Source organism: Balaenoptera physalus, assembly GCF_965194825.1.
Source record: "Balaenoptera physalus genome assembly, contig: HAP1_SCAFFOLD_1164, whole genome shotgun sequence".
NCBI lineage: Eukaryota > Metazoa > Chordata > Mammalia > Artiodactyla > Balaenopteridae > Balaenoptera > Balaenoptera physalus.
The window spans coordinates 1-275,182 of NW_028125630.1; the positions used below are offsets into that span (position 1 = coordinate 1).

Here is a 275,182-nt window from a genome sequence, read left to right on the forward strand (position 1 = left end):
ATTAATCAATTGACTGCCATAACATGGGATGCGAAAATGGTGTCCCTACTGAAGGATCTCACGCAATTAGTGCAGAAGCCAGGAATGGTCCCAGAGGAGGCCTTGGAGATAGATAGGTAGGTAAGTAGGTAGATACTTTGTTGATGTGGATTTTTATTTCTTAGAATGCTGCCCACCCTACGTTAGGCCTCATAGTGATCCTGGGCAAACTCTTAAAGGAAAGCCATTAGCCTCCAACAGCTGGGGATGTTGGGATGGGCTTAACAGGCGACAGATGGCATGCAGCGTGGTGATTTGCCAAGTCTCGAGGAGGCTGAATTTAGTCCTGAGTCGACCAAGTTGTTCCTCAGGGGGCGCTCGTGAAAAGTGTAAGTCCTCTTTCCAGGCAGTGATGGCTCATGCTGAGACAATTCAAGAGGACATAGCTGCCCTGGATTTAACAGAAACTCATGAAAGACAAACTCAAAGTCAAGTGCTGCCTGTTAACAATACCCCACCTGGCCTAAATCAAAATTACTACCCATAGAGGGATTGCCCCCTTCCTCGGTCAAATAAACCACTTAAAACCAGGCCACTCTTAAGCGTGAACCCTGAAATGAACAAGAGAGGTTGGTTGTATTGGACCCTAAGGAACAAGGAGCCCAGAGATATTAGATGATCTCTGGTAAATCTGTGGAGCAATTAAAATATTTACTAAAGTTAGATTGCTACCTGGCCAGGCTTTTCCTTCAGAGACAAGCTTACCTTCCACGTCTGCCCCTGACCTCTGCCAGTGGCAAGGACCTGCTCCCACATCAGGACCCATTGGTCTCAAAGCAGGCCTCTTCTGGCCGACAGTAGCCCTTTTACTACGTAAACTGTAAAATATTAACAACACTGGCTGGCTCTGGTGGACACAGGTGTCCAAAGCTCCCTAATCCCAGGAAGCACTCATACTTTAAAGTCCCGCCCCCCCACCCCCCCACCAGGAGATGACGGGCTTTGGAGGAGAATTAATTGAAGGGATAATTATCTGCTTAGCTTTTTCTTTTAACTTTTTGTGTGGCATGCGGGATTTTAGTTCCCCAGCCAGGGATCGAACCCACGGCCCCCGCAGTGGACGTGCAGAGTCGACCGCTGGGCCGCCAGGGAAGTCCCATCTGCTTAGCTTTTAATATGGGCTTAGTTTTGCTAAAAGACGCTTCTGTGCTGGTCGTTCTCTGAGACTCTTTTCCCTTTATTGGAATGGGCTTCCTCAGTCAGCAGGTGACCTCGTGAAACAAGCCTAAGGTTTTGATGCCACTGGTGGGCACTGGCCAGTTCACCTTCCTCTACCCGTGTAAGAGGTACTGACTAAAAGGAAAGCACTGAAGGATTATGGCCTGTCCTAGCTGACTTACTTAAAGAAAGGATATGGATTCCCACCTTTGAGTTCGGTGGTATGGCCTGTGCTTAAAGCCACTACTAATGAGTACAGGCTATCTGTAGACTAGAGAGAGTTAAACAAGGCTGCTCCCTGTATTAGAGCCCCTCTACTATATATTGTTCCCTTAATGAATGACATTCAGAATAACCCTGGTAAATGGTTCAGAGTCATAGACTGGGCTCACATGTTCTCTTTGTTAAATATCACAATTTGCCTTCCCCTTTGAGGATCAACAGTACACCTTTTTCCCAGTGACCTGTGGGGTACATGAATGCGCCCGTGATTGCCCATGGGATTTGCAGTCGGGACCTAGATGCCTGCTCGGCACGAGCCACGTCCTGCAGAGACTCAGCTCTGGCATTGTGTCGACGACATCCTCGTCACTGGACCTGGCCAAGACTCTGTGTCACACACCATCACAACTGTGAGTGAACACCTCCCTGAGAGGGGATGGGCAATTGCCCGCCATAAGGTACAAGGCACCTCCTAGTTTGTTAAATTTCTGGGCTATGTTTGAAACTCAAAAGGGTAAACTAGTCCCAACTGGGTAAAGGAAAAGCTCCTAGTGCTCCAGCCAGCCTCCCAGATTGGTAAAGGAGGCCCAACATTTGGTAGGCATGCTTGGATTCTGGTGCCAACCTCAAATATTTGCTGGCGCCCATCTATGGAGCCCCCCATAGGACCTCCGCTTTTCAGTGGGGACCTGAGCCACCACAGGCACTAGGTAAACTAAAGAAGGCTATCATTTCAGCTCTCCCACTAGTGCTCTGAGGGCAGGACTTACAATTGGAAGTTCCGGCCACCCTAACGTTCACTTACGGGAGCCACTGGACCAAATGTCCGTGGGCTTTTGGCACACGTGACTCCCAGACTCAGTCCCAAGGTATTGGCCAGTGGAGAGGCAACTTGTGGAGGTACACTGAGCCCTTACTGAAACTGAAGGCTTTACTGGAGCAGAGCCAGTTACGCTGTGGATTGAGATTCCTGTTATGTCCTGGGTAATAGCAGAAGCTCCCCGCAGAGCAACTGAGGCCTCTACTCAAATGATAATGGGATCTACTGGATTGAGCTAAACCTGGCCCTACTAGAGTGCTGCAACTCCATGAGAAAATCACCACATACCCTGCCACTGAAGTTAATTTACCGTAACCTCCCGGCCTTCTATACAGGCCTTCCATTAGTGTATCCATGCAAGGCACAGGCCTCTCCTCATATTATTGAGGGCTTGACAAAATAGCTTTTACAGCCCTTGGGACTGCCGCACAAGTTATACCGTCAGACCAAGGTTCCCACATCACTGTAAAGCAAACCAGCAATGGGCATTACAAGAAAACATTGCTTGGGTTTGTCACCTATCCTATCATCTTCCAGTAGCAGGGATCCTGGAAAGACATAATGAACTTTTTTTTTTAAATGACCGCGTAGCAACATATGATTATGGAAATCGATTTGGGTCCCAGATGATAGGGGTTTTGGTTTTTTTTTTTAAGCTTTTAATTAATTAATTAATTAATTTATTTTTATTTTTTTGGCTGTGTTGGGTCTTCGTTTCTGTGCGAGGGCTTTCTCTAGTTGCGGCGAGCGGGGGCCGCTCTTCATCGCGGTGCGTGGGCCTCTCACTGTCGCGGCCTCTCTTGTTTGCGGAGCAGAAGCTTCAGACACGCAGGCTCAGTAGTTGTGGCGCACGGGCCTAGTTGCTCCGCGGCATGTGGGATCTTCCCAGACCAGGGCTCGAACCCGTGTCCCCTGCATTGGCAGGCAGGCTCTCAACCACTGCGCCACCAGGGAAGCCCCATGATGAACTTTTAAATCAAGGGCTGTTGAGAGAACTTGGAGGGCAGTGGTCCTTCAAGTGGTCAGAAATACTGCCCACGGTCCAGATTATATTAAGTTCCTACCCCTCTGGCATAGCTACACCATATTTAAATTCACAACAAATGACGAGACCACCAGCAGAGACATTTCTGTCTCTGCTGGTGTACACATCCACAGCAGACACAACCCAGTTGTCAGTTTTCACAGACATGGGAGCCCAGGCGTTGCCATGCACCGAAAAGAAACTTTCACCTGGTACTTTCATCTTTCCTTTCTCCCTCATAGAAAACCCGGAGCTTAGCCACTTCCTTCTTGATCCTGATGAGAACCTGACGTGGACCAGTGATTCTGAAACCATCCTTAGCCTGTGTTCATTCGTCATCCAGTATAAGCCAAGCAAACTACCCGCCAATTTCTGGAGAAAGAGGTGTCCTTATCTGCCATCCATGTACTTTGCTCCAGTAAAGGCACTGTGGAGCCCAGGAGGTGGAACGAAACCTCTCCCAGACCAGGTAACCCCATGTGAACAATACCCAGGGACAATCAGGTCCCCTACTGATGGCTACAGGTGACCTCCAACCTTAATCCCTACCCTGTTTGTATGCCCCTTCTTACCTGAGGAGTTACTGCCCTTGCCAGTGTTGGCTGTATGTCTATTGGTGGTTCACCCAGCCCTAGTAATCCACACACTACTGTTGACAGGGTCTGTTGGAAACAGTATACCACATGCACACAACAGGGAGTCTTACAACATAGGTCAGATTGGGGACAATGGGAGCCACGCTGTTGGCTATTCAGGTCGGTCAGTCCTACTGACATGACCACAGATACCAACACTGAGGCTAGCGACCTTCTCATGTCTCTTCTACTACTAGCAACACCCATCCTGGCTAAAAGCTAGACTCTTTAGATAACACTTATGACTCGTAGATGCCTTCTAAACCCTCAGGGCCAACTTTCACCTGAAATCAGAAGAAACCCAATGTTATGAAGTAGTGCCATTAACCAAATAGAGCCACTGTCTCTTGAGTCTTATTTAAGGCGTGCCCAGGGATAGTATGCACCCAGTAGTACAGCCAGCATGCTTGTGATCAGTGTAATCATATTAAAAATGCTGTAATGCAGAGCCATACCGACAAACTCTATGGGGTTACAATTAGATAAAATTATAGCTCTTACTAATCCCTGGCATAATGATGCGTGTAAACGCTGCCAAAAACGTATACCTTAACAACGATTGGTCTCTTTTCTTAGTAGTTATAACGATTTCTCTCTCTCTAGTACAAGTCCCATGTATTGAAGTTTGCACTAAAAGAAATTAAGTGACCAAGGGCAAGTTATCATGAATTTTCCCCCGGTTGGGAAGTCATATTTTACACACACACACACACACACACACACACACACACACACACACACACACACACACACACACACACGGAAAGGAATGTATACAACATAATACCCAGGACAAGGCATGCCTAAAAAGTCAGGAGCTTCATCCAGTTTGGGAATTCTTTCCTAACCTAACCTTCTTACAATACCAACTTCAAGATTTACATCACACTCAGTGGGACTGGGTTCTTCAACAGCTGCAACACTTGCTGCCCACAGTAACCAATCATAGCTTTTGGGTGTGACAGCAAAGACAGTTCTCATGAAAACATATTTGATCCCATGGAGAAATCTAACCAGTCTCTACGTGGGAGTTTTTCCATCCAAATTGACAGCTATTTGCTTATAACAATTACAAAATTTGTCAGGTTTACCAAGACCATCGTTAGTAAGCACTTGGGAAAGACTTGAGGGAAATTGCATCCCAATGTTACTCTTCTGGGGGATCTTAAAACATACACATCACATCTTACAGACCAATAATGAGAAGCCCAGTAGCAAAGGTAATCTGGGAGGAAATCTATTGGTATCGTTACATGACCACCTCCCAAGAGGCCACCTCTCTGAGGCTGTTAAAGCTATACAAACAGCTGCCCAAGAAAAATTTCCCCTAGAATGGAAGCAGTGGAACAGGTAGTCCTGCACTGAAGTACAGCAGCCTTGTGATAAACAGGGAAAGAAATGGGCCAAATGTACAATCTGTTTTTGAGATCACTTGGCCCACCCGGCTGTTTGTTACTAGTAGTTGGCAGGAAACTCAAGCAACAATAACACCACTCTGAGCTAGAAAGCACATACATACAATTGCCCACCAAAACAAACCTGCATGTTGCCTTAGTCACAGCAATGTATAAGATGGCAAATTTAAGCACATTCTGCTTACACAGTCATTTATTCACACAAATTTGGTCACATATTCACTCAATAGAATGAAGATGCCCACACATTCGCTCACACACACACGCACACTCAAGTATGCTCACATGTAAGACTCACACATTCACTCACATGCACACATTGAACACAACTCACAAACAGGCATGCTCACATATTCACTTACCCACAAACATGCTCACACACCATGAAGTTCACACCTTCACTCATGCATATGGATACACTCAGATAACTTCATACACACTCACATGTTCACTCATTCAAATGTAATCAAACATTAACAAGCTTACGCAATCAAACGAGCTTAAAGATTCACATGCACATGCTCACACACTCACTCACAGGTTTACTAGCACTTGTAGATACCCTGGTATACGAACATGTATCTACATGTTCAGGCACCCAGATATATTTGAAATACCATGTTCACATACATGACAGTGCTTATGAATTCACTTGCACACATGAATATGATCGCATACACAAGATCACTCACGTTCCTTCACAGGCATCAACACACTGACACATTCACTCCCACACAATGGCATACTTGATGTTAATGGGCTCACACAGTCAACAGTCTTACACACTGGCACACTTGTATTTGCTTACATGGACACACCCACATATTCACTTATGCACGCACATTTGCCTGCTCACAAGCAAAAATACCCACATATTCACTCACACACAGATATGCTCTCACTTTATCATGCTGCTGGCAGTCAATCATCTGTGAATGTCTTTACACATTTATTCACCTACAAACACACTCAATACCTCATACACATGAACACGCTCACACAGTCACCCACAGATGAACACCCTCAGATAAGGACATGCGTATATATTTATTCACTCTTAACGTCAAACAAATTTACTCTCGCACAGAGACAATCTCACATGTACTCACAAACACGTGCTGATGCTCATCAACAGTCACACGTATGAACTTGATCACACACACAGTCATACTCAATATGTAAATATACTTACGTGTTAAGTCCCCAGAGTACCTGGTCCCACATATGAACATGCTCCCACATTCCCGACAGAAATTATTATCCCACATACGACACACTCAAAATTCTATAACCTGTTCTAAGTTTCTGGGTCTCTGCCAACCCTATTTTGCCTTTCCAGCTGGCTCACTATTAAGCTGGGCCTGTAGAGATTTCCTGAGAGAGACAAGAGGTCTGAAGGAAGGAGAATCTACTATGTCTTCTCTCTGTTCCTGTTCCTCTCTGTATCACCCCACTAAAGGTAAGAATAGTCTTTCAAATGAATTTTTTTAAGTTATTTATTTTGTTTTTATTTATTTATTATTTTTGGCTGCATTGGGTCTTCGTTGCTGTGCATGGACTTTCTCTAGTTGCGGCGAGCGGGGACTACTCTTCGTTGCGGTGCGTGGGCATCTCATTGCGGTGGCTTCTCTTGTTGCGCAGCATGGGCTCTAGACGCACGGGGTTCAGTAGTTGTAGCACACGGGCTCAGTAGTTGCGGCTCGCAGGCTCTAGAGCGCAGGCTCAGCAGTTGTGGCGCGCAGGCTTAGTTGCTCCGCAGCATGTGGGATCTTCCTGGACCAGGGCTCGAACCCATGTCCCCTGCGTTGGCAGGTGGATTCTTAACCACTGTGCCATCAGGGAAGCCCTCAGATGAATTCTTAAGAAGAATTCTTTTATATGTCTTTTATATATATATATGATATGTTCTTGATCCTTTCATCTGCCCAAAACACTTAGGTTGTCTCCATTCCTTGGCTATTGTGAATAATGCTGCAATGAGCATAAGAGAGCAGAGCAGAAAGCACCTCCTTTGGATCTGTTTTCAGGAGTGGGATTGCTGGCTGATCTGCTAGTTCTATTTTCAATCTTTTGAGGAACCTCCATACAGTTGTCCATAGTGGCTGCACCATTTTACTTTCCCACCAACAGGGCACGAGGGTTCCTTTTTTACCACACTCTTGCCAACACTTGCTATCTCTTGTCCTTTTGATAATAGCCATCCTAATAGGTGTAATGTCTTAATTACAGCTTTGATTTGCATTTTCCTGATGGTTAGTTATCTTGAACACGTTTTCATATACCTATTAGCCAGTTGTATGTCTTCTTTGGAAAAATGTATATTTGGACCGTGTGCCCTTTTATTAATTATTTGTTGGTTTTGTGTTTTTTTTTTTTTTTTTGCTGTTGAGTTGATTGAATTCCTTATATATTTTGCATATTATCCCCTCAACAGATAACATGATTTGCAAATATTTTCTTCTGCTTCATAGGTCAGTTGCCTTTTCCTTTTGTTGATTGTTTCCTTTGCTGTGCAGAAGCTTTTTAGTTTGATGTAGTCCACTTGTTTATTTTTGTATTTGTTGCCTTTGTTTTGGTGTCAATTCAAAAAAAAAACATTGCCATAACCTATGTCAAGGAGCTTACCCCTGTGTTTTCCTCTAGGAGTTTTACAGATTCAGGCCTTACGTTTAAGTCTTTAATCCATTTGGAGTTCATTTTGGGGTATGGTGTAAGATAAGGGTCCAATATAGTATCTTTGCATGTGGATATCCAGTTTTCCCAGCACCATTTATTGAAGAGACTCTCCTGTCCTCGTTGTGTGTTCTTGTCAAATAGTTGAGCGTAAATGTGAGGGTTTATTTCTGGGCTCTATATTTTGTTCCGTTGGTCTATGTATACATCTGTTCTTATGCCAATACCATGCTGTTTTGATTACTATACCTTTGTAAAATAATGAAATCAGGAAGCATGATGCCTCCAGGTTTAGGTTTGTTATTTGGGGGGTGGTTCATCAAAGGGTACAAATGATCAGTTATAAGATAAATACATTCTAGGGATCTAATGTACGGCATGCTGATATAATTTAAGATATTGTGTGGTATGCTGGAGACTTGCTGAGATGGTAGATCTTAGTTTTATCCCACACACCACCCCCAAAAAACCTTTAGCTATGTGAGGTGATAGATGTATTAATCGGTTTCACCGTGGTAATCATTTAACAATGTATACATACATCAAGCATCACACTGTTCACCGTGAATATAGAAATTTTATTTGTAAATTATACTTCCATAAAGTTGGAGGGGATGGGAGGAATGTGTGTCCTGTTCACATGGAAAAAATTAATTACTCTAAACTGTCAGAGGTAAAGCATAGGATTTGGGTTACTAGAAGAATACATTTTAAGTCAACTGTCTTCAATAAACTCAATGAGCGAAAGGAAACAATGATCAAAGAACTAGGAAACAATGAGAAAGATGTATCACAAAGAGACAGATATTATAAATAGGGACAAAATAAAAGTTCTTCAGCTGCAAAGCACAGTAAGTGAAATGAAAAATTAATAAAAGATGTCCAACAGCAAATTTGACCAGGAGAAAAAGAATCAGCGAGTTTTAAAAGGTTAGTTGAAATATCCAGTCTCTGGAAAGGAAAAGAGGAGCAGAAAAGCAAAGAATGAAGAATAATGAGCACAGCCTATGAGACATGTGCATCAGCAAGCTCACCAATGTACACATAATGACAGTTGCAGAGGCAGAGGAGAGAGAGAAAGGGGTAGGAAATCATTGAAGAAATGATGCCTGAAAACCTCCAAACTCGGAGTAAAGACATGAATCTACACACCCAAGAAGTTCCACAAACTCCAAGCAGGATAAAATCAGAGATCCCCACCTAGGCACACCATGATCAAGTTATCAAAAGTCAAAGACAAAGAGTGAACCTTGAAAACAGCAATAGAAACAACTCCTCACCTACAAGTAATCCTCAGTAAGATTTGTGCCCATTTCTCTACAGAAACCATAGAGGACAGCTGGCATTGGAATGACATATTAAAAGCGTAGAACAAATGAACAAAAATACCCTTTCAACCAAGAATTCTATATGTGGGGAAAACGAAGGGGAGTTAAAGACATTCCAAGACAAACAAAAACTGAGAGAGTACATAGCTAGTAAGCTTGCCCTACAGAAAGTACTAAAAGGAGTCCTTCAGGCTGAATTGAAATAATGCTGGGCACCTATCTGAAGCAATATGAAGAAATAAACCACAAAGGCCAAGGTAACTACACAGGTAAACGCAAAAGCCAGTATTGCTGCACTTTTGGTTTGTATCTCCTCTTTTTGTTCTCATATATGATTGAAAATACAAATGTATAAAGCATTAACTATAAATCTCTGTTAATGGGCACCAAATATACAAACATGCCATGTGTCACCATAATTAAATAAAGAAATGTGGCAGAGCTGGGGAAAAGCAGAGGTTTTGAATACTATTGCAACTATCTCCGTATTAATACAAACTTGATTATTATAAAGTTAAGATATTAATTGTAACTCCCAGTGTAACCACCGACACTGCCCCCACAAAAAGCTCCAGCACTATAAAAAAACTAAAAAAGGTACAGAGAAAGGAGTGATAAAGAATCACTTTGTACACTAGCAAAATGAAATTAATAACAGAAAAATACAGTAATTGAGGAGTGAAGGAACAAAAAAAGGCTGGCATGTGGAAAATAAATAGGAAAAGGTCAGGAAAAGTCTTTCCCTGTCAGTAATCAATACAATAACCATAGATAAAACTGTTCAACGAAAAGACAGCACAAGTGAGTGAACTTCAGGCAGTCAGTCACCTTAGCGCTGGATGCTCTGGCCAACAGTTAGCCCCGTCTGCACATTTTCATAGACAATCAGGCCATTGTCGTCGGTCTGGCTGTCTGGTCCGGCCCATGGCAGCAACGACGTTTCCTTGTGTAAAACTGTCCCCTTTGGGGTAAAGAGCCCTGGGAATCTCTTGGCCCACAGACTCCCAAATTATAAATCCAGGTCACACGTGTCTCTATATATACTAAAGCCACTATGCAGGGCTTTGCCAAGACCCTCCTTCTTGGCTTTGGAGTTCCGGGCCTTATTGATGGTGACCGAGGCATGCATTTTACTTCTCAGGATACACAACGCTGGGCTCTTGAACGGCATTCAGTGGACCTTTTGCCTCCCTACCCGGCCTTAGGCTGCAGGACTCAGAGTTCCAGAGTGGCTTACTTCCACAAGTTCAAATTCCATTACAGGAAAATGGCACGTTTCAGTCGCCAGTCACACGCCAGAGGTGAATTGTAGTATAGCGTCTGACTGCATCCTTTGATGTTTGACTGCTGAGGGCTTTTAAACGTCAACCCTCCCTCTTCCCCAATGCCCCACACTCTCTCCTTTGGCGCGGTTGTAGGGTGGAGGGGAGGAGGAGTGGGCGTCAAACTACACTAGCTACTGCCAGCACAAGGGAACTGTCATGCTGGCCCCATCCACGAATCACAGTAGAACTCCCAAAGCAATTTCGTCCTTTCCTGACTCTCTCAAGTCTTTTTTGGAGCAGCTTGAAAAGGCTACCCTGCTCTCCCCCCAGAAGCCTCCTCATGTAAGGAATACACTTTGCATCGCGTCTCGGTAGTGTGTGTGTGTGTGTGTGTGTGTGTGTGTGTGTGTGTGTGTGTGTGTGTGGTGTCACCAGTCTTGATTGACCTTTGAACCCAACTTGGGGTAGGGGTCCATACTGACTCAGGATGGCAACAACAGCTCTTCTCGCCAACCTTCCCAGGAGCGCAGTGCAGAATGTGTGCTTCCCATCCGTGAAACGTTAGGGTCTGTCAAATTAGATGTCCTGGATCCCAAGGCGGTGTGCTTACTGGAAGTAAGGGACATGGCTTATGTTCTCCTGAACGTGAAGTTACAGCTAACACCCACTCTTGCTTCTGTGCCCAGCGACAATAGTAAGTGGGATTAGCATAAAATAGTTGTCGATTTCTTCCTCGTTTTAAGCATTCGTTACCCTTGACCACTCGGCTAAGTGGGGCTGAGTACAACAAAAAGTCTCGGACTGTTGACCGAGAAATCATTCTAGGAAGCCTGTCCTGTTAACGTGTGCCGTGCTGTATTAGTCTGCTCAGGCTGCCCTAATAAAATGCCATAGGCTGGGCGGCTTAAACAAGACATTGGTTTATTTCCTACAGTTCTGGAGGCGAGGAAGCCCAAGGTCAGGGTGCCAGCATGGTGGAGTTCTTGGTGAGGGCCCTCGTTTTGGCTTGAAGATAGCCGCCTTCTTCCTGTGGCTTCACGTTGGGGTGGTGGGCGGAGAGCACCATCTATGGTCTCTTCCTGTAAGGGCAGTAATCCCAACGTGTGGACCGCAGCCTCCTGACCTTACCGAAACTGAATGACCTACCAAAGACCCAGTCTCCAAATACCATCTCCTGGGGGCGGGGTAGGGTGGGGGACGGGCTTCATCGTATGAATTGGGGAGGCAGGGGATGTACACACTCCAGTGCAGAGCATGTGCTCAGCCCAGTCTTTGAAAGAAGTATCTCTCTCTGTCTCTGTCTCTGTCTCTGTGTCTCTCTCTTCTCTCTCTGTCTCTGTCTCTGTCTCTGTGTCTCTCTCTTCTCTCTCTCTCTCTCTGTCTTCATTTCTTGGAGGCTGGAAATGAATTGGGGAGCCCTGATGAAACACTGTCTGGCTCCTGTCTTTACTGCTTTCTCTCCACTCTCCATTCTCACTGCATCCATATCGACTTTGTATGTCCTTTTCTAAGTAGCTTTTACAGCATTAAAACCTCCAAATTCTCTTGCTCTCTCTTGTGGGAGGTTTTAAGCGTTGCTGAGATTTGATCTATACACCTTCTCTCTCTCTCGTTTTTGAACTAAGTGTGTCTCAGTCAGCGTGAGCTGCCCCAGGGTGGCAAATGGGGAACACATGCAGGTTCTCATACCCCAGGGCGCCGCCCTATAGGGACACTGTAGCTTTGCTCTTGCAGTGGTGGAATGAAAAGGAAGGGATTCCTGTGGGCTCACCGAGGCTCAGGGTGAGCTGGGCCTTTAAGGCTTCCAGGGAAGCTGAAGACCTTGGTCACTCATTGGACGGCGGTGCTGTCAATCCTTGGCTGCTGGCAAATGAGCTTAGAGCCGGCGCTGGAGGACGTGGCCCTTGGTTGACCCTTCCAAGGTCCGCCTCCCGTCGCCAGCCAGTCAGGCTCTTTCCCGCCCTGTGCGCAGCGGCCTCGGCGCAGTCTCGGTGGGGCGCTCCACAGGCCGGCGGTCTGCCCTTCCCGTGGCGGGGCCCCCAGAGGCATCTTGGCAGACCCTTGTCCCCTGTGCAGCCGGCTTCTCTGCAACCCCCACCCCGTGCCGGAGGCCCCGCTGCCAACATCATCCCCTCCCTCAGCGATACTCAGCCCGGCGGCCGCCATCTTCCCCGCGATCTTCACTGCAGCCTGATCCGTGTGTGGCGCGTCCCTCCTGCCATGTCTGCCACAGAGGAGCGAGGGCCGATCCCAGGTGGCCAGGCCGGAGCTGGTGGCGGGGCGGGTGGCGACCCCAGTCCCCTCGGGGTCCGCGCATCCCCTTCGGGAGGGATGGATGGAGCCGAGGGGGCCGCGGCCCTTCTGGCCTCCCTGGGGCTCTCCAGAGCCCTTCACGGGGAGGATGGTGGGCAGGAGGCCGCCCAGGCCGCAGTGGAAGAAGACTGGGATGTAGAGCTGGTGGAGGAGGAGGAGGAGGAGGAGGAGGAGGTACAGTTTGAATTAGAGATCGAGGACCAGGAGGAGGATGAGTATCAGTCAGAAGAGGGAGACGAAACTGAGGAAGAGGTCGAGGAGGAGGAAGAGACAGAAGAGGAGGACGAGAATGGGCTCGAGGGCGCGGGAGTGGTCGCGGGCCACGGGCCCCCCACGGCGCAGTTTCAGTCCCTGTTCCGGGATCTGGTCCATTGCCGTGTGCACCACAGCCACTACAACGACCGTGTCCTGGTCGGGCCCCACGCCGGCCGCGTGATGGTCAGGCGCCGCTCCCGACGGCCCTCGGACCCTGCAGAGGATGCCGCGCCTCCTCAGGAGCAGGAAGGCCTGCGAGAGGCAGGTGAGGTCTGGCGGGGCGAGTACCAGGCAGAGGGCACCCCGCCCTGGGAGCCGCAGGAACCTGCAGAGGGGGCGGCATCCCAGAAGGCAGAGGAACCGGCGGCGGAGGCCGAGTTCTGGGCGGACGAGGTCCTGGCTGATGCCTCCGAGTCCTGGGAGGCTGGGGCGTGTGGACCTGACGACGGGGCCGAGGCTGGCGAGGGGCGGCCCAGTCCCCAGGCCCTCGCAGCCCCTGCTGGGGCATCGGCCTGAAAGGCAGGCCGCGCTCAGCGCTGGCCTCTGGCGGTTAAGCAGCGGGTCAAAGCTCTCAAAAACCTTCAGGCACGATATGCACAAGTAGAAGCCCAATTCTCTAAAGACCTTTATGATCTTGAGAAAAAGTATGCTGCTTTCTACCAACCTAGGGGCAAACAAATGGCATACCTCACTTTTGGTTGACGGGCTTCTACAAATGCAAAGATTCCCAGTAGGATGACCTGAGAAAATGATGAAATGGCACAGGGGCACTTTTCAGTGGTTGAGGAATCAGTGAGCTTCGCGGTAGAACTTGTCTTTAAATTGGGTGAACATTTTCCAGTGACGTTCTGGCAGAAACATACAAAAATGCTCTGAGAATCAAATGATTTCGATCCCTTCTCCAAAGGGCCAGAAATAATCAGCAGCACAGTCTGTGAGGTCTACTGGAAAGAGGGGGAAAATGTTGTGAAAACTGTCAAGCAGCAGAAGTGTGAGGCCCATGGAAGTGTTGTATCAACCAGTAGGAACATGGCCAGCTCTTCTTTTTATTTATTGATTGATTGATTTATTTATTTTTTGACATATTTCTCTTCTCCAGAACCTCCTGAGGGCAGAGAACTAGGTTCTGCTGCTGATTTTAAATCGGGAAATGCTTCCCACCACCTTGTGATGCCAAAGTCCGTATCATTCGACACTAAAGAAGAGAGTGCACATCAGTATGAAAATGCTGAGGAAGAGAAAGAGGATGGAAATGAAAAAGCAGAAGAAGGACCCAAAGTGGATACGGTCTCAGCAGAGGGCAGCTCTGGAGAATACAGGTATTATTGTATAGTGCAACCATTCCTGACATATACCTGTTACTAACAGCTTTATGTTTTGTTTTGTTTTGTTTACATACTTAATTTATTTTTGGTTTATTTTTTAACATCTTTATTGGAGTATAATTGCTTTACAGCGGTGTGTTAGTTTCTGCTTTATAACAAAGTCAATCAGCTATACGTATACCTATATCGCCATATCTCCTCCGTCTTGCGTCTCCCTCCCATCCTCCCTATCCCACCCCTCTAGGTGGTCACAGAGCTCCGAGCTGATCTCCCTGTGCTATGCAGCTGCTTCCCACTAGCTATCTATCGTGTTTTTAATTTTTTTTGTAAAGTAAATAAGAAAAAATTGTTGAAATTTAGTTTTGGAAAAACGGTTTAATGTTACTAATGGACTTGTATTCTAGATGATATAGAAGGAAGTGTGTTCTGAAAAGTATTTCATTTGCAGCCGCAAGTCCTTTGTCCTGTAGCTTTAAGACTACTACAGATGGGAAATTTATCAGACCTGGAAATAGAGACCTATATGTTTTTAGAGGTCTAAAATATAGAGACCTATAGTTTTAGAGAATGGTCACCAGAAGAAGCAGCTAAAGCGAGTAAGCTGTGCACTAGCTGTACCTTCATCCCCTGGCCACAGAAATGGAGTCTCTCGGAATAACAATGCCTTTGAGAAAGTGACTCCTTACAAAGTAGTAAAAAGTTAAGGATTTCACATAAGACTGCATTTCATGAGTAGTTCACAAATATTAGTTCGATTGAGATTTTTTATTCAAAAGAAAAGAAAATTAGCCATAGTAAGATTATTGGCTATCCCTGAGTCGGTAATTCAATCTTAGTTTCTCCTTCCTCTACCCATTCGTCTTTTCCTTTCTCTGTCTCATCTCTCTCTCTCTCTCTCTCAGTATCACGCTCTTTCTTTCTTAATTTTCACACCTGTGGATGTTTGATAACAGCCTCATTCTCATTTTACAGATACGGAAACTGAAGGTCTGGGATTATAAGGGATTTATGATTTGTGTAAGGAGCATAGGCTCTTAAGGTGGAAAGACATTTAAATCGCAGAGTGGCCTTTCAAGAAAAAAATCTAGCGTTTATAGTGGTGGGCAAGAGAGAGATGAGGTTGGTGTGGTGAAATGATGTGCACCCTGACAACCAAGGCTCTGGGTTACAAGAAGAAAACATTTTGTTCTCTCCTTGGAGAGCCAACAGATGTACATAGTATTGACTCATATTTAGAAAGTCCCTGCTGCATGTTATTGGTGTACAATTGTTAATTGACTCTTATCCCATCCTACAGTTGGAAGGCATAAAAAGAAGTGGACGGCGAAAGAAAAGATGAATTTGTTCTTCACGGATATTCTAGTTTTCATTAGCCCACAATACAAATTTTGTTCCAAAGTTCAGCATCCCAAAAGGATATTAACTGACATCTGACTTTATTCTTACCTTTTACAGATAAATCTGATAGTATTGTTCACGTTGAAAATAAAAGTTTGTTTGACATGAATAAGCTGCAGTTTTTTTTTAACCTAAATAACACTGACTCCAACGTATCTTTGTTCTGTTTCTTTCGGCCCACCTTACTGTCATTGAAAGGGATTTCTTTCAACTATTTGGTAAGCCTGTTTCAAATCCTTTTATTGCAGCCTCAAATAAATTAAAATATTAGATTATAAACAAGTTGTGTGACGAGAGAGATGGTGGCCCAGCCTCTAGTATATGTTATTGAAAGGACCTGACGGATGACCTAGCTTGCCTGGAGACCAGATGGCGCTATTGGCCTGCCATGGAGCAGCAGCAGCCGCAGCTGGGAACTTGTTTGAAATGCAAATTCTCAGAGCCTGCTCCAGACCTACTGAATTGGATATTCTGAAGGTAGGCTGCTAGCCATCGGGTTTTACAAGTCCTCCAAGTGCTACTGAAGCACACTAAAGTTTGAGAACCACTGCTTTAGGGCAATGGGGGAAACGTTTAAGTACACCTACGGTAGGACCAGCCTTAATTCACTGACTTGGTACTGTTGCAGGTAAACTGAACAGGATGGTAAGATCTGGGCTGAGGAAGACACTAGAATTCTCAGGGGCCTGAGACACAAAGAGCTCCCGGAGGGATGTGTTAGTTTCCTAGGGTTACCGTAACAAATTACCACAAAGCAGGTGGCTTAAAACAACCGAAATTTATTCTCTGACAGTTCTGGAGGCCAGAAGTCTGAGGCCAAAGTGTCGGCAGGGTTGGTTCCTTCTGGAGGCTCGGAGGGAGAATCTGTTCCATGCCTCTCTCCTAGCTTCTGGTGGCTGCTGTCAATCCTTGGCATCACTCGGCTTGTAAATGCATGATTCCAATTTCTTTCTTCATCTTTACATAGTGTTTTCCCCTGTGTCTCTGTTTCTGTGTTCTTTCTCTTCTTATGAGGACGCCAGTCATACTGGATTAAGGGCCCGCCCTAATCCAGTATGACCTCATCTGATCTTTATTACACCTGCAAATACCCGATTTCCAAATAAGGTCACATTTACAGGTTCCGCGGGTCAAGGCTTCAACATATCTTTTGCGGGGACACAGTTCAGCTTATAACAAGGGGCAAAGATTCAGTAGTGGAAGGGAGAAAAAGATGAAGGAAAAACCTAGTTCCAAAAGGATAAAAGCATTATGATACCATGCACGTATGAAGTTTAAAGACATGCAAAAGTTATTAGATTGATTATAGGTACATGTATTTGTAGTAAAAGGCATACATAGGAGTAATGCATACATATGTAGTATGCAGAAAGGTGTGTATGAGAACAATAAACTTATTTAAGACAGTGGTTAAATGTATGGAAAGAGAGGGAGAATTCAGTTGGGGAGAGGTACACTGGGTTTCAATTTCATTTGTAAGCTTACGTTTCTTATGACGGCTGATGGTTGCATTGGTGTAGCATTCTCTGTACCTTTGTCGAGGTCTGAAATATGTCCTAATTTAAAGAAAATGAAAGGAGGAAATGGGCCTAATATCTGGAACTTCTTTAAGGGAAAAAGGTGAAGGGGTACTTGAGCAGAGCAGAGGACCATAGAAGGGGAGAACCAGGGGTTTGAGGGTAGAAGGCCTTATCTCTATATTTAGTGAAGGCTGCTTGAGAGCTTGCTAGTTAGCATCAATACCTTTTTCTGTTTTCTGTGCTAGTGCCTCACGTACCCTAGGGTAGATTAACATTATTTATTTACGTGTGTATCTCCCCAGCTGCCTAACGTGTGAGCTTCTGAATTGTTTGGAACTTAAAGGCTTTTATTTATTTCTCTCTCCTAAAGCACTGTGTTTCCTTCTTCGTAGATGCTTGATAAAGGTCTGTTAAAGTGAAGTTAGTGTAAGGTATCCGCAACCCTTTCCCCTGTCACTGGGGTTGACATTTAAAAATGCATTATCCTAGAGTAACACAGGGTATTCCTTATGGCTAGAACAACAACAGAAAACGGCACAAGGCCTTTTGTCACCATTGTTTAATGAAAGAACAGTCCAAGTAGAAATTTATCCATGTAGGGTCCCTCGAAAGGCCTCAAATTGGTTTGCTTCTGTATGGCTCATGCCATGCCAGCAGGGTGTGTATGTGTGTATTTCTGTGTTAATACAGTTAATGTATTAACTATAGTTAATGTTAAAGGCCTTTACCTGGGCTTAAGAATTTTCGGAGGTTCACTTTATTTATTTATTTATTTATTTATAATTATTTTTTGGCCACGTCGTGCGGCATGCAGGATATATCAGATCCCCGACCAGGGTTCGAACCCGTGCCCCCTGCATTGGGAGCGCAGAGTCTTAAGCACTGGGCCGCCAGGGAAGTCCCGGGAGGTTCACTTTAGACAAACGCCTGCACACCTCTTTTTGAGATAAGCCTTTTTTGGTGCATGCTGGGAGTCCGTGTCCCTGCCCCTTACCGAGCTCCAGTTCCCTAGGGCCCTGACTTTACTCCCCAGGTGGCCCCGTGTCCCAAGCCCCAAGAGGCATGTGTGTTCCTCTTCACTGAGTCTGTGCTTCTGAGAGCTGAGTGGCACCGTCAGTGTTATACTCTCAGGACTGAGAGGTATCTACGAGGTGCTGGCTGTGTATACAGGGAACAGGACACGTGGGCTACGTTACCCACATGTATGCACCTGAAGCCTCTCATGTTGAGGGAGGAAGCTCAGGCTTGCTGCTCTAAGGGTCTGCTGTAGCTCTAACGTATCAGGCTTCTCTGAGTCTCTGAGAGACGGTCCTTAAATCAGGTCAGGGACGAATCCTGCATTTCCTGTTTCTCTGGGTGTTTGTGGGTTTTTCTGTGTCCACACGTATAAAATATGTTCTCAGTGAGTCCCTCAACCTTGAAAACTTTGTGCTCCTTGTAGGAAAAGACCTGTCTTGTCCCTCTCTGCCTCGTCCAGGAAAGGTTAGGATGTTCTGATATTTTCCTTGCTTATGGCTCCATCATCTGAGAGGATTTGATCGAAAAAATCTCCTTTTATTCCACTACCTGAGAGGTGACCATTGGGAGAAAAACAGAGGGGTAGGGTGGGTGCCGGAGTTGGAAACAGTTTTCTGTACCAGTTAGGGATATTCTAATGACACTAAAGTTAATGATGAAGAATCACTTTTACTCTAAACCACCTATTTTCAGATGCTCATAACTCCAAGGAATACAAATGAGTACACGTTTACAAGTCTAACAGGGCAGGATTCTCAGACAATGGTGTTCTGGGAAATGTGGTATTATCAAGTCCTGTGAATCACATCATATAGTAGGATCTGTTTTGAGGCATAAAATGTACATTTCTTAGAAGTCTGAGCAATGAATTATGCGTGTTTACAGAATAGGAATTGATATCATCACCAAATCTATGAAGAAAATGAGTTTAAAACGATTCTAAGAGGCACCTAAAAGTTGGCCCTTCCCTCTCTCTCTCTCTCTCTGTCTCTCTCTCTCATCCAATTAGTTATTTACTCTGCTGCCTTTCTCTCCATTTTCCTGCGTTATTTTAGACCGCATCACTTCCTGACAAATTATGAACTGGTTCATGTATACAGAAGATAATACAGCATATATGTAAGGTATATCATAATAATATAAAAACCTGGGTACCCACCACCAAGCTTGAGAACTAGAACACGGCTAATGCCTTGGAAGCCCACCTGTGCCCTTCCTGCGTCATCCCCTCATTCCTTCCCTGAGGTAACCACGATCCTGAACTTTGTTAAAAATTCACTTATTTATACATTCACGGCAGAGGACTGTTCCTTTAAATAATGTTATTTCTTGTCCATTTTGGATTTTATGTGAATGTAATTATACTAGATGTATTATTACTTGCCTTACTCTTTCTCCCCCCCCCCAATTTTGTGTTTGTGAGATTTATCCATGTTGATGTGTGCAACCGTAGTAATCAGTTTTCATTGCCGTATAGTTTATCCATCGTATGAAAATTCCACAGGGTGTCTATTTCCTGTTGATGGACATGTGGGTTGTTTCCAGCTTTATGCTTTTGCAAATTATCTTGCGACGAATTTTCTCATTCATATCCCCCTATGCCCACATGCAAGAGTTTCTGTAGTTTCTCAGTTGAGGGCAATCTTACGCACTGACCCCTCCGCCCCAACCAGGGTGACATTTGATAACGTCTGGAAACATTTTGGTTGTCATAACTGAGGGTGTGCTACTGGCGTCTAGTGGGTGGAGGCCAAGGATACTGCTAAACATCCTACAATGCACAGGACAGTCCTCTACAACCCAGAATTGTCTTTCCAAAATGTCAACAGCTGAGTCACCCTGATCTAGAGTATAGGCCTAGACATGAAATTTCTGGGTCGTAGGGTCTGCCCAAGTTCAACCTTACTGGTAACACCACTTATCTTTCAAAACAGTTGTACTAGTTCATCCTCCCAACAGCAGAGGATGAGATTTCTATTGGCTCCACATTCTTGCCAACTCTTAGTATCATTACCTCCATTACTTCTTGCCTGAACTTTGCCCTAGTCTCCTAACCTTCTCCTACCTCCATGTCTTTCCCCACAGATACATGCTTCATATACTTGCTAAGTTAACCTTCCTAAAACCCAACTCTGGCCATGCCAAATTCCTGTAAGAAAATTTTGATGACTCTACTGCATACACAATAAACTTGGCATTTAAGACGCACACAAAAGGGCCCACTAGCTCTGTAGACCTAGTAATACCAACTTATTAGGTGGTATTCAAATAAGCCGTGCCCTTTCTCTGCTCTCTGCAGCATGTGTGTTGTTGAACACTTACCCTTTCTTAAGTCAGTTCTACATTCATTTCTAGGTCCCTTAATTCAGCCAGTTATTAAATCTTTCAAATTTACTGAGGATTTGTCTTTCTCTGTCTCACTTATTTCCCTTAACATAATACCCTGCAAGTCCATCCATGTTGCTGCCGATGGCAAAATTCTTTTTTTATGGCTGATTAGTATTCCTTTGTATATATACATCACATCTTCTTTGTCCATTCATCTGTTGATGGACACAGATTGCCTCCATACACTGGCAATTATAAATGACCATGCTATGAACATTGGGGTGCATGCATCTTTTTGAATTCGTGTTTTTCTTTTTTACAGATATATGCTCAGGAGTGGAATTGCTGGGTCGTATGGTAGATCTATTTTTAGTTTTCCGAGAAATATCCATACTGTTTTCCACAGTGGCTGCACCAATTTACAGTCCCACCAACAGTGTAGGATGGTTCCCTTTTCTCCACGTCCTCTCCAAAATTTGTTACGTGTGTCCTTTTGTGAGGTGATGTCTCACTGTGGTTTTGATTTGCATTTCCCTGATGATTAGTGATGTTGAACATGTGTGCATGTGCCCATTGGCCATCTGCGTTTCCCCAGAGACAGGAGTGGAGACTTCATTATTAAGGCTACAAGAAGCCATCAAGGGGGTCTAATCTGGGATGTAATTTGTGTTTTAGAAATGTCACTCTGAAAGCAATGTGAAGAAAGGTCAGAGAGGAGGAAGAATGCCGTGTTCATTATAGGAGTGATTTATGTGAGAGATGCTGACGTTCTAGACTAAGGTAGGGGTATTGAAAGCACATGAAGAAGTGTGTAGAACTGAAAGGCAACAGTTGATTGGCTATGGGTGATAACTGGATGTGGAGATACGGAAGGTGTTGTAAGCGTAGAAGAATAAGCGGTGGTAGATGTATTGACAACTTAGTATGCCTGAGTGTGAGCAGGAAAAGAAGGAAAAGAGGAGAAACCCCAGGGAATTCCCTGGTGGTCCAGTGGTTAGGACTCGACAGTGGCCCGTGGCCCGGGTTCGATCCCTGTTCTGGGAACTAAGATCCCAGCAAGCTGCTCGGCCAGGCCAGAAAAAAAAAAAAAAAAAAAAAAGAACGAAACCCGAAACCAAATCAATGGTGACAGGAGGGAGAGGTAGAAGAGGGAGAGTGCAGATGGGCAAAAACTAGAGAGGCCAAGGAATAGGAGGGCTCAGTGAGATAAAAGAACACGTGTAGAGAGAGTAGAAGAATGAGAGAGCAGCATGGCTAGGCGCTTGCGGTCCAAGACTGGGATATTTTCATTTTAGAAGTGAGAGGTAGAGTAGTTTAGGGTAAAGAATAAAGCAAAGTGTGTCCCCACCCCTCCCCGCCCATATACACTGCAGATGCTTGGACAAAATGATCGGAAATGACCTTTTCATTTTTGACAAGCAAGTATTGTCTCTACGAGGATGCCTGAGTGACCAGAGACAAGGGGTGCAAGATTAAGAGCAGTAGGGCTGGGCTCAGCTGACCCACTGCTGTTGTGATGGTTAGTTATAGAGGGATCCCCCACGTAAGTATGTGGCTTAGTTCTATGTGGCTCCGCCCCGTAAGTGAGAAGAAAGCACTTACTGCAATAGAAGGAAAAAGAGGGGGAAAGGAGAGGGGAAACGAAGGTGTGAAGATGCTCTGCTGGTGAAGAGAAGGAAGGAAATCAAGAGAAACATTTAAAAAACGTGTGATTCTAAAATGGTTAAAAAGAAAAAGTGGGGTGCTTGAGAAGGGGTCGAGGTGGGGTAAAGAGTTCAGTTTTTAGCTGTACAAAACACTCAGCCACCCCAGGAAGTTCCATGCAACTAAAGCTTTGCAATACGCTGGGCACAAGCAGTCCCAGCTCTTCTCACCAAATACTGAAGGAAAGGGGAAGGGGTAGAATGTTTGTTTGAATATTCTAGTTGACCAAGAGTGAACCTGAAATCCATTTTGATTTCAACACTTTTAAATGGCATGCCTCACGAGGTCCAGCGCTGGTGAACATGACTGAGGTTTATCTGTTCATTGCCCATCTGGCTTATGTGCTCTGAAGAAGCCTCTTTCTGACCTTGCTTCATCAAGGTACCAAGATGGGAAGGACGAAGGGTAGTGAATGAGTGGAAGCATTTCCTCTTGCTCTGAGATATTTCTATTCTCTGTGGCAACGTTCAGGGTAGCGGAAAGAAGAGAAGGCCTCTAGCAAAAATGTAAGGCTTTTTTCCCCCACATGCTGGGGCCAGAATGCTGGAGCATTACAGTGGCCTGCTCTCCGGGGGCTCACTGCCTTGAAGATCCGATACACTGACCTTTGCCTTCTTTTCCCCTTCAATGCTGTCAGCCAAGAACCCTCACTTCAACTGTGCATCCCTTAGCTATGGGAGGGGGGCTCCCGGAGCCCAATTTCTGTCCTGATGACGGGCCAGAGCCGGGCCACGAAATGCACAGGTTGAACCTCCTCTATCCCTTCCAGAGGACAGGCGCTCTGGTTCACTGGAGGCCCGAGGGTCTGGGAATGACCACCAGTCAACTATGTCCTGATTCCTCAAAGGTGTCCAGATCTTTCAAACTGCAGATTCAGCCCGGGCGGTCAAATTACTCCTTTCACCACAAAAAGCAAACTCTTGGGCATACGCTGTTTCAGGTGAAAAGCACATTTTGCGTTTTTGCGGAGGGGAGGCGCAGGGCGGGGTGCCCCACGCCGCCGACCCCCCGGCCCAGCTCTCCAGCTGCCAGGGAGCTGGAGCTGGGGCTGACCAAGGAATGACTGCGGACGCCAGAAGGAGCAGAGGGCTGGGCGGCGCACGGGCTGTGGTAGGAGGCGGGACCGCGCATCTCGTTCAATGGGTCCCGGCGCCTGCCGGATTGGCTAAGCTCGCTTGCCGTCGGGGTGGGCGGAGCCAGTTGTGCGCCGGGCTTGGGGCCCGCCCAGCGGCAGCCGGACGTGCTTCAGACCCCGCGCTCTGGGGCAGCGGCTGGGTGCGTGGTCCGGTTGCTGCGTGGAGTGAAGCTGCTGGGCTGCTGCTCTTCTTGCCGCTCCCTTGCTCAGGGCCGCTGGTCGACCCCCACCCTCCCCACTCCCCTTGGCCTCGATGTTCTCACCTTACAGGTGGCTCTTGGCCGAAGCACGAGGTCCGCGCCCCGCTCCTCTTGGTTATCCCGCTCCCCCCCGTCGTCTCTCTTCCTCCCGGTCCGCAGCGGTCTCCAGGGTTCTCCGAAGGTCGGAGCTATGGCGTCCCGACATGCGGCGGGCCGCTGTGCTCCTGCTGCTCATCAGGACCCGGCCCTTGGAGGGCGACGACCCGAAACCCAGCTGGAAATTCCGCTTTGATTTCTAAGCTCTCCTCGTCTGATGTTCCTGACGTCGTTCTGGACTTCTTCGATTGGTAAGCGGGGTCGCCAGGCTGCCATGAGCTGGGAGGGCGGTGGGTGAGTGGGCGACCTCTTAGCAGGAGACGGCTGGAGCCGATGTGGGCCTGCGCTTTTGAACCGCTGCCCACGCGCGCTGCCTGCTGGCCAGTCCCTAGAGGAGTTGGTGGTGGGGATGGGGACGACCAGCTGCGATGGAGCCCCCTTGCTTCAGCCCCTCTGTTGCTGTGGTGCCTAATAGCGCTGAAGTGGCGGGGTTCGGGGAACTACCGCCCCCGGGTCCACCCCTCCATCTCCAGGGACTGAGTTCTCCTCAGCCAGGTATACTGGCCCCTGTGTGTGAGTGCGCGGGGAGGGGGTGATGGTGCGGTGAGGGCTAAAGGCAGTATTGTGTGCTGAGTTGACGGCTGGTAAAACTGGGAGGGCCTCGACCGGCCTAATCCCAGATTCCGCTCCCCACTCTGCTCCACCAGATAGGGTCCTCTAGCAACAACGCTTCTTATTAAATGCACCAGATGCATTCCTGCTTATTATCCCTGAATAGTGTTTCCTTGTCAGCCAGCAGAACGATTCAAGCAAGCCAATCACATCCTTGCTTAGGAACCAGGGGGTACCTCACCCTCGTGATACTGCAAAGCCCGCTTCCCACAGACCCTTCTGGTTCACGCTGTTCCAGAATGCAACCCCCATGTGTCCTGCATGGCCTGCGATGTCCTCCTCTCCTGGGCTGCCCAAGAGGTGGGTCACTGGGCCTCCGACCCTGTCCCCATAACCACCCAGAAGGTCTGGACCACTCATGATTAGATGGAGATAAAACCCACAGCTGTAAATTTGCACTGCTAGAAATCTAAAATATTCTGAGGGAATTTGTACAGAGAGAAAAGACAAAATAATAATAATAATAATTCCATGCAGCGCAAGTGGCAGCACCCTAGCAGAAGATGTTTTCAGTCCACCCACCTCTGGCTTGGGGGCCCAGCAATCTTCTGCTGTGCCACTCTGTTGCCTATGCCTGTGTTGCAGTGAAAATCCTGATCATCCTAATGATAGGGAAGAGCAACCATGGCACTTTTGTGACACGGTGATGAAATTAAACCCAGCTTAAGCCAGAGTCCTTAAAACTTATTAAGCAACCATTGCCACAGGAGAGGCCCCTAACCCTTATGAAACTGATTTGATGCTGTCTGAAGGAAGAAATCTATAAATATGAGCAGATTAGGCAGGACACCCCCCCCACCCGCACACACACACACACACAAACTATATCCAGTGACAAACAAACAAGCAAATGGAATCAGAAAGAAAGAAATCAAAAAACTTGGATACAGAGGGAGGAAAGAATGTAAATTGATACAGCGGTCCAGAATTTAATCCAGTTGGAAATCTAGAATTTGCTAAAAGAATTTATATCCCAGATTTCCCTGGTGGCCCAGTGGTTAAGAATCTGCCTGCCAATACAGGGGACAGAGGTTCGAGCCCTGGTCCGGGAAGATCCCACATGCCGCGGAGCAACTAAGCCCGTGCGCCGCAACTACTAAGCCTGTGCTCTAGAGCGCATGAGCCACAACTGATGAGCCCATGTGCCACAACTACTGAAGCTTGCACGCCTAGAGCCCGTGCTCTGCAACAAGAGAAGCCACCGCAACGAGAAGCCCGTGCACCACAATAAAGAGTAGCCCCCACTCGCCGCAACTAGAGGAAGCCCGCGCAGCAACGAACGCGATGCAGCCAAAAGTAAATAAATAAATTTATTTAAAAAAAAAAGAATTTTTACCCTGGTGAGGTATTTATACCCTTTGTCCTTGGCAGACAACTGTCTTCTCACTGTGTCCTCACATGGCCTTTTCTTTGTTCAGTGTGGGGAGAGGGCGAGCTCTGTGGCGTCTGTTGCTCTTCTTATAAGGATACCCCCCCTATTGGATTAGAGCTTCAAGCTTATGACCTCGTTTAACCTTGAAGGCCATATCTCCAAATATAGCCACATTCGGGGTTACGGCTTCAACATACGAATTTTGGGGGAACAGAATTCAGTCCATAACATCTTTTTTTTTTTATTTTACTTTTGGCTGTGTTGGGTCTTCGTTGCTGCGCGTGGGCTTTCTCTACTTGCGGCGAATGGGGGCTGTTCTTCGTTGAGGTACACTGGCTTCTCACCGCAGTGGCTTCTCTTGTTATGGAGCACGGGCTCTAGGTGCGTGGGCTTCAGTAGTTGTGCCATGCGGGCTCAGTAGTTGTGGCTCGCGGGCTCTAGATCTCAGGCTCAGTAGTTGTGGCGCACGGGCTTAGTTGCTCCACGGCATGTGAGATCTTCCGGGACCAGGGCTCGAATCCATTTCCACTGCATTGGCAGGCGGGTTCTTAACCACTGCGCCAACACGGAAGTCCCAGTCCGTATCATTATTTATTTATTTTTTTACCAACATGTTTACTGGAGGATAATTGCTTTACACTGGTGTGTTACTTTCTGCTTTATTACAAAGTGAATCAGGTATACATATACATATATCCCCATATCTCTTTCCTCTTACATCTCCCTCCCTCCCACCCTCCCTATCCCACCCCTCTAGGTGGTCACAAAGCACCGAGCTGATCTCCCTGTGCTCTGCGGCTCCTTTCCCCTAGCTTTCGGTTTTACATTTGGTAGTGTATATAAGTCCGTGCCACTCACTCATTTTGTCCCAGCTTACCCTTCCCCCTCCCCATGTCCTCAAGTCCATTCTCTAGTAGGTCTGCGTCTTTATTCCCGTCCTGCCCCTAGGTTCTTCATGACCATTTTTGGTTTTTTTTAGATTCCATATATATGTGTTAGCATACGGTATTTGTTTTTCTCTTTCTGACTTACTTCACTCTCTGTGACAGACTCTAGGTCCGTCCACCTCACTACAAGTAGCTCAATTTCGTTTCTTTTTATGGCTGAGTAATATTCCATTGTATATATATGCCACATCTTGTTTATCCATTCATCTGTCGATGGACACTTAGGTTGCTCCTATGTCGTGGCTGTTGTAAACAGAGCTGCAATGAACATTGTGGTACATGACTCTTTTTGAATTATGGTTTCCTCAGGGTATATGCCCAGTAGTGGGATTGCTGGGTCGTATGGTAGTTCTATTTTTAGTTTCTTAAGGAACCTCCATACCGTTCTCCACAGTGGCTGTATCAATGTACATTCCCACCAACATTGCAAGAGGGTTCCCTTTTCTCCACACCCTCTCCAGCATTTACTGTTTGTAGATTTTTTGATGATGGCCATTCTGTCAGTCCCTAACATCTTGATCTATATTTTGGGTATCTGTGAGGCAAGTGATTCCCAGAGTTCTTTACCTCAAAGGGGACAACGTTTAGGCAATGGCCCAAGAGTTTATAAAAAGGTACAGATGGGCCCATTTGTTAGCCAGGGCATCCAGTACTAAATGACTGTAGTTTGGTCAGTTGTGCTGACCCTTTGGTCCTGTCCTCTATCCTAGGCATGTTGGTTAAGGGATCGAAAGCAGTAATATGGATGATGGTGACAATACCATATGTAGTGTACAATGCCCAATATTGCCCACTCACTTGATTCCAAGAGGCTCCCCAGGTAGCCAAGAGGTCTGGGAGAGGAGTGACTTCTTCTACCACTATCTCATCTGGCAAGGGACTAAGGACAGCTGAGGCCATGCCCTCTTGCAAGAAAGATATGCCAGAAAGCTATCTGGTGTCAAGGAGGCCTCAGTAAACATGCTGAGGTTTTGGGGTGCTGGTTCCGTGATCTAAGGCCTACTGGGCACCTGGGTACAGAGGGTCACAGGCTCAGGGTCTGTGAGAACCTCTGTTTTGAGGATGGCCCGGTATGTGGCTGACAGTTGCCACGCTAATGGTTTATAATACAAGGCCAAGAAGGGCAGTTTCTTGCCTCGGTAGCCCATGGGCAACTTACAGCCATCATGTGTGGTCCAGAGATGCCAGGGGGCATGAGCAGAGGTTACTAAAGCCTCAACAATGAAGGAACCTCTGGAGACACTACTGGGAGTGTCCAGTGATTTAGACTTGGACAGATTCTAGAGTTTTTTGTTGGAAGGTGCTTTTAGCATTTTGTTAATATAAATTCTTTTAGTAAATTCTGGATTTCTAATTGGATTAAATTGTAAATTGAAACAGAAACAGACATAAAACAAGTTAATATATTGATTGGTTGATGAAAGTGTTGTAACCAGAGGCTCGCAGGAACCTAACCCTGTATTTCCCCTAGGAGCAGTGGTTTAGTAGTCACTGATTCATTACTTGTGGTGACTTTATAGGACATATAGTGAACACACACACACACTGCAGGGACTGATGTTCCTTGGTCAACGTGTGAGAGTACGTTAGGATCACAGTGATGCTCAGGGCCTGTTCCCATTCCCATGCCCTTTGGGAGGAAACAGCCCTGCTGAAGGTCTCAGGTGTGTTGGGTGAGCACGTCAGAGAGCTTTGGAAAGGCCAGCTGTCTGCAGGGCTCTGGCTGGCTACTTGCGTATGCTCAGCCAAGACGTCTCCAGGCTGGAAATCCATGATTAGTGAGAGAAATGCCAGCTCCCAGAATGAACGTCTTTGAGAAGACAGCCTTGAGGCCTAAGAGTGTGAAATGACTTTGTTGGGCGAGGGCCAGAAGGTGCTCTGTCTGTGTCAAGCCATATGCCCAGCCCTAAAAACAGAGGAGTACAAGAGCAAGGTTGACATGGGTATGACAAGAAAATGCCCAGGTGGGGAAATGTGACTTTGTGCTGGAGGGCGTAGACTTGTTAGCTCAGCTCAGGAGGGCAGTGAGGGTGGAAGAGTACTTTTCCTGGGGCAATCAGCTGCCCCTGGAAGGACAGCCACCGACCTGGAGAGCTGTGTCCATTGCTGATTACAAACTGGGGCTCTTTAGGGGGTTGAGGTAATGCATTTTTGAGGGCTGCCCCCTGCCTGCTTCCTCTCCTCTCCACTTCCCAGAATGCCTGCCCCCGCTTCCCCCAGCCCCTCATCCTGCTTGGTAACATGGACCCAGTCTTTGTGCCCCATCCTCTGGATAAAAGCTGGGGAGGGGGAGGAGGAGTCTTCCTCACTGGGTGCTTCTGGCTGACTCACTGTGGGGAGAGAAGGGGGTGGGGGAGAGAATGTGTACACATATGACTGTACGTGTCTGCATGTGTGCAGGAGAAGGGAAAGCCCTGGAAAGGTGACAGCTGCGGTATTCTCTGCTGTTTGCTCTCTGGGAAGCAATGTGGCCTTCCTGATGACCGGTGACTTCTCTGTTTCAGCAAAATCTATGCAAATGAAAGTGGTTCAGAAGGTCTTGGACAGGATGCTGATGGGATATGGTATCCACCTGAGCCCACATATTGGAGGTAAACCGCTTATAGGCGCTTGAGGGTTGGTTTTTTTTTTTTTTTTTAGTGAAGAATAGTTGATTTACAATGTTGTGCTACTTTCAGGTACACAGCAAAGTGATTCAGTTTTTTATATATATGTATATATCCTTTTTCATATTCTTTTCCATGATGGTTTATCACAGGATATTGAATATCGCTCTGTGTTCTATACAGTAGGACCTTGTTGTTTATCCATTGTATATATAACAGTTTGCATCTGCTAGTCCCCAACTAGTCCCAATCCTTCCCTCCCCTACACCACGCCCCGCCGCCGCCTTGGCACCCCCAAGTCTGTTGTCTCTGTCTGTAAGTCTGTTCCTGTTTTGTAGATAAATTCATGTGTAGACACCTGAGGTTTTTCTGTTAAGTTGAGTAGTGCTGAAACACAGGAAGGCAGCCCACCACGTAAGCTCACCAGTGGCCTTCTCCCAGGCTCTACACCTTTGCCTCTCGAGATCCCACCTTCCTGACTTGCAGAGACCTGCAGTCGGGGTACTCCTGGCCTCCCAACCTCCAGGCCTTTTGCTCCGACCCTGGAATTTCTCCCACTTCTCTGGCTTCACATGCAAGAGGCCTTCTGCTCGCTCCACACTCCCTTGAGAAGGTCCCACAACTGAAGTACACTCCCTGGTGTGAGTGGAGGAGCTCTACCCACAAATGGGTGTGCAGGCCGGAGGGCGCTGTGGTGCTCAAGGTAGAATTCTCTGCTCCATCTGTCAGGCTCTATGGGGAGGGCACTTGAGCACACCTTCTCTGCACCCCGAGTACTCACCGTATGGAGTGTGTTCAAAACTGAGCACATGGTCTCTGTCCAGTCTACTTCACCTACCCGGGCCCCAGGTGCTTGCCCCTCTGCCCCCCAAGCCTTCAACTCCCACCAGGCTGTATTGGTTCTACCTCCAGAAAACATCCCAACTCTGTTCTTATCTCTCTATTGATCGTGAGCCACCCCCAGATCAGGCCTTGGGCATCTTCCTACGGAATTTCTGCAACAACCTCCCAACCTCTCGTCTCCCTAATATTAGTGTTGGTCCCTCTAATCCATTCAGCACACTGCAATCAGCATGGTCTTTATAAATCAAGCCTGATTATGTCAAGAACTTCTGATGACTTTAGCTGTCCAATAAAATCCAAACCCTTTAGCCTAGCATTCAGATTTCTAGAGCAGAGATGAGAAATGGCAAAGAAACAGAAATACAAACCACCACGAAGGCAATGAGTCAGTTCCTTTGTGTATTCCCTCCTAGCCTTCCCCGTGGAAAGGGCAGCTAGCCTGAGCCACACAGCTTGAAGTGACAGGAAACCTACCCTAAGCCCACAGAACAGGAGTAGTATTCTTTGGCCCAGGGGACACCCAGGAACCCTAAACCAATGACAGAGAAAAGAAAGGGTACATTAATTAGAGGTTCTATGGGAGGTTGAACTAGATAGCAACTCTAAGGGGTTAATGAACACTCATAGTTCATATTTGTGGAAATGAATACAAGTCTTCTGAATATCCGGTGCCTCCACCCTAAAGAGCACTCAGCTGTGAGGATTTGGCACTTGGGGGTAGACCATTGAGGGCATCATGTTTGCCCTGAGAGCTACCTTGAAAACCAAGGCCATTGCCCTGGGCCCTGAGCTTTGGAGGTGGGTCACTTGACTGTTGCTTTCCCTTTGCTGCATTGTTCCCTCCAGCGTGTGAGGGGATAAGGTGTTCCGAGGTGAGTGTGTGTGTACCTAGGGGCTGGGAGGCTGAGGTGGAGAAAGCAGAAAGCAAGCTCCGTCAGTAGCCTTACGTTACAAGGACAGCAGTGGCTCTAGGTGGGGACCTTAGGGAGGAGAGCGAGGGCTAGAGGGCTGGGTATAGGGGAATTCAGGTGTTAGAGCACAGCCCCTGCCCCTTGTGTGATATCGTTTGGGTCAGTTGGGCCAAACACTGGTAGGTGTCAGGGAGTAGCTACCTCATTTCCTCCTTTCCACGTTCTCCTGTACCTCAGCAGAGACTAACAACCACAGTTTAAAAACACCAAGCACATTCTCCCATTGTTTTAAGCAAGATAGCACCTCAGCAGGCATCCAGGGCCAGAAGGAGGGAGCAGGGGCAAGGGCCAAGCTCTGGGGATTGTCAGGTGTGGATAATCTGCATTATCTCTGAGGCACCTCATCACCATCTTTCAGACTCTGATCTATTTACACCTGATGCCTAAGGTGGGAGGGGGTGGGTTACATTAACCTTTTTTTGAATGCAGACCTGGGACATATGAGAAAAAGGGGGTCCCTGGATAGATTTGGCCAAATATTCGATGAAGAGGGAAGTGCAAGAACAACTTTGGACTTTCTTTAGACAGACGGGGGCACCGCAGGCGCTCAGTCTGGGGATGTCGCGCGCGCGCGCGTGTGTGTGTGTGTGTGTGTGTGCGTGTGTGTGTGCGCGCGTGCGTGCGCGCATGCGTGTGCGTGTGTGTGTGTATTTGGGGAGCAGGGAGGCCAGTAGGTGGGGTAGCTGCTCTCTGAATGGAGTGGGTGGCAGGGCTGAGGGAAGCGGAGAACAAAGCAGAACGCTTTGGTGCAAGGTGGGTGTCCTAGGAGGTATCTTCCCTGCCTGGCCTGCCACTGCAGCACGCTCTGGAGAGGAAGGAAGCTCAGCCCAGGGGGGCAGGAGAAGAGGAAGGTGAGCATCTGCCAGGGGCCCATAGGTACCACGGGGGCAAGGTTAAAGTTGCTGGGGGCGTCACGCTGGGAGAAAAGAGCACCTGGGTAGAGATTTGCAACTTGATTCCGGAAGAGAGTGAGACTCTAGGAATCAAGGAGTGAACGTACCGGATTACATTTTGAATTGCTTTAATCGAAGGAAGAAAGAGGCAGCAGGAGAATGAGAGCTGACACTGGACAGAGTTGAGTAGAGAAGTCAGGACAGAGAGGATGAGGGATGAGGGTAAAGAACAGTGAGGACAGGAAGGAGAACACTGCCTAGAGATAAGTGGTAGTGTCAAGAGCACTGAAAACCCATTCGAACCATTGCCTGCTCCACGGGCAAGTTGAGCCCGAGTCCATCCCCAGGTCTGTGAGGTTATCAGCCGCAAGCAGGATCCAGGCAGTGGCACCTACCCTGTGAGAGTCACCTGCCATCACACCCATTCCTCTTCTCAAGCAGGGCTTCAGGTAGGTTGGGCCAAGTGCCTCAGAGTTTAGGGACCCCTAGATCTCCCTGTGAGGCCTCCCACTCGACTGAGTCGAACCTCTCTTTGTGTGTCAGGTGGAGGAGAGCCTCAGGGTTTAACCCGTTCTTCCTCTTCCCCCACAAGTTCACAAGCAGAAGCCTTGGGAACTTTGTCTTGTTCAGGTTCAAATAGGAGCTTTATTTTCCCTTGAGAAGGAAGGGGCAGTGAGAAGAGGAGGAGGAGGAGCCAGGGAAAGCTAGCAAAGCAGCTTCCAGTCTGGGCAAGAGAACTGGAAGCCACAGTGTTGTGAAAAGCAGCTGCCTGAGGGCTCTGCCCAGCCCAGCACCTGGTATGACATCGGCACTCCCATATCGTGGAGTGAAGGAATAAATGAGACATTTTTTATTCTTCCTTGCTTCGTCTTTCCTGTGAAGCCTGAACCTGTGATAGACACTGGGGAGAGAGAGAAGCTGGAGCAGTGAAGTTCAAAGAGGAAGGGAAGTGGTTACCCGCACAACTTTTCTTGCCTTCCTGAGCTCATCAGGGAGGACAGTGTTAGGTTATGGAGCTGAGGTCATCACTGCAAAGATGGGATTTAGGCACCCTCTCTGGAGGCTTCTTGTCTTAGTTCTGGCCACTATAACAAATATCCCATAGACTGAGTGGCAACAACAGACATTTATTTCTTATCCTTCTGGAGGCTGGGAAGTCCAAAACCAAGGGGCTGGACATTTTGGTTTCTGGTGAGAGCTCTCTTCCTGGCTTGCTGATGACTGCCTTCTGGCTGTGTGCTCACATGGTGGAAAGAGAGAGAGTTCTGGTGTCTCTTCCTCTTCTTGTAAGGGCACTAATCCCATCATGGGGAGCCCACCCTCATGACCTCATCTAAGCCTAATTACCTCCCAGATACCATCACACTGTTAGGCTTTCAACATGGATTTTGGAGGGTACGCAAACATGCAGTCCGTAGCACTTTTTTTTTTTAATTTATTTACTTTTATTTATTTTTTGGCTGTGTTGGGTCTTCGTTGCTGCGCGTGGGCTTTCTCTAGTTGCGGCGAACCAGGGCTACTCTTTGTTGAGGTGCACGGGTTTCTCATCGCAGTGGCTTCTCTTGTTGTGGAGCCCGGACTCTAGGTGCATGGGCTTCAGTAGTTGTGGCACACGGGCTCAGTCGTTGTGGCTCGCGGGCTCTAGAGCACAGGCTTAGTAGTTGTGGCGCACGGGCTTCGTTGCTCCGCGGCACGTGGGATCTTCCCGGACCAGGGCTCGAACCCGTGTCCCCTGCATTGGCAGGCGGATTCTTAACCACTGCACCATCAGGGAAGCCCAGTCTGTAACACTTTTAATTTTCCTTTTAGAGATGTTTGGATACTTTAGCTGAGTTCTCACACTGATCAATGCTAGCACATAAGGCGGCCCCTCTGGGCAGGTAAAGTAGAATGAGTTTCCCAGCTTCTGGGCTGCATTTCGGTGCCAGGGCACATGGCTCGATGAGGGGAATGTGGACTGCATTTCAGCTCCCAATTGCTGTTTTAGCTGGGAGCCCTTGGGCAGGGCTCTGTGCTGGCCCTTTAGGGTCCTCCGGATTCCACCAAAAGGGATGGAATTGCCTGAGTGGCACTGAATTTTCTAGAGTGAGACGTATGACCCTGGGATTGGTGGGGTCCCTGGCTCCCCGGCCCTGCTGGGGTTTGTTAACTGTCTTACACAGCTTCCATTCTCTAGAGGCATGTGAGGGGTCCGAAAGGTTGTAATAAAGGACTGTGTTTATGGGAACCCCTGTCCCTACATAGCACACTGCTGGGGCTTGTTCACAGCGACCCTAAATGCTGGAGTCTGGGATTTGCCCTAACACAGAAACCCATTTACTTCTCAGGTGTCATTCAGACAATTATTCCCAATAGCACTTTGCTTTTCTGAAGCATTAGGCTTGGAGTAACACACTTCTCTCTCTGCAGCTCAGTTTCTGGGCAGTTATCCTGCAGTGAAGCCAGCGGGTTGAATGACAGGAGTCACACATGTTTCTATAGCAGCAGTGTGATGTAATACACAGAGAATAATGTGGCCTAGCTGTAGAGCTGGTTAAAGACAGCTGTGAGCCAATAGAAAATAAAAACTTCTTTCTGCACAGTGCCGTACAGTTCACTATATGGACGTGGGGTCCTGAAAAAAAAGAAACACACTCAACCACATCCTCACCCATTCACTCACACTTACACATTAAATCTGTAACACATATAAGCATTCTATCCACTTACACAAACACACTCACATGCTGACACATTCACGCACGAACATACTTACATACGCTCTTACATTTTCACATCAGCGTGTTCACACATGCGGACATGCTCACACATTTTTCACACAGGAACATGCTGGTGCATTCACACATAGAGAGACTCATACACTTGCATTCACTCACACATGCTCATGCTCGCACATGGACATGCCTGCATATTTACTGAAAGAAATGTGCTCAAACACATACACACTCACCAATCACTCACACGTGAACAAGTTCACACGTTCACACAAATGAACATGCTCACACGTACGTGCATATTAACTCAGTCACACGCAAGACCATGCTCACACACTGGCAGACACAATAACATCCACTCACAAACTCACAGTCACTCGCACACAGACATGCTTACGTACACTCATACTCACACATCCACTCACACACATGAACACACTGATGCTGTCTCACACACATAAAATAATGCATTCATTCCCACTTGCACGTGAACATACACCTACAGGCTCACAGTCATTCCCACACGAACACATTCACGCATTCAGTCCCCCATAGGAGCCCATCCTCACATTCATTCACACGAGTGAGCACACTCACATTAACATGCGTATATGCGCAAGCATGCTCACACATTCACTCACACCTAGATGCACTCATGTCCAATCACAGGACGCTCACACAGCCATGCAAACTAAGATGTTAACATTTTCACCAACATGAACATCTTCTCACACACAAAACTGCTCCTCCATTTGCTCACACCCGAACATGTTCATATGTTAATCCACACATGAATACAATCATGTAGTCACATTCGTGAATGTACACATAGTAACACACATTTCAATACAATTACACATATTCGAACATGTTCGTTCACTCAGATACCCATATTCACGCATTCACTGAATGAGCATATTCACACTTTAACACACTCAAACACACAAAAACCTTACACATTTATTTACACAAAGGAAAATGTTCACATAACTGCACATCCTTATTTTTGATCACACACACAAAGCTGCTCAGACACTCATGAGCACAAGAAGACATTAACACGATCAAACAAACATATTGACGTATTCACTCCCATGGACTTGCTCACAGATTAATTCGCATATACAGACACACCCGCATACACTCACAACTTCACTTAACATTGTTCGTCGTGCTCACATACATGAACTTGCTTACACATTCAGCTGCACACAGGGAAAATAATTATACATTAATAGCTTCACACACACCAACTTGTTCGTACATTAATTTGTACATATGAACATGCTCCCTTACATGCACATGCTCACACACTCAGATATGAATGAACACACACATTCATTTAAACACAAACACAAACTTTCACACTTTCACATTAACATGCTCAAAACAGAAACGTGTTCAAACTTCCTTTTGCATATGTTCATGCTCAAACACACAAGTATACTCAGACATTCACCCACACGTGAATGTACTTAAACATTAACATTCCCAGACACACAAACGTGCTCACGTTATCTCACGAACAAGTGGACACTCCCACTTTCACTCACATTCGCACATAAACACACACACATTCTCATGGGCTTACATACGGACATGACTGCACACTCACACACACTCACTCCCTACCTCCACTCACACATTCACACATGGACATGCTCTCACATTTATTTAAAACACAACATGCGCACACACACATCACGCACGCATGAACAAGTTCACACAGGTGAACACGTTCACATATTCACACAGCCTACACGCTCATAAACACACATGCTCTCACATTTATTTAAAAAACAACATTCACACTCACCCCAAAACCACTCATGCACAGACACGGCCACGATCACACTTTCACATATCGACAGGATCATATTCACTCACACAGTCTCTCACGCGCAAACTCACATATACTCACGCACTCACAGTTGCACATAGACATGCTCACATTATCACTTCCACACAAATGAACACACTTTTCATCACACACAAACATAATCACATTGACTCACACAACAGAACACACACATTAACATGCCCCTACACACAAGCATGTTTACATATTCATTAACACACACATGTTCCTATATTCACTTAAACTTGCACTTTGATAATATGCACACATATTTGTATATATATATATATTTATATGCTCACGCATTTACTGACACAAACTTTTTTGCACATTTACTCACACACAAATGTACAAAAACACATGTGCAAAGCATAAATTCACCTTCAGGAACATACATGATAAGCTTACACATTCATGCAGACACAGGAACATGATCACAGATATATACTCACACAGTCATTTGCACACAAACATGAAGATATTTACATATGCAGACGGTGAACCTGCTCATAAACTCACAGGCACCCTCATTAACACAGTCATGTACATGCATCTGATCAACATTCACACATACACATACACTCATGTGTTGACTCAGAAATAGATGCACACATTAACAGGCTCACAAAAATGAACACGGTTCCACAGTCACTCACTGATGGACATGCTACCATCATGCACATGCTTACAAATTCACTCATACACGTGAACACACAGAAACACACAAACGCACATTAACACACTGACATATGAACAGGCTCCATTCACTCTTACACACAGACATGCTCACATACATCCACAAGTTACACGTTCACTCAAGTGAACCTGCTCACAGATTTACTCCCATTCCTAGACACGCTGACACATGCACACATTCGTTCCAGTACAGATATACTCAATTAACATGGTTAGGCATTCACTCACCCACCCGAGTATGCCTCACATACACTGTGTCACTCATACACTTACTTACGTGCATGAACCTACTTACCCATAAGATGTTCACACCCTCACATGCACAAACACTCAGTCGCCCACACAAACACGGTTGCAAATTCCTTCACCCGCATAGACATCCTTACATATAATCATTCGCACACACACATGAACATGCTCACATATACAAGTGTGATCACTATTCACTCACATCCACAGCGTATTCTTCACATGAACACATGAACACATTCACTGAGACATAAGGAATGCTCAGATACATGCACACAGCCAAAAATTCTCTAACATTGGAGCATATTCACTGACTCACGAGCATACTCCCAACTTTACTCATATGCATAGACACACTCATATATGATCATACCCACATTCACTCACACAAAATCCTCACGTGTCCACTAACCCGTGAACATGTTTGCAAAGTCATTCACATACAGACATTCCTATGTGCTGACAACAGTACACTCAGTTTCACTTATACGTGCATAGTAACATGCTCACAAACAGCAACACTTTCATGCATTCACTTGAACACAGATTTTCTCCAGTCATCACAAAGCTCACACCTTCACACACAGATACACTCAAACTCACAAGCATATTCTCATATTCACAAAAATACACTCACACGTTAACAAGCTTACCCAAATGAACAGTTACACATTCACTCACTCATGAAAACATGCTTACACATGCACTCCCTCAAACTTGCTCATTCACTCACACACACTCATATATGCTCACAGTCACGTACTCATACATTTCCCCACACACAGCACGTTCACAAACAGCATCATACTCATACTCTGACAAATGCATATGCTCACACTTACCATGAAGTTCACACATTTTACCCACACACATAGAGATGCTCAGATATACTCCCACACACACACTTGCACATTAACTCACAGCAACCTACTCCACTTTGACGTGCTCACAAACACACATTCACTCACACACACACGAGTATGCTAACATCCACGCACAGGCTCATGAATTCACTCATACATATGAGAAGTCCCATTTACTTCAACACACAAACTCATATTTTAATAGGCTCCCACGTTCGCTCTCACACCTGTGCTTATATACATGCGCAAGGTCACATTCACTTGCACGACCACGCTCACACACTCGTTTGCTTACAATAGCCGCTCACGTTTCACGAGAATGTGCTGACACACTCAGTCACAGTCACTTACACTTACATACTTACACTCATTCCCTCACATACACGCTAACATGCTCCCAACTAGGAATGTGCTCACACTCACCAAGAACCTCACACATTCACTCACATACACTCACAGATTCATTCATTCAAATACACTAATGGAGTTGACCCTTGAACGACACAGGGGTTAGGGGTGCTGACCCTCCACGTGCAGTTGAATACGTATAACGTATAGTCCGCCCTGTGTATATGAGGTTCCTCCGAATCCAGGGTTCTGCATCTGCGGATTCAAGTAATCGCATATCGTGTAGTACGGTGGTATTTGCTGTTGAAAAAATCTGCATATACGTGGATCTGCGCTATTCAATCCCCTGTTGTTTAAGGGTCAGATGTACTTTTAAAATGTCAGACACGGGAATTCCCTGGCGGTGTAGTGGTTAGGACTCGGCACTTTCACTGCCGTGGCCTGGGGTCGGTCCCTGGACGGGGAACTGACATCCTGCAAGCCGTGCAGCATGCCCCCCCCACCCCCCCAAAAAAATATCAGGCAAATAAACATGCGTACATTTTCACTCACACACACAAACATGCTCATATCCATGCACATGGTCACCTGTTCACTCCTGCATATGAAGATGCACAAACATTTACTTAATCACACAAATAAATTCCTATTAACACACTCATACTGTACTTGAAAAGGCTCACCCATTCATTCTCCAACACGGACATTGTTATGTAAAGTAGCCAAAGATGGCCTCTCTTTCCTTCTTCCAAGCAGGCTGGAACCCATTAGCTCAGAAGCCCGGCCGCACCAAACTCAAATTTTACACATTCATTTGCTTTGAATATATTCCAAGTAAGTAGATTTTAATCCATCCAGAGCTTGAGTGCTTTGCATGCCATGCAGAACTGCAGCCAACGCCTGTTAGCTATAGATAAGATCAAGCCTGTAGTTACGAAAGACCCCACACCACTGAGACCCCACACCACTGCTGGCCTTTGGTACTCTCCGATCCAGAGGCTCCCCATCATGCTACTGAGTGGTATCACCCAAACACACTAGTCCTCTCTCTGAGCCTGCTCTTCCCTGGCATTTCCCCTGCTTTTCTTTCCTGAGTGGTGCTCCCACACGGTAGCCTCTGGCAGTTCTCCTGTTGTTAAGACACTTCCCGTGCATGCAAAGCTGTGAAAGCTTCCTCCAGATAAAGGTCATCTTGTGCTACTGCCACTTTCTGGTGATACTTTAATCTTTGATCAGCCCCTAAATCCCTCGCACTCATTACTTGTGTTGATGAGGAAAGTGGAGGATTTGGGTGATAGTCAAGAAATCAATGTAGGGTCCACCCAGTCAGGAGGACTATCCGTTGGCAGAACAATCCTGGACAGTCTTAAGTGGTTGGGACTCAAAATGTGGAACTCCCCCATGTCACTTTGGCATGGCGTTGCTCTGTGCTGTATTACACTTTATCTGTATTTATGGTGTCTCCCTGGGTGTCATTAGCCTGATCAAGCAGCAGCAGCAGTATTTGAGCCAACCCATGCCATTGTAACTGAGTTTTTGGGATCAGAGGCACTGGGCTCCCCACGAAAGATCAGCCCACCCAGCTGGGTCCCTCACTAGGCAGGTACTAGACGTTGTAAGACCTGTGGGCCCACATAGGAAAAGGGGAGGGGTGCGGGCCTCTGGACCAAGAGTGGGCTACCTCTGATCCCATAACAGGCTCCCTGTAGCTGGGCTGGTGATCTGGGGTGCTCTGAGGTGAGAGGACATCCTCATGGCCGGGGCGTGGCTATGGCAGGGAAATGAGTCAGTAAGTCAGAGGCGTCAGGCCGAGGCTGGTCTCTTAGGACATCTTTGTAAACAGCTAGCCTGTCTCTGCCGCTGTGTCACTCTGACCTGCTGTGGCAGATGGCATCTTTCTAGTCCCTTCCCCAAAGGATGTGGGCTAAAGCATTACTTAAAATGACTGACTGCACGGAAGTTAATATTCCAGCTGCTCCCAGGACTTGAAGGAGGTGGCTGTCTTTTTTGTTTTGTTTGTTTTTTTGGCTGCACGGCATGTGGGATATCAGTTCCCTGACCAGGGATCGAACCCGTGCCCACTGCAGTGGAAGCGCAGAGCCTTAACCACTGGACCGCCAGGGAAGTCCTGGAGGTGGCTGTCTTAATGAACACACGCTCCAAACCGCAAGACGTGTCGGGCTCTGTTCACTGTTGTTTTTGCTTGGAGCCTTAACGCCTTTGGAAGTCGAGACAAATTGGAGAACCCTGGGAAAAGAGGTCTGGTGCCCTCTAGAAGGAAAGGCAGTGCAATACCATCCTGACAGTTATTTATCCTCTGTTTTGTTGGTAACCACTCACAAAGTAATAAATTATTGACAGAAAAGACAAAGTAGGAGGGCTAAGGAGGTGAGGTGTGTTCTCAGTTGGAGGAGGAAACATATCCTTTCTCTCACCCATCCCTGAGACCCAGTCTCTCCTTAGGGACGTAGCCTAAGAGCCAAATGAAAAAAGGGCTCTCTGGCTGTATAGAATCTGCTGGACAGTGAGCTCCACCCAGCAGGGAATGTAATTAATCAATTGACTGCCATAACATGGGATGCGAAAATGGTGTCCCTACTGAAGGATCTCACGCAATTAGTGCAGAAGCCAGGAATGGTCCCAGAGGAGGCCTTGGAGATAGATAGGTAGGTAAGTAGGTAGATACTTTGTTGATGTGGATTTTTATTTCTTAGAATGCTGCCCACCCTACGTTAGGCCTCATAGTGATCCTGGGCAAACTCTTAAAGGAAAGCCATTAGCCTCCAACAGCTGGGGATGTTGGGATGGGCTTAACAGGCGACAGATGGCATGCAGCGTGGTGATTTGCCAAGTCTCGAGGAGGCTGAATTTAGTCCTGAGTCGACCAAGTTGTTCCTCAGGGGGCGCTCGTGAAAAGTGTAAGTCCTCTTTCCAGGCAGTGATGGCTCATGCTGAGACAATTCAAGAGGACATAGCTGCCCTGGATTTAACAGAAACTCATGAAAGACAAACTCAAAGTCAAGTGCTGCCTGTTAACAATACCCCACCTGGCCTAAATCAAAATTACTACCCATAGAGGGATTGCCCCCTTCCTCGGTCAAATAAACCACTTAAAACCAGGCCACTCTTAAGCGTGAACCCTGAAATGAACAAGAGAGGTTGGTTGTATTGGACCCTAAGGAACAAGGAGCCCAGAGATATTAGATGATCTCTGGTAAATCTGTGGAGCAATTAAAATATTTACTAAAGTTAGATTGCTACCTGGCCAGGCTTTTCCTTCAGAGACAAGCTTACCTTCCACGTCTGCCCCTGACCTCTGCCAGTGGCAAGGACCTGCTCCCACATCAGGACCCATTGGTCTCAAAGCAGGCCTCTTCTGGCCGACAGTAGCCCTTTTACTACGTAAACTGTAAAATATTAACAACACTGGCTGGCTCTGGTGGACACAGGTGTCCAAAGCTCCCTAATCCCAGGAAGCACTCATACTTTAAAGTCCCGCCCCCCCACCCCCCCACCAGGAGATGACGGGCTTTGGAGGAGAATTAATTGAAGGGATAATTATCTGCTTAGCTTTTTCTTTTAACTTTTTGTGTGGCATGCGGGATTTTAGTTCCCCAGCCAGGGATCGAACCCACGGCCCCCGCAGTGGACGTGCAGAGTCGACCGCTGGGCCGCCAGGGAAGTCCCATCTGCTTAGCTTTTAATATGGGCTTAGTTTTGCTAAAAGACGCTTCTGTGCTGGTCGTTCTCTGAGACTCTTTTCCCTTTATTGGAATGGGCTTCCTCAGTCAGCAGGTGACCTCGTGAAACAAGCCTAAGGTTTTGATGCCACTGGTGGGCACTGGCCAGTTCACCTTCCTCTACCCGTGTAAGAGGTACTGACTAAAAGGAAAGCACTGAAGGATTATGGCCTGTCCTAGCTGACTTACTTAAAGAAAGGATATGGATTCCCACCTTTGAGTTCGGTGGTATGGCCTGTGCTTAAAGCCACTACTAATGAGTACAGGCTATCTGTAGACTAGAGAGAGTTAAACAAGGCTGCTCCCTGTATTAGAGCCCCTCTACTATATATTGTTCCCTTAATGAATGACATTCAGAATAACCCTGGTAAATGGTTCAGAGTCATAGACTGGGCTCACATGTTCTCTTTGTTAAATATCACAATTTGCCTTCCCCTTTGAGGATCAACAGTACACCTTTTTCCCAGTGACCTGTGGGGTACATGAATGCGCCCGTGATTGCCCATGGGATTTGCAGTCGGGACCTAGATGCCTGCTCGGCACGAGCCACGTCCTGCAGAGACTCAGCTCTGGCATTGTGTCGACGACATCCTCGTCACTGGACCTGGCCAAGACTCTGTGTCACACACCATCACAACTGTGAGTGAACACCTCCCTGAGAGGGGATGGGCAATTGCCCGCCATAAGGTACAAGGCACCTCCTAGTTTGTTAAATTTCTGGGCTATGTTTGAAACTCAAAAGGGTAAACTAGTCCCAACTGGGTAAAGGAAAAGCTCCTAGTGCTCCAGCCAGCCTCCCAGATTGGTAAAGGAGGCCCAACATTTGGTAGGCATGCTTGGATTCTGGTGCCAACCTCAAATATTTGCTGGCGCCCATCTATGGAGCCCCCCATAGGACCTCCGCTTTTCAGTGGGGACCTGAGCCACCACAGGCACTAGGTAAACTAAAGAAGGCTATCATTTCAGCTCTCCCACTAGTGCTCTGAGGGCAGGACTTACAATTGGAAGTTCCGGCCACCCTAACGTTCACTTACGGGAGCCACTGGACCAAATGTCCGTGGGCTTTTGGCACACGTGACTCCCAGACTCAGTCCCAAGGTATTGGCCAGTGGAGAGGCAACTTGTGGAGGTACACTGAGCCCTTACTGAAACTGAAGGCTTTACTGGAGCAGAGCCAGTTACGCTGTGGATTGAGATTCCTGTTATGTCCTGGGTAATAGCAGAAGCTCCCCGCAGAGCAACTGAGGCCTCTACTCAAATGATAATGGGATCTACTGGATTGAGCTAAACCTGGCCCTACTAGAGTGCTGCAACTCCATGAGAAAATCACCACATACCCTGCCACTGAAGTTAATTTACCGTAACCTCCCGGCCTTCTATACAGGCCTTCCATTAGTGTATCCATGCAAGGCACAGGCCTCTCCTCATATTATTGAGGGCTTGACAAAATAGCTTTTACAGCCCTTGGGACTGCCGCACAAGTTATACCGTCAGACCAAGGTTCCCACATCACTGTAAAGCAAACCAGCAATGGGCATTACAAGAAAACATTGCTTGGGTTTGTCACCTATCCTATCATCTTCCAGTAGCAGGGATCCTGGAAAGACATAATGAACTTTTTTTTTTAAATGACCGCGTAGCAACATATGATTATGGAAATCGATTTGGGTCCCAGATGATAGGGGTTTTGGTTTTTTTTTTTAAGCTTTTAATTAATTAATTAATTTATTTATTTTTATTTTTTTGGCTGTGTTGGGTCTTCGTTTCTGGGCGAGGGCTTTCTCTAGTTGCGGCGAGCGGGGGCCGCTCTTCATCGCGGTGCGTGGGCCTCTCACTGTCGCGGCCTCTCTTGTTTGCGGAGCAGAAGCTTCAGACACGCAGGCTCAGTAGTTGTGGCGCACGGGCCTAGTTGCTCCGCGGCATGTGGGATCTTCCCAGACCAGGGCTCGAACCCGTGTCCCCTGCATTGGCAGGCAGGCTCTCAACCACTGCGCCACCAGGGAAGCCCCATGATGAACTTTTAAATCAAGGGCTGTTGAGAGAACTTGGAGGGCAGTGGTCCTTCAAGTGGTCAGAAATACTGCCCACGGTCCAGATTATATTAAGTTCCTACCCCTCTGGCATAGCTACACCATATTTAAATTCACAACAAATGACGAGACCACCAGCAGAGACATTTCTGTCTCTGCTGGTGTACACATCCACAGCAGACACAACCCAGTTGTCAGTTTTCACAGACATGGGAGCCCAGGCGTTGCCATGCACCGAAAAGAAACTTTCACCTGGTACTTTCATCTTTCCTTTCTCCCTCATAGAAAACCCGGAGCTTAGCCACTTCCTTCTTGATCCTGATGAGAACCTGACGTGGACCAGTGATTCTGAAACCATCCTTAGCCTGTGTTCATTCGTCATCCAGTATAAGCCAAGCAAACTACCCGCCAATTTCTGGAGAAAGAGGTGTCCTTATCTGCCATCCATGTACTTTGCTCCAGTAAAGGCACTGTGGAGCCCAGGAGGTGGAACGAAACCTCTCCCAGACCAGGTAACCCCATGTGAACAATACCCAGGGACAATCAGGTCCCCTACTGATGGCTACAGGTGACCTCCAACCTTAATCCCTACCCTGTTTGTATGCCCCTTCTTACCTGAGGAGTTACTGCCCTTGCCAGTGTTGGCTGTATGTCTATTGGTGGTTCACCCAGCCCTAGTAATCCACACACTACTGTTGACAGGGTCTGTTGGAAACAGTATACCACATGCACACAACAGGGAGTCTTACAACATAGGTCAGATTGGGGACAATGGGAGCCACGCTGTTGGCTATTCAGGTCGGTCAGTCCTACTGACATGACCACAGATACCAACACTGAGGCTAGCGACCTTCTCATGTCTCTTCTACTACTAGCAACACCCATCCTGGCTAAAAGCTAGACTCTTTAGATAACACTTATGACTCGTAGATGCCTTCTAAACCCTCAGGGCCAACTTTCACCTGAAATCAGAAGAAACCCAATGTTATGAAGTAGTGCCATTAACCAAATAGAGCCACTGTCTCTTGAGTCTTATTTAAGGCGTGCCCAGGGATAGTATGCACCCAGTAGTACAGCCAGCATGCTTGTGATCAGTGTAATCATATTAAAAATGCTGTAATGCAGAGCCATACCGACAAACTCTATGGGGTTACAATTAGATAAAATTATAGCTCTTACTAATCCCTGGCATAATGATGCGTGTAAACGCTGCCAAAAACGTATACCTTAACAACGATTGGTCTCTTTTCTTAGTAGTTATAACGATTTCTCTCTCTCTAGTACAAGTCCCATGTATTGAAGTTTGCACTAAAAGAAATTAAGTGACCAAGGGCAAGTTATCATGAATTTTCCCCCGGTTGGGAAGTCATATTTTATACACACACACACACACACACACACACACACACACACACACACACACACACACGGAAAGGAATGTATACAACATAATACCCAGGACAAGGCATGCCTAAAAAGTCAGGAGCTTCATCCAGTTTGGGAATTCTTTCCTAACCTAACCTTCTTACAATACCAACTTCAAGATTTACATCACACTCAGTGGGACTGGGTTCTTCAACAGCTGCAACACTTGCTGCCCACAGTAACCAATCATAGCTTTTGGGTGTGACAGCAAAGACAGTTCTCATGAAAACATATTTGATCCCATGGAGAAATCTAACCAGTCTCTACGTGGGAGTTTTTCCATCCAAATTGACAGCTATTTGCTTATAACAATTACAAAATTTGTCAGGTTTACCAAGACCATCGTTAGTAAGCACTTGGGAAAGACTTGAGGGAAATTGCATCCCAATGTTACTCTTCTGGGGGATCTTAAAACATACACATCACATCTTACAGACCAATAATGAGAAGCCCAGTAGCAAAGGTAATCTGGGAGGAAATCTATTGGTATCGTTACATGACCACCTCCCAAGAGGCCACCTCTCTGAGGCTGTTAAAGCTATACAAACAGCTGCCCAAGAAAAATTTCCCCTAGAATGGAAGCAGTGGAACAGGTAGTCCTGCACTGAAGTACAGCAGCCTTGTGATAAACAGGGAAAGAAATGGGCCAAATGTACAATCTGTTTTTGAGATCACTTGGCCCACCCGGCTGTTTGTTACTAGTAGTTGGCAGGAAACTCAAGCAACAATAACACCACTCTGAGCAAGAAAGCACATACATACAATTGCCCACCAAAACAAACCTGCATGTTGCCTTAGTCACAGCAATGTATAAGATGGCAAATTTAAGCACATTCTGCTTACACAGTCATTTATTCACACAAATTTGGTCACATATTCACTCAATAGAATGAAGATGCCCACACATTCGCTCACACACACACGCACACTCAAGTATGCTCACATGTAAGACTCACACATTCACTCACATGCACACATTGAACACAACTCACAAACAGGCATGCTCACATATTCACTTACCCACAAACATGCTCACACACCATGAAGTTCACACCTTCACTCATGCATATGGATACACTCAGATAACTTCATACACACTCACATGTTCACTCATTCAAATGTAATCAAACATTAACAAGCTTACGCAATCAAACGAGCTTAAAGATTCACATGCACATGCTCACACACTCACTCACAGGTTTACTAGCACTTGTAGATACCCTGGTATACGAACATGTATCTACATGTTCAGGCACCCAGATATATTTGAAATACCATGTTCACATACATGACAGTGCTTATGAATTCACTTGCACACATGAATATGATCGCATACACAAGATCACTCACGTTCCTTCACAGGCATCAACACACTGACACATTCACTCCCACACAATGGCATACTTGATGTTAATGGGCTCACACAGTCAACAGTCTTACACACTGGCACACTTGTATTTGCTTACATGGACACACCCACATATTCACTTATGCACGCACATTTGCCTGCTCACAAGCAAAAATACCCACATATTCACTCACACACAGATATGCTCTCACTTTATCATGCTGCTGGCAGTCAATCATCTGTGAATGTCTTTACACATTTATTCACCTACAAACACACTCAATACCTCATACACATGAACACGCTCACACAGTCACCCACAGATGAACACCCTCAGATAAGGACATGCGTATATATTTATTCACTCTTAACGTCAAACAAATTTACTCTCGCACAGAGACAATCTCACATGTACTCACAAACACGTGCTGATGCTCATCAACAGTCACACGTATGAACTTGATCACACACACAGTCATACTCAATATGTAAATATACTTACGTGTTAAGTCCCCAGAGTACCTGGTCCCACATATGAACATGCTCCCACATTCCCGACAGAAATTATTATCCCACATACGACACACTCAAAATTCTATAACCTGTTCTAAGTTTCTGGGTCTCTGCCAACCCTATTTTGCCTTTCCAGCTGGCTCACTATTAAGCTGGGCCTGTAGAGATTTCCTGAGAGAGACAAGAGGTCTGAAGGAAGGAGAATCTACTATGTCTTCTCTCTGTTCCTGTTCCTCTCTGTATCACCCCACTAAAGGTAAGAATAGTCTTTCAAATGAATTTTTTTAAGTTATTTATTTTGTTTTTATTTATTTATTATTTTTGGCTGCATTGGGTCTTCGTTGCTGTGCATGGACTTTCTCTAGTTGCGGCGAGCGGGGACTACTCTTCGTTGCGGTGCGTGGGCATCTCATTGCGGTGGCTTCTCTTGTTGCGCAGCATGGGCTCTAGACGCACGGGGTTCAGTAGTTGTAGCACACGGGCTCAGTAGTTGCGGCTCGCAGGCTCTAGAGCGCAGGCTCAGCAGTTGTGGCGCGCAGGCTTAGTTGCTCCGCAGCATGTGGGATCTTCCTGGACCAGGGCTCGAACCCATGTCCCCTGCGTTGGCAGGTGGATTCTTAACCACTGTGCCATCAGGGAAGCCCTCAGATGAATTCTTAAGAAGAATTCTTTTATATGTCTTTTATATATATATATGATATGTTCTTGATCCTTTCATCTGCCCAAAACACTTAGGTTGTCTCCATTCCTTGGCTATTGTGAATAATGCTGCAATGAGCATAAGAGAGCAGAGCAGAAAGCACCTCCTTTGGATCTGTTTTCAGGAGTGGGATTGCTGGCTGATCTGCTAGTTCTATTTTCAATCTTTTGAGGAACCTCCATACAGTTGTCCATAGTGGCTGCACCATTTTACTTTCCCACCAACAGGGCACGAGGGTTCCTTTTTTACCACACTCTTGCCAACACTTGCTATCTCTTGTCCTTTTGATAATAGCCATCCTAATAGGTGTAATGTCTTAATTACAGCTTTGATTTGCATTTTCCTGATGGTTAGTTATCTTGAACACGTTTTCATATACCTATTAGCCAGTTGTATGTCTTCTTTGGAAAAATGTATATTTGGACCGTGTGCCCTTTTATTAATTATTTGTTGGTTTTGTGTTTTTTTTTTTTTTTTTGCTGTTGAGTTGATTGAATTCCTTATATATTTTGCATATTATCCCCTCAACAGATAACATGATTTGCAAATATTTTCTTCTGCTTCATAGGTCAGTTGCCTTTTCCTTTTGTTGATTGTTTCCTTTGCTGTGCAGAAGCTTTTTAGTTTGATGTAGTCCACTTGTTTATTTTTGTATTTGTTGCCTTTGTTTTGGTGTCAATTCAAAAAAAAAACATTGCCATAACCTATGTCAAGGAGCTTACCCCTGTGTTTTCCTCTAGGAGTTTTACAGATTCAGGCCTTACGTTTAAGTCTTTAATCCATTTGGAGTTCATTTTGGGGTATGGTGTAAGATAAGGGTCCAATATAGTATCTTTGCATGTGGATATCCAGTTTTCCCAGCACCATTTATTGAAGAGACTCTCCTGTCCTCGTTGTGTGTTCTTGTCAAATAGTTGAGCGTAAATGTGAGGGTTTATTTCTGGGCTCTATATTTTGTTCCGTTGGTCTATGTATACATCTGTTCTTATGCCAATACCATGCTGTTTTGATTACTATACCTTTGTAAAATAATGAAATCAGGAAGCATGATGCCTCCAGGTTTAGGTTTGTTATTTGGGGGGTGGTTCATCAAAGGGTACAAATGATCAGTTATAAGATAAATACATTCTAGGGATCTAATGTACGGCATGCTGATATAATTTAAGATATTGTGTGGTATGCTGGAGACTTGCTGAGATGGTAGATCTTAGTTTTATCCCACACACCACCCCCAAAAAACCTTTAGCTATGTGAGGTGATAGATGTATTAATCGGTTTCACCGTGGTAATCATTTAACAATGTATACATACATCAAGCATCACACTGTTCACCGTGAATATAGAAATTTTATTTGTAAATTATACTTCCATAAAGTTGGAGGGGATGGGAGGAATGTGTGTCCTGTTCACATGGAAAAAATTAATTACTCTAAACTGTCAGAGGTAAAGCATAGGATTTGGGTTACTAGAAGAATACATTTTAAGTCAACTGTCTTCAATAAACTCAATGAGCGAAAGGAAACAATGATCAAAGAACTAGGAAACAATGAGAAAGATGTATCACAAAGAGACAGATATTATAAATAGGGACAAAATAAAAGTTCTTCAGCTGCAAAGCACAGTAAGTGAAATGAAAAATTAATAAAAGATGTCCAACAGCAAATTTGACCAGGAGAAAAAGAATCAGCGAGTTTTAAAAGGTTAGTTGAAATATCCAGTCTCTGGAAAGGAAAAGAGGAGCAGAAAAGCAAAGAATGAAGAATAATGAGCACAGCCTATGAGACATGTGCATCAGCAAGCTCACCAATGTACACATAATGACAGTTGCAGAGGCAGAGGAGAGAGAGAAAGGGGTAGGAAATCATTGAAGAAATGATGCCTGAAAACCTCCAAACTCGGAGTAAAGACATGAATCTACACACCCAAGAAGTTCCACAAACTCCAAGCAGGATAAAATCAGAGATCCCCACCTAGGCACACCATGATCAAGTTATCAAAAGTCAAAGACAAAGAGTGAACCTTGAAAACAGCAATAGAAACAACTCCTCACCTACAAGTAATCCTCAGTAAGATTTGTGCCCATTTCTCTACAGAAACCATAGAGGACAGCTGGCATTGGAATGACATATTAAAAGCGTAGAACAAATGAACAAAAATACCCTTTCAACCAAGAATTCTATATGTGGGGAAAACGAAGGGGAGTTAAAGACATTCCAAGACAAACAAAAACTGAGAGAGTACATAGCTAGTAAGCTTGCCCTACAGAAAGTACTAAAAGGAGTCCTTCAGGCTGAATTGAAATAATGCTGGGCACCTATCTGAAGCAATATGAAGAAATAAACCACAAAGGCCAAGGTAACTACACAGGTAAACGCAAAAGCCAGTATTGCTGCACTTTTGGTTTGTATCTCCTCTTTTTGTTCTCATATATGATTGAAAATACAAATGTATAAAGCATTAACTATAAATCTCTGTTAATGGGCACCAAATATACAAACATGCCATGTGTCACCATAATTAAATAAAGAAATGTGGCAGAGCTGGGGAAAAGCAGAGGTTTTGAATACTATTGCAACTATCTCCGTATTAATACAAACTTGATTATTATAAAGTTAAGATATTAATTGTAACTCCCAGTGTAACCACCGACACTGCCCCCACAAAAAGCTCCAGCACTATAAAAAAACTAAAAAAGGTACAGAGAAAGGAGTGATAAAGAATCACTTTGTACACTAGCAAAATGAAATTAATAACAGAAAAATACAGTAATTGAGGAGTGAAGGAACAAAAAAAGGCTGACATGTGGAAAATAAATAGGAAAAGGTCAGGAAAAGTCTTTCCCTGTCAGTAATCAATACAATAACCATAGATAAAACTGTTCAACGAAAAGACAGCACAAGTGAGTGAACTTCAGGCAGTCACCTTAGCGCTGGATGCTCTGGCCAACAGTTAGCCCCGTCTGCACATTTTCATAGACAGTCAGGCCATTGTCATCGGGCTGGCTGTCTGGTCCGGCCCATGGCAGCAACGACGTTTCCTTGTGTAAAACTGTCCCCTTTGGGGTAAAGAGCCCTGGGAATCTCTTGGCCCACAGACTCCCAAATTATAAATCCAGGTCACACGTGTCTCTATATATACTAAAGCCACTATGCAGGGCTTTGCCAAGACCCTCCTTCTTGGCTTTGGAGTTCCGGGCCTTATTGATGGTGACCGAGGCATGCATTTTACTTCTCAGGATACACAACGCTGGGCTCTTGAACGGCATTCAGTGGACCTTTTGCCTCCCTACCGGGCCTTAGGCTGCAGGACTCAGAGTTCCAGAGTGGCTTACTTCCACAAGTTCAAATTCCATTACAGGAAAATGGCACGTTTCAGTCGCCAGTCACACGCCAGAGGTGAATTGTAGTATAGCGTCTGACTGCATCCTTTGATGTTTGACTGCTGAGGGCTTTTAAACGTCAACCCTCCCTCTTCCCCAATGCCCCACACTCTCTCCTTTGGCGCGGTTGTAGGGTGGAGGGGAGGAGGAGTGGGCGTCAAACTACACTAGCTACTGCCAGCACAAGGGAACTGTCATGCTGGCCCCATCCACGAATCACAGTAGAACTCCCAAAGCAATTTCGTCCTTTCCTGACTCTCTCAAGTCTTTTTTGGAGCAGCTTGAAAAGGCTACCCTGCTCTCCCCCCAGAAGCCTCCTCATGTAAGGAATACACTTTGCATCGCGTCTCGGTAGTGTGTGTGTGTGTGTGTGTGTGTGTGTGTGTGTGTGTGTGTGTGTGTGTGTGTGGTGTCACCAGTCTTGATTGACCTTTGAACCCAACTTGGGGTAGGGGTCCATACTGACTCAGGATGGCAACAACAGCTCTTCTCGCCAACCTTCCCAGGAGCGCAGTGCAGAATGTGTGCTTCCCATCCGTGAAACGTTAGGGTCTGTCAAATTAGATGTCCTGGATCCCAAGGCGGTGTGCTTACTGGAAGTAAGGGACATGGCTTATGTTCTCCTGAACGTGAAGTTACAGCTAACACCCACTCTTGCTTCTGTGCCCAGCGACAATAGTAAGTGGGATTAGCATAAAATAGTTGTCGATTTCTTCCTCGTTTTAAGCATTCGTTACCCTTGACCACTCGGCTAAGTGGGGCTGAGTACAACAAAAAGTCTCGGACTGTTGACCGAGAAATCATTCTAGGAAGCCTGTCCTGTTAACGTGTGCCGTGCTGTATTAGTCTGCTCAGGCTGCCCTAATAAAATGCCATAGGCTGGGCGGCTTAAACAAGACATTGGTTTATTTCCTACAGTTCTGGAGGCGAGGAAGCCCAAGGTCAGGGTGCCAGCATGGTGGAGTTCTTGGTGAGGGCCCTCGTTTTGGCTTGAAGATAGCCGCCTTCTTCCTGTGGCTTCACGTTGGGGTGGTGGGCGGAGAGCACCATCTATGGTCTCTTCCTGTAAGGGCAGTAATCCCAACGTGTGGACCGCAGCCTCCTGACCTTACCGAAACTGAATGACCTACCAAAGACCCAGTCTCCAAATACCATCTCCTGGGGGCGGGGTAGGGTGGGGGACGGGCTTCATCGTATGAATTGGGGAGGCAGGGGATGTACACACTCCAGTGCAGAGCATGTGCTCAGCCCAGTCTTTGAAAGAAGTATCTCTCTCTGTCTCTGTCTCTGTCTCTGTGTCTCTCTCTTCTCTCTCTGTCTCTGTCTCTGTCTCTGTGTCTCTCTCTTCTCTCTCTCTCTCTCTGTCTTCATTTCTTGGAGGCTGGAAATGAATTGGGGAGCCCTGATGAAACACTGTCCGGCTCCTGTCTTTACTGCTTTCTCTCCACTCTCCATTCTCACTGCATCCATATCGACTTTGTATGTCCTTTTCTAAGTAGCTTTTACAGCATTAAAACCTCCAAATTCTCTTGCTCTCTCTTGTGGGAGGTTTTAAGCGTTGCTGAGATTTGATCTATACACCTTCTCTCTCTCTCGTTTTTGAACTAAGTGTGTCTCAGTCAGCGTGAGCTGCCCCAGGGTGGCAAATGGGGAACACATGCAGGTTCTCATACCCCAGGGCGCCGCCCTATAGGGACACTGTAGCTTTGCTCTTGCAGTGGTGGAATGAAAAGGAAGGGATTCCTGTGGGCTCACCGAGGCTCAGGGTGAGCTGGGCCTTTAAGGCTTCCAGGGAAGCTGAAGACCTTGGTCACTCATTGGACGGCGGTGCTGTCAATCCTTGGCTGCTGGCAAATGAGCTTAGAGCCGGCGCTGGAGGACGTGGCCCTTGGTTGACCCTTCCAAGGTCCGCCTCCCGTCGCCAGCCAGTCAGGCTCTTTCCCGCCCTGTGCGCAGCGGCCTCGGCGCAGTCTCGGTGGGGCGCTCCACAGGCCGGCGGTCTGCCCTTCCCGTGGCGGGGCCCCCAGAGGCATCTTGGCAGACCCTTGTCCCCTGTGCAGCCGGCTTCTCTGCAACCCCCACCCCGTGCCGGAGGCCCCGCTGCCAACATCATCCCCTCCCTCAGCGATACTCAGCCCGGCGGCCGCCATCTTCCCCGCGATCTTCACTGCAGCCTGATCCGTGTGTGGCGCGTCCCTCCTGCCATGTCTGCCACAGAGGAGCGAGGGCCGATCCCAGGTGGCCAGGCCGGAGCTGGTGGCGGGGCGGGTGGCGACCCCAGTCCCCTCGGGGTCCGCGCATCCCCTTCGGGAGGGATGGATGGAGCCGAGGGGGCCGCGGCCCTTCTGGCCTCCCTGGGGCTCTCCAGAGCCCTTCACGGGGAGGATGGTGGGCAGGAGGCCGCCCAGGCCGCAGTGGAAGAAGACTGGGATGTAGAGCTGGTGGAGGAGGAGGAGGAGGAGGAGGAGGAGGTACAGTTTGAATTAGAGATCGAGGACCAGGAGGAGGATGAGTATCAGTCAGAAGAGGGAGACGAAACTGAGGAAGAGGTCGAGGAGGAGGAAGAGACAGAAGAGGAGGACGAGAATGGGCTCGAGGGCGCGGGAGTGGTCGCGGGCCACGGGCCCCCCACGGCGCAGTTTCAGTCCCTGTTCCGGGATCTGGTCCATTGCCGTGTGCACCACAGCCACTACAACGACCGTGTCCTGGTCGGGCCCCACGCCGGCCGCGTGATGGTCAGGCGCCGCTCCCGACGGCCCTCGGACCCTGCAGAGGATGCCGCGCCTCCTCAGGAGCAGGAAGGCCTGCGAGAGGCAGGTGAGGTCTGGCGGGGCGAGTACCAGGCAGAGGGCACCCCGCCCTGGGAGCCGCAGGAACCTGCAGAGGGGGCGGCATCCCAGAAGGCAGAGGAACCGGCGGCGGAGGCCGAGTTCTGGGCGGACGAGGTCCTGGCTGATGCCTCCGAGTCCTGGGAGGCTGGGGCGTGTGGACCTGACGACGGGGCCGAGGCTGGCGAGGGGCGGCCCAGTCCCCAGGCCCTCGCAGCCCCTGCTGGGGCATCGGCCTGAAAGGCAGGCCGCGCTCAGCGCTGGCCTCTGGCGGTTAAGCAGCGGGTCAAAGCTCTCAAAAACCTTCAGGCACGATATGCACAAGTAGAAGCCCAATTCTCTAAAGACCTTTATGATCTTGAGAAAAAGTATGCTGCTTTCTACCAACCTAGGGGCAAACAAATGGCATACCTCACTTTTGGTTGACGGGCTTCTACAAATGCAAAGATTCCCAGTAGGATGACCTGAGAAAATGATGAAATGGCACAGGGGCACTTTTCAGTGGTTGAGGAATCAGTGAGCTTCGCGGTAGAACTTGTCTTTAAATTGGGTGAACATTTTCCAGTGACGTTCTGGCAGAAACATACAAAAATGCTCTGAGAATCAAATGATTTCGATCCCTTCTCCAAAGGGCCAGAAATAATCAGCAGCACAGTCTGTGAGGTCTACTGGAAAGAGGGGGAAAATGTTGTGAAAACTGTCAAGCAGCAGAAGTGTGAGGCCCATGGAAGTGTTGTATCAACCAGTAGGAACATGGCCAGCTCTTCTTTTTATTTATTGATTGATTGATTTATTTATTTTTTGACATATTTCTCTTCTCCAGAACCTCCTGAGGGCAGAGAACTAGGTTCTGCTGCTGATTTTAAATCGGGAAATGCTTCCCACCACCTTGTGATGCCAAAGTCCGTATCATTCGACACTAAAGAAGAGAGTGCACATCAGTATGAAAATGCTGAGGAAGAGAAAGAGGATGGAAATGAAAAAGCAGAAGAAGGACCCAAAGTGGATACGGTCTCAGCAGAGGGCAGCTCTGGAGAATACAGGTATTATTGTATAGTGCAACCATTCCTGACATATACCTGTTACTAACAGCTTTATGTTTTGTTTTGTTTTGTTTACATACTTAATTTATTTTTGGTTTATTTTTTAACATCTTTATTGGAGTATAATTGCTTTACAGCGGTGTGTTAGTTTCTGCTTTATAACAAAGTCAATCAGCTATACGTATACCTATATCGCCATATCTCCTCCGTCTTGCGTCTCCCTCCCATCCTCCCTATCCCACCCCTCTAGGTGGTCACAGAGCTCCGAGCTGATCTCCCTGTGCTATGCAGCTGCTTCCCACTAGCTATCTATCGTGTTTTTAATTTTTTTTGTAAAGTAAATAAGAAAAAATTGTTGAAATTTAGTTTTGGAAAAACGGTTTAATGTTACTAATGGACTTGTATTCTAGATGATATAGAAGGAAGTGTGTTCTGAAAAGTATTTCATTTGCAGCCGCAAGTCCTTTGTCCTGTAGCTTTAAGACTACTACAGATGGGAAATTTATCAGACCTGGAAATAGAGACCTATATGTTTTTAGAGGTCTAAAATATAGAGACCTATAGTTTTAGAGAATGGTCACCAGAAGAAGCAGCTAAAGCGAGTAAGCTGTGCACTAGCTGTACCTTCATCCCCTGGCCACAGAAATGGAGTCTCTCGGAATAACAATGCCTTTGAGAAAGTGACTCCTTACAAAGTAGTAAAAAGTTAAGGATTTCACATAAGACTGCATTTCATGAGTAGTTCACAAATATTAGTTCGATTGAGATTTTTTATTCAAAAGAAAAGAAAATTAGCCATAGTAAGATTATTGGCTATCCCTGAGTCGGTAATTCAATCTTAGTTTCTCCTTCCTCTACCCATTCGTCTTTTCCTTTCTCTGTCTCATCTCTCTCTCTCTCTCTCTCAGTATCACGCTCTTTCTTTCTTAATTTTCACACCTGTGGATGTTTGATAACAGCCTCATTCTCATTTTACAGATACGGAAACTGAAGGTCTGGGATTATAAGGGATTTATGATTTGTGTAAGGAGCATAGGCTCTTAAGGTGGAAAGACATTTAAATCGCAGAGTGGCCTTTCAAGAAAAAAATCTAGCGTTTATAGTGGTGGGCAAGAGAGAGATGAGGTTGGTGTGGTGAAATGATGTGCACCCTGACAACCAAGGCTCTGGGTTACAAGAAGAAAACATTTTGTTCTCTCCTTGGAGAGCCAACAGATGTACATAGTATTGACTCATATTTAGAAAGTCCCTGCTGCATGTTATTGGTGTACAATTGTTAATTGACTCTTATCCCATCCTACAGTTGGAAGGCATAAAAAGAAGTGGACGGCGAAAGAAAAGATGAATTTGTTCTTCACGGATATTCTAGTTTTCATTAGCCCACAATACAAATTTTGTTCCAAAGTTCAGCATCCCAAAAGGATATTAACTGACATCTGACTTTATTCTTACCTTTTACAGATAAATCTGATAGTATTGTTCACGTTGAAAATAAAAGTTTGTTTGACATGAATAAGCTGCAGTTTTTTTTTAACCTAAATAACACTGACTCCAACGTATCTTTGTTCTGTTTCTTTCGGCCCACCTTACTGTCATTGAAAGGGATTTCTTTCAACTATTTGGTAAGCCTGTTTCAAATCCTTTTATTGCAGCCTCAAATAAATTAAAATATTAGATTATAAACAAGTTGTGTGACGAGAGAGATGGTGGCCCAGCCTCTAGTATATGTTATTGAAAGGACCTGACGGATGACCTAGCTTGCCTGGAGACCAGATGGCGCTATTGGCCTGCCATGGAGCAGCAGCAGCCGCAGCTGGGAACTTGTTTGAAATGCAAATTCTCAGAGCCTGCTCCAGACCTACTGAATTGGATATTCTGAAGGTAGGCTGCTAGCCATCGGGTTTTACAAGTCCTCCAAGTGCTACTGAAGCACACTAAAGTTTGAGAACCACTGCTTTAGGGCAATGGGGGAAACGTTTAAGTACACCTACGGTAGGACCAGCCTTAATTCACTGACTTGGTACTGTTGCAGGTAAACTGAACAGGATGGTAAGATCTGGGCTGAGGAAGACACTAGAATTCTCAGGGGCCTGAGACACAAAGAGCTCCCGGAGGGATGTGTTAGTTTCCTAGGGTTACCGTAACAAATTACCACAAAGCAGGTGGCTTAAAACAACCGAAATTTATTCTCTGACAGTTCTGGAGGCCAGAAGTCTGAGGCCAAAGTGTCGGCAGGGTTGGTTCCTTCTGGAGGCTCGGAGGGAGAATCTGTTCCATGCCTCTCTCCTAGCTTCTGGTGGCTGCTGTCAATCCTTGGCATCACTCGGCTTGTAAATGCATGATTCCAATTTCTTTCTTCATCTTTACATAGTGTTTTCCCCTGTGTCTCTGTTTCTGTGTTCTTTCTCTTCTTATGAGGACGCCAGTCATACTGGATTAAGGGCCCGCCCTAATCCAGTATGACCTCATCTGATCTTTATTACACCTGCAAATACCCGATTTCCAAATAAGGTCACATTTACAGGTTCCGCGGGTCAAGGCTTCAACATATCTTTTGCGGGGACACAGTTCAGCTTATAACAAGGGGCAAAGATTCAGTAGTGGAAGGGAGAAAAAGATGAAGGAAAAACCTAGTTCCAAAAGGATAAAAGCATTATGATACCATGCACGTATGAAGTTTAAAGACATGCAAAAGTTATTAGATTGATTATAGGTACATGTATTTGTAGTAAAAGGCATACATAGGAGTAATGCATACATATGTAGTATGCAGAAAGGTGTGTATGAGAACAATAAACTTATTTAAGACAGTGGTTAAATGTATGGAAAGAGAGGGAGAATTCAGTTGGGGAGAGGTACACTGGGTTTCAATTTCATTTGTAAGCTTACGTTTCTTATGACGGCTGATGGTTGCATTGGTGTAGCATTCTCTGTACCTTTGTCGAGGTCTGAAATATGTCCTAATTTAAAGAAAATGAAAGGAGGAAATGGGCCTAATATCTGGAACTTCTTTAAGGGAAAAAGGTGAAGGGGTACTTGAGCAGAGCAGAGGACCATAGAAGGGGAGAACCAGGGGTTTGAGGGTAGAAGGCCTTATCTCTATATTTAGTGAAGGCTGCTTGAGAGCTTGCTAGTTAGCATCAATACCTTTTTCTGTTTTCTGTGCTAGTGCCTCACGTACCCTAGGGTAGATTAACATTATTTATTTACGTGTGTATCTCCCCAGCTGCCTAACGTGTGAGCTTCTGAATTGTTTGGAACTTAAAGGCTTTTATTTATTTCTCTCTCCTAAAGCACTGTGTTTCCTTCTTCGTAGATGCTTGATAAAGGTCTGTTAAAGTGAAGTTAGTGTAAGGTATCCGCAACCCTTTCCCCTGTCACTGGGGTTGACATTTAAAAATGCATTATCCTAGAGTAACACAGGGTATTCCTTATGGCTAGAACAACAACAGAAAACGGCACAAGGCCTTTTGTCACCATTGTTTAATGAAAGAACAGTCCAAGTAGAAATTTATCCATGTAGGGTCCCTCGAAAGGCCTCAAATTGGTTTGCTTCTGTATGGCTCATGCCATGCCAGCAGGGTGTGTATGTGTGTATTTCTGTGTTAATACAGTTAATGTATTAACTATAGTTAATGTTAAAGGCCTTTACCTGGGCTTAAGAATTTTCGGAGGTTCACTTTATTTATTTATTTATTTATTTATAATTATTTTTTGGCCACGTCGTGCGGCATGCAGGATATATCAGATCCCCGACCAGGGTTCGAACCCGTGCCCCCTGCATTGGGAGCGCAGAGTCTTAAGCACTGGGCCGCCAGGGAAGTCCCGGGAGGTTCACTTTAGACAAACGCCTGCACACCTCTTTTTGAGATAAGCCTTTTTTGGTGCATGCTGGGAGTCCGTGTCCCTGCCCCTTACCGAGCTCCAGTTCCCTAGGGCCCTGACTTTACTCCCCAGGTGGCCCCGTGTCCCAAGCCCCAAGAGGCATGTGTGTTCCTCTTCACTGAGTCTGTGCTTCTGAGAGCTGAGTGGCACCGTCAGTGTTATACTCTCAGGACTGAGAGGTATCTACGAGGTGCTGGCTGTGTATACAGGGAACAGGACACGTGGGCTACGTTACCCACATGTATGCACCTGAAGCCTCTCATGTTGAGGGAGGAAGCTCAGGCTTGCTGCTCTAAGGGTCTGCTGTAGCTCTAACGTATCAGGCTTCTCTGAGTCTCTGAGAGACGGTCCTTAAATCAGGTCAGGGACGAATCCTGCATTTCCTGTTTCTCTGGGTGTTTGTGGGTTTTTCTGTGTCCACACGTATAAAATATGTTCTCAGTGAGTCCCTCAACCTTGAAAACTTTGTGCTCCTTGTAGGAAAAGACCTGTCTTGTCCCTCTCTGCCTCGTCCAGGAAAGGTTAGGATGTTCTGATATTTTCCTTGCTTATGGCTCCATCATCTGAGAGGATTTGATCGAAAAAATCTCCTTTTATTCCACTACCTGAGAGGTGACCATTGGGAGAAAAACAGAGGGGTAGGGTGGGTGCCGGAGTTGGAAACAGTTTTCTGTACCAGTTAGGGATATTCTAATGACACTAAAGTTAATGATGAAGAATCACTTTTACTCTAAACCACCTATTTTCAGATGCTCATAACTCCAAGGAATACAAATGAGTACACGTTTACAAGTCTAACAGGGCAGGATTCTCAGACAATGGTGTTCTGGGAAATGTGGTATTATCAAGTCCTGTGAATCACATCATATAGTAGGATCTGTTTTGAGGCATAAAATGTACATTTCTTAGAAGTCTGAGCAATGAATTATGCGTGTTTACAGAATAGGAATTGATATCATCACCAAATCTATGAAGAAAATGAGTTTAAAACGATTCTAAGAGGCACCTAAAAGTTGGCCCTTCCCTCTCTCTCTCTCTCTCTGTCTCTCTCTCTCATCCAATTAGTTATTTACTCTGCTGCCTTTCTCTCCATTTTCCTGCGTTATTTTAGACCGCATCACTTCCTGACAAATTATGAACTGGTTCATGTATACAGAAGATAATACAGCATATATGTAAGGTATATCATAATAATATAAAAACCTGGGTACCCACCACCAAGCTTGAGAACTAGAACACGGCTAATGCCTTGGAAGCCCACCTGTGCCCTTCCTGCGTCATCCCCTCATTCCTTCCCTGAGGTAACCACGATCCTGAACTTTGTTAAAAATTCACTTATTTATACATTCACGGCAGAGGACTGTTCCTTTAAATAATGTTATTTCTTGTCCATTTTGGATTTTATGTGAATGTAATTATACTAGATGTATTATTACTTGCCTTACTCTTTCTCCCCCCCCCAATTTTGTGTTTGTGAGATTTATCCATGTTGATGTGTGCAACCGTAGTAATCAGTTTTCATTGCCGTATAGTTTATCCATCGTATGAAAATTCCACAGGGTGTCTATTTCCTGTTGATGGACATGTGGGTTGTTTCCAGCTTTATGCTTTTGCAAATTATCTTGCGACGAATTTTCTCATTCATATCCCCCTATGCCCACATGCAAGAGTTTCTGTAGTTTCTCAGTTGAGGGCAATCTTACGCACTGACCCCTCCGCCCCAACCAGGGTGACATTTGATAACGTCTGGAAACATTTTGGTTGTCATAACTGAGGGTGTGCTACTGGCGTCTAGTGGGTGGAGGCCAAGGATACTGCTAAACATCCTACAATGCACAGGACAGTCCTCTACAACCCAGAATTGTCTTTCCAAAATGTCAACAGCTGAGTCACCCTGATCTAGAGTATAGGCCTAGACATGAAATTTCTGGGTCGTAGGGTCTGCCCAAGTTCAACCTTACTGGTAACACCACTTATCTTTCAAAACAGTTGTACTAGTTCATCCTCCCAACAGCAGAGGATGAGATTTCTATTGGCTCCACATTCTTGCCAACTCTTAGTATCATTACCTCCATTACTTCTTGCCTGAACTTTGCCCTAGTCTCCTAACCTTCTCCTACCTCCATGTCTTTCCCCACAGATACATGCTTCATATACTTGCTAAGTTAACCTTCCTAAAACCCAACTCTGGCCATGCCAAATTCCTGTAAGAAAATTTTGATGACTCTACTGCATACACAATAAACTTGGCATTTAAGACGCACACAAAAGGGCCCACTAGCTCTGTAGACCTAGTAATACCAACTTATTAGGTGGTATTCAAATAAGCCGTGCCCTTTCTCTGCTCTCTGCAGCATGTGTGTTGTTGAACACTTACCCTTTCTTAAGTCAGTTCTACATTCATTTCTAGGTCCCTTAATTCAGCCAGTTATTAAATCTTTCAAATTTACTGAGGATTTGTCTTTCTCTGTCTCACTTATTTCCCTTAACATAATACCCTGCAAGTCCATCCATGTTGCTGCCGATGGCAAAATTCTTTTTTTATGGCTGATTAGTATTCCTTTGTATATATACATCACATCTTCTTTGTCCATTCATCTGTTGATGGACACAGATTGCCTCCATACACTGGCAATTATAAATGACCATGCTATGAACATTGGGGTGCATGCATCTTTTTGAATTCGTGTTTTTCTTTTTTACAGATATATGCTCAGGAGTGGAATTGCTGGGTCGTATGGTAGATCTATTTTTAGTTTTCCGAGAAATATCCATACTGTTTTCCACAGTGGCTGCACCAATTTACAGTCCCACCAACAGTGTAGGATGGTTCCCTTTTCTCCACGTCCTCTCCAAAATTTGTTACGTGTGTCCTTTTGTGAGGTGATGTCTCACTGTGGTTTTGATTTGCATTTCCCTGATGATTAGTGATGTTGAACATGTGTGCATGTGCCCATTGGCCATCTGCGTTTCCCCAGAGACAGGAGTGGAGACTTCATTATTAAGGCTACAAGAAGCCATCAAGGGGGTCTAATCTGGGATGTAATTTGTGTTTTAGAAATGTCACTCTGAAAGCAATGTGAAGAAAGGTCAGAGAGGAGGAAGAATGCCGTGTTCATTATAGGAGTGATTTATGTGAGAGATGCTGACGTTCTAGACTAAGGTAGGGGTATTGAAAGCACATGAAGAAGTGTGTAGAACTGAAAGGCAACAGTTGATTGGCTATGGGTGATAACTGGATGTGGAGATACGGAAGGTGTTGTAAGCGTAGAAGAATAAGCGGTGGTAGATGTATTGACAACTTAGTATGCCTGAGTGTGAGCAGGAAAAGAAGGAAAAGAGGAGAAACCCCAGGGAATTCCCTGGTGGTCCAGTGGTTAGGACTCGACAGTGGCCCGTGGCCCGGGTTCGATCCCTGTTCTGGGAACTAAGATCCCAGCAAGCTGCTCGGCCAGGCCAGAAAAAAAAAAAAAAAAAAAAAAGAACGAAACCCGAAACCAAATCAATGGTGACAGGAGGGAGAGGTAGAAGAGGGAGAGTGCAGATGGGCAAAAACTAGAGAGGCCAAGGAATAGGAGGGCTCAGTGAGATAAAAGAACACGTGTAGAGAGAGTAGAAGAATGAGAGAGCAGCATGGCTAGGCGCTTGCGGTCCAAGACTGGGATATTTTCATTTTAGAAGTGAGAGGTAGAGTAGTTTAGGGTAAAGAATAAAGCAAAGTGTGTCCCCACCCCTCCCCGCCCATATACACTGCAGATGCTTGGACAAAATGATCGGAAATGACCTTTTCATTTTTGACAAGCAAGTATTGTCTCTACGAGGATGCCTGAGTGACCAGAGACAAGGGGTGCAGGATTAAGAGCAGTAGGGCTGGGCTCAGCTGACCCACTGCTGTTGTGATGGTTAGTTATAGAGGGATCCCCCACGTAAGTATGTGGCTTAGTTCTATGTGGCTCCGCCCCGTAAGTGAGAAGAAAGCACTTACTGCAATAGAAGGAAAAAGAGGGGGAAAGGAGAGGGGAAACGAAGGTGTGAAGATGCTCTGCTGGTGAAGAGAAGGAAGGAAATCAAGAGAAACATTTAAAAAACGTGTGATTCTAAAATGGTTAAAAAGAAAAAGTGGGGTGCTTGAGAAGGGGTCGAGGTGGGGTAAAGAGTTCAGTTTTTAGCTGTACAAAACACTCAGCCACCCCAGGAAGTTCCATGCAACTAAAGCTTTGCAATACGCTGGGCACAAGCAGTCCCAGCTCTTCTCACCAAATACTGAAGGAAAGGGGAAGGGGTAGAATGTTTGTTTGAATATTCTAGTTGACCAAGAGTGAACCTGAAATCCATTTTGATTTCAACACTTTTAAATGGCATGCCTCACGAGGTCCAGCGCTGGTGAACATGACTGAGGTTTATCTGTTCATTGCCCATCTGGCTTATGTGCTCTGAAGAAGCCTCTTTCTGACCTTGCTTCATCAAGGTACCAAGATGGGAAGGACGAAGGGTAGTGAATGAGTGGAAGCATTTCCTCTTGCTCTGAGATATTTCTATTCTATGTGGCAACGTTCAGGGTAGCGGAAAGAAGAGAAGGCCTCTAGCAAAAATGTAAGGCTTTTTTCCCCCACATGCTGGGGCCAGAATGCTGGAGCATTACAGTGGCCTGCTCTCCGGGGGCTCACTGCCTTGAAGATCCGATACACTGACCTTTGCCTTCTTTTCCCCTTCAATGCTGTCAGCCAAGAACCCTCACTTCAACTGTGCATCCCTTAGCTATGGGAGGGGGGCTCCCGGAGCCCAATTTCTGTCCTGATGACGGGCCAGAGCCGGGCCACGAAATGCACAGGTTGAACCTCCTCTATCCCTTCCAGAGGACAGGCGCTCTGGTTCACTGGAGGCCCGAGGGTCTGGGAATGACCACCAGTCAACTATGTCCTGATTCCTCAAAGGTGTCCAGATCTTTCAAACTGCAGATTCAGCCCGGGCGGTCAAATTACTCCTTTCACCACAAAAAGCAAACTCTTGGGCATACGCTGTTTCAGGTGAAAAGCACATTTTGCGTTTTTGCGGAGGGGAGGCGCAGGGCGGGGTGCCCCACGCCGCCGACCCCCCGGCCCAGCTCTCCAGCTGCCAGGGAGCTGGAGCTGGGGCTGACCAAGGAATGACTGCGGACGCCAGAAGGAGCAGAGGGCTGGGCGGCGCACGGGCTGTGGTAGGAGGCGGGACCGCGCATCTCGTTCAATGGGTCCCGGCGCCTGCCGGATTGGCTAAGCTCGCTTGCCGTCGGGGTGGGCGGAGCCAGTTGTGCGCCGGGCTTGGGGCCCGCCCAGCGGCAGCCGGACGTGCTTCAGACCCCGCGCTCTGGGGCAGCGGCTGGGTGCGTGGTCCGGTTGCTGCGTGGAGTGAAGCTGCTGGGCTGCTGCTCTTCTTGCCGCTCCCTTGCTCAGGGCCGCTGGTCGACCCCCACCCTCCCCACTCCCCTTGGCCTCGATGTTCTCACCTTACAGGTGGCTCTTGGCCGAAGCACGAGGTCCGCGCCCCGCTCCTCTTGGTTATCCCGCTCCCCCCCGTCGTCTCTCTTCCTCCCGGTCCGCAGCGGTCTCCAGGGTTCTCCGAAGGTCGGAGCTATGGCGTCCCGACATGCGGCGGGCCGCTGTGCTCCTGCTGCTCATCAGGACCCGGCCCTTGGAGGGCGACGACCCGAAACCCAGCTGGAAATTCCGCTTTGATTTCTAAGCTCTCCTCGTCTGATGTTCCTGACGTCGTTCTGGACTTCTTCGATTGGTAAGCGGGGTCGCCAGGCTGCCATGAGCTGGGAGGGCGGTGGGTGAGTGGGCGACCTCTTAGCAGGAGACGGCTGGAGCCGATGTGGGCCTGCGCTTTTGAACCGCTGCCCACGCGCGCTGCCTGCTGGCCAGTCCCTAGAGGAGTTGGTGGTGGGGATGGGGACGACCAGCTGCGATGGAGCCCCCTTGCTTCAGCCCCTCTGTTGCTGTGGTGCCTAATAGCGCTGAAGTGGCGGGGTTCGGGGAACTACCGCCCCCGGGTCCACCCCTCCATCTCCAGGGACTGAGTTCTCCTCAGCCAGGTATACTGGCCCCTGTGTGTGAGTGCGCGGGGAGGGGGTGATGGTGCGGTGAGGGCTAAAGGCAGTATTGTGTGCTGAGTTGACGGCTGGTAAAACTGGGAGGGCCTCGACCGGCCTAATCCCAGATTCCGCTCCCCACTCTGCTCCGCCAGATAGGGTCCTCTAGCAACAACGCTTCTTATTAAATGCACCAGATGCATTCCTGCTTATTATCCCTGAATAGTGTTTCCTTGTCAGCCAGCAGAACGATTCAAGCAAGCCAATCACATCCTTGCTTAGGAACCAGGGGGTACCTCACCCTCGTGATACTGCAAAGCCCGCTTCCCACAGACCCTTCTGGTTCACGCTGTTCCAGAATGCAACCCCCATGTGTCCTGCATGGCCTGCGATGTCCTCCTCTCCTGGGCTGCCCAAGAGGTGGGTCACTGGGCCTCCGACCCTGTCCCCATAACCACCCAGAAGGTCTGGACCACTCATGATTAGATGGAGATAAAACCCACAGCTGTAAATTTGCACTGCTAGAAATCTAAAATATTCTGAGGGAATTTGTACAGAGAGAAAAGACAAAATAATAATAATAATAATTCCATGCAGCGCAAGTGGCAGCACCCTAGCAGAAGATGTTTTCAGTCCACCCACCTCTGGCTTGGGGGCCCAGCAATCTTCTGCTGTGCCACTCTGTTGCCTATGCCTGTGTTGCAGTGAAAATCCTGATCATCCTAATGATAGGGAAGAGCAACCATGGCACTTTTGTGACACGGTGATGAAATTAAACCCAGCTTAAGCCAGAGTCCTTAAAACTTATTAAGCAACCATTGCCACAGGAGAGGCCCCTAACCCTTATGAAACTGATTTGATGCTGTCTGAAGGAAGAAATCTATAAATATGAGCAGATTAGGCAGGACACCCCCCCCACCCGCACACACACACACACACAAACTATATCCAGTGACAAACAAACAAGCAAATGGAATCAGAAAGAAAGAAATCAAAAAACTTGGATACAGAGGGAGGAAAGAATGTAAATTGATACAGCGGTCCAGAATTTAATCCAGTTGGAAATCTAGAATTTGCTAAAAGAATTTATATCCCAGATTTCCCTGGTGGCCCAGTGGTTAAGAATCTGCCTGCCAATACAGGGGACAGAGGTTCGAGCCCTGGTCCGGGAAGATCCCACATGCCGCGGAGCAACTAAGCCCGTGCGCCGCAACTACTAAGCCTGTGCTCTAGAGCGCATGAGCCACAACTGATGAGCCCATGTGCCACAACTACTGAAGCTTGCACGCCTAGAGCCCGTGCTCTGCAACAAGAGAAGCCACCGCAACGAGAAGCCCGTGCACCACAATAAAGAGTAGCCCCCACTCGCCGCAACTAGAGGAAGCCCGCGCAGCAACGAACGCGATGCAGCCAAAAGTAAATAAATAAATTTATTTAAAAAAAAAAGAATTTTTACCCTGGTGAGGTATTTATACCCTTTGTCCTTGGCAGACAACTGTCTTCTCACTGTGTCCTCACATGGCCTTTTCTTTGTTCAGTGTGGGGAGAGGGCGAGCTCTGTGGCGTCTGTTGCTCTTCTTATAAGGATACCCCCCCTATTGGATTAGAGCTTCAAGCTTATGACCTCGTTTAACCTTGAAGGCCATATCTCCAAATATAGCCACATTCGGGGTTACGGCTTCAACATACGAATTTTGGGGGAACAGAATTCAGTCCATAACATCTTTTTTTTTTTATTTTACTTTTGGCTGTGTTGGGTCTTCGTTGCTGCGCGTGGGCTTTCTCTACTTGCGGCGAATGGGGGCTGTTCTTCGTTGAGGTACACTGGCTTCTCACCGCAGTGGCTTCTCTTGTTATGGAGCACGGGCTCTAGGTGCGTGGGCTTCAGTAGTTGTGCCATGCGGGCTCAGTAGTTGTGGCTCGCGGGCTCTAGATCTCAGGCTCAGTAGTTGTGGCGCACGGGCTTAGTTGCTCCACGGCATGTGAGATCTTCCGGGACCAGGGCTCGAATCCATTTCCACTGCATTGGCAGGCGGGTTCTTAACCACTGCGCCAACACGGAAGTCCCAGTCCGTATCATTATTTATTTATTTTTTTACCAACATGTTTACTGGAGGATAATTGCTTTACACTGGTGTGTTACTTTCTGCTTTATTACAAAGTGAATCAGGTATACATATACATATATCCCCATATCTCTTTCCTCTTACATCTCCCTCCCTCCCACCCTCCCTATCCCACCCCTCTAGGTGGTCACAAAGCACCGAGCTGATCTCCCTGTGCTCTGCGGCTCCTTTCCCCTAGCTTTCGGTTTTACATTTGGTAGTGTATATAAGTCCGTGCCACTCACTCATTTTGTCCCAGCTTACCCTTCCCCCTCCCCATGTCCTCAAGTCCATTCTCTAGTAGGTCTGCGTCTTTATTCCCGTCCTGCCCCTAGGTTCTTCATGACCATTTTTGGTTTTTTTTAGATTCCATATATATGTGTTAGCATACGGTATTTGTTTTTCTCTTTCTGACTTACTTCACTCTCTGTGACAGACTCTAGGTCCGTCCACCTCACTACAAGTAGCTCAATTTCGTTTCTTTTTATGGCTGAGTAATATTCCATTGTATATATATGCCACATCTTGTTTATCCATTCATCTGTCGATGGACACTTAGGTTGCTCCTATGTCGTGGCTGTTGTAAACAGAGCTGCAATGAACATTGTGGTACATGACTCTTTTTGAATTATGGTTTCCTCAGGGTATATGCCCAGTAGTGGGATTGCTGGGTCGTATGGTAGTTCTATTTTTAGTTTCTTAAGGAACCTCCATACCGTTCTCCACAGTGGCTGTATCAATGTACATTCCCACCAACATTGCAAGAGGGTTCCCTTTTCTCCACACCCTCTCCAGCATTTACTGTTTGTAGATTTTTTGATGATGGCCATTCTGTCAGTCCCTAACATCTTGATCTATATTTTGGGTATCTGTGAGGCAAGTGATTCCCAGAGTTCTTTACCTCAAAGGGGACAACGTTTAGGCAATGGCCCAAGAGTTTATAAAAATGTACAGATGGGCCCATTTGTTAGCCAGGGCATCCAGTACTAAATGACTGTAGTTTGGTCAGTTGTGCTGACCCTTTGGTCCTGTCCTCTATCCTAGGCATGTTGGTTAAGGGATCGAAAGCAGTAATATGGATGATGGTGACAATACCATATGTAGTGTACAATGCCCAATATTGCCCACTCACTTGATTCCAAGAGGCTCCCCAGGTAGCCAAGAGGTCTGGGAGAGGAGTGACTTCTTCTACCACTATCTCATCTGGCAAGGGACTAAGGACAGCTGAGGCCATGCCCTCTTGCAAGAAAGATATGCCAGAAAGCTATCTGGTGTCAAGGAGGCCTCAGTAAACATGCTGAGGTTTTGGGGTGCTGGTTCCGTGATCTAAGGCCTACTGGGCACCTGGGTACAGAGGGTCACAGGCTCAGGGTCTGTGAGAACCTCTGTTTTGAGGATGGCCCGGTATGTGGCTGACAGTTGCCACGCTAATGGTTTATAATACAAGGCCAAGAAGGGCAGTTTCTTGCCTCGGTAGCCCATGGGCAACTTACAGCCATCATGTGTGGTCCAGAGATGCCAGGGGGCATGAGCAGAGGTTACTAAAGCCTCAACAATGAAGGAACCTCTGGAGACACTACTGGGAGTGTCCAGTGATTTAGACTTGGACAGATTCTAGAGTTTTTTGTTGGAAGGTGCTTTTAGCATTTTGTTAATATAAATTCTTTTAGTAAATTCTGGATTTCTAATTGGATTAAATTGTAAATTGAAACAGAAACAGACATAAAACAAGTTAATATATTGATTGGTTGATGAAAGTGTTGTAACCAGAGGCTCGCAGGAACCTAACCCTGTATTTCCCCTAGGAGCAGTGGTTTAGTAGTCACTGATTCATTACTTGTGGTGACTTTATAGGACATATAGTGAACACACACACACACTGCAGGGACTGATGTTCCTTGGTCAACGTGTGAGAGTACGTTAGGATCACAGTGATGCTCAGGGCCTGTTCCCATTCCCATGCCCTTTGGGAGGAAACAGCCCTGCTGAAGGTCTCAGGTGTGTTGGGTGAGCACGTCAGAGAGCTTTGGAAAGGCCAGCTGTCTGCAGGGCTCTGGCTGGCTACTTGCGTATGCTCAGCCAAGACGTCTCCAGGCTGGAAATCCATGATTAGTGAGAGAAATGCCAGCTCCCAGAATGAACGTCTTTGAGAAGACAGCCTTGAGGCCTAAGAGTGTGAAATGACTTTGTTGGGCGAGGGCCAGAAGGTGCTCTGTCTGTGTCAAGCCATATGCCCAGCCCTAAAAACAGAGGAGTACAAGAGCAAGGTTGACATGGGTATGACAAGAAAATGCCCAGGTGGGGAAATGTGACTTTGTGCTGGAGGGCGTAGACTTGTTAGCTCAGCTCAGGAGGGCAGTGAGGGTGGAAGAGTACTTTTCCTGGGGCAATCAGCTGCCCCTGGAAGGACAGCCACCGACCTGGAGAGCTGTGTCCATTGCTGATTACAAACTGGGGCTCTTTAGGGGGTTGAGGTAATGCATTTTTGAGGGCTGCCCCCTGCCTGCTTCCTCTCCTCTCCACTTCCCAGAATGCCTGCCCCCGCTTCCCCCAGCCCCTCATCCTGCTTGGTAACATGGACCCAGTCTTTGTGCCCCATCCTCTGGATAAAAGCTGGGGAGGGGGAGGAGGAGTCTTCCTCACTGGGTGCTTCTGGCTGACTCACTGTGGGGAGAGAAGGGGGTGGGGGAGAGAATGTGTACACATATGACTGTACGTGTCTGCATGTGTGCAGGAGAAGGGAAAGCCCTGGAAAGGTGACAGCTGCGGTATTCTCTGCTGTTTGCTCTCTGGGAAGCAATGTGGCCTTCCTGATGACCGGTGACTTCTCTGTTTCAGCAAAAACTATGCAAATGAAAGTGGTTCAGAAGGTCTTGGACAGGATGCTGATGGGATATGGTATCCACCTGAGCCCACATATTGGAGGTAAACCGCTTATAGGCGCTTGAGGGTTGGTTTTTTTTTTTTTTTTTAGTGAAGAATAGTTGATTTACAATGTTGTGCTACTTTCAGGTACACAGCAAAGTGATTCAGTTTTTTATATATATGTATATATCCTTTTTCATATTCTTTTCCATGATGGTTTATCACAGGATATTGAATATCGCTCTGTGTTCTATACAGTAGGACCTTGTTGTTTATCCATTGTATATATAACAGTTTGCATCTGCTAGTCCCCAACTAGTCCCAATCCTTCCCTCCCCTACACCACGCCCCGCCGCCGCCTTGGCACCCCCAAGTCTGTTGTCTCTGTCTGTAAGTCTGTTCCTGTTTTGTAGATAAATTCATGTGTAGACACCTGAGGTTTTTCTGTTAAGTTGAGTAGTGCTGAAACACAGGAAGGCAGCCCACCACGTAAGCTCACCAGTGGCCTTCTCCCAGGCTCTACACCTTTGCCTCTCGAGATCCCACCTTCCTGACTTGCAGAGACCTGCAGTCGGGGTACTCCTGGCCTCCCAACCTCCAGGCCTTTTGCTCCGACCCTGGAATTTCTCCCACTTCTCTGGCTTCACATGCAAGAGGCCTTCTGCTCGCTCCACACTCCCTTGAGAAGGTCCCACAACTGAAGTACACTCCCTGGTGTGAGTGGAGGAGCTCTACCCACAAATGGGTGTGCAGGCCGGAGGGCGCTGTGGTGCTCAAGGTAGAATTCTCTGCTCCATCTGTCAGGCTCTATGGGGAGGGCACTTGAGCACACCTTCTCTGCACCCCGAGTACTCACCGTATGGAGTGTGTTCAAAACTGAGCACATGGTCTCTGTCCAGTCTACTTCACCTACCCGGGCCCCAGGTGCTTGCCCCTCTGCCCCCCAAGCCTTCAACTCCCACCAGGCTGTATTGGTTCTACCTCCAGAAAACATCCCAACTCTGTTCTTATCTCTCTATTGATCGTGAGCCACCCCCAGATCAGGCCTTGGGCATCTTCCTACGGAATTTCTGCAACAACCTCCCAACCTCTCGTCTCCCTAATATTAGTGTTGGTCCCTCTAATCCATTCAGCACACTGCAATCAGCATGGTCTTTATAAATCAAGCCTGATTATGTCAAGAACTTCTGATGACTTTAGCTGTCCAATAAAATCCAAACCCTTTAGCCTAGCATTCAGATTTCTAGAGCAGAGATGAGAAATGGCAAAGAAACAGAAATACAAACCACCACGAAGGCAATGAGTCAGTTCCTTTGTGTATTCCCTCCTAGCCTTCCCCGTGGAAAGGGCAGCTAGCCTGAGCCACACAGCTTGAAGTGACAGGAAACCTACCCTAAGCCCACAGAACAGGAGTAGTATTCTTTGGCCCAGGGGACACCCAGGAACCCTAAACCAATGACAGAGAAAAGAAAGGGTACATTAATTAGAGGTTCTATGGGAGGTTGAACTAGATAGCAACTCTAAGGGGTTAATGAACACTCATAGTTCATATTTGTGGAAATGAATACAAGTCTTCTGAATATCCGGTGCCTCCACCCTAAAGAGCACTCAGCTGTGAGGATTTGGCACTTGGGGGTAGACCATTGAGGGCATCATGTTTGCCCTGAGAGCTACCTTGAAAACCAAGGCCATTGCCCTGGGCCCTGAGCTTTGGAGGTGGGTCACTTGACTGTTGCTTTCCCTTTGCTGCATTGTTCCCTCCAGCGTGTGAGGGGATAAGGTGTTCCGAGGTGAGTGTGTGTGTACCTAGGGGCTGGGAGGCTGAGGTGGAGAAAGCAGAAAGCAAGCTCCGTCAGTAGCCTTACGTTACAAGGACAGCAGTGGCTCTAGGTGGGGACCTTAGGGAGGAGAGCGAGGGCTAGAGGGCTGGGTATAGGGGAATTCAGGTGTTAGAGCACAGCCCCTGCCCCTTGTGTGATATCGTTTGGGTCAGTTGGGCCAAACACTGGTAGGTGTCAGGGAGTAGCTACCTCATTTCCTCCTTTCCACGTTCTCCTGTACCTCAGCAGAGACTAACAACCACAGTTTAAAAACACCAAGCACATTCTCCCATTGTTTTAAGCAAGATAGCACCTCAGCAGGCATCCAGGGCCAGAAGGAGGGAGCAGGGGCAAGGGCCAAGCTCTGGGGATTGTCAGGTGTGGATAATCTGCATTATCTCTGAGGCACCTCATCACCATCTTTCAGACTCTGATCTATTTACACCTGATGCCTAAGGTGGGAGGGGGTGGGTTACATTAACCTTTTTTTGAATGCAGACCTGGGACATATGAGAAAAAGGGGGTCCCTGGATAGATTTGGCCAAATATTCGATGAAGAGGGAAGTGCAAGAACAACTTTGGACTTTCTTTAGACAGACGGGGGCACCGCAGGCGCTCAGTCTGGGGATGTCGCGCGCGCGCGCGTGTGTGTGTGTGTGTGTGTGTGTGCGTGTGTGTGTGCGCGCGTGTGTGCGCGCATGCGTGTGCGTGTGTGTGTGTATTTGGGGAGCAGGGAGGCCAGTAGGTGGGGTAGCTGCTCTCTGAATGGAGTGGGTGGCAGGGCTGAGGGAAGCGGAGAACAAAGCAGAACGCTTTGGTGCAAGGTGGGTGTCCTAGGAGGTATCTTCCCTGCCTGGCCTGCCACTGCAGCACGCTCTGGAGAGGAAGGAAGCTCAGCCCAGGGGGGCAGGAGAAGAGGAAGGTGAGCATCTGCCAGGGGCCCATAGGTACCACGGGGGCAAGGTTAAAGTTGCTGGGGGCGTCACGCTGGGAGAAAAGAGCACCTGGGTAGAGATTTGCAACTTGATTCCGGAAGAGAGTGAGACTCTAGGAATCAAGGAGTGAACGTACCGGATTACATTTTGAATTGCTTTAATCGAAGGAAGAAAGAGGCAGCAGGAGAATGAGAGCTGACACTGGACAGAGTTGAGTAGAGAAGTCAGGACAGAGAGGATGAGGGATGAGGGTAAAGAACAGTGAGGACAGGAAGGAGAACACTGCCTAGAGATAAGTGGTAGTGTCAAGAGCACTGAAAACCCATTCGAACCATTGCCTGCTCCACGGGCAAGTTGAGCCCGAGTCCATCCCCAGGTCTGTGAGGTTATCAGCCGCAAGCAGGATCCAGGCAGTGGCACCTACCCTGTGAGAGTCACCTGCCATCACACCCATTCCTCTTCTCAAGCAGGGCTTCAGGTAGGTTGGGCCAAGTGCCTCAGAGTTTAGGGACCCCTAGATCTCCCTGTGAGGCCTCCCACTCGACTGAGTCGAACCTCTCTTTGTGTGTCAGGTGGAGGAGAGCCTCAGGGTTTAACCCGTTCTTCCTCTTCCCCCACAAGTTCACAAGCAGAAGCCTTGGGAACTTTGTCTTGTTCAGGTTCAAATAGGAGCTTTATTTTCCCTTGAGAAGGAAGGGGCAGTGAGAAGAGGAGGAGGAGGAGCCAGGGAAAGCTAGCAAAGCGGCTTCCAGTCTGGGCAAGAGAACTGGAAGCCACAGTGTTGTGAAAAGCAGCTGCCTGAGGGCTCTGCCCAGCCCAGCACCTGGTATGACATCGGCACTCCCATATCGTGGAGTGAAGGAATAAATGAGACATTTTTTATTCTTCCTTGCTTCGTCTTTCCTGTGAAGCCTGAACCTGTGATAGACACTGGGGAGAGAGAGAAGCTGGAGCAGTGAAGTTCAAAGAGGAAGGGAAGTGGTTACCCGCACAACTTTTCTTGCCTTCCTGAGCTCATCAGGGAGGACAGTGTTAGGTTATGGAGCTGAGGTCATCACTGCAAAGATGGGATTTAGGCACCCTCTCTGGAGGCTTCTTGTCTTAGTTCTGGCCACTATAACAAATATCCCATAGACTGAGTGGCAACAACAGACATTTATTTCTTATCCTTCTGGAGGCTGGGAAGTCCAAAACCAAGGGGCTGGACATTTTGGTTTCTGGTGAGAGCTCTCTTCCTGGCTTGCTGATGACTGCCTTCTGGCTGTGTGCTCACATGGTGGAAAGAGAGAGAGTTCTGGTGTCTCTTCCTCTTCTTGTAAGGGCACTAATCCCATCATGGGGAGCCCACCCTCATGACCTCATCTAAGCCTAATTACCTCCCAGATACCATCACACTGTTAGGCTTTCAACATGGATTTTGGAGGGTACGCAAACATGCAGTCCGTAGCACTTTTTTTTTTTAATTTATTTACTTTTATTTATTTTTTGGCTGTGTTGGGTCTTCGTTGCTGCGCGTGGGCTTTCTCTAGTTGCGGCGAACCAGGGCTACTCTTTGTTGAGGTGCACGGGTTTCTCATCGCAGTGGCTTCTCTTGTTGTGGAGCCCGGACTCTAGGTGCATGGGCTTCAGTAGTTGTGGCACACGGGCTCAGTCGTTGTGGCTCGCGGGCTCTAGAGCACAGGCTTAGTAGTTGTGGCGCACGGGCTTCGTTGCTCCGCGGCACGTGGGATCTTCCCGGACCAGGGCTCGAACCCGTGTCCCCTGCATTGGCAGGCGGATTCTTAACCACTGCACCATCAGGGAAGCCCAGTCTGTAACACTTTTAATTTTCCTTTTAGAGATGTTTGGATACTTTAGCTGAGTTCTCACACTGATCAATGCTAGCACATAAGGCGGCCCCTCTGGGCAGGTAAAGTAGAATGAGTTTCCCAGCTTCTGGGCTGCATTTCGGTGCCAGGGCACATGGCTCGATGAGGGGAATGTGGACTGCATTTCAGCTCCCAATTGCTGTTTTAGCTGGGAGCCCTTGGGCAGGGCTCTGTGCTGGCCCTTTAGGGTCCTCCGGATTCCACCAAAAGGGATGGAATTGCCTGAGTGGCACTGAATTTTCTAGAGTGAGACGTATGACCCTGGGATTGGTGGGGTCCCTGGCTCCCCGGCCCTGCTGGGGTTTGTTAACTGTCTTACACAGCTTCCATTCTCTAGAGGCATGTGAGGGGTCCGAAAGGTTGTAATAAAGGACTGTGTTTATGGGAACCCCTGTCCCTACATAGCACACTGCTGGGGCTTGTTCACAGCGACCCTAAATGCTGGAGTCTGGGATTTGCCCTAACACAGAAACCCATTTACTTCTCAGGTGTCATTCAGACAATTATTCCCAATAGCACTTTGCTTTTCTGAAGCATTAGGCTTGGAGTAACACACTTCTCTCTCTGCAGCTCAGTTTCTGGGCAGTTATCCTGCAGTGAAGCCAGCGGGTTGAATGACAGGAGTCACACATGTTTCTATAGCAGCAGTGTGATGTAATACACAGAGAATAATGTGGCCTAGCTGTAGAGCTGGTTAAAGACAGCTGTGAGCCAATAGAAAATAAAAACTTCTTTCTGCACAGTGCCGTACAGTTCACTATATGGACGTGGGGTCCTGAAAAAAAAGAAACACACTCAACCACATCCTCACCCATTCACTCACACTTACACATTAAATCTGTAACACATATAAGCATTCTATCCACTTACACAAACACACTCACATGCTGACACATTCACGCACGAACATACTTACATACGCTCTTACATTTTCACATCAGCGTGTTCACACATGCGGACATGCTCACACATTTTTCACACAGGAACATGCTGGTGCATTCACACATAGAGAGACTCATACACTTGCATTCACTCACACATGCTCATGCTCGCACATGGACATGCCTGCATATTTACTGAAAGAAATGTGCTCAAACACATACACACTCACCAATCACTCACACGTGAACAAGTTCACACGTTCACACAAATGAACATGCTCACACGTACGTGCATATTAACTCAGTCACACGCAAGACCATGCTCACACACTGGCAGACACAATAACATCCACTCACAAACTCACAGTCACTCGCACACAGACATGCTTACGTACACTCATACTCACACATCCACTCACACACATGAACACACTGATGCTGTCTCACACACATAAAATAATGCATTCATTCCCACTTGCACGTGAACATACACCTACAGGCTCACAGTCATTCCCACACGAACACATTCACGCATTCAGTCCCCCATAGGAGCCCATCCTCACATTCATTCACACGAGTGAGCACACTCACATTAACATGCGTATATGCGCAAGCATGCTCACACATTCACTCACACCTAGATGCACTCATGTCCAATCACAGGACGCTCACACAGCCATGCAAACTAAGATGTTAACATTTTCACCAACATGAACATCTTCTCACACACAAAACTGCTCCTCCATTTGCTCACACCCGAACATGTTCATATGTTAATCCACACATGAATACAATCATGTAGTCACATTCGTGAATGTACACATAGTAACACACATTTCAATACAATTACACATATTCGAACATGTTCGTTCACTCAGATACCCATATTCACGCATTCACTGAATGAGCATATTCACACTTTAACACACTCAAACACACAAAAACCTTACACATTTATTTACACAAAGGAAAATGTTCACATAACTGCACATCCTTATTTTTGATCACACACACAAAGCTGCTCAGACACTCATGAGCACAAGAAGACATTAACACGATCAAACAAACATATTGACGTATTCACTCCCATGGACTTGCTCACAGATTAATTCGCATATACAGACACACCCGCATACACTCACAACTTCACTTAACATTGTTCGTCGTGCTCACATACATGAACTTGCTTACACATTCAGCTGCACACAGGGAAAATAATTATACATTAATAGCTTCACACACACCAACTTGTTCGTACATTAATTTGTACATATGAACATGCTCCCTTACATGCACATGCTCACACACTCAGATATGAATGAACACACACATTCATTTAAACACAAACACAAACTTTCACACTTTCACATTAACATGCTCAAAACAGAAACGTGTTCAAACTTCCTTTTGCATATGTTCATGCTCAAACACACAAGTATACTCAGACATTCACCCACACGTGAATGTACTTAAACATTAACATTCCCAGACACACAAACGTGCTCACGTTATCTCACGAACAAGTGGACACTCCCACTTTCACTCACATTCGCACATAAACACACACACATTCTCATGGGCTTACATACGGACATGACTGCACACTCACACACACTCACTCCCTACCTCCACTCACACATTCACACATGGACATGCTCTCACATTTATTTAAAACACAACATGCGCACACACACATCACGCACGCATGAACAAGTTCACACAGGTGAACACGTTCACATATTCACACAGCCTACACGCTCATAAACACACATGCTCTCACATTTATTTAAAAAACAACATTCACACTCACCCCAAAACCACTCATGCACAGACACGGCCACGATCACACTTTCACATATCGACAGGATCATATTCACTCACACAGTCTCTCACGCGCAAACTCACATATACTCACGCACTCACAGTTGCACATAGACATGCTCACATTATCACTTCCACACAAATGAACACACTTTTCATCACACACAAACATAATCACATTGACTCACACAACAGAACACACACATTAACATGCCCCTACACACAAGCATGTTTACATATTCATTAACACACACATGTTCTTATATTCACTTAAACTTGCACTTTGATAATATGCACACATATTTGTATATATATATATATTTATATGCTCACGCATTTACTGACACAAACTTTTTTGCACATTTACTCACACACAAATGTACAAAAACACATGTGCAAAGCATAAATTCACCTTCAGGAACATACATGATAAGCTTACACATTCATGCAGACACAGGAACATGATCACAGATATATACTCACACAGTCATTTGCACACAAACATGAAGATATTTACATATGCAGACGGTGAACCTGCTCATAAACTCACAGGCACCCTCATTAACACAGTCATGTACATGCATCTGATCAACATTCACACATACACATACACTCATGTGTTGACTCAGAAATAGATGCACACATTAACAGGCTCACAAAAATGAACACGGTTCCACAGTCACTCACTGATGGACATGCTACCATCATGCACATGCTTACAAATTCACTCATACACGTGAACACACAGAAACACACAAACGCACATTAACACACTGACATATGAACAGGCTCCATTCACTCTTACACACAGACATGCTCACATACATCCACAAGTTACACGTTCACTCAAGTGAACCTGCTCACAGATTTACTCCCATTCCTAGACACGCTGACACATGCACACATTCGTTCCAGTACAGATATACTCAATTAACATGGTTAGGCATTCACTCACCCACCCGAGTATGCCTCACATACACTGTGTCACTCATACACTTACTTACGTGCATGAACCTACTTACCCATAAGATGTTCACACCCTCACATGCACAAACACTCAGTCGCCCACACAAACACGGTTGCAAATTCCTTCACCCGCATAGACATCCTTACATATAATCATTCGCACACACACATGAACATGCTCACATATACAAGTGTGATCACTATTCACTCACATCCACAGCGTATTCTTCACATGAACACATGAACACATTCACTGAGACATAAGGAATGCTCAGATACATGCACACAGCCAAAAATTCTCTAACATTGGAGCATATTCACTGACTCACGAGCATACTCCCAACTTTACTCATATGCATAGACACACTCATATATGATCATACCCACATTCACTCACACAAAATCCTCACGTGTCCACTAACCCGTGAACATGTTTGCAAAGTCATTCACATACAGACATTCCTATGTGCTGACAACAGTACACTCAGTTTCACTTATACGTGCATAGTAACATGCTCACAAACAGCAACACTTTCATGCATTCACTTGAACACAGATTTTCTCCAGTCATCACAAAGCTCACACCTTCACACACAGATACACTCAAACTCACAAGCATATTCTCATATTCACAAAAATACACTCACACGTTAACAAGCTTACCCAAATGAACAGTTACACATTCACTCACTCATGAAAACATGCTTACACATGCACTCCCTCAAACTTGCTCATTCACTCACACACACTCATATATGCTCACAGTCACGTACTCATACATTTCCCCACACACAGCACGTTCACAAACAGCATCATACTCATACTCTGACAAATGCATATGCTCACACTTACCATGAAGTTCACACATTTTACCCACACACATAGAGATGCTCAGATATACTCCCACACACACACTTGCACATTAACTCACAGCAACCTACTCCACTTTGACGTGCTCACAAACACACATTCACTCACACACACACGAGTATGCTAACATCCACGCACAGGCTCATGAATTCACTCATACATATGAGAAGTCCCATTTACTTCAACACACAAACTCATATTTTAATAGGCTCCCACGTTCGCTCTCACACCTGTGCTTATATACATGCGCAAGGTCACATTCACTTGCACGACCACGCTCACACACTCGTTTGCTTACAATAGCCGCTCACGTTTCACGAGAATGTGCTGACACACTCAGTCACAGTCACTTACACTTACATACTTACACTCATTCCCTCACATACACGCTAACATGCTCCCAACTAGGAATGTGCTCACACTCACCAAGAACCTCACACATTCACTCACATACACTCACAGATTCATTCATTCAAATACACTAATGGAGTTGACCCTTGAACGACACAGGGGTTAGGGGTGCTGACCCTCCACGTGCAGTTGAATACGTATAACGTATAGTCCGCCCTGTGTATATGAGGTTCCTCCGAATCCAGGGTTCTGCATCTGCGGATTCAAGTAATCGCATATCGTGTAGTACGGTGGTATTTGCTGTTGAAAAAATCTGCATATACGTGGATCTGCGCTATTCAATCCCCTGTTGTTTAAGGGTCAGATGTACTTTTAAAATGTCAGACACGGGAATTCCCTGGCGGTGTAGTGGTTAGGACTCGGCACTTTCACTGCCGTGGCCTGGGGTCGGTCCCTGGACGGGGAACTGACATCCTGCAAGCCGTGCAGCATGCCCCCCCCACCCCCCCAAAAAAATATCAGGCAAATAAACATGCGTACATTTTCACTCACACACACAAACATGCTCATATCCATGCACATGGTCACCTGTTCACTCCTGCATATGAAGATGCACAAACATTTACTTAATCACACAAATAAATTCCTATTAACACACTCATACTGTACTTGAAAAGGCTCACCCATTCATTCTCCAACACGGACATTGTTATGTAAAGTAGCCAAAGATGGCCTCTCTTTCCTTCTTCCAAGCAGGCTGGAACCCATTAGCTCAGAAGCCCGGCCGCACCAAACTCAAATTTTACACATTCATTTGCTTTGAATATATTCCAAGTAAGTAGATTTTAATCCATCCAGAGCTTGAGTGCTTTGCATGCCATGCAGAACTGCAGCCAACGCCTGTTAGCTATAGATAAGATCAAGCCTGTAGTTACGAAAGACCCCACACCACTGAGACCCCACACCACTGCTGGCCTTTGGTACTCTCCGATCCAGAGGCTCCCCATCATGCTACTGAGTGGTATCACCCAAACACACTAGTCCTCTCTCTGAGCCTGCTCTTCCCTGGCATTTCCCCTGCTTTTCTTTCCTGAGTGGTGCTCCCACACGGTAGCCTCTGGCAGTTCTCCTGTTGTTAAGACACTTCCCGTGCATGCAAAGCTGTGAAAGCTTCCTCCAGATAAAGGTCATCTTGTGCTACTGCCACTTTCTGGTGATACTTTAATCTTTGATCAGCCCCTAAATCCCTCGCACTCATTACTTGTGTTGATGAGGAAAGTGGAGGATTTGGGTGATAGTCAAGAAATCAATGTAGGGTCCACCCAGTCAGGAGGACTATCCGTTGGCAGAACAATCCTGGACAGTCTTAAGTGGTTGGGACTCAAAATGTGGAACTCCCCCATGTCACTTTGGCATGGCGTTGCTCTGTGCTGTATTACACTTTATCTGTATTTATGGTGTCTCCCTGGGTGTCATTAGCCTGATCAAGCAGCAGCAGCAGTATTTGAGCCAACCCATGCCATTGTAACTGAGTTTTTGGGATCAGAGGCACTGGGCTCCCCACGAAAGATCAGCCCACCCAGCTGGGTCCCTCACTAGGCAGGTACTAGACGTTGTAAGACCTGTGGGCCCACATAGGAAAAGGGGAGGGGTGCGGGCCTCTGGACCAAGAGTGGGCTACCTCTGATCCCATAACAGGCTCCCTGTAGCTGGGCTGGTGATCTGGGGTGCTCTGAGGTGAGAGGACATCCTCATGGCCGGGGCGTGGCTATGGCAGGGAAATGAGTCAGTAAGTCAGAGGCGTCAGGCCGAGGCTGGTCTCTTAGGACATCTTTGTAAACAGCTAGCCTGTCTCTGCCGCTGTGTCACTCTGACCTGCTGTGGCAGATGGCATCTTTCTAGTCCCTTCCCCAAAGGATGTGGGCTAAAGCATTACTTAAAATGACTGACTGCACGGAAGTTAATATTCCAGCTGCTCCCAGGACTTGAAGGAGGTGGCTGTCTTTTTTGTTTTGTTTGTTTTTTTGGCTGCACGGCATGTGGGATATCAGTTCCCTGACCAGGGATCGAACCCGTGCCCACTGCAGTGGAAGCGCAGAGCCTTAACCACTGGACCGCCAGGGAAGTCCTGGAGGTGGCTGTCTTAATGAACACACGCTCCAAACCGCAAGACGTGTCGGGCTCTGTTCACTGTTGTTTTTGCTTGGAGCCTTAACGCCTTTGGAAGTCGAGACAAATTGGAGAACCCTGGGAAAAGAGGTCTGGTGCCCTCTAGAAGGAAAGGCAGTGCAATACCATCCTGACAGTTATTTATCCTCTGTTTTGTTGGTAACCACTCACAAAGTAATAAATTATTGACAGAAAAGACAAAGTAGGAGGGCTAAGGAGGTGAGGTGTGTTCTCAGTTGGAGGAGGAAACATATCCTTTCTCTCACCCATCCCTGAGACCCAGTCTCTCCTTAGGGACGTAGCCTAAGAGCCAAATGAAAAAAGGGCTCTCTGGCTGTATAGAATCTGCTGGACAGTGAGCTCCACCCAGCAGGGAATGTAATTAATCAATTGACTGCCATAACATGGGATGCGAAAATGGTGTCCCTACTGAAGGATCTCACGCAATTAGTGCAGAAGCCAGGAATGGTCCCAGAGGAGGCCTTGGAGAGAGATAGGTAGGTAAGTAGGTAGATACTTTGTTGATGTGGATTTTTATTTCTTAGAATGCTGCCCACCCTACGTTAGGCCTCATAGTGATCCTGGGCAAACTCTTAAAGGAAAGCCATTAGCCTCCAACAGCTGGGGATGTTGGGATGGGCTTAACAGGCGACAGATGGCATGCAGCGTGGTGATTTGCCAAGTCTCGAGGAGGCTGAATTTAGTCCTGAGTCGACCAAGTTGTTCCTCAGGGGGCGCTCGTGAAAAGTGTAAGTCCTCTTTCCAGGCAGTGATGGCTCATGCTGAGACAATTCAAGAGGACATAGCTGCCCTGGATTTAACAGAAACTCATGAAAGACAAACTCAAAGTCAAGTGCTGCCTGTTAACAATACCCCACCTGGCCTAAATCAAAATTACTACCCATAGAGGGATTGCCCCCTTCCTCGGTCAAATAAACCACTTAAAACCAGGCCACTCTTAAGCGTGAACCCTGAAATGAACAAGAGAGGTTGGTTGTATTGGACCCTAAGGAACAAGGAGCCCAGAGATATTAGATGATCTCTGGTAAATCTGTGGAGCAATTAAAATATTTACTAAAGTTAGATTGCTACCTGGCCAGGCTTTTCCTTCAGAGACAAGCTTACCTTCCACGTCTGCCCCTGACCTCTGCCAGTGGCAAGGACCTGCTCCCACATCAGGACCCATTGGTCTCAAAGCAGGCCTCTTCTGGCCGACAGTAGCCCTTTTACTACGTAAACTGTAAAATATTAACAACACTGGCTGGCTCTGGTGGACACAGGTGTCCAAAGCTCCCTAATCCCAGGAAGCACTCATACTTTAAAGTCCCGCCCCCCCACCCCCCCACCAGGAGATGATGGGCTTTGGAGGAGAATTAATTGAAGGGATAATTATCTGCTTAGCTTTTTCTTTTAACTTTTTGTGTGGCATGCGGGATTTTAGTTCCCCAGCCAGGGATCGAACCCACGGCCCCCGCAGTGGACGTGCAGAGTCGACCGCTGGGCCGCCAGGGAAGTCCCATCTGCTTAGCTTTTAATATGGGCTTAGTTTTGCTAAAAGACGCTTCTGTGCTGGTCGTTCTCTGAGACTCTTTTCCCTTTATTGGAATGGGCTTCCTCAGTCAGCAGGTGACCTCGTGAAACAAGCCTAAGGTTTTGATGCCACTGGTGGGCACTGGCCAGTTCACCTTCCTCTACCCGTGTAAGAGGTACTGACTAAAAGGAAAGCACTGAAGGATTATGGCCTGTCCTAGCTGACTTACTTAAAGAAAGGATATGGATTCCCACCTTTGAGTTCGGTGGTATGGCCTGTGCTTAAAGCCACTACTAATGAGTACAGGCTATCTGTAGACTAGAGAGAGTTAAACAAGGCTGCTCCCTGTATTAGAGCCCCTCTACTATATATTGTTCCCTTAATGAATGACATTCAGAATAACCCTGGTAAATGGTTCAGAGTCATAGACTGGGCTCACATGTTCTCTTTGTTAAATATCACAATTTGCCTTCCCCTTTGAGGATCAACAGTACACCTTTTTCCCAGTGACCTGTGGGGTACATGAATGCGCCCGTGATTGCCCATGGGATTTGCAGTCGGGACCTAGATGCCTGCTCGGCACGAGCCACGTCCTGCAGAGACTCAGCTCTGGCATTGTGTCGACGACATCCTCGTCACTGGACCTGGCCAAGACTCTGTGTCACACACCATCACAACTGTGAGTGAACACCTCCCTGAGAGGGGATGGGCAATTGCCCGCCATAAGGTACAAGGCACCTCCTAGTTTGTTAAATTTCTGGGCTATGTTTGAAACTCAAAAGGGTAAACTAGTCCCAACTGGGTAAAGGAAAAGCTCCTAGTGCTCCAGCCAGCCTCCCAGATTGGTAAAGGAGGCCCAACATTTGGTAGGCATGCTTGGATTCTGGTGCCAACCTCAAATATTTGCTGGCGCCCATCTATGGAGCCCCCCATAGGACCTCCGCTTTTCAGTGGGGACCTGAGCCACCACAGGCACTAGGTAAACTAAAGAAGGCTATCATTTCAGCTCTCCCACTAGTGCTCTGAGGGCAGGACTTACAATTGGAAGTTCCGGCCACCCTAACGTTCACTTACGGGAGCCACTGGACCAAATGTCCGTGGGCTTTTGGCACACGTGACTCCCAGACTCAGTCCCAAGGTATTGGCCAGTGGAGAGGCAACTTGTGGAGGTACACTGAGCCCTTACTGAAACTGAAGGCTTTACTGGAGCAGAGCCAGTTACGCTGTGGATTGAGATTCCTGTTATGTCCTGGGTAATAGCAGAAGCTCCCCGCAGAGCAACTGAGGCCTCTACTCAAATGATAATGGGATCTACTGGATTGAGCTAAACCTGGCCCTACTAGAGTGCTGCAACTCCATGAGAAAATCACCACATACCCTGCCACTGAAGTTAATTTACCGTAACCTCCCGGCCTTCTATACAGGCCTTCCATTAGTGTATCCATGCAAGGCACAGGCCTCTCCTCATATTATTGAGGGCTTGACAAAATAGCTTTTACAGCCCTTGGGACTGCCGCACAAGTTATACCGTCAGACCAAGGTTCCCACATCACTGTAAAGCAAACCAGCAATGGGCATTACAAGAAAACATTGCTTGGGTTTGTCACCTATCCTATCATCTTCCAGTAGCAGGGATCCTGGAAAGACATAATGAACTTTTTTTTTTAAATGACCGCGTAGCAACATATGATTATGGAAATCGATTTGGGTCCCAGATGATAGGGGTTTTGGTTTTTTTTTTTAAGCTTTTAATTAATTAATTAATTTATTTATTTTTATTTTTTTGGCTGTGTTGGGTCTTCGTTTCTGTGCGAGGGCTTTCTCTAGTTGCGGCGAGCGGGGGCCGCTCTTCATCGCGGTGCGTGGGCCTCTCACTGTCGCGGCCTCTCTTGTTTGCGGAGCAGAAGCTTCAGACACGCAGGCTCAGTAGTTGTGGCGCACGGGCCTAGTTGCTCCGCGGCATGTGGGATCTTCCCAGACCAGGGCTCGAACCCGTGTCCCCTGCATTGGCAGGCAGGCTCTCAACCACTGCGCCACCAGGGAAGCCCCATGATGAACTTTTAAATCAAGGGCTGTTGAGAGAACTTGGAGGGCAGTGGTCCTTCAAGTGGTCAGAAATACTGCCCACGGTCCAGATTATATTAAGTTCCTACCCCTCTGGCATAGCTACACCATATTTAAATTCACAACAAATGACGAGACCACCAGCAGAGACATTTCTGTCTCTGCTGGTGTACACATCCACAGCAGACACAACCCAGTTGTCAGTTTTCACAGACATGGGAGCCCAGGCGTTGCCATGCACCGAAAAGAAACTTTCACCTGGTACTTTCATCTTTCCTTTCTCCCTCATAGAAAACCCGGAGCTTAGCCACTTCCTTCTTGATCCTGATGAGAACCTGACGTGGACCAGTGATTCTGAAACCATCCTTAGCCTGTGTTCATTCGTCATCCAGTATAAGCCAAGCAAACTACCCGCCAATTTCTGGAGAAAGAGGTGTCCTTATCTGCCATCCATGTACTTTGCTCCAGTAAAGGCACTGTGGAGCCCAGGAGGTGGAACGAAACCTCTCCCAGACCAGGTAACCCCATGTGAACAATACCCAGGGACAATCAGGTCCCCTACTGATGGCTACAGGTGACCTCCAACCTTAATCCCTACCCTGTTTGTATGCCCCTTCTTACCTGAGGAGTTACTGCCCTTGCCAGTGTTGGCTGTATGTCTATTGGTGGTTCACCCAGCCCTAGTAATCCACACACTACTGTTGACAGGGTCTGTTGGAAACAGTATACCACATGCACACAACAGGGAGTCTTACAACATAGGTCAGATTGGGGACAATGGGAGCCACGCTGTTGGCTATTCAGGTCGGTCAGTCCTACTGACATGACCACAGATACCAACACTGAGGCTAGCGACCTTCTCATGTCTCTTCTACTACTAGCAACACCCATCCTGGCTAAAAGCTAGACTCTTTAGATAACACTTATGACTCGTAGATGCCTTCTAAACCCTCAGGGCCAACTTTCACCTGAAATCAGAAGAAACCCAATGTTATGAAGTAGTGCCATTAACCAAATAGAGCCACTGTCTCTTGAGTCTTATTTAAGGCGTGCCCAGGGATAGTATGCACCCAGTAGTACAGCCAGCATGCTTGTGATCAGTGTAATCATATTAAAAATGCTGTAATGCAGAGCCATACCGACAAACTCTATGGGGTTACAATTAGATAAAATTATAGCTCTTACTAATCCCTGGCATAATGATGCGTGTAAACGCTGCCAAAAACGTATACCTTAACAACGATTGGTCTCTTTTCTTAGTAGTTATAACGATTTCTCTCTCTCTAGTACAAGTCCCATGTATTGAAGTTTGCACTAAAAGAAATTAAGTGACCAAGGGCAAGTTATCATGAATTTTCCCCCGGTTGGGAAGTCATATTTTATACACACACACACACACACACACACACACACACACACACACACACACACACACGGAAAGGAATGTATACAACATAATACCCAGGACAAGGCATGCCTAAAAAGTCAGGAGCTTCATCCAGTTTGGGAATTCTTTCCTAACCTAACCTTCTTACAATACCAACTTCAAGATTTACATCACACTCAGTGGGACTGGGTTCTTCAACAGCTGCAACACTTGCTGCCCACAGTAACCAATCATAGCTTTTGGGTGTGACAGCAAAGACAGTTCTCATGAAAACATATTTGATCCCATGGAGAAATCTAACCAGTCTCTACGTGGGAGTTTTTCCATCCAAATTGACAGCTATTTGCTTATAACAATTACAAAATTTGTCAGGTTTACCAAGACCATCGTTAGTAAGCACTTGGGAAAGACTTGAGGGAAATTGCATCCCAATGTTACTCTTCTGGGGGATCTTAAAACATACACATCACATCTTACAGACCAATAATGAGAAGCCCAGTAGCAAAGGTAATCTGGGAGGAAATCTATTGGTATCGTTACATGACCACCTCCCAAGAGGCCACCTCTCTGAGGCTGTTAAAGCTATACAAACAGCTGCCCAAGAAAAATTTCCCCTAGAATGGAAGCAGTGGAACAGGTAGTCCTGCACTGAAGTACAGCAGCCTTGTGATAAACAGGGAAAGAAATGGGCCAAATGTACAATCTGTTTTTGAGATCACTTGGCCCACCCGGCTGTTTGTTACTAGTAGTTGGCAGGAAACTCAAGCAACAATAACACCACTCTGAGCTAGAAAGCACATACATACAATTGCCCACCAAAACAAACCTGCATGTTGCCTTAGTCACAGCAATGTATAAGATGGCAAATTTAAGCACATTCTGCTTACACAGTCATTTATTCACACAAATTTGGTCACATATTCACTCAATAGAATGAAGATGCCCACACATTCGCTCACACACACACGCACACTCAAGTATGCTCACATGTAAGACTCACACATTCACTCACATGCACACATTGAACACAACTCACAAACAGGCATGCTCACATATTCACTTACCCACAAACATGCTCACACACCATGAAGTTCACACCTTCACTCATGCATATGGATACACTCAGATAACTTCATACACACTCACATGTTCACTCATTCAAATGTAATCAAACATTAACAAGCTTACGCAATCAAACGAGCTTAAAGATTCACATGCACATGCTCACACACTCACTCACAGGTTTACTAGCACTTGTAGATACCCTGGTATACGAACATGTATCTACATGTTCAGGCACCCAGATATATTTGAAATACCATGTTCACATACATGACAGTGCTTATGAATTCACTTGCACACATGAATATGATCGCATACACAAGATCACTCACGTTCCTTCACAGGCATCAACACACTGACACATTCACTCCCACACAATGGCATACTTGATGTTAATGGGCTCACACAGTCAACAGTCTTACACACTGGCACACTTGTATTTGCTTACATGGACACACCCACATATTCACTTATGCACGCACATTTGCCTGCTCACAAGCAAAAATACCCACATATTCACTCACACACAGATATGCTCTCACTTTATCATGCTGCTGGCAGTCAATCATCTGTGAATGTCTTTACACATTTATTCACCTACAAACACACTCAATACCTCATACACATGAACACGCTCACACAGTCACCCACAGATGAACACCCTCAGATAAGGACATGCGTATATATTTATTCACTCTTAACGTCAAACAAATTTACTCTCGCACAGAGACAATCTCACATGTACTCACAAACACGTGCTGATGCTCATCAACAGTCACACGTATGAACTTGATCACACACACAGTCATGCTCAATATGTAAATATACTTACGTGTTAAGTCCCCAGAGTACCTGGTCCCACATATGAACATGCTCCCACATTCCCGACAGAAATTATTATCCCACATACGACACACTCAAAATTCTATAACCTGTTCTAAGTTTCTGGGTCTCTGCCAACCCTATTTTGCCTTTCCAGCTGGCTCACTATTAAGCTGGGCCTGTAGAGATTTCCTGAGAGAGACAAGAGGTCTGAAGGAAGGAGAATCTACTATGTCTTCTCTCTGTTCCTGTTCCTCTCTGTATCACCCCACTAAAGGTAAGAATAGTCTTTCAAATGAATTTTTTTAAGTTATTTATTTTGTTTTTATTTATTTATTATTTTTGGCTGCATTGGGTCTTCGTTGCTGTGCATGGACTTTCTCTAGTTGCGGCGAGCGGGGACTACTCTTCGTTGCGGTGCGTGGGCATCTCATTGCGGTGGCTTCTCTTGTTGCGCAGCATGGGCTCTAGACGCACGGGGTTCAGTAGTTGTAGCACACGGGCTCAGTAGTTGCGGCTCGCAGGCTCTAGAGCGCAGGCTCAGCAGTTGTGGCGCGCAGGCTTAGTTGCTCCGCAGCATGTGGGATCTTCCTGGACCAGGGCTCGAACCCATGTCCCCTGCGTTGGCAGGTGGATTCTTAACCACTGTGCCATCAGGGAAGCCCTCAGATGAATTCTTAAGAAGAATTCTTTTATATGTCTTTTATATATATATATGATATGTTCTTGATCCTTTCATCTGCCCAAAACACTTAGGTTGTCTCCATTCCTTGGCTATTGTGAATAATGCTGCAATGAGCATAAGAGAGCAGAGCAGAAAGCACCTCCTTTGGATCTGTTTTCAGGAGTGGGATTGCTGGCTGATCTGCTAGTTCTATTTTCAATCTTTTGAGGAACCTCCATACAGTTGTCCATAGTGGCTGCACCATTTTACTTTCCCACCAACAGGGCACGAGGGTTCCTTTTTTACCACACTCTTGCCAACACTTGCTATCTCTTGTCCTTTTGATAATAGCCATCCTAATAGGTGTAATGTCTTAATTACAGCTTTGATTTGCATTTTCCTGATGGTTAGTTATCTTGAACACGTTTTCATATACCTATTAGCCAGTTGTATGTCTTCTTTGGAAAAATGTATATTTGGACCGTGTGCCCTTTTATTAATTATTTGTTGGTTTTGTGTTTTTTTTTTTTTTTTTGCTGTTGAGTTGATTGAATTCCTTATATATTTTGCATATTATCCCCTCAACAGATAACATGATTTGCAAATATTTTCTTCTGCTTCATAGGTCAGTTGCCTTTTCCTTTTGTTGATTGTTTCCTTTGCTGTGCAGAAGCTTTTTAGTTTGATGTAGTCCACTTGTTTATTTTTGTATTTGTTGCCTTTGTTTTGGTGTCAATTCAAAAAAAAAACATTGCCATAACCTATGTCAAGGAGCTTACCCCTGTGTTTTCCTCTAGGAGTTTTACAGATTCAGGCCTTACGTTTAAGTCTTTAATCCATTTGGAGTTCATTTTGGGGTATGGTGTAAGATAAGGGTCCAATATAGTATCTTTGCATGTGGATATCCAGTTTTCCCAGCACCATTTATTGAAGAGACTCTCCTGTCCTCGTTGTGTGTTCTTGTCAAATAGTTGAGCGTAAATGTGAGGGTTTATTTCTGGGCTCTATATTTTGTTCCGTTGGTCTATGTATACATCTGTTCTTATGCCAATACCATGCTGTTTTGATTACTATACCTTTGTAAAATAATGAAATCAGGAAGCATGATGCCTCCAGGTTTAGGTTTGTTATTTGGGGGGTGGTTCATCAAAGGGTACAAATGATCAGTTATAAGATAAATACATTCTAGGGATCTAATGTACGGCATGCTGATATAATTTAAGATATTGTGTGGTATGCTGGAGACTTGCTGAGATGGTAGATCTTAGTTTTATCCCACACACCACCCCCAAAAAACCTTTAGCTATGTGAGGTGATAGATGTATTAATCGGTTTCACCGTGGTAATCATTTAACAATGTATACATACATCAAGCATCACACTGTTCACCGTGAATATAGAAATTTTATTTGTAAATTATACTTCCATAAAGTTGGAGGGGATGGGAGGAATGTGTGTCCTGTTCACATGGAAAAAATTAATTACTCTAAACTGTCAGAGGTAAAGCATAGGATTTGGGTTACTAGAAGAATACATTTTAAGTCAACTGTCTTCAATAAACTCAATGAGCGAAAGGAAACAATGATCAAAGAACTAGGAAACAATGAGAAAGATGTATCACAAAGAGACAGATATTATAAATAGGGACAAAATAAAAGTTCTTCAGCTGCAAAGCACAGTAAGTGAAATGAAAAATTAATAAAAGATGTCCAACAGCAAATTTGACCAGGAGAAAAAGAATCAGCGAGTTTTAAAAGGTTAGTTGAAATATCCAGTCTCTGGAAAGGAAAAGAGGAGCAGAAAAGCAAAGAATGAAGAATAATGAGCACAGCCTATGAGACTTATGTGCATCAGCAAGCTCACCAATGTACACATAATGACAGTTGCAGAGGCAGAGGAGAGAGAGAAAGGGGTAGGAAATCATTGAAGAAATGATGCCTGAAAACCTCCAAACTCGGAGTAAAGACATGAATCTACACACCCAAGAAGTTCCACAAACTCCAAGCAGGATAAAATCAGAGATCCCCACCTAGGCACACCATGATCAAGTTATCAAAAGTCAAAGACAAAGAGTGAACCTTGAAAACAGCAATAGAAACAACTCCTCACCTACAAGTAATCCTCAGTAAGATTTGTGCCCATTTCTCTACAGAAACCATAGAGGACAGCTGGCATTGGAATGACATATTAAAAGCGTAGAACAAATGAACAAAAATACCCTTTCAACCAAGAATTCTATATGTGGGGAAAACGAAGGGGAGTTAAAGACATTCCAAGACAAACAAAAACTGAGAGAGTACATAGCTAGTAAGCTTGCCCTACAGAAAGTACTAAAAGGAGTCCTTCAGGCTGAATTGAAATAATGCTGGGCACCTATCTGAAGCAATATGAAGAAATAAACCACAAAGGCCAAGGTAACTACACAGGTAAACGCAAAAGCCAGTATTGCTGCACTTTTGGTTTGTATCTCCTCTTTTTGTTCTCATATATGATTGAAAATACAAATGTATAAAGCATTAACTATAAATCTCTGTTAATGGGCACCAAATATACAAACATGCCATGTGTCACCATAATTAAATAAAGAAATGTGGCAGAGCTGGGGAAAAGCAGAGGTTTTGAATACTATTGCAACTATCTCCGTATTAATACAAACTTGATTATTATAAAGTTAAGATATTAATTGTAACTCCCAGTGTAACCACCGACACTGCCCCCACAAAAAGCTCCAGCACTATAAAAAAACTAAAAAAGGTACAGAGAAAGGAGTGATAAAGAATCACTTTGTACACTAGCAAAATGAAATTAATAACAGAAAAATACAGTAATTGAGGAGTGAAGGAACAAAAAAAGGCTGACATGTGGAAAATAAATAGGAAAAGGTCAGGAAAAGTCTTTCCCTGTCAGTAATCAATACAATAACCATAGATAAAACTGTTCAACGAAAAGACAGCACAAGTGAGTGAACTTCAGGCAGTCACCTTAGCGCTGGATGCTCTGGCCAACAGTTAGCCCCGTCTGCACATTTTCATAGACAGTCAGGCCATTGTCATCGGGCTGGCTGTCTGGTCCGGCCCATGGCAGCAACGACGTTTCCTTGTGTAAAACTGTCCCCTTTGGGGTAAAGAGCCCTGGGAATCTCTTGGCCCACAGACTCCCAAATTATAAATCCAGGTCACACGTGTCTCTATATATACTAAAGCCACTATGCAGGGCTTTGCCAAGACCCTCCTTCTTGGCTTTGGAGTTCCGGGCCTTATTGATGGTGACCGAGGCATGCATTTTACTTCTCAGGATACACAACGCTGGGCTCTTGAACGGCATTCAGTGGACCTTTTGCCTCCCTACCGGGCCTTAGGCTGCAGGACTCAGAGTTCCAGAGTGGCTTACTTCCACAAGTTCAAATTCCATTACAGGAAAATGGCACGTTTCAGTCGCCAGTCACACGCCAGAGGTGAATTGTAGTATAGCGTCTGACTGCATCCTTTGATGTTTGACTGCTGAGGGCTTTTAAACGTCAACCCTCCCTCTTCCCCAATGCCCCACACTCTCTCCTTTGGCGCGGTTGTAGGGTGGAGGGGAGGAGGAGTGGGCGTCAAACTACACTAGCTACTGCCAGCACAAGGGAACTGTCATGCTGGCCCCATCCACGAATCACAGTAGAACTCCCAAAGCAATTTCGTCCTTTCCTGACTCTCTCAAGTCTTTTTTGGAGCAGCTTGAAAAGGCTACCCTGCTCTCCCCCCAGAAGCCTCCTCATGTAAGGAATACACTTTGCATCGCGTCTCGGTAGTGTGTGTGTGTGTGTGTGTGTGTGTGTGTGTGTGTGTGTGTGTGTGTGTGTGTGTGGTGTCACCAGTCTTGATTGACCTTTGAACCCAACTTGGGGTAGGGGTCCATACTGACTCAGGATGGCAACAACAGCTCTTCTCGCCAACCTTCCCAGGAGCGCAGTGCAGAATGTGTGCTTCCCATCCGTGAAACGTTAGGGTCTGTCAAATTAGATGTCCTGGATCCCAAGGCGGTGTGCTTACTGGAAGTAAGGGACATGGCTTATGTTCTCCTGAACGTGAAGTTACAGCTAACACCCACTCTTGCTTCTGTGCCCAGCGACAATAGTAAGTGGGATTAGCATAAAATAGTTGTCGATTTCTTCCTCGTTTTAAGCATTCGTTACCCTTGACCACTCGGCTAAGTGGGGCTGAGTACAACAAAAAGTCTCGGACTGTTGACCGAGAAATCATTCTAGGAAGCCTGTCCTGTTAACGTGTGCCGTGCTGTATTAGTCTGCTCAGGCTGCCCTAATAAAATGCCATAGGCTGGGCGGCTTAAACAAGACATTGGTTTATTTCCTACAGTTCTGGAGGCGAGGAAGCCCAAGGTCAGGGTGCCAGCATGGTGGAGTTCTTGGTGAGGGCCCTCGTTTTGGCTTGAAGATAGCCGCCTTCTTCCTGTGGCTTCACGTTGGGGTGGTGGGCGGAGAGCACCATCTATGGTCTCTTCCTGTAAGGGCAGTAATCCCAACGTGTGGACCGCAGCCTCCTGACCTTACCGAAACTGAATGACCTACCAAAGACCCAGTCTCCAAATACCATCTCCTGGGGGCGGGGTAGGGTGGGGGACGGGCTTCATCGTATGAATTGGGGAGGCAGGGGATGTACACACTCCAGTGCAGAGCATGTGCTCAGCCCAGTCTTTGAAAGAAGTATCTCTCTCTGTCTCTGTCTCTGTCTCTGTGTCTCTCTCTTCTCTCTCTGTCTCTGTCTCTGTCTCTGTGTCTCTCTCTTCTCTCTCTCTCTCTCTGTCTTCATTTCTTGGAGGCTGGAAATGAATTGGGGAGCCCTGATGAAACACTGTCCGGCTCCTGTCTTTACTGCTTTCTCTCCACTCTCCATTCTCACTGCATCCATATCGACTTTGTATGTCCTTTTCTAAGTAGCTTTTACAGCATTAAAACCTCCAAATTCTCTTGCTCTCTCTTGTGGGAGGTTTTAAGCGTTGCTGAGATTTGATCTATACACCTTCTCTCTCTCTCGTTTTTGAACTAAGTGTGTCTCAGTCAGCGTGAGCTGCCCCAGGGTGGCAAATGGGGAACACATGCAGGTTCTCATACCCCAGGGCGCCGCCCTATAGGGACACTGTAGCTTTGCTCTTGCAGTGGTGGAATGAAAAGGAAGGGATTCCTGTGGGCTCACCGAGGCTCAGGGTGAGCTGGGCCTTTAAGGCTTCCAGGGAAGCTGAAGACCTTGGTCACTCATTGGACGGCGGTGCTGTCAATCCTTGGCTGCTGGCAAATGAGCTTAGAGCCGGCGCTGGAGGACGTGGCCCTTGGTTGACCCTTCCAAGGTCCGCCTCCCGTCGCCAGCCAGTCAGGCTCTTTCCCGCCCTGTGCGCAGCGGCCTCGGCGCAGTCTCGGTGGGGCGCTCCACAGGCCGGCGGTCTGCCCTTCCCGTGGCGGGGCCCCCAGAGGCATCTTGGCAGACCCTTGTCCCCTGTGCAGCCGGCTTCTCTGCAACCCCCACCCCGTGCCGGAGGCCCCGCTGCCAACATCATCCCCTCCCTCAGCGATACTCAGCCCGGCGGCCGCCATCTTCCCCGCGATCTTCACTGCAGCCTGATCCGTGTGTGGCGCGTCCCTCCTGCCATGTCTGCCACAGAGGAGCGAGGGCCGATCCCAGGTGGCCAGGCCGGAGCTGGTGGCGGGGCGGGTGGCGACCCCAGTCCCCTCGGGGTCCGCGCATCCCCTTCGGGAGGGATGGATGGAGCCGAGGGGGCCGCGGCCCTTCTGGCCTCCCTGGGGCTCTCCAGAGCCCTTCACGGGGAGGATGGTGGGCAGGAGGCCGCCCAGGCCGCAGTGGAAGAAGACTGGGATGTAGAGCTGGTGGAGGAGGAGGAGGAGGAGGAGGAGGAGGTACAGTTTGAATTAGAGATCGAGGACCAGGAGGAGGATGAGTATCAGTCAGAAGAGGGAGACGAAACTGAGGAAGAGGTCGAGGAGGAGGAAGAGACAGAAGAGGAGGACGAGAATGGGCTCGAGGGCGCGGGAGTGGTCGCGGGCCACGGGCCCCCCACGGCGCAGTTTCAGTCCCTGTTCCGGGATCTGGTCCATTGCCGTGTGCACCACAGCCACTACAACGACCGTGTCCTGGTCGGGCCCCACGCCGGCCGCGTGATGGTCAGGCGCCGCTCCCGACGGCCCTCGGACCCTGCAGAGGATGCCGCGCCTCCTCAGGAGCAGGAAGGCCTGCGAGAGGCAGGTGAGGTCTGGCGGGGCGAGTACCAGGCAGAGGGCACCCCGCCCTGGGAGCCGCAGGAACCTGCAGAGGGGGCGGCATCCCAGAAGGCAGAGGAACCGGCGGCGGAGGCCGAGTTCTGGGCGGACGAGGTCCTGGCTGATGCCTCCGAGTCCTGGGAGGCTGGGGCGTGTGGACCTGACGACGGGGCCGAGGCTGGCGAGGGGCGGCCCAGTCCCCAGGCCCTCGCAGCCCCTGCTGGGGCATCGGCCTGAAAGGCAGGCCGCGCTCAGCGCTGGCCTCTGGCGGTTAAGCAGCGGGTCAAAGCTCTCAAAAACCTTCAGGCACGATATGCACAAGTAGAAGCCCAATTCTCTAAAGACCTTTATGATCTTGAGAAAAAGTATGCTGCTTTCTACCAACCTAGGGGCAAACAAATGGCATACCTCACTTTTGGTTGACGGGCTTCTACAAATGCAAAGATTCCCAGTAGGATGACCTGAGAAAATGATGAAATGGCACAGGGGCACTTTTCAGTGGTTGAGGAATCAGTGAGCTTCGCGGTAGAACTTGTCTTTAAATTGGGTGAACATTTTCCAGTGACGTTCTGGCAGAAACATACAAAAATGCTCTGAGAATCAAATGATTTCGATCCCTTCTCCAAAGGGCCAGAAATAATCAGCAGCACAGTCTGTGAGGTCTACTGGAAAGAGGGGGAAAATGTTGTGAAAACTGTCAAGCAGCAGAAGTGTGAGGCCCATGGAAGTGTTGTATCAACCAGTAGGAACATGGCCAGCTCTTCTTTTTATTTATTGATTGATTGATTTATTTATTTTTTGACATATTTCTCTTCTCCAGAACCTCCTGAGGGCAGAGAACTAGGTTCTGCTGCTGATTTTAAATCGGGAAATGCTTCCCACCACCTTGTGATGCCAAAGTCCGTATCATTCGACACTAAAGAAGAGAGTGCACATCAGTATGAAAATGCTGAGGAAGAGAAAGAGGATGGAAATGAAAAAGCAGAAGAAGGACCCAAAGTGGATACGGTCTCAGCAGAGGGCAGCTCTGGAGAATACAGGTATTATTGTATAGTGCAACCATTCCTGACATATACCTGTTACTAACAGCTTTATGTTTTGTTTTGTTTTGTTTACATACTTAATTTATTTTTGGTTTATTTTTTAACATCTTTATTGGAGTATAATTGCTTTACAGCGGTGTGTTAGTTTCTGCTTTATAACAAAGTCAATCAGCTATACGTATACCTATATCGCCATATCTCCTCCGTCTTGCGTCTCCCTCCCATCCTCCCTATCCCACCCCTCTAGGTGGTCACAGAGCTCCGAGCTGATCTCCCTGTGCTATGCAGCTGCTTCCCACTAGCTATCTATCGTGTTTTTAATTTTTTTTGTAAAGTAAATAAGAAAAAATTGTTGAAATTTAGTTTTGGAAAAACGGTTTAATGTTACTAATGGACTTGTATTCTAGATGATATAGAAGGAAGTGTGTTCTGAAAAGTATTTCATTTGCAGCCGCAAGTCCTTTGTCCTGTAGCTTTAAGACTACTACAGATGGGAAATTTATCAGACCTGGAAATAGAGACCTATATGTTTTTAGAGGTCTAAAATATAGAGACCTATAGTTTTAGAGAATGGTCACCAGAAGAAGCAGCTAAAGCGAGTAAGCTGTGCACTAGCTGTACCTTCATCCCCTGGCCACAGAAATGGAGTCTCTCGGAATAACAATGCCTTTGAGAAAGTGACTCCTTACAAAGTAGTAAAAAGTTAAGGATTTCACATAAGACTGCATTTCATGAGTAGTTCACAAATATTAGTTCGATTGAGATTTTTTATTCAAAAGAAAAGAAAATTAGCCATAGTAAGATTATTGGCTATCCCTGAGTCGGTAATTCAATCTTAGTTTCTCCTTCCTCTACCCATTCGTCTTTTCCTTTCTCTGTCTCATCTCTCTCTCTCTCTCTCTCAGTATCACGCTCTTTCTTTCTTAATTTTCACACCTGTGGATGTTTGATAACAGCCTCATTCTCATTTTACAGATACGGAAACTGAAGGTCTGGGATTATAAGGGATTTATGATTTGTGTAAGGAGCATAGGCTCTTAAGGTGGAAAGACATTTAAATCGCAGAGTGGCCTTTCAAGAAAAAAATCTAGCGTTTATAGTGGTGGGCAAGAGAGAGATGAGGTTGGTGTGGTGAAATGATGTGCACCCTGACAACCAAGGCTCTGGGTTACAAGAAGAAAACATTTTGTTCTCTCCTTGGAGAGCCAACAGATGTACATAGTATTGACTCATATTTAGAAAGTCCCTGCTGCATGTTATTGGTGTACAATTGTTAATTGACTCTTATCCCATCCTACAGTTGGAAGGCATAAAAAGAAGTGGACGGCGAAAGAAAAGATGAATTTGTTCTTCACGGATATTCTAGTTTTCATTAGCCCACAATACAAATTTTGTTCCAAAGTTCAGCATCCCAAAAGGATATTAACTGACATCTGACTTTATTCTTACCTTTTACAGATAAATCTGATAGTATTGTTCACGTTGAAAATAAAAGTTTGTTTGACATGAATAAGCTGCAGTTTTTTTTTAACCTAAATAACACTGACTCCAACGTATCTTTGTTCTGTTTCTTTCGGCCCACCTTACTGTCATTGAAAGGGATTTCTTTCAACTATTTGGTAAGCCTGTTTCAAATCCTTTTATTGCAGCCTCAAATAAATTAAAATATTAGATTATAAACAAGTTGTGTGACGAGAGAGATGGTGGCCCAGCCTCTAGTATATGTTATTGAAAGGACCTGACGGATGACCTAGCTTGCCTGGAGACCAGATGGCGCTATTGGCCTGCCATGGAGCAGCAGCAGCCGCAGCTGGGAACTTGTTTGAAATGCAAATTCTCAGAGCCTGCTCCAGACCTACTGAATTGGATATTCTGAAGGTAGGCTGCTAGCCATCGGGTTTTACAAGTCCTCCAAGTGCTACTGAAGCACACTAAAGTTTGAGAACCACTGCTTTAGGGCAATGGGGGAAACGTTTAAGTACACCTACGGTAGGACCAGCCTTAATTCACTGACTTGGTACTGTTGCAGGTAAACTGAACAGGATGGTAAGATCTGGGCTGAGGAAGACACTAGAATTCTCAGGGGCCTGAGACACAAAGAGCTCCCGGAGGGATGTGTTAGTTTCCTAGGGTTACCGTAACAAATTACCACAAAGCAGGTGGCTTAAAACAACCGAAATTTATTCTCTGACAGTTCTGGAGGCCAGAAGTCTGAGGCCAAAGTGTCGGCAGGGTTGGTTCCTTCTGGAGGCTCGGAGGGAGAATCTGTTCCATGCCTCTCTCCTAGCTTCTGGTGGCTGCTGTCAATCCTTGGCATCACTCGGCTTGTAAATGCATGATTCCAATTTCTTTCTTCATCTTTACATAGTGTTTTCCCCTGTGTCTCTGTTTCTGTGTTCTTTCTCTTCTTATGAGGACGCCAGTCATACTGGATTAAGGGCCCGCCCTAATCCAGTATGACCTCATCTGATCTTTATTACACCTGCAAATACCCGATTTCCAAATAAGGTCACATTTACAGGTTCCGCGGGTCAAGGCTTCAACATATCTTTTGCGGGGACACAGTTCAGCTTATAACAAGGGGCAAAGATTCAGTAGTGGAAGGGAGAAAAAGATGAAGGAAAAACCTAGTTCCAAAAGGATAAAAGCATTATGATACCATGCACGTATGAAGTTTAAAGACATGCAAAAGTTATTAGATTGATTATAGGTACATGTATTTGTAGTAAAAGGCATACATAGGAGTAATGCATACATATGTAGTATGCAGAAAGGTGTGTATGAGAACAATAAACTTATTTAAGACAGTGGTTAAATGTATGGAAAGAGAGGGAGAATTCAGTTGGGGAGAGGTACACTGGGTTTCAATTTCATTTGTAAGCTTACGTTTCTTATGACGGCTGATGGTTGCATTGGTGTAGCATTCTCTGTACCTTTGTCGAGGTCTGAAATATGTCCTAATTTAAAGAAAATGAAAGGAGGAAATGGGCCTAATATCTGGAACTTCTTTAAGGGAAAAAGGTGAAGGGGTACTTGAGCAGAGCAGAGGACCATAGAAGGGGAGAACCAGGGGTTTGAGGGTAGAAGGCCTTATCTCTATATTTAGTGAAGGCTGCTTGAGAGCTTGCTAGTTAGCATCAATACCTTTTTCTGTTTTCTGTGCTAGTGCCTCACGTACCCTAGGGTAGATTAACATTATTTATTTACGTGTGTATCTCCCCAGCTGCCTAACGTGTGAGCTTCTGAATTGTTTGGAACTTAAAGGCTTTTATTTATTTCTCTCTCCTAAAGCACTGTGTTTCCTTCTTCGTAGATGCTTGATAAAGGTCTGTTAAAGTGAAGTTAGTGTAAGGTATCCGCAACCCTTTCCCCTGTCACTGGGGTTGACATTTAAAAATGCATTATCCTAGAGTAACACAGGGTATTCCTTATGGCTAGAACAACAACAGAAAACGGCACAAGGCCTTTTGTCACCATTGTTTAATGAAAGAACAGTCCAAGTAGAAATTTATCCATGTAGGGTCCCTCGAAAGGCCTCAAATTGGTTTGCTTCTGTATGGCTCATGCCATGCCAGCAGGGTGTGTATGTGTGTATTTCTGTGTTAATACAGTTAATGTATTAACTATAGTTAATGTTAAAGGCCTTTACCTGGGCTTAAGAATTTTCGGAGGTTCACTTTATTTATTTATTTATTTATTTATAATTATTTTTTGGCCACGTCGTGCGGCATGCAGGATATATCAGATCCCCGACCAGGGTTCGAACCCGTGCCCCCTGCATTGGGAGCGCAGAGTCTTAAGCACTGGGCCGCCAGGGAAGTCCCGGGAGGTTCACTTTAGACAAACGCCTGCACACCTCTTTTTGAGATAAGCCTTTTTTGGTGCATGCTGGGAGTCCGTGTCCCTGCCCCTTACCGAGCTCCAGTTCCCTAGGGCCCTGACTTTACTCCCCAGGTGGCCCCGTGTCCCAAGCCCCAAGAGGCATGTGTGTTCCTCTTCACTGAGTCTGTGCTTCTGAGAGCTGAGTGGCACCGTCAGTGTTATACTCTCAGGACTGAGAGGTATCTACGAGGTGCTGGCTGTGTATACAGGGAACAGGACACGTGGGCTACGTTACCCACATGTATGCACCTGAAGCCTCTCATGTTGAGGGAGGAAGCTCAGGCTTGCTGCTCTGAGGGTCTGCTGTAGCTCTAACGTATCAGGCTTCTCTGAGTCTCTGAGAGACGGTCCTTAAATCAGGTCAGGGACGAATCCTGCATTTCCTGTTTCTCTGGGTGTTTGTGGGTTTTTCTGTGTCCACACGTATAAAATATGTTCTCAGTGAGTCCCTCAACCTTGAAAACTTTGTGCTCCTTGTAGGAAAAGACCTGTCTTGTCCCTCTCTGCCTCGTCCAGGAAAGGTTAGGATGTTCTGATATTTTCCTTGCTTATGGCTCCATCATCTGAGAGGATTTGATCGAAAAAATCTCCTTTTATTCCACTACCTGAGAGGTGACCATTGGGAGAAAAACAGAGGGGTAGGGTGGGTGCCGGAGTTGGAAACAGTTTTCTGTACCAGTTAGGGATATTCTAATGACACTAAAGTTAATGATGAAGAATCACTTTTACTCTAAACCACCTATTTTCAGATGCTCATAACTCCAAGGAATACAAATGAGTACACGTTTACAAGTCTAACAGGGCAGGATTCTCAGACAATGGTGTTCTGGGAAATGTGGTATTATCAAGTCCTGTGAATCACATCATATAGTAGGATCTGTTTTGAGGCATAAAATGTACATTTCTTAGAAGTCTGAGCAATGAATTATGTGTGTTTACAGAATAGGAATTGATATCATCACCAAATCTATGAAGAAAATGAGTTTAAAACGATTCTAAGAGGCACCTAAAAGTTGGCCCTTCCCTCTCTCTCTCTCTCTCTGTCTCTCTCTCTCATCCAATTAGTTATTTACTCTGCTGCCTTTCTCTCCATTTTCCTGCGTTATTTTAGACCGCATCACTTCCTGACAAATTATGAACTGGTTCATGTATACAGAAGATAATACAGCATATATGTAAGGTATATCATAATAATATAAAAACCTGGGTACCCACCACCAAGCTTGAGAACTAGAACACGGCTAATGCCTTGGAAGCCCACCTGTGCCCTTCCTGCGTCATCCCCTCATTCCTTCCCTGAGGTAACCACGATCCTGAACTTTGTTAAAAATTCACTTATTTATACATTCACGGCAGAGGACTGTTCCTTTAAATAATGTTATTTCTTGTCCATTTTGGATTTTATGTGAATGTAATTATACTAGATGTATTATTACTTGCCTTACTCTTTCTCCCCCCCCCCAATTTTGTGTTTGTGAGATTTATCCATGTTGATGTGTGCAACCGTAGTAATCAGTTTTCATTGCCGTATAGTTTATCCATCGTATGAAAATTCCACAGGGTGTCTATTTCCTGTTGATGGACATGTGGGTTGTTTCCAGCTTTATGCTTTTGCAAATTATCTTGCGACGAATTTTCTCATTCATATCCCCCTATGCCCACATGCAAGAGTTTCTGTAGTTTCTCAGTTGAGGGCAATCTTACGCACTGACCCCTCCGCCCCAACCAGGGTGACATTTGATAACGTCTGGAAACATTTTGGTTGTCATAACTGAGGGTGTGCTACTGGCGTCTAGTGGGTGGAGGCCAAGGATACTGCTAAACATCCTACAATGCACAGGACAGTCCTCTACAACCCAGAATTGTCTTTCCAAAATGTCAACAGCTGAGTCACCCTGATCTAGAGTATAGGCCTAGACATGAAATTTCTGGGTCGTAGGGTCTGCCCAAGTTCAACCTTACTGGTAACACCACTTATCTTTCAAAACAGTTGTACTAGTTCATCCTCCCAACAGCAGAGGATGAGATTTCTATTGGCTCCACATTCTTGCCAACTCTTAGTATCATTACCTCCATTACTTCTTGCCTGAACTTTGCCCTAGTCTCCTAACCTTCTCCTACCTCCATGTCTTTCCCCACAGATACATGCTTCATATACTTGCTAAGTTAACCTTCCTAAAACCCAACTCTGGCCATGCCAAATTCCTGTAAGAAAATTTTGATGACTCTACTGCATACACAATAAACTTGGCATTTAAGACGCACACAAAAGGGCCCACTAGCTCTGTAGACCTAGTAATACCAACTTATTAGGTGGTATTCAAATAAGCCGTGCCCTTTCTCTGCTCTCTGCAGCATGTGTGTTGTTGAACACTTACCCTTTCTTAAGTCAGTTCTACATTCATTTCTAGGTCCCTTAATTCAGCCAGTTATTAAATCTTTCAAATTTACTGAGGATTTGTCTTTCTCTGTCTCACTTATTTCCCTTAACATAATACCCTGCAAGTCCATCCATGTTGCTGCCGATGGCAAAATTCTTTTTTTATGGCTGATTAGTATTCCTTTGTATATATACATCACATCTTCTTTGTCCATTCATCTGTTGATGGACACAGATTGCCTCCATACACTGGCAATTATAAATGACCATGCTATGAACATTGGGGTGCATGCATCTTTTTGAATTCGTGTTTTTCTTTTTTACAGATATATGCTCAGGAGTGGAATTGCTGGGTCGTATGGTAGATCTATTTTTAGTTTTCCGAGAAATATCCATACTGTTTTCCACAGTGGCTGCACCAATTTACAGTCCCACCAACAGTGTAGGATGGTTCCCTTTTCTCCACGTCCTCTCCAAAATTTGTTACGTGTGTCCTTTTGTGAGGTGATGTCTCACTGTGCTTTTGATTTGCATTTCCCTGATGATTAGTGATGTTGAACATGTGTGCATGTGCCCATTGGCCATCTGCGTTTCCCCAGAGACAGGAGTGGAGACTTCATTATTAAGGCTACAAGAAGCCATCAAGGGGGTCTAATCTGGGATGTAATTTGTGTTTTAGAAACGTCACTCTGAAAGCAATGTGAAGAAAGGTCAGAGAGGAGGAAGAATGCCGTGTTCATTATAGGAGTGATTTATGTGAGAGATGCTGACGTTCTAGACTAAGGTAGGGGTATTGAAAGCACATGAAGAAGTGTGTAGAACTGAAAGGCAACAGTTGATTGGCTATGGGTGATAACTGGATGTGGAGATACGGAAGGTGTTGTAAGCGTAGAAGAATAAGCGGTGGTAGATGTATTGACAACTTAGTATGCCTGAGTGTGAGCAGGAAAAGAAGGAAAAGAGGAGAAACCCCAGGGAATTCCCTGGTGGTCCAGTGGTTAGGACTCGACAGTGGCCCGTGGCCCAGGTTCGATCCCTGTTCTGAGAACTAAGATCCCAGCAAGCTGCGCGGCACGGCCAGGAAAAAAAAAAAAAAAAAGAAACCCGAAACCAAATCAATGGTGACAGGAGGGAGAGGTAGAAGAGGGAGAGTGCAGATGGGCAAAAACTAGAGAGGCCAAGGAATAGGAGGGCTCAGTGAGATAAAAGAACACGTGTAGAGAGAGTAGAAGAATGAGAGAGCAGCATGGCTAGGCGCTTGCGGTCCAAGACTGGGATATTTTCATTTTAGAAGTGAGAGGTAGAGTAGTTTAGGGTAAAGAATAAAGCAAAGTGTGTCCCCACCCCTCCCTCCCATATACACTGCAGATGCTTGGACAAAATGATCGGAAATGACCTTTTCATTTTTGACAAGCAAGTATTGTCTCTACGAGGATGCCTGAGTGACCAGAGACAAGGGGTGCAGGATTAAGAGCAGTAGGGCTGGGCTCAGCTGACCCACTGCTGTTGTGATGGTTAGTTATAGAGGGATCCCCCACGTAAGTATGTGGCTTAGTTCTATGTGGCTCCGCCCCGTAAGTGAGAAGAAAGCACTTACTGCAATAGAAGGAAAAAGAGGGGGAAAGGAGAGGGGAAACGAAGGTGTGAAGATGCTCTGCTGGTGAAGAGAAGGAAGGAAATCAAGAGAAACATTTAAAAAACGTGTGATTCTAAAATGGTTAAAAAGAAAAAGTGGGGTGCTTGAGAAGGGGTCGAGGTGGGGTAAAGAGTTCAGTTTTTAGCTGTACAAAACACTCAGCCACCCCAGGAAGTTCCATGCAACTAGAGCTTTGCAATACGCTGGGCACAAGCAGTCCCAGCTCTTCTCACCAAATACTGAAGGAAAGGGGAAGGGGGAGAATGTTTGTTTGAATATTCTAGTTGACCAAGAGTGAACCTGAAATCCATTTTGATTTCAACACTTTTAAATGGCATGCCTCACGAGGTCCAGCGCTGGTGAACATGACTGAGGTTTATCTGTTCATTGCCCATCTGGCTTATGTGCTCTGAAGAAGCCTCTTTCTGACCTTGCTTCATCAAGGTACCAAGATGGGAAGGACGAAGGGTAGTGAATGAGTGGAAGCATTTCCTCTTGCTCTGAGATATTTCTATTCTCTGTGGCAACGTTCAGGGTAGCGGAAAGAAGAGAAGGCCTCTAGCAAAAATGTAAGGCTTTTTTCCCCCACATGCTGGGGCCAGAATGCTGGAGCATTACAGTGGCCTGCTCTCCGGGGGCTCACTGCCTTGAAGATCCGATACACTGACCTTTGCCTTCTTTTCCCCTTCAATGCTGTCAGCCAAGAACCCTCACTTCAACTGTGCATCCCTTAGCTATGGGAGGGGGGCTCCCGGAGCCCAATTTCTGTCCTGATGACGGGCCAGAGCCGGGCCACGAAATGCACAGGTTGAACCTCCTCTATCCCTTCCAGAGGACAGGCGCTCTGGTTCACTGGAGGCCCGAGGGTCTGGGAATGACCACCAGTCAACTATGTCCTGATTCCTCAAAGGTGTCCAGATCTTTCAAACTGCAGATTCAGCCCGGGCGGTCAAATTACTCCTTTCACCACAAAAAGCAAACTCTTGGGCATACGCTGTTTCAGGTGAAAAGCACATTTTGCGTTTTTGCGGAGGGGAGGCGCAGGGCGGGGTGCCCCACGCCGCCGACCCCCCGGCCCAGCTCTCCAGCTGCCAGGGAGCTGGAGCTGGGGCTGACCAAGGAATGACTCCGGACGCCAGAAGGAGCAGAGGGCTGGGCGGCGCACGGGCTGTGGTAGGAGGCGGGACCGCGCATCTCGTTCAATGGGTCCCGGCGCCTGCCGGATTGGCTAAGCTCGCTTGCCGTCGGGGTGGGCGGAGCCAGTTGTGCGCCGGGCTTGGGGCCCGCCCAGCGGCAGCCGGACGTGCTTCAGACCCCGCGCTCTGGGGCAGCGGCTGGGTGCGTGGTCCGGTTGCTGCGTGGAGTGAAGCTGCTGGGCTGCTGCTCTTCTTGCCGCTCCCTTGCTCAGGGCCGCTGGTCGACCCCCACCCTCCCCACTCCCCTTGGCCTCGATGTTCTCACCTTACAGGTGGCTCTTGGCCGAAGCACGAGGTCCGCGCCCCGCTCCTCTTGGTTATCCCGCTCCCCCCCGTCGTCTCTCTTCCTCCCGGTCCGCAGCGGTCTCCAGGGTTCTCCGAAGGTCGGAGCTATGGCGTCCCGACATGCGGCGGGCCGCTGTGCTCCTGCTGCTCATCAGGACCCGGCCCTTGGAGGGCGACGACCCGAAACCCAGCTGGAAATTCCGCTTTGATTTCTAAGCTCTCCTCGTCTGATGTTCCTGACGTCGTTCTGGACTTCTTCGATTGGTAAGCGGGGTCGCCAGGCTGCCATGAGCTGGGAGGGCGGTGGGTGAGTGGGCGACCTCTTAGCAGGAGACGGCTGGAGCCGATGTGGGCCTGCGCTTTTGAACCGCTGCCCACGCGCGCTGCCTGCTGGCCAGTCCCTAGAGGAGTTGGTGGTGGGGATGGGGACGACCAGCTGCGATGGAGCCCCCTTGCTTCAGCCCCTCTGTTGCTGTGGTGCCTAATAGCGCTGAAGTGGCGGGGTTCGGGGAACTACCGCCCCCGGGTCCACCCCTCCATCTCCAGGGACTGAGTTCTCCTCAGCCAGGTATACTGGCCCCTGTGTGTGAGTGCGCGGGGAGGGGGTGATGGTGCGGTGAGGGCTAAAGGCAGTATTGTGTGCTGAGTTGACGGCTGGTAAAACTGGGAGGGCCTCGACCGGCCTAATCCCAGATTCCGCTCCCCACTCTGCTCCGCCAGATAGGGTCCTCTAGCAACAACGCTTCTTATTAAATGCACCAGATGCATTCCTGCTTATTATCCCTGAATAGTGTTTCCTTGTCAGCCAGCAGAACGATTCAAGCAAGCCAATCACATCCTTGCTTAGGAACCAGGGGGTACCTCACCCTCGTGATACTGCAAAGCCCGCTTCCCACAGACCCTTCTGGTTCACGCTGTTCCAGAATGCAACCCCCATGTGTCCTGCATGGCCTGCGATGTCCTCCTCTCCTGGGCTGCCCAAGAGGTGGGTCACTGGGCCTCCGACCCTGTCCCCATAACCACCCAGAAGGTCTGGACCACTCATGATTAGATGGAGATAAAACCCACAGCTGTAAATTTGCACTGCTAGAAATCTAAAATATTCTGAGGGAATTTGTACAGAGAGAAAAGACAAAATAATAATAATAATAATTCCATGCAGCGCAAGTGGCAGCACCCTAGCAGAAGATGTTTTCAGTCCACCCACCTCTGGCTTGGGGGCCCAGCAATCTTCTGCTGTGCCACTCTGTTGCCTATGCCTGTGTTGCAGTGAAAATCCTGATCATCCTAATGATAGGGAAGAGCAACCATGGCACTTTTGTGACACGGTGATGAAATTAAACCCAACTTAAGCCAGAGTCCTTAAAACTTACTAAGCAACCATTGCCACAGGAGAGGCCCCTAACCCTTATGAAACTGATTTGATGCTGTCTGAAGGAAGAAATCTATAAATATGAGCAGATTAGGCAGGACACCCCCCCCACCCGCACACACACACACACACACAAACTATATCCAGTGACAGACAAACAAGCAAATGGAATCAGAAAGAAAGAAATCAAAAAACTTGGATACAGAGGGAGGAAAGAATGTAAATTGATACAGCGGTCCAGAATTTAATCCAGTTGGAAATCTAGAATTTGCTAAAAGAATTTATATCCCGGATTTCCCTGGTGGCCCAGTGGTTAAGAATCTGCCTGCCAATACAGGGGACAGAGGTTCGAGCCCTGGTCCGGGAAGATCCCACATGCCGCGGAGCAACTAAGCCCGTGCGCCGCAACTACTAAGCCTGTGCTCTAGAGCACATGAGCCACAACTGATGAGCCCATGTGCCACAACTACTGAAGCCTGCACGCCTAGAGCCCGTGCTCTGCAACAAGAGAAGCCACCGCAACGAGAAGCCCGTGCACCACAATAAAGAGTAGCCCCCACTCGCCGCAACTAGAGGAAGCCCGCGCAGCAACGAACGCGATGCAGCCAAAAGTAAATAAATCAATTTATTTAAAAAAAAAGAATTTATACCCTGGTGAGGTATTTATACCCTTTGTCCTTGGCAGACAACTGTCTTCTCACTGTGTCCTCACATGGCCTTTTCTTTGTTCAGTGTGGGGAGAGGGCGAGCTCTGTGGCGTCTGTTGCTCTTCTTATAAGGATACCCCCCCTATTGGATTAGAGCTTCAAGCTTATGACCTCGTTTAACCTTGAAGGCCATATCTCCAAATATAGCCACATTCGGGGTTACGGCTTCAACATACGAATTTTGGGGGAACAGAATTCAGTCCATAACATCTTTTCTTTTTATTTTACTTTTGGCTGTGTTGGGTCTTCGTTGCTGCGCGCGGGCTTTCTCTACTTGCGGCGAATGGGGGCTATTCTTCGTTGAGGTACACTGGCTTCTCACCGCAGTGGCTTCTCTTGTTATGGAGCACGGGCTCTAGGTGCGCGGGCTTCAGTAGTTGTGCCATGCGGGCTCAGTAGTTGTGGCTCGCGGGCTCTAGATCTCAGGCTCAGTAGTTGTGGCGCACGGGCTTAGTTGCTCCGCGGCATGTGAGATCTTCCGGGACCAGGGCTCGAATCCATTTCCACTGCATTGGCAGGCGGGTTCTTAACCACTGCGCCAACACGGAAGTCCCAGTCCATATCATTATTTATTTATTTTTTTACCAACATGTTTACTGGAGGATAATTGCTTTACACTGGTGTGTTACTTTCTGCTTTATTACAAAGTGAATCAGGTATACATATACATATATCCCCATACCTCTTTCCTCTTTTTTTTTTTTTTTTTTTTTTTTAATTTATTTATTTATTTATTTATTTTTGGCTGTGTTGGGTCTTCGTTTCTGTGCCAGGGCTTTCTCTAGTTGCAGCAAGTGGGGGCCACTCCTCATCGCGGTGCGCAGGCCTCTCACTACCGCGACCTCTCTTGTTGCGGAGCACAGGCTCCAGACGCGCAGGCTCAGTAGTTGTGGCTCACGGGCCTAGTTGCTCAGCGGCATGTGGGATCTTCCCAGACCAGGGCTCGAACCCATGTCCCCTGCATTGGCAGGCAGATTCTCAACCACTGCGCCACCAGGGAAGCCCTCTCTTTCCTCTTACATCTCCCTCCCTCCCACCCTCCCTATCCCACCCCTCTAGGTGGTCACAAAGCACCGAGCTGATCTCCCTGTGCTCTGCGGCTCCTTCCCCCTAGCTTTCGGTTTTACATTTGGTAGTGTATATAAGTCCGTGCCACTCACTCATTTTGTCCCAGCTTACCCTTCCCCCTCCCCATGTCCTCAAGTCCATTCTCTATTAGGTCTGCGTCTTTATTCCCGTCCTGCCCCTAGGTTCTTCATGACCATTTTTGGTTTTTTTAGATTCCATATATATGTGTTAGCGTACGGTATTTGTTTTTCTCTTTCTGACTTACTTCACTCTCTGTGACAGACTCTAGGTCCGTCCACCTCACTACAAGTAGCTCAATTTCGTTTCTTTTTATGGCTGAGTAATATTCCATTGTATATATATGCCACATCTTGTTTATCCATTCATCTGCTGATGGACACTTAGGTTGCTCCTATGTCGTGGCTATTGTAAACAGAGCTGCAATGAACATTGTGGTACATGACTCTTTTTGAATTATGGTTTTCTCAGGGTATATGCCCAGTAGTGGGATTGCTGGGTCGTATGGTAGTTCTATTTTTAGTTTCTTAAGGAACCTCCATACTGTTCTCCACAGTGGCTGTATCAATGTACATTCCCACCAACATTGCAAGAGGGTTCCCTTTTCTCCACACCCTCTCCAGCATTTACTGTTTGTAGATTTTTTGATGATGGCCATTCTGTCAGTCCCTAACATCTTGATCTATATTTTGGGTATCTGTGAGGCAAGTGATTCCCAGAGTTCTTTACCTCAAAGGGGACAACGTTTAGGCAATGGCCCAAGAGTTTATAAAAATGTACAGATGGGCCCATTTGTTAGCCAGGGCATCCAGTACTAAATGACTGTAGTTTGGTCAGTTGTGCTGACCCTTTGGTCCTGTCCTCTATCCTAGGCATGTTGGTTAAGGGATCGAAAGCAGTAATATGGATGATGGTGACAATACCATATGTAGTGTACAATGCCCAATATTGCCCACTCACTTGATTCCAAGAGGCTCCCCAGGTAGCCAAGAGGTCTGGGAGAGGAGTGACTTCTTCTACCACTATCTCATCTGGCAAGGGACTAAGGACAGCTGAGGCCATGCCCTCTTGCAAGAAAGATATGCCAGAAAGCTATCTGGTGTCAAGGAGGCCTCAGTAAACATGCTGAGGTTTTGGGATGCTGGTTCCGTGATCTAAGGCCTACTGGGCACCTGGGTACAGAGGGTCACAGGCTCAGGGTCTGTGAGAACCTCTGTTTTGAGGATGGCCCGGTATGTGGCTGACAGTTGCCACGCTAATGGTTTATAATACAAGGCCAAGAAGGGCAGTTTCTTGCCTCGGTAGCCCATGGGCAACTTACAGCCATCATGTGTGGTCCAGAGATGCCAGGGGGCATGAGCAGAGGTTACTAAAGCCTCAACAATGAAGGAACCTCTGGAGACACTACTGGGAGTGTCCAGTGATTTAGACTTGGACAGATTCTAGAGTTTTTTGTTGGAAGGTGCTTTTAGCATTTTGTTAATATAAATTCTTTTAGTAAATTCTGGATTTCTAATTGGATTAAATTGTAAATTGAAACAGAAACAGACATAAAACAAGTTAATATATTGATTGGTTGATGAAAGTGTTGTAACCAGAGGCTCGCAGGAACCTAACCCTGTATTTCCCCTAGGAGCAGTGGTTTAGTAGTCACTGATTCATTACTTGTGGTGACTTTATAGGACATATAGTGAACACACACACACACTGCAGGGACTGATGTTCCTTGGTCAACGTGTGAGAGTACGTTAGGATCACAGTGATGCTCAGGGCCTGTTCCCATTCCCATGCCCTTTGGGAGGAAACAGCCCTGCTGAAGGTCTCAGGTGTGTTGGGTGAGCACGTCAGAGAGCTTTGGAAAGGCCAGCTGTCTGCAGGGCTCTGGCTGGCTACTTGCGTATGCTCAGCCAAGACGTCTCCAGGCTGGAAATCCATGATTAGTGAGAGAAATGCCAGCTCCCAGAATGAACGTCTTTGAGAAGACAGCCTTGAGGCCTAAGAGTGTGAAATGACTTTGTTGGGCGAGGGCCAGAAGGTGCTCTGTCTGTGTCAAGCCATATGCCCAGCCCTAAAAACAGAGGAGTACAAGAGCAAGGTTGACATGGGTATGACAAGAAAATGCCCAGGTGGGGAAATGTGACTTTGTGCTGGAGGGCGTAGACTTGTTAGCTCAGCTCAGGAGGGCAGTGAGGGTGGAAGAGTACTTTTCCTGGGGCAATCAGCTGCCCCTGGAAGGACAGCCACCGACCTGGAGAGCTGTGTCCATTGCTGATTACAAACTGGGGCTCTTTAGGGGGTTGAGGTAATGCATTTTTGAGGGCTGCCCCCTGCCTGCTTCCTCTCCTCTCCACTTCCCAGAATGCCTGCCCCCGCTTCCCCCAGCCCCTCATCCTGCTTGGTAACATGGACCCAGTCTTTGTGCCCCATCCTCTGGATAAAAGCTGGGGAGGGGGAGGAGGAGTCTTCCTCACTGGGTGCTTCTGGCTGACTCACTGTGGGGAGAGAAGGGGGTGGGGGAGAGAATGTGTACACATATGACTGTACGTGTCTGCATGTGTGCAGGAGAAGGGAAAGCCCTGGAAAGGTGACAGCTGCGGTATTCTCTGCTGTTTGCTCTCTGGGAAGCAATGTGGCCTTCCTGATGACCGGTGACTTCTCTGTTTCAGCAAAATCTATGCAAATGAAAGTGGTTCAGAAGGTCTTGGACAGGATGCTGATGGGATATGGTATCCACCTGAGCCCACATATTGGAGGTAAACCGCTTATAGGCGCTTGAGGGTTGGTTTTTTTTTTTTTTAGTGAAGAATAGTTGATTTACAATGTTGTGCTACTTTCAGGTACACAGCAAAGTGATTCAGTTTTTTATATATATGTATATATCCTTTTTCATATTCTTTTCCATGATGGTTTATCACAGGATATTGAATATCGCTCTGTGTTCTATACAGTAGGACCTTGTTGTTTATCCATTGTATATATAACAGTTTGCATCTGCTAGTCCCCAACTAGTCCCAATCCTTCCCTCCCCTACACCACGCCCCGCCGCCGCCTTGGCACCCCCAAGTCTGTTGTCTCTGTCTGTAAGTCTGTTCCTGTTTTGTAGATAAATTCATGTGTAGACACCTGAGGTTTTTCTGTTAAGTTGAGTAGTGCTGAAACACAGGAAGGCAGCCCACCACGTAAGCTCACCAGTGGCCTTCTCCCAGGCTCTACACCTTTGCCTCTCGAGATCCCACCTTCCTGACTTGCAGAGACCTGCAGTCGGGGTACTCCTGGCCTCCCAACCTCCAGGCCTTTTGCTCCGACCCTGGAATTTCTCCCACTTCTCTGGCTTCACATGCAAGAGGCCTTCTGCTCGCTCCACACTCCCTTGAGAAGGTCCCACAACTGAAGTACACTCCCTGGTGTGAGTGGAGGAGCTCTACCCACAAGTGGGTGTGCAGGCCGGAGGGCGCTGTGGTGCTCAAGGTAGAATTCTCTGCTCCATCTGTCAGGCTCTATGGGGAGGGCACTTGAGCACACCTTCTCTGCACCCCGAGTACTCACCGTATGGAGTGTGTTCAAAACTGAGCACATGGTCTCTGTCCAGTCTACTTCACCTACCTGGGCCCCAGGTGCTTGCCCCTCTGCCCCCCAAGCCTTCAACTCCCACCAGGCTGTATTGGTTCTACCTCCAGAAAACATCCCAACTCTGTTCTTATCTCTCTATTGATCGTGAGCCACCCCCAGATCAGGCCTTGGGCATCTTCCTACGGAATTTCTGCAACAACCTCCCAACCTCTCGTCTCCCTAATATTAGTGTTGGTCCCTCTAATCCATTCAGCACACTGCAATCAGCATGGTCTTTATAAATCAAGCCTGATTATGTCAAGAACTTCTGATGACTTTAGCTGTCCAATAAAATCCAAACCCTTTAGCCTAGCATTCAGATTTCTAGAGCAGAGATGAGAAATGGCAAAGAAACAGAAATACAAACCACCACGAAGGCAATGAGTCAGTTCCTTTGTGTATTCCCTCCTAGCCTTCCCCGTGGAAAGGGCAGCTAGCCTGAGCCACACAGCTTGAAGTGACAGGAAACCTACCCTAAGCCCACAGAACAGGAGTAGTATTCTTTGGCCCAGGGGACACCCAGGAACCCTAAACCAATGACAGAGGAAAGAAAGGGTACATTAATTAGAGGTTCTATGGGAGGTTGAACTAGATAGCAACTCTAAGGGGTTAATGAACACTCATAGTTCATATTTGTGGAAATGAATACAAGTCTTCTGAATATCCGGTGCCTCCACCCTAAAGAGCACTCAGCTGTGAGGATTTGGCACTTGGGGGTAGACCATTGAGGGCATCATGTTTGCCCTGAGAGCTACCTTGAAAACCAAGGCCATTGCCCTGGGCCCTGAGCTTTGGAGGTGGGTCACTTGACTGTTGCTTTCCCTTTGCTGCATTGTTCCCTCCAGCGTGTGAGGGGATAAGGTGTTCCGAGGTGAGTGTGTGTGTACCTAGGGGCTGGGAGGCTGAGGTGGAGAAAGCAGAAAGCAAGCTCCGTCAGTAGCCTTACGTTACAAGGACAGCAGTGGCTCTAGGTGGGGACCTTAGGGAGGAGAGCGAGGGCTAGAGGGCTGGGTATAGGGGAATTCAGGTGTTAGAGCACAGCCCCTGCCCCTTGTGTGATATCGTTTGGGTCAGTTGGGCCAAACACTGGTAGGTGTCAGGGAGTAGCTACCTCATTTCCTCCTTTCCACGTTCTCCTGAACCTCAGCAGAGACTAACAACCACAGTTTAAAAACACCAAGCACATTCTCCCATTGTTTTAAGCAAGATAGCATCTCAGCAGGCATCCAGGGCCAGAAGGAGGGAGCAGGGGCAAGGGCCAAGCTCTGGGGATTGTCAGGTGTGGATAATCTGCATTATCTCTGAGGCACCTCATCACCATCTTTCAGACTCTGATCTATTTACACCTGATGCCTAAGGTGGGAGGGGGTGGGTTACATTAACCTTTTTTTGAATGCAGACCTGGGACATATGAGAAAAAGGGGGTCCCTGGATAGATTTGGCCAAATATTCGATGAAGAGGGAAGTGCAAGAACAACTTTGGACTTTCTTTAGACAGACGGGGGCACCGCAGGCGCTCAGTCTGGGGATGTCGCGCGCGCGCGCGTGTGTGTGTGTGTGTGTGTGTGTGCGTGTGTGTGTGCGCGCGTGCGTGCGCGCATGCGTGTGCGTGTGTGTGTGTATTTGGGGAGCAGGGAGGCCAGTAGGTGGGGTAGCTGCTCTCTGAATGGAGTGGGTGGCAGGGCTGAGGGAAGCGGAGAACAAAGCAGAACGCTTTGGTGCAAGGTGGGTGTCCTAGGAGGTATCTTCCCTGCCTGGCCTGCCACTGCAGCACGCTCTGGAGAGGAAGGAAGCTCAGCCCAGGGGGGCAGGAGAAGAGGAAGGTGAGCATCTGCCAGGGGCCCATAGGTACCACGGGGGCAAGGTTAAAGTTGCTGGGGGCGTCACGCTGGGAGAAAAGAGCACCTGGGTAGAGATTTGCAACTTGATTCCGGAAGAGAGTGAGACTCTAGGAATCAAGGAGTGAACGTACCGGATTACATTTTGAATTGCTTTAATCGAAGGAAGAAAGAGGCAGCAGGAGAATGAGAGCTGACACTGGACAGAGTTGAGTAGAGAAGTCAGGACAGAGAGGATGAGGGATGAGGGTAAAGAACAGTGAGGACAGGAAGGAGAACACTGCCTAGAGATAAGTGGTAGTGTCAAGAGCACTGAAAACCCATTCGAACCATTGCCTGCTCCACGGGCAAGTTGAGCCCGAGTCCATCCCCAGGTCTGTGAGGTTATCAGCCGCAAGCAGGATCCAGGCAGTGGCACCTACCCTGTGAGAGTCACCTGCCATCACACCCATTCCTCTTCTCAAGCAGGGCTTCAGGTAGGTTGGGCCAAGTGCCTCAGAGTTTAGGGACCCCTAGATCTCCCTGTGAGGCCTCCCACTCGACTGAGTCGAACCTCTCTTTGTGTGTCAGGTGGAGGAGAGCCTCAGGGTTTAACCCGTTCTTCCTCTTCCCCCACAAGTTCACAAGCAGAAGCCTTGGGAACTTTGTCCTGTTCAGGTTCAAATAGGAGCTTTATTTTCCCTTGAGAAGGAAGGGGCAGTGAGAAGAGGAGGAGGAGGAGCCAGGGAAAGCTAGCAAAGCGGCTTCCAGTCTGGGCAAGAGAACTGGAAGCCACAGTGTTGTGAAAAGCAGCTGCCTGAGGGCTCTGCCCAGCCCAGCACCTGGTATGACATCGGCACTCCCATATCGTGGAGTGAAGGAATAAATGAGACATTTTTTATTCTTCCTTGCTTCGTCTTTCCTGTGAAGCCTGAACCTGTGATAGACACTGGGGAGAGAGAGAAGCTGGAGCAGTGAAGTTCAAAGAGGAAGGGAAGTGGTTACCCGCACAACTTTTCTTGCCTTCCTGAGCTCATCAGGGAGGACAGTGTTAGGTTATGGAGCTGAGGTCATCACTGCAAAGATGGGATTTAGGCACCCTCTCTGGAGGCTTCTTGTCTTAGTTCTGGCCACTATAACAAATATCCCATAGACTGAGTGGCAACAACAGACATTTATTTCTTATCCTTCTGGAGGCTGGGAAGTCCAAAACCAAGGGGCTGGACATTTTGGTTTCTGGTGAGAGCTCTCTTCCTGGCTTGCTGATGACTGCCTTCTGGCTGTGTGCTCACATGGTGGAAAGAGAGAGAGTTCTGGTGTCTCTTCCTCTTCTTGTAAGGGCACTAATCCCATCATGGGGAGCCCACCCTCATGACCTCATCTAAGCCTAATTACCTCCCAGATGATTTTGGAGGGTACGCAAACATGCAGTCCGTAGCACTTTTTTTTTTTAATTTATTTACTTTTATTTATTTTTTGGCTGTGTTGGGTCTTCGTTGCTGCGCGTGGGCTTTCTCTAGTTGCGGCGAACCAGGGCTACTCTTTGTTGAGGTGCACGGGTTTCTCATCGCAGTGGCTTCTCTTGTTGTGGAGCCCGGACTCTAGGTGCATGGGCTTCAGTAGTTGTGGCACACGGGCTCAGTCGTTGTGGCTCGCGGGCTCTAGAGCACAGGCTTAGTAGTTGTGGCGCACGGGCTTCGTTGCTCCGCGGCACGTGGGATCTTCCCGGACCAGGGCTCGAACCCGTGTCCCCTGCATTGGCAGGCGGATTCTTAACCACTGCACCATCAGGGAAGCCCAGTCTGTAACACTTTTAATTTTCCTTTTAGAGATGTTTGGATACTTTAGCTGAGTTCTCACACTGATCAATGCTAGCACATAAGGCGGCCCCTCTGGGCAGGTAAAGTAGAATGAGTTTCCCAGCTTCTGGGCTGCATTTCGGTGCCAGGGCACATGGCTCGATGAGGGGAATGTGGACTGCATTTCAGCTCCCAATTGCTGTTTTAGCTGGGAGCCCTTGGGCAGGGCTCTGTGCTGGCCCTTTAGGGTCCTCCGGATTCCACCAAAAGGGATGGAATTGCCTGAGTGGCACTGAATTTTCTAGAGTGAGACGTATGACCCTGGGATTGGTGGGGTCCCTGGCTCCCTGGCCCTGCTGGGGTTTGTTAACGGTCTTACACAGCTTCCATTCTCTAGAGGCATGTGAGGGGTCCGAAAGGTTGTAATAAAGGACTGTGTTTATGGGAACCCCTGTCCCTACATAGCACACTGCTGGGGCTTGTTCACAGCGACCCTAAATGCTGGAGTCTGGGATTTGCCCTAACACAGAAACCCATTTACTTCTCAGGTGTCATTCAGACAATTATTCCCAATAGCACTTTGCTTTTCTGAAGCATTAGGCTTGGAGTAACACACTTCTCTCTCTGCAGCTCAGTTTCTGGGCAGTTATCCTGCAGTGAAGCCAGCGGGTTGAATGACAGGAGTCACACATGTTTCTATAGCAGCAGTGTGATGTAATACACAGAGAATAATGTGGCCTAGCTGTAGAGCTGGTTAAAGACAGCTGTGAGCCAATAGAAAATAAAAACTTCTTTCTGCACAGTGCCGTACAGTTCACTGTATGGACGTGGGGTCCTGAAAAAAAAGAAACACACTCAACCGCATCCTCACCCATTCACTCACACTTACACATTAAATCTGTAACACATATAAGCATTCTATCCACTTACACAAACACACTCACATGCTGACACATTCACGCACGAACATACTTACACACGCTCTTACATTTTCACATCAGCGTGTTCACACATGCGGACATGCTCACACATTTTTCACACAGGAACATGCTGGTGCATTCACACATAGAGAGACTCATACACTTGCATTCACTCACACATGCTCATGCTCGCACATGGACATGCCTGCATATTTACTGAAAGAAATGTGCTCAAACACATACACACTCACCAATCACTCACACGTGAACAAGTTCACACGTTCACACAAATGAACATGCTCACACGTACGTGCATATTAACTCAGTCACATGCAAGACCATGCTCACACACTGGCAGACACAATAACATCCACTCACAAACTCACAGTCACTCGCACACAGACATGCTTACGTACACTCATACTCACACATCCACTCACACACATGAACACACTGATGCTGTCTCACACACATAAAATAATGCATTCATTCCCACTTGCACGTGAACATACACCTACAGGCTCACAGTCATTCCCACACGAACACATTCACGCATTCAGTCCCCCATAGGAGCCCATCCTCACATTCATTCACACGAGTGAGCACACTCACATTAACATGCGTATATGCGCAAGCATGCTCACACATTCACTCACACCTAGATGCACTCATGTCCAATCACAGGACGCTCACACAGCCATGCAAACTAAGATGTTAACATTTTCACCAACATGAACATCTTCTCACACACAAAACTGCTCCTCCATTTGCTCACACCCGAACATGTTCATATGTTAATCCACACATGAATACAATCACGTAGTCACATTCATGAATGTACACATAGTAACACACATTTCAATACAATTACACATATTCGAACATGTTCGTTCACTCAGATACCCATATTCACGCATTCACTGAATGAGCATATTCACACTTTAACACACTCAAACACACAAAAACCTTACACATTTATTTACACAAAGGAAAATGTTCACATAACTGCACATCCTTATTTTCGATCACACACACAAAGCTGCTCAGACACTCATGAGCACAAGAAGACATTAACACCATCAAACAAACATATTGACGTATTCACTCCCACGGACTTGCTCACAGATTAATTCGCATATACAGACACACCCGCATACACTCACAACTTCACTTAACATTGTTCGTCGTGCTCACATACATGAACTTGCTTACACATTCAGCTGCACACAGGGAAAATAATTATACATTAATAGCTTCACACACACCAACTTGTTCGTACATTAATTTGTACATATGAACATGCTCCCTTACATGCACATGCTCACACACTCAGATATGAATGAACACACACATTCATTTAAACACAAACACAAACTTTCACACTTTCACATTAACATGCTCAAAACAGAAACGTGTTCAAACTTCCTTTTGCATATGTTCATGCTCAAACACACAAGTATACTCAGACATTCACCCACACGTGAACGTGCTTAAACATTAACATTCCCAGACACACAAACGTGCTCACGTTATCTCACGAACAAGTGGACACTCCCACTTTCACTCACATTCGCACATAAACACACACACATTCTCATGGGCTTACATACGGACATGACTGCACACTCACACACACTCACTCCCTACCTCCACTCACACATTCACACATGGACATGCTCTCACGTTTATTTAAAACACAACATGCGCACACACACACACATCACGCACGCATGAACAAGTTCACACAGGTGAACACGTTCACATATTCACACAGCCTACACGCTCATAAACACACATGCTCTCACATTTATTTAAAAAACAACATTCACACTCACCCCAAAACCACTCATGCACAGACACGGCCACGATCACACTTTCACATATCGACAGGATCATATTCACTCACACAGTCTCTCACGCGCAAACTCACATATACTCACGCACTCACAGTTGCACATAGACATGCTCACATTATCACTTCCACACAAATGAACACACTTTTCATCACACACAAACATAATCACATTGACTCACACAACAGAACACACACATTAACATGCCCCTACACACAAGCATGTTTACATATTCATTAACACACACATGTTCCTATATTCACTTAAACTTGCACTTTGATAATATGCACACATATTTGTATATATATATATATTTATATGCTCACGCATTTACTGACACAAACTTTTTTGCACATTTACTCACACACAAATGTACAAAAACACATGTGCAAAGCATAAATTCACCTTCATGAACATACATGATAAGCTTACACATTCATGCAGACACAGGAACATGATCACAGATATATACTCACACAGTCATTTGCACACAAACATGAAGATATTTACATATGCAGACGGTGAACCTGCTCATAAACTCACAGGCACCCTCATTAACACAGTCATGTACATGCATCTGATCAACATTCACACATACACATACACTCATGTGTTGACTCAGAAATAGATGCACACATTAACAGGCTCACAAAAATGAACACGGTTCCACAGTCACTCACTGATGGACATGCTACCATCATGCACATGCTTACAAATTCACTCATACACGTGAACACACAGAAACACACAAACGCACATTAACACACTGACATATGAACAGGCTCCATTCACTCTTACACACAGACATGCTCACATACATCCACAAGTTACACGTTCACTCAAGTGAACCTGCTCACAGATTTACTCCCATTCCTAGACACGCTGACACATGCACACATTCGTTCCAGTACAGATATACTCAATTAACATGGTTAGGCATTCACTCACCCACCCGAGTATGCCTCACATACACTGTGTCACTCATACACTTACTTACGTGCATGAACCTACTTACCCATAAGATGTTCACACCCTCACATGCACAAACACTCAGTCGCCCACACAAACACGGTTGCAAATTCCTTCACCCGCATAGACATCCTTACATATAATCATTCGCACACACACATGAACATGCTCACATATACAAGTGTGATCACTATTCACTCACATCCACAGCGTATTCTTCACATGAACACATGAACACATTCACTGAGACATAAGGAATGCTCAGATACATGCACACAGCCAAAAATTCTCTAACATTGGAGCATATTCACTGACTCACGAGCATACTCCCAACTTTACTCATATGCATAGACACACTCATATATGATCATACCCACATTCACTCACACAAAATCCTCACGTGTCCACTAACCCGTGAACATGTTTGCAAAGTCATTCACATACAGACATTCCTATGTGCTGACAACAGTACACTCAGTTTCACTTATACGTGCATAGTAACATGCTCACAAACAGCAACACTTTCATGCATTCACTTGAACACAGATTTTCTCCAGTCATCACAAAGCTCACACCTTCACACACAGATACACTCAAACTCACAAGCATATTCTCATATTCACAAAAATACACTCACACGTTAACAAGCTTACCCAAATGAACAGTTACACATTCACTCACTCATGAAAACATGCTTACACATGCACTCCCTCAAACTTGCTCATTCACTCACACACACTCATATATGCTCACAGTCACGTACTCATACATTTCCCCACACACAGCACGTTCACAAACAGCATCATACTCATACTCTGACAAATGCATATGCTCACACTTACCATGAAGTTCACACATTTTACCCACACACATAGAGATGCTCAGATATACTCCCACACACACACTTGCACATTAACTCACAGCAACCTACTCCACTTTGACGTGCTCACAAACACACATTCACTCACACACACACGAGTATGCTAACATCCACGCACAGGCTCATGAATTCACTCATACATATGAGAAGTCCCATTTACTTCAACACACAAACTCATATTTTAATAGGCTCCCACGTTCGCTCTCACACCTGTGCTTATATACATGCGCAAGGTCACATTCACTTGCACGACCACGCTCACACACTCGTTTGCTTACAATAGCCGCTCACGTTTCACGAGAATGTGCTGACACACTCAGTCACAGTCACTTACACTTACATACTTACACTCATTCCCTCACATACACGCTAACATGCTCCCAACTAGGAATGTGCTCACACTCACCAAGAACCTCACACATTCACTCACATACACTCACAGATTCATTCATTCAAATACACTAATGGAGTTGACCCTTGAACGACACAGGGGTTAGGGGTGCTGACCCTCCACGTGCAGTTGAATACGTATAACGTATAGTCCGCCCTGTGTATATGAGGTTCCTCCGAATCCAGGGTTCTGCATCTGCGGATTCAAGTAATCGCATATCGTGTAGTACGGTGGTATTTGCTGTTGAAAAAATCTGCATATACGTGGATCTGCGCTATTCAATCCCCTGTTGTTTAAGGGTCAGATGTACTTTTAAAATGTCAGACACGGGAATTCCCTGGCGGTGTAGTGGTTAGGACTCGGCACTTTCACTGCCGTGGCCTGGGGTCGGTCCCTGGACGGGGAACTGACATCCTGCAAGCCGTGCAGCATGCCCCCCCCACCCCCCCAAAAAAATATCAGGCAAATAAACATGCGTACATTTTCACTCACACACACAAACATGCTCATATCCATGCACATGGTCACCTGTTCACTCCTGCATATGAAGATGCACAAACATTTACTTAATCACACAAATAAATTCCTATTAACACACTCATACTGTACTTGAAAAGGCTCACCCATTCATTCTCCAACACGGACATTGTTATGTAAAGTAGCCAAAGATGGCCTCTCTTTCCTTCTTCCAAGCAGGCTGGAACCCATTAGCTCAAAAGCCCGGCCGCACCAAACTCAAATTTTACACATTCATTTGCTTTGAATATATTCCAAGTAAGTAGATTTTAATCCATCCAGAGCTTGAGTGCTTTGCATGCCATGCAGAACTGCAGCCAACGCCTGTTAGCTATAGATAAGATCAAGCCTGTAGTTACGAAAGACCCCACACCACTGAGACCCCACACCACTGCTGGCCTTTGGTACTCTCCGATCCAGAGGCTCCCCATCATGCTACTGAGTGGTATCACCCAAACACACTAGTCCTCTCTCTGAGCCTGCTCTTCCCTGGCATTTCCCCTGCTTTTCTTTCCTGAGTGGTGCTCCCACACGGTAGCCTCTGGAAGTTCTCCTGTTGTTAAGACACTTCCCGTGCATGCAAAGCTGTGAAAGCTTCCTCCAGATAAAGGTCATCTTGTGCTACTGCCACTTTCTGGTGATACTTTAATCTTTGATCAGCCCCTAAATCCCTCGCACTCATTACTTGTGTTGATGAGGAAAGTGGAGGATTTGGGTGATAGTCAAGAAATCAATGTAGGGTCCACCCAGTCAGGAGGACTATCCATTGGCAGAACAATCCTGGACAGTCTTAAGTGGTTGGGACTCAAAATGTGGAACTCCCCCATGTCACTTTGGCATGGCGTTGCTCTGTGCTGTATTACACTTTATCTGTATTTATGGTGTCTCCCTGGGTGTCATTAGCCTGATCAAGCAGCAGCAGCAGTATTTGAGCCAACCCATGCCATTGTAACTGAGTTTTTGGGATCAGAGGCACTGGGCTCCCCACGAAAGATCAGCCCACCCAGCTGGGTCCCTCACTAGGCAGGTACTAGACGTTGTAAGACCTGTGGGCCCACATAGGAAAAGGGGAGGGGTGCGGGCCTCTGGACCAAGAGTGGGCTACCTCTGATCCCATAACAGGCTCCCTGTAGCTGGGCTGGTGATCTGGGGTGCTCTGAGGTGAGAGGACATCCTCATGGCCGGGGCGTGGCTATGGCAGGGAAATGAGTCAGTAAGTCAGAGGCGTCAGGCCGAGGCTGGTCTCTTAGGACATCTTTGTAAACAGCTAGCCTGTCTCTGCCGCTGTGTCACTCTGACCTGCTGTGGCAGATGGCATCTTTCTAGTCCCTTCCCCAAAGGATGTGGGCTAAAGCATTACTTAAAATGACTGACTGCACGGAAGTTAATATTCCAGCTGCTCCCAGGACTTGAAGGAGGTGGCTGTCTTTTTTGTTTTGTTTGTTTTTTTGGCTGCACGGCATGTGGGATATCAGTTCCCTGACCAGGGATCGAACCCGTGCCCACTGCAGTGGAAGCGCAGAGCCTTAACCACTGGACCGCCAGGGAAGTCCTGGAGGTGGCTGTCTTAATGAACACATGCTCCAAACCACAAGACGTGTCGGGCTCTGTTCACTGTTGTTTTTGCTTGGAGCCTTAACGCCTTTGGAAGTCGAGACAAATTGGAGAACCCTGGGAAAAGAGGTCTGGTGCCCTCTAGAAGGAAAGGCAGTGCAATACCATCCTGACAGTTATTTATCCTCTGTTTTGTTGGTAACCACTCACAAAGTAATAAATTATTGACAGAAAAGACAAAGTAGGAGGGCTAAGGAGGTGAGGTGTGTTCTCAGTTGGAGGAGGAAACATATCCTTTCTCTCACCCATCCCTGAGACCCAGTCTCTCCTTAGGGACGTAGCCTAAGAGCCAAATGAAAAAAGGGCTCTCTGGCTGTATAGAATCTGCTGGACAGTGAGCTCCACCCAGCAGGGAATGTAATTAATCAATTGACTGCCATAACATGGGATGCGAAAATGGTGTCCCTACTGAAGGATCTCACGCAATTAGTGCAGAAGCCAGGAATGGTCCCAGAGGAGGCCTTGGAGATAGATAGGTAGGTAAGTAGGTAGATACTTTGTTGATGTGGATTTTTATTTCTTAGAATGCTGCCCACCCTACGTTAGGCCTCATAGTGATCCTGGGCAAACTCTTAAAGGAAAGCCATTAGCCTCCAACAGCTGGGGATGTTGGGATGGGCTTAACAGGCGACAGATGGCATGCAGCGTGGTGATTTGCCAAGTCTCGAGGAGGCTGAATTTAGTCCTGAGTCGACCAAGTTGTTCCTCAGGGGGCGCTCGTGAAAAGTGTAAGTCCTCTTTCCAGGCAGTGATGGCTCATGCTGAGACAATTCAAGAGGACATAGCTGCCCTGGATTTAACAGAAACTCATGAAAGACAAACTCAAAGTCAAGTGCTGCCTGTTAACAATACCCCACCTGGCCTAAATCAAAATTACTACCCATAGAGGGATTGCCCCCTTCCTCGGTCAAATAAACCACTTAAAACCAGGCCACTCTTAAGCGTGAACCCTGAAATGAACAAGAGAGGTTGGTTGTATTGGACCCTAAGGAACAAGGAGCCCAGAGATATTAGATGATCTCTGGTAAATCTGTGGAGCAATTAAAATATTTACTAAAGTTAGATTGCTACCTGGCCAGGCTTTTCCTTCAGAGACAAGCTTACCTTCCACGTCTGCCCCTGACCTCTGCCAGTGGCAAGGACCTGCTCCCACATCAGGACCCATTGGTCTCAAAGCAGGCCTCTTCTGGCCGACAGTAGCCCTTTTACTACGTAAACTGTAAAATATTAACAACACTGGCTGGCTCTGGTGGACACAGGTGTCCAAAGCTCCCTAATCCCAGGAAGCACTCATACTTTAAAGTCCCGCCCCCCCACCCCCCCACCAGGAGATGACGGGCTTTGGAGGAGAATTAATTGAAGGGATAATTATCTGCTTAGCTTTTTCTTTTAACTTTTTGTGTGGCATGCGGGATTTTAGTTCCCCAGCCAGGGATCGAACCCACGGCCCCCGCAGTGGACGTGCAGAGTCGACCGCTGGGCCGCCAGGGAAGTCCCATCTGCTTAGCTTTTAATATGGGCTTAGTTTTGCTAAAAGACGCTTCTGTGCTGGTCGTTCTCTGAGACTCTTTTCCCTTTATTGGAATGGGCTTCCTCAGTCAGCAGGTGACCTCGTGAAACAAGCCTAAGGTTTTGATGCCACTGGTGGGCACTGGCCAGTTCACCTTCCTCTACCCGTGTAAGAGGTACTGACTAAAAGGAAAGCACTGAAGGATTATGGCCTGTCCTAGCTGACTTACTTAAAGAAAGGATATGGATTCCCACCTTTGAGTTCGGTGGTATGGCCTGTGCTTAAAGCCACTACTAATGAGTACAGGCTATCTGTAGACTAGAGAGAGTTAAACAAGGCTGCTCCCTGTATTAGAGCCCCTCTACTATATATTGTTCCCTTAATGAATGACATTCAGAATAACCCTGGTAAATGGTTCAGAGTCATAGACTGGGCTCACATGTTCTCTTTGTTAAATATCACAATTTGCCTTCCCCTTTGAGGATCAACAGTACACCTTTTTCCCAGTGACCTGTGGGGTACATGAATGCGCCCGTGATTGCCCATGGGATTTGCAGTCGGGACCTAGATGCCTGCTCGGCACGAGCCACGTCCTGCAGAGACTCAGCTCTGGCATTGTGTCGACGACATCCTCGTCACTGGACCTGGCCAAGACTCTGTGTCACACACCATCACAACTGTGAGTGAACACCTCCCTGAGAGGGGATGGGCAATTGCCCGCCATAAGGTACAAGGCACCTCCTAGTTTGTTAAATTTCTGGGCTATGTTTGAAACTCAAAAGGGTAAACTAGTCCCAACTGGGTAAAGGAAAAGCTCCTAGTGCTCCAGCCAGCCTCCCAGATTGGTAAAGGAGGCCCAACATTTGGTAGGCATGCTTGGATTCTGGTGCCAACCTCAAATATTTGCTGGCGCCCATCTATGGAGCCCCCCATAGGACCTCCGCTTTTCAGTGGGGACCTGAGCCACCACAGGCACTAGGTAAACTAAAGAAGGCTATCATTTCAGCTCTCCCACTAGTGCTCTGAGGGCAGGACTTACAATTGGAAGTTCCGGCCACCCTAACGTTCACTTACGGGAGCCACTGGACCAAATGTCCGTGGGCTTTTGGCACACGTGACTCCCAGACTCAGTCCCAAGGTATTGGCCAGTGGAGAGGCAACTTGTGGAGGTACACTGAGCCCTTACTGAAACTGAAGGCTTTACTGGAGCAGAGCCAGTTACGCTGTGGATTGAGATTCCTGTTATGTCCTGGGTAATAGCAGAAGCTCCCCGCAGAGCAACTGAGGCCTCTACTCAAATGATAATGGGATCTACTGGATTGAGCTAAACCTGGCCCTACTAGAGTGCTGCAACTCCATGAGAAAATCACCACATACCCTGCCACTGAAGTTAATTTACCGTAACCTCCCGGCCTTCTATACAGGCCTTCCATTAGTGTATCCATGCAAGGCACAGGCCTCTCCTCATATTATTGAGGGCTTGACAAAATAGCTTTTACAGCCCTTGGGACTGCCGCACAAGTTATACCGTCAGACCAAGGTTCCCACATCACTGTAAAGCAAACCAGCAATGGGCATTACAAGAAAACATTGCTTGGGTTTGTCACCTATCCTATCATCTTCCAGTAGCAGGGATCCTGGAAAGACATAATGAACTTTTTTTTTTAAATGACCGCGTAGCAACATATGATTATGGAAATCGATTTGGGTCCCAGATGATAGGGGTTTTGGTTTTTTTTTTTAAGCTTTTAATTAATTAATTAATTTATTTATTTTTATTTTTTTGGCTGTGTTGGGTCTTCGTTTCTGTGCGAGGGCTTTCTCTAGTTGCGGCGAGCGGGGGCCGCTCTTCATCGCGGTGCGTGGGCCTCTCACTGTCGCGGCCTCTCTTGTTTGCGGAGCAGAAGCTTCAGACACGCAGGCTCAGTAGTTGTGGCGCACGGGCCTAGTTGCTCCGCGGCATGTGGGATCTTCCCAGACCAGGGCTCGAACCCGTGTCCCCTGCATTGGCAGGCAGGCTCTCAACCACTGCGCCACCAGGGAAGCCCCATGATGAACTTTTAAATCAAGGGCTGTTGAGAGAACTTGGAGGGCAGTGGTCCTTCAAGTGGTCAGAAATACTGCCCACGGTCCAGATTATATTAAGTTCCTACCCCTCTGGCATAGCTACACCATATTTAAATTCACAACAAATGACGAGACCACCAGCAGAGACATTTCTGTCTCTGCTGGTGTACACATCCACAGCAGACACAACCCAGTTGTCAGTTTTCACAGACATGGGAGCCCAGGCGTTGCCATGCACCGAAAAGAAACTTTCACCTGGTACTTTCATCTTTCCTTTCTCCCTCATAGAAAACCCGGAGCTTAGCCACTTCCTTCTTGATCCTGATGAGAACCTGACGTGGACCAGTGATTCTGAAACCATCCTTAGCCTGTGTTCATTCGTCATCCAGTATAAGCCAAGCAAACTACCCGCCAATTTCTGGAGAAAGAGGTGTCCTTATCTGCCATCCATGTACTTTGCTCCAGTAAAGGCACTGTGGAGCCCAGGAGGTGGAACGAAACCTCTCCCAGACCAGGTAACCCCATGTGAACAATACCCAGGGACAATCAGGTCCCCTACTGATGGCTACAGGTGACCTCCAACCTTAATCCCTACCCTGTTTGTATGCCCCTTCTTACCTGAGGAGTTACTGCCCTTGCCAGTGTTGGCTGTATGTCTATTGGTGGTTCACCCAGCCCTAGTAATCCACACACTACTGTTGACAGGGTCTGTTGGAAACAGTATACCACATGCACACAACAGGGAGTCTTACAACATAGGTCAGATTGGGGACAATGGGAGCCACGCTGTTGGCTATTCAGGTTGGTCAATCCTACTGACATGACCACAGATACCAACACTGAGGCTAGCGACCTTCTCATGTCTCTTCTACTACTAGCAACACCCATCCTGGCTAAAAGCTAGACTCTTTAGATAACACTTATGACTCGTAGATGCCTTCTAAACCCTCAGGGCCAACTTTCACCTGAAATCAGAAGAAACCCAATGTTATGAAGTAGTGCCATTAACCAAATAGAGCCACTGTCTCTTGAGTCTTATTTAAGGCGTGCCCAGGGATAGTATGCACCCAGTAGTACAGCCAGCATGCTTGTGATCAGTGTAATCATATTAAAAATGCTGTAATGCAGAGCCATACCGACAAACTCTATGGGGTTACAATTAGATAAAATTATAGCTCTTACTAATCCCTGGCATAATGATGCATGTAAACGCTGCCAAAAACGTATACCTTAACAACGATTGGTCTCTTTTCTTAGTAGTTATAACGATTTCTCTCTCTCTAGTACAAGTCCCATGTATTGAAGTTTGCACTAAAAGAAATTAAGTGACCAAGGGCAAGTTATCATGAATTTTCCCCCGGTTGGGAAGTCATATTTTACACACACACACACACACACACACACACACACACACACACACACACACACACACACACACACACACACACACGGAAAGGAATGTATACAACATAATACCCAGGACAAGGCATGCCTAAAAAGTCAGGAGCTTCATCCAGTTTGGGAATTCTTTCCTAACCTAACCTTCTTACAATACCAACTTCAAGATTTACATCACACTCAGTGGGACTGGGTTCTTCAACAGCTGCAACACTTGCTGCCCACAGTAACCAATCATAGCTTTTGGGTGTGACAGCAAAGACAGTTCTCATGAAAACATATTTGATCCCATGGAGAAATCTAACCAGTCTCTACGTGGGAGTTTTTCCATCCAAATTGACAGCTATTTGCTTATAACAATTACAAAATTTGTCAGGTTTACCAAGACCATCGTTAGTAAGCACTTGGGAAAGACTTGAGGGAAATTGCATCCCAATGTTACTCTTCTGGGGGATCTTAAAACATACACATCACATCTTACAGACCAATAATGAGAAGCCCAGTAGCAAAGGTAATCTGGGAGGAAATCTATTGGTATCGTTACATGACCACCTCCCAAGAGGCCACCTCTCTGAGGCTGTTAAAGCTATACAAACAGCTGCCCAAGAAAAATTTCCCCTAGAATGGAAGCAGTGGAACAGGTAGTCCTGCACTGAAGTACAGCAGCCTTGTGATAAACAGGGAAAGAAATGGGCCAAATGTACAATCTGTTTTTGAGATCACTTGGCCCACCCGGCTGTTTGTTACTAGTAGTTGGCAGGAAACTCAAGCAACAATAACACCACTCTGAGCTAGAAAGCACATACATACAATTGCCCACCAAAACAAACCTGCATGTTGCCTTAGTCACAGCAATGTATAAGATGGCAAATTTAAGCACATTCTGCTTACACAGTCATTTATTCACACAAATTTGGTCACATATTCACTCAATAGAATGAAGATGCCCACACATTCGCTCACACACACACGCACACTCAAGTATGCTCACATGTAAGACTCACACATTCACTCACATGCACACATTGAACACAACTCACAAACAGGCATGCTCACATATTCACTTACCCACAAACATGCTCACACACCATGAAGTTCACACCTTCACTCATGCATATGGATACACTCAGATAACTTCATACACACTCACATGTTCACTCATTCAAATGTAATCAAACATTAACAAGCTTACGCAATCAAACGAGCTTAAAGATTCACATGCACATGCTCACACACTCACTCACAGGTTTACTAGCACTTGTAGATACCCTGGTATACGAACATGTATCTACATGTTCAGGCACCCAGATATATTTGAAATACCATGTTCACATACATGACAGTGCTTATGAATTCACTTGCACACATGAATATGATCGCATACACAAGATCACTCACGTTCCTTCACAGGCATCAACACACTGACACATTCACTCCCACACAATGGCATACTTGATGTTAATGGGCTCACACAGTCAACAGTCTTACACACTGGCACACTTGTATTTGCTTACATGGACACACCCACATATTCACTTATGCACGCACATTTGCCTGCTCACAAGCAAAAATACCCACATATTCACTCACACACAGATATGCTCTCACTTTATCATGCTGCTGGCAGTCAATCATCTGTGAATGTCTTTACACATTTATTCACCTACAAACACACTCAATACCTCATACACATGAACACGCTCACACAGTCACCCACAGATGAACACCCTCAGATAAGGACATGCGTATATATTTATTCACTCTTAACGTCAAACAAATTTACTCTCGCACAGAGACAATCTCACATGTACTCACAAACACGTGCTGATGCTCATCAACAGTCACACGTATGAACTTGATCACACACACAGTCATACTCAATATGTAAATATACTTACGTGTTAAGTCCCCAGAGTACCTGGTCCCACATATGAACATGCTCCCACATTCCCGACAGAAATTATTATCCCACATACGACACACTCAAAATTCTATAACCTGTTCTAAGTTTCTGGGTCTCTGCCAACCCTATTTTGCCTTTCCAGCTGGCTCACTATTAAGCTGTGCCTGTAGAGATTTCCTGAGAGAGACAAGAAGTCTGAAGGAAGGAGAATCTACTATGTCTTCTCTCTGTTCCTGTTCCTCTCTGTATCACCCCACTAAAGGTAAGAATAGTCTTTCAAATGAATTTTTTTAAGTTATTTATTTTGTTTTTATTTATTTATTATTTTTGGCTGCGTTGGGTCTTCGTTGCTGTGCATGGACTTTCTCTAGTTGCGGCGAGCGGGGACTACTCTTCGTTGCGGTGCGTGGGCATCTCATTGCGGTGGCTTCTCTTGTTGCGCAGCATGGGCTCTAGACGCACGGGGTTCAGTAGTTGTAGCACACGGGCTCAGTAGTTGCGGCTCGCAGGCTCTAGAGCGCAGGCTCAGCAGTTGTGGCGCGCAGGCTTAGTTGCTCCGCAGCATGTGGGATCTTCCTGGACCAGGGCTCGAACCCATGTCCCCTGCGTTGGCAGGTGGATTCTTAACCACTGTGCCATCAGGGAAGCCCTCAGATGAATTCTTAAGAAGAATTCTTTTATATGTCTTTTATATATATATATGATATGTTCTTGATCCTTTCATCTGCCCAAAACACTTAGGTTGTCTCCATTCCTTGGCTATTGTGAATAATGCTGCAATGAGCATAAGAGAGCAGAGCAGAAAGCACCTCCTTTGGATCTGTTTTCAGGAGTGGGATTGCTGGCTGATCTGCTAGTTCTATTTTCAATCTTTTGAGGAACCTCCATACAGTTGTCCATAGTGGCTGCACCATTTTACTTTCCCACCAACAGGGCACGAGGGTTCCTTTTTTACCACACTCTTGCCAACACTTGCTATCTCTTGTCCTTTTGATAATAGCCATCCTAATAGGTGTAATGTCTTAATTACAGCTTTGATTTGCATTTTCCTGATGGTTAGTTATCTTGAACACCTTTTCATATACCTATTAGCCAGTTGTATGTCTTCTTTGGAAAAATGTATATTTGGACCGTGTGCCCTTTTATTAATTATTTGTTGGTTTTGTGTTTTTTTTTTTTTTTTTGCTGTTGAGTTGATTGAATTCCTTATATATTTTGCATATTATCCCCTCAACAGATAACATGATTTGCAAATATTTTCTTCTGCTTCATAGGTCAGTTGCCTTTTCCTTTTGTTGATTGTTTCCTTTGCTGTGCAGAAGCTTTTTAGTTTGATGTAGTCCACTTGTTTATTTTTGTATTTGTTGCCTTTGTTTTGGTGTCAATTCAAAAAAAAAACATTGCCATAACCTATGTCAAGGAGCTTACCCCTGTGTTTTCCTCTAGGAGTTTTACAGATTCAGGCCTTACGTTTAAGTCTTTAATCCATTTGGAGTTCATTTTGGGGTATGGTGTAAGATAAGGGTCCAATATAGTATCTTTGCATGTGGATATCCAGTTTTCCCAGCACCATTTATTGAAGAGACTCTCCTGTCCTCGTTGTGTGTTCTTGTCAAATAGTTGAGCATATATGTGAGGGTTTATTTCTGGGCTCTATATTTTGTTCCGTTGGTCTATGTATACATCTGTTCTTATGCCAATACCATGCTGTTTTGATTACTATACCTTTGTAAAATAATGAAATCAGGAAGCATGATGCCTCCAGGTTTAGGTTTGTTATTTGGGGGGTGGTTCATCAAAGGGTACAAATGATCAGTTATAAGATAAATACATTCTAGGGATCTAATGTACGGCATGCTGATATAATTTAAGATATTGTGTGGTATGCTGGAGACTTGCTGAGACGGTAGATCTTAGTTTTATCCCACACACCACCCCCAAAAAACCTTTAGCTATGTGAGGTGATAGATGTATTAATCGGTTTCACCGTGGTAATCATTTAACAATGTATACATACATCAAGCATCACACTGTTCACCGTGAATATAGAAATTTTATTTGTAAATTATACTTCCATAAAGTTGGAGGGGATGGGAGGAATGTGTGTCCTGTTCACATGGAAAAAATTAATTACTCTAAACTGTCAGAGGTAAAGCACAGGATTTGGGTTACTAGAAGAATACATTTTAAGTCAACTGTCTTCAATAAACTCAATGAGCGAAAGGAAACAATGATCAAAGAACTAGGAAACAATGAGAAAGATGTATCACAAAGAGACAGATATTATAAATAGGGACAAAATAAAAGTTCTTCAGCTGCAAAGCACAGTAAGTGAAATGAAAAATTAATAAAAGATGTCCAACAGCAAATTTGACCAGGAGAAAAAGAATCAGCGAGTTTTAAAAGGTTAGTTGAAATATCCAGTCTCTGGAAAGGAAAAGAGGAGCAGAAAAGCAAAGAATGAAGAATAATGAGCACAGCCTATGAGACTTATGTGCATCAGCAAGCTCACCAATGTACACATAATGACAGTTGCAGAGGCAGAGGAGAGAGAGAAAGGGGTAGGAAATCATTGAAGAAATGATGCCTGAAAACCTCCAAACTCGGAGTAAAGACATGAATCTACACACCCAAGAAGTTCCACAAACTCCAAGCAGGATAAAATCAGAGATCCCCACCTAGGCACACCATGATCAAATTATCAAAAGTCAAAGACAAAGAGTGAACCTTGAAAACAGCAATAGAAACAACTCCTCACCTACAAGTAATCCTCAGTAAGATTTGTGCCCATTTCTCTACAGAAACCATAGAGGACAGCTGGCATTGGAATGACATATTAAAAGCGTAGAACAAATGAACAAAAATACCCTTTCAACCAAGAATTCTATATGTGGGGAAAACGAAGGGGAGTTAAAGACATTCCAAGACAAACAAAAACTGAGAGAGTACATAGCTAGTAAGCTTGCCCTACAGAAAGTACTAAAAGGAGTCCTTCAGGCTGAATTGAAATAATGCTGGGCACCTATCTGAAGCAATATGAAGAAATAAACCACAAAGGCCAAGGTAACTACACAGGTAAACGCAAAAGCCAGTATTGCTGCACTTTTGGTTTATATCTCCTCTTTTTGTTCTCATATATGATTGAAAATACAAATGTATAAAGCATTAACTATAAATCTCTGTTAATGGGCACCAAATATACAAACATGCCATGTGTCACCATAATTAAATAAAGAAATGTGGCAGAGCTGGGGAAAAGCAGAGGTTTTGAATACTATTGCAACTATCTCTGTATTAATACAAACTTGATTATTATAAAGTTAAGATATTAATTGTAACTCCCAGTGTAACCACCGACACTGCCCCCACAAAAAGCTCCAGCACTATAAAAAAACTAAAAAAGGTACAGAGAAAGGAGTGATAAAGAATCACTTTGTACACTAGCAAAATGAAATTAATAACAGAAAAATACAGTAATTGAGGAGTGAAGGAACAAAAAAGGCTGACATGTGGAAAATAAATAGGAAAAGGTCAGGAAAAGTCTTTCCCTGTCAGTAATCAATACAATAACCATAGATAAAACTGTTCAACGAAAAGACAGCACAAGTGAGTGAACTTCAGGCAGTCAGTCACCTTAGCGCTGGATGCTCTGGCCAACAGTTAGCCCCGTCTGCACATTTTCATAGACAATCAGGCCATTGTCGTTGGTCTGGCTGTCTGGTCCGGCCCATGGCAGCAACGACGTTTCCTTGTGTAAAACTGTCCCCTTTGGGGTAAAGAGCCCTGGGAATCTCTTGGCCCACAGACTCCCAAATTATAAATCCAGGTCACACGTGTCTCTGTATATACTAAAGCCACTATGCAGGGCTTTGCCAAGACCCTCCTTCTTGGCTTTGGAGTTCCGGGCCTTATTGATGGTGACCGAGGCATGCATTTTACTTCTCAGGATACACAACGCTGGGCTCTTGAACGGCATTCAGTGGACCTTTTGCCTCCCTACCCGGCCTTAGGCTGCAGGACTCAGAGTTCCAGAGTGGCTTACTTCCACAAGTTCAAATTCCATTACAGGAAAATGGCACGTTTCAGTCGCCAGTCACACGCCAGAGGTGAATTGTAGTATAGCGTCTGACTGCATCCTTTGATGTTTGACTGCTGAGGGCTTTTAAACGTCAACCCTCCCTCTTCCCCAATGCCCCACACTCTCTCCTTTGGCGCGGTTGTAGGGTGGAGGGGAGGAGGAGTGGGCGTCAAACTACACTAGCTACTGCCAGCACAAGGGAACTGTCATGCTGGCCCCATCCACGAATCACAGTAGAACTCCCAAAGCAATTTCGTCCTTTCCTGACTCTCTCAAGTCTTTTTTGGAGCAGCTTGAAAAGGCTACCCTGCTCTCCCCCCAGAAGCCTCCTCATGTAAGGAATACACTTTGCATCGCGTCTCGGTAGTGTGTGTGTGTGTGTGTGTGTGTGTGTGTGTGTGTGTGTGTGTGGTGTCACCAGTCTTGATTGACCTTTGAACCCAACTTGGGGTAGGGGTCCATACTGACTCAGGGTGGCAACAACAGCTCTTCTCGCCAACCTTCCCAGGAGCGCAGGGCAGAATGTGTGCTTCCCATCCGTGAAACGTTAGGGTCTGTCAAATTAGATGTCCTGGATCCCAAGGCGGTGTGCTTACTGGAAGTAAGGGACATAGCTTATGTTCTCCTGAACGTGAAGTTACAGCTAACACCCACTCTTGCTTCTGTGCCCAGCGACAATAGTAAGTGGGATTAGCATAAAATAGTTGTCGATTTCTTCCTCGTTTTAAGCATTCGTTACCCTTGACCACTCGGCTAAGTGGGGCTGAGTACAACAAAAAGTCTCGGACTGTTGACCGAGAAATCATTCTAGGAAGCCTGCCCTGTTAACGTGTGCCGTGCTGTATTAGTCTGCTCAGGCTGCCCTAATAAAATGCCATAGGCTGGGCGGCTTAAACAAGACATTGGTTTATTTCCTACAGTTCTGGAGGCTAGGAAGCCCAAGGTCAGGGTGCCAGCATGGTGGAGTTCTTGGTGAGGGCCCTCGTTTTGGCTTGAAGATAGCCGCCTTCTTCCTGTGGCTTCACGTTGGGGTGGTGGGCGGAGAGCACCATCTATGGTCTCTTCCTGTAAGGGCAGTAATCCCAACGTGTGGACCGTAGCCTCCTGACCTTACCGAAACTGAATGACCTACCAAAGACCCAGTCTCCAAATACCATCTCCTGGGGGCGGGGTGGGGTGGGGGACGGGCTTCATCGTATGAATTGGGGAGGCAGGGGATGTACACACTCCAGTGCAGAGCATGTGCTCAGCCCAGTCTTTGAAAGAAGTATCTCTCTCTGTCTCTGTCTCTGTCTCTGTGTCTCTCTCTTCTCTGTCTCTGTCTCTGTCTCTGTCTCTGTGTCTCTCTCTTCTCTCTCTCTCTCTCTGTCTTCATTTCTTGGAGGCTGGAAATGAATTGGGGAGCCCTGATGAAACACTGTCCGGCTCCTGTCTTTACTGCTTTCTCTCCACTCTCCATTCTCACTGCACCCATATCGACTTTGTATGTCCTTTTCTAAGTAGCTTTAACAGCATTAAAACCTCCAAATTCTCTTGCTCTCTCTTGTGGGAGGTTTTAAGCATTGCTGAGATTTGATCTATACACCTTCTCTCTCTCTCGTTTTTGAACTAAGTGTGTCTCAGTCAGCGTGAGCTGCCCCAGGGTGGCAAATGGGGAACACATGCAGGTTCTCATACCCCAGGGCGCCGCCCTATAGGGACACTGTAGCTTTGCTCTTGCAGTGGTGGAATGAAAAGGAAGGGATTCCTGTGGGCTCACCGAGGCTCAGGGTGAGCTGGGCCTTTAAGGCTTCCAGGGAAGCTGAAGACCTTGGTCACTCATTGGACGGCGGTGCTGTCAATCCTTGGCTGCTGGCAAATGAGCTTAGAGCCGGCGCTGGAGGAAGTGGCCCTTGGTTGACCCTTCCGAGGTCCGCCTCCCGTCGCCAGCCAGTCAGGCTCTTTCCCGCCCTGTGCGCAGCGGCCTCGGCGCAGTCTCGGTGGGGCGCTCCACAGGCCGGCGGTCTGCCCTTCCCGTGGCGGGGCCCCCAGAGGCATCTTGGCAGACCCTTGTCCCCTGTGCAGCCGGCTTCTCTGTAACCCCCACCCCGTGCCGGAGGCCCCGCTGCCAACATCATCCCCTCCCTCAGCGATACTCAGCCCGGCGGCCGCCATCTTCCCCGCGATCTTCACTGCAGCCCGATCCGTGTGTGGCGCGTCCCTCCTGCCATGTCTGCCACAGAGGAGCGAGGGCCGATCCCAGGTGGCCAGGCCGGAGCTGGTGGCGGGGCGGGTGGCGACCCCAGTCCCCTCGGGGTCCGCGCATCCCCTTCGGGAGGGATGGATGGAGCCGACGGGGCCGCGGCCCTTCTGGCCTCCCTGGGGCTCTCCAGAGCCCTTCACGGGGAGGATGGTGGGCAGGAGGCCGCCCAGGCCGCAGTGGAAGAAGACTGGGATGTAGAGCTGGTGGAGGAGGAGGAGGAGGAGGAGGAGGAGGTACAGTTTGAATTAGAGATCGAGGACCAGGAGGAGGATGAGTATCAGTCAGAAGAGGGAGACGAAACTGAGGAAGAGGTCGAGGAGGAGGAAGAGACAGAAGAGGAGGACGAGAATGGGCTCGAGGGCGCGGGAGTGGTCGCGGGCCACGGGCCCCCCACGGCGCAGTTTCAGTCCCTGTTCCGGGATCTGGTCCATTGCCGTGTGCACCACAGCCACTACAACGACCGTGTCCTGGTCGGGCCCCACGCCGGCCGCGTGATGGTCAGGCGCCGCTCCCGACGGCCCTCGGACCCTGCAGAGGATGCCGCGCCTCCTCAGGAGCAGGAAGGCCTGCGAGAGGCAGGTGAGGTCTGGCGGGGCGAGTACCAGGCAGAGGGCACCCCGCCCTGGGAGCCGCAGGAACCTGCAGAGGGGGCGGCATCCCAGAAGGCAGAGGAACCGGCGGCGGAGGCCGAGTTCTGGGCGGACGAGGTCCTGGCTGATGCCTCCGAGTCCTGGGAGGCTGGGGCGTGTGGACCTGACGACGGGGCCGAGGCTGGCGAGGGGCGGCCCAGTCCCCAGGCCCTCGCAGCCCCTGCTGGGGCATCGGCCTGAAAGGCAGGCCGCGCTCAGCGCTGGCCTCTGGCGGTTAAGCAGCGGGTCAAAGCTCTCAAAAACCTTCAGGCACGATATGCACAAGTAGAAGCCCAATTCTCTAAAGACCTTTATGATCTTGAGAAAAAGTATGCTGCTTTCTACCAACCTAGGGGCAAACAAATGGCATACCTCACTTTTGGTTGACGGGCTTCTACAAATGCAAAGATTCCCAGTAGGATGACCTGAGAAAATGATGAAATGGCACAGGGGCACTTTTCAGTGGTTGAGGAATCAGTGAGCTTCGCGGTAGAACTTGTCTTTAAATTGGGTGAACATTTTCCAGTGACATTCTGGCAGAAACATACAAAAATGCTCTGAGAAGCAAATGATTTTGATCCCTTCTCCAAAGGGCCAGAAATAATCAGCAGCACAGTGTGTGAGATCTACTGGAAAGAGGGGGAAAATGTTGTGAAAACTGTCAAGCAGCAGAAGTGTGAGGCCCATGGAAGTGTTGTGTCAACCAGTAGGAACATGTCCAGCTCTTCTTTTTATTTATTGATTGATTTATTTATTTCTTGACATATTTCTCTTCTCCAGAACCTCCTGAGGGCAGAGAACTAGGTTCTGCTGCTGATTTTAAATCGGGAAATGTTTCCCACCACCTTGTGATGCCAAAGTCCGTATCATTCGACACTAAAGAAGAGAGTGCACATCAGTATGAAAATGCTGAGGAAGAGAAAGAGGATGGAAATGAAAAAGCAGAAGAAGGACCCAAAGTGGATACGGTCTCAGCAGAGGGCAGCTCTGGAGAATACAGGTATTATTGTATAGTGCAACCATTCCTGACATATACCTGTTACTAACAGCTTTATGTTTTGTTTTGTTTTGTTTACATACTTAATTTATTTTTGGTTTATTTTTTTAACATCTTTATTGGAGTATAATTGCTTTACAGCGGTGTGTTAGTTTCTGCTTTATAACAAAGTCAATCAGCTATACGTATACCTATATCGCCATATCTCCTCCGTCTTGCGTCTCCCTCCCATCCTCCCTATCCCACCCCTCTAGGTGGTCACAGAGCTCCGAGCTGATCTCCCTGTGCTATGCAGCTGCTTCCCACTAGCTATCTATCGTGTTTTTAATTTTTTTTGTAAAGTAAATAAGAAAAAATTGTTGAAATTTAGTTTTGGAAAAACGGTTTAATGTTACTAATGGACTTGTATTCTAGATGATATAGAAGGAAGTGTGTTCTGAAAAGTATTTCATTTGCAGCCGCAAGTCCTTTGTCCTGTAGCTTTAAGACTACTACAGATGGGAAATTTATCAGACCTGGAAATAGAGACCTATATGTTTTTAGAGGTCTAAAATATAGAGACCTATAGTTTTAGAGAATGGTCACCAGAAGAAGCAGCTAAAGCGAGTAAGCTGTGCACTAGCTGTACCTTCATCCCCTGGCCACAGAAATGGAGTCTCTCGGAATAACAATGCCTTTGAGAAGGTGACTCCTTACAAAGTAGTAAAAAGTTAAGGATTTCACATAAGACTGCATTTCATGAGTAGTTCACAAATATTAGTTCGATTGAGATTTTTTATTCAAAAGAAAAGAAAATTAGCCATAGTAAGATTATTGGCTATCCCTGAGTCGGTAATTCAATCTTAGTTTCTCCTTCCTCTACCCATTCGTCTTTTCCTTTCTCTGTCTCATCTCTCTCTCTCTCTCTCTCAGTATCACGCTCTTTCTTTCTTAATTTTCACACCTGTGGATGTTTGATAACAGCCTCATTCTCATTTTACAGATACGGAAACTGAAGGTCTGGGATTATAAGGGATTTATGATTTGTGTAAGGAGCATAGGCTCTTAAGGTGGAAAGACATTTAAATCGCAGAGTGGCCTTTCAAGAAAAAAATCTAGCGTTTATAGTGGTGGGCAAGAGAGAGATGAGGTTGGTGTGGTGAAATGATGTGCACCCTGACAACCAAGGCTCTGGGTTACAAGAAGAAAACATTTTGTTCTCTCCTTGGAGAGCCAACAGATGTACATAGTATTGACTCATATTTAGAAAGTCCCTGCTGCATGTTATTGGTGTACAATTGTTAATTGACTCTTATCCCATCCTACAGTTGGAAGGCATAAAAAGAAGTGGACGGCGAAAGAAAAGATGAATTTGTTCTTCACGGATATTCTAGTTTTCATTAGCCCACAATACAAATTTTGTTCCAAAGTTCAGCATCCCAAAAGGATATTAACTGACATCTGACTTTATTCTTACCTTTTACAGATAAATCTGATAGTATTGTTCACGTTGAAAATAAAAGTTTGTTTGACATGAATAAGCTGCAGTTTTTTTTTAACCTAAATAACACTGACTCCAACGTATCTTTGTTCTGTTTCTTTCGGCCCACCTTACTGTCATTGAAAGGGATTTCTTTCAACTATTTGGTAAGCCTGTTTCAAATCCTTTTATTGCAGCCTCAAATAAATTAAAATATTAGATTATAAACAAGTTGTGTGACGAGAGAGATGGTGGCCCAGCCTCTAGTATATGTTATTGAAAGGACCTGACGGATGACCTAGCTTGCCTGGAGACCAGATGGCGCTATTGGCCTGCCATGGAGCAGCAGCAGCCGCAGCTGGGAACTTGTTTGAAATGCAAATTCTCAGAGCCTGCTCCAGACCTACTGAATTGGATATTCTGAAGGTAGGCTGCTAGCCATCGGGTTTTACAAGTCCTCCAAGTGCTACTGAAGCACACTAAAGTTTGAGAACCACTGCTTTAGGGCAATGGGGGAAACGTTTAAGTACACCTACGGTAGGACCAGCCTTAATTCACTGACTTGGTACTGTTGCAGGTAAACTGAACAGGATGGTAAGATCTGGGCTGAGGAAGACACTAGAATTCTCAGGGGCCTGAGACACAAAGAGCTCCCGGAGGGATGTGTTAGTTTCCTAGGGTTACCGTAACAAATTACCACAAAGCAGGTGGCTTAAAACAACCGAAATTTATTCTCTGACAGTTCTGGAGGCCAGAAGTCTGAGGCCAAAGTGTTGGCAGGGTTGGTTCCTTCTGGAGGCTCGGAGGGAGAATCTGTTCCATGCCTCTCTCCTAGCTTCTGGTGGCTGCTGTCAATCCTTGGCATCACTCGGCTTGTAAATGCATGATTCCAATTTCTTTCTTCATCTTTGCATAGTGTTTTCCCCTGTGTCTCTGTTTCTGTGTTCTTTCTCTTCTTATGAGGACGCCAGTCATACTGGATTAAGGGCCCGCCCTAATCCAGTATGACCTCATCTGATCTTTATTACACCTGCAAATACCCGATTTCCAAATAAGGTCACATTTACAGGTTCCGCGGGTCAAGGCTTCAACATATCTTTTGCGGGGACACAGTTCAGCTTATAACAAGGGGCAAAGATTCAGTAGTGGAAGGGAGAAAAAGATGAAGGAAAAACCTAGTTCCAAAAGGATAAAAGCATTATGATACCATGCACGTATGAAGTTTAAAGACATGCAAAAGTTATTAGATTGATTATAGGTACATGTATTTGTAGTAAAAGGCATACATAGGAGTAATGCATACATATGTAGTATGCAGAAAGGTGTGTATGAGAACAATAAACTTATTTAAGGCAGTGGTTAAATGTATGGAAAGAGAGGGAGAATTCAGTTGGGGAGAGGTACACTGGGTTTCAATTTCATTTGTAAGCTTACGTTTCTTAAGACGGCTGATGGTTGCATGGGTGTAGCATTCTCTGTACCTTTGTCGAGGTCTGAAATATGTCCTAATTTAAAGAAAATGAAAGGAGGAAATGGGCCTAATATCTGGAACTTCTTTAAGGGAAAAAGGGGAAGGGGTACTTGAGCAGAGCAGAGGACCATAGAAGGGGAGAACCAGGGGTTTGAGGGTAGAAGGCCTTATTTCTATATTTAGTGAAGGCTGCTTGAGAGCTTGCTAGTTAGCATCAATACCTTTTTCTGTTTTCTGTGCTAGTGCCTCACGTACCCTAGGGTAGATTAACATTATTTATTTACGTGTGTATCTCCCCAGCTGCCTAACGTGTGAGCTTCTGAATTGTTTGGAACTTAAAGGCTTTTATTTATTTCTCTCTCCTAAAGCACTGTGTTTCCTTCTTCGTAGATGCTTGATAAAGGTCTGTTAAAGTGAAGTTAGTGTGAGGTATCCGCAACCCTTTCCCCTGTCACTGGGGTTGACATTTAAAAATGCATTATCCTAGAGTAACACAGGGTATTCCTTATGGCTAGAACAACAACAGAAAACGGCACAAGGCCTTTTGTCACCATTGCTTAATGAAAGAACAGTCCAAGTAGAAATTTATCCATGTAGGGTCCCTCGAAAGGCCTCAAATTGGTTTGCTTCTGTATGGCTCATGCCATGCCAGCAGGGTGTGTATGTGTGTATTTCTGTGTTAATACAGTTAATGTATTAACTATAGTTAATGTTAAAGGCCTTTACCTGGGCTTAAGAATTTTCGGAGGTTCACTTTATTTATTTATTTATTTATTTATTTATTTATAATTATTTTTTGGCCACGTCGTGCGGCATGCAGGATATATCAGATCCCCGACCAGGGTTCGAACCCGTGCCCCCTGCATTGGGAGCACAGAGTCTTAAGCACTGGGCCGCCAGGGAAGTCCCGGGAGGTTCACTTTAGACAAACGCCTGCACACCTCTTTTTGAGATAAGCCTTTTTTGGTGCATGCTGGGAGTCCGTGTCCCTGCCCCTTACCGAGCTCCAGTTCCCTAGGGCCCTGACTTTACTCCCCAGGTGGCCCCGTGTCCCAAGCCCCAAGAGGCATGTGTGTTCCTCTTCACTGAGTCTGTGCTTCTGAGAGCTGAGTGGCACCGTCAGTGTTATACTCTCAGGACTGAGAGGTATCTACGAGGTGCTGGCTGTGTATACAGGGAACAGGACACGTGGGCTACGTTACCCACATGTATGCACCTGAAGCCTCTCATGTTGAGGGAGGAAGCTCAGGCTTGCTGCTCTGAGGGTCTGCTGTAGCTCTAACGTATCAGGCTTCTCTGAGTCTCTGAGAGACGGTCCTTAAATCAGGTCAGGGACGAATCCTGCATTTCCTGTTTCTCTGGGTGTTTGTGGGTTTTTCTGTGTCCACACGTATAAAATATGTTCTCAGTGAGTCCCTCAACCTTGAAAACTTTGTGCTCCTTGTAGGAAAAGACCTGTCTTGTCCCTCTCTGCCTCGTCCAGGAAAGGTTAGGATGTTCTGATATTTTCCTTGCTTATGGCTCCATCATCTGAGAGGATTTGATCGAAAAAATCTCCTTTTATTCCACTACCTGAGAGGTGACCATTGGGAGAAAAACAGAGGGGTAGGGTGGGTGCCGGAGTTGGAAACAGTTTTCTGTACCAGTTAGGGATATTCTAATGACACTAAAGTTAATGATGAAGAATCACTTTTACTCTAAACCACCTATTTTCAGATGCTCATAACTCCAAGGAATACAAATGAGTACACGTTTACAAGTCTAACAGGGCAGGATTCTCAGACAATGGTGTTCTGGGAAATGTGGTATTATCAAGTCCTGTGAATCACATCATATAGTAGGATCTGTTTTGAGGCATAAAATGTACATTTCTTAGAAGTCTGAGCAATGAATTATGTGTGTTTACAGAATAGGAATTGATATCATCACCAAATCTATGAAGAAAATGAGTTTAAAACGATTCTAAGAGGCACCTAAAAGTTGGCCCTTCCCTCTCTCTCTCTCTCTCTGTCTCTCTCTCTCATCCAATTAGTTATTTACTCTGCTGCCTTTCTCTCCATTTTCCTGCGTTATTTTAGACCGCATCACTTCCTGACAAATTATGAACTGGTTCATGTATACAGAAGATAATACAGCATATATGTAAGGTATATCATAATAATATAAAAACCTGGGTACCCACCACCAAGCTTGAGAACTAGAACACGGCTAATGCCTTGGAAGCCCACCTGTGCCCTTCCTGCGTCATCCCCTCATTCCTTCCCTGAGGTAACCACGATCCTGAACTTTGTTAAAAATTCACTTATTTATACATTCACGGCAGAGGACTGTTCCTTTAAATAATGTTATTTCTTGTCCATTTTGGATTTTATGTGAATGTAATTATACTAGATGTATTATTACTTGCCTTACTCTTTCTCCCCCCCCCCAATTTTGTGTTTGTGAGATTTATCCATGTTGATGTGTGCAACCGTAGTAATCAGTTTTCATTGCCGTATAGTTTATCCATCGTATGAAAATTCCACAGGGTGTCTATTTCCTGTTGATGGACATGTGGGTTGTTTCCAGCTTTATGCTTTTGCAAATTATCTTGCGACGAATTTTCTCATTCATATCCCCCTATGCCCACATGCAAGAGTTTCTGTAGTTTCTCAGTTGAGGGCAATCTTACGCACTGACCCCTCCGCCCCAACCAGGGTGACATTTGATAACGTCTGGAAACATTTTGGTTGTCATAACTGAGGGTGTGCTACTGGCGTCTAGTGGGTGGAGGCCAAGGATACTGCTAAACATCCTACAATGCACAGGACAGTCCTCTACAACCCAGAATTGTCTTTCCAAAATGTCAACAGCTGAGTCACCCTGATCTAGAGTATAGGCCTAGACATGAAATTTCTGGGTCGTAGGGTCTGCCCAAGTTCAACCTTACTGGTAACACCACTTATCTTTCAAAACAGTTGTACTAGTTCATCCTCCCAACAGCAGAGGATGAGATTTCTATTGGCTCCACATTCTTGCCAACTCTTAGTATCATTACCTCCATTACTTCTTGCCTGAACTTTGCCCTAGTCTCCTAACCTTCTCCTACCTCCATGTCTTTCCCCACAGATACATGCTTCATATACTTGCTAAGTTAACCTTCCTAAAACCCAACTCTGGCCATGCCAAATTCCTGTAAGAAAATTTTGATGACTCTACTGCATACACAATAAACTTGGCATTTAAGACGCACACAAAAGGGCCCACTAGCTCTGTAGACCTAGTAATACCAACTTATTAGGTGGTATTCAAATAAGCCGTGCCCTTTCTCTGCTCTCTGCAGCATGTGTGTTGTTGAACACTTACCCTTTCTTAAGTCAGTTCTACATTCATTTCTAGGTCCCTTAATTCAGCCAGTTATTAAATCTTTCAAATTTACTGAGGATTTGTCTTTCTCTGTCTCACTTATTTCCCTTAACATAATACCCTGCAAGTCCATCCATGTTGCTGCCGATGGCAAAATTCTTTTTTTATGGCTGATTAGTATTCCTTTGTATATATACATCACATCTTCTTTGTCCATTCATCTGTTGATGGACACAGATTGCCTCCATACACTGGCAATTATAAATGACCATGCTATGAACATTGGGGTGCATGCATCTTTTTGAATTCGTGTTTTTCTTTTTTACAGATATATGCTCAGGAGTGGAATTGCTGGGTCGTATGGTAGATCTATTTTTAGTTTTCCGAGAAATATCCATACTGTTTTCCACAGTGGCTGCACCAATTTACAGTCCCACCAACAGTGTAGGATGGTTCCCTTTTCTCCACGTCCTCTCCAAAATTTGTTACGTGTGTCCTTTTGTGAGGTGATGTCTCACTGTGCTTTTGATTTGCATTTCCCTGATGATTAGTGATGTTGAACATGTGTGCATGTGCCCATTGGCCATCTGCGTTTCCCCAGAGACAGGAGTGGAGACTTCATTATTAAGGCTACAAGAAGCCATCAAGGGGGTCTAATCTGGGATGTAATTTGTGTTTTAGAAACGTCACTCTGAAAGCAATGTGAAGAAAGGTCAGAGAGGAGGAAGAATGCCGTGTTCATTATAGGAGTGATTTATGTGAGAGATGCTGACGTTCTAGACTAAGGTAGGGGTATTGAAAGCACATGAAGAAGTGTGTAGAACTGAAAGGCAACAGTTGATTGGCTATGGGTGATAACTGGATGTGGAGATACGGAAGGTGTTGTAAGCGTAGAAGAATAAGCGGTGGTAGATGTATTGACAACTTAGTATGCCTGAGTGTGAGCAGGAAAAGAAGGAAAAGAGGAGAAACCCCAGGGAATTCCCTGGTGGTCCAGTGGTTAGGACTCGACAGTGGCCCGTGGCCCAGGTTCGATCCCTGTTCTGAGAACTAAGATCCCAGCAAGCTGCGCGGCACGGCCAGGAAAAAAAAAAAAAAAAAGAAACCCGAAACCAAATCAATGGTGACAGGAGGGAGAGGTAGAAGAGGGAGAGTGCAGATGGGCAAAAACTAGAGAGGCCAAGGAATAGGAGGGCTCAGTGAGATAAAAGAACACGTGTAGAGAGAGTAGAAGAATGAGAGAGCAGCATGGCTAGGCGCTTGCGGTCCAAGACTGGGATATTTTCATTTTAGAAGTGAGAGGTAGAGTAGTTTAGGGTAAAGAATAAAGCAAAGTGTGTCCCCACCCCTCCCTCCCATATACACTGCAGATGCTTGGACAAAATGATCGGAAATGACCTTTTCATTTTTGACAAGCAAGTATTGTCTCTACGAGGATGCCTGAGTGACCAGAGACAAGGGGTGCAGGATTAAGAGCAGTAGGGCTGGGCTCAGCTGACCCACTGCTGTTGTGATGGTTAGTTATAGAGGGATCCCCCACGTAAGTATGTGGCTTAGTTCTATGTGGCTCCGCCCCGTAAGTGAGAAGAAAGCACTTACTGCAATAGAAGGAAAAAGAGGGGGAAAGGAGAGGGGAAACGAAGGTGTGAAGATGCTCTGCTGGTGAAGAGAAGGAAGGAAATCAAGAGAAACATTTAAAAAACGTGTGATTCTAAAATGGTTAAAAAGAAAAAGTGGGGTGCTTGAGAAGGGGTCGAGGTGGGGTAAAGAGTTCAGTTTTTAGCTGTACAAAACACTCAGCCACCCCAGGAAGTTCCATGCAACTAGAGCTTTGCAATACGCTGGGCACAAGCAGTCCCAGCTCTTCTCACCAAATACTGAAGGAAAGGGGAAGGGGGAGAATGTTTGTTTGAATATTCTAGTTGACCAAGAGTGAACCTGAAATCCATTTTGATTTCAACACTTTTAAATGGCATGCCTCACGAGGTCCAGCGCTGGTGAACATGACTGAGGTTTATCTGTTCATTGCCCATCTGGCTTATGTGCTCTGAAGAAGCCTCTTTCTGACCTTGCTTCATCAAGGTACCAAGATGGGAAGGACGAAGGGTAGTGAATGAGTGGAAGCATTTCCTCTTGCTCTGAGATATTTCTATTCTCTGTGGCAACGTTCAGGGTAGCGGAAAGAAGAGAAGGCCTCTAGCAAAAATGTAAGGCTTTTTTCCCCCACATGCTGGGGCCAGAATGCTGGAGCATTACAGTGGCCTGCTCTCCGGGGGCTCACTGCCTTGAAGATCCGATACACTGACCTTTGCCTTCTTTTCCCCTTCAATGCTGTCAGCCAAGAACCCTCACTTCAACTGTGCATCCCTTAGCTATGGGAGGGGGGCTCCCGGAGCCCAATTTCTGTCCTGATGACGGGCCAGAGCCGGGCCACGAAATGCACAGGTTGAACCTCCTCTATCCCTTCCAGAGGACAGGCGCTCTGGTTCACTGGAGGCCCGAGGGTCTGGGAATGACCACCAGTCAACTATGTCCTGATTCCTCAAAGGTGTCCAGATCTTTCAAACTGCAGATTCAGCCCGGGCGGTCAAATTACTCCTTTCACCACAAAAAGCAAACTCTTGGGCATACGCTGTTTCAGGTGAAAAGCACATTTTGCGTTTTTGCGGAGGGGAGGCGCAGGGCGGGGTGCCCCACGCCGCCGACCCCCCGGCCCAGCTCTCCAGCTGCCAGGGAGCTGGAGCTGGGGCTGACCAAGGAATGACTCCGGACGCCAGAAGGAGCAGAGGGCTGGGCGGCGCACGGGCTGTGGTAGGAGGCGGGACCGCGCATCTCGTTCAATGGGTCCCGGCGCCTGCCGGATTGGCTAAGCTCGCTTGCCGTCGGGGTGGGCGGAGCCAGTTGTGCGCCGGGCTTGGGGCCCGCCCAGCGGCAGCCGGACGTGCTTCAGACCCCGCGCTCTGGGGCAGCGGCTGGGTGCGTGGTCCGGTTGCTGCGTGGAGTGAAGCTGCTGGGCTGCTGCTCTTCTTGCCGCTCCCTTGCTCAGGGCCGCTGGTCGACCCCCACCCTCCCCACTCCCCTTGGCCTCGATGTTCTCACCTTACAGGTGGCTCTTGGCCGAAGCACGAGGTCCGCGCCCCGCTCCTCTTGGTTATCCCGCTCCCCCCCGTCGTCTCTCTTCCTCCCGGTCCGCAGCGGTCTCCAGGGTTCTCCGAAGGTCGGAGCTATGGCGTCCCGACATGCGGCGGGCCGCTGTGCTCCTGCTGCTCATCAGGACCCGGCCCTTGGAGGGCGACGACCCGAAACCCAGCTGGAAATTCCGCTTTGATTTCTAAGCTCTCCTCGTCTGATGTTCCTGACGTCGTTCTGGACTTCTTCGATTGGTAAGCGGGGTCGCCAGGCTGCCATGAGCTGGGAGGGCGGTGGGTGAGTGGGCGACCTCTTAGCAGGAGACGGCTGGAGCCGATGTGGGCCTGCGCTTTTGAACCGCTGCCCACGCGCGCTGCCTGCTGGCCAGTCCCTAGAGGAGTTGGTGGTGGGGATGGGGACGACCAGCTGCGATGGAGCCCCCTTGCTTCAGCCCCTCTGTTGCTGTGGTGCCTAATAGCGCTGAAGTGGCGGGGTTCGGGGAACTACCGCCCCCGGGTCCACCCCTCCATCTCCAGGGACTGAGTTCTCCTCAGCCAGGTATACTGGCCCCTGTGTGTGAGTGCGCGGGGAGGGGGTGATGGTGCGGTGAGGGCTAAAGGCAGTATTGTGTGCTGAGTTGACGGCTGGTAAAACTGGGAGGGCCTCGACCGGCCTAATCCCAGATTCCGCTCCCCACTCTGCTCCGCCAGATAGGGTCCTCTAGCAACAACGCTTCTTATTAAATGCACCAGATGCATTCCTGCTTATTATCCCTGAATAGTGTTTCCTTGTCAGCCAGCAGAACGATTCAAGCAAGCCAATCACATCCTTGCTTAGGAACCAGGGGGTACCTCACCCTCGTGATACTGCAAAGCCCGCTTCCCACAGACCCTTCTGGTTCACGCTGTTCCAGAATGCAACCCCCATGTGTCCTGCATGGCCTGCGATGTCCTCCTCTCCTGGGCTGCCCAAGAGGTGGGTCACTGGGCCTCCGACCCTGTCCCCATAACCACCCAGAAGGTCTGGACCACTCATGATTAGATGGAGATAAAACCCACAGCTGTAAATTTGCACTGCTAGAAATCTAAAATATTCTGAGGGAATTTGTACAGAGAGAAAAGACAAAATAATAATAATAATAATTCCATGCAGCGCAAGTGGCAGCACCCTAGCAGAAGATGTTTTCAGTCCACCCACCTCTGGCTTGGGGGCCCAGCAATCTTCTGCTGTGCCACTCTGTTGCCTATGCCTGTGTTGCAGTGAAAATCCTGATCATCCTAATGATAGGGAAGAGCAACCATGGCACTTTTGTGACACGGTGATGAAATTAAACCCAACTTAAGCCAGAGTCCTTAAAACTTACTAAGCAACCATTGCCACAGGAGAGGCCCCTAACCCTTATGAAACTGATTTGATGCTGTCTGAAGGAAGAAATCTATAAATATGAGCAGATTAGGCAGGACACCCCCCCCACCCGCACACACACACACACACACAAACTATATCCAGTGACAGACAAACAAGCAAATGGAATCAGAAAGAAAGAAATCAAAAAACTTGGATACAGAGGGAGGAAAGAATGTAAATTGATACAGCGGTCCAGAATTTAATCCAGTTGGAAATCTAGAATTTGCTAAAAGAATTTATATCCCGGATTTCCCTGGTGGCCCAGTGGTTAAGAATCTGCCTGCCAATACAGGGGACAGAGGTTCGAGCCCTGGTCCGGGAAGATCCCACATGCCGCGGAGCAACTAAGCCCGTGCGCCGCAACTACTAAGCCTGTGCTCTAGAGCACATGAGCCACAACTGATGAGCCCATGTGCCACAACTACTGAAGCCTGCACGCCTAGAGCCCGTGCTCTGCAACAAGAGAAGCCACCGCAACGAGAAGCCCGTGCACCACAATAAAGAGTAGCCCCCACTCGCCGCAACTAGAGGAAGCCCGCGCAGCAACGAACGCGATGCAGCCAAAAGTAAATAAATCAATTTATTTAAAAAAAAAGAATTTATACCCTGGTGAGGTATTTATACCCTTTGTCCTTGGCAGACAACTGTCTTCTCACTGTGTCCTCACATGGCCTTTTCTTTGTTCAGTGTGGGGAGAGGGCGAGCTCTGTGGCGTCTGTTGCTCTTCTTATAAGGATACCCCCCCTATTGGATTAGAGCTTCAAGCTTATGACCTCGTTTAACCTTGAAGGCCATATCTCCAAATATAGCCACATTCGGGGTTACGGCTTCAACATACGAATTTTGGGGGAACAGAATTCAGTCCATAACATCTTTTCTTTTTATTTTACTTTTGGCTGTGTTGGGTCTTCGTTGCTGCGCGCGGGCTTTCTCTACTTGCGGCGAATGGGGGCTATTCTTCGTTGAGGTACACTGGCTTCTCACCGCAGTGGCTTCTCTTGTTATGGAGCACGGGCTCTAGGTGCGCGGGCTTCAGTAGTTGTGCCATGCGGGCTCAGTAGTTGTGGCTCGCGGGCTCTAGATCTCAGGCTCAGTAGTTGTGGCGCACGGGCTTAGTTGCTCCGCGGCATGTGAGATCTTCCGGGACCAGGGCTCGAATCCATTTCCACTGCATTGGCAGGCGGGTTCTTAACCACTGCGCCAACACGGAAGTCCCAGTCCATATCATTATTTATTTATTTTTTTACCAACATGTTTACTGGAGGATAATTGCTTTACACTGGTGTGTTACTTTCTGCTTTATTACAAAGTGAATCAGGTATACATATACATATATCCCCATACCTCTTTCCTCTTTTTTTTTTTTTTTTTTTTTTTTAATTTATTTATTTATTTATTTATTTTTGGCTGTGTTGGGTCTTCGTTTCTGTGCCAGGGCTTTCTCTAGTTGCAGCAAGTGGGGGCCACTCCTCATCGCGGTGCGCAGGCCTCTCACTACCGCGACCTCTCTTGTTGCGGAGCACAGGCTCCAGACGCGCAGGCTCAGTAGTTGTGGCTCACGGGCCTAGTTGCTCAGCGGCATGTGGGATCTTCCCAGACCAGGGCTCGAACCCATGTCCCCTGCATTGGCAGGCAGATTCTCAACCACTGCGCCACCAGGGAAGCCCTCTCTTTCCTCTTACATCTCCCTCCCTCCCACCCTCCCTATCCCACCCCTCTAGGTGGTCACAAAGCACCGAGCTGATCTCCCTGTGCTCTGCGGCTCCTTCCCCCTAGCTTTCGGTTTTACATTTGGTAGTGTATATAAGTCCGTGCCACTCACTCATTTTGTCCCAGCTTACCCTTCCCCCTCCCCATGTCCTCAAGTCCATTCTCTATTAGGTCTGCGTCTTTATTCCCGTCCTGCCCCTAGGTTCTTCATGACCATTTTTGGTTTTTTTAGATTCCATATATATGTGTTAGCGTACGGTATTTGTTTTTCTCTTTCTGACTTACTTCACTCTCTGTGACAGACTCTAGGTCCGTCCACCTCACTACAAGTAGCTCAATTTCGTTTCTTTTTATGGCTGAGTAATATTCCATTGTATATATATGCCACATCTTGTTTATCCATTCATCTGCTGATGGACACTTAGGTTGCTCCTATGTCGTGGCTATTGTAAACAGAGCTGCAATGAACATTGTGGTACATGACTCTTTTTGAATTATGGTTTTCTCAGGGTATATGCCCAGTAGTGGGATTGCTGGGTCGTATGGTAGTTCTATTTTTAGTTTCTTAAGGAACCTCCATACTGTTCTCCACAGTGGCTGTATCAATGTACATTCCCACCAACATTGCAAGAGGGTTCCCTTTTCTCCACACCCTCTCCAGCATTTACTGTTTGTAGATTTTTTGATGATGGCCATTCTGTCAGTCCCTAACATCTTGATCTATATTTTGGGTATCTGTGAGGCAAGTGATTCCCAGAGTTCTTTACCTCAAAGGGGACAACGTTTAGGCAATGGCCCAAGAGTTTATAAAAATGTACAGATGGGCCCATTTGTTAGCCAGGGCATCCAGTACTAAATGACTGTAGTTTGGTCAGTTGTGCTGACCCTTTGGTCCTGTCCTCTATCCTAGGCATGTTGGTTAAGGGATCGAAAGCAGTAATATGGATGATGGTGACAATACCATATGTAGTGTACAATGCCCAATATTGCCCACTCACTTGATTCCAAGAGGCTCCCCAGGTAGCCAAGAGGTCTGGGAGAGGAGTGACTTCTTCTACCACTATCTCATCTGGCAAGGGACTAAGGACAGCTGAGGCCATGCCCTCTTGCAAGAAAGATATGCCAGAAAGCTATCTGGTGTCAAGGAGGCCTCAGTAAACATGCTGAGGTTTTGGGATGCTGGTTCCGTGATCTAAGGCCTACTGGGCACCTGGGTACAGAGGGTCACAGGCTCAGGGTCTGTGAGAACCTCTGTTTTGAGGATGGCCCGGTATGTGGCTGACAGTTGCCACGCTAATGGTTTATAATACAAGGCCAAGAAGGGCAGTTTCTTGCCTCGGTAGCCCATGGGCAACTTACAGCCATCATGTGTGGTCCAGAGATGCCAGGGGGCATGAGCAGAGGTTACTAAAGCCTCAACAATGAAGGAACCTCTGGAGACACTACTGGGAGTGTCCAGTGATTTAGACTTGGACAGATTCTAGAGTTTTTTGTTGGAAGGTGCTTTTAGCATTTTGTTAATATAAATTCTTTTAGTAAATTCTGGATTTCTAATTGGATTAAATTGTAAATTGAAACAGAAACAGACATAAAACAAGTTAATATATTGATTGGTTGATGAAAGTGTTGTAACCAGAGGCTCGCAGGAACCTAACCCTGTATTTCCCCTAGGAGCAGTGGTTTAGTAGTCACTGATTCATTACTTGTGGTGACTTTATAGGACATATAGTGAACACACACACACACTGCAGGGACTGATGTTCCTTGGTCAACGTGTGAGAGTACGTTAGGATCACAGTGATGCTCAGGGCCTGTTCCCATTCCCATGCCCTTTGGGAGGAAACAGCCCTGCTGAAGGTCTCAGGTGTGTTGGGTGAGCACGTCAGAGAGCTTTGGAAAGGCCAGCTGTCTGCAGGGCTCTGGCTGGCTACTTGCGTATGCTCAGCCAAGACGTCTCCAGGCTGGAAATCCATGATTAGTGAGAGAAATGCCAGCTCCCAGAATGAACGTCTTTGAGAAGACAGCCTTGAGGCCTAAGAGTGTGAAATGACTTTGTTGGGCGAGGGCCAGAAGGTGCTCTGTCTGTGTCAAGCCATATGCCCAGCCCTAAAAACAGAGGAGTACAAGAGCAAGGTTGACATGGGTATGACAAGAAAATGCCCAGGTGGGGAAATGTGACTTTGTGCTGGAGGGCGTAGACTTGTTAGCTCAGCTCAGGAGGGCAGTGAGGGTGGAAGAGTACTTTTCCTGGGGCAATCAGCTGCCCCTGGAAGGACAGCCACCGACCTGGAGAGCTGTGTCCATTGCTGATTACAAACTGGGGCTCTTTAGGGGGTTGAGGTAATGCATTTTTGAGGGCTGCCCCCTGCCTGCTTCCTCTCCTCTCCACTTCCCAGAATGCCTGCCCCCGCTTCCCCCAGCCCCTCATCCTGCTTGGTAACATGGACCCAGTCTTTGTGCCCCATCCTCTGGATAAAAGCTGGGGAGGGGGAGGAGGAGTCTTCCTCACTGGGTGCTTCTGGCTGACTCACTGTGGGGAGAGAAGGGGGTGGGGGAGAGAATGTGTACACATATGACTGTACGTGTCTGCATGTGTGCAGGAGAAGGGAAAGCCCTGGAAAGGTGACAGCTGCGGTATTCTCTGCTGTTTGCTCTCTGGGAAGCAATGTGGCCTTCCTGATGACCGGTGACTTCTCTGTTTCAGCAAAATCTATGCAAATGAAAGTGGTTCAGAAGGTCTTGGACAGGATGCTGATGGGATATGGTATCCACCTGAGCCCACATATTGGAGGTAAACCGCTTATAGGCGCTTGAGGGTTGGTTTTTTTTTTTTTTAGTGAAGAATAGTTGATTTACAATGTTGTGCTACTTTCAGGTACACAGCAAAGTGATTCAGTTTTTTATATATATGTATATATCCTTTTTCATATTCTTTTCCATGATGGTTTATCACAGGATATTGAATATCGCTCTGTGTTCTATACAGTAGGACCTTGTTGTTTATCCATTGTATATATAACAGTTTGCATCTGCTAGTCCCCAACTAGTCCCAATCCTTCCCTCCCCTACACCACGCCCCGCCGCCGCCTTGGCACCCCCAAGTCTGTTGTCTCTGTCTGTAAGTCTGTTCCTGTTTTGTAGATAAATTCATGTGTAGACACCTGAGGTTTTTCTGTTAAGTTGAGTAGTGCTGAAACACAGGAAGGCAGCCCACCACGTAAGCTCACCAGTGGCCTTCTCCCAGGCTCTACACCTTTGCCTCTCGAGATCCCACCTTCCTGACTTGCAGAGACCTGCAGTCGGGGTACTCCTGGCCTCCCAACCTCCAGGCCTTTTGCTCCGACCCTGGAATTTCTCCCACTTCTCTGGCTTCACATGCAAGAGGCCTTCTGCTCGCTCCACACTCCCTTGAGAAGGTCCCACAACTGAAGTACACTCCCTGGTGTGAGTGGAGGAGCTCTACCCACAAGTGGGTGTGCAGGCCGGAGGGCGCTGTGGTGCTCAAGGTAGAATTCTCTGCTCCATCTGTCAGGCTCTATGGGGAGGGCACTTGAGCACACCTTCTCTGCACCCCGAGTACTCACCGTATGGAGTGTGTTCAAAACTGAGCACATGGTCTCTGTCCAGTCTACTTCACCTACCTGGGCCCCAGGTGCTTGCCCCTCTGCCCCCCAAGCCTTCAACTCCCACCAGGCTGTATTGGTTCTACCTCCAGAAAACATCCCAACTCTGTTCTTATCTCTCTATTGATCGTGAGCCACCCCCAGATCAGGCCTTGGGCATCTTCCTACGGAATTTCTGCAACAACCTCCCAACCTCTCGTCTCCCTAATATTAGTGTTGGTCCCTCTAATCCATTCAGCACACTGCAATCAGCATGGTCTTTATAAATCAAGCCTGATTATGTCAAGAACTTCTGATGACTTTAGCTGTCCAATAAAATCCAAACCCTTTAGCCTAGCATTCAGATTTCTAGAGCAGAGATGAGAAATGGCAAAGAAACAGAAATACAAACCACCACGAAGGCAATGAGTCAGTTCCTTTGTGTATTCCCTCCTAGCCTTCCCCGTGGAAAGGGCAGCTAGCCTGAGCCACACAGCTTGAAGTGACAGGAAACCTACCCTAAGCCCACAGAACAGGAGTAGTATTCTTTGGCCCAGGGGACACCCAGGAACCCTAAACCAATGACAGAGGAAAGAAAGGGTACATTAATTAGAGGTTCTATGGGAGGTTGAACTAGATAGCAACTCTAAGGGGTTAATGAACACTCATAGTTCATATTTGTGGAAATGAATACAAGTCTTCTGAATATCCGGTGCCTCCACCCTAAAGAGCACTCAGCTGTGAGGATTTGGCACTTGGGGGTAGACCATTGAGGGCATCATGTTTGCCCTGAGAGCTACCTTGAAAACCAAGGCCATTGCCCTGGGCCCTGAGCTTTGGAGGTGGGTCACTTGACTGTTGCTTTCCCTTTGCTGCATTGTTCCCTCCAGCGTGTGAGGGGATAAGGTGTTCCGAGGTGAGTGTGTGTGTACCTAGGGGCTGGGAGGCTGAGGTGGAGAAAGCAGAAAGCAAGCTCCGTCAGTAGCCTTACGTTACAAGGACAGCAGTGGCTCTAGGTGGGGACCTTAGGGAGGAGAGCGAGGGCTAGAGGGCTGGGTATAGGGGAATTCAGGTGTTAGAGCACAGCCCCTGCCCCTTGTGTGATATCGTTTGGGTCAGTTGGGCCAAACACTGGTAGGTGTCAGGGAGTAGCTACCTCATTTCCTCCTTTCCACGTTCTCCTGTACCTCAGCAGAGACTAACAACCACAGTTTAAAAACACCAAGCACATTCTCCCATTGTTTTAAGCAAGATAGCATCTCAGCAGGCATCCAGGGCCAGAAGGAGGGAGCAGGGGCAAGGGCCAAGCTCTGGGGATTGTCAGGTGTGGATAATCTGCATTATCTCTGAGGCACCTCATCACCATCTTTCAGACTCTGATCTATTTACACCTGATGCCTAAGGTGGGAGGGGGTGGGTTACATTAACCTTTTTTTGAATGCAGACCTGGGACATATGAGAAAAAGGGGGTCCCTGGATAGATTTGGCCAAATATTCGATGAAGAGGGAAGTGCAAGAACAACTTTGGACTTTCTTTAGACAGACGGGGGCACCGCAGGCGCTCAGTCTGGGGATGTCGCGCGCGCGCGCGTGTGTGTGTGTGTGTGTGTGTGTGCGTGTGTGTGTGCGCGCGTGCGTGCGCGCATGCGTGTGCGTGTGTGTGTGTATTTGGGGAGCAGGGAGGCCAGTAGGTGGGGTAGCTGCTCTCTGAATGGAGTGGGTGGCAGGGCTGAGGGAAGCGGAGAACAAAGCAGAACGCTTTGGTGCAAGGTGGGTGTCCTAGGAGGTATCTTCCCTGCCTGGCCTGCCACTGCAGCACGCTCTGGAGAGGAAGGAAGCTCAGCCCAGGGGGGCAGGAGAAGAGGAAGGTGAGCATCTGCCAGGGGCCCATAGGTACCACGGGGGCAAGGTTAAAGTTGCTGGGGGCGTCACGCTGGGAGAAAAGAGCACCTGGGTAGAGATTTGCAACTTGATTCCGGAAGAGAGTGAGACTCTAGGAATCAAGGAGTGAACGTACCGGATTACATTTTGAATTGCTTTAATCGAAGGAAGAAAGAGGCAGCAGGAGAATGAGAGCTGACACTGGACAGAGTTGAGTAGAGAAGTCAGGACAGAGAGGATGAGGGATGAGGGTAAAGAACAGTGAGGACAGGAAGGAGAACACTGCCTAGAGATAAGTGGTAGTGTCAAGAGCACTGAAAACCCATTCGAACCATTGCCTGCTCCACGGGCAAGTTGAGCCCGAGTCCATCCCCAGGTCTGTGAGGTTATCAGCCGCAAGCAGGATCCAGGCAGTGGCACCTACCCTGTGAGAGTCACCTGCCATCACACCCATTCCTCTTCTCAAGCAGGGCTTCAGGTAGGTTGGGCCAAGTGCCTCAGAGTTTAGGGACCCCTAGATCTCCCTGTGAGGCCTCCCACTCGACTGAGTCGAACCTCTCTTTGTGTGTCAGGTGGAGGAGAGCCTCAGGGTTTAACCCGTTCTTCCTCTTCCCCCACAAGTTCACAAGCAGAAGCCTTGGGAACTTTGTCCTGTTCAGGTTCAAATAGGAGCTTTATTTTCCCTTGAGAAGGAAGGGGCAGTGAGAAGAGGAGGAGGAGGAGCCAGGGAAAGCTAGCAAAGCGGCTTCCAGTCTGGGCAAGAGAACTGGAAGCCACAGTGTTGTGAAAAGCAGCTGCCTGAGGGCTCTGCCCAGCCCAGCACCTGGTATGACATCGGCACTCCCATATCGTGGAGTGAAGGAATAAATGAGACATTTTTTATTCTTCCTTGCTTCGTCTTTCCTGTGAAGCCTGAACCTGTGATAGACACTGGGGAGAGAGAGAAGCTGGAGCAGTGAAGTTCAAAGAGGAAGGGAAGTGGTTACCCGCACAACTTTTCTTGCCTTCCTGAGCTCATCAGGGAGGACAGTGTTAGGTTATGGAGCTGAGGTCATCACTGCAAAGATGGGATTTAGGCACCCTCTCTGGAGGCTTCTTGTCTTAGTTCTGGCCACTATAACAAATATCCCATAGACTGAGTGGCAACAACAGACATTTATTTCTTATCCTTCTGGAGGCTGGGAAGTCCAAAACCAAGGGGCTGGACATTTTGGTTTCTGGTGAGAGCTCTCTTCCTGGCTTGCTGATGACTGCCTTCTGGCTGTGTGCTCACATGGTGGAAAGAGAGAGAGTTCTGGTGTCTCTTCCTCTTCTTGTAAGGGCACTAATCCCATCATGGGGAGCCCACCCTCATGACCTCATCTAAGCCTAATTACCTCCCAGATGATTTTGGAGGGTACGCAAACATGCAGTCCGTAGCACTTTTTTTTTAAAATTTATTTACTTTTATTTATTTTTTGGCTGTGTTGGGTCTTCGTTGCTGCGCGTGGGCTTTCTCTAGTTGCGGCGAACCAGGGCTACTCTTTGTTGAGGTGCACGGGTTTCTCATCGCAGTGGCTTCTCTTGTTGTGGAGCCCGGACTCTAGGTGCATGGGCTTCAGTAGTTGTGGCACACGGGCTCAGTCGTTGTGGCTCGCGGGCTCTAGAGCACAGGCTTAGTAGTTGTGGCGCACGGGCTTCGTTGCTCCGCGGCACGTGGGATCTTCCCGGACCAGGGCTCGAACCCGTGTCCCCTGCATTGGCAGGCGGATTCTTAACCACTGCACCATCAGGGAAGCCCAGTCTGTAACACTTTTAATTTTCCTTTTAGAGATGTTTGGATACTTTAGCTGAGTTCTCACACTGATCAATGCTAGCACATAAGGCGGCCCCTCTGGGCAGGTAAAGTAGAATGAGTTTCCCAGCTTCTGGGCTGCATTTCGGTGCCAGGGCACATGGCTCGATGAGGGGAATGTGGACTGCATTTCAGCTCCCAATTGCTGTTTTAGCTGGGAGCCCTTGGGCAGGGCTCTGTGCTGGCCCTTTAGGGTCCTCCGGATTCCACCAAAAGGGATGGAATTGCCTGAGTGGCACTGAATTTTCTAGAGTGAGACGTATGACCCTGGGATTGGTGGGGTCCCTGGCTCCCTGGCCCTGCTGGGGTTTGTTAACGGTCTTACACAGCTTCCATTCTCTAGAGGCATGTGAGGGGTCCGAAAGGTTGTAATAAAGGACTGTGTTTATGGGAACCCCTGTCCCTACATAGCACACTGCTGGGGCTTGTTCACAGCGACCCTAAATGCTGGAGTCTGGGATTTGCCCTAACACAGAAACCCATTTACTTCTCAGGTGTCATTCAGACAATTATTCCCAATAGCACTTTGCTTTTCTGAAGCATTAGGCTTGGAGTAACACACTTCTCTCTCTGCAGCTCAGTTTCTGGGCAGTTATCCTGCAGTGAAGCCAGCGGGTTGAATGACAGGAGTCACACATGTTTCTATAGCAGCAGTGTGATGTAATACACAGAGAATAATGTGGCCTAGCTGTAGAGCTGGTTAAAGACAGCTGTGAGCCAATAGAAAATAAAAACTTCTTTCTGCACAGTGCCGTACAGTTCACTGTATGGACGTGGGGTCCTGAAAAAAAAGAAACACACTCAACCGCATCCTCACCCATTCACTCACACTTACACATTAAATCTGTAACACATATAAGCATTCTATCCACTTACACAAACACACTCACATGCTGACACATTCACGCACGAACATACTTACACACGCTCTTACATTTTCACATCAGCGTGTTCACACATGCGGACATGCTCACACATTTTTCACACAGGAACATGCTGGTGCATTCACACATAGAGAGACTCATACACTTGCATTCACTCACACATGCTCATGCTCGCACATGGACATGCCTGCATATTTACTGAAAGAAATGTGCTCAAACACATACACACTCACCAATCACTCACACGTGAACAAGTTCACACGTTCACACAAATGAACATGCTCACACGTACGTGCATATTAACTCAGTCACATGCAAGACCATGCTCACACACTGGCAGACACAATAACATCCACTCACAAACTCACAGTCACTCGCACACAGACATGCTTACGTACACTCATACTCACACATCCACTCACACACATGAACACACTGATGCTGTCTCACACACATAAAATAATGCATTCATTCCCACTTGCACGTGAACATACACCTACAGGCTCACAGTCATTCCCACACGAACACATTCACGCATTCAGTCCCCCATAGGAGCCCATCCTCACATTCATTCACACGAGTGAGCACACTCACATTAACATGCGTATATGCGCAAGCATGCTCACACATTCACTCACACCTAGATGCACTCATGTCCAATCACAGGACGCTCACACAGCCATGCAAACTAAGATGTTAACATTTTCACCAACATGAACATCTTCTCACACACAAAACTGCTCCTCCATTTGCTCACACCCGAACATGTTCATATGTTAATCCACACATGAATACAATCACGTAGTCACATTCATGAATGTACACATAGTAACACACATTTCAATACAATTACACATATTCGAACATGTTCGTTCACTCAGATACCCATATTCACGCATTCACTGAATGAGCATATTCACACTTTAACACACTCAAACACACAAAAACCTTACACATTTATTTACACAAAGGAAAATGTTCACATAACTGCACATCCTTATTTTCGATCACACACACAAAGCTGCTCAGACACTCATGAGCACAAGAAGACATTAACACCATCAAACAAACATATTGACGTATTCACTCCCACGGACTTGCTCACAGATTAATTCGCATATACAGACACACCCGCATACACTCACAACTTCACTTAACATTGTTCGTCGTGCTCACATACATGAACTTGCTTACACATTCAGCTGCACACAGGGAAAATAATTATACATTAATAGCTTCACACACACCAACTTGTTCGTACATTAATTTGTACATATGAACATGCTCCCTTACATGCACATGCTCACACACTCAGATATGAATGAACACACACATTCATTTAAACACAAACACAAACTTTCACACTTTCACATTAACATGCTCAAAACAGAAACGTGTTCAAACTTCCTTTTGCATATGTTCATGCTCAAACACACAAGTATACTCAGACATTCACCCACACGTGAACGTGCTTAAACATTAACATTCCCAGACACACAAACGTGCTCACGTTATCTCACGAACAAGTGGACACTCCCACTTTCACTCACATTCGCACATAAACACACACACATTCTCATGGGCTTACATACGGACATGACTGCACACTCACACACACTCACTCCCTACCTCCACTCACACATTCACACATGGACATGCTCTCACGTTTATTTAAAACACAACATGCGCACACACACACACATCACGCACGCATGAACAAGTTCACACAGGTGAACACGTTCACATATTCACACAGCCTACACGCTCATAAACACACATGCTCTCACATTTATTTAAAAAACAACATTCACACTCACCCCAAAACCACTCATGCACAGACACGGCCACGATCACACTTTCACATATCGACAGGATCATATTCACTCACACAGTCTCTCACGCGCAAACTCACATATACTCACGCACTCACAGTTGCACATAGACATGCTCACATTATCACTTCCACACAAATGAACACACTTTTCATCACACACAAACATAATCACATTGACTCACACAACAGAACACACACATTAACATGCCCCTACACACAAGCATGTTTACATATTCATTAACACACACATGTTCCTATATTCACTTAAACTTGCACTTTGATAATATGCACACATATTTGTATATATATATATATTTATATGCTCACGCATTTACTGACACAAACTTTTTTGCACATTTACTCACACACAAATGTACAAAAACACACGTGCAAAGCATAAATTCACCTTCATGAACATACATGATAAGCTTACACATTCATGCAGACACAGGAACATGATCACAGATATATACTCACACAGTCATTTGCACACAAACATGAAGATATTTACATATGCAGACGGTGAACCTGCTCATAAACTCACAGGCACCCTCATTAACACAGTCATGTACATGCATCTGATCAACATTCACACATACACATACACTCATGTGTTGACTCAGAAATAGATGCACACATTAACAGGCTCACAAAAATGAACACGGTTCCACAGTCACTCACTGATGGACATGCTACCATCATGCACATGCTTACAAATTCACTCATACACGTGAACACACAGAAACACACAAACGCACATTAACACACTGACATATGAACAGGCTCCATTCACTCTTACACACAGACATGCTCACATACATCCACAAGTTACACGTTCACTCAAGTGAACCTGCTCACAGATTTACTCCCATTCCTAGACACGCTGACACATGCACACATTCGTTCCAGTACAGATATACTCAATTAACATGGTTAGGCATTCACTCACCCACCCGAGTATGCCTCACATACACTGTGTCACTCATACACTTACTTACGTGCATGAACCTACTTACCCATAAGATGTTCACACCCTCACATGCACAAACACTCAGTCGCCCACACAAACACGGTTGCAAATTCCTTCACCCGCATAGACATCCTTACATATAATCATTCGCACACACACATGAACATGCTCACATATACAAGTGTGATCACTATTCACTCACATCCACAGCGTATTCTTCACATGAACACATGAACACATTCACTGAGACATAAGGAATGCTCAGATACATGCACACAGCCAAAAATTCTCTAACATTGGAGCATATTCACTGACTCACGAGCATACTCCCAACTTTACTCATATGCATAGACACACTCATATATGATCATACCCACATTCACTCACACAAAATCCTCACGTGTCCACTAACCCGTGAACATGTTTGCAAAGTCATTCACATACAGACATTCCTATGTGCTGACAACAGTACACTCAGTTTCACTTATACGTGCATAGTAACATGCTCACAAACAGCAACACTTTCATGCATTCACTTGAACACAGATTTTCTCCAGTCATCACAAAGCTCACACCTTCACACACAGATACACTCAAACTCACAAGCATATTCTCATATTCACAAAAATACACTCACACGTTAACAAGCTTACCCAAATGAACAGTTACACATTCACTCACTCATGAAAACATGCTTACACATGCACTCCCTCAAACTTGCTCATTCACTCACACACACTCATATATGCTCACAGTCACGTACTCATACATTTCCCCACACACAGCACGTTCACAAACAGCATCATACTCATACTCTGACAAATGCATATGCTCACACTTACCATGAAGTTCACACATTTTACCCACACACATAGAGATGCTCAGATATACTCCCACACACACACTTGCACATTAACTCACAGCAACCTACTCCACTTTGACGTGCTCACAAACACACATTCACTCACACACACACGAGTATGCTAACATCCACGCACAGGCTCATGAATTCACTCATACATATGAGAAGTCCCATTTACTTCAACACACAAACTCATATTTTAATAGGCTCCCACGTTCGCTCTCACACCTGTGCTTATATACATGCGCAAGGTCACATTCACTTGCACGACCACGCTCACACACTCGTTTGCTTACAATAGCCGCTCACGTTTCACGAGAATGTGCTGACACACTCAGTCACAGTCACTTACACTTACATACTTACACTCATTCCCTCACATACACGCTAACATGCTCCCAACTAGGAATGTGCTCACACTCACCAAGAACCTCACACATTCACTCACATACACTCACAGATTCATTCATTCAAATACACTAATGGAGTTGACCCTTGAACGACACAGGGGTTAGGGGTGCTGACCCTCCACGTGCAGTTGAATACGTATAACGTATAGTCCGCCCTGTGTATATGAGGTTCCTCCGAATCCAGGGTTCTGCATCTGCGGATTCAAGTAATCGCATATCGTGTAGTACGGTGGTATTTGCTGTTGAAAAAATCTGCATATACGTGGATCTGCGCTATTCAATCCCCTGTTGTTTAAGGGTCAGATGTACTTTTAAAATGTCAGACACGGGAATTCCCTGGCGGTGTAGTGGTTAGGACTCGGCACTTTCACTGCCGTGGCCTGGGGTCGGTCCCTGGACGGGGAACTGACATCCTGCAAGCCGTGCAGCATGCCCCCCCCACCCCCCCAAAAAAATATCAGGCAAATAAACATGCGTACATTTTCACTCACACACACAAACATGCTCATATCCATGCACATGGTCACCTGTTCACTCCTGCATATGAAGATGCACAAACATTTACTTAATCACACAAATAAATTCCTATTAACACACTCATACTGTACTTGAAAAGGCTCACCCATTCATTCTCCAACACGGACATTGTTATGTAAAGTAGCCAAAGATGGCCTCTCTTTCCTTCTTCCAAGCAGGCTGGAACCCATTAGCTCAGAAGCCCGGCCGCACCAAACTCAAATTTTACACATTCATTTGCTTTGAATATATTCCAAGTAAGTAGATTTTAATCCATCCAGAGCTTGAGTGCTTTGCATGCCATGCAGAACTGCAGCCAACGCCTGTTAGCTATAGATAAGATCAAGCCTGTAGTTACGAAAGACCCCACACCACTGAGACCCCACACCACTGCTGGCCTTTGGTACTCTCCGATCCAGAGGCTCCCCATCATGCTACTGAGTGGTATCACCCAAACACACTAGTCCTCTCTCTGAGCCTGCTCTTCCCTGGCATTTCCCCTGCTTTTCTTTCCTGAGTGGTGCTCCCACACGGTAGCCTCTGGCAGTTCTCCTGTTGTTAAGACACTTCCCGTGCATGCAAAGCTGTGAAAGCTTCCTCCAGATAAAGGTCATCTTGTGCTACTGCCACTTTCTGGTGATACTTTAATCTTTGATCAGCCCCTAAATCCCTCGCACTCATTACTTGTGTTGATGAGGAAAGTGGAGGATTTGGGTGATAGTCAAGAAATCAATGTAGGGTCCACCCAGTCAGGAGGACTATCCATTGGCAGAACAATCCTGGACAGTCTTAAGTGGTTGGGACTCAAAATGTGGAACTCCCCCATGTCACTTTGGCATGGCGTTGCTCTGTGCTGTATTACACTTTATCTGTATTTATGGTGTCTCCCTGGGTGTCATTAGCCTGATCAAGCAGCAGCAGCAGTATTTGAGCCAACCCATGCCATTGTAACTGAGTTTTTGGGATCAGAGGCACTGGGCTCCCCACGAAAGATCAGCCCACCCAGCTGGGTCCCTCACTAGGCAGGTACTAGACGTTGTAAGACCTGTGGGCCCACATAGGAAAAGGGGAGGGGTGCGGGCCTCTGGACCAAGAGTGGGCTACCTCTGATCCCATAACAGGCTCCCTGTAGCTGGGCTGGTGATCTGGGGTGCTCTGAGGTGAGAGGACATCCTCATGGCCGGGGCGTGGCTATGGCAGGGAAATGAGTCAGTAAGTCAGAGGCGTCAGGCCGAGGCTGGTCTCTTAGGACATCTTTGTAAACAGCTAGCCTGTCTCTGCCGCTGTGTCACTCTGACCTGCTGTGGCAGATGGCATCTTTCTAGTCCCTTCCCCAAAGGATGTGGGCTAAAGCATTACTTAAAATGACTGACTGCACGGAAGTTAATATTCCAGCTGCTCCCAGGACTTGAAGGAGGTGGCTGTCTTTTTTGTTTTGTTTGTTTTTTTGGCTGCACGGCATGTGGGATATCAGTTCCCTGACCAGGGATCGAACCCGTGCCCACTGCAGTGGAAGCGCAGAGCCTTAACCACTGGACCGCCAGGGAAGTCCTGGAGGTGGCTGTCTTAATGAACACACGCTCCAAACCGCAAGACGTGTCGGGCTCTGTTCACTGTTGTTTTTGCTTGGAGCCTTAACGCCTTTGGAAGTCGAGACAAATTGGAGAACCCTGGGAAAAGAGGTCTGGTGCCCTCTAGAAGGAAAGGCAGTGCAATACCATCCTGACAGTTATTTATCCTCTGTTTTGTTGGTAACCACTCACAAAGTAATAAATTATTGACAGAAAAGACAAAGTAGGAGGGCTAAGGAGGTGAGGTGTGTTCTCAGTTGGAGGAGGAAACATATCCTTTCTCTCACCCATCCCTGAGACCCAGTCTCTCCTTAGGGACGTAGCCTAAGAGCCAAATGAAAAAAGGGCTCTCTGGCTGTATAGAATCTGCTGGACAGTGAGCTCCACCCAGCAGGGAATGTAATTAATCAATTGACTGCCATAACATGGGATGCGAAAATGGTGTCCCTACTGAAGGATCTCACGCAATTAGTGCAGAAGCCAGGAATGGTCCCAGAGGAGGCCTTGGAGAGAGATAGGTAGGTAAGTAGGTAGATACTTTGTTGATGTGGATTTTTATTTCTTAGAATGCTGCCCACCCTACGTTAGGCCTCATAGTGATCCTGGGCAAACTCTTAAAGGAAAGCCATTAGCCTCCAACAGCTGGGGATGTTGGGATGGGCTTAACAGGCGACAGATGGCATGCAGCGTGGTGATTTGCCAAGTCTCGAGGAGGCTGAATTTAGTCCTGAGTCGACCAAGTTGTTCCTCAGGGGGCGCTCGTGAAAAGTGTAAGTCCTCTTTCCAGGCAGTGATGGCTCATGCTGAGACAATTCAAGAGGACATAGCTGCCCTGGATTTAACAGAAACTCATGAAAGACAAACTCAAAGTCAAGTGCTGCCTGTTAACAATACCCCACCTGGCCTAAATCAAAATTACTACCCATAGAGGGATTGCCCCCTTCCTCGGTCAAATAAACCACTTAAAACCAGGCCACTCTTAAGCGTGAACCCTGAAATGAACAAGAGAGGTTGGTTGTATTGGACCCTAAGGAACAAGGAGCCCAGAGATATTAGATGATCTCTGGTAAATCTGTGGAGCAATTAAAATATTTACTAAAGTTAGATTGCTACCTGGCCAGGCTTTTCCTTCAGAGACAAGCTTACCTTCCACGTCTGCCCCTGACCTCTGCCAGTGGCAAGGACCTGCTCCCACATCAGGACCCATTGGTCTCAAAGCAGGCCTCTTCTGGCCGACAGTAGCCCTTTTACTACGTAAACTGTAAAATATTAACAACACTGGCTGGCTCTGGTGGACACAGGTGTCCAAAGCTCCCTAATCCCAGGAAGCACTCATACTTTAAAGTCCCGCCCCCCCACCCCCCCACCAGGAGATGACGGGCTTTGGAGGAGAATTAATTGAAGGGATAATTATCTGCTTAGCTTTTTCTTTTAACTTTTTGTGTGGCATGCGGGATTTTAGTTCCCCAGCCAGGGATCGAACCCACGGCCCCCGCAGTGGACGTGCAGAGTCGACCGCTGGGCCGCCAGGGAAGTCCCATCTGCTTAGCTTTTAATATGGGCTTAGTTTTGCTAAAAGACGCTTCTGTGCTGGTCGTTCTCTGAGACTCTTTTCCCTTTATTGGAATGGGCTTCCTCAGTCAGCAGGTGACCTCGTGAAACAAGCCTAAGGTTTTGATGCCACTGGTGGGCACTGGCCAGTTCACCTTCCTCTACCCGTGTAAGAGGTACTGACTAAAAGGAAAGCACTGAAGGATTATGGCCTGTCCTAGCTGACTTACTTAAAGAAAGGATATGGATTCCCACCTTTGAGTTCGGTGGTATGGCCTGTGCTTAAAGCCACTACTAATGAGTACAGGCTATCTGTAGACTAGAGAGAGTTAAACAAGGCTGCTCCCTGTATTAGAGCCCCTCTACTATATATTGTTCCCTTAATGAATGACATTCAGAATAACCCTGGTAAATGGTTCAGAGTCATAGACTGGGCTCACATGTTCTCTTTGTTAAATATCACAATTTGCCTTCCCCTTTGAGGATCAACAGTACACCTTTTTCCCAGTGACCTGTGGGGTACATGAATGCGCCCGTGATTGCCCATGGGATTTGCAGTCGGGACCTAGATGCCTGCTCGGCACGAGCCACGTCCTGCAGAGACTCAGCTCTGGCATTGTGTCGACGACATCCTCGTCACTGGACCTGGCCAAGACTCTGTGTCACACACCATCACAACTGTGAGTGAACACCTCCCTGAGAGGGGATGGGCAATTGCCCGCCATAAGGTACAAGGCACCTCCTAGTTTGTTAAATTTCTGGGCTATGTTTGAAACTCAAAAGGGTAAACTAGTCCCAACTGGGTAAAGGAAAAGCTCCTAGTGCTCCAGCCAGCCTCCCAGATTGGTAAAGGAGGCCCAACATTTGGTAGGCATGCTTGGATTCTGGTGCCAACCTCAAATATTTGCTGGCGCCCATCTATGGAGCCCCCCATAGGACCTCCGCTTTTCAGTGGGGACCTGAGCCACCACAGGCACTAGGTAAACTAAAGAAGGCTATCATTTCAGCTCTCCCACTAGTGCTCTGAGGGCAGGACTTACAATTGGAAGTTCCGGCCACCCTAACGTTCACTTACGGGAGCCACTGGACCAAATGTCCGTGGGCTTTTGGCACACGTGACTCCCAGACTCAGTCCCAAGGTATTGGCCAGTGGAGAGGCAACTTGTGGAGGTACACTGAGCCCTTACTGAAACTGAAGGCTTTACTGGAGCAGAGCCAGTTACGCTGTGGATTGAGATTCCTGTTATGTCCTGGGTAATAGCAGAAGCTCCCCGCAGAGCAACTGAGGCCTCTACTCAAATGATAATGGGATCTACTGGATTGAGCTAAACCTGGCCCTACTAGAGTGCTGCAACTCCATGAGAAAATCACCACATACCCTGCCACTGAAGTTAATTTACCGTAACCTCCCGGCCTTCTATACAGGCCTTCCATTAGTGTATCCATGCAAGGCACAGGCCTCTCCTCATATTATTGAGGGCTTGACAAAATAGCTTTTACAGCCCTTGGGACTGCCGCACAAGTTATACCGTCAGACCAAGGTTCCCACATCACTGTAAAGCAAACCAGCAATGGGCATTACAAGAAAACATTGCTTGGGTTTGTCACCTATCCTATCATCTTCCAGTAGCAGGGATCCTGGAAAGACATAATGAACTTTTTTTTTTAAATGACCGCGTAGCAACATATGATTATGGAAATCGATTTGGGTCCCAGATGATAGGGGTTTTGGTTTTTTTTTTTAAGCTTTTAATTAATTAATTAATTTATTTATTTTTATTTTTTTGGCTGTGTTGGGTCTTCGTTTCTGTGCGAGGGCTTTCTCTAGTTGCGGCGAGCGGGGGCCGCTCTTCATCGCGGTGCGTGGGCCTCTCACTGTCGCGGCCTCTCTTGTTTGCGGAGCAGAAGCTTCAGACACGCAGGCTCAGTAGTTGTGGCGCACGGGCCTAGTTGCTCCGCGGCATGTGGGATCTTCCCAGACCAGGGCTCGAACCCGTGTCCCCTGCATTGGCAGGCAGGCTCTCAACCACTGCGCCACCAGGGAAGCCCCATGATGAACTTTTAAATCAAGGGCTGTTGAGAGAACTTGGAGGGCAGTGGTCCTTCAAGTGGTCAGAAATACTGCCCACGGTCCAGATTATATTAAGTTCCTACCCCTCTGGCATAGCTACACCATATTTAAATTCACAACAAATGACGAGACCACCAGCAGAGACATTTCTGTCTCTGCTGGTGTACACATCCACAGCAGACACAACCCAGTTGTCAGTTTTCACAGACATGGGAGCCCAGGCGTTGCCATGCACCGAAAAGAAACTTTCACCTGGTACTTTCATCTTTCCTTTCTCCCTCATAGAAAACCCGGAGCTTAGCCACTTCCTTCTTGATCCTGATGAGAACCTGACGTGGACCAGTGATTCTGAAACCATCCTTAGCCTGTGTTCATTCGTCATCCAGTATAAGCCAAGCAAACTACCCGCCAATTTCTGGAGAAAGAGGTGTCCTTATCTGCCATCCATGTACTTTGCTCCAGTAAAGGCACTGTGGAGCCCAGGAGGTGGAACGAAACCTCTCCCAGACCAGGTAACCCCATGTGAACAATACCCAGGGACAATCAGGTCCCCTACTGATGGCTACAGGTGACCTCCAACCTTAATCCCTACCCTGTTTGTATGCCCCTTCTTACCTGAGGAGTTACTGCCCTTGCCAGTGTTGGCTGTATGTCTATTGGTGGTTCACCCAGCCCTAGTAATCCACACACTACTGTTGACAGGGTCTGTTGGAAACAGTATACCACATGCACACAACAGGGAGTCTTACAACATAGGTCAGATTGGGGACAATGGGAGCCACGCTGTTGGCTATTCAGGTTGGTCAATCCTACTGACATGACCACAGATACCAACACTGAGGCTAGCGACCTTCTCATGTCTCTTCTACTACTAGCAACACCCATCCTGGCTAAAAGCTAGACTCTTTAGATAACACTTATGACTCGTAGATGCCTTCTAAACCCTCAGGGCCAACTTTCACCTGAAATCAGAAGAAACCCAATGTTATGAAGTAGTGCCATTAACCAAATAGAGCCACTGTCTCTTGAGTCTTATTTAAGGCGTGCCCAGGGATAGTATGCACCCAGTAGTACAGCCAGCATGCTTGTGATCAGTGTAATCATATTAAAAATGCTGTAATGCAGAGCCATACCGACAAACTCTATGGGGTTACAATTAGATAAAATTATAGCTCTTACTAATCCCTGGCATAATGATGCATGTAAACGCTGCCAAAAACGTATACCTTAACAACGATTGGTCTCTTTTCTTAGTAGTTATAACGATTTCTCTCTCTCTAGTACAAGTCCCATGTATTGAAGTTTGCACTAAAAGAAATTAAGTGACCAAGGGCAAGTTATCATGAATTTTCCCCCGGTTGGGAAGTCATATTTTACACACACACACACACACACACACACACACACACACACACACACACACACACACACACACACACACACACACACACGGAAAGGAATGTATACAACATAATACCCAGGACAAGGCATGCCTAAAAAGTCAGGAGCTTCATCCAGTTTGGGAATTCTTTCCTAACCTAACCTTCTTACAATACCAACTTCAAGATTTACATCACACTCAGTGGGACTGGGTTCTTCAACAGCTGCAACACTTGCTGCCCACAGTAACCAATCATAGCTTTTGGGTGTGACAGCAAAGACAGTTCTCATGAAAACATATTTGATCCCATGGAGAAATCTAACCAGTCTCTACGTGGGAGTTTTTCCATCCAAATTGACAGCTATTTGCTTATAACAATTACAAAATTTGTCAGGTTTACCAAGACCATCGTTAGTAAGCACTTGGGAAAGACTTGAGGGAAATTGCATCCCAATGTTACTCTTCTGGGGGATCTTAAAACATACACATCACATCTTACAGACCAATAATGAGAAGCCCAGTAGCAAAGGTAATCTGGGAGGAAATCTATTGGTATCGTTACATGACCACCTCCCAAGAGGCCACCTCTCTGAGGCTGTTAAAGCTATACAAACAGCTGCCCAAGAAAAATTTCCCCTAGAATGGAAGCAGTGGAACAGGTAGTCCTGCACTGAAGTACAGCAGCCTTGTGATAAACAGGGAAAGAAATGGGCCAAATGTACAATCTGTTTTTGAGATCACTTGGCCCACCCGGCTGTTTGTTACTAGTAGTTGGCAGGAAACTCAAGCAACAATAACACCACTCTGAGCTAGAAAGCACATACATACAATTGCCCACCAAAACAAACCTGCATGTTGCCTTAGTCACAGCAATGTATAAGATGGCAAATTTAAGCACATTCTGCTTACACAGTCATTTATTCACACAAATTTGGTCACATATTCACTCAATAGAATGAAGATGCCCACACATTCGCTCACACACACACGCACACTCAAGTATGCTCACATGTAAGACTCACACATTCACTCACATGCACACATTGAACACAACTCACAAACAGGCATGCTCACATATTCACTTACCCACAAACATGCTCACACACCATGAAGTTCACACCTTCACTCATGCATATGGATACACTCAGATAACTTCATACACACTCACATGTTCACTCATTCAAATGTAATCAAACATTAACAAGCTTACGCAATCAAACGAGCTTAAAGATTCACATGCACATGCTCACACACTCACTCACAGGTTTACTAGCACTTGTAGATACCCTGGTATACGAACATGTATCTACATGTTCAGGCACCCAGATATATTTGAAATACCATGTTCACATACATGACAGTGCTTATGAATTCACTTGCACACATGAATATGATCGCATACACAAGATCACTCACGTTCCTTCACAGGCATCAACACACTGACACATTCACTCCCACACAATGGCATACTTGATGTTAATGGGCTCACACAGTCAACAGTCTTACACACTGGCACACTTGTATTTGCTTACATGGACACACCCACATATTCACTTATGCACGCACATTTGCCTGCTCACAAGCAAAAATACCCACATATTCACTCACACACAGATATGCTCTCACTTTATCATGCTGCTGGCAGTCAATCATCTGTGAATGTCTTTACACATTTATTCACCTACAAACACACTCAATACCTCATACACATGAACACGCTCACACAGTCACCCACAGATGAACACCCTCAGATAAGGACATGCGTATATATTTATTCACTCTTAACGTCAAACAAATTTACTCTCGCACAGAGACAATCTCACATGTACTCACAAACACGTGCTGATGCTCATCAACAGTCACACGTATGAACTTGATCACACACACAGTCATACTCAATATGTAAATATACTTACGTGTTAAGTCCCCAGAGTACCTGGTCCCACATATGAACATGCTCCCACATTCCCGACAGAAATTATTATCCCACATACGACACACTCAAAATTCTATAACCTGTTCTAAGTTTCTGGGTCTCTGCCAACCCTATTTTGCCTTTCCAGCTGGCTCACTATTAAGCTGTGCCTGTAGAGATTTCCTGAGAGAGACAAGAAGTCTGAAGGAAGGAGAATCTACTATGTCTTCTCTCTGTTCCTGTTCCTCTCTGTATCACCCCACTAAAGGTAAGAATAGTCTTTCAAATGAATTTTTTTAAGTTATTTATTTTGTTTTTATTTATTTATTATTTTTGGCTGCGTTGGGTCTTCGTTGCTGTGCATGGACTTTCTCTAGTTGCGGCGAGCGGGGACTACTCTTCGTTGCGGTGCGTGGGCATCTCATTGCGGTGGCTTCTCTTGTTGCGCAGCATGGGCTCTAGACGCACGGGGTTCAGTAGTTGTAGCACACGGGCTCAGTAGTTGCGGCTCGCAGGCTCTAGAGCGCAGGCTCAGCAGTTGTGGCGCGCAGGCTTAGTTGCTCCGCAGCATGTGGGATCTTCCTGGACCAGGGCTCGAACCCATGTCCCCTGCGTTGGCAGGTGGATTCTTAACCACTGTGCCATCAGGGAAGCCCTCAGATGAATTCTTAAGAAGAATTCTTTTATATGTCTTTTATATATATATATGATATGTTCTTGATCCTTTCATCTGCCCAAAACACTTAGGTTGTCTCCATTCCTTGGCTATTGTGACTAATGCTGCAATGAGCATAAGAGAGCAGAGCAGAAAGCACCTCCTTTGGATCTGTTTTCAGGAGTGGGATTGCTGGCTGATCTGCTAGTTCTATTTTCAATCTTTTGAGGAACCTCCATACAGTTGTCCATAGTGGCTGCACCATTTTACTTTCCCACCAACAGGGCACGAGGGTTCCTTTTTTACCACACTCTTGCCAACACTTGCTATCTCTTGTCCTTTTGATAATAGCCATCCTAATAGGTGTAATGTCTTAATTACAGCTTTGATTTGCATTTTCCTGATGGTTAGTTATCTTGAACACCTTTTCATATACCTATTAGCCAGTTGTATGTCTTCTTTGGAAAAATGTATATTTGGACCGTGTGCCCTTTTATTAATTATTTGTTGGTTTTGTGTTTTTTTTTTTTTTTTTGCTGTTGAGTTGATTGAATTCCTTATATATTTTGCATATTATCCCCTCAACAGATAACATGATTTGCAAATATTTTCTTCTGCTTCATAGGTCAGTTGCCTTTTCCTTTTGTTGATTGTTTCCTTTGCTGTGCAGAAGCTTTTTAGTTTGATGTAGTCCACTTGTTTATTTTTGTATTTGTTGCCTTTGTTTTGGTGTCAATTCAAAAAAAAAACATTGCCATAACCTATGTCAAGGAGCTTACCCCTGTGTTTTCCTCTAGGAGTTTTACAGATTCAGGCCTTACGTTTAAGTCTTTAATCCATTTGGAGTTCATTTTGGGGTATGGTGTAAGATAAGGGTCCAATATAGTATCTTTGCATGTGGATATCCAGTTTTCCCAGCACCATTTATTGAAGAGACTCTCCTGTCCTCGTTGTGTGTTCTTGTCAAATAGTTGAGCATATACGTGAGGGTTTATTTCTGGGCTCTATATTTTGTTCCGTTGGTCTATGTATACATCTGTTCTTATGCCAATACCATGCTGTTTTGATTACTATACCTTTGTAAAATAATGAAATCAGGAAGCATGATGCCTCCAGGTTTAGGTTTGTTATTTGGGGGGTGGTTCATCAAAGGGTACAAATGATCAGTTATAAGATAAATACATTCTAGGGATCTAATGTACGGCATGCTGATATAATTTAAGATATTGTGTGGTATGCTGGAGACTTGCTGAGACGGTAGATCTTAGTTTTATCCCACACACCACCCCCAAAAAACCTTTAGCTATGTGAGGTGATAGATGTATTAATCGGTTTCACCGTGGTAATCATTTAACAATGTATACATACATCAAGCATCACACTGTTCACCGTGAATATAGAAATTTTATTTGTAAATTATACTTCCATAAAGTTGGAGGGGATGGGAGGAATGTGTGTCCTGTTCACATGGAAAAAATTAATTACTCTAAACTGTCAGAGGTAAAGCACAGGATTTGGGTTACTAGAAGAATACATTTTAAGTCAACTGTCTTCAATAAACTCAATGAGCGAAAGGAAACAATGATCAAAGAACTAGGAAACAATGAGAAAGATGTATCACAAAGAGACAGATATTATAAATAGGGACAAAATAAAAGTTCTTCAGCTGCAAAGCACAGTAAGTGAAATGAAAAATTAATAAAAGATGTCCAACAGCAAATTTGACCAGGAGAAAAAGAATCAGCGAGTTTTAAAAGGTTAGTTGAAATATCCAGTCTCTGGAAAGGAAAAGAGGAGCAGAAAAGCAAAGAATGAAGAATAATGAGCACAGCCTATGAGACTTATGTGCATCAGCAAGCTCACCAATGTACACATAATGACAGTTGCAGAGGCAGAGGAGAGAGAGAAAGGGGTAGGAAATCATTGAAGAAATGATGCCTGAAAACCTCCAAACTCGGAGTAAAGACATGAATCTACACACCCAAGAAGTTCCACAAACTCCAAGCAGGATAAAATCAGAGATCCCCACCTAGGCACACCATGATCAAATTATCAAAAGTCAAAGACAAAGAGTGAACCTTGAAAACAGCAATAGAAACAACTCCTCACCTACAAGTAATCCTCAGTAAGATTTGTGCCCATTTCTCTACAGAAACCATAGAGGACAGCTGGCATTGGAATGACATATTAAAAGCGTAGAACAAATGAACAAAAATACCCTTTCAACCAAGAATTCTATATGTGGGGAAAACGAAGGGGAGTTAAAGACATTCCAAGACAAACAAAAACTGAGAGAGTACATAGCTAGTAAGCTTGCCCTACAGAAAGTACTAAAAGGAGTCCTTCAGGCTGAATTGAAATAATGCTGGGCACCTATCTGAAGCAATATGAAGAAATAAACCACAAAGGCCAAGGTAACTACACAGGTAAATGCAAAAGCCAGTATTGCTGCACTTTTGGTTTATATCTCCTCTTTTTGTTCTCATATATGATTGAAAATACAAATGTATAAAGCATTAACTATAAATCTCTGTTAATGGGCACCAAATATACAAACATGCCATGTGTCACCATAATTAAATAAAGAAATGTGGCAGAGCTGGGGAAAAGCAGAGGTTTTGAATACTATTGCAACTATCTCCGTATTAATACAAACTTGATTATTATAAAGTTAAGATATTAATTGTAACTCCCAGTGTAACCACCGACACTGCCCCCACAAAAAGCTCCAGCACTATAAAAAAACTAAAAAAGGTACAGAGAAAGGAGTGATAAAGAATCACTTTGTACACTAGCAAAATGAAATTAATAACAGAAAAATACAGTAATTGAGGAGTGAAGGAACAAAAAAGGCTGACATGTGGAAAATAAATAGGAAAAGGTCAGGAAAAGTCTTTCCCTGTCAGTAATCAATACAATAACCATAGATAAAACTGTTCAACGAAAAGACAGCACAAGTGAGTGAACTTCAGGCAGTCAGTCACCTTAGCGCTGGATGCTCTGGCCAACAGTTAGCCCCGTCTGCACATTTTCATAGACAATCAGGCCATTGTCGTTGGTCTGGCTGTCTGGTCCGGCCCATGGCAGCAACGACGTTTCCTTGTGTAAAACTGTCCCCTTTGGGGTAAAGAGCCCTGGGAATCTCTTGGCCCACAGACTCCCAAATTATAAATCCAGGTCACACGTGTCTCTGTATATACTAAAGCCACTATGCAGGGCTTTGCCAAGACCCTCCTTCTTGGCTTTGGAGTTCCGGGCCTTATTGATGGTGACCGAGGCATGCATTTTACTTCTCAGGATACACAACGCTGGGCTCTTGAACGGCATTCAGTGGACCTTTTGCCTCCCTACCCGGCCTTAGGCTGCAGGACTCAGAGTTCCAGAGTGGCTTACTTCCACAAGTTCAAATTCCATTACAGGAAAATGGCACGTTTCAGTCGCCAGTCACACGCCAGAGGTGAATTGTAGTATAGCGTCTGACTGCATCCTTTGATGTTTGACTGCTGAGGGCTTTTAAACGTCAACCCTCCCTCTTCCCCAATGCCCCACACTCTCTCCTTTGGCGCGGTTGTAGGGTGGAGGGGAGGAGGAGTGGGCGTCAAACTACACTAGCTACTGCCAGCACAAGGGAACTGTCATGCTGGCCCCATCCACGAATCACAGTAGAACTCCCAAAGCAATTTCGTCCTTTCCTGACTCTCTCAAGTCTTTTTTGGAGCAGCTTGAAAAGGCTACCCTGCTCTCCCCCCAGAAGCCTCCTCATGTAAGGAATACACTTTGCATCGCGTCTCGGTAGTGTGTGTGTGTGTGTGTGTGTGTGTGTGTGTGTGTGTGTGTGGTGTCACCAGTCTTGATTGACCTTTGAACCCAACTTGGGGTAGGGGTCCATACTGACTCAGGGTGGCAACAACAGCTCTTCTCGCCAACCTTCCCAGGAGCGCAGGGCAGAATGTGTGCTTCCCATCCGTGAAACGTTAGGGTCTGTCAAATTAGATGTCCTGGATCCCAAGGCGGTGTGCTTACTGGAAGTAAGGGACATAGCTTATGTTCTCCTGAACGTGAAGTTACAGCTAACACCCACTCTTGCTTCTGTGCCCAGCGACAATAGTAAGTGGGATTAGCATAAAATAGTTGTCGATTTCTTCCTCGTTTTAAGCATTCGTTACCCTTGACCACTCGGCTAAGTGGGGCTGAGTACAACAAAAAGTCTCGGACTGTTGACCGAGAAATCATTCTAGGAAGCCTGCCCTGTTAACGTGTGCCGTGCTGTATTAGTCTGCTCAGGCTGCCCTAATAAAATGCCATAGGCTGGGCGGCTTAAACAAGACATTGGTTTATTTCCTACAGTTCTGGAGGCTAGGAAGCCCAAGGTCAGGGTGCCAGCATGGTGGAGTTCTTGGTGAGGGCCCTCGTTTTGGCTTGAAGATAGCCGCCTTCTTCCTGTGGCTTCACGTTGGGGTGGTGGGCGGAGAGCACCATCTATGGTCTCTTCCTGTAAGGGCAGTAATCCCAACGTGTGGACCGTAGCCTCCTGACCTTACCGAAACTGAATGACCTACCAAAGACCCAGTCTCCAAATACCATCTCCTGGGGGCGGGGTGGGGTGGGGGACGGGCTTCATCGTATGAATTGGGGAGGCAGGGGATGTACACACTCCAGTGCAGAGCATGTGCTCAGCCCAGTCTTTGAAAGAAGTATCTCTCTCTGTCTCTGTCTCTGTCTCTGTGTCTCTCTCTTCTCTGTCTCTGTCTCTGTCTCTGTGTCTCTCTCTTCTCTCTCTCTCTCTCTGTCTTCATTTCTTGGAGGCTGGAAATGAATTGGGGAGCCCTGATGAAACACTGTCCGGCTCCTGTCTTTACTGCTTTCTCTCCACTCTCCATTCTCACTGCACCCATATCGACTTTGTATGTCCTTTTCTAAGTAGCTTTAACAGCATTAAAACCTCCAAATTCTCTTGCTCTCTCTTGTGGGAGGTTTTAAGCGTTGCTGAGATTTGATCTATACACCTTCTCTCTCTCTCGTTTTTGAACTAAGTGTGTCTCAGTCAGCGTGAGCTGCCCCAGGGTGGCAAATGGGGAACACATGCAGGTTCTCATACCCCAGGGCGCCGCCCTATAGGGACACTGTAGCTTTGCTCTTGCAGTGGTGGAATGAAAAGGAAGGGATTCCTGTGGGCTCACCGAGGCTCAGGGTGAGCTGGGCCTTTAAGGCTTCCAGGGAAGCTGAAGACCTTGGTCACTCATTGGACGGCGGTGCTGTCAATCCTTGGCTGCTGGCAAATGAGCTTAGAGCCGGCGCTGGAGGACGTGGCCCTTGGTTGACCCTTCCGAGGTCCGCCTCCCGTCGCCAGCCAGTCAGGCTCTTTCCCGCCCTGTGCGCAGCGGCCTCGGCGCAGTCTCGGTGGGGCGCTCCACAGGCCGGCGGTCTGCCCTTCCCGTGGCGGGGCCCCCAGAGGCATCTTGGCAGACCCTTGTCCCCTGTGCAGCCGGCTTCTCTGTAACCCCCACCCCGTGCCGGAGGCCCCGCTGCCAACATCATCCCCTCCCTCAGCGATACTCAGCCCGGCGGCCGCCATCTTCCCCGCGATCTTCACTGCAGCCCGATCCGTGTGTGGCGCGTCCCTCCTGCCATGTCTGCCACAGAGGAGCGAGGGCCGATCCCAGGTGGCCAGGCTGGAGCTGGTGGCGGGGCGGGTGGCGACCCCAGTCCCCTCGGGGTCCGCGCATCCCCTTCGGGAGGGATGGATGGAGCCGAGGGGGCCGCGGCCCTTCTGGCCTCCCTGGGGCTCTCCAGAGCCCTTCACGGGGAGGATGGTGGGCAGGAGGCCGCCCAGGCCGCAGTGGAAGAAGACTGGGATGTAGAGCTGGTGGAGGAGGAGGAGGAGGAGGAAGAGGAGGTACAGTTTGAATTAGAGATCGAGGACCAGGAGGAGGATGAGTACCAGTCAGAAGAGGGAGACGAAACTGAGGAAGAGGTCGAGGAGGAGGAAGAGACAGAAGAGGAGGACGAGAATGGGCCCGAGGGCGCGGGAGTGGTCGCGGGCCACGGGCCCCCCACGGCGCAGTTTCAGTCCCTGTTCCGGGATCTGGTCCACTGCCGTGTGCACCACAGCCACTACAACGACCGTGTCCTGGTCGGGCCCCACGCCGGCCGCGTGATGGTCAGGCGCCGCTCCCGACGGCCCTCGGACCCTGCAGAGGATGCCGCGCCTCCTCAGGAGCAGGAAGGCCTGGGAGAGGCAGGTGAGGTCTGGCGGGGCGAGTACCAGGCAGAGGGCACCCCGCCCTGGGAGCCGCAGGAACCTGCAGAGGGGGCGGCATCCCAGAAGGCAGAGGAACCGGCGGCGGAGGCCGAGTTCTGGGCGGACGAGGTCCTGGCTGATGCCTCCGAGTCCTGGGAGGCTGGGGCGTGTGGACCTGACGACGGGGCCGAGGCTGGCGAGGGGCGGCCCAGTCCCCAGGCCCTCGCAGCCCCTGCTGGGGCATCGGCCTGAAAGGCAGGCCGCGCTCAGCGCTGGCCTCTGGCGGTTAAGCAGCGGGTCAAAGCTCTCAAAAACCTTCAGGCACGATATGCACAAGTAGAAGCCCAATTCTCTAAAGACCTTTATGATCTTGAGAAAAAGTATGCTGCTTTCTACCAACCTAGGGGCAAACAAATGGCATACCTCACTTTTGGTTGACGGGCTTCTACAAATGCAAAGATTCCCAGTAGGATGACCTGAGAAAATGATGAAATGGCACAGGGGCACTTTTCAGTGGTTGAGGAATCAGTGAGCTTCGCGGTAGAACTTGTCTTTAAATTGGGTGAACATTTTCCAGTGACATTCTGGCAGAAACATACAAAAATGCTCTGAGAATCAAATGATTTTGATCCCTTCTCCAAAGGGCCAGAAATAATCAGCAGCACAGTGTGTGAGATCTACTGGAAAGAGGGGGAAAATGTTGTGAAAACTGTCAAGCAGCAGAAGTGTGAGGCCCATGGAAGTGTTGTGTCAACCAGTAGGAACATGTCCAGCTCTTCTTTTTATTTATTGATTGATTTATTTATTTCTTGACATATTTCTCTTCTCCAGAACCTCCTGAGGGCAGAGAACTAGGTTCTGCTGCTGATTTTAAATCGGGAAATGTTTCCCACCACCTTGTGATGCCAAAGTCCGTATCATTCGACACTAAAGAAGAGAGTGCACATCAGTATGAAAATGCTGAGGAAGAGAAAGAGGATGGAAATGAAAAAGCAGAAGAAGGACCCAAAGTGGATACGGTCTCAGCAGAGGGCAGCTCTGGAGAATACAGGTATTATTGTATAGTGCAACCATTCCTGACATATACCTGTTACTAACAGCTTTATGTTTTGTTTTGTTTTGTTTACATACTTAATTTATTTTTGGTTTATTTTTTTAACATCTTTATTGGAGTATAATTGCTTTACAGCGGTGTGTTAGTTTCTGCTTTATAACAAAGTCAATCAGCTATACGTATACCTATATCGCCATATCTCCTCCGTCTTGCGTCTCCCTCCCATCCTCCCTATCCCACCCCTCTAGGTGGTCACAGAGCTCCGAGCTGATCTCCCTGTGCTATGCAGCTGCTTCCCACTAGCTATCTATCGTGTTTTTAATTTTTTTTGTAAAGTAAATAAGAAAAAATTGTTGAAATTTAGTTTTGGAAAAACGGTTTAATGTTACTAATGGACTTGTATTCTAGATGATATAGAAGGAAGTGTGTTCTGAAAAGTATTTCATTTGCAGCCGCAAGTCCTTTGTCCTGTAGCTTTAAGACTACTACAGATGGGAAATTTATCAGACCTGGAAATAGAGACCTATATGTTTTTAGAGGTCTAAAATATAGAGACCTATAGTTTTAGAGAATGGTCACCAGAAGAAGCAGCTAAAGCGAGTAAGCTGTGCACTAGCTGTACCTTCATCCCCTGGCCACAGAAATGGAGTCTCTCGGAATAACAATGCCTTTGAGAAGGTGACTCCTTACAAAGTAGTAAAAAGTTAAGGATTTCACATAAGACTGCATTTCATGAGTAGTTCACAAATATTAGTTCGATTGAGATTTTTTATTCAAAAGAAAAGAAAATTAGCCATAGTAAGATTATTGGCTATCCCTGAGTCGGTAATTCAATCTTAGTTTCTCCTTCCTCTACCCATTCGTCTTTTCCTTTCTCTGTCTCATCTCTCTCTCTCTCTCTCTCAGTATCACGCTCTTTCTTTCTTAATTTTCACACCTGTGGATGTTTGATAACAGCCTCATTCTCATTTTACAGATACGGAAACTGAAGGTCTGGGATTATAAGGGATTTATGATTTGTGTAAGGAGCATAGGCTCTTAAGGTGGAAAGACATTTAAATCGCAGAGTGGCCTTTCAAGAAAAAAATCTAGCGTTTATAGTGGTGGGCAAGAGAGAGATGAGGTTGGTGTGGTGAAATGATGTGCACCCTGACAACCAAGGCTCTGGGTTACAAGAAGAAAACATTTTGTTCTCTCCTTGGAGAGCCAACAGATGTACATAGTATTGACTCATATTTAGAAAGTCCCTGCTGCATGTTATTGGTGTACAATTGTTAATTGACTCTTATCCCATCCTACAGTTGGAAGGCATAAAAAGAAGTGGACGGCGAAAGAAAAGATGAATTTGTTCTTCACGGATATTCTAGTTTTCATTAGCCCACAATACAAATTTTGTTCCAAAGTTCAGCATCCCAAAAGGATATTAACTGACATCTGACTTTATTCTTACCTTTTACAGATAAATCTGATAGTATTGTTCACGTTGAAAATAAAAGTTTGTTTGACATGAATAAGCTGCAGTTTTTTTTTAACCTAAATAACACTGACGCCAACGTATCTTTGTTCTGTTTCTTTCGGCCCACCTTACTGTCATTGAAAGGGATTTCTTTCAACTATTTGGTAAGCCTGTTTCAAATCCTTTTATTGCAGCCTCAAATAAATTAAAATATTAGATTATAAACAAGTTGTGTGACGAGAGAGATGGTGGCCCAGCCTCTAGTATATGTTATTGAAAGGACCTGACGGATGACCTAGCTTGCCTGGAGACCAGATGGCGCTATTGGCCTGCCATGGAGCAGCAGCAGCCGCAGCTGGGAACTTGTTTGAAATGCAAATTCTCAGAGCCTGCTCCAGACCTACTGAATTGGATATTCTGAAGGTAGGCTGCTAGCCATCGGGTTTTACAAGTCCTCCAAGTGCTACTGAAGCACACTAAAGTTTGAGAACCACTGCTTTAGGGCAATGGGGGAAACGTTTAAGTACACCTACGGTAGGACCAGCCTTAATTCACTGACTTGGTACTGTTGCAGGTAAACTGAACAGGATGGTAAGATCTGGGCTGAGGAAGACACTAGAATTCTCAGGGGCCTGAGACACAAAGAGCTCCCGGAGGGATGTGTTAGTTTCCTAGGGTTACCGTAACAAATTACCACAAAGCAGGTGGCTTAAAACAACCGAAATTTATTCTCTGACAGTTCTGGAGGCCAGAAGTCTGAGGTCAAAGTGTCGGCAGGGTTGGTTCCTTCTGGAGGCTCGGAGGGAGAATCTGTTCCATGCCTCTCTCCTAGCTTCTGGTGGCTGCTGTCAATCCTTGGCATCACTCGGCTTGTAAATGCATGATTCCAATTTCTTTCTTCATCTTTGCATAGTGTTTTCCCCTGTGTCTCTGTTTCTGTGTTCTTTCTCTTCTTATGAGGACGCCAGTCATACTGGATTAAGGGCCCGCCCTAATCCAGTATGACCTCATCTGATCTTTATTACACCTGCAAATACCCGATTTCCAAATAAGGTCACATTTACAGGTTCCGCGGGTCAAGGCTTCAACATATCTTTTGCGGGGACACAGTTCAGCTTATAACAAGGGGCAAAGATTCAGTAGTGGAAGGGAGAAAAAGATGAAGGAAAAACCTAGTTCCAAAAGGATAAAAGCATTATGATACCATGCACGTATGAAGTTTAAAGACATGCAAAAGTTATTAGATTGATTATAGGTACATGTATTTGTAGTAAAAGGCATACATAGGAGTAATGCATACATATGTAGTATGCAGAAAGGTGTGTATGAGAACAATAAACTTATTTAAGGCAGTGGTTAAATGTATGGAAAGAGAGGGAGAATTCAGTTGGGGAGAGGTACACTGGGTTTCAATTTCATTTGTAAGCTTACGTTTCTTAAGACGGCTGATGGTTGCATGGGTGTAGCATTCTCTGTACCTTTGTCGAGGTCTGAAATATGTCCTAATTTAAAGAAAATGAAAGGAGGAAATGGGCCTAATATCTGGAACTTCTTTAAGGGAAAAAGGGGAAGGGGTACTTGAGCAGAGCAGAGGACCATAGAAGGGGAGAACCAGGGGTTTGAGGGTAGAAGGCCTTATTTCTATATTTAGTGAAGGCTGCTTGAGAGCTTGCTAGTTAGCATCAATACCTTTTTCTGTTTTCTGTGCTAGTGCCTCACGTACCCTAGGGTAGATTAACATTATTTATTTACGTGTGTATCTCCCCAGCTGCCTAACGTGTGAGCTTCTGAATTGTTTGGAACTTAAAGGCTTTTATTTATTTCTCTCTCCTAAAGCACTGTGTTTCCTTCTTCGTAGATGCTTGATAAAGGTCTGTTAAAGTGAAGTTAGTGTGAGGTATCCGCAACCCTTTCCCCTGTCACTGGGGTTGACATTTAAAAATGCATTATCCTAGAGTAACACAGGGTATTCCTTATGGCTAGAACAACAACAGAAAACGGCACAAGGCCTTTTGTCACCATTGCTTAATGAAAGAACAGTCCAAGTAGAAATTTATCCATGTAGGGTCCCTCGAAAGGCCTCAAATTGGTTTGCTTCTGTATGGCTCATGCCATGCCAGCAGGGTGTGTATGTGTGTATTTCTGTGTTAATACAGTTAATGTATTAACTATAGTTAATGTTAAAGGCCTTTACCTGGGCTTAAGAATTTTCGGAGGTTCACTTTATTTATTTATTTATTTATTTATTTATTTATAATTATTTTTTGGCCACGTCGTGCGGCATGCAGGATATATCAGATCCCCGACCAGGGTTCGAACCCGTGCCCCCTGCATTGGGAGCACAGAGTCTTAAGCACTGGGCCGCCAGGGAAGTCCCGGGAGGTTCACTTTAGACAAACGCCTGCACACCTCTTTTTGAGATAAGCCTTTTTTGGTGCATGCTGGGAGTCCGTGTCCCTGCCCCTTACCGAGCTCCAGTTCCCTAGGGCCCTGACTTTACTCCCCAGGTGGCCCCGTGTCCCAAGCCCCAAGAGGCATGTGTGTTCCTCTTCACTGAGTCTGTGCTTCTGAGAGCTGAGTGGCACCGTCAGTGTTATACTCTCAGGACTGAGAGGTATCTACGAGGTGCTGGCTGTGTATACAGGGAACAGGACACGTGGGCTACGTTACCCACATGTATGCACCTGAAGCCTCTCATGTTGAGGGAGGAAGCTCAGGCTTGCTGCTCTGAGGGTCTGCTGTAGCTCTAACGTATCAGGCTTCTCTGAGTCTCTGAGAGACGGTCCTTAAATCAGGTCAGGGACGAATCCTGCATTTCCTGTTTCTCTGGGTGTTTGTGGGTTTTTCTGTGTCCACACGTATAAAATATGTTCTCAGTGAGTCCCTCAACCTTGAAAACTTTGTGCTCCTTGTAGGAAAAGACCTGTCTTGTCCCTCTCTGCCTCGTCCAGGAAAGGTTAGGATGTTCTGATATTTTCCTTGCTTATGGCTCCATCATCTGAGAGGATTTGATCGAAAAAATCTCCTTTTATTCCACTACCTGAGAGGTGACCATTGGGAGAAAAACAGAGGGGTAGGGTGGGTGCCGGAGTTGGAAACAGTTTTCTGTACCAGTTAGGGATATTCTAATGACACTAAAGTTAATGATGAAGAATCACTTTTACTCTAAACCACCTATTTTCAGATGCTCATAACTCCAAGGAATACAAATGAGTACACGTTTACAAGTCTAACAGGGCAGGATTCTCAGACAATGGTGTTCTGGGAAATGTGGTATTATCAAGTCCTGTGAATCACATACATATATAGTAGGATCTGTTTTGAGGCATAAAATGTACATTTCTTAGAAGTCTGAGCAATGAATTATGCGTGTTTACAGAATAGGAATTGATATCATCACCAAATCTATGAAGAAAATGAGTTTAAAACGATTCTAAGAGGCACCTAAAAGTTGGCCCTTCCCTCTCTCTCTCTCTCTCATCCAATTAGTTATTTACTCTGCTGCCTTTCTCTCCAGTTTCCTGCGTTATTTTAGACCGCATCACTTCCTGACAAATTATGAACTGGTTCATGTATACAGAAGATAATACAGCATATATGTAAGGAATATCATAATAATATAAAAACCTGGGTACCCACCACCAAGCTTGAGAACTAGAACACGGCTAATGCCTTGGAAGCCCACCTGTGCCCTTCCTGCGTCATCCCCTCATTCCTTCCCTGAGGTAACCACGATCCTGAACTTTGTTAAAAATTCACTTATTTATACATTCACGGCAGAGGACTGTTCCTTTAAATAATGTTATTTCTTGTCCATTTTGGATTTTATGTGAATGTAATTATACTAGATGTATTATTACTTGCCTTACTCTTTCTCCCCCCCCCCCAATTTTGTGTTTGTGAGATTTATCCATGTTGATGTGTGCAACCGTAGTAATCAGTTTTCATTGCCGTATAGTTTATCCATCGTATGAAAATTCCACAGGGTGTCTATTTCCTGTTGATGGACATGTGGGTTGTTTCCAGTTTTATGCTTTTGCAAATTATCTTGCGACGAATTTTCTCATTCATATCCCCCTATGCCCACATGCAAGAGTTTCTGTAGTTTCTCAGTTGAGGGCAATCTTACGCACTGACCCCTCCGCCCCAACCAGGGTGACATTTGATAACGTCTGGAAACATTTTGGTTGTCATAACTGAGGGTGTGCTACTGGCATCTAGTGGGTGGAGGCCAAGGATACTGCTAAACATCCTACAATGCACAGGACAGTCCTCTACAACCCAGAATTGTCTTTCCAAAATGTCAACAGCTGAGTCACCCTGATCTAGAGTATAGGCCTAGACATGAAACTTCTGGGTCGTAGGGTCTGCCCAAGTTCAACCTTACTGGTAACACCAGTTATCTTTCAAAACAGTTGTACTAGTTCATCCTCCCAACAGCAGAGGATGAGATTTCTATTGGCTCCACATTCTTGCCAACTCTTAGTATCATTACCTCCATTACTTCTTGCCTGAACTTTGCCCTAGTCTCCTAACCTTCTCCTACCTCCATGTCTTTCCCCACAGATACATGCTTCATATACTTGCTAAGTTAACCTTCCTAAAACCCAACTCTGGCCATGCCAAATTCCTGTAAGAAAATTTTGATGACTCTACTGCATACACAATAAACTTGGCATTTAAGACGCACACAAAAGGGCCCACTAGCTCTGTAGACCTAGTAATACCAACTTATTAGGTGGTATTCAAATAAGCCGTGCCCTTTCTCTGCTCTCTGCAGCATGTGTGTTGTTGAACACTTACCCTTTCTTAAGTCAGTTCTACATTCATTTCTAGGTCCCTTAATTCAGCCAGTTATTAAATCTTTCAAATTTACTGAGGATTTGTCTTTCTCTGTCTCACTTATTTCCCTTAACATAATACCCTGCAAGTCCATCCATGTTGCTGCCGATGGCAAAATTCTTTTTTTATGGCTGATTAGTATTCCTTTGTATATATACATCACATCTTCTTTGTCCATTCATCTGTTGATGGACACAGATTGCCTCCATACACTGGCAATTATAAATGACCATGCTATGAACATTGGGGTGCATGCATCTTTTTGAATTCGTGTTTTTCTTTTTTACAGATATATGCTCAGGAGTGGAATTGCTGGGTCGTATGGTAGATCTATTTTTAGTTTTCCGAGAAATATCCATACTGTTTTCCACAGTGGCTGCACCAATTTACAGTCCCACCAACAGTGTAGGATGGTTCCCTTTTCTCCACGTCCTCTCCAAAATTTGTTACGTGTGTCCTTTTGTGAGGTGATGTCTCACTGTGCTTTTGATTTGCATTTCCCTGATGATTAGTGATGTTGAACATGTGTGCATGTGCCCATTGGCCATCTGCGTTTCCCCAGAGACAGGAGTGGAGACTTCATTATTAAGGCTACAAGAAGCCATCAAGGGGGTCTAATCTGGGATGTAATTTGTGTTTTAGAAATGTCACTCTGAAAGCAATGTGAAGAAAAGTCAGAGAGGAGGAAGAATGCCGTGTTCATTATAGGAGTGATTTATGTGAGAGATGCTGACGTTCTAGACTAAGGTAGGGGTATTGAAAGCACATGAAGAAGTGTGTAGAACTGAAAGGCAACAGTTGATTGGCTATGGGTGATAACTGGATGTGGAGATAACGGAAGGTGTTGTAAGCGTAGAAGAATAAGCGGTGGTAGATGTATTGACAACTTAGTATGCCTGAGTGTGAGCAGGAAAAGAAGGAAAAGAGGAGAAACCCCAGGGAATTCCCTGGTGGTCCAGTGGTTAGGACTCGACAGTGGCCCGTGGCCCGGGTTCGATCCCTGTTCTGGGAACTAAGATCCCAGCAAGCTGCGCGGCACGGCCAGAAAAAAAAAAAAAAAAAAGAAACCCGAAACCAAATCAATGGTGACAGGAGGGAGAGGTAGAAGAGGGAGAGTGCAGATGGGCAAAAACTAGAGAGGCCAAGGAATAGGAGGGCTCAGTGAGATAAAAGAACACGTGTAGAGAGAGTAGAAGAATGAGAGAGCAGCATGGCTAGGCGCTTGCGGTCCAAGACTGGGATATTTTCATTTTAGAAGTGAGAGGTAGAGTAGTTTAGGGTAAAGAATAAAGCAAAGTGTGTCCCCACCCCTCCCCGCCCATATACACTGCAGATGCTTGGACAAAATGATCGGAAATGACCTTTTCATTTTTGACAAGCAAGTATTGTCTCTACGAGGATGCCTGAGTGACCAGAGACAAGGGGTGCAGGATTAAGAGCAGTAGGGCTGGGCTCAGCTGACCCACTGCTGTTGTGATGGTTAGTTATAGAGGGATCCCCCACGTAAGTATGTGGCTTAGTTCTATGTGGCTCCGCCCCGTAAGTGAGAAGAAAGCACTTACTGCAATAGAAGGAAAAAGAGGGGGAAAGGAGAGGGGAAACGAAGGTGTGAAGATGCTCTGCTGGTGAAGAGAAGGAAGGAAATCAAGAGAAACATTTAAAAAACGTGTGATTCTAAAATGGTTAAAAAGAAAAAGTGGGGTGCTTGAGAAGGGGTCGAGGTGGGGTAAAGAGTTCAGTTTTTAGCTGTACAAAACACTCAGCCACCCCAGGAAGTTCCATGCAACTAAAGCTTTGCAATACGCTGGGCACAAGCAGTCCCAGCTCTTCTCACCAAATACTGAAGGAAAGGGGAAGGGGGAGAATGTTTGTTTGAATATTCTAGTTGACCAAGAGTGAACCTGAAATCCATTTTGATTTCAACACTTTTAAATGGCATGCCTCACGAGGTCCAGCGCTGGTGAACATGACTGAGGTTTATCTGTTCATTGCCCATCTGGCTTATGTGCTCTGAAGAAGCCTCTTTCTGACCTTGCTTCATCAAGGTACCAAGATGGGAAGGACGAAGGGTAGTGAATGAGTGGAAGCATTTCCTCTTGCTCTGAGATATTTCTATTCTCTGTGGCAACGTTCAGGGTAGCGGAAAGAAGAGAAGGCCTCTAGCAAAAATGTAAGGCTTTTTTCCCCCACATGCTGGGGCCAGAATGCTGGAGCATTACAGTGGCCTGCTCTCCGGGGGCTCACTGCCTTGAAGATCCGATACACTGACCTTTGCCTTCTTTTCCCCTTCAATGCTGTCAGCCAAGAACCCTCACTTCAACTGTGCATCCCTTAGCTATGGGAGGGGGGCTCCCGGAGCCCAATTTCTGTCCTGATGACGGGCCAGAGCCGGGCCACGAAATGCACAGGTTGAACCTCCTCTATCCCTTCCAGAGGACAGGCGCTCTGGTTCACTGGAGGCCCGAGGGTCTGGGAATGACCACCAGTCAACTATGTCCTGATTCCTCAAAGGTGTCCAGATCTTTCAAACTGCAGATTCAGCCCGGGCGGTCAAATTACTCCTTTCACCACAAAAAGCAAACTCTTGGGCATACGCTGTTTCAGGTGAAAAGCACATTTTGCGTTTTTGCGGAGGGGAGGCGCAGGGCGGGGTGCCCCACGCCGCCGACCCCCCGGCCCAGCTCTCCAGCTGCCAGGGAGCTGGAGCTGGGGCTGACCAAGGAATGACTGCGGACGCCAGAAGGAGCAGAGGGCTGGGCGGCGCACGGGCTGTGGTAGGAGGCGGGACCGCGCATCTCGTTCAATGGGTCCCGGCGCCTGCCGGATTGGCTAAGCTCGCTTGCCGTCGGGGTGGGCGGAGCCAGTTGTGCGCCGGGCTTGGGGCCCGCCCAGCGGCAGCCGGACGTGCTTCAGACCCCGCGCTCTGGGGCAGCGGCTGGGTGCGTGGTCCGGTTGCTGCGTGGAGTGAAGCTGCTGGGCTGCTGCTCTTCTTGCCGCTCCCTTGCTCAGGGCCGCTGGTCGACCCCCACCCTCCCCACTCCCCTTGGCCTCGATGTTCTCACCTTACAGGTGGCTCTTGGCCGAAGCACGAGGTCCGCGCCCCGCTCCTCTTGGTTATCCCGCTCCCCCCCGTCGTCTCTCTTCCTCCCGGTCCGCAGCGGTCTCCAGGGTTCTCCGAAGGTCGGAGCTATGGCGTCCCGACATGCGGCGGGCCGCTGTGCTCCTGCTGCTCATCAGGACCCGGCCCTTGGAGGGCGACGACCCGAAACCCAGCTGGAAATTCCGCTTTGATTTCTAAGCTCTCCTCGTCTGATGTTCCTGACGTCGTTCTGGACTTCTTCGATTGGTAAGCGGGGTCGCCAGGCTGCCATGAGCTGGGAGGGCGGTGGGTGAGTGGGCGACCTCTTAGCAGGAGACGGCTGGAGCCGATGTGGGCCTGCGCTTTTGAACCGCTGCCCACGCGCGCTGCCTGCTGGCCAGTCCCTAGAGGAGTTGGTGGTGGGGATGGGGACGACCAGCTGCGATGGAGCCCCCTTGCTTCAGCCCCTCTGTTGCTGTGGTGCCTAATAGCGCTGAAGTGGCGGGGTTCGGGGAACTACCGCCCCCGGGTCCACCCCTCCATCTCCAGGGACTGAGTTCTCCTCAGCCAGGTATACTGGCCCCTGTGTGTGAGTGCGCGGGGAGGGGGTGATGGTGCGGTGAGGGCTAAAGGCAGTATTGTGTGCTGAGTTGACGGCTGGTAAAACTGGGAGGGCCTCGACCGGCCTAATCCCAGATTCCGCTCCCCACTCTGCTCCGCCAGATAGGGTCCTCTAGCAACAACGCTTCTTATTAAATGCACCAGATGCATTCCTGCTTATTATCCCTGAATAGTGTTTCCTTGTCAGCCAGCAGAACGATTCAAGCAAGCCAATCACATCCTTGCTTAGGAACCAGGGGGTACCTCACCCTCGTGATACTGCAAAGCCCGCTTCCCACAGACCCTTCTGGTTCACGCTGTTCCAGAATGCAACCCCCATGTGTCCTGCATGGCCTGCGATGTCCTCCTCTCCTGGGCTGCCCAAGAGGTGGGTCACTGGGCCTCCGACCCTGTCCCCATAACCACCCAGAAGGTCTGGACCACTCATGATTAGATGGAGATAAAACCCACAGCTGTAAATTTGCACTGCTAGAAATCTAAAATATTCTGAGGGAATTTGTACAGAGAGAAAAGACAAAATAATAATAATAATAATTCCATGCAGCGCAAGTGGCAGCACCCTAGCAGAAGATGTTTTCAGTCCACCCACCTCTGGCTTGGGGGCCCAGCAATCTTCTGCTGTGCCACTCTGTTGCCTATGCCTGTGTTGCAGTGAAAATCCTGATCATCCTAATGATAGGGAAGAGCAACCATGGCACTTTTGTGACACGGTGATGAAATTAAACCCAGCTTAAGCCAGAGTCCTTAAAACTTATTAAGCAACCATTGCCACAGGAGAGGCCCCTAACCCTTATGAAACTGATTTGATGCTGTCTGAAGGAAGAAATCTATAAATATGAGCAGATTAGGCAGGACACCCCCCCCACCCGCACACACACACACACACACAAACTATATCCAGTGACAAACAAACAAGCAAATGGAATCAGAAAGAAAGAAATCAAAAAACTTGGATACAGAGGGAGGAAAGAATGTAAATTGATACAGCGGTCCAGAATTTAATCCAGTTGGAAATCTAGAATTTGCTAAAAGAATTTATATCCCGGATTTCCCTGGTGGCCCAGTGGTTAAGAATCTGCCTGCCAATACAGGGGACAGAGGTTCGAGCCCTGGTCCGGGAAGATCCCACATGCCGCGGAGCGACTAAGCCCGTGCGCCGCAACTACTAAGCCTGTGCTCTAGAGCACATGAGCCACAACTGATGAGCCCATGTGCCACAACTACTGAAGCCTGCACGCCTAGAGCCCGTGCTCTGCAACAAGAGAAGCCACCGCAACGAGAAGCCCGTGCACCACAATAAAGAGTAGCCCCCACTCGCCGCAACTAGAGGAAGCCCGCGCAGCAACGAACGCGATGCAGCCAAAAGTAAATAAATCAATTTATTTAAAAAAAAAAGAATTTATACCCTGGTGAGGTATTTATACCCTTTGTCCTTGGCAGACAACTGTCTTCTCACTGTGTCCTCACATGGCCTTTTCTTTGTTCAGTGTGGGGAGAGGGCGAGCTCTGTGGCGTCTGTTGCTCTTCTTATAAGGATACCCCCCCTATTGGATTAGAGCTTCAAGCTTATGACCTCGTTTAACCTTGAAGGCCATATCTCCAAATATAGCCACATTCGGGGTTACGGCTTCAACATACGAATTTTGGGGGAACAGAATTCAGTCCATAACATCTTTTTTTTTTTATTTTACTTTTGGCTGTGTTGGGTCTTCGTTGCTGCGCGCGGGCTTTCTCTACTTGCGGCGAATGGGGGCTGTTCTTCGTTGAGGTACACTGGCTTCTCACCGCAGTGGCTTCTCTTGTTATGGAGCACGGGCTCTAGGTGCGTGGGCTTCAGTAGTTGTGCCATGCGGGCTCAGTAGTTGTGGCTCGCGGGCTCTAGATCTCAGGCTCAGTAGTTGTGGCGCACGGGCTTAGTTGCTTCACGGCATGTGAGATCTTCCGGGACCAGGGCTCGAATCCATTTCCACTGCATTGGCAGGCGGGTTCTTAACCACTGCGCCAACACGGAAGTCCCAGTCCGTATCATTATTTATTTATTTTTTTACCAACATGTTTACTGGAGTATAATTGCTTTACACTGGTGTGTTACTTTCTGCTTTATTACAAAGTGAATCAGGTATACATATACATATATCCCCATATCTCTTTCCTCTTACATCTCCCTCCCTCCCACCCTCCCTATCCCACCCCTCTAGGTGGTCACAAAGCACCGAGCTGATCTCCCTGTGCTCTGCGGCTCCTTCCCCCTAGCTTTCGGTTTTACATTTGGTAGTGTATATAAGTCCGTGCCACTCACTCATTTTGTCCCAGCTTACCCTTCCCCCTCCCCATGTCCTCAAGTCCATTCTCTATTAGGTCTGCGTCTTTATTCCCGTCCTGCCCCTAGGTTCTTCATGACCATTTTTGGTTTTTTTAGATTCCATATATATGTGTTAGCGTACGGTATTTGTTTTTCTCTTTCTGACTTACTTCACTCTCTGTGACAGACTCTAGGTCCGTCCACCTCACTACAAATAGCTCAATTTCGTTTCTTTTTATGGCTGAGTAATATTCCGTTGTATATATATGCCACATCTTGTTTATCCATTCATCTGCTGATGGACACTTAGGTTGCTCCTATGTCGTGGCTATTGTAAACAGAGCTGCAATGAACATTGTGGTACATGACTCTTTTTGAATTATGGTTTTCTCAGGGTATATGCCCAGTAGTGGGATTGCTGGGTCGTATGGTAGTTCTATTTTTAGTTTCTTAAGGAACCTCCATACTGTTCTCCACAGTGGCTGTATCAATGTACATTCCCACCAACATTGCAAGAGGGTTCCCTTTTCTCCACACCCTCTCCAGCATTTACTGTTTGTAGATTTTTTGATGATGGCCATTCTGTCAGTCCCTAACATCTTGATCTATATTTTGGGTATCTGTGAGGCAAGTGATTCCCAGAGTTCTTTACCTCAAAGGGGACAACGTTTAGGCAATGGCCCAAGAGTTTATAAAAATGTACAGATGGGCCCATTTGTTAGCCAGGGCATCCAGTACTAAATGACTGTAGTTTGGTCAGTTGTGCTGACCATTTGGTCCTGTCCTCTATCCTAGGCATGTTGGTTAAGGGATCGAAAGCAGTAATATGGATGATGGTGACAATACCATATGTAGTGTACAATGCCCAATATTGCCCACTCACTTGATTCCAAGAGGCTCCCCAGGTAGCCAAGAGGTCTGGGAGAGGAGTGACTTCTTCTACCACTATCTCATCTGGCAAGGGACTAAGGACAGCTGAGGCCATGCCCTCTTGCAAGAAAGATATGCCAGAAAGCTATCTGGTGTCAAGGAGGCCTCAGTAAACATGCTGAGGTTTTGGGATGCTGGTTCCGTGATCTAAGGCCTACTGGGCACCTGGGTACAGAGGGTCACAGGCTCAGGGTCTGTGAGAACCTCTGTTTTGAGGATGGCCCGGTATGTGGCTGACAGTTGCCACGCTAATGGTTTATAATACAAGGCCAAGAAGGGCAGTTTCTTGCCTCGGTAGCCCATGGGCAACTTACAGCCATCATGTGTGGTCCAGAGATGCCAGGGGGCATGAGCAGAGGTTACTAAAGCCTCAACAATGAAGGAACCTCTGGAGACACTACTGGGAGTGTCCAGTGATTTAGACTTGGACAGATTCTAGAGTTTTTTGTTGGAAGGTGCTTTTAGCATTTTGTTAATATAAATTCTTTTAGTAAATTCTGGATTTCTAATTGGATTAAATTGTAAATTGAAACAGAAACAGACATAAAACAAGTTAATATATTGATTGGTTGATGAAAGTGTTGTAACCAGAGGCTCGCAGGAACCTAACCCTGTATTTCCCCTAGGAGCAGTGGTTTAGTAGTCACTGATTCATTACTTGTGGTGACTTTATAGGACATATAGTGAACACACACACACACTGCAGGGACTGATGTTCCTTGGTCAACGTGTGAGAGTACGTTAGGATCACAGTGATGCTCAGGGCCTGTTCCCATTCCCATGCCCTTTGGGAGGAAACAGCCCTGCTGAAGGTCTCAGGTGTGTTGGGTGAGCACGTCAGAGAGCTTTGGAAAGGCCAGCTGTCTGCAGGGCTCTGGCTGGCTACTTGCGTATGCTCAGCCAAGACGTCTCCAGGCTGGAAATCCATGATTAGTGAGAGAAATGCCAGCTCCCAGAATGAACGTCTTTGAGAAGACAGCCTTGAGGCCTAAGAGTGTGAAATGACTTTGTTGGGCGAGGGCCAGAAGGTGCTCTGTCTGTGTCAAGCCATATGCCCAGCCCTAAAAACAGAGGAGTACAAGAGCAAGGTTGACATGGGTATGACAAGAAAATGCCCAGGTGGGGAAATGTGACTTTGTGCTGGAGGGCGTAGACTTGTTAGCTCAGCTCAGGAGGGCAGTGAGGGTGGAAGAGTACTTTTCCTGGGGCAATCAGCTGCCCCTGGAAGGACAGCCACCGACCTGGAGAGCTGTGTCCATTGCTGATTACAAACTGGGGCTCTTTAGGGGGTTGAGGTAATGCATTTTTGAGGGCTGCCCCCTGCCTGCTTCCTCTCCTCTCCACTTCCCAGAATGCCTGCCCCCGCTTCCCCCAGCCCCTCAGCCTGCTTGGTAACATGGACCCAGTCTTTGTGCCCCATCCTCTGGATAAAAGCTGGGGAGGGGGAGGAGGAGTCTTCCTCACTGGGTGCTTCTGGCTGACTCACTGTGGGGAGAGAAGGGGGTGGGGGAGAGAATGTGTACACATATGACTGTACGTGTCTGCATGTGTGCAGGAGAAGGGAAAGCCCTGGAAAGGTGACAGCTGCGGTATTCTCTGCTGTTTGCTCTCTGGGAAGCAATGTGGCCTTCCTGATGACCGGTGACTTCTCTGTTTCAGCAAAATCTATGCAAATGAAAGTGGTTCAGAAGGTCTTGGACAGGATGCTGATGGGATATGGTATCCACCTGAGCCCACATATTGGAGGTAAACCGCTTATAGGCGCTTGAGGGTTGGTTTTTTTTTTTTTTAGTGAAGAATAGTTGATTTACAATGTTGTGCTACTTTCAGGTACACAGCAAAGTGATTCAGTTTTTTATATATATGTATATATCCTTTTTCATATTCTTTTCCATGATGGTTTATCACAGGATATTGAATATCGCTCTGTGTTCTATACAGTAGGACCTTGTTGTTTATCCATTGTATATATAACAGTTTGCATCTGCTAGTCCCCAACTAGTCCCAATCCTTCCCTCCCCTACACCACGCCCCGCCGCCGCCTTGGCACCCCCAAGTCTGTTGTCTCTGTCTGTAAGTCTGTTCCTGTTTTGTAGATAAATTCATGTGTAGACACCTGAGGTTTTTCTGTTAAGTTGAGTAGTGCTGAAACACAGGAAGGCAGCCCACCACGTAAGCTCACCAGTGGCCTTCTCCCAGGCTCTACACCTTTGCCTCTCGAGATCCCACCTTCCTGACTTGCAGAGACCTGCAGTCGGGGTACTCCTGGCCTCCCAACCTCCAGGCCTTTTGCTCCGACCCTGGAATTTCTCCCACTTCTCTGGCTTCACATGCAAGAGGCCTTCTGCTCGCTCCACACTCCCTTGAGAAGGTCCCACAACTGAAGTACACTCCCTGGTGTGAGTGGAGGAGCTCTACCCACAAGTGGGTGTGCAGGCCGGAGGGCGCTGTGGTGCTCAAGGTAGAATTCTCTGCTCCATCTGTCAGGCTCTATGGGGAGGGCACTTGAGCACACCTTCTCTGCACCCCGAGTACTCACCGTATGGAGTGTGTTCAAAACTGAGCACATGGTCTCTGTCCAGTCTACTTCACCTACCTGGGCCCCAGGTGCTTGCCCCTCTGCCCCCCAAGCCTTCAACTCCCACCAGGCTGTATTGGTTCTACCTCCAGAAAACATCCCAACTCTGTTCTTATCTCTCTATTGATCGTGAGCCACCCCCAGATCAGGCCTTGGGCATCTTCCTACGGAATTTCTGCAACAACCTCCCAACCTCTCGTCTCCCTAATATTAGTGTTGGTCCCTCTAATCCATTCAGCACACTGCAATCAGCATGGTCTTTATAAATCAAGCCTGATTATGTCAAGAACTTCTGATGACTTTAGCTGTCCAATAAAATCCAAACCCTTTAGCCTAGCATTCAGATTTCTAGAGCAGAGATGAGAAATGGCAAAGAAACAGAAATACAAACCACCACGAAGGCAATGAGTCAGTTCCTTTGTGTATTCCCTCCTAGCCTTCCCCGTGGAAAGGGCAGCTAGCCTGAGCCACACAGCTTGAAGTGACAGGAAACCTACCCTAAGCCCACAGAACAGGAGTAGTATTCTTTGGCCCAGGGGACACCCAGGAACCCTAAACCAATGACAGAGGAAAGAAAGGGTACATTAATTAGAGGTTCTATGGGAGGTTGAACTAGATAGCAACTCTAAGGGGTTAATGAACACTCATAGTTCATATTTGTGGAAATGAATACAAGTCTTCTGAATATCCGGTGCCTCCACCCTAAAGAGCACTCAGCTGTGAGGATTTGGCACTTGGGGGTAGACCATTGAGGGCATCATGTTTGCCCTGAGAGCTACCTTGAAAACCAAGGCCATTGCCCTGGGCCCTGAGCTTTGGAGGTGGGTCACTTGACTGTTGCTTTCCCTTTGCTGCATTGTTCCCTCCAGCGTGTGAGGGGATAAGGTGTTCCGAGGTGAGTGTGTGTGTACCTAGGGGCTGGGAGGCTGAGGTGGAGAAAGCAGAAAGCAAGCTCCGTCAGTAGCCTTACGTTACAAGGACAGCAGTGGCTCTAGGTGGGGACCTTAGGGAGGAGAGCGAGGGCTAGAGGGCTGGGTATAGGGGAATTCAGGTGTTAGAGCACAGCCCCTGCCCCTTGTGTGATATCGTTTGGGTCAGTTGGGCCAAACACTGGTAGGTGTCAGGGAGTAGCTACCTCATTTCCTCCTTTCCACGTTCTCCTGTACCTCAGCAGAGACTAACAACCACAGTTTAAAAACACCAAGCACATTCTCCCATTGTTTTAAGCAAGATAGCATCTCAGCAGGCATCCAGGGCCAGAAGGAGGGAGCAGGGGCAAGGGCCAAGCTCTGGGGATTGTCAGGTGTGGATAATCTGCATTATCTCTGAGGCACCTCATCACCATCTTTCAGACTCTGATCTATTTACACCTGATGCCTAAGGTGGGAGGGGGTGGGTTACATTAACCTTTTTTTGAATGCAGACCTGGGACATATGAGAAAAAGGGGGTCCCTGGATAGATTTGGCCAAATATTCGATGAAGAGGGAAGTGCAAGAACAACTTTGGACTTTCTTTAGACAGACGGGGGCACCGCAGGCGCTCAGTCTGGGGATGTCGCGCGCGCGCGCGCGTGTGTGTGTGTGTGTGTGTGTGCGTGTGTGCACGCATGCGTGTGCGTGTGTGTGTGTATTTGGGGAGCAGGGAGGCCAGGAGGTGGGGTAGCTGCTCTCTGAATGGAGTGGGTGGCAGGGCTGAGGGAAGCGGAGAACAAAGCAGAACGCTTTGGTGCAAGGTGGGTGTCCTAGGAGGTATCTTCCCTACCTGGCCTGCCACTGCAGCACGCTCTGGAGAGGAAGGAAGCTCAGCCCAGGGGGGCAGGAGAAGAGGAAGGTGAGCATCTGCCAGGGGCCCATAGGTACCACGGGGGCAAGGTTAAAGTTGCTGGGGGCGTCACGCTGGGAGAAAAGAGCACCTGGGTAGAGATTTGCAACTTGATTCCGGAAGAGAGTGAGACTCTAGGAATCAAGGAGTGAACGTACCGGATTACATTTTGAATTGCTTTAATCGAAGGAAGAAAGAGGCAGCAGGAGAATGAGAGCTGACACTGGACAGAGTTGAGTAGAGAAGTCAGGACAGAGAGGATGAGGGATGAGGGTAAAGAACAGTGAGGACAGGAAGGAGAACACTGCCTAGAGATAAGTGGTAGTGTCAAGAGCACTGAAAACCCATTCAAACCATTGCCTGCTCCACGGGCAAGTTGAGCCCGAGTCCATCCCCAGGTCTGTGAGGTTATCAGCCGCAAGCAGGATCCAGGCAGTGGCACCTACCCTGTGAGAGTCACCTGCCATCACACCCATTCCTCTTCTCAAGCAGGGCTTCAGGTAGGTTGGGCCAAGTGCCTCAGAGTTTAGGGACCCCTAGATCTCCCTGTGAGGCCTCCCACTCGACTGAGTCGAACCTCTCTTTGTGTGTCAGGTGGAGGAGAGCCTCAGGGTTTAACCCGTTCTTCCTCTTCCCCCACAAGTTCACAAGCAGAAGCCTTGGGAACTTTGTCCTGTTCAGGTTCAAATAGGAGCTTTATTTTCCCTTGAGAAGGAAGGGGCAGTGAGAAGAGGAGGAGGAGGAGCCAGGGAAAGCTAGCAAAGCGGCTTCCAGTCTGGGCAAGAGAACTGGAAGCCACAGTGTTGTGAAAAGCAGCTGCCTGAGGGCTCTGCCCAGCCCAGCACCTGGTATGACATCGGCACTCCCATATTGTGGAGTGAAGGAATAAATGAGACATTTTTTATTCTTCCTTGCTTCGTCTTTCCTGTGAAGCCTGAACCTGTGATAGACACTGGGGAGAGAGAGAAGCTGGAGCAGTGAAGTTCAAAGAGGAAGGGAAGTGGTTACCCGCACAACTTTTCTTGCCTTCCTGAGCTCATCAGGGAGGACAGTGTTAGGTTATGGAGCTGAGGTCATCACTGCAAAGATGGGATTTAGGCACCCTCTCTGGAGGCTTCTTGTCTTAGTTCTGGCCACTATAACAAATATCCCATAGACTGAGTGGCAACAACAGACATTTATTTCTTATCCTTCTGGAGGCTGGGAAGTCCAAAACCAAGGGGCTGGACATTTTGGTTTCTGGTGAGAGCTCTCTTCCTGGCTTGCTGATGACTGCCTTCTGGCTGTGTGCTCACATGGTGGAAAGAGAGAGAGTTCTGGTGTCTCTTCCTCTTCTTGTAAGGGCACTAATCCCATCATGGGGAGCCCACCCTCATGACCTCATCTAAGCCTAATTACCTCCCAGATGATTTTGGAGGGTACGCAAACATGCAGTCCGTAGCACTTTTTTTTTAAAATTTATTTACTTTTATTTATTTTTTGGCTGTGTTGGGTCTTCGTTGCTGCGCGTGGGCTTTCTCTAGTTGCGGCGAACCAGGGCTACTCTTTGTTGAGGTGCACGGGTTTCTCATCGCAGTGGCTTCTCTTGTTGTGGAGCCCGGACTCTAGGTGCATGGGCTTCAGTAGTTGTGGCACACGGGCTCAGTCGTTGTGGCTCGCGGGCTCTAGAGCACAGGCTTAGTAGTTGTGGCGCACGGGCTTCGTTGCTCCGCGGCACGTGGGATCTTCCCGGACCAGGGCTCGAACCCGTGTCCCCTGCATTGGCAGGCGGATTCTTAACCACTGCACCATCAGGGAAGCCCAGTCTGTAACACTTTTAATTTTCCTTTTAGAGATGTTTGGATACTTTAGCTGAGTTCTCACACTGATCAATGCTAGCACATAAGGCGGCCCCTCTGGGCAGGTAAAGTAGAATGAGTTTCCCAGCTTCTGGGCTGCATTTCGGTGCCAGGGCACATGGCTCGATGAGGGGAATGTGGACTGCATTTCAGCTCCCAATTGCTGTTTTAGCTGGGAGCCCTTGGGCAGGGCTCTGTGCTGGCCCTTTAGGGTCCTCCGGATTCCACCAAAAGGGATGGAATTGCCTGAGTGGCACTGAATTTTCTAGAGTGAGACGTATGACCCTGGGATTGGTGGGGTCCCTGGCTCCCTGGCCCTGCTGGGGTTTGTTAACTGTCTTACACAGCTTCCATTCTCTAGAGGCATGTGAGGGGTCCGAAAGGTTGTAATAAAGGACTGTGTTTATGGGAACCCCTGTCCCTACATAGCACACTGCTGGGGCTTGTTCACAGCGACCCTAAATGCTGGAGTCTGGGATTTGCCCTAACACAGAAACCCATTTACTTCTCAGGTGTCATTCAGACAATTATTCCCAATAGCACTTTGCTTTTCTGAAGCATTAGGCTTGGAGTAACACACTTCTCTCTCTGCAGCTCAGTTTCTGGGCAGTTATCCTGCAGTGAAGCCAGCGGGTTGAATGACAGGAGTCACACATGTTTCTATAGCAGCAGTGTGATGTAATACACAGAGAATAATGTGGCCTAGCTGTAGAGCTGGTTAAAGACAGCTGTGAGCCAATAGAAAATAAAAACTTCTTTCTGCACAGTGCCGTACAGTTCACTGTATGGACGTGGGGTCCTGAAAAAAAAGAAACACACTCAACCGCATCCTCACCCATTCACTCACACTTACACATTAAATCTGTAACACATATAAGCATTCTATCCACTTACACAAACACACTCACATGCTGACACATTCACGCACGAACATACTTACACACGCTCTTACATTTTCACATCAGCGTGTTCACACATGCGGACATGCTCACACATTTTTCACACAGGAACATGCTGGTGCATTCACACATAGAGAGACTCATACACTTGCATTCACTCACACATGCTCATGCTCGCACATGGACATGCCTGCATATTTACTGAAAGAAATGTGCTCAAACACATACACACTCACCAATCACTCACACGTGAACAAGTTCACACAAATGAACATGCTCACACGTACGTGCATATTAACTCAGTCACACGCAAGACCATGCTCACACACTGGCAGACACAATAACATCCACTCACAAACTCACAGTCACTCGCACACAGACATGCTTACGTACACTCATACTCACACATCCACTCACACACATGAACACACTGATGCTGTCTCACACACATAAAATAATGCATTCATTCCCACTTGCACGTGAACATACACCTACAGGCTCACAGTCGTTCCCACACGAACACATTCACGCATTCAGTCCCCCATAGGAGCCCATCCTCACATTCATTCACACGAGTGAGCACACTCACATTAACATGCGTATATGCGCAAGCATGCTCACACATTCACTCACACCTAGATGCACTCATGTCCAATCACAGGACGCTCACACAGCCATGCAAACTAAGATGTTAACATTTTCACCAACATGAACATCTTCTCACACACAAAACTGCTCCTCCATTTGCTCACACCCGAACATGTTCATATGTTAATCCACACATGAATACAATCACGTAGTCACATTCATGAATGTACACATAGTAACACACATTTCAATACAATTACACATATTCGAACATGTTCGTTCACTCAGATACCCATATTCACGCATTCACTGAATGAGCATATTCACACTTTAACACACTCAAACACACAAAAACCTTACACATTTATTTACACAAAGGAAAATGTTCACATAACTGCACATCCTTATTTTCGATCACACACACAAAGCTGCTCAGACACTCATGAGCACAAGAAGACATTAACACCATCAAACAAACATATTGACGTATTCACTCCCACGGACTTGCTCACAGATTAATTCGCATATACAGACACACCCGCATACACTCACAACTTCACTTAACATTGTTCGTCGTGCTCACATACATGAACTTGCTTACACATTCAGCTGCACACAGGGAAAATAATTATACATTAATAGCTTCACACACACCAACTTGTTCGTACATTAATTTGTACATATGAACATGCTCCCTTACATGCACATGCTCACACACTCAGATATGAATGAACACACACATTCATTTAAACACAAACACAAACTTTCACACTTTCACATTAACATGCTCAAAACAGAAACGTGTTCAAACTTCCTTTTGCATATGTTCATGCTCAAACACACAAGTATACTCAGACATTCACCCACACGTGAACGTACTTAAACATTAACATTCCCAGACACACAAACGTGCTCACGTTATCTCACGAACAAGTGGACACTCCCACTTTCACTCACATTCGCACATAAACACACACACATTCTCATGGGCTTACATACGGACATGACTGCACACTCACACACACTCACTCCCTACCTCCACTCACACATTCACACATGGACATGCTCTCACATTTATTTAAAACACAACATGCGCACACACACACATCACGCACGCATGAACAAGTTCACACAGGTGAACACGTTCACATATTCACACAGCCTACACGCTCATAAACACACATGCTCTCACATTTATTTAAAAAACAACATTCACACTCACCCCAAAACCACTCATGCACAGACACGGCCACGATCACACTTTCACATATCGACAGGATCATATTCACTCACACAGTCTCTCACGCGCAAACTCACATATACTCACGCACTCACAGTTGCACATAGACATGCTCACATTATCACTTCCACACAAATGAACACACTTTTCATCACACACAAACATAATCACATTGACTCACACAACAGAACACACACATTAACATGCCCCTACACACAAGCATGTTTACATATTCATTAACACACACATGTTCCTATATTCACTTAAACTTGCACTTTGATAATATGCACACATATTTGTATATATATATATATATATTTATATGCTCACGCATTTACTGACACAAACTTTTTTGCACATTTACTCACACACAAATGTACAAAAACACATGTGCAAAGCATAAATTCACCTTCATGAACATACATGATAAGCTTACACATTCATGCAGACACAGGAACATGATCACAGATATATACTCACACAGTCATTTGCACACAAACATGAAGATATTTACATATGCAGACGGTGAACCTGCTCATAAACTCACAGGCACCCTCATTAACACAGTCATGTACATGCATCTGATCAACATTCACACATACACATACACTCATGTGTTGACTCAGAAATAGATGCACACATTAACAGGCTCACAAAAATGAACACGGTTCCACAGTCACTCACTGATGGACATGCTACCATCATGCACATGCTTACAAATTCACTCATACACGTGAACACACAGAAACACACAAACGCACATTAACACACTGACATATGAACAGGCTCCATTCACTCTTACACACAGACATGCTCACATACATCCACAAGTTACACGTTCACTCAAGTGAACCTGCTCACAGATTTACTCCCATTCCTAGACACGCTGACACATGCACACATTCGTTCCAGTACAGATATACTCAATTAACATGGTTAGGCATTCACTCACCCACCCGAGTATGCCTCACATACACTGTGTCACTCATACACTTACTTACGTGCATGAACCTACTTACCCATAAGATGTTCACACCCTCACATGCACAAACACTCAGTCGCCCACACAAACACGGTTGCAAATTCCTTCACCCGCATAGACATCCTTACATATAATCATTCGCACACACACATGAACATGCTCACATATACAAGTGTGATCACTATTCACTCACATCCACAGCGTATTCTTCACATGAACACATGAACACATTCACTGAGACATAAGGAATGCTCAGATACATGCACACAGCCAAAAATTCTCTAACATTGGAGCATATTCACTGACTCACGAGCATACTCCCAACTTTACTCATATGCATAGACACACTCATATATGATCATACCCACATTCACTCACACAAAATCCTCACGTGTCCACTAACCCGTGAACATGTTTGCAAAGTCATTCACATACAGACATTCCTATGTGCTGACAACAGTACACTCAGTTTCACTTATACGTGCATAGTAACATGCTCACAAACAGCAACACTTTCATGCATTCACTTGAACACAGATTTTCTCCAGTCATCACAAAGCTCACACCTTCACACACAGATACACTCAAACTCACAAGCATATTCTCATATTCACAAAAATACACTCACACGTTAACAAGCTTACCCAAATGAACAGTTACACATTCACTCACTCATGAAAACATGCTTACACATGCACTCCCTCAAACTTGCTCATTCACTCACACACACTCATATATGCTCACAGTCACGTACTCATACATTTCCCCACACACAGCACGTTCACAAACAGCATCATACTCATACTCTGACAAATGCATATGCTCACACTTACCATGAAGTTCACACATTTTACCCACACACATAGAGATGCTCAGATATACTCCCACACACACACTTGCACATTAACTCACAGCAACCTACTCCACTTTGACGTGCTCACAAACACACATTCACTCACACACACACGAGTATGCTAACATCCACGCACAGGCTCATGAATTCACTCATACATATGAGAAGTCCCATTTACTTCAACACACAAACTCATATTTTAATAGGCTCCCACGTTCGCTCTCACACCTGTGCTTATATACATGCGCAAGGTCACATTCACTTGCACGACCACGCTCACACACTCGTTTGCTTACAATAGCCGCTCACGTTTCACGAGAATGTGCTGACACACTCAGTCACAGTCACTTACACTTACATACTTACACTCATTCCCTCACATACACGCTAACATGCTCCCAACTAGGAATGTGCTCACACTCACCAAGAACCTCACACATTCACTCACATACACTCACAGATTCATTCATTCAAATACACTAATGGAGTTGACCCTTGAACGACACAGGGGTTAGGGGTGCTGACCCTCCACGTGCAGTTGAATACGTATAACGTATAGTCCGCCCTGTGTATATGAGGTTCCTCCGAATCCAGGGTTCTGCATCTGCGGATTCAAGTAATCGCATATCGTGTAGTACGGTGGTATTTGCTGTTGAAAAAATCTGCATATACGTGGATCTGCGCTGTTCAATCCCCTGTTGTTTAAGGGTCAGATGTACTTTTAAAATGTCAGACACGGGAATTCCCTGGCGATGTAGTGGTTAGGACTCGGCACTTTCACTGCCGTGGCCTGGGGTCAGTCCCTGGACGGGGAAGTGACATCCTGCAAGCCGTGCAGCATGGCCCCCCACCCCCCCAAAAAAATATCAGGCAAATAAACATGCGTACATTTTCACTCACACACACAAACATGCTCATATCCATGCACATGGTCACCTGTTCACTCCTGCATATGAAGATGCACAAACATTTACTTAATCACACAAATAAATTCCTATTAACACACTCATACTGTACTTGAAAAGGCTCACCCATTCATTCTCCAACACGGACATTGTTATGTAAAGTAGCCAAAGATGGCCTCTCTTTCCTTCTTCCAAGCAGGCTGGAACCCATTAGCTCAAAAGCCCGGCCGCACCAAACTCAATTTTTACACATTCATTTGCTTTGAATATATTCCAAGTAAGTAGATTTTAATCCATCCAGAGCTTGAGTGCTTTGCATGCCATGCAGAACTGCAGCCAACGCCTGTTAGCTATAGATAAGATCAAGCCTGTAGTTACGAAAGACCCCACACCACTGAGACCCCACACCACTGCTGGCCTTTGGTACTCTCCGATCCAGAGGCTCCCCATCATGCTACTGAGTGGTATCACCCAAACACACTAGTCCTCTCTCTGAGCCTGCTCTTCCCTGGCATTTCCCCCGCTTTTCTTTCCTGAGTGGTGCTCCCACACGGTAGCCTCTGGCAGTTCTCCTGTTGTTAAGACACTTCCCGTGCATGCAAAGCTGTGAAAGCTTCCTCCAGATAAAGGTCATCTTGTGCTACTGCCACTTTCTGGTGATACTTTAATCTTTGATCAGCCCCTAAATCCCTCGCACTCATTACTTGTGTTGATGAGGAAAGTGGAGGATTTGGGTGATAGTCAAGAAATCAATGTAGGGTCCACCCAGTCAGGAGGACTATCCATTGGCAGAACAATCCTGGACAGTCTTAAGTGGTTGGGACTCAAAATGTGGAACTCCCCCATGTCACTTTGGCATGGCGTTGCTCTGTGCTGTATTACACTTTATCTGTATTTATGGTGTCTCCCTGGGTGTCATTAGCCTGATCAAGCAGCAGCAGCAGTATTTGAGCCAACCCATGCCATTGTAACTGAGTTTTTGGGATCAGAGGCACTGGGCTCCCCACGAAAGATCAGCCCACCCAGCTGGGTCCCTCACTAGGCAGGTACTAGACGTTGTAAGACCTGTGGGCCCACATAGGAAAAGGGGAGGGGTGCGGGCCTCTGGACCAAGAGTGGGCTACCTCTGATCCCATAACAGGCTCCCTGTAGCTGGGCTGGTGATCTGGGGTGCTCTGAGGTGAGAGGACATCCTCATGGCCGGGGCGTGGCTATGGCAGGGAAATGAGTCAGTAAGTCAGAGGCGTCAGGCCGAGGCTGGTCTCTTAGGACATCTTTGTAAACAGCTAGCCTGTCTCTGCCGCTGTGTCACTCTGACCTGCTGTGGCAGATGGCATCTTTCTAGTCCCTTCCCCAAAGGATGTGGGCTAAAGCATTACTTAAAATGACTGACTGCACGGAAGTTAATATTCCAGCTGCTCCCAGGACTTGAAGGAGGTGGCTGTCTTTTTTGTTTTGTTTGTTTTTTTGGCTGCACGGCATGTGGGATATCAGTTCCCTGACCAGGGATCGAACCCGTGCCCACTGCAGTGGAAGCGCAGAGCCTTAACCACTGGACCGCCAGGGAAGTCCTGGAGGTGGCTGTCTTAATGAACACACGCTCCAAACCGCAAGACGTGTCGGGCTCTGTTCACTGTTGTTTTTGCTTGGAGCCTTAACGCCTTTGGAAGTCGAGACAAATTGGAGAACCCTGGGAAAAGAGGTCTGGTGCCCTCTAGAAGGAAAGGCAGTGCAATACCATCCTGACAGTTATTTATCCTCTGTTTTGTTGGTAACCACTCACAAAGTAATAAATTATTGACAGAAAAGACAAAGTAGGAGGGCTAAGGAGGTGAGGTGTGTTCTCAGTTGGAGGAGGAAACATATCCTTTCTCTCACCCATCCCTGAGACCCAGTCTCTCCTTAGGGACGTAGCCTAAGAGCCAAATGAAAAAAGGGCTCTCTGGCTGTATAGAATCTGCTGGACAGTGAGCTCCACCCAGCAGGGAATGTAATTAATCAATTGACTGCCATAACATGGGATGCGAAAATGGTGTCCCTACTGAAGGATCTCACGCAATTAGTGCAGAAGCCAGGAATGGTCCCAGAGGAGGCCTTGGAGATAGATAGGTAGGTAAGTAGGTAGATACTTTGTTGATGTGGATTTTTATTTCTTAGAATGCTGCCCACCCTACGTTAGGCCTCATAGTGATCCTGGGCAAACTCTTAAAGGAAAGCCATTAGCCTCCAACAGCTGGGGATGTTGGGATGGGCTTAACAGGCGACAGATGGCATGCAGCGTGGTGATTTGCCAAGTCTCGAGGAGGCTGAATTTAGTCCTGAGTCGACCAAGTTGTTCCTCAGGGGGCGCTCGTGAAAAGTGTAAGTCCTCTTTCCAGGCAGTGATGGCTCATGCTGAGACAATTCAAGAGGACATAGCTGCCCTGGATTTAACAGAAACTCATGAAAGACAAACTCAAAGTCAAGTGCTGCCTGTTAACAATACCCCACCTGGCCTAAATCAAAATTACTACCCATAGAGGGATTGCCCCCTTCCTCGGTCAAATAAACCACTTAAAACCAGGCCACTCTTAAGCGTGAACCCTGAAATGAACAAGAGAGGTTGGTTGTATTGGACCCTAAGGAACAAGGAGCCCAGAGATATTAGATGATCTCTGGTAAATCTGTGGAGCAATTAAAATATTTACTAAAGTTAGATTGCTACCTGGCCAGGCTTTTCCTTCAGAGACAAGCTTACCTTCCACGTCTGCCCCTGACCTCTGCCAGTGGCAAGGACCTGCTCCCACATCAGGACCCATTGGTCTCAAAGCAGGCCTCTTCTGGCCGACAGTAGCCCTTTTACTACGTAAACTGTAAAATATTAACAACACTGGCTGGCTCTGGTGGACACAGGTGTCCAAAGCTCCCTAATCCCAGGAAGCACTCATACTTTAAAGTCCCGCCCCCCCACCCCCCCACCAGGAGATGACGGGCTTTGGAGGAGAATTAATTGAAGGGATAATTATCTGCTTAGCTTTTTCTTTTAACTTTTTGTGTGGCATGCGGGATTTTAGTTCCCCAGCCAGGGATCGAACCCACGGCCCCCGCAGTGGACGTGCAGAGTCGACCGCTGGGCCGCCAGGGAAGTCCCATCTGCTTAGCTTTTAATATGGGCTTAGTTTTGCTAAAAGACGCTTCTGTGCTGGTCGTTCTCTGAGACTCTTTTCCCTTTATTGGAATGGGCTTCCTCAGTCAGCAGGTGACCTCGTGAAACAAGCCTAAGGTTTTGATGCCACTGGTGGGCACTGGCCAGTTCACCTTCCTCTACCCGTGTAAGAGGTACTGACTAAAAGGAAAGCACTGAAGGATTATGGCCTGTCCTAGCTGACTTACTTAAAGAAAGGATATGGATTCCCACCTTTGAGTTCGGTGGTATGGCCTGTGCTTAAAGCCACTACTAATGAGTACAGGCTATCTGTAGACTAGAGAGAGTTAAACAAGGCTGCTCCCTGTATTAGAGCCCCTCTACTATATATTGTTCCCTTAATGAATGACATTCAGAATAACCCTGGTAAATGGTTCAGAGTCATAGACTGGGCTCACATGTTCTCTTTGTTAAATATCACAATTTGCCTTCCCCTTTGAGGATCAACAGTACACCTTTTTCCCAGTGACCTGTGGGGTACATGAATGCGCCCGTGATTGCCCATGGGATTTGCAGTCGGGACCTAGATGCCTGCTCGGCACGAGCCACGTCCTGCAGAGACTCAGCTCTGGCATTGTGTCGACGACATCCTCGTCACTGGACCTGGCCAAGACTCTGTGTCACACACCATCACAACTGTGAGTGAACACCTCCCTGAGAGGGGATGGGCAATTGCCCGCCATAAGGTACAAGGCACCTCCTAGTTTGTTAAATTTCTGGGCTATGTTTGAAACTCAAAAGGGTAAACTAGTCCCAACTGGGTAAAGGAAAAGCTCCTAGTGCTCCAGCCAGCCTCCCAGATTGGTAAAGGAGGCCCAACATTTGGTAGGCATGCTTGGATTCTGGTGCCAACCTCAAATATTTGCTGGCGCCCATCGATGGAGCCCCCCATAGGACCTCCGCTTTTCAGTGGGGACCTGAGCCACCACAGGCACTAGGTAAACTAAAGAAGGCTATCATTTCAGCTCTCCCACTAGTGCTCTGAGGGCAGGACTTACAATTGGAAGTTCCGGCCACCCTAACGTTCACTTACGGGAGCCACTGGACCAAATGTCCGTGGGCTTTTGGCACACGTGACTCCCAGACTCAGTCCCAAGGTATTGGCCAGTGGAGAGGCAACTTGTGGAGGTACACTGAGCCCTTACTGAAACTGAAGGCTTTACTGGAGCAGAGCCAGTTACGCTGTGGATTGAGATTCCTGTTATGTCCTGGGTAATAGCAGAAGCTCCCCGCAGAGCAACTGAGGCCTCTACTCAAATGATAATGGGATCTACTGGATTGAGCTAAACCTGGCCCTACTAGAGTGCTGCAACTCCATGAGAAAATCACCACATACCCTGCCACTGAAGTTAATTTACCGTAACCTCCCGGCCTTCTATACAGGCCTTCCATTAGTGTATCCATGCAAGGCACAGGCCTCTCCTCATATTATTGAGGGCTTGACAAAATAGCTTTTACAGCCCTTGGGACTGCCGCACAAGTTATACCGTCAGACCAAGGTTCCCACATCACTGTAAAGCAAACCAGCAATGGGCATTACAAGAAAACATTGCTTGGGTTTGTCACCTATCCTATCATCTTCCAGTAGCAGGGATCCTGGAAAGACATAATGAACTTTTTTTTTTAAATGACCGCGTAGCAACATATGATTATGGAAATCGATTTGGGTCCCAGATGATAGGGGTTTTGGTTTTTTTTTTTAAGCTTTTAATTAATTAATTAATTTATTTATTTTTATTTTTTTGGCTGTGTTGGGTCTTCGTTTCTGTGCGAGGGCTTTCTCTAGTTGCGGCGAGCGGGGGCCGCTCTTCATCGCGGTGCGTGGGCCTCTCACTGTCGCGGCCTCTCTTGTTTGCGGAGCAGAAGCTTCAGACACGCAGGCTCAGTAGTTGTGGCGCACGGGCCTAGTTGCTCCGCGGCATGTGGGATCTTCCCAGACCAGGGCTCGAACCCGTGTCCCCTGCATTGGCAGGCAGGCTCTCAACCACTGCGCCACCAGGGAAGCCCCATGATGAACTTTTAAATCAAGGGCTGTTGAGAGAACTTGGAGGGCAGTGGTCCTTCAAGTGGTCAGAAATACTGCCCACGGTCCAGATTATATTAAGTTCCTACCCCTCTGGCATAGCTACACCATATTTAAATTCACAACAAATGACGAGACCACCAGCAGAGACATTTCTGTCTCTCTGGTGTACACATCCACAGCAGACACAACCCAGTTGTCAGTTTTCACAGACATGGGAGCCCAGGCGTTGCCATGCACCGAAAAGAAACTTTCACCTGGTACTTTCATCTTTCCTTTCTCCCTCATAGAAAACCCGGAGCTTAGCCACTTCCTTCTTGATCCTGATGAGAACCTGACGTGGACCAGTGATTCTGAAACCATCCTTAGCCTGTGTTCATTCGTCATCCAGTATAAGCCAAGCAAACTACCCGCCAGTTTCTGGAGAAAGAGGTGTCCTTATCTGCCATCCATGTACTTTGCTCCAGTAAAGGCACTGTGGAGCCCAGGAGGTGGAACGAAACCTCTCCCAGACCAGGTAACCCCATGTGAACAATACCCAGGGACAATCAGGTCCCCTACTGATGGCTACAGGTGACCTCCAACCTTAATCCCTACCCTGTTTGTATGCCCCTTCTTACCTGAGGAGTTACTGCCCTTGCCAGTGTTGGCTGTATGTCTATTGGTGGTTCACCCAGCCCTAGTAATCCACACACTACTGTTGACAGGGTCTGTTGGAAACAGTATACCACGTGCACACAACAGGGAGTCTTACAACATAGGTCAGATTGGGGACAATGGGAGCCACGCTGTTGGCTATTCAGGTCGGTCAGTCCTACTGACATGACCACAGATACCAACACTGAGGCTAGCGACCTTCTCATGTCTCTTCTACTACTAGCAACACCCATCCTGGCTAAAAGCTAGACTCTTTAGATAACACTTATGACTCGTAGATGCCTTCTAAACCCTCAGGGCCAACTTTCACCTGAAATCAGAAGAAACCCAATGTTATGAAGTAGTGCCATTAACCAAATAGAGCCACTGTCTCTTGAGTCTTATTTAAGGCGTGCCCAGGGATAGTATGCACCCAGTAGTACAGCCAGCATGCTTGTGATCAGTGTAATCATATTAAAAATGCTGTAATGCAGAGCCATACCGACAAACTCTATGGGGTTACAATTAGATAAAATTATAGCTCTTACTAATCCCTGGCATAATGATGCGTGTAAACGCTGCCAAAAACGTATACCTTAACAACGATTGGTCTCTTTTCTTAGTAGTTATAACGATTTCTCTCTCTCTAGTACAAGTCCCATGTATTGAAGTTTGCACTAAAAGAAATTAAGTGACCAAGGGCAAGTTATCATGAATTTTCCCCCGGTTGGGAAGTCATATTTTATACACACACACACACACACACACACACACACACACACACACACACACGGAAAGGAATGTATACAACATAATACCCAGGACAAGGCATGCGTAAAAAGTCAGGAGCTTCATCCAGTTTGGGAATTCTTTCCTAACCTAACCTTCTTACAATACCAACTTCAAGATTTACATCACACTCAGTGGGACTGGGTTCTTCAACAGCTGCAACACTTGCTGCCCACAGTAACCAATCATAGCTTTTGGGTGTGACAGCAAAGACAGTTCTCATGAAAACATATTTGATCCCATGGAGAAATCTAACCAGTCTCTACGTGGGAGTTTTTCCATCCAAATTGACAGCTATTTGCTTATAACAATTACAAAATTTGTCAGGTTTACCAAGACCATCGTTAGTAAGCACTTGGGAAAGACTTGAGGGAAATTGCATCCCAATGTTACTCTTCTGGGGGATCTTAAAACATACACATCACATCTTACAGACCAATAATGAGAAGCCCAGTAGCAAAGGTAATCTGGGAGGAAATCTATTGGTATCGTTACATGACCACCTCCCAAGAGGCCACCTCTCTGAGGCTGTTAAAGCTATACAAACAGCTGCCCAAGAAAAATTTCCCCTAGAATGGAAGCAGTGGAACAGGTAGTCCTGCACTGAAGTACAGCAGCCTTGTGATAAACAGGGAAAGAAATGGGCCAAATGTACAATCTGTTTTTGAGATCACTTGGCCCACCCGGCTGTTTGTTACTAGTAGTTGGCAGGAAACTCAAGCAACAATAACACCACTCTGAGCAAGAAAGCACATACATACAATTGCCCACCAAAACAAACCTGCATGTTGCCTTAGTCACAGCAATGTATAAGATGGCAAATTTAAGCACATTCTGCTTACACAGTCATTTATTCACACAAATTTGGTCACATATTCACTCAATAGAATGAAGATGCCCACACATTCGCTCACACACACACGCACACTCAAGTATGCTCACATGTAAGACTCACACATTCACTCACATGCACACATTGAACACAACTCACAAACAGGCATGCTCACATATTCACTTACCCACAAACATGCTCACACACCATGAAGTTCACACCTTCACTCATGCATATGGATACACTCAGATAACTTCATACACACTCACATGTTCACTCATTCAAATGTAATCAAACATTAACAAGCTTACGCAATCAAACGAGCTTAAAGATTCACATGCACATGCTCACACACTCACTCACAGGTTTACTAGCACTTGTAGATACCCTGGTATACGAACATGTATCTACATGTTCAGGCACCCAGATATATTTGAAATACCATGTTCACATACATGACAGTGCTTATGAATTCACTTGCACACATGAATATGATCGCATACACAAGATCACTCACGTTCCTTCACAGGCATCAACACACTGACACATTCACTCCCACACAATGGCATACTTGATGTTAATGGGCTCACACAGTCAACAGTCTTACACACTGGCACACTTGTATTTGCTTACATGGACACACCCACATATTCACTTATGCACACACATTTGCCTGCTCACAAGCAAAAATACCCACATATTCACTCACACACAGATATGCTCTCACTTTATCATGCTGCTGGCAGTCAATCATCTGTGAATGTCTTTACACATTTATTCACCTACAAACACACTCAATACCTCATACACATGAACACGCTCACACAGTCACCCACAGATGAACACCCTCAGATAAGGACATGCGTATATATTTATTCACTCTTAACGTCAAACAAATTTACTCTCGCACAGAGACAATCTCACATGTACTCACAAACACGTGCTGATGCTCATCAACAGTCACACGTATGAACTTGATCACACACACAGTCATACTCAATATGTAAATATACTTACGTGTTAAGTCCCCAGAGTACCTGGTCCCACATATGAACATGCTCCCACATTCCCGACAGAAATTATTATCCCACATACGACACACTCAAAATTCTATAACCTGTTCTAAGTTTCTGGGTCTCTGCCAACCCTATTTTGCCTTTCCAGCTGGCTCACTATTAAGCTGTGCCTGTAGAGATTTCCTGAGAGAGACAAGAAGTCTGAAGGAAGGAGAATCTACTATGTCTTCTCTCTGTTCCTGTTCCTCTCTGTATCACCCCACTAAAGGTAAGAATAGTCTTTCAAATGAATTTTTTTAAGTTATTTATTTTGTTTTTATTTATTTATTATTTTTGGCTGCGTTGGGTCTTCGTTGCTGTGCATGGACTTTCTCTAGTTGCGGCGAGCGGGGACTACTCTTTGTTGCGGTGCGTGGGCATCTCATTGCGGTGGCTTCTCTTGTTGCGCAGCATGGGCTCTAGACGCACGGGGTTCAGTAGTTGTAGCACACGGGCTCAGTAGTTGCGGCTCGCAGGCTCTAGAGCGCAGGCTCAGCAGTTGTGGCGCGCAGGCTTAGTTGCTCCGCAGCATGTGGGATCTTCCTGGACCAGGGCTCGAACCCATGTCCCCTGCGTTGGCAGGTGGATTCTTAACCACTGTGCCATCAGGGAAGCCCTCAGATGAATTCTTAAGAAGAATTCTTTTATATGTCTTTTATATATATATATGATATGTTCTTGATCCTTTCATCTGCCCAAAACACTTAGGTTGTCTCCATTCCTTGGCTATTGTGAATAATGCTGCAATGAGCATAAGAGAGCAGAGCAGAAAGCACCTCCTTTGGATCTGTTTTCAGGAGTGGGATTGCTGGCTGATCTGCTAGTTCTATTTTCAATCTTTTGAGGAACCTCCATACAGTTGTCCATAGTGGCTGCACCATTTTACTTTCCCACCAACAGGGCACGAGGGTTCCTTTTTTACCACACTCTTGCCAACACTTGCTATCTCTTGTCCTTTTGATAATAGCCATCCTAATAGGTGTAATGTCTTAATTACAGCTTTGATTTGCATTTTCCTGATGGTTAGTTATCTTGAACACCTTTTCATATACCTATTAGCCAGTTGTATGTCTTCTTTGGAAAAATGTATATTTGGACCGTGTGCCCTTTTATTAATTATTTGTTGGTTTTGTGTTTTTTTTTTTTTTTTTGCTGTTGAGTTGATTGAATTCCTTATATATTTTGCATATTATCCCCTCAACAGATAACATGATTTGCAAATATTTTCTTCTGCTTCATAGGTCAGTTGCCTTTTCCTTTTGTTGATTGTTTCCTTTGCTGTGCAGAAGCTTTTTAGTTTGATGTAGTCCACTTGTTTATTTTTGTATTTGTTGCCTTTGTTTTGGTGTCAATTCAAAAAAAAAACATTGCCATAACCTATGTCAAGGAGCTTACCCCTGTGTTTTCCTCTAGGAGTTTTACAGATTCAGGCCTTACGTTTAAGTCTTTAATCCATTTGGAGTTCATTTTGGGGTATGGTGTAAGATAAGGGTCCAATATAGTATCTTTGCATGTGGATATCCAGTTTTCCCAGCACCATTTATTGAAGAGACTCTCCTGTCCTCGTTGTGTGTTCTTGTCAAATAGTTGAGCATATATGTGAGGGTTTATTTCTGGGCTCTATATTTTGTTCCGTTGGTCTATGTATACATCTGTTCTTATGCCAATACCATGCTGTTTTGATTACTATACCTTTGTAAAATAATGAAATCAGGAAGCATGATGCCTCCAGGTTTAGGTTTGTTATTTGGGGGGTGGTTCATCAAAGGGTACAAATGATCAGTTATAAGATAAATACATTCTAGGGATCTAATGTACGGCATGCTGATATAATTTAAGATATTGTGTGGTATGCTGGAGACTTGCTGAGACGGTAGATCTTAGTTTTATCCCACACACCACCCCCAAAAAACCTTTAGCTATGTGAGGTGATAGATGTATTAATCGGTTTCACCGTGGTAATCATTTAACAATGTATACATACATCAAGCATCACACTGTTCACCGTGAATATAGAAATTTTATTTGTAAATTATACTTCCATAAAGTTGGAGGGGATGGGAGGAATGTGTGTCCTGTTCACATGGAAAAAATTAATTACTCTAAACTGTCAGAGGTAAAGCACAGGATTTGGGTTACTAGAAGAATACATTTTAAGTCAACTGTCTTCAATAAACTCAATGAGCGAAAGGAAACAATGATCAAAGAACTAGGAAACAATGAGAAAGATGTATCACAAAGAGACAGATATTATAAATAGGGACAAAATAAAAGTTCTTCAGCTGCAAAGCACAGTAAGTGAAATGAAAAATTAATAAAAGATGTCCAACAGCAAATTTGACCAGGAGAAAAAGAATCAGCGAGTTTTAAAAGGTTAGTTGAAATATCCAGTCTCTGGAAAGGAAAAGAGGAGCAGAAAAGCAAAGAATGAAGAATAATGAGCACAGCCTATGAGACTTATGTGCATCAGCAAGCTCACCAATGTACACATAATGACAGTTGCAGAGGCAGAGGAGAGAGAGAAAGGGGTAGGAAATCATTGAAGAAATGATGCCTGAAAACCTCCAAACTCGGAGTAAAGACATGAATCTACACACCCAAGAAGTTCCACAAACTCCAAGCAGGATAAAATCAGAGATCCCCACCTAGGCACACCATGATCAAATTATCAAAAGTCAAAGACAAAGAGTGAACCTTGAAAACAGCAATAGAAACAACTCCTCACCTACAAGTAATCCTCAGTAAGATTTGTGCCCATTTCTCTACAGAAACCATAGAGGACAGCTGGCATTGGAATGACATATTAAAAGCGTAGAACAAATGAACAAAAATACCCTTTCAACCAAGAATTCTATATGTGGGGAAAACGAAGGGGAGTTAAAGACATTCCAAGACAAACAAAAACTGAGAGAGTACATAGCTAGTAAGCTTGCCCTACAGAAAGTACTAAAAGGAGTCCTTCAGGCTGAATTGAAATAATGCTGGGCACCTATCTGAAGCAATATGAAGAAATAAACCACAAAGGCCAAGGTAACTACACAGGTAAACGCAAAAGCCAGTATTGCTGCACTTTTGGTTTATATCTCCTCTTTTTGTTCTCATATATGATTGAAAATACAAATGTATAAAGCATTAACTATAAATCTCTGTTAATGGGCACCAAATATACAAACATGCCATGTGTCACCATAATTAAATAAAGAAATGTGGCAGAGCTGGGGAAAAGCAGAGGTTTTGAATACTATTGCAACTATCTCCGTATTAATACAAACTTGATTATTATAAAGTTAAGATATTAATTGTAACTCCCAGTGTAACCACCGACACTGCCCCCACAAAAAGCTCCAGCACTATAAAAAAACTAAAAAAGGTACAGAGAAAGGAGTGATAAAGAATCACTTTGTACACTAGCAAAATGAAATTAATAACAGAAAAATACAGTAATTGAGGAGTGAAGGAACAAAAAAGGCTGACATGTGGAAAATAAATAGGAAAAGGTCAGGAAAAGTCTTTCCCTGTCAGTAATCAATACAATAACCATAGATAAAACTGTTCAACGAAAAGACAGCACAAGTGAGTGAACTTCAGGCAGTCAGTCACCTTAGCGCTGGATGCTCTGGCCAACAGTTAGCCCCGTCTGCACATTTTCATAGACAATCAGGCCATTGTCGTTGGTCTGGCTGTCTGGTCCGGCCCATGGCAGCAACGACGTTTCCTTGTGTAAAACTGTCCCCTTTGGGGTAAAGAGCCCTGGGAATCTCTTGGCCCACAGACTCCCAAATTATAAATCCAGGTCACACGTGTCTCTGTATATACTAAAGCCACTATGCAGGGCTTTGCCAAGACCCTCCTTCTTGGCTTTGGAGTTCCGGGCCTTATTGATGGTGACCGAGGCATGCATTTTACTTCTCAGGATACACAACGCTGGGCTCTTGAACGGCATTCAGTGGACCTTTTGCCTCCCTACCCGGCCTTAGGCTGCAGGACTCAGAGTTCCAGAGTGGCTTACTTCCACAAGTTCAAATTCCATTACAGGAAAATGGCACGTTTCAGTCGCCAGTCACACGCCAGAGGTGAATTGTAGTATAGCGTCTGACTGCATCCTTTGATGTTTGACTGCTGAGGGCTTTTAAACGTCAACCCTCCCTCTTCCCCAATGCCCCACACTCTCTCCTTTGGCGCGGTTGTAGGGTGGAGGGGAGGAGGAGTGGGCGTCAAACTACACTAGCTACTGCCAGCACAAGGGAACTGTCATGCTGGCCCCATCCACGAATCACAGTAGAACTCCCAAAGCAATTTCGTCCTTTCCTGACTCTCTCAAGTCTTTTTTGGAGCAGCTTGAAAAGGCTACCCTGCTCTCCCCCCAGAAGCCTCCTCATGTAAGGAATACACTTTGCATCGCGTCTCGGTAGTGTGTGTGTGTGTGTGTGTGTGTGTGTGTGTGTGTGTGTGTGGTGTCACCAGTCTTGATTGACCTTTGAACCCAACTTGGGGTAGGGGTCCATACTGACTCAGGGTGGCAACAACAGCTCTTCTCGCCAACCTTCCCAGGAGCGCAGGGCAGAATGTGTGCTTCCCATCCGTGAAACGTTAGGGTCTGTCAAATTAGATGTCCTGGATCCCAAGGCGGTGTGCTTACTGGAAGTAAGGGACATAGCTTATGTTCTCCTGAACGTGAAGTTACAGCTAACACCCACTCTTGCTTCTGTGCCCAGCGACAATAGTAAGTGGGATTAGCATAAAATAGTTGTCGATTTCTTCCTCGTTTTAAGCATTCGTTACCCTTGACCACTCGGCTAAGTGGGGCTGAGTACAACAAAAAGTCTCGGACTGTTGACCGAGAAATCATTCTAGGAAGCCTGCCCTGTTAACGTGTGCCGTGCTGTATTAGTCTGCTCAGGCTGCCCTAATAAAATGCCATAGGCTGGGCGGCTTAAACAAGACATTGGTTTATTTCCTACAGTTCTGGAGGCTAGGAAGCCCAAGGTCAGGGTGCCAGCATGGTGGAGTTCTTGGTGAGGGCCCTCGTTTTGGCTTGAAGATAGCCGCCTTCTTCCTGTGGCTTCACGTTGGGGTGGTGGGCGGAGAGCACCATCTATGGTCTCTTCCTGTAAGGGCAGTAATCCCAACGTGTGGACCGTAGCCTCCTGACCTTACCGAAACTGAATGACCTACCAAAGACCCAGTCTCCAAATACCATCTCCTGGGGGCGGGGTGGGGTGGGGGACGGGCTTCATCGTATGAATTGGGGAGGCAGGGGATGTACACACTCCAGTGCAGAGCATGTGCTCAGCCCAGTCTTTGAAAGAAGTATCTCTCTCTGTCTCTGTCTCTGTCTCTGTGTCTCTCTCTTCTCTGTCTCTGTCTCTGTCTCTGTGTCTCTCTCTTCTCTCTCTCTCTCTCTGTCTTCATTTCTTGGAGGCTGGAAATGAATTGGGGAGCCCTGATGAAACACTGTCCGGCTCCTGTCTTTACTGCTTTCTCTCCACTCTCCATTCTCACTGCACCCATATCGACTTTGTATGTCCTTTTCTAAGTAGCTTTAACAGCATTAAAACCTCCAAATTCTCTTGCTCTCTCTTGTGGGAGGTTTTAAGCGTTGCTGAGATTTGATCTATACACCTTCTCTCTCTCTCGTTTTTGAACTAAGTGTGTCTCAGTCAGCGTGAGCTGCCCCAGGGTGGCAAATGGGGAACACATGCAGGTTCTCATACCCCAGGGCGCCGCCCTATAGGGACACTGTAGCTTTGCTCTTGCAGTGGTGGAATGAAAAGGAAGGGATTCCTGTGGGCTCACCGAGGCTCAGGGTGAGCTGGGCCTTTAAGGCTTCCAGGGAAGCTGAAGACCTTGGTCACTCATTGGACGGCGGTGCTGTCAATCCTTGGCTGCTGGCAAATGAGCTTAGAGCCGGCGCTGGAGGAAGTGGCCCTTGGTTGACCCTTCCGAGGTCCGCCTCCCGTCGCCAGCCAGTCAGGCTCTTTCCCGCCCTGTGCGCAGCGGCCTCGGCGCAGTCTCGGTGGGGCGCTCCACAGGCCGGCGGTCTGCCCTTCCCGTGGCGGGGCCCCCAGAGGCATCTTGGCAGACCCTTGTCCCCTGTGCAGCCGGCTTCTCTGTAACCCCCACCCCGTGCCGGAGGCCCCGCTGCCAACATCATCCCCTCCCTCAGCGATACTCAGCCCGGCGGCCGCCATCTTCCCCGCGATCTTCACTGCAGCCCGATCCGTGTGTGGCGCGTCCCTCCTGCCATGTCTGCCACAGAGGAGCGAGGGCCGATCCCAGGTGGCCAGGCCGGAGCTGGTGGCGGGGCGGGTGGCGACCCCAGTCCCCTCGGGGTCCGCGCATCCCCTTCGGGAGGGATGGATGGAGCCGAGGGGGCCGCGGCCCTTCTGGCCTCCCTGGGGCTCTCCAGAGCCCTTCACGGGGAGGATGGTGGGCAGGAGGCCGCCCAGGCCGCAGTGGAAGAAGACTGGGATGTAGAGCTGGTGGAGGAGGAGGAGGAGGAGGAAGAGGAGGTACAGTTTGAATTAGAGATCGAGGACCAGGAGGAGGATGAGTACCAGTCAGAAGAGGGAGACGAAACTGAGGAAGAGGTCGAGGAGGAGGAAGAGACAGAAGAGGAGGACGAGAATGGGCCCGAGGGCGCGGGAGTGGTCGCGGGCCACGGGCCCCCCACGGCGCAGTTTCAGTCCCTGTTCCGGGATCTGGTCCACTGCCGTGTGCACCACAGCCACTACAACGACCGTGTCCTGGTCGGGCCCCACGCCGGCCGCGTGATGGTCAGGCGCCGCTCCCGACGGCCCTCGGACCCTGCAGAGGATGCCGCGCCTCCTCAGGAGCAGGAAGGCCTGGGAGAGGCAGGTGAGGTCTGGCGGGGCGAGTACCAGGCAGAGGGCACCCCGCCCTGGGAGCCGCAGGAACCTGCAGAGGGGGCGGCATCCCAGAAGGCAGAGGAACCGGCGGCGGAGGCCGAGTTCTGGGCGGACGAGGTCCTGGCTGATGCCTCCGAGTCCTGGGAGGCTGGGGCGTGTGGACCTGACGACGGGGCCGAGGCTGGCGAGGGGCGGCCCAGTCCCCAGGCCCTCGCAGCCCCTGCTGGGGCATCGGCCTGAAAGGCAGGCCGCGCTCAGCGCTGGCCTCTGGCGGTTAAGCAGCGGGTCAAAGCTCTCAAAAACCTTCAGGCACGATATGCACAAGTAGAAGCCCAATTCTCTAAAGACCTTTATGATCTTGAGAAAAAGTATGCTGCTTTCTACCAACCTAGGGGCAAACAAATGGCATACCTCACTTTTGGTTGACGGGCTTCTACAAATGCAAAGATTCCCAGTAGGATGACCTGAGAAAATGATGAAATGGCACAGGGGCACTTTTCAGTGGTTGAGGAATCAGTGAGCTTCGCGGTAGAACTTGTCTTTAAATTGGGTGAACATTTTCCAGTGACATTCTGGCAGAAACATACAAAAATGCTCTGAGAATCAAATGATTTTGATCCCTTCTCCAAAGGGCCAGAAATAATCAGCAGCACAGTGTGTGAGATCTACTGGAAAGAGGGGGAAAATGTTGTGAAAACTGTCAAGCAGCAGAAGTGTGAGGCCCATGGAAGTGTTGTGTCAACCAGTAGGAACATGTCCAGCTCTTCTTTTTATTTATTGATTGATTTATTTATTTCTTGACATATTTCTCTTCTCCAGAACCTCCTGAGGGCAGAGAACTAGGTTCTGCTGCTGATTTTAAATCGGGAAATGTTTCCCACCACCTTGTGATGCCAAAGTCCGTATCATTCGACACTAAAGAAGAGAGTGCACATCAGTATGAAAATGCTGAGGAAGAGAAAGAGGATGGAAATGAAAAAGCAGAAGAAGGACCCAAAGTGGATACGGTCTCAGCAGAGGGCAGCTCTGGAGAATACAGGTATTATTGTATAGTGCAACCATTCCTGACATATACCTGTTACTAACAGCTTTATGTTTTGTTTTGTTTTGTTTACATACTTAATTTATTTTTGGTTTATTTTTTTAACATCTTTATTGGAGTATAATTGCTTTACAGCGGTGTGTTAGTTTCTGCTTTATAACAAAGTCAATCAGCTATACGTATACCTATATCGCCATATCTCCTCCGTCTTGCGTCTCCCTCCCATCCTCCCTATCCCACCCCTCTAGGTGGTCACAGAGCTCCGAGCTGATCTCCCTGTGCTATGCAGCTGCTTCCCACTAGCTATCTATCGTGTTTTTAATTTTTTTTGTAAAGTAAATAAGAAAAAATTGTTGAAATTTAGTTTTGGAAAAACGGTTTAATGTTACTAATGGACTTGTATTCTAGATGATATAGAAGGAAGTGTGTTCTGAAAAGTATTTCATTTGCAGCCGCAAGTCCTTTGTCCTGTAGCTTTAAGACTACTACAGATGGGAAATTTATCAGACCTGGAAATAGAGACCTATATGTTTTTAGAGGTCTAAAATATAGAGACCTATAGTTTTAGAGAATGGTCACCAGAAGAAGCAGCTAAAGCGAGTAAGCTGTGCACTAGCTGTACCTTCATCCCCTGGCCACAGAAATGGAGTCTCTCGGAATAACAATGCCTTTGAGAAGGTGACTCCTTACAAAGTAGTAAAAAGTTAAGGATTTCACATAAGACTGCATTTCATGAGTAGTTCACAAATATTAGTTCGATTGAGATTTTTTATTCAAAAGAAAAGAAAATTAGCCATAGTAAGATTATTGGCTATCCCTGAGTCGGTAATTCAATCTTAGTTTCTCCTTCCTCTACCCATTCGTCTTTTCCTTTCTCTGTCTCATCTCTCTCTCTCTCTCTCTCAGTATCACGCTCTTTCTTTCTTAATTTTCACACCTGTGGATGTTTGATAACAGCCTCATTCTCATTTTACAGATACGGAAACTGAAGGTCTGGGATTATAAGGGATTTATGATTTGTGTAAGGAGCATAGGCTCTTAAGGTGGAAAGACATTTAAATCGCAGAGTGGCCTTTCAAGAAAAAAATCTAGCGTTTATAGTGGTGGGCAAGAGAGAGATGAGGTTGGTGTGGTGAAATGATGTGCACCCTGACAACCAAGGCTCTGGGTTACAAGAAGAAAACATTTTGTTCTCTCCTTGGAGAGCCAACAGATGTACATAGTATTGACTCATATTTAGAAAGTCCCTGCTGCATGTTATTGGTGTACAATTGTTAATTGACTCTTATCCCATCCTACAGTTGGAAGGCATAAAAAGAAGTGGACGGCGAAAGAAAAGATGAATTTGTTCTTCACGGATATTCTAGTTTTCATTAGCCCACAATACAAATTTTGTTCCAAAGTTCAGCATCCCAAAAGGATATTAACTGACATCTGACTTTATTCTTACCTTTTACAGATAAATCTGATAGTATTGTTCACGTTGAAAATAAAAGTTTGTTTGACATGAATAAGCTGCAGTTTTTTTTTAACCTAAATAACACTGACGCCAACGTATCTTTGTTCTGTTTCTTTCGGCCCACCTTACTGTCATTGAAAGGGATTTCTTTCAACTATTTGGTAAGCCTGTTTCAAATCCTTTTATTGCAGCCTCAAATAAATTAAAATATTAGATTATAAACAAGTTGTGTGACGAGAGAGATGGTGGCCCAGCCTCTAGTATATGTTATTGAAAGGACCTGACGGATGACCTAGCTTGCCTGGAGACCAGATGGCGCTATTGGCCTGCCATGGAGCAGCAGCAGCCGCAGCTGGGAACTTGTTTGAAATGCAAATTCTCAGAGCCTGCTCCAGACCTACTGAATTGGATATTCTGAAGGTAGGCTGCTAGCCATCGGGTTTTACAAGTCCTCCAAGTGCTACTGAAGCACACTAAAGTTTGAGAACCACTGCTTTAGGGCAATGGGGGAAACGTTTAAGTACACCTACGGTAGGACCAGCCTTAATTCACTGACTTGGTACTGTTGCAGGTAAACTGAACAGGATGGTAAGATCTGGGCTGAGGAAGACACTAGAATTCTCAGGGGCCTGAGACACAAAGAGCTCCCGGAGGGATGTGTTAGTTTCCTAGGGTTACCGTAACAAATTACCACAAAGCAGGTGGCTTAAAACAACCGAAATTTATTCTCTGACAGTTCTGGAGGCCAGAAGTCTGAGGTCAAAGTGTCGGCAGGGTTGGTTCCTTCTGGAGGCTCGGAGGGAGAATCTGTTCCATGCCTCTCTCCTAGCTTCTGGTGGCTGCTGTCAATCCTTGGCATCACTCGGCTTGTAAATGCATGATTCCAATTTCTTTCTTCATCTTTGCATAGTGTTTTCCCCTGTGTCTCTGTTTCTGTGTTCTTTCTCTTCTTATGAGGACGCCAGTCATACTGGATTAAGGGCCCGCCCTAATCCAGTATGACCTCATCTGATCTTTATTACACCTGCAAATACCCGATTTCCAAATAAGGTCACATTTACAGGTTCCGCGGGTCAAGGCTTCAACATATCTTTTGCGGGGACACAGTTCAGCTTATAACAAGGGGCAAAGATTCAGTAGTGGAAGGGAGAAAAAGATGAAGGAAAAACCTAGTTCCAAAAGGATAAAAGCATTATGATACCATGCACGTATGAAGTTTAAAGACATGCAAAAGTTATTAGATTGATTATAGGTACATGTATTTGTAGTAAAAGGCATACATAGGAGTAATGCATACATATGTAGTATGCAGAAAGGTGTGTATGAGAACAATAAACTTATTTAAGGCAGTGGTTAAATGTATGGAAAGAGAGGGAGAATTCAGTTGGGGAGAGGTACACTGGGTTTCAATTTCATTTGTAAGCTTACGTTTCTTAAGACGGCTGATGGTTGCATGGGTGTAGCATTCTCTGTACCTTTGTCGAGGTCTGAAATATGTCCTAATTTAAAGAAAATGAAAGGAGGAAATGGGCCTAATATCTGGAACTTCTTTAAGGGAAAAAGGGGAAGGGGTACTTGAGCAGAGCAGAGGACCATAGAAGGGGAGAACCAGGGGTTTGAGGGTAGAAGGCCTTATTTCTATATTTAGTGAAGGCTGCTTGAGAGCTTGCTAGTTAGCATCAATACCTTTTTCTGTTTTCTGTGCTAGTGCCTCACGTACCCTAGGGTAGATTAACATTATTTATTTACGTGTGTATCTCCCCAGCTGCCTAACGTGTGAGCTTCTGAATTGTTTGGAACTTAAAGGCTTTTATTTATTTCTCTCTCCTAAAGCACTGTGTTTCCTTCTTCGTAGATGCTTGATAAAGGTCTGTTAAAGTGAAGTTAGTGTGAGGTATCCGCAACCCTTTCCCCTGTCACTGGGGTTGACATTTAAAAATGCATTATCCTAGAGTAACACAGGGTATTCCTTATGGCTAGAACAACAACAGAAAACGGCACAAGGCCTTTTGTCACCATTGCTTAATGAAAGAACAGTCCAAGTAGAAATTTATCCATGTAGGGTCCCTCGAAAGGCCTCAAATTGGTTTGCTTCTGTATGGCTCATGCCATGCCAGCAGGGTGTGTATGTGTGTATTTCTGTGTTAATACAGTTAATGTATTAACTATAGTTAATGTTAAAGGCCTTTACCTGGGCTTAAGAATTTTCGGAGGTTCACTTTATTTATTTATTTATTTATTTATTTATTTATAATTATTTTTTGGCCACGTCGTGCGGCATGCAGGATATATCAGATCCCCGACCAGGGTTCGAACCCGTGCCCCCTGCATTGGGAGCACAGAGTCTTAAGCACTGGGCCGCCAGGGAAGTCCCGGGAGGTTCACTTTAGACAAACGCCTGCACACCTCTTTTTGAGATAAGCCTTTTTTGGTGCATGCTGGGAGTCCGTGTCCCTGCCCCTTACCGAGCTCCAGTTCCCTAGGGCCCTGACTTTACTCCCCAGGTGGCCCCGTGTCCCAAGCCCCAAGAGGCATGTGTGTTCCTCTTCACTGAGTCTGTGCTTCTGAGAGCTGAGTGGCACCGTCAGTGTTATACTCTCAGGACTGAGAGGTATCTACGAGGTGCTGGCTGTGTATACAGGGAACAGGACACGTGGGCTACGTTACCCACATGTATGCACCTGAAGCCTCTCATGTTGAGGGAGGAAGCTCAGGCTTGCTGCTCTGAGGGTCTGCTGTAGCTCTAACGTATCAGGCTTCTCTGAGTCTCTGAGAGACGGTCCTTAAATCAGGTCAGGGACGAATCCTGCATTTCCTGTTTCTCTGGGTGTTTGTGGGTTTTTCTGTGTCCACACGTATAAAATATGTTCTCAGTGAGTCCCTCAACCTTGAAAACTTTGTGCTCCTTGTAGGAAAAGACCTGTCTTGTCCCTCTCTGCCTCGTCCAGGAAAGGTTAGGATGTTCTGATATTTTCCTTGCTTATGGCTCCATCATCTGAGAGGATTTGATCGAAAAAATCTCCTTTTATTCCACTACCTGAGAGGTGACCATTGGGAGAAAAACAGAGGGGTAGGGTGGGTGCCGGAGTTGGAAACAGTTTTCTGTACCAGTTAGGGATATTCTAATGACACTAAAGTTAATGATGAAGAATCACTTTTACTCTAAACCACCTATTTTCAGATGCTCATAACTCCAAGGAATACAAATGAGTACACGTTTACAAGTCTAACAGGGCAGGATTCTCAGACAATGGTGTTCTGGGAAATGTGGTATTATCAAGTCCTGTGAATCACATACATATATAGTAGGATCTGTTTTGAGGCATAAAATGTACATTTCTTAGAAGTCTGAGCAATGAATTATGCGTGTTTACAGAATAGGAATTGATATCATCACCAAATCTATGAAGAAAATGAGTTTAAAACGATTCTAAGAGGCACCTAAAAGTTGGCCCTTCCCTCTCTCTCTCTCTCTCATCCAATTAGTTATTTACTCTGCTGCCTTTCTCTCCAGTTTCCTGCGTTATTTTAGACCGCATCACTTCCTGACAAATTATGAACTGGTTCATGTATACAGAAGATAATACAGCATATATGTAAGGAATATCATAATAATATAAAAACCTGGGTACCCACCACCAAGCTTGAGAACTAGAACACGGCTAATGCCTTGGAAGCCCACCTGTGCCCTTCCTGCGTCATCCCCTCATTCCTTCCCTGAGGTAACCACGATCCTGAACTTTGTTAAAAATTCACTTATTTATACATTCACGGCAGAGGACTGTTCCTTTAAATAATGTTATTTCTTGTCCATTTTGGATTTTATGTGAATGTAATTATACTAGATGTATTATTACTTGCCTTACTCTTTCTCCCCCCCCCCCAATTTTGTGTTTGTGAGATTTATCCATGTTGATGTGTGCAACCGTAGTAATCAGTTTTCATTGCCGTATAGTTTATCCATCGTATGAAAATTCCACAGGGTGTCTATTTCCTGTTGATGGACATGTGGGTTGTTTCCAGTTTTATGCTTTTGCAAATTATCTTGCGACGAATTTTCTCATTCATATCCCCCTATGCCCACATGCAAGAGTTTCTGTAGTTTCTCAGTTGAGGGCAATCTTACGCACTGACCCCTCCGCCCCAACCAGGGTGACATTTGATAACGTCTGGAAACATTTTGGTTGTCATAACTGAGGGTGTGCTACTGGCATCTAGTGGGTGGAGGCCAAGGATACTGCTAAACATCCTACAATGCACAGGACAGTCCTCTACAACCCAGAATTGTCTTTCCAAAATGTCAACAGCTGAGTCACCCTGATCTAGAGTATAGGCCTAGACATGAAACTTCTGGGTCGTAGGGTCTGCCCAAGTTCAACCTTACTGGTAACACCAGTTATCTTTCAAAACAGTTGTACTAGTTCATCCTCCCAACAGCAGAGGATGAGATTTCTATTGGCTCCACATTCTTGCCAACTCTTAGTATCATTACCTCCATTACTTCTTGCCTGAACTTTGCCCTAGTCTCCTAACCTTCTCCTACCTCCATGTCTTTCCCCACAGATACATGCTTCATATACTTGCTAAGTTAACCTTCCTAAAACCCAACTCTGGCCATGCCAAATTCCTGTAAGAAAATTTTGATGACTCTACTGCATACACAATAAACTTGGCATTTAAGACGCACACAAAAGGGCCCACTAGCTCTGTAGACCTAGTAATACCAACTTATTAGGTGGTATTCAAATAAGCCGTGCCCTTTCTCTGCTCTCTGCAGCATGTGTGTTGTTGAACACTTACCCTTTCTTAAGTCAGTTCTACATTCATTTCTAGGTCCCTTAATTCAGCCAGTTATTAAATCTTTCAAATTTACTGAGGATTTGTCTTTCTCTGTCTCACTTATTTCCCTTAACATAATACCCTGCAAGTCCATCCATGTTGCTGCCGATGGCAAAATTCTTTTTTTATGGCTGATTAGTATTCCTTTGTATATATACATCACATCTTCTTTGTCCATTCATCTGTTGATGGACACAGATTGCCTCCATACACTGGCAATTATAAATGACCATGCTATGAACATTGGGGTGCATGCATCTTTTTGAATTCGTGTTTTTCTTTTTTACAGATATATGCTCAGGAGTGGAATTGCTGGGTCGTATGGTAGATCTATTTTTAGTTTTCCGAGAAATATCCATACTGTTTTCCACAGTGGCTGCACCAATTTACAGTCCCACCAACAGTGTAGGATGGTTCCCTTTTCTCCACGTCCTCTCCAAAATTTGTTACGTGTGTCCTTTTGTGAGGTGATGTCTCACTGTGCTTTTGATTTGCATTTCCCTGATGATTAGTGATGTTGAACATGTGTGCATGTGCCCATTGGCCATCTGCGTTTCCCCAGAGACAGGAGTGGAGACTTCATTATTAAGGCTACAAGAAGCCATCAAGGGGGTCTAATCTGGGATGTAATTTGTGTTTTAGAAATGTCACTCTGAAAGCAATGTGAAGAAAAGTCAGAGAGGAGGAAGAATGCCGTGTTCATTATAGGAGTGATTTATGTGAGAGATGCTGACGTTCTAGACTAAGGTAGGGGTATTGAAAGCACATGAAGAAGTGTGTAGAACTGAAAGGCAACAGTTGATTGGCTATGGGTGATAACTGGATGTGGAGATAACGGAAGGTGTTGTAAGCGTAGAAGAATAAGCGGTGGTAGATGTATTGACAACTTAGTATGCCTGAGTGTGAGCAGGAAAAGAAGGAAAAGAGGAGAAACCCCAGGGAATTCCCTGGTGGTCCAGTGGTTAGGACTCGACAGTGGCCCGTGGCCCGGGTTCGATCCCTGTTCTGGGAACTAAGATCCCAGCAAGCTGCGCGGCACGGCCAGAAAAAAAAAAAAAAAAAAGAAACCCGAAACCAAATCAATGGTGACAGGAGGGAGAGGTAGAAGAGGGAGAGTGCAGATGGGCAAAAACTAGAGAGGCCAAGGAATAGGAGGGCTCAGTGAGATAAAAGAACACGTGTAGAGAGAGTAGAAGAATGAGAGAGCAGCATGGCTAGGCGCTTGCGGTCCAAGACTGGGATATTTTCATTTTAGAAGTGAGAGGTAGAGTAGTTTAGGGTAAAGAATAAAGCAAAGTGTGTCCCCACCCCTCCCCGCCCATATACACTGCAGATGCTTGGACAAAATGATCGGAAATGACCTTTTCATTTTTGACAAGCAAGTATTGTCTCTACGAGGATGCCTGAGTGACCAGAGACAAGGGGTGCAGGATTAAGAGCAGTAGGGCTGGGCTCAGCTGACCCACTGCTGTTGTGATGGTTAGTTATAGAGGGATCCCCCACGTAAGTATGTGGCTTAGTTCTATGTGGCTCCGCCCCGTAAGTGAGAAGAAAGCACTTACTGCAATAGAAGGAAAAAGAGGGGGAAAGGAGAGGGGAAACGAAGGTGTGAAGATGCTCTGCTGGTGAAGAGAAGGAAGGAAATCAAGAGAAACATTTAAAAAACGTGTGATTCTAAAATGGTTAAAAAGAAAAAGTGGGGTGCTTGAGAAGGGGTCGAGGTGGGGTAAAGAGTTCAGTTTTTAGCTGTACAAAACACTCAGCCACCCCAGGAAGTTCCATGCAACTAAAGCTTTGCAATACGCTGGGCACAAGCAGTCCCAGCTCTTCTCACCAAATACTGAAGGAAAGGGGAAGGGGGAGAATGTTTGTTTGAATATTCTAGTTGACCAAGAGTGAACCTGAAATCCATTTTGATTTCAACACTTTTAAATGGCATGCCTCACGAGGTCCAGCGCTGGTGAACATGACTGAGGTTTATCTGTTCATTGCCCATCTGGCTTATGTGCTCTGAAGAAGCCTCTTTCTGACCTTGCTTCATCAAGGTACCAAGATGGGAAGGACGAAGGGTAGTGAATGAGTGGAAGCATTTCCTCTTGCTCTGAGATATTTCTATTCTCTGTGGCAACGTTCAGGGTAGCGGAAAGAAGAGAAGGCCTCTAGCAAAAATGTAAGGCTTTTTTCCCCCACATGCTGGGGCCAGAATGCTGGAGCATTACAGTGGCCTGCTCTCCGGGGGCTCACTGCCTTGAAGATCCGATACACTGACCTTTGCCTTCTTTTCCCCTTCAATGCTGTCAGCCAAGAACCCTCACTTCAACTGTGCATCCCTTAGCTATGGGAGGGGGGCTCCCGGAGCCCAATTTCTGTCCTGATGACGGGCCAGAGCCGGGCCACGAAATGCACAGGTTGAACCTCCTCTATCCCTTCCAGAGGACAGGCGCTCTGGTTCACTGGAGGCCCGAGGGTCTGGGAATGACCACCAGTCAACTATGTCCTGATTCCTCAAAGGTGTCCAGATCTTTCAAACTGCAGATTCAGCCCGGGCGGTCAAATTACTCCTTTCACCACAAAAAGCAAACTCTTGGGCATACGCTGTTTCAGGTGAAAAGCACATTTTGCGTTTTTGCGGAGGGGAGGCGCAGGGCGGGGTGCCCCACGCCGCCGACCCCCCGGCCCAGCTCTCCAGCTGCCAGGGAGCTGGAGCTGGGGCTGACCAAGGAATGACTGCGGACGCCAGAAGGAGCAGAGGGCTGGGCGGCGCACGGGCTGTGGTAGGAGGCGGGACCGCGCATCTCGTTCAATGGGTCCCGGCGCCTGCCGGATTGGCTAAGCTCGCTTGCCGTCGGGGTGGGCGGAGCCAGTTGTGCGCCGGGCTTGGGGCCCGCCCAGCGGCAGCCGGACGTGCTTCAGACCCCGCGCTCTGGGGCAGCGGCTGGGTGCGTGGTCCGGTTGCTGCGTGGAGTGAAGCTGCTGGGCTGCTGCTCTTCTTGCCGCTCCCTTGCTCAGGGCCGCTGGTCGACCCCCACCCTCCCCACTCCCCTTGGCCTCGATGTTCTCACCTTACAGGTGGCTCTTGGCCGAAGCACGAGGTCCGCGCCCCGCTCCTCTTGGTTATCCCGCTCCCCCCCGTCGTCTCTCTTCCTCCCGGTCCGCAGCGGTCTCCAGGGTTCTCCGAAGGTCGGAGCTATGGCGTCCCGACATGCGGCGGGCCGCTGTGCTCCTGCTGCTCATCAGGACCCGGCCCTTGGAGGGCGACGACCCGAAACCCAGCTGGAAATTCCGCTTTGATTTCTAAGCTCTCCTCGTCTGATGTTCCTGACGTCGTTCTGGACTTCTTCGATTGGTAAGCGGGGTCGCCAGGCTGCCATGAGCTGGGAGGGCGGTGGGTGAGTGGGCGACCTCTTAGCAGGAGACGGCTGGAGCCGATGTGGGCCTGCGCTTTTGAACCGCTGCCCACGCGCGCTGCCTGCTGGCCAGTCCCTAGAGGAGTTGGTGGTGGGGATGGGGACGACCAGCTGCGATGGAGCCCCCTTGCTTCAGCCCCTCTGTTGCTGTGGTGCCTAATAGCGCTGAAGTGGCGGGGTTCGGGGAACTACCGCCCCCGGGTCCACCCCTCCATCTCCAGGGACTGAGTTCTCCTCAGCCAGGTATACTGGCCCCTGTGTGTGAGTGCGCGGGGAGGGGGTGATGGTGCGGTGAGGGCTAAAGGCAGTATTGTGTGCTGAGTTGACGGCTGGTAAAACTGGGAGGGCCTCGACCGGCCTAATCCCAGATTCCGCTCCCCACTCTGCTCCGCCAGATAGGGTCCTCTAGCAACAACGCTTCTTATTAAATGCACCAGATGCATTCCTGCTTATTATCCCTGAATAGTGTTTCCTTGTCAGCCAGCAGAACGATTCAAGCAAGCCAATCACATCCTTGCTTAGGAACCAGGGGGTACCTCACCCTCGTGATACTGCAAAGCCCGCTTCCCACAGACCCTTCTGGTTCACGCTGTTCCAGAATGCAACCCCCATGTGTCCTGCATGGCCTGCGATGTCCTCCTCTCCTGGGCTGCCCAAGAGGTGGGTCACTGGGCCTCCGACCCTGTCCCCATAACCACCCAGAAGGTCTGGACCACTCATGATTAGATGGAGATAAAACCCACAGCTGTAAATTTGCACTGCTAGAAATCTAAAATATTCTGAGGGAATTTGTACAGAGAGAAAAGACAAAATAATAATAATAATAATTCCATGCAGCGCAAGTGGCAGCACCCTAGCAGAAGATGTTTTCAGTCCACCCACCTCTGGCTTGGGGGCCCAGCAATCTTCTGCTGTGCCACTCTGTTGCCTATGCCTGTGTTGCAGTGAAAATCCTGATCATCCTAATGATAGGGAAGAGCAACCATGGCACTTTTGTGACACGGTGATGAAATTAAACCCAACTTAAGCCAGAGTCCTTAAAACTTACTAAGCAACCATTGCCACAGGAGAGGCCCCTAACCCTTATGAAACTGATTTGATGCTGTCTGAAGGAAGAAATCTATAAATATGAGCAGATTAGGCAGGACACCCCCCCCACCCGCACACACACACACACACAAACTATATCCAGTGACAGACAAACAAGCAAATGGAATCAGAAAGAAAGAAATCAAAAAACTTGGATACAGAGGGAGGAAAGAATGTAAATTGATACAGCGGTCCAGAATTTAATCCAGTTGGAAATCTAGAATTTGCTAAAAGAATTTATATCCCGGATTTCCCTGGTGGCCCAGTGGTTAAGAATCTGCCTGCCAATACAGGGGACAGAGGTTCGAGCCCTGGTCCGGGAAGATCCCACATGCCGCGGAGCGACTAAGCCCGTGCGCCGCAACTACTAAGCCTGTGCTCTAGAGCACATGAGCCACAACTGATGAGCCCATGTGCCACAACTACTGAAGCCTGCACGCCTAGAGCCCGTGCTCTGCAACAAGAGAAGCCACCGCAACGAGAAGCCCGTGCACCACAATAAAGAGTAGCCCCCACTCGCCGCAACTAGAGGAAGCCCGCGCAGCAACGAACGCGATGCAGCCAAAAGTAAATAAATCAATTTATTTAAAAAAAAAAGAATTTATACCCTGGTGAGGTATTTATACCCTTTGTCCTTGGCAGACAACTGTCTTCTCACTGTGTCCTCACATGGCCTTTTCTTTGTTCAGTGTGGGGAGAGGGCGAGCTCTGTGGCGTCTGTTGCTCTTCTTATAAGGATACCCCCCCTATTGGATTAGAGCTTCAAGCTTATGACCTCGTTTAACCTTGAAGGCCATATCTCCAAATATAGCCACATTCGGGGTTACGGCTTCAACATACGAATTTTGGGGGAACAGAATTCAGTCCATAACATCTTTTTTTTTTTATTTTACTTTTGGCTGTGTTGGGTCTTCGTTGCTGCGCGCGGGCTTTCTCTACTTGCGGCGAATGGGGGCTGTTCTTCGTTGAGGTACACTGGCTTCTCACCGCAGTGGCTTCTCTTGTTATGGAGCACGGGCTCTAGGTGCGTGGGCTTCAGTAGTTGTGCCATGCGGGCTCAGTAGTTGTGGCTCGCGGGCTCTAGATCTCAGGCTCAGTAGTTGTGGCGCACGGGCTTAGTTGCTTCACGGCATGTGAGATCTTCCGGGACCAGGGCTCGAATCCATTTCCACTGCATTGGCAGGCGGGTTCTTAACCACTGCGCCAACACGGAAGTCCCAGTCCGTATCATTATTTATTTATTTTTTTACCAACATGTTTACTGGAGTATAATTGCTTTACACTGGTGTGTTACTTTCTGCTTTATTACAAAGTGAATCAGGTATACATATACATATATCCCCATATCTCTTTCCTCTTACATCTCCCTCCCTCCCACCCTCCCTATCCCACCCCTCTAGGTGGTCACAAAGCACCGAGCTGATCTCCCTGTGCTCTGCGGCTCCTTCCCCCTAGCTTTCGGTTTTACATTTGGTAGTGTATATAAGTCCGTGCCACTCACTCATTTTGTCCCAGCTTACCCTTCCCCCTCCCCATGTCCTCAAGTCCATTCTCTATTAGGTCTGCGTCTTTATTCCCGTCCTGCCCCTAGGTTCTTCATGACCATTTTTGGTTTTTTTAGATTCCATATATATGTGTTAGCGTACGGTATTTGTTTTTCTCTTTCTGACTTACTTCACTCTCTGTGACAGACTCTAGGTCCGTCCACCTCACTACAAATAGCTCAATTTCGTTTCTTTTTATGGCTGAGTAATATTCCGTTGTATATATATGCCACATCTTGTTTATCCATTCATCTGCTGATGGACACTTAGGTTGCTCCTATGTCGTGGCTATTGTAAACAGAGCTGCAATGAACATTGTGGTACATGACTCTTTTTGAATTATGGTTTTCTCAGGGTATATGCCCAGTAGTGGGATTGCTGGGTCGTATGGTAGTTCTATTTTTAGTTTCTTAAGGAACCTCCATACTGTTCTCCACAGTGGCTGTATCAATGTACATTCCCACCAACATTGCAAGAGGGTTCCCTTTTCTCCACACCCTCTCCAGCATTTACTGTTTGTAGATTTTTTGATGATGGCCATTCTGTCAGTCCCTAACATCTTGATCTATATTTTGGGTATCTGTGAGGCAAGTGATTCCCAGAGTTCTTTACCTCAAAGGGGACAACGTTTAGGCAATGGCCCAAGAGTTTATAAAAATGTACAGATGGGCCCATTTGTTAGCCAGGGCATCCAGTACTAAATGACTGTAGTTTGGTCAGTTGTGCTGACCCTTTGGTCCTGTCCTCTATCCTAGGCATGTTGGTTAAGGGATCGAAAGCAGTAATATGGATGATGGTGACAATACCATATGTAGTGTACAATGCCCAATATTGCCCACTCACTTGATTCCAAGAGGCTCCCCAGGTAGCCAAGAGGTCTGGGAGAGGAGTGACTTCTTCTACCACTATCTCATCTGGCAAGGGACTAAGGACAGCTGAGGCCATGCCCTCTTGCAAGAAAGATATGCCAGAAAGCTATCTGGTGTCAAGGAGGCCTCAGTAAACATGCTGAGGTTTTGGGATGCTGGTTCCGTGATCTAAGGCCTACTGGGCACCTGGGTACAGAGGGTCACAGGCTCAGGGTCTGTGAGAACCTCTGTTTTGAGGATGGCCCGGTATGTGGCTGACAGTTGCCACGCTAATGGTTTATAATACAAGGCCAAGAAGGGCAGTTTCTTGCCTCGGTAGCCCATGGGCAACTTACAGCCATCATGTGTGGTCCAGAGATGCCAGGGGGCATGAGCAGAGGTTACTAAAGCCTCAACAATGAAGGAACCTCTGGAGACACTACTGGGAGTGTCCAGTGATTTAGACTTGGACAGATTCTAGAGTTTTTTGTTGGAAGGTGCTTTTAGCATTTTGTTAATATAAATTCTTTTAGTAAATTCTGGATTTCTAATTGGATTAAATTGTAAATTGAAACAGAAACAGACATAAAACAAGTTAATATATTGATTGGTTGATGAAAGTGTTGTAACCAGAGGCTCGCAGGAACCTAACCCTGTATTTCCCCTAGGAGCAGTGGTTTAGTAGTCACTGATTCATTACTTGTGGTGACTTTATAGGACATATAGTGAACACACACACACACTGCAGGGACTGATGTTCCTTGGTCAACGTGTGAGAGTACATTAGGATCACAGTGATGCTCAGGGCCTGTTCCCATTCCCATGCCCTTTGGGAGGAAACAGCCCTGCTGAAGGTCTCAGGTGTGTTGGGTGAGCACGTCAGAGAGCTTTGGAAAGGCCAGCTGTCTGCAGGGCTCTGGCTGGCTACTTGCGTATGCTCAGCCAAGACGTCTCCAGGCTGGAAATCCATGATTAGTGAGAGAAATGCCAGCTCCCAGAATGAACGTCTTTGAGAAGACAGCCTTGAGGCCTAAGAGTGTGAAATGACTTTGTTGGGCGAGGGCCAGAAGGTGCTCTGTCTGTGTCAAGCCATATGCCCAGCCCTAAAAACAGAGGAGTACAAGAGCAAGGTTGACATGGGTATGACAAGAAAATGCCCAGGTGGGGAAATGTGACTTTGTGCTGGAGGGCGTAGACTTGTTAGCTCAGCTCAGGAGGGCAGTGAGGGTGGAAGAGTACTTTTCCTGGGGCAATCAGCTGCCCCTGGAAGGACAGCCACCGACCTGGAGAGCTGTGTCCATTGCTGATTACAAACTGGGGCTCTTTAGGGGGTTGAGGTAATGCATTTTTGAGGGCTGCCCCCTGCCTGCTTCCTCTCCTCTCCACTTCCCAGAATGCCTGCCCCCGCTTCCCCCAGCCCCTCAGCCTGCTTGGTAACATGGACCCAGTCTTTGTGCCCCATCCTCTGGATAAAAGCTGGGGAGGGGGAGGAGGAGTCTTCCTCACTGGGTGCTTCTGGCTGACTCACTGTGGGGAGAGAAGGGGGTGGGGGAGAGAATGTGTACACATATGACTGTACGTGTCTGCATGTGTGCAGGAGAAGGGAAAGCCCTGGAAAGGTGACAGCTGCGGTATTCTCTGCTGTTTGCTCTCTGGGAAGCAATGTGGCCTTCCTGATGACCGGTGACTTCTCTGTTTCAGCAAAATCTATGCAAATGAAAGTGGTTCAGAAGGTCTTGGACAGGATGCTGATGGGATATGGTATCCACCTGAGCCCACATATTGGAGGTAAACCGCTTATAGGCGCTTGAGGGTTGGTTTTTTTTTTTTTTAGTGAAGAATAGTTGATTTACAATGTTGTGCTACTTTCAGGTACACAGCAAAGTGATTCAGTTTTTTATATATATGTATATATCCTTTTTCATATTCTTTTCCATGATGGTTTATCACAGGATATTGAATATCGCTCTGTGTTCTATACAGTAGGACCTTGTTGTTTATCCATTGTATATATAACAGTTTGCATCTGCTAGTCCCCAACTAGTCCCAATCCTTCCCTCCCCTACACCACGCCCCGCCGCCGCCTTGGCACCCCCAAGTCTGTTGTCTCTGTCTGTAAGTCTGTTCCTGTTTTGTAGATAAATTCATGTGTAGACACCTGAGGTTTTTCTGTTAAGTTGAGTAGTGCTGAAACACAGGAAGGCAGCCCACCACGTAAGCTCACCAGTGGCCTTCTCCCAGGCTCTACACCTTTGCCTCTCGAGATCCCACCTTCCTGACTTGCAGAGACCTGCAGTCGGGGTACTCCTGGCCTCCCAACCTCCAGGCCTTTTGCTCCGACCCTGGAATTTCTCCCACTTCTCTGGCTTCACATGCAAGAGGCCTTCTGCTCGCTCCACACTCCCTTGAGAAGGTCCCACAACTGAAGTACACTCCCTGGTGTGAGTGGAGGAGCTCTACCCACAAGTGGGTGTGCAGGCCGGAGGGCGCTGTGGTGCTCAAGGTAGAATTCTCTGCTCCATCTGTCAGGCTCTATGGGGAGGGCACTTGAGCACACCTTCTCTGCACCCCGAGTACTCACCGTATGGAGTGTGTTCAAAACTGAGCACATGGTCTCTGTCCAGTCTACTTCACCTACCTGGGCCCCAGGTGCTTGCCCCTCTGCCCCCCAAGCCTTCAACTCCCACCAGGCTGTATTGGTTCTACCTCCAGAAAACATCCCAACTCTGTTCTTATCTCTCTATTGATCGTGAGCCACCCCCAGATCAGGCCTTGGGCATCTTCCTACGGAATTTCTGCAACAACCTCCCAACCTCTCGTCTCCCTAATATTAGTGTTGGTCCCTCTAATCCATTCAGCACACTGCAATCAGCATGGTCTTTATAAATCAAGCCTGATTATGTCAAGAACTTCTGATGACTTTAGCTGTCCAATAAAATCCAAACCCTTTAGCCTAGCATTCAGATTTCTAGAGCAGAGATGAGAAATGGCAAAGAAACAGAAATACAAACCACCACGAAGGCAATGAGTCAGTTCCTTTGTGTATTCCCTCCTAGCCTTCCCCGTGGAAAGGGCAGCTAGCCTGAGCCACACAGCTTGAAGTGACAGGAAACCTACCCTAAGCCCACAGAACAGGAGTAGTATTCTTTGGCCCAGGGGACACCCAGGAACCCTAAACCAATGACAGAGGAAAGAAAGGGTACATTAATTAGAGGTTCTATGGGAGGTTGAACTAGATAGCAACTCTAAGGGGTTAATGAACACTCATAGTTCATATTTGTGGAAATGAATACAAGTCTTCTGAATATCCGGTGCCTCCACCCTAAAGAGCACTCAGCTGTGAGGATTTGGCACTTGGGGGTAGACCATTGAGGGCATCATGTTTGCCCTGAGAGCTACCTTGAAAACCAAGGCCATTGCCCTGGGCCCTGAGCTTTGGAGGTGGGTCACTTGACTGTTGCTTTCCCTTTGCTGCATTGTTCCCTCCAGCGTGTGAGGGGATAAGGTGTTCCGAGGTGAGTGTGTGTGTACCTAGGGGCTGGGAGGCTGAGGTGGAGAAAGCAGAAAGCAAGCTCCGTCAGTAGCCTTACGTTACAAGGACAGCAGTGGCTCTAGGTGGGGACCTTAGGGAGGAGAGCGAGGGCTAGAGGGCTGGGTATAGGGGAATTCAGGTGTTAGAGCACAGCCCCTGCCCCTTGTGTGATATCGTTTGGGTCAGTTGGGCCAAACACTGGTAGGTGTCAGGGAGTAGCTACCTCATTTCCTCCTTTCCACGTTCTCCTGTACCTCAGCAGAGACTAACAACCACAGTTTAAAAACACCAAGCACATTCTCCCATTGTTTTAAGCAAGATAGCATCTCAGCAGGCATCCAGGGCCAGAAGGAGGGAGCAGGGGCAAGGGCCAAGCTCTGGGGATTGTCAGGTGTGGATAATCTGCATTATCTCTGAGGCACCTCATCACCATCTTTCAGACTCTGATCTATTTACACCTGATGCCTAAGGTGGGAGGGGGTGGGTTACATTAACCTTTTTTTGAATGCAGACCTGGGACATATGAGAAAAAGGGGGTCCCTGGATAGATTTGGCCAAATATTCGATGAAGAGGGAAGTGCAAGAACAACTTTGGACTTTCTTTAGACAGACGGGGGCACCGCAGGCGCTCAGTCTGGGGATGTCGCGCGCGCGTGCGCGTGTGTGTGTGTGTGTGTGTGTGTGCGTGTGTGCACGCATGCGTGTGCGTGTGTGTGTGTATTTGGGGAGCAGGGAGGCCAGGAGGTGGGGTAGCTGCTCTCTGAATGGAGTGGGTGGCAGGGCTGAGGGAAGCGGAGAACAAAGCAGAACGCTTTGGTGCAAGGTGGGTGTCCTAGGAGGTATCTTCCCTACCTGGCCTGCCACTGCAGCACGCTCTGGAGAGGAAGGAAGCTCAGCCCAGGGGGGCAGGAGAAGAGGAAGGTGAGCATCTGCCAGGGGCCCATAGGTACCACGGGGGCAAGGTTAAAGTTGCTGGGGGCGTCACGCTGGGAGAAAAGAGCACCTGGGTAGAGATTTGCAACTTGATTCCGGAAGAGAGTGAGACTCTAGGAATCAAGGAGTGAACGTACCGGATTACATTTTGAATTGCTTTAATCGAAGGAAGAAAGAGGCAGCAGGAGAATGAGAGCTGACACTGGACAGAGTTGAGTAGAGAAGTCAGGACAGAGAGGATGAGGGATGAGGGTAAAGAACAGTGAGGACAGGAAGGAGAACACTGCCTAGAGATAAGTGGTAGTGTCAAGAGCACTGAAAACCCATTCAAACCATTGCCTGCTCCACGGGCAAGTTGAGCCCGAGTCCATCCCCAGGTCTGTGAGGTTATCAGCCGCAAGCAGGATCCAGGCAGTGGCACCTACCCTGTGAGAGTCACCTGCCATCACACCCATTCCTCTTCTCAAGCAGGGCTTCAGGTAGGTTGGGCCAAGTGCCTCAGAGTTTAGGGACCCCTAGATCTCCCTGTGAGGCCTCCCACTCGACTGAGTCGAACCTCTCTTTGTGTGTCAGGTGGAGGAGAGCCTCAGGGTTTAACCCGTTCTTCCTCTTCCCCCACAAGTTCACAAGCAGAAGCCTTGGGAACTTTGTCCTGTTCAGGTTCAAATAGGAGCTTTATTTTCCCTTGAGAAGGAAGGGGCAGTGAGAAGAGGAGGAGGAGGAGCCAGGGAAAGCTAGCAAAGCGGCTTCCAGTCTGGGCAAGAGAACTGGAAGCCACAGTGTTGTGAAAAGCAGCTGCCTGAGGGCTCTGCCCAGCCCAGCACCTGGTATGACATCGGCACTCCCATATTGTGGAGTGAAGGAATAAATGAGACATTTTTTATTCTTCCTTGCTTCGTCTTTCCTGTGAAGCCTGAACCTGTGATAGACACTGGGGAGAGAGAGAAGCTGGAGCAGTGAAGTTCAAAGAGGAAGGGAAGTGGTTACCCGCACAACTTTTCTTGCCTTCCTGAGCTCATCAGGGAGGACAGTGTTAGGTTATGGAGCTGAGGTCATCACTGCAAAGATGGGATTTAGGCACCCTCTCTGGAGGCTTCTTGTCTTAGTTCTGGCCACTATAACAAATATCCCATAGACTGAGTGGCAACAACAGACATTTATTTCTTATCCTTCTGGAGGCTGGGAAGTCCAAAACCAAGGGGCTGGACATTTTGGTTTCTGGTGAGAGCTCTCTTCCTGGCTTGCTGATGACTGCCTTCTGGCTGTGTGCTCACATGGTGGAAAGAGAGAGAGTTCTGGTGTCTCTTCCTCTTCTTGTAAGGGCACTAATCCCATCATGGGGAGCCCACCCTCATGACCTCATCTAAGCCTAATTACCTCCCAGATGATTTTGGAGGGTACGCAAACATGCAGTCCGTAGCACTTTTTTTTTAAAATTTATTTACTTTTATTTATTTTTTGGCTGTGTTGGGTCTTCGTTGCTGCGCGTGGGCTTTCTCTAGTTGCGGCGAACCAGGGCTACTCTTTGTTGAGGTGCACGGGTTTCTCATCGCAGTGGCTTCTCTTGTTGTGGAGCCCGGACTCTAGGTGCATGGGCTTCAGTAGTTGTGGCACACGGGCTCAGTCGTTGTGGCTCGCGGGCTCTAGAGCACAGGCTTAGTAGTTGTGGCGCACGGGCTTCGTTGCTCCGCGGCACGTGGGATCTTCCCGGACCAGGGCTCGAACCCGTGTCCCCTGCATTGGCAGGCGGATTCTTAACCACTGCACCATCAGGGAAGCCCAGTCTGTAACACTTTTAATTTTCCTTTTAGAGATGTTTGGATACTTTAGCTGAGTTCTCACACTGATCAATGCTAGCACATAAGGCGGCCCCTCTGGGCAGGTAAAGTAGAATGAGTTTCCCAGCTTCTGGGCTGCATTTCGGTGCCAGGGCACATGGCTCGATGAGGGGAATGTGGACTGCATTTCAGCTCCCAATTGCTGTTTTAGCTGGGAGCCCTTGGGCAGGGCTCTGTGCTGGCCCTTTAGGGTCCTCCGGATTCCACCAAAAGGGATGGAATTGCCTGAGTGGCACTGAATTTTCTAGAGTGAGACGTATGACCCTGGGATTGGTGGGGTCCCTGGCTCCCTGGCCCTGCTGGGGTTTGTTAACTGTCTTACACAGCTTCCATTCTCTAGAGGCATGTGAGGGGTCCGAAAGGTTGTAATAAAGGACTGTGTTTATGGGAACCCCTGTCCCTACATAGCACACTGCTGGGGCTTGTTCACAGCGACCCTAAATGCTGGAGTCTGGGATTTGCCCTAACACAGAAACCCATTTACTTCTCAGGTGTCATTCAGACAATTATTCCCAATAGCACTTTGCTTTTCTGAAGCATTAGGCTTGGAGTAACACACTTCTCTCTCTGCAGCTCAGTTTCTGGGCAGTTATCCTGCAGTGAAGCCAGCGGGTTGAATGACAGGAGTCACACATGTTTCTATAGCAGCAGTGTGATGTAATACACAGAGAATAATGTGGCCTAGCTGTAGAGCTGGTTAAAGACAGCTGTGAGCCAATAGAAAATAAAAACTTCTTTCTGCACAGTGCCGTACAGTTCACTGTATGGACGTGGGGTCCTGAAAAAAAAGAAACACACTCAACCGCATCCTCACCCATTCACTCACACTTACACATTAAATCTGTAACACATATAAGCATTCTATCCACTTACACAAACACACTCACATGCTGACACATTCACGCACGAACATACTTACACACGCTCTTACATTTTCACATCAGCGTGTTCACACATGCGGACATGCTCACACATTTTTCACACAGGAACATGCTGGTGCATTCACACATAGAGAGACTCATACACTTGCATTCACTCACACATGCTCATGCTCGCACATGGACATGCCTGCATATTTACTGAAAGAAATGTGCTCAAACACATACACACTCACCAATCACTCACACGTGAACAAGTTCACACAAATGAACATGCTCACACGTACGTGCATATTAACTCAGTCACACGCAAGACCATGCTCACACACTGGCAGACACAATAACATCCACTCACAAACTCACAGTCACTCGCACACAGACATGCTTACGTACACTCATACTCACACATCCACTCACACACATGAACACACTGATGCTGTCTCACACACATAAAATAATGCATTCATTCCCACTTGCACGTGAACATACACCTACAGGCTCACAGTCGTTCCCACACGAACACATTCACGCATTCAGTCCCCCATAGGAGCCCATCCTCACATTCATTCACACGAGTGAGCACACTCACATTAACATGCGTATATGCGCAAGCATGCTCACACATTCACTCACACCTAGATGCACTCATGTCCAATCACAGGACGCTCACACAGCCATGCAAACTAAGATGTTAACATTTTCACCAACATGAACATCTTCTCACACACAAAACTGCTCCTCCATTTGCTCACACCCGAACATGTTCATATGTTAATCCACACATGAATACAATCACGTAGTCACATTCATGAATGTACACATAGTAACACACATTTCAATACAATTACACATATTCGAACATGTTCGTTCACTCAGATACCCATATTCACGCATTCACTGAATGAGCATATTCACACTTTAACACACTCAAACACACAAAAACCTTACACATTTATTTACACAAAGGAAAATGTTCACATAACTGCACATCCTTATTTTCGATCACACACACAAAGCTGCTCAGACACTCATGAGCACAAGAAGACATTAACACCATCAAACAAACATATTGACGTATTCACTCCCACGGACTTGCTCACAGATTAATTCGCATATACAGACACACCCGCATACACTCACAACTTCACTTAACATTGTTCGTCGTGCTCACATACATGAACTTGCTTACACATTCAGCTGCACACAGGGAAAATAATTATACATTAATAGCTTCACACACACCAACTTGTTCGTACATTAATTTGTACATATGAACATGCTCCCTTACATGCACATGCTCACACACTCAGATATGAATGAACACACACATTCATTTAAACACAAACACAAACTTTCACACTTTCACATTAACATGCTCAAAACAGAAACGTGTTCAAACTTCCTTTTGCATATGTTCATGCTCAAACACACAAGTATACTCAGACATTCACCCACACGTGAACGTACTTAAACATTAACATTCCCAGACACACAAACGTGCTCACGTTATCTCACGAACAAGTGGACACTCCCACTTTCACTCACATTCGCACATAAACACACACACATTCTCATGGGCTTACATACGGACATGACTGCACACTCACACACACTCACTCCCTACCTCCACTCACACATTCACACATGGACATGCTCTCACATTTATTTAAAACACAACATGCGCACACACACACATCACGCACGCATGAACAAGTTCACACAGGTGAACACGTTCACATATTCACACAGCCTACACGCTCATAAACACACATGCTCTCACATTTATTTAAAAAACAACATTCACACTCACCCCAAAACCACTCATGCACAGACACGGCCACGATCACACTTTCACATATCGACAGGATCATATTCACTCACACAGTCTCTCACGCGCAAACTCACATATACTCACGCACTCACAGTTGCACATAGACATGCTCACATTATCACTTCCACACAAATGAACACACTTTTCATCACACACAAACATAATCACATTGACTCACACAACAGAACACACACATTAACATGCCCCTACACACAAGCATGTTTACATATTCATTAACACACACATGTTCCTATATTCACTTAAACTTGCACTTTGATAATATGCACACATATTTGTATATATATATATATATATTTATATGCTCACGCATTTACTGACACAAACTTTTTTGCACATTTACTCACACACAAATGTACAAAAACACATGTGCAAAGCATAAATTCACCTTCATGAACATACATGATAAGCTTACACATTCATGCAGACACAGGAACATGATCACAGATATATACTCACACAGTCATTTGCACACAAACATGAAGATATTTACATATGCAGACGGTGAACCTGCTCATAAACTCACAGGCACCCTCATTAACACAGTCATGTACATGCATCTGATCAACATTCACACATACACATACACTCATGTGTTGACTCAGAAATAGATGCACACATTAACAGGCTCACAAAAATGAACACGGTTCCACAGTCACTCACTGATGGACATGCTACCATCATGCACATGCTTACAAATTCACTCATACACGTGAACACACAGAAACACACAAACGCACATTAACACACTGACATATGAACAGGCTCCATTCACTCTTACACACAGACATGCTCACATACATCCACAAGTTACACGTTCACTCAAGTGAACCTGCTCACAGATTTACTCCCATTCCTAGACACGCTGACACATGCACACATTCGTTCCAGTACAGATATACTCAATTAACATGGTTAGGCATTCACTCACCCACCCGAGTATGCCTCACATACACTGTGTCACTCATACACTTACTTACGTGCATGAACCTACTTACCCATAAGATGTTCACACCCTCACATGCACAAACACTCAGTCGCCCACACAAACACGGTTGCAAATTCCTTCACCCGCATAGACATCCTTACATATAATCATTCGCACACACACATGAACATGCTCACATATACAAGTGTGATCACTATTCACTCACATCCACAGCGTATTCTTCACATGAACACATGAACACATTCACTGAGACATAAGGAATGCTCAGATACATGCACACAGCCAAAAATTCTCTAACATTGGAGCATATTCACTGACTCACGAGCATACTCCCAACTTTACTCATATGCATAGACACACTCATATATGATCATACCCACATTCACTCACACAAAATCCTCACGTGTCCACTAACCCGTGAACATGTTTGCAAAGTCATTCACATACAGACATTCCTATGTGCTGACAACAGTACACTCAGTTTCACTTATACGTGCATAGTAACATGCTCACAAACAGCAACACTTTCATGCATTCACTTGAACACAGATTTTCTCCAGTCATCACAAAGCTCACACCTTCACACACAGATACACTCAAACTCACAAGCATATTCTCATATTCACAAAAATACACTCACACGTTAACAAGCTTACCCAAATGAACAGTTACACATTCACTCACTCATGAAAACATGCTTACACATGCACTCCCTCAAACTTGCTCATTCACTCACACACACTCATATATGCTCACAGTCACGTACTCATACATTTCCCCACACACAGCACGTTCACAAACAGCATCATACTCATACTCTGACAAATGCATATGCTCACACTTACCATGAAGTTCACACATTTTACCCACACACATAGAGATGCTCAGATATACTCCCACACACACACTTGCACATTAACTCACAGCAACCTACTCCACTTTGACGTGCTCACAAACACACATTCACTCACACACACACGAGTATGCTAACATCCACGCACAGGCTCATGAATTCACTCATACATATGAGAAGTCCCATTTACTTCAACACACAAACTCATATTTTAATAGGCTCCCACGTTCGCTCTCACACCTGTGCTTATATACATGCGCAAGGTCACATTCACTTGCACGACCACGCTCACACACTCGTTTGCTTACAATAGCCGCTCACGTTTCACGAGAATGTGCTGACACACTCAGTCACAGTCACTTACACTTACATACTTACACTCATTCCCTCACATACACGCTAACATGCTCCCAACTAGGAATGTGCTCACACTCACCAAGAACCTCACACATTCACTCACATACACTCACAGATTCATTCATTCAAATACACTAATGGAGTTGACCCTTGAACGACACAGGGGTTAGGGGTGCTGACCCTCCACGTGCAGTTGAATACGTATAACGTATAGTCCGCCCTGTGTATATGAGGTTCCTCCGAATCCAGGGTTCTGCATCTGCGGATTCAAGTAATCGCATATCGTGTAGTACGGTGGTATTTGCTGTTGAAAAAATCTGCATATACGTGGATCTGCGCTGTTCAATCCCCTGTTGTTTAAGGGTCAGATGTACTTTTAAAATGTCAGACACGGGAATTCCCTGGCGATGTAGTGGTTAGGACTCGGCACTTTCACTGCCGTGGCCTGGGGTCAGTCCCTGGACGGGGAAGTGACATCCTGCAAGCCGTGCAGCATGGCCCCCCACCCCCCCAAAAAAATATCAGGCAAATAAACATGCGTACATTTTCACTCACACACACAAACATGCTCATATCCATGCACATGGTCACCTGTTCACTCCTGCATATGAAGATGCACAAACATTTACTTAATCACACAAATAAATTCCTATTAACACACTCATACTGTACTTGAAAAGGCTCACCCATTCATTCTCCAACACGGACATTGTTATGTAAAGTAGCCAAAGATGGCCTCTCTTTCCTTCTTCCAAGCAGGCTGGAACCCATTAGCTCAAAAGCCCGGCCGCACCAAACTCAATTTTTACACATTCATTTGCTTTGAATATATTCCAAGTAAGTAGATTTTAATCCATCCAGAGCTTGAGTGCTTTGCATGCCATGCAGAACTGCAGCCAACGCCTGTTAGCTATAGATAAGATCAAGCCTGTAGTTACGAAAGACCCCACACCACTGAGACCCCACACCACTGCTGGCCTTTGGTACTCTCCGATCCAGAGGCTCCCCATCATGCTACTGAGTGGTATCACCCAAACACACTAGTCCTCTCTCTGAGCCTGCTCTTCCCTGGCATTTCCCCCGCTTTTCTTTCCTGAGTGGTGCTCCCACACGGTAGCCTCTGGCAGTTCTCCTGTTGTTAAGACACTTCCCGTGCATGCAAAGCTGTGAAAGCTTCCTCCAGATAAAGGTCATCTTGTGCTACTGCCACTTTCTGGTGATACTTTAATCTTTGATCAGCCCCTAAATCCCTCGCACTCATTACTTGTGTTGATGAGGAAAGTGGAGGATTTGGGTGATAGTCAAGAAATCAATGTAGGGTCCACCCAGTCAGGAGGACTATCCATTGGCAGAACAATCCTGGACAGTCTTAAGTGGTTGGGACTCAAAATGTGGAACTCCCCCATGTCACTTTGGCATGGCGTTGCTCTGTGCTGTATTACACTTTATCTGTATTTATGGTGTCTCCCTGGGTGTCATTAGCCTGATCAAGCAGCAGCAGCAGTATTTGAGCCAACCCATGCCATTGTAACTGAGTTTTTGGGATCAGAGGCACTGGGCTCCCCACGAAAGATCAGCCCACCCAGCTGGGTCCCTCACTAGGCAGGTACTAGACGTTGTAAGACCTGTGGGCCCACATAGGAAAAGGGGAGGGGTGCGGGCCTCTGGACCAAGAGTGGGCTACCTCTGATCCCATAACAGGCTCCCTGTAGCTGGGCTGGTGATCTGGGGTGCTCTGAGGTGAGAGGACATCCTCATGGCCGGGGCGTGGCTATGGCAGGGAAATGAGTCAGTAAGTCAGAGGCGTCAGGCCGAGGCTGGTCTCTTAGGACATCTTTGTAAACAGCTAGCCTGTCTCTGCCGCTGTGTCACTCTGACCTGCTGTGGCAGATGGCATCTTTCTAGTCCCTTCCCCAAAGGATGTGGGCTAAAGCATTACTTAAAATGACTGACTGCACGGAAGTTAATATTCCAGCTGCTCCCAGGACTTGAAGGAGGTGGCTGTCTTTTTTGTTTTGTTTGTTTTTTTGGCTGCACGGCATGTGGGATATCAGTTCCCTGACCAGGGATCGAACCCGTGCCCACTGCAGTGGAAGCGCAGAGCCTTAACCACTGGACCGCCAGGGAAGTCCTGGAGGTGGCTGGCTTAATGAACACACGCTCCAAACCGCAAGACGTGTCGGGCTCTGTTCACTGTTGTTTTTGCTTGGAGCCTTAACGCCTTTGGAAGTCGAGACAAATTGGAGAACCCTGGGAAAAGAGGTCTGGTGCCCTCTAGAAGGAAAGGCAGTGCAATACCATCCTGACAGTTATTTATCCTCTGTTTTGTTGGTAACCACTCACAAAGTAATAAATTATTGACAGAAAAGACAAAGTAGGAGGGCTAAGGAGGTGAGGTGTGTTCTCAGTTGGAGGAGGAAACATATCCTTTCTCTCACCCATCCCTGAGACCCAGTCTCTCCTTAGGGACGTAGCCTAAGAGCCAAATGAAAAAAGGGCTCTCTGGCTGTATAGAATCTGCTGGACAGTGAGCTCCACCCAGCAGGGAATGTAATTAATCAATTGACTGCCGTAACATGGGATGCGAAAATGGTGTCCCTACTGAAGGATCTCACGCAATTAGTGCAGAAGCCAGGAATGGTCCCAGAGGAGGCCTTGGAGAGAGATAGGTAGGTAAGTAGGTAGATACTTTGTTGATGTGGATTTTTATTTCTTAGAATGCTGCCCACCCTACGTTAGGCCTCATAGTGATCCTGGGCAAACTCTTAAAGGAAAGCCATTAGCCTCCAACAGCTGGGGATGTTGGGATGGGCTTAACAGGCGACAGATGGCATGCAGCGTGGTGATTTGCCAAGTCTCGAGGAGGCTGAATTTAGTCCTGAGTCGACCAAGTTGTTCCTCAGGGGGCGCTCGTGAAAAGTGTAAGTCCTCTTTCCAGGCAGTGATGGCTCATGCTGAGACAATTCAAGAGGACATAGCTGCCCTGGATTTAACAGAAACTCATGAAAGACAAACTCAAAGTCAAGTGCTGCCTGTTAACAATACCCCACCTGGCCTAAATCAAAATTACTACCCATAGAGGGATTGCCCCCTTCCTCGGTCAAATAAACCACTTAAAACCAGGCCACTCTTAAGCGTGAACCCTGAAATGAACAAGAGAGGTTGGTTGTATTGGACCCTAAGGAACAAGGAGCCCAGAGATATTAGATGATCTCTGGTAAATCTGTGGAGCAATTAAAATATTTACTAAAGTTAGATTGCTACCTGGCCAGGCTTTTCCTTCAGAGACAAGCTTACCTTCCACGTCTGCCCCTGACCTCTGCCAGTGGCAAGGACCTGCTCCCACATCAGGACCCATTGGTCTCAAAGCAGGCCTCTTCTGGCCGACAGTAGCCCTTTTACTACGTAAACTGTAAAATATTAACAACACTGGCTGGCTCTGGTGGACACAGGTGTCCAAAGCTCCCTAATCCCAGGAAGCACTCATACTTTAAAGCCCCGCCCCCCCACCCCCCCACCAGGAGATGACGGGCTTTGGAGGAGAATTAATTGAAGGGATAATTATCTGCTTAGCTTTTTCTTTTAACTTTTTGTGTGGCATGCGGGATTTTAGTTCCCCAGCCAGGGATCGAACCCACGGCCCCCGCAGTGGACGTGCAGAGTCGACCGCTGGACCGCCAGGGAAGTCCCATCTGCTTAGCTTTTAATATGGGCTTAGTTTTGCTAAAAGACGCTTCTGTGCTGGTCGTTCTCTGAGACTCTTTTCCCTTTATTGGAATGGGCTTCCTCAGTCAGCAGGTGACCTCGTGAAACAAGCCTAAGGTTTTGATGCCACTGGTGGGCACTGGCCAGTTCACCTTCCTCTACCCGTGTAAGAGGTACTGACTAAAAGGAAAGCACTGAAGGATTATGGCCTGTCCTAGCTGACTTACTTAAAGAAAGGATATGGATTCCCACCTTTGAGTTCGGTGGTATGGCCTGTGCTTAAAGCCACTACTAATGAGTACAGGCTATCTGTAGACTAGAGAGAGTTAAACAAGGCTGCTCCCTGTATTAGAGCCCCTCTACTATATATTGTTCCCTTAATGAATGACATTCAGAATAACCCTGGTAAATGGTTCAGAGTCATAGACTGGGCTCACATGTTCTCTTTGTTAAATATCACAATTTGCCTTCCCCTTTGAGGATCAACAGTACACCTTTTTCCCAGTGACCTGTGGGGTACATGAATGCGCCCGTGATTGCCCATGGGATTTGCAGTCGGGACCTAGATGCCTGCTCGGCACGAGCCACGTCCTGCAGAGACTCAGCTCTGGCATTGTGTCGACGACATCCTCGTCACTGGACCTGGCCAAGACTCTGTGTCACACACCACCACAACTGTGAGTGAACACCTCCCTGAGAGGGGATGGGCAATTGCCCGCCATAAGGTACAAGGCACCTCCTAGTTTGTTAAATTTCTGGGCTATGTTTGAAACTCAAAAGGGTAAACTAGTCCCAACTGGGTAAAGGAAAAGCTCCTAGTGCTCCAGCCAGCCTCCCAGATTGGTAAAGGAGGCCCAACATTTGGTAGGCATGCTTGGATTCTGGTGCCAACCTCAAATATTTGCTGGCGCCCATCGATGGAGCCCCCCATAGGACCTCCGCTTTTCAGTGGGGACCTGAGCCACCACAGGCACTAGGTAAACTAAAGAAGGCTATCATTTCAGCTCTCCCACTAGTGCTCTGAGGGCAGGACTTACAATTGGAAGTTCCGGCCACCCTAACGTTCACTTACGGGAGCCACTGGACCAAATGTCCGTGGGCTTTTGGCACACGTGACTCCCAGACTCAGTCCCAAGGTATTGGCCAGTGGAGAGGCAACTTGTGGAGGTACACTGAGCCCTTACTGAAACTGAAGGCTTTACTGGAGCAGAGCCAGTTACGCTGTGGATTGAGATTCCTGTTATGTCCTGGGTAATAGCAGAAGCTCCCCGCAGAGCAACTGAGGCCTCTACTCAAATGATAATGGGATCTACTGGATTGAGCTAAACCTGGCCCTACTAGAGTGCTGCAACTCCATGAGAAAATCACCACATACCCTGCCACTGAAGTTAATTTACCGTAACCTCCCGGCCTTCTATACAGGCCTTCCATTAGTGTATCCATGCAAGGCACAGGCCTCTCCTCATATTATTGAGGGCTTGACAAAATAGCTTTTACAGCCCTTGGGACTGCCGCACAAGTTATACCGTCAGACCAAGGTTCCCACATCACTGTAAAGCAAACCAGCAATGGGCATTACAAGAAAACATTGCTTGGGTTTGTCACCTATCCTATCATCTTCCAGTAGCAGGGATCCTGGAAAGACATAATGAACTTTTTTTTTTAAATGACCGCGTAGCAACATATGATTATGGAAATCGATTTGGGTCCCAGATGATAGGGGTTTTGGTTTTTTTTTTTAAGCTTTTAATTAATTAATTTATTTATTTATTTTTATTTTTTTGGCTGTGTTGGGTCTTCGTTTCTGTGCGAGGGCTTTCTCTAGTTGCGGCGAGCGGGGGCCGCTCTTCATCGCGGTGCGTGGGCCTCTCACTGTCGCGGCCTCTCTTGTTTGCGGAGCAGAAGCTTCAGACACGCAGGCTCAGTAGTTGTGGCGCACGGGCCTAGTTGCTCCGCGGCATGTGGGATCTTCCCAGACCAGGGCTCGAACCCGTGTCCCCTGCATTGGCAGGCAGGCTCTCAACCACTGCGCCACCAGGGAAGCCCCATGATGAACTTTTAAATCAAGGGCTGTTGAGAGAACTTGGAGGGCAGTGGTCCTTCAAGTGGTCAGAAATACTGCCCACGGTCCAGATTATATTAAGTTCCTACCCCTCTGGCATAGCTACACCATATTTAAATTCACAACAAATGACGAGACCACCAGCAGAGACATTTCTGTCTCTGCTGGTGTACACATCCACAGCAGACACAACCCAGTTGTCAGTTTTCACAGACATGGGAGCCCAGGCGTTGCCATGCACCGAAAAGAAACTTTCACCTGGTACTTTCATCTTTCCTTTCTCCCTCATAGAAAACCCGGAGCTTAGCCACTTCCTTCTTGATCCTGATGAGAACCTGACGTGGACCAGTGATTCTGAAACCATCCTTAGCCTGTGTTCATTCGTCATCCAGTATAAGCCAAGCAAACTACCCGCCAATTTCTGGAGAAAGAGGTGTCCTTATCTGCCATCCATGTACTTTGCTCCAGTAAAGGCACTGTGGAGCCCAGGAGGTGGAACGAAACCTCTCCCAGACCAGGTAACCCCATGTGAACAATACCCAGGGACAATCAGGTCCCCTACTGATGGCTACAGGTGACCTCCAACCTTAATCCCTACCCTGTTTGTATGCCCCTTCTTACCTGAGGAGTTACTGCCCTTGCCAGTGTTGGCTGTATGTCTATTGGTGGTTCACCCAGCCCTAGTAATCCACACACTACTGTTGACAGGGTCTGTTGGAAACAGTATACCACATGCACACAACAGGGAGTCTTACAACATAGGTCAGATTGGGGACAATGGGAGCCACGCTGTTGGCTATTCAGGTCGGTCAATCCTACTGACATGACCACAGATACCAACACTGAGGCTAGCGACCTTCTCATGTCTCTTCTACTACTAGCAACACCCATCCTGGCTAAAAGCTAGACTCTTTAGATAACACTTATGACTCGTAGATGCCTTCTAAACCCTCAGGGCCAACTTTCACCTGAAATCAGAAGAAACCCAATGTTATGAAGTAGTGCCATTAACCAAATAGAGCCACTGTCTCTTGAGTCTTATTTAAGGCGTGCCCAGGGATAGTATGCACCCAGTAGTACAGCCAGCATGCTTGTGATCAGTGTAATCATATTAAAAATGCTGTAATGCAGAGCCATACCGACAAACTCTATGGGGTTACAATTAGATAAAATTATAGCTCTTACTAATCCCTGGCATAATGATGCGTGTAAACGCTGCCAAAAACGTATACCTTAACAACGATTGGTCTCTTTTCTTAGTAGTTATAACGATTTCTCTCTCTCTAGTACAAGTCCCATGTATTGAAGTTTGCACTAAAAGAAATTAAGTGACCAAGGGCAAGTTATCATGAATTTTCCCCCGGTTGGGAAGTCATATTTTATACACACACACACACACACACACACACACACACACACACACACACACGGAAAGGAATGTATACAACATAATACCCAGGACAAGGCATGCCTAAAAAGTCAGGAGCTTCATCCAGTTTGGGAATTCTTTCCTAACCTAACCTTCTTACAATACCAACTTCAAGATTTACATCACACTCAGTGGGACTGGGTTCTTCAACAGCTGCAACACTTGCTGCCCACAGTAACCAATCATAGCTTTTGGGTGTGACAGCAAAGACAGTTCTCATGAAAACATATTTGATCCCATGGAGAAATCTAACCAGTCTCTACGTGGGAGTTTTTCCATCCAAATTGACAGCTATTTGCTTATAACAATTACAAAATTTGTCAGGTTTACCAAGACCATCGTTAGTAAGCACTTGGGAAAGACTTGAGGGAAATTGCATCCCAATGTTACTCTTCTGGGGGATCTTAAAACATACACATCACATCTTACAGACCAATAATGAGAAGCCCAGTAGCAAAGGTAATCTGGGAGGAAATCTATTGGTATCGTTACATGACCACCTCCCAAGAGGCCACCTCTCTGAGGCTGTTAAAGCTATACAAACAGCTGCCCAAGAAAAATTTCCCCTAGAATGGAAGCAGTGGAACAGGTAGTCCTGCACTGAAGTACAGCAGCCTTGTGATAAACAGGGAAAGAAATGGGCCAAATGTACAATCTGTTTTTGAGATCACTTGGCCCACCCGGCTGTTTGTTACTAGTAGTTGGCAGGAAACTCAAGCAACAATAACACCACTCTGAGCAAGAAAGCACATACATACAATTGCCCACCAAAACAAACCTGCATGTTGCCTTAGTCACAGCAATGTATAAGATGGCAAATTTAAGCACATTCTGCTTACACAGTCATTTATTCACACAAATTTGGTCACATATTCACTCAATAGAATGAAGATGCCCACACATTCGCTCACACACACACGCACACTCAAGTATGCTCACATGTAAGACTCACACATTCACTCACATGCACACATTGAACACAACTCACAAACAGGCATGCTCACATATTCACTTACCCACAAACATGCTCACACACCATGAAGTTCACACCTTCACTCATGCATATGGATACACTCAGATAACTTCATACACACTCACATGTTCACTCATTCAAATGTAATCAAACATTAACAAGCTTACGCAATCAAACGAGCTTAAAGATTCACATGCACATGCTCACACACTCACTCACAGGTTTACTAGCACTTGTAGATACCCTGGTATACGAACATGTATCTACATGTTCAGGCACCCAGATATATTTGAAATACCATGTTCACATACATGACAGTGCTTATGAATTCACTTGCACACATGAATATGATCGCATACACAAGATCACTCACGTTCCTTCACAGGCATCAACACACTGACACATTCACTCCCACACAATGGCATACTTGATGTTAATGGGCTCACACAGTCAACAGTCTTACACACTGGCACACTTGTATTTGCTTACATGGACACACCCACATATTCACTTATGCACGCACATTTGCCTGCTCACAAGCAAAAATACCCACATATTCACTCACACACAGATATGCTCTCACTTTATCATGCTGCTGGCAGTCAATCATCTGTGAATGTCTTTACACATTTATTCACCTACAAACACACTCAATACCTCATACACATGAACACGCTCACACAGTCACCCACAGATGAACACCCTCAGATAAGGACATGCGTATATATTTATTCACTCTTAACGTCAAACAAATTTACTCTCGCACAGAGACAATCTCACATGTACTCACAAACACGTGCTGATGCTCATCAACAGTCACACGTATGAACTTGATCACACACACAGTCATACTCAATATGTAAATATACTTACGTGTTAAGTCCCCAGAGTACCTGGTCCCACATATGAACATGCTCCCACATTCCCGACAGAAATTATTATCCCACATACGACACACTCAAAATTCTATAACCTGTTCTAAGTTTCTGGGTCTCTGCCAACCCTATTTTGCCTTTCCAGCTGGCTCACTATTAAGCTGGGCCTGTAGAGATTTCCTGAGAGAGACAAGAGGTCTGAAGGAAGGAGAATCTACTATGTCTTCTCTCTGTTCCTGTTCCTCTCTGTATCACCCCACTAAAGGTAAGAATAGTCTTTCAAATGAATTTTTTTAAGTTATTTATTTTGTTTTTATTTATTTATTATTTTTGGCTGCATTGGGTCTTCGTTGCTGTGCATGGACTTTCTCTAGTTGCGGCGAGCGGGGACTACTCTTCGTTGCGGTGCGTGGGCATCTCATTGCGGTGGCTTCTCTTGTTGCGCAGCATGGGCTCTAGACGCACGGGGTTCAGTAGTTGTAGCACACGGGCTCAGTAGTTGCGGCTCGCAGGCTCTAGAGCGCAGGCTCAGCAGTTGTGGCGCGCAGGCTTAGTTGCTCCGCAGCATGTGGGATCTTCCTGGACCAGGGCTCGAACCCATGTCCCCTGCGTTGGCAGGTGGATTCTTAACCACTGTGCCATCAGGGAAGCCCTCAGATGAATTCTTAAGAAGAATTCTTTTATATGTCTTTTATATATATATATGATATGTTCTTGATCCTTTCATCTGCCCAAAACACTTAGGTTGTCTCCATTCCTTGGCTATTGTGAATAATGCTGCAATGAGCATAAGAGAGCAGAGCAGAAAGCACCTCCTTTGGATCTGTTTTCAGGAGTGGGATTGCTGGCTGATCTGCTAGTTCTATTTTCAATCTTTTGAGGAACCTCCATACAGTTGTCCATAGTGGCTGCACCATTTTACTTTCCCACCAACAGGGCACGAGGGTTCCTTTTTTACCACACTCTTGCCAACACTTGCTATCTCTTGTCCTTTTGATAATAGCCATCCTAATAGGTGTAATGTCTTAATTACAGCTTTGATTTGCATTTTCCTGATGGTTAGTTATCTTGAACACCTTTTCATATACCTATTAGCCAGTTGTATGTCTTCTTTGGAAAAATGTATATTTGGACCGTGTGCCCTTTTATTAATTATTTGTTGGTTTTGTGTTTTTTTTTTTTTTTTTGCTGTTGAGTTGATTGAATTCCTTATATATTTTGCATATTATCCCCTCAACAGATAACATGATTTGCAAATATTTTCTTCTGCTTCATAGGTCAGTTGCCTTTTCCTTTTGTTGATTGTTTCCTTTGCTGTGCAGAAGCTTTTTAGTTTGATGTAGTCCACTTGTTTATTTTTGTATTTGTTGCCTTTGTTTTGGTGTCAATTCAAAAAAAAAACATTGCCATAACCTATGTCAAGGAGCTTACCCCTGTGTTTTCCTCTAGGAGTTTTACAGATTCAGGCCTTACGTTTAAGTCTTTAATCCATTTGGAGTTCATTTTGGGGTATGGTGTAAGATAAGGGTCCAATATAGTATCTTTGCATGTGGATATCCAGTTTTCCCAGCACCATTTATTGAAGAGACTCTCCTGTCCTCGTTGTGTGTTCTTGTCAAATAGTTGAGCGTATATGTGAGGGTTTATTTCTGGGCTCTATATTTTGTTCCGTTGGTCTATGTATACATCTGTTCTTATGCCAATACCATGCTGTTTTGATTACTATACCTTTGTAAAATAATGAAATCAGGAAGCATGATGCCTCCAGGTTTAGGTTTGTTATTTGGGGGGTGGTTCATCAAAGGGTACAAATGATCAGTTATAAGATAAATACATTCTAGGGATCTAATGTACGGCATGCTGATATAATTTAAGATATTGTGTGGTATGCTGGAGACTTGCTGAGACGGTAGATCTTAGTTTTATCCCACACACCACCCCCAAAAAACCTTTAGCTATGTGAGGTGATAGATGTATTAATCGGTTTCACCGTGGTAATCATTTAACAATGTATACATACATCAAGCATCACACTGTTCACCGTGAATATAGAAATTTTATTTGTAAATTATACTTCCATAAAGTTGGAGGGGATGGGAGGAATGTGTGTCCTGTTCACATGGAAAAAATTAATTACTCTAAACTGTCAGAGGTAAAGCACAGGATTTGGGTTACTAGAAGAATACATTTTAAGTCAACTGTCTTCAATAAACTCAATGAGCGAAAGGAAACAATGATCAAAGAACTAGGAAACAATGAGAAAGATGTATCACAAAGAGACAGATATTATAAATAGGGACAAAATAAAAGTTCTTCAGCTGCAAAGCACAGTAAGTGAAATGAAAAATTAATAAAAGATGTCCAACAGCAAATTTGACCAGGAGAAAAAGAATCAGCGAGTTTTAAAAGGTTAGTTGAAATATCCAGTCTCTGGAAAGGAAAAGAGGAGCAGAAAAGCAAAGAATGAAGAATAATGAGCACAGCCTATGAGACTTATGTGCATCAGCAAGCTCACCAATGTACACATAATGACAGTTGCAGAGGCAGAGGACAGAGAGAAAGGGGTAGGAAATCATTGAAGAAATGATGCCTGAAAACCTCCAAACTCGGAGTAAAGACATGAATCTACACACCCAAGAAGTTCCACAAACTCCAAGCAGGATAAAATCAGAGATCCCCACCTAGGCACACCATGATCAAGTTATCAAAAGTCAAAGACAAAGAGTGAACCTTGAAAACAGCAATAGAAACAACTCCTCACCTACAAGTAATCCTCAGTAAGATTTGTGCCCATTTCTCTACAGAAACCATAGAGGACAGCTGGCATTGGAATGACATATTAAAAGCGTAGAACAAATGAACAAAAATACCCTTTCAACCAAGAATTCTATATGTGGGGAAAACGAAGGGGAGTTAAAGACATTCCAAGACAAACAAAAACTGAGAGAGTACATAGCTAGTAAGCTTGCCCTACAGAAAGTACTAAAAGGAGTCCTTCAGGCTGAATTGAAATAATGCTGGGCACCTATCTGAAGCAATATGAAGAAATAAACCACAAAGGCCAAGGTAACTACACAGGTAAACGCAAAAGCCAGTATTGCTGCACTTTTGGTTTGTATCTCCTCTTTTTGTTCTCATATATGATTGAAAATACAAATGTATAAAGCATTAACTATAAATCTCTGTTAATGGGCACCAAATATACAAACATGCCACGTGTCACCATAATTAAATAAAGAAATGTGGCAGAGCTGGGCAAAAGCAGAGGTTTTGAATACTATTGCAACTATCTCCGTATTAATACAAACTTGATTATTATAAAGTTAAGATATTAATTGTAACTCCCAGTGTAACCACCGACACTGCCCCCACAAAAAGCTCCAGCACTATAAAAAAACTAAAAACGCTACAGAGAAAGGAGTGATAAAGAATCACTTTGTACACTAGCAAAATGAAATTAATAACAGAAAAATACAGTAATTGAGGAGTGAAGGAACAAAAAAAGGCTGGCATGTGGAAAATAAATAGGAAAAGGTCAGGAAAAGTCTTTCCCTGTCAGTAATCAATACAATAACCATAGATAAAACTGTTCAACGAAAAGACAGCACAAGTGAGTGAACTTCAGGCCGTCAGTCACCTTAGCGCTGGATGCTCTGGCCAACAGTTAGCCCCGTCTGCACATTTTCATAGACAGTCAGGCCATTGTCGTCGGTCTGGCTGTCTGGTCCGGCCCATGGCAGCAACGACGTTTCCTTGTGTAAAACTGTCCCCTTTGGGGTAAAGAGCCCTGGGAATCTCTTGGCCCACAGACTCCCAAATTATAAATCCAGGTCACACGTGTCTCTATATATACTAAAGCCACTATGCAGGGCTTTGCCAAGACCCTCCTTCTTGGCTTTGGAGTTCCGGGCCTTATTGATGGTGACCGAGGCATGCATTTTACTTCTCAGGATACACAACGCTGGGCTCTTGAACGGCATTCAGTGGACCTTTTGCCTCCCTACCCGGCCTTAGGCTGCAGGACTCAGAGTTCCAGAGTGGCTTACTTCCACAAGTTCAAATTCCATTACAGGAAAATGGCACGTTTCAGTCGCCAGTCACACGCCAGAGGTGAATTGTAGTATAGCGTCTGACTGCATCCTTTGATGTTTGACTGCTGAGGGCTTTTAAACGTCAACCCTCCCTCTTCCCCAATGCCCCACACTCTCTCCTTTGGCGCGGTTGTAGGGTGGAGGGGAGGAGGAGTGGGCGTCAAACTACACTAGCTACTGCCAGCACAAGGGAACTGTCATGCTGGCCCCATCCACGAATCACAGTAGAACTCCCAAAGCAATTTCGTCCTTTCCTGACTCTCTCAAGTCTTTTTTGGAGCAGCTTGAAAAGGCTACCCTGCTCTCCCCCCAGAAGCCTCCTCATGTAAGGAATACACTTTGCATCGCGTCTCGGTAGTGTGTGTGTGTGTGTGTGTGTGTGTGTGTGTGTGTGTGTGTGTGTGTGTGGTGTCACCAGTCTTGATTGACCTTTGAACCCAACTTGGGGTAGGGGTCCATACTGACTCAGGATGGCAACAACAGCTCTTCTCGCCAACCTTCCCAGGAGCGCAGTGCAGAATGTGTGCTTCCCATCCGTGAAACCTTAGGGTCTGTCAAATTAGATGTCCTGGATCCCAAGGCGGTGTGCTTACTGGAAGTAAGGGACATGGCTTATGTTCTCCTGAACGTGAAGTTACAGCTAACACCCACTCTTGCTTCTGTGCCCAGCGACAATAGTAAGTGGGATTAGCATAAAATAGTTGTCGATTTCTTCCTCGTTTTAAGCATTCGTTACCCTTGACCACTCGGCTAAGTGGGGCTGAGTACAACAAAAAGTCTCGGACTGTTGACCGAGAAATCATTCTAGGAAGCCTGTCCTGTTAACGTGTGCCGTGCTGTATTAGTCTGCTCAGGCTGCCCTAATAAAATGCCATAGGCTGGGCGGCTTAAACAAGACATTGGTTTATTTCCTACAGTTCTGGAGGCGAGGAAGCCCAAGGTCAGGGTGCCAGCATGGTGGAGTTCTTGGTGAGGGCCCTCGTTTTGGCTTGAAGATAGCTGCCTTCTTCCTGTGGCTTCACGTTGGGGTGGTGGGCGGAGAGCACCATCTATGGTCTCTTCCTGTAAGGGCAGTAATCCCAACGTGTGGACCACAGCCTCCTGACCTTACCGAAACTGAATGACCTACCAAAGACCCAGTCTCCAAATACCATCTCCTGGGGGCGGGGTGGGGTGGGGGACGGGCTTCATCGTATGAATTGGGGAGGCAGGGGATGTACACACTCCAGTGCAGAGCATGTGCTCAGCCCAGTCTTTGAAAGAAGTATCTCTCTCTGTCTCTGTCTCTGTCTCTGTGTCTCTCTCTTCTCTCTCTCTCTCTCTGTCTCTGTCTCTGTCTCTGTGTCTCTCTCTTCTCTCTCTCTCTCTCTGCCTTCATTTCTTGGAGGCTGGAAATGAATTGGGGAGCCCTGATGAAACACTGTCCGGCTCCTGTCTTTACTGCTTTCTCTCCACTCTCCATTCTCACTGCATCCATATCGACTTTGTATGTCCTTTTCTAAGTAGCTTTTACAGCATTAAAACCTCCAAATTCTCTTGCTCTCTCTTGTGGGAGGTTTTAAGCGTTGCTGAGATTTGATCTATACACCTTCTCTCTCTCTCGTTTTTGAACTAAGTGTGTCTCAGTCAGCGTGAGCTGCCCCAGGGTGGCAAATGGGGAACACATGCAGGTTCTCATACCCCAGGGCGCCGCCCTATAGGGACACTGTAGCTTTGCTCTTGCAGTGGTGGAATGAAAAGGAAGGGATTCCTGTGGGCTCACCGAGGCTCAGGGTGAGCTGGGCCTTTAAGGCTTCCAGGGAAGCTGAAGACCTTGGTCACTCATTGGACGGCGGTGCTGTCAATCCTTGGCTGCTGGCAAATGAGCTTAGAGCCGGCGCTGGAGGACGTGGCCCTTGGTTGACCCTTCCAAGGTCCGCCTCCCGTCGCCAGCCAGTCAGGCTCTTTCCCGCCCTGTGCGCAGCGGCCTCGGCGCAGTCTCGGTGGGGCGCTCCACAGGCCGGCGGTCTGCCCTTCCCGTGGCGGGGCCCCCAGAGGCATCTTGGCAGACCCTTGTCCCCTGTGCAGCCGGCTTCTCTGTAACCCCCACCCCGTGCCGGAGGCCCCGCTGCCAACATCATCCCCTCCCTCAGCGATACTCAGCCCGGCGGCCGCCATCTTCCCCGCGATCTTCACTGCAGCCCGATCCGTGTGTGGCGCGTCCCTCCTGCCATGTCTGCCACAGAGGAGCGAGGGCCGATCCCAGGTGGCCAGGCCGGAGCTGGTGGCGGGGCGGGTGGCGACCCCAGTCCCCTCGGGGTCCGCGCATCCCCTTCGGGAGGGATGGATGGAGCCGAGGGGGCCGCGGCCCTTCTGGCCTCCCTGGGGCTCTCCAGAGCCCTTCACGGGGAGGATGGTGGGCAGGAGGCCGCCCAGGCCGCAGTGGAAGAAGACTGGGATGTAGAGCTGGTGGAGGAGGAGGAGGAGGAGGAGGAGGAGGAGGAGGAGGAGGAGGAGGAGGAGGAGGAGGAGACGGAGGAGGAGGAGGAGGAGGTACATTTTGAATTAGAGATCGAGGACCAGGAGGAGGATGAGTATCAGTCAGAAGAGGGAGACGAAACTGAGGAAGAGGTCGAGGAGGAGGAAGAGACAGAAGAGGAGGACGAGAATGGGCTCGAGGGCGCGGGAGTGGTCGCGGGCCACGGGCCCCCCACGGCGCAGTTTCAGTCCCTGTTCCGGGATCTGGTCCATTGCCGTGTGCACCACAGCCACTACAACGACCGTGTCCTGGTCGGGCCCCACGCTGGCCGCGTGATGGTCAGGCGCCGCTCCCGACGGCCCTCGGACCCTGCAGAGGATGCCGCGCCTCCTCAGGAGCAGGAAGGCCTGGGAGAGGCAGGTGAGGTCTGGCGGGGCGAGTACCAGGCAGAGGGCACCCCGCCCTGGGAGCCGCAGGAACCTGCAGAGGGGGCGGCATCCCAGAAGGCAGAGGAACCGGCGGCGGAGGCCGAGTTCTGGGCGGACGAGGTCCTGGCTGATGCCTCCGAGTCCTGGGAGGCTGGGGCGTGTGGACCTGACGACGGGGCCGAGGCTGGCGAGGGGCGGCCCAGTCCCCAGGCCCTCGCAGCCCCTGCTGGGGCATCGGCCTGAAAGGCAGGCCGCGCTCAGCGCTGGCCTCTGGCGGTTAAGCAGCGGGTCAAAGCTCTCAAAAACCTTCAGGCACGATATGCACAAGTAGAAGCCCAATTCTCTAAAGACCTTTATGATCTTGAGAAAAAGTATGCTGCTTTCTACCAACCTAGGGGCAAACAAATGGCATACCTCACTTTTGGTTGACGGGCTTCTACAAATGCAAAGATTCCCAGTAGGATGACCTGAGAAAATGATGAAATGGCACAGGGGCACTTTTCAGTGGTTGAGGAATCAGTGAGCTTCGCGGTAGAACTTGTCTTTAAATTGGGTGAACATTTTCCAGTGACGTTCTGGCAGAAACATACAAAAATGCTCTGAGAATCAAATGATTTCGATCCCTTCTCCAAAGGGCCAGAAATAATCAGCAGCACAGTCTGTGAGATCTACTGGAAAGAGGGGGAAAATGTTGTGAAAACTGTCAAGCAGCAGAAGTGTGAGGCCCATGGAAGTGTTGTATCAACCAGTAGGAACATGGCCAGCTCTTCTTTTTATTTATTGATTTATTTATTTATTTATTTTTTGACATATTTCTCTTCTCCAGAACCTCCTGAGGGCAGAGAACTAGGTTCTGCTGCTGATTTTAAATCGGGAAATGCTTCCCACCACCTTGTGATGCCAAAGTCCGTATCATTCGACACTAAAGAAGAGAGTGCACATCAGTATGAAAATGCTGAGGAAGAGAAAGAGGATGGAAATGAAAAAGCAGAAGAAGGACCCAAAGTGGATACGGTCTCAGCAGAGGGCAGCTCTGGAGAATACAGGTATTATTGTATAGTGCAACCATTCCTGACATATACCTGTTACTAACAGCTTTATGTTTTGTTTTGTTTTGTTTACATACTTAATTTATTTTTGGTTTATTTTTTTAACATCTTTATTGGAGTATAATTGCTTTACAGCGGTGTGTTAGTTTCTGCTTTATAACAAAGTCAATCAGCTATACGTATACCTATATCCCCATATCTCCTCCGTCTTGCGTCTCCCTCCCATCCTCCCTATCCCACCCCTCTAGGTGGTCACAGAGCTCCGAGCTGATCTCCCTGTGCTATGCAGCTGCTTCCCACTAGCTATCTATCGTGTTTTAATTTTTTTTTGTAAAGTAAATAAGAAAAAATTGTTGAAATTTAGTTTTGGAAAAACGGTTTAATGTTACTAATGGACTTGTATTCTAGATGATATAGAAGGAAGTGTGTTCTGAAAAGTATTTCATTTGCAGCCGCAAGTCCTTTGTCCTGTAGCTTTAAGACTACTACAGATGGGAAATTTATCAGACCTGGAAATAGAGACCTATATGTTTTTAGAGGTCTAAAATATAGAGACCTATAGTTTTAGAGAATGGTCACCAGAAGAAGCAGCTAAAGCGAGTAAGCTGTGCACTAGCTGTACCTTCATCCCCTGGCCACAGAAATGGAGTCTCTTGGAATAACAATGCCTTTGAGAAGGTGACTCCTTACAAAGTAGTAAAAAGTTAAGGATTTCACATAAGACTGCATTTCATGAGTAGTTCACAAATATTAGTTCGACTGAGATTTTTTATTCAAAAGAAAAGAAAATTAGCCATAGTAAGATTATTGGCTATCCCTGAGTCGGTAATTCAATCTTAGTTTCTCCTTCCTCTACCCATTCGTCTTTTCCTTTCTCTGTCTCATCTCTCTCTCTCTCTCTCTCTCAGTATCACGCTCTTTCTTTCTTAATTTTCACACCTGTGGATGTTTGATAACAGCCTCATTCTCATTTTACAGATACGGAAACTGAAGGTCTGGGATTATAAGGGATTTATGATTTGTGTAAGGAGCATAGGCTCTTAAGGTGGAAAGACATTTAAATCGCAGAGTGGCCTTTCAAGAAAAAAATCTAGCGTTTATAGTGGTGGGCAAGAGAGAGATGAGGTTGGTGTGGTGAAATGATGTGCACCCTGACAACCAAGGCTCTGGGTTACAAGAAGAAAACATTTTGTTCTCTCCTTGGAGAGCCAACAGATGTACATAGTATTGACTCATATTTAGAAAGTCCCTGCTGCATGTTATTGGTGTACAATTGTTAATTGACTCTTATCCCATCCTACAGTTGGAAGGCATAAAAAGAAGTGGACGGCGAAAGAAAAGATGAATTTGTTCTTCACGGATATTCTAGTTTTCATTAGCCCACAATACAAATTTTGTTCCAAAGTTCAGCATCCCAAAAGGATATTAACTGACATCTGACTTTATTCTTACCTTTTACAGATAAATCTGATAGTATTGTTCACGTTGAAAATAAAAGTTTGTTTGACATGAATAAGCTGCAGTTTTTTTTTAACCTAAATAACACTGACTCCAACGTATCTTTGTTCTGTTTCTTTCGGCCCACCTTACTGTCATTGAAAGGGATTTCTTTCAACTATTTGGTAAGCCTGTTTCAAATCCTTTTATTGCAGCCTCAAATAAATTAAAATATTAGATTATAAACAAGTTGTGTGACGAGAGAGATGGTGGCCCAGCCTCTAGTATATGTTATTGAAAGGACCTGACGGATGACCTAGCTTGCCTGGAGACCAGATGGCGCTATTGGCCTGCCATGGAGCAGCAGCAGCCGCAGCTGGGAACTTGTTTGAAATGCAAATTCTCAGAGCCTGCTCCAGACCTACTGAATTGGATATTCTGAAGGTAGGCTGCTAGCCATCGGGTTTTACAAGTCCTCCAAGTGCTACTGAAGCACACTAAAGTTTGAGAACCACTGCTTTAGGGCAATGGGGGAAACGTTTAAGTACACCTACGGTAGGACCAGCCTTAATTCACTGACTTGGTACTGTTGCAGGTAAACTGAACAGGATGGTAAGATCTGGGCTGAGGAAGACACTAGAATTCTCAGGGGCCTGAGACACAAAGAGCTCCCGGAGGGATGTGTTAGTTTCCTAGGGTTACCGTAACAAATTACCACAAAGCAGGTGGCTTAAAACAACCGAAATTTATTCTCTGACAGTTCTGGAGGCCAGAAGTCTGAGGCCAAAGTGTCGGCAGGGTTGGTTCCTTCTGGAGGCTCGGAGGGAGAATCTGTTCCATGCCTCTCTCCTAGCTTCTGGTGGCTGCTGTCAATCCTTGGCATCACTCGGCTTGTAAATGCATGATTCCAATTTCTTTCTTCATCTTTACATAGTGTTTTCCCCTGTGTCTCTGTTTCTGTGTTCTTTCTCTTCTTATGAGGACGCCAGTCATACTGGATTAAGGGCCCGCCCTAATCCAGTATGACCTCATCTGATCTTTATTACACCTGCAAATACCCGATTTCCAAATAAGGTCACATTTACAGGTTCCGCGGGTCAAGGCTTCAACATATCTTTTGCGGGGACACAGTTCAGCTTATAACAAGGGGCAAAGATTCAGTAGTGGAAGGGAGAAAAAGATGAAGGAAAAACCTAGTTCCAAAAGGATAAAAGCATTATGATACCATGCACGTATGAAGTTTAAAGACATGCAAAAGTTATTAGATTGATTATAGGTACATGTATTTGTAGTAAAAGGCATACATAGGAGTAATGCATACATATGTAGTATGCAGAAAGGTGTGTATGAGAACAATAAACTTATTTAAGACAGTGGTTAAATGTATGGAAAGAGAGGGAGAATTCAGTTGGGGAGAGGTACACTGGGTTTCAATTTCATTTGTAAGCTTACGTTTCTTATGACGGCTGATGGTTGCATGGGTGTAGCATTCTCTGTACCTTTGTCGAGGTCTGAAATATGTCCTAATTTAAAGAAAATGAAAGGAGGAAATGGGCCTAATATCTGGAACTTCTTTAAGGGAAAAAGGTGAAGGGGTACTTGAGCAGAGCAGAGGACCATAGAAGGGGAGAACCAGGGGTTTGAGGGTAGAAGGCCTTATCTCTATATTTAGTGAAGGCTGCTTGAGAGCTTGCTAGTTAGCATCAATACCTTTTTCTGTTTTCTGTGCTAGTGCCTCACGTACCCTAGGGTAAATTAACATTATTTATTTACGTGTGTATCTCCCCAGCTGCCTAACGTGTGAGCTTCTGAATTGTTTGGAACTTAAAGGCTTTTATTTATTTCTCTCTCCTAAAGCACTGTGTTTCCTTCTTCGTAGATGCTTGATAAAGGTCTGTTAAAGTGAAGTTAGTGTAAGGTATCCGCAACCCTTTCCCCTGTCACTGGGGTTGACATTTAAAAATGCATTATCCTAGAGTAACACAGGGTATTCCTTATGGCTAGAACAACAACAGAAAACGGCACAAGGCCTTTTGTCACCATTGTTTAATGAAAGAACAGTCCAAGTAGAAATTTATCCATGTAGGGTCCCTCGAAAGGCCTCAAATTGGTTTGCTTCTGTATGGCTCATGCCATGCCAGCAGGGTGTGTATGTGTGTATTTCTGTGTTAATACAGTTAATGTATTAACTATAGTTAATGTTAAAGGCCTTTACCTGGGCTTAAGAATTTTCGGAGGTTCACTTTATTTATTTATTTATTTATTTATAATTATTTTTTGGCCACGTCGTGCGGCATGCAGGATATATCAGATCCCCGACCAGGGTTCGAACCCGTGCCCCCTGCATTGGGAGCGCAGAGTCTTAAGCACTGGGCCGCCAGGGAAGTCCCGGGAGGTTCACTTTAGACAAACGCCTGCACACCTCTTTTTGAGATAAGCCTTTTTTGGTGCATGCTGGGAGTCCGTGTCCCTGCCCCTTACCGAGCTCCAGTTCCCTAGGGCCCTGACTTTACTCCCCAGGTGGCCCCGTGGCCCAAGCCCCAAGAGGCATGTGTGTTCCTCTTCACTGAGTCTGTGCTTCTGAGAGCTGAGTGGCACCGTCAGTGTTATACTCTCAGGACTGAGAGGTATCTACGAGGTGCTGGCTGTGTATACAGGGAACAGGACACGTGGGCTACGTTACCCACATGTATGCACCTGAAGCCTCTCATGTTGAGGGAGGAAGCTCAGGCTTGCTGCTCTGAGGGTCTGCTGTAGCTCTAACGTATCAGGCTTCTCTGAGTCTCTGAGAGACGGTCCTTAAATCAGGTCAGGGACGAATCCTGCATTTCCTGTTTCTCTGGGTGTTTGTGGGTTTTTCTGTGTCCACACGTATAAAATATGTTCTCAGTGAGTCCCTCAACCTTGAAAACTTTGTGCTCCTTGTAGGAAAAGACCTGTCTTGTCCCTCTCTGCCTCGTCCAGGAAAGGTTAGGATGTTCTGATATTTTCCTTGCTTATGGCTCCATCATCTGAGAGGATTTGATCGAAAAAATCTCCTTTTATTCCACTACCTGAGAGGTGACCATTGGGAGAAAAACAGAGGGGTAGGGTGGGTGCCGGAGTTGGAAACAGTTTTCTGTACCAGTTAGGGATATTCTAATGACACTAAAGTTAATGATGAAGAATCACTTTTACTCTAAACCACCTATTTTCAGATGCTCATAACTCCAAGGAATACAAATGAGTACACGTTTACAAGTCTAACAGGGCAGGATTCTCAGACAATGGTGTTCTGGGAAATGTGGTATTATCAAGTCCTGTGAATCACATCATATAGTAGGATCTGTTTTGAGGCATAAAATGTACATTTCTTAGAAGTCTGAGCAATGAATTATGCGTGTTTACAGAATAGGAATTGATATCATCACCAAATCTATGAAGAAAATGAGTTTAAAACGATTCTAAGAGGCACCTAAAAGTTGGCCCTTCCCTCTCTCTCTCTCTCTCTGTCTCTCTCTCTCATCCAATTAGTTATTTACTCTGCTGCCTTTCTCTCCATTTTCCTGCGTTATTTTAGACCGCATCACTTCCTGACAAATTATGAACTGGTTCATGTATACAGAAGATAATACAGCATATATGTAAGGTATATCATAATAATATAAAAACCTGGGTACCCACCACCAAGCTTGAGAACTAGAACACGGCTAATGCCTTGGAAGCCCACCTGTGCCCTTCCTGCGTCATCCCCTCATTCCTTCCCTGAGGTAACCACGATCCTGAACTTTGTTAAAAATTCACTTATTTATACATTCACGGCAGAGGACTGTTCCTTTAAATAATGTTATTTCTTGTCCATTTTGGATTTTATGTGAATGTAATTATACTAGATGTATTATTACTTGCCTTACTCTTTCTCCCCCCCCCCAATTTTGTGTTTGTGAGATTTATCCATGTTGATGTGTGCAACCGTAGTAATCAGTTTTCATTGCCGTATAGTTTATCCATCGTATGAAAATTCCACAGGGTGTCTATTTCCTGTTGATGGACATGTGGGTTGTTTCCAGCTTTATGCTTTTGCAAATTATCTTGCGACGAATTTTCTCATTCATATCCCCCTATGCCCACATGCAAGAGTTTCTGTAGTTTCTCAGTTGAGGGCAATCTTACGCACTGACCCCTCCGCCCCAACCAGGGTGACATTTGATAACGTCTGGAAACATTTTGGTTGTCATAACTGAGGGTGTGCTACTGGCGTCTAGTGGGTGGAGGCCAAGGATACTGCTAAACATCCTACAATGCACAGGACAGTCCTCTACAACCCAGAATTGTCTTTCCAAAATGTCAACAGCTGAGTCACCCTGATCTAGAGTATAGGCCTAGACATGAAATTTCTGGGTCGTAGGGTCTGCCCAAGTTCAACCTTACTGGTAACACCAGTTATCTTTCAAAACAGTTGTACTAGTTCATCCTCCCAACAGCAGAGGATGAGATTTCTATTGGCTCCACATTCTTGCCAACTCTTAGTATCATTACCTCCATTACTTCTTGCCTGAACTTTGCCCTAGTCTCCTAACCTTCTCCTACCTCCATGTCTTTCCCCACAGATACATGCTTCATATACTTGCTAAGTTAACCTTCCTAAAACCCAACTCTGGCCATGCCAAATTCCTGTAAGAAAATTTTGATGACTCTACTGCATACACAATAAACTTGGCATTTAAGACGCACACAAAAGGGCCCACTAGCTCTGTAGACCTAGTAATACCAACTTATTAGGTGGTATTCAAATAAGCCGTGCCCTTTCTCTGCTCTCTGCAGCATGTGTGTTGTTGAACACTTACCCTTTCTTAAGTCAGTTCTACATTCATTTCTAGGTCCCTTAATTCAGCCAGTTATTAAATCTTTCAAATTTACTGAGGATTTGTCTTTCTCTGTCTCACTTATTTCCCTTAACATAATACCCTGCAAGTCCATCCATGTTGCTGCCGATGGCAAAATTCTTTTTTTATGGCTGATTAGTATTCCTTTGTATATATACATCACATCTTCTTTGTCCATTCATCTGTTGATGGACACAGATTGCCTCCATACACTGGCAATTATAAATGACCATGCTATGAACATTGGGGTGCATGCATCTTTTTGAATTCGTGTTTTTCTTTTTTACAGATATATGCTCAGGAGTGGAATTGCTGGGTCGTATGGTAGATCTATTTTTAGTTTTCCGAGAAATATCCATACTGTTTTCCACAGTGGCTGCACCAATTTACAGTCCCACCAACAGTGTAGGATGGTTCCCTTTTCTCCACGTCCTCTCCAAAATTTGTTACGTGTGTCCTTTTGTGAGGTGATGTCTCACTGTGGTTTTGATTTGCATTTCCCTGATGATTAGTGATGTTGAACATGTGTGCATGTGCCCATTGGCCATCTGCGTTTCCCCAGAGACAGGAGTGGAGACTTCATTATTAAGGCTACAAGAAGCCATCAAGGGGGTCTAATCTGGGATGTAATTTGTGTTTTAGAAATGTCACTCTGAAAGCAATGTGAAGAAAGGTCAGAGAGGAGGAAGAATGCCGTGTTCATTATAGGAGTGATTTATGTGAGAGATGCTGACGTTCTAGACTAAGGTAGGGGTATTGAAAGCACATGAAGAAGTGTGTAGAACTGAAAGGCAACAGTTGATTGGCTATGGGTGATAACTGGATGTGGAGATACGGAAGGTGTTGTAAGCGTAGAAGAATAAGCGGTGGTAGATGTATTGACAACTTAGTATGCCTGAGTGTGAGCAGGAAAAGAAGGAAAAGAGGAGAAACCCCAGGGAATTCCCTGGTGGTCCAGTGGTTAGGACTCGACAGTGGCCCGTGGCCCAGGTTCGATCCCTGTTCTGAGAACTAAGATCCCAGCAAGCTGCGCGGCACGGCCAGGAAAAAAAAAAAAAAAAAGAAACCCGAAACCAAATCAATGGTGACAGGAGGGAGAGGTAGAAGAGGGAGAGTGCAGATGGGCAAAAACTAGAGAGGCCAAGGAATAGGAGGGCTCAGTGAGATAAAAGAACACGTGTAGAGAGAGTAGAAGAATGAGAGAGCAGCATGGCTAGGCGCTTGCGGTCCAAGACTGGGATATTTTCATTTTAGAAGTGAGAGGTAGAGTAGTTTAGGGTAAAGAATAAAGCAAAGTGTGTCCCCACCCCTCCCTCCCATATACACTGCAGATGCTTGGACAAAATGATCGGAAATGACCTTTTCATTTTTGACAAGCAAGTATTGTCTCTACGAGGATGCCTGAGTGACCAGAGACAAGGGGTGCAGGATTAAGAGCAGTAGGGCTGGGCTCAGCTGACCCACTGCTGTTGTGATGGTTAGTTATAGAGGGATCCCCCACGTAAGTATGTGGCTTAGTTCTATGTGGCTCCGCCCCGTAAGTGAGAAGAAAGCACTTACTGCAATAGAAGGAAAAAGAGGGGGAAAGGAGAGGGGAAACGAAGGTGTGAAGATGCTCTGCTGGTGAAGAGAAGGAAGGAAATCAAGAGAAACATTTAAAAAACGTGTGATTCTAAAATGGTTAAAAAGAAAAAGTGGGGTGCTTGAGAAGGGGTCGAGGTGGGGTAAAGAGTTCAGTTTTTAGCTGTACAAAACACTCAGCCACCCCAGGAAGTTCCATGCAACTAGAGCTTTGCAATACGCTGGGCACAAGCAGTCCCAGCTCTTCTCACCAAATACTGAAGGAAAGGGGAAGGGGGAGAATGTTTGTTTGAATATTCTAGTTGACCAAGAGTGAACCTGAAATCCATTTTGATTTCAACACTTTTAAATGGCATGCCTCACGAGGTCCAGCGCTGGTGAACATGACTGAGGTTTATCTGTTCATTGCCCATCTGGCTTATGTGCTCTGAAGAAGCCTCTTTCTGACCTTGCTTCATCAAGGTACCAAGATGGGAAGGACGAAGGGTAGTGAATGAGTGGAAGCATTTCCTCTTGCTCTGAGATATTTCTATTCTCTGTGGCAACGTTCAGGGTAGCGGAAAGAAGAGAAGGCCTCTAGCAAAAATGTAAGGCTTTTTTCCCCCACATGCTGGGGCCAGAATGCTGGAGCATTACAGTGGCCTGCTCTCCGGGGGCTCACTGCCTTGAAGATCCGATACACTGACCTTTGCCTTCTTTTCCCCTTCAATGCTGTCAGCCAAGAACCCTCACTTCAACTGTGCATCCCTTAGCTATGGGAGGGGGGCTCCCGGAGCCCAATTTCTGTCCTGATGACGGGCCAGAGCCGGGCCACGAAATGCACAGGTTGAACCTCCTCTATCCCTTCCAGAGGACAGGCGCTCTGGTTCACTGGAGGCCCGAGGGTCTGGGAATGACCACCAGTCAACTATGTCCTGATTCCTCAAAGGTGTCCAGATCTTTCAAACTGCAGATTCAGCCCGGGCGGTCAAATTACTCCTTTCACCACAAAAAGCAAACTCTTGGGCATACGCTGTTTCAGGTGAAAAGCACATTTTGCGTTTTTGCGGAGGGGAGGCGCAGGGCGGGGTGCCCCACGCCGCCGACCCCCCGGCCCAGCTCTCCAGCTGCCAGGGAGCTGGAGCTGGGGCTGACCAAGGAATGACTGCGGACGCCAGAAGGAGCAGAGGGCTGGGCGGCGCACGGGCTGTGGTAGGAGGCGGGACCGCGCATCTCGTTCAATGGGTCCCGGCGCCTGCCGGATTGGCTAAGCTCGCTTGCCGTCGGGGTGGGCGGAGCCAGTTGTGCGCCGGGCTTGGGGCCCGCCCAGCGGCAGCCGGACGTGCTTCAGACCCCGCGCTCTGGGGCAGCGGCTGGGTGCGTGGTCCGGTTGCTGCGTGGAGTGAAGCTGCTGGGCTGCTGCTCTTCTTGCCGCTCCCTTGCTCAGGGCCGCTGGTCGACCCCCACCCTCCCCACTCCCCTTGGCCTCGATGTTCTCACCTTACAGGTGGCTCTTGGCCGAAGCACGAGGTCCGCGCCCCGCTCCTCTTGGTTATCCCGCTCCCCCCCGTCGTCTCTCTTCCTCCCGGTCCGCAGCGGTCTCCAGGGTTCTCCGAAGGTCGGAGCTATGGCGTCCCGACATGCGGCGGGCCGCTGTGCTCCTGCTGCTCATCAGGACCCGGCCCTTGGAGGGCGACGACCCGAAACCCAGCTGGAAATTCCGCTTTGATTTCTAAGCTCTCCTCGTCTGATGTTCCTGACGTCGTTCTGGACTTCTTCGATTGGTAAGCGGGGTCGCCAGGCTGCCATGAGCTGGGAGGGCGGTGGGTGAGTGGGCGACCTCTTAGCAGGAGACGGCTGGAGCCGATGTGGGCCTGCGCTTTTGAACCGCTGCCCACGCGCGCTGCCTGCTGGCCAGTCCCTAGAGGAGTTGGTGGTGGGGATGGGGACGACCAGCTGCGATGGAGCCCCCTTGCTTCAGCCCCTCTGTTGCTGTGGTGCCTAATAGCGCTGAAGTGGCGGGGTTCGGGGAACTACCGCCCCCGGGTCCACCCCTCCATCTCCAGGGACTGAGTTCTCCTCAGCCAGGTATACTGGCCCCTGTGTGTGAGTGCGCGGGGAGGGGGTGATGGTGCGGTGAGGGCTAAAGGCAGTATTGTGTGCTGAGTTGACGGCTGGTAAAACTGGGAGGGCCTCGACCGGCCTAATCCCAGATTCCGCTCCCCACTCTGCTCCGCCAGATAGGGTCCTCTAGCAACAACGCTTCTTATTAAATGCACCAGATGCATTCCTGCTTATTATCCCTGAATAGTGTTTCCTTGTCAGCCAGCAGAACGATTCAAGCAAGCCAATCACATCCTTGCTTAGGAACCAGGGGGTACCTCACCCTCGTGATACTGCAAAGCCCGCTTCCCACAGACCCTTCTGGTTCACGCTGTTCCAGAATGCAACCCCCATGTGTCCTGCATGGCCTGCGATGTCCTCCTCTCCTGGGCTGCCCAAGAGGTGGGTCACTGGGCCTCCGACCCTGTCCCCATAACCACCCAGAAGGTCTGGACCACTCATGATTAGATGGAGATAAAACCCACAGCTGTAAATTTGCACTGCTAGAAATCTAAAATATTCTGAGGGAATTTGTACAGAGAGAAAAGACAAAATAATAATAATAATAATTCCATGCAGCGCAAGTGGCAGCACCCTAGCAGAAGATGTTTTCAGTCCACCCACCTCTGGCTTGGGGGCCCAGCAATCTTCTGCTGTGCCACTCTGTTGCCTATGCCTGTGTTGCAGTGAAAATCCTGATCATCCTAATGATAGGGAAGAGCAACCATGGCACTTTTGTGACACGGTGATGAAATTAAACCCAGCTTAAGCCAGAGTCCTTAAAACTTATTAAGCAACCATTGCCACAGGAGAGGCCCCTAACCCTTATGAAACTGATTTGATGCTGTCTGAAGGAAGAAATCTATAAATATGAGCAGATTAGGCAGGACACCCCCCCCCACCCACACACACACAAACTATATCCAGTGACAGACAAACAAGCAAATGGAATCAGAAAGAAAGAAATCAAAAAACTTGGATACAGAGGGAGGAAAGAATGTAAATTGATACAGCGGTCCAGAATTTAATCCAGTTGGAAATCTAGAATTTGCTAAAAGAATTTATATCCCGGATTTCCCTGGTGGCCCAGTGGTTAAGAATCTGCCTGCCAATACAGGGGACAGAGGTTCGAGCCCTGGTCCGGGAAGATCCCACATGCCGCGGAGCGACTAAGCCCGTGCGCCGCAACTACTAAGCCTGTGCTCTAGAGCACATGAGCCACAACTGATGAGCCCATGTGCCACAACTACTGAAGCCTGCACGCCTAGAGCCCGTGCTCTGCAACAAGAGAAGCCACCGCAACGAGAAGCCCGTGCACCACAATAAAGAGTAGCCCCCACTCGCCGCAACTAGAGGAAGCCCGCGCAGCAACGAACGCGATGCAGCCAAAAGTAAATAAATCAATTTATTTAAAAAAAAAGAATTTATACCCTGGTGAGGTATTTATACCCTTTGTCCTTGGCAGACAACTGTCTTCTCACTGTGTCCTCACATGGCCTTTTCTTTGTTCAGTGTGGGGAGAGGGCGAGCTCTGTGGCGTCTGTTGCTCTTCTTATAAGG

General features: G+C 46.7%; 5 protein-coding genes and 5 long non-coding RNA genes across 51 annotated transcripts; all 10 read left to right on the plus strand.

The window, feature by feature from the left end:
- The first annotated feature begins 1,187 nt into the window (after positions 1-1,187).
- Positions 1,188-6,674, plus strand: LOC309653789. The gene is made up of 3 exons (XR_014259486.1): positions 1,188-1,829; positions 3,506-3,732; positions 6,653-6,674. It is a non-coding gene; the product is annotated as an uncharacterized lncRNA (long non-coding RNA).
- Positions 6,675-6,694: 20 nt separating this feature from the next.
- On the plus strand, positions 6,695-16,560 carry LOC309653790. The gene is made up of 3 exons (XR_014259487.1): positions 6,695-6,772; positions 14,247-14,466; positions 15,770-16,560. It is a non-coding gene; the product is annotated as an uncharacterized lncRNA (long non-coding RNA).
- Positions 16,561-22,904: 6,344 nt separating this feature from the next.
- On the plus strand, positions 22,905-58,002 carry LOC309653785. Of its 2 annotated transcripts, none has more exons than XR_014259471.1 (3): positions 22,905-24,121; positions 55,689-55,908; positions 57,212-58,002. It is a non-coding gene; the product is annotated as an uncharacterized lncRNA (long non-coding RNA). The 2 variants fall into 2 exon arrangements; XR_014259472.1 differs by lacking the exon at positions 22,905-24,121 and adding an exon at positions 48,138-48,214.
- LOC309653786 lies at positions 29,372-48,116 on the plus strand. 5 transcript variants are annotated; one of them, XR_014259473.1, is made up of 4 exons: positions 29,372-29,452; positions 43,110-43,281; positions 44,958-45,184; positions 48,095-48,116. It is a non-coding gene; the product is annotated as an uncharacterized lncRNA (long non-coding RNA). The 5 variants fall into 5 exon arrangements; XR_014259474.1 differs by lacking the exon at positions 48,095-48,116 and having other exon boundaries at positions 43,085-43,281; positions 44,958-45,465; XR_014259475.1 differs by lacking the exon at positions 48,095-48,116 and having other exon boundaries at positions 44,958-45,465.
- Positions 58,003-63,271: 5,269 nt separating the features above from the next.
- Positions 63,272-99,449, plus strand: LOC309653788 (uncharacterized protein). 7 transcript variants are annotated; one of them, XM_082478583.1, is made up of 8 exons: positions 63,272-65,562; positions 66,104-66,283; positions 70,807-70,893; positions 84,528-84,724; positions 86,401-86,627; positions 89,538-89,657; positions 97,136-97,355; positions 98,659-99,449. In XM_082478583.1, the coding sequence occupies exons 1-4, from the start codon at positions 64,940-64,942 to the stop codon at positions 84,553-84,555; spliced, it is 918 nt and encodes a 305-aa protein (XP_082334709.1). In that variant the 5' UTR covers positions 63,272-64,939; the 3' UTR covers positions 84,556-84,724; positions 86,401-86,627; positions 89,538-89,657; positions 97,136-97,355; positions 98,659-99,449. The 7 variants fall into 7 exon arrangements, 6 of the variants coding, with proteins under 6 accessions (XP_082334709.1, XP_082334710.1, XP_082334707.1 ...); XM_082478584.1 differs by having other exon boundaries at positions 84,553-84,724; XM_082478581.1 differs by lacking the exon at positions 84,528-84,724 and having other exon boundaries at positions 66,090-66,283.
- Positions 99,450-106,419: 6,970 nt separating this feature from the next.
- Positions 106,420-141,310, plus strand: LOC309653793 (uncharacterized protein). 10 transcript variants are annotated; one of them, XM_082478590.1, is made up of 8 exons: positions 106,420-107,001; positions 107,543-107,722; positions 112,569-112,655; positions 128,136-128,362; positions 131,291-131,410; positions 133,950-134,223; positions 138,878-139,097; positions 140,402-141,310. In XM_082478590.1, the coding sequence occupies exons 1-5, from the start codon at positions 106,968-106,970 to the stop codon at positions 131,303-131,305; spliced, it is 543 nt and encodes a 180-aa protein (XP_082334716.1). In that variant the 5' UTR covers positions 106,420-106,967; the 3' UTR covers positions 131,306-131,410; positions 133,950-134,223; positions 138,878-139,097; positions 140,402-141,310. The 10 variants fall into 10 exon arrangements, 3 of the variants coding, with proteins under 3 accessions (XP_082334716.1, XP_082334717.1, XP_082334715.1); XM_082478591.1 differs by lacking the exons at positions 107,543-107,722; positions 133,950-134,223 and adding an exon at positions 126,288-126,459; XM_082478589.1 differs by lacking the exon at positions 133,950-134,223 and having other exon boundaries at positions 106,421-107,001.
- A 6,861-nt stretch (positions 141,311-148,171) lies between these two features.
- Positions 148,172-182,354, plus strand: LOC309653795 (uncharacterized protein). 12 transcript variants are annotated; one of them, XR_014259500.1, is made up of 7 exons: positions 148,190-148,752; positions 154,320-154,406; positions 168,014-168,210; positions 169,887-170,113; positions 173,046-173,165; positions 180,625-180,844; positions 182,149-182,354. XR_014259500.1 is itself a non-coding variant. In XM_082478592.1 (5 exons), the coding sequence occupies exons 1-5, from the start codon at positions 148,719-148,721 to the stop codon at positions 182,159-182,161; spliced, it is 708 nt and encodes a 235-aa protein (XP_082334718.1). In that variant the 5' UTR covers positions 148,172-148,718; the 3' UTR covers positions 182,162-182,354. The 12 variants fall into 12 exon arrangements, 1 of the variants encoding a protein (XP_082334718.1); XR_014259501.1 differs by lacking the exon at positions 154,320-154,406 and having other exon boundaries at positions 148,194-148,752; positions 182,149-182,353; XR_014259502.1 differs by lacking the exon at positions 154,320-154,406 and having other exon boundaries at positions 148,195-148,752; positions 168,039-168,210; positions 182,149-182,353.
- A 5,632-nt stretch (positions 182,355-187,986) lies between these two features.
- Positions 187,987-223,719, plus strand: LOC309653787 (uncharacterized protein). 10 transcript variants are annotated; one of them, XR_014259479.1, is made up of 8 exons: positions 187,987-190,491; positions 195,737-195,823; positions 209,433-209,604; positions 211,280-211,506; positions 214,411-214,530; positions 217,070-217,331; positions 221,990-222,209; positions 223,514-223,719. XR_014259479.1 is itself a non-coding variant. In XM_082478580.1 (7 exons), exons 1-4 carry the CDS (start codon positions 190,458-190,460, stop codon positions 211,293-211,295), a joined length of 309 nt encoding a protein of 102 aa, XP_082334706.1. In that variant the 5' UTR covers positions 187,987-190,457; the 3' UTR covers positions 211,296-211,506; positions 214,411-214,530; positions 221,990-222,209; positions 223,514-223,719. The 10 variants fall into 10 exon arrangements, 3 of the variants coding, with proteins under 3 accessions (XP_082334706.1, XP_082334705.1, XP_082334704.1); XR_014259478.1 differs by lacking the exon at positions 217,070-217,331 and having other exon boundaries at positions 209,408-209,604; XM_082478580.1 differs by lacking the exon at positions 217,070-217,331.
- A 5,632-nt stretch (positions 223,720-229,351) lies between these two features.
- LOC309653791 (uncharacterized protein) lies at positions 229,352-265,751 on the plus strand. Of its 2 annotated transcripts, XM_082478588.1 has the most exons (4): positions 229,352-231,856; positions 261,855-262,600; positions 263,435-263,654; positions 264,961-265,751. In XM_082478588.1, exons 1-4 carry the CDS (start codon positions 231,234-231,236, stop codon positions 264,971-264,973), a joined length of 1,602 nt encoding a protein of 533 aa, XP_082334714.1. In that variant the 5' UTR covers positions 229,352-231,233; the 3' UTR covers positions 264,974-265,751. The 2 variants fall into 2 exon arrangements, with proteins under 2 accessions (XP_082334714.1, XP_082334713.1); XM_082478587.1 differs by lacking the exon at positions 264,961-265,751 and having other exon boundaries at positions 261,855-263,575.
- On the plus strand, positions 255,810-258,488 carry LOC309653792. Its single transcript, XR_014259488.1, has 2 exons — positions 255,810-255,896; positions 258,436-258,488. It is a non-coding gene; the product is annotated as an uncharacterized lncRNA (long non-coding RNA).
- Positions 265,752-275,182: the final 9,431 nt, after the last annotated feature.

What these genes read in the sequence shown, in the direction of transcription:
- LOC309653788 (XM_082478581.1), top strand. Translation starts at nt 64,940, where the DNA reads ATGACTGCGGACGCCAGAAGGAGCAGAGGGCTGGGCGGCGCACGGGCT. An exon ending in GTTCTGGACTTCTTCGATTG is followed by an intron (nt 65,563 to 66,089) that starts GTAAGCGGGGTC and finishes ATCCCTGAATAG; the next exon opens with TGTTTCCTTGTCAGCCAGCA. An exon ending in CCTGAGCCCACATATTGGAG is followed by an intron (nt 70,894 to 86,400) that starts GTAAACCGCTTA and finishes TCTCCCTCATAG; the next exon opens with AAAACCCGGAGCTTAGCCAC.
- LOC309653795 (XM_082478592.1), top strand. Translation starts at nt 148,719, where the DNA reads ATGTTCCTGACGTCGTTCTGGACTTCTTCGATTG. An exon ending in GTTCTGGACTTCTTCGATTG is followed by an intron (nt 148,753 to 179,102) that starts GTAAGCGGGGTC and finishes CCCCTCCCTCAG; the next exon opens with CGATACTCAGCCCGGCGGCC. An exon ending in GGAGCGAGGGCCGATCCCAG is followed by an intron (nt 179,216 to 179,466) that starts GTGGCCAGGCTG and finishes TTTGAATTAGAG; the next exon opens with ATCGAGGACCAGGAGGAGGA.
- LOC309653793 (XM_082478590.1), top strand. Translation starts at nt 106,968, where the DNA reads ATGTTCCTGACGTCGTTCTGGACTTCTTCGATTG. An exon ending in TCTCCTGGGCTGCCCAAGAG is followed by an intron (nt 107,723 to 112,568) that starts GTGGGTCACTGG and finishes TCTCTGTTTCAG; the next exon opens with CAAAATCTATGCAAATGAAA. An exon ending in CCTGAGCCCACATATTGGAG is followed by an intron (nt 112,656 to 128,135) that starts GTAAACCGCTTA and finishes TCTCCCTCATAG; the next exon opens with AAAACCCGGAGCTTAGCCAC.
- LOC309653791 (XM_082478587.1), top strand. Translation starts at nt 231,234, where the DNA reads ATGACTGCGGACGCCAGAAGGAGCAGAGGGCTGGGCGGCGCACGGGCT. An exon ending in GTTCTGGACTTCTTCGATTG is followed by an intron (nt 231,857 to 261,854) that starts GTAAGCGGGGTC and finishes CCCCTCCCTCAG; the next exon opens with CGATACTCAGCCCGGCGGCC.
- LOC309653787 (XM_082478579.1), top strand. Translation starts at nt 190,458, where the DNA reads ATGTTCCTGACGTCGTTCTGGACTTCTTCGATTG. An exon ending in GTTCTGGACTTCTTCGATTG is followed by an intron (nt 190,492 to 195,736) that starts GTAAGCGGGGTC and finishes TCTCTGTTTCAG; the next exon opens with CAAAATCTATGCAAATGAAA. An exon ending in CCTGAGCCCACATATTGGAG is followed by an intron (nt 195,824 to 211,279) that starts GTAAACCGCTTA and finishes TCTCCCTCATAG; the next exon opens with AAAACCCGGAGCTTAGCCAC.